Source organism: Apis cerana, linkage group LG11 (assembly GCF_029169275.1).
Source record: "Apis cerana isolate GH-2021 linkage group LG11, AcerK_1.0, whole genome shotgun sequence".
NCBI lineage: Eukaryota > Metazoa > Arthropoda > Insecta > Hymenoptera > Apidae > Apis > Apis cerana.
The window spans coordinates 10,628,484-10,908,612 of record NC_083862.1 but is presented as its reverse complement, the minus strand read 5'-3'; the positions used below and the strand labels follow the sequence as shown (position 1 = coordinate 10,908,612).

At 33.5% G+C, this 280,129-nt stretch overlaps 28 protein-coding genes and 1 long non-coding RNA gene across 94 annotated transcripts; 18 read left to right on the top strand and 11 right to left on the bottom strand.

The window, feature by feature from the left end:
- Positions 1-63,837: 63,837 nt before the first annotated feature.
- LOC107999589 (uncharacterized) lies at positions 63,838-74,231 on the bottom strand. 3 transcript variants are annotated; one of them, XR_009831910.1, is made up of 3 exons: positions 73,281-74,231; positions 67,924-68,464; positions 63,838-67,807 (listed from the first exon to the last, which is right to left on the bottom strand). XR_009831910.1 is itself a non-coding variant. In XM_062081854.1 (2 exons), the coding sequence occupies exons 1-2, from the start codon at positions 74,210-74,212 to the stop codon at positions 68,401-68,403; spliced, it is 990 nt and encodes a 329-aa protein (XP_061937838.1). In that variant the 5' UTR covers positions 74,213-74,231; the 3' UTR covers positions 63,838-68,400. The 3 variants fall into 3 exon arrangements, 2 of the variants coding, with proteins under 2 accessions (XP_061937838.1, XP_061937839.1); XM_062081854.1 differs by having other exon boundaries at positions 63,838-68,464; positions 73,287-74,231; XM_062081855.1 differs by having other exon boundaries at positions 63,838-68,464; positions 73,281-74,212.
- LOC107999582 (transcription factor Sox-21-B-like) lies at positions 74,183-83,052 on the top strand. The gene is made up of 2 exons (XM_017059511.3): positions 74,183-74,385; positions 79,520-83,052. The coding sequence occupies exons 1-2, from the start codon at positions 74,183-74,185 to the stop codon at positions 80,301-80,303; spliced, it is 987 nt and encodes a 328-aa protein (XP_016915000.2). The 3' UTR covers positions 80,304-83,052.
- On the bottom strand, positions 83,051-102,808 carry LOC107999401 (peroxisomal ATPase PEX1). 5 transcript variants are annotated; one of them, XR_009831909.1, is made up of 17 exons: positions 102,669-102,808; positions 101,166-101,381; positions 100,966-101,080; positions 99,894-100,872; positions 99,270-99,484; positions 99,039-99,195; positions 98,799-98,961; positions 98,508-98,667; positions 97,916-98,232; positions 97,761-97,825; positions 97,635-97,694; positions 97,378-97,564; positions 97,121-97,294; positions 95,891-96,003; positions 95,736-95,811; positions 84,361-84,527; positions 83,051-83,755 (listed from the first exon to the last, which is right to left on the bottom strand). XR_009831909.1 is itself a non-coding variant. In XM_062081850.1 (16 exons), exons 1-15 carry the CDS (start codon positions 102,759-102,761, stop codon positions 95,739-95,741), a joined length of 3,087 nt encoding a protein of 1,028 aa, XP_061937834.1. In that variant the 5' UTR covers positions 102,762-102,808; the 3' UTR covers positions 83,051-84,527; positions 95,736-95,738. The 5 variants fall into 5 exon arrangements, 4 of the variants coding, with proteins under 4 accessions (XP_061937834.1, XP_061937835.1, XP_016914702.1 ...); XM_062081850.1 differs by having other exon boundaries at positions 83,051-84,527; XM_062081851.1 differs by lacking the exons at positions 83,051-83,755; positions 84,361-84,527 and adding an exon at positions 89,849-95,219.
- On the top strand, positions 102,712-107,938 carry LOC107999424 (G2/mitotic-specific cyclin-B3). 3 transcript variants are annotated; one of them, XM_017059257.3, is made up of 8 exons: positions 102,715-102,853; positions 103,403-103,631; positions 104,486-104,742; positions 104,821-105,159; positions 105,250-105,696; positions 105,788-105,943; positions 106,032-106,306; positions 106,402-107,938. In XM_017059257.3, the coding sequence occupies exons 3-8, from the start codon at positions 104,527-104,529 to the stop codon at positions 106,451-106,453; spliced, it is 1,485 nt and encodes a 494-aa protein (XP_016914746.1). In that variant the 5' UTR covers positions 102,715-102,853; positions 103,403-103,631; positions 104,486-104,526; the 3' UTR covers positions 106,454-107,938. The 3 variants fall into 3 exon arrangements, with proteins under 3 accessions (XP_016914763.1, XP_016914746.1, XP_061937837.1); XM_062081853.1 differs by having other exon boundaries at positions 103,403-103,876; XM_017059274.3 differs by lacking the exon at positions 103,403-103,631 and having other exon boundaries at positions 102,712-102,853.
- Positions 106,811-113,116, bottom strand: LOC107999415 (run domain Beclin-1-interacting and cysteine-rich domain-containing protein). Of its 2 annotated transcripts, XM_017059243.3 has the most exons (9): positions 112,713-113,116; positions 112,424-112,608; positions 111,937-112,088; positions 111,567-111,750; positions 109,873-111,464; positions 109,611-109,793; positions 109,351-109,533; positions 109,114-109,267; positions 106,811-109,053 (listed from the first exon to the last, which is right to left on the bottom strand). In XM_017059243.3, the coding sequence occupies exons 2-9, from the start codon at positions 112,601-112,603 to the stop codon at positions 108,856-108,858; spliced, it is 2,826 nt and encodes a 941-aa protein (XP_016914732.1). In that variant the 5' UTR covers positions 112,604-112,608; positions 112,713-113,116; the 3' UTR covers positions 106,811-108,855. The 2 variants fall into 2 exon arrangements, with proteins under 2 accessions (XP_016914732.1, XP_016914723.1); XM_017059234.3 differs by having other exon boundaries at positions 112,424-113,116.
- A 152-nt stretch (positions 113,117-113,268) lies between these two features.
- On the bottom strand, positions 113,269-115,769 carry LOC107999440 (transcription elongation factor S-II). Of its 2 annotated transcripts, none has more exons than XM_017059286.3 (4): positions 115,537-115,769; positions 114,590-114,767; positions 114,137-114,492; positions 113,269-114,060 (listed from the first exon to the last, which is right to left on the bottom strand). In XM_017059286.3, exons 1-4 carry the CDS (start codon positions 115,603-115,605, stop codon positions 113,725-113,727), a joined length of 939 nt encoding a protein of 312 aa, XP_016914775.1. In that variant the 5' UTR covers positions 115,606-115,769; the 3' UTR covers positions 113,269-113,724. The 2 variants fall into 2 exon arrangements, with proteins under 2 accessions (XP_016914775.1, XP_016914784.1); XM_017059295.3 differs by having other exon boundaries at positions 115,529-115,689.
- Positions 115,770-117,543: 1,774 nt separating this feature from the next.
- Positions 117,544-119,419, top strand: LOC133666970 (uncharacterized). The gene is made up of 6 exons (XM_062081848.1): positions 117,544-117,745; positions 117,862-118,123; positions 118,374-118,469; positions 118,540-118,630; positions 118,730-118,866; positions 118,999-119,419. The coding sequence occupies exons 1-6, from the start codon at positions 117,574-117,576 to the stop codon at positions 119,147-119,149; spliced, it is 909 nt and encodes a 302-aa protein (XP_061937832.1). The 5' UTR covers positions 117,544-117,573; the 3' UTR covers positions 119,150-119,419.
- A 1,162-nt stretch (positions 119,420-120,581) lies between these two features.
- LOC107999654 (uncharacterized) lies at positions 120,582-122,748 on the top strand (the record flags this gene model as incomplete). Its single annotated transcript, XM_028667417.2, has 8 exons — positions 120,582-120,758; positions 120,891-121,016; positions 121,100-121,214; positions 121,299-121,563; positions 121,648-121,755; positions 121,853-121,943; positions 122,026-122,165; positions 122,267-122,748. Coding segments are annotated over 8 exons (1,296 nt in total), but the record flags the coding sequence as incomplete, so codon positions are not given.
- Positions 122,749-123,689: 941 nt separating this feature from the next.
- LOC107999342 (odorant receptor 63a-like) lies at positions 123,690-126,779 on the top strand. The gene is made up of 10 exons (XM_062081841.1): positions 123,690-123,864; positions 124,000-124,178; positions 124,288-124,413; positions 124,492-124,609; positions 124,687-124,951; positions 125,053-125,169; positions 125,254-125,344; positions 125,415-125,551; positions 125,644-125,776; positions 125,847-126,779. Exons 1-10 carry the CDS (start codon positions 123,858-123,860, stop codon positions 125,895-125,897), a joined length of 1,224 nt encoding a protein of 407 aa, XP_061937825.1. The 5' UTR covers positions 123,690-123,857; the 3' UTR covers positions 125,898-126,779.
- Positions 126,779-128,944, top strand: LOC107999332 (uncharacterized; the record flags this gene model as incomplete). Its single annotated transcript, XM_017059093.3, has 8 exons — positions 126,779-127,036; positions 127,147-127,272; positions 127,336-127,453; positions 127,578-127,842; positions 127,922-128,020; positions 128,106-128,196; positions 128,266-128,402; positions 128,477-128,944. Coding segments are annotated over 8 exons (1,269 nt in total), but the record flags the coding sequence as incomplete, so codon positions are not given.
- A 334-nt stretch (positions 128,945-129,278) lies between these two features.
- LOC107999608 (odorant receptor 63a-like) lies at positions 129,279-131,708 on the top strand. 2 transcript variants are annotated; one of them, XM_062081839.1, is made up of 9 exons: positions 129,279-129,890; positions 130,003-130,128; positions 130,206-130,323; positions 130,402-130,666; positions 130,768-130,881; positions 130,966-131,056; positions 131,127-131,263; positions 131,334-131,466; positions 131,537-131,708. In XM_062081839.1, exons 1-9 carry the CDS (start codon positions 129,681-129,683, stop codon positions 131,585-131,587), a joined length of 1,245 nt encoding a protein of 414 aa, XP_061937823.1. In that variant the 5' UTR covers positions 129,279-129,680; the 3' UTR covers positions 131,588-131,708. The 2 variants fall into 2 exon arrangements, with proteins under 2 accessions (XP_061937823.1, XP_061937824.1); XM_062081840.1 differs by having other exon boundaries at positions 129,280-129,569; positions 129,712-130,128.
- A 1,316-nt stretch (positions 131,709-133,024) lies between these two features.
- Positions 133,025-135,565, top strand: LOC107999273 (uncharacterized). Its single transcript, XM_062081847.1, has 8 exons — positions 133,025-133,780; positions 133,852-133,969; positions 134,234-134,498; positions 134,609-134,719; positions 134,794-134,884; positions 134,968-135,104; positions 135,178-135,310; positions 135,381-135,565. Exons 1-8 carry the CDS (start codon positions 133,691-133,693, stop codon positions 135,429-135,431), a joined length of 996 nt encoding a protein of 331 aa, XP_061937831.1. The 5' UTR covers positions 133,025-133,690; the 3' UTR covers positions 135,432-135,565.
- Positions 135,566-135,760: 195 nt separating this feature from the next.
- Positions 135,761-138,509, top strand: LOC107999526 (uncharacterized). Its single transcript, XM_017059448.3, has 10 exons — positions 135,761-136,301; positions 136,471-136,637; positions 136,731-136,856; positions 136,915-137,032; positions 137,228-137,492; positions 137,599-137,712; positions 137,787-137,877; positions 137,961-138,097; positions 138,171-138,303; positions 138,374-138,509. Exons 1-10 carry the CDS (start codon positions 136,295-136,297, stop codon positions 138,422-138,424), a joined length of 1,209 nt encoding a protein of 402 aa, XP_016914937.1. The 5' UTR covers positions 135,761-136,294; the 3' UTR covers positions 138,425-138,509.
- Positions 138,510-139,100: 591 nt separating this feature from the next.
- Positions 139,101-139,485, bottom strand: LOC107999562 (uncharacterized). The gene is made up of 2 exons (XR_001766369.3): positions 139,360-139,485; positions 139,101-139,271 (listed from the first exon to the last, which is right to left on the bottom strand). It is a non-coding gene; the product is annotated as an uncharacterized LOC107999562 (long non-coding RNA).
- Positions 139,486-139,753: 268 nt separating this feature from the next.
- LOC107999523 (odorant receptor 67c-like) lies at positions 139,754-141,598 on the top strand. 3 transcript variants are annotated; one of them, XM_062081846.1, is made up of 7 exons: positions 139,754-139,878; positions 139,972-140,089; positions 140,192-140,456; positions 140,543-140,659; positions 140,756-140,846; positions 140,929-141,065; positions 141,150-141,598. In XM_062081846.1, the coding sequence occupies exons 1-7, from the start codon at positions 139,789-139,791 to the stop codon at positions 141,349-141,351; spliced, it is 1,020 nt and encodes a 339-aa protein (XP_061937830.1). In that variant the 5' UTR covers positions 139,754-139,788; the 3' UTR covers positions 141,352-141,598. The 3 variants fall into 3 exon arrangements, with proteins under 3 accessions (XP_061937830.1, XP_061937829.1, XP_061937828.1); XM_062081845.1 differs by having other exon boundaries at positions 140,929-141,282; positions 141,353-141,598; XM_062081844.1 differs by having other exon boundaries at positions 140,929-141,598.
- Positions 141,599-141,632: 34 nt separating this feature from the next.
- Positions 141,633-145,027, top strand: LOC107999545 (odorant receptor 9a-like). 3 transcript variants are annotated; one of them, XM_017059469.3, is made up of 10 exons: positions 141,659-142,439; positions 142,666-142,835; positions 142,996-143,121; positions 143,192-143,309; positions 143,392-143,656; positions 143,854-143,970; positions 144,052-144,142; positions 144,269-144,405; positions 144,479-144,611; positions 144,696-145,027. In XM_017059469.3, coding segments are annotated over exons 1-10 (1,212 nt in total). In that variant the 5' UTR covers positions 141,659-142,438; the 3' UTR covers positions 144,750-145,027. The 3 variants fall into 3 exon arrangements, 2 of the variants coding, with proteins under 2 accessions (XP_016914958.1, XP_061937826.1); XR_001766367.3 differs by lacking the exon at positions 144,696-145,027 and having other exon boundaries at positions 141,633-142,439; positions 144,253-144,405; positions 144,479-144,673; XM_062081842.1 differs by having other exon boundaries at positions 141,659-142,835.
- A 76-nt stretch (positions 145,028-145,103) lies between these two features.
- Positions 145,104-148,515, bottom strand: LOC107999517 (crossover junction endonuclease MUS81). 2 transcript variants are annotated; one of them, XM_017059413.3, is made up of 8 exons: positions 147,448-148,515; positions 147,254-147,359; positions 147,036-147,162; positions 146,379-146,951; positions 146,097-146,310; positions 145,806-146,018; positions 145,591-145,725; positions 145,104-145,522 (listed from the first exon to the last, which is right to left on the bottom strand). In XM_017059413.3, exons 1-8 carry the CDS (start codon positions 147,811-147,813, stop codon positions 145,277-145,279), a joined length of 1,980 nt encoding a protein of 659 aa, XP_016914902.1. In that variant the 5' UTR covers positions 147,814-148,515; the 3' UTR covers positions 145,104-145,276. The 2 variants fall into 2 exon arrangements, with proteins under 2 accessions (XP_016914902.1, XP_061937822.1); XM_062081838.1 differs by having other exon boundaries at positions 147,036-147,126; positions 147,448-148,310.
- Positions 148,516-149,017: 502 nt separating this feature from the next.
- On the top strand, positions 149,018-153,241 carry LOC107999290 (SHC-transforming protein 1). 7 transcript variants are annotated; one of them, XM_017059010.3, is made up of 11 exons: positions 149,018-149,475; positions 149,878-150,010; positions 150,109-150,179; positions 150,263-150,323; positions 150,398-150,571; positions 150,680-150,843; positions 150,922-151,160; positions 151,238-151,387; positions 151,468-151,595; positions 151,715-151,825; positions 151,912-153,241. In XM_017059010.3, the coding sequence occupies exons 2-11, from the start codon at positions 149,912-149,914 to the stop codon at positions 152,044-152,046; spliced, it is 1,332 nt and encodes a 443-aa protein (XP_016914499.1). In that variant the 5' UTR covers positions 149,018-149,475; positions 149,878-149,911; the 3' UTR covers positions 152,047-153,241. The 7 variants fall into 7 exon arrangements, with proteins under 7 accessions (XP_016914499.1, XP_016914519.1, XP_016914529.1 ...); XM_017059030.3 differs by having other exon boundaries at positions 149,088-149,245; XM_017059040.3 differs by having other exon boundaries at positions 149,090-149,245; positions 149,903-150,010.
- Positions 153,242-153,737: 496 nt separating this feature from the next.
- Positions 153,738-155,370, top strand: LOC107999325 (protein FRG1 homolog). 2 transcript variants are annotated; one of them, XM_017059069.3, is made up of 6 exons: positions 153,738-153,776; positions 153,966-154,082; positions 154,144-154,220; positions 154,291-154,583; positions 154,893-155,092; positions 155,175-155,370. In XM_017059069.3, exons 2-6 carry the CDS (start codon positions 154,024-154,026, stop codon positions 155,320-155,322), a joined length of 777 nt encoding a protein of 258 aa, XP_016914558.1. In that variant the 5' UTR covers positions 153,738-153,776; positions 153,966-154,023; the 3' UTR covers positions 155,323-155,370. The 2 variants fall into 2 exon arrangements, with proteins under 2 accessions (XP_016914558.1, XP_016914550.1); XM_017059061.3 differs by having other exon boundaries at positions 153,742-153,876.
- A 449-nt stretch (positions 155,371-155,819) lies between these two features.
- LOC107999572 (exportin-4) lies at positions 155,820-160,946 on the top strand. The gene is made up of 12 exons (XM_017059500.3): positions 155,820-156,143; positions 156,644-157,033; positions 157,104-157,377; positions 157,487-157,926; positions 158,007-158,265; positions 158,358-158,620; positions 158,769-159,208; positions 159,299-159,579; positions 159,703-159,887; positions 159,982-160,235; positions 160,319-160,547; positions 160,638-160,946. Exons 1-12 carry the CDS (start codon positions 156,093-156,095, stop codon positions 160,929-160,931), a joined length of 3,360 nt encoding a protein of 1,119 aa, XP_016914989.1. The 5' UTR covers positions 155,820-156,092; the 3' UTR covers positions 160,932-160,946.
- Positions 160,947-161,057: 111 nt separating this feature from the next.
- Positions 161,058-189,328, bottom strand: LOC107999361 (kinesin-like protein unc-104). Of its 34 annotated transcripts, none has more exons than XM_062081789.1 (30): positions 189,215-189,328; positions 179,552-179,726; positions 178,840-178,922; positions 178,308-178,386; positions 177,494-177,839; positions 177,126-177,381; positions 176,443-176,600; positions 176,033-176,172; positions 175,315-175,353; positions 173,624-173,758; positions 173,097-173,543; positions 172,729-172,931; positions 172,537-172,654; positions 171,629-171,801; positions 170,859-171,040; positions 170,392-170,529; positions 169,134-169,271; positions 168,776-168,894; positions 168,200-168,572; positions 168,019-168,109; positions 167,817-167,932; positions 167,179-167,719; positions 166,907-167,096; positions 166,345-166,592; positions 165,946-166,245; positions 165,086-165,373; positions 164,851-164,987; positions 164,662-164,763; positions 164,464-164,562; positions 161,058-163,836 (listed from the first exon to the last, which is right to left on the bottom strand). In XM_062081789.1, the coding sequence occupies exons 2-30, from the start codon at positions 179,649-179,651 to the stop codon at positions 163,824-163,826; spliced, it is 5,352 nt and encodes a 1,783-aa protein (XP_061937773.1). In that variant the 5' UTR covers positions 179,652-179,726; positions 189,215-189,328; the 3' UTR covers positions 161,058-163,823. The 34 variants fall into 34 exon arrangements, with proteins under 34 accessions (XP_061937773.1, XP_061937782.1, XP_061937776.1 ...); XM_062081798.1 differs by having other exon boundaries at positions 165,086-165,326; positions 165,983-166,245; XM_062081792.1 differs by having other exon boundaries at positions 166,916-167,096.
- Positions 189,329-189,736: 408 nt separating this feature from the next.
- LOC107999352 (superoxide dismutase [Mn], mitochondrial) lies at positions 189,737-191,713 on the bottom strand. The gene is made up of 3 exons (XM_017059118.2): positions 191,506-191,713; positions 190,364-190,653; positions 189,737-190,275 (listed from the first exon to the last, which is right to left on the bottom strand). The coding sequence occupies exons 1-3, from the start codon at positions 191,541-191,543 to the stop codon at positions 189,947-189,949; spliced, it is 657 nt and encodes a 218-aa protein (XP_016914607.1). The 5' UTR covers positions 191,544-191,713; the 3' UTR covers positions 189,737-189,946.
- Positions 191,714-192,348: 635 nt separating this feature from the next.
- On the bottom strand, positions 192,349-199,064 carry LOC107999477 (pre-mRNA-splicing regulator female-lethal(2)D). 3 transcript variants are annotated; one of them, XM_062081828.1, is made up of 6 exons: positions 198,105-199,064; positions 195,208-196,997; positions 194,385-194,509; positions 194,125-194,303; positions 193,887-194,041; positions 192,349-193,811 (listed from the first exon to the last, which is right to left on the bottom strand). In XM_062081828.1, exons 2-6 carry the CDS (start codon positions 195,227-195,229, stop codon positions 193,093-193,095), a joined length of 1,200 nt encoding a protein of 399 aa, XP_061937812.1. In that variant the 5' UTR covers positions 195,230-196,997; positions 198,105-199,064; the 3' UTR covers positions 192,349-193,092. The 3 variants fall into 3 exon arrangements, with proteins under 3 accessions (XP_061937812.1, XP_016914837.2, XP_028523144.2); XM_017059348.3 differs by having other exon boundaries at positions 196,644-196,997; XM_028667343.2 differs by lacking the exon at positions 198,105-199,064 and having other exon boundaries at positions 195,208-196,324; positions 196,644-196,773.
- A 991-nt stretch (positions 199,065-200,055) lies between these two features.
- Positions 200,056-201,187, bottom strand: LOC107999503 (uncharacterized). Its single transcript, XM_062081836.1, has 2 exons — positions 200,723-201,187; positions 200,056-200,546 (listed from the first exon to the last, which is right to left on the bottom strand). The coding sequence occupies exons 1-2, from the start codon at positions 201,185-201,187 to the stop codon at positions 200,199-200,201; spliced, it is 813 nt and encodes a 270-aa protein (XP_061937820.1). The 3' UTR covers positions 200,056-200,198.
- LOC133666969 (transmembrane protein 177) lies at positions 200,359-202,941 on the top strand. 5 transcript variants are annotated; one of them, XM_062081834.1, is made up of 3 exons: positions 200,359-200,500; positions 201,879-202,012; positions 202,090-202,941. In XM_062081834.1, exons 2-3 carry the CDS (start codon positions 201,906-201,908, stop codon positions 202,859-202,861), a joined length of 879 nt encoding a protein of 292 aa, XP_061937818.1. In that variant the 5' UTR covers positions 200,359-200,500; positions 201,879-201,905; the 3' UTR covers positions 202,862-202,941. The 5 variants fall into 5 exon arrangements, with proteins under 5 accessions (XP_061937818.1, XP_061937815.1, XP_061937819.1 ...); XM_062081831.1 differs by lacking the exon at positions 200,359-200,500 and adding an exon at positions 201,149-201,291; XM_062081835.1 differs by lacking the exon at positions 200,359-200,500 and adding an exon at positions 201,464-201,592.
- Positions 202,942-202,956: 15 nt separating this feature from the next.
- Positions 202,957-209,961, bottom strand: LOC114577991 (golgin subfamily A member 4). Of its 2 annotated transcripts, XM_062081825.1 has the most exons (9): positions 209,820-209,961; positions 209,509-209,596; positions 209,270-209,439; positions 208,803-209,144; positions 204,934-208,741; positions 204,426-204,742; positions 204,215-204,244; positions 203,788-204,090; positions 202,957-203,539 (listed from the first exon to the last, which is right to left on the bottom strand). In XM_062081825.1, the coding sequence occupies exons 1-9, from the start codon at positions 209,904-209,906 to the stop codon at positions 203,516-203,518; spliced, it is 5,169 nt and encodes a 1,722-aa protein (XP_061937809.1). In that variant the 5' UTR covers positions 209,907-209,961; the 3' UTR covers positions 202,957-203,515. The 2 variants fall into 2 exon arrangements, with proteins under 2 accessions (XP_061937809.1, XP_061937810.1); XM_062081826.1 differs by lacking the exon at positions 204,215-204,244.
- A 364-nt stretch (positions 209,962-210,325) lies between these two features.
- On the top strand, positions 210,326-214,446 carry LOC107999500 (pre-mRNA-processing factor 40 homolog A). Its single transcript, XM_062081827.1, has 8 exons — positions 210,326-210,781; positions 211,149-211,377; positions 211,450-211,840; positions 211,940-212,377; positions 212,466-212,934; positions 213,012-213,647; positions 213,749-213,895; positions 214,169-214,446. Exons 1-8 carry the CDS (start codon positions 210,779-210,781, stop codon positions 214,364-214,366), a joined length of 2,511 nt encoding a protein of 836 aa, XP_061937811.1. The 5' UTR covers positions 210,326-210,778; the 3' UTR covers positions 214,367-214,446.
- A 792-nt stretch (positions 214,447-215,238) lies between these two features.
- Positions 215,239-220,734, top strand: LOC107999466 (delta-1-pyrroline-5-carboxylate dehydrogenase, mitochondrial). Its single transcript, XM_017059339.3, has 7 exons — positions 215,239-215,519; positions 217,475-217,688; positions 217,783-218,214; positions 218,417-218,827; positions 218,906-219,084; positions 219,171-219,359; positions 219,424-220,734. The coding sequence occupies exons 1-7, from the start codon at positions 215,476-215,478 to the stop codon at positions 219,656-219,658; spliced, it is 1,704 nt and encodes a 567-aa protein (XP_016914828.1). The 5' UTR covers positions 215,239-215,475; the 3' UTR covers positions 219,659-220,734.
- On the top strand, positions 219,522-228,443 carry LOC107999671 (uncharacterized). 3 transcript variants are annotated; one of them, XM_017059648.3, is made up of 3 exons: positions 219,586-219,660; positions 224,837-225,065; positions 226,992-228,443. In XM_017059648.3, the coding sequence occupies exon 3, from the start codon at positions 227,079-227,081 to the stop codon at positions 227,787-227,789; it is 711 nt and encodes a 236-aa protein (XP_016915137.1). In that variant the 5' UTR covers positions 219,586-219,660; positions 224,837-225,065; positions 226,992-227,078; the 3' UTR covers positions 227,790-228,443. The 3 variants fall into 3 exon arrangements, with proteins under 3 accessions (XP_061937770.1, XP_016915137.1, XP_061937771.1); XM_062081786.1 differs by lacking the exon at positions 224,837-225,065 and having other exon boundaries at positions 219,522-219,660; XM_062081787.1 differs by lacking the exon at positions 219,586-219,660 and having other exon boundaries at positions 224,841-225,065; positions 226,996-228,443.
- Positions 228,444-280,129: the final 51,686 nt, after the last annotated feature.

Below are 280,129 nucleotides of genomic sequence, written 5' to 3'. Positions count from 1 at the left end.
TTATACGTGCTGTCAGTCGCGCGGATCGACGAGAAGCGACAGGAGGTCGCGTTTCCGTTATCCAGATATCAAAAGGCGGTCCCACAGACGTTTTCTCATTAAATTCATTATAGAGCGACGAGCAATCTACGAGATCCGAACGAGTGGCTTTCGCCGGTTTGCCTTAAATCACTTAACCGGAATGTAAATCGGCCGTCCACCACCTCACGGCTTCATTAGCGTAGCTTCGCAGTTGGAATTTCGAGCCTCGAGGAAGTTCCTCCTCCTCCTCCTCCTCCTCCTCCTCCTTTCTCCTCGTGTTCCTCTTCACCGTAGCCAAGTCGACGCACATCTACTTCCGGTCGACGATTTTACCTCAACGCGATGCGTTTCATAAAACCGAGGATCGCTCGTCGAATCGTTTCACTTCCCCTCTAAAAGGATTAATTACTTTCGAGATCGCGTGGCAATGAAAAGGGAGACGTTGGAATGGATGGTTCAAGTGGTATCGCGTTAGATCGGGGCTCAACCTTCCAACGTGGAAAATGTGGAAGGGAATGGAGGTAATCACGGGGATATTTATAATGTATCAACGTTCTTTAAATGTTTGAGATTATTAACGCTGCGTTTTATTTTTAATTTTAGGGTTATAAGAAAATTTTAGAAAAACTTAAATTTAAATTTGTACTTATAAATTGTAGTTGAGTTTAAGTTGAAAGATTGGAAGATCGTCGAGGAAATTCGTGTATTATTCCGCGAAAGACGAATTTGTGGCACTACAAAGAGTTAAACTTTGTAATTAAATTCATTCTCCATACATTCCATTAAATCGTCAAAATTTTCACTTTATATCAAACGAAGTCAAATCAGATCCAACCCAAGACTTACACACGATCACTAATTATGAATAATTCAAAAACTAATTAAAATTAGTATACCATTCTGCATTTACCATCCTCTTCCACACCATCAAACCAAGTCAAACCAGATCCAATCCAAAACTACTTTGTAATTAGATTAGATCTTCCCAAGGCTTGATTTACTTACTTTATCTTCGCGATATACCCCATCAACTTGGCTATTATAAATCGTTGTTAAAATTGAATAATTTCCAAAACATCTACACCTATCATTCACGCAAATCATCGTCTCTTAACCACCCCCAACCAACATTTCATCGAGTCGAATCAATCTTCTTCGTCACAAGTACCGAGAAACCTGACCTACGTCGACGGAGCGTTTCTCGTTTCGAGGATCGACGAGGCTTGGCAAAGTATTTTCAATCATCACCCTACCAGAAACGAGTCGTCAGCCGCGATTTAACAAAGCGGCGCCCCTTTTGCTCGCGTAATTCCTTGATTGGCGCTTCGCGCATGGCTCGAATGCGCATTTTACACAACCGACCACGATCCCGCCCCCTCTATAATTAATCGTTCATCATTGTTCGCGAAGGCAGCTCTCGGCGTTCCACCATCCAACACTCGAGAATCGGGCTCGATACCTTCCTTCTCCTTTTCCTTCGCCTCTTATTCCGCTCCTTTGGTTTTTCTCCCCGTCGCCTCTCGCGCACCCGGCAGAAATTACATCGGCAGATTTTAGAAACGGGGTGTACAGGGTGGTCCATAATTTTGAGATCGTAATTTTGAGATCGTAATTCTCGTCCTTTTCAATCTTTCTTCAATTCCGGAATCGCGGGAATTTTTTCGAATTTCTAAATTTGCAAAACGTCGACTTTTCCTGATTTCTGAATTACGAATCTGATTATTCGTAAGATCCGTCCCCTGAAGTTTTCGAGCATGCATTCAACCTGTGAATCACCCTGTATAAAATAGAGTAGGTCGGGTTCTTATGCAAAGACCTCGCTCTCTCTTTTTCTTTCTGGTTCTTCCTCCTCCTCTTCCTTCCTTTTTTCTCTGATTTTTTAATCGATGCGGTGAAAAGGAGTGGAATAACGAGATAGCGTAAGCAAGTGAAATCCATCCTTAATTAGGTGGAGGATTTTTGCGAAAGAAGTCTTGGAAGGGACCATTTGCCGGTAATTAAGGTTTCTTCGTATTTCAACTTTGGCGTTGAAAATTATGCAAATGTGAAGATTTCACGTGGGTAGAGGCACCCCTCCTCTCCTTCTGGAAAATGTAGATTCAGATATTCTATAGATACTTGATCTCTGAAGAAATATAAACAGTATTCAAAGGCGCAGAGTATTAAAGTTATACTCGACTTATATACGAAACTTCTTTTATCACTCGTATCAAAGACAGAACCCTTTTCCTTCTATCTAAAGACCATCCTTTTCACATCTTGGACACAAACATCGTCCGTGTTCTCTCGTCCATTCAATCTAATCAAATATTTCAATCTACACTTGTTAAATAAAATCGTAAAACCTTGCCCTTTCCTGCAAAATCGAGAATCGTCGATTTTTCTTTACACCGGTCTCCGCGTCGACGAGCGAATAATCTACGCAATCCACTCGAACGCGATTAACCCAGTTCAAACTAAAAAGATCCGATTGGCGCGCCACTTGATTCCCTAAACAACCAGGCGGGAAACGACTAGATATCCGCCGGTGCCGTAATAATTCCCTAGGCATACTCAACGAATTATCGCCTAATCTCGGTCCAAAGCAAGCCGGCCGGCGGATTGTTTGCCCTGCAATTATTTCGAGCAGCCGGCCCATCCTTCCTCCCTCGGTTGTTTATGCGAGTCAATCGTTCCTGTTCCCTGTAACCGCGCCTCGTAACTGTGCAAACATTTGCAAGCGTAAGCTCGCTTTGCCGTCCATGATATCCACGAATTCATAGTCGGGGGTGTTCAAGTTAATCTCTCAGAAGAAGATCTCGAATTACAAATTTCCAAAATTCTCCAAATTTTTTGATTTCGTAATTTCAATATATATTCCAATTATTTGCAACGTCTGAATTTTTTTCCAAGATTTTCCATCCTCGACTCAACGTTGTAGACTTTGAACCGAGAACATCGAATAATAAATAAATTTAATTGGCCAAATTTTGGTCTCGTTCACGAAAGAGTTTTACTTCGAAAAAGGTTTAATAAACCAAGAGCGTACCTTGCTTCGAAAAATTATCGTATATAAATAAGAATTTGATACGAGAAAGAGAGAGAAAAATAGAGAGAGAGAGAGAGTAAAGAGGAACTTGTTGCCTCCTCCCTCCTTGCTCTCTCATTGAAGCTAACAGGTAGTGAATTCTTTTTTTTTTCTTTTTTTTTTTCTTTTTTCGACGCTGGCAAGATACACTCGCCGGATAAAACGAAGAAGCTTTGTTGCCGGGAATTCCAGGTCATCGAGAAGGCTGCGCGTCGGTTTCGGTGTATGTAAATTAGCCGGTGGTCTATTCACACCCGTACACCTGGTCGTGGCCTCCCGCTGCACGGATGCTCATACGTGGACGCCTTCCACCTTCGATGCCGAGCCTTCTTTTATCCCGCGCCTTTCCTTTATTACGCGATACGATTTTCCGCCTCGCGACCACTTCTTCCCTTCCCTTTCCCACCCCCTTCAAGAGAACATTAGCGTTCTTCTTTTTTAAAGAAGATTATGGCAGAATGATAATTTCCACAGGGCGAATTAAAACGAGAAGGGTGTCCATTATCATTGTTGCTTTAAGGAAGTATAAATTTAGATAAGAAATTTGCGAGGGAACGGATATGTACTTCTTTTCCCCTTAATTGGAAGGTATTTATTAAGGCTGAATATAGTTTCTGGTAAGTGAGAGCTGTTGCATTTTGAAGGGAAGAAGGAAATGCGAAAAAGGAAGGAAAGTAAATTGAAAGTAATTGGGAGGCAACGAAATAATTAAACATTAAATATGTTTGGAATATGAATATTTATTATATATAAAAAAACGTATACAATATGAAATTAAATGCATCGATATATATATATATATATATTTATATTCGATATTATTCGATATAACATTAAGTAAAATAGAAAGAATTCGTTTAATCGAAGAAAAATTCACATTCAGAGGAATTTTGATCTCTCGAGCATAGACAGGTATCATTCTCCTCGGGAACGAGAATTAATTCCATCGATCGTATCGGGCGAAATCTATCGCCTGTTAGGTGGGCCCCGTGTTCCACACACACGGATCGCATTCGATACCGATCCAAGATTGTGTACGACACAGTATCGATGCTGTTGCATTGTGCAGCTGCATTCCACGCGAGCGAACGTCTCTTCAAGTTGGTCTCTCCATTCTCCTCTTTCGTACTTTCGGCCCTCGTATCTTAATTCGGCATCCATTTAAATGGAAATTAATGTCTCGATAAAAAAGAGAGAGAAAGAGAGAGAAATTTCGATCGTTGAATTTATTAATCGATCGGATTATCCTTTTTTACCATCGGTGAAGGAAACTGAGTCTCGCGTTATTTCAACAGGCGGGTTAACAGGAAAGGAGATTCTATTTAAAAAATTCTTTTTATATATATTTTTTGACTTTTCAATTATTTTTTGAATTGATTTTTTAAACTTACACAGTCGCAATTTTTATAGTAGAGAATCGTAATTACAAATAAATTATTTTCGCGTATTTTTATCAAAATTTCAAGGAAAATTTTCGCTTATATTTCTTTTTTTTTTTTTTTAACTGTCGATTCGATTATTGATCGTCGTTCTGTCGCGTAAACGATCGATTGTCGAGTCGATTAACCACGAATCGACATCGCAATGAGTCATCCTCGAAGGATCGTTTCGCCGAGGGATGAAGGAGTGGAAAGAGGGATTGATGCCTCGCACGTGACTGTCCATCAAACTGACTTAGTTAATCCGGAATAACGTATAATGAAAATGAGATTTATAAAATTGGAAGATAAATTTAAATAATAAAATTAAAAACAAATCAAAAGATAAAAACTACCCTGATTATATTTTTCAAAATTCTTGGTAGAATAAGATTAATAAAAAAAAGTATTCGCTCTGTGTTGTAACTTCCAAAAGGAAAAAAAAAAGAAACGCGTGCATAATTCGTACGATGAAAATTCTATATCTTTTCAAAATGATTTTATAAACTTCTTTTTTTTTTTTCGATTATAAAAGCAACCCCTTTCGTGAAAAGAACAGCTCGTAAAACCAAACTTTTGTTTCGTTATATCCAACCACATATCAACGGCTGAGCCGATCTGTGGGATCCAGATAACAGTTATGAATCGTCATTCATCGAATTCGAAACGCTTCTTCCTCTATCCCCTAGTTTTATCACTCTCCAACACACGAACACTACTATTTTTTCAATCGAGTACAATTTTCCTACTCTTTTCTTTCTCATCCCATTCAACTTCCAAAGAAACCACAACTTCCTCTCAAATTCAAATTTTAATGATTCTTTTTCGAAATTATCATTTCTCCGATTAAACATTATTTTCAACCCTCGCCTGTACCCTTCGTTACTTTACCCATTACTTTTAACCGGATCAGACTTCTTCTTAAAAAAAAAGAACTTTTCAACATCTCAACTCAATCCCAATTCCAACTCTCTGAAAAAGGAAAAAGAAAAAAAAATAAAACCTCCCTCGACGGGAATATCTCACCCAGTTTTCTTACAAATTCGCGATCATCTCGAACAAACCTCTAAACAACACAAAGAAATTAGTTCTTCCTCCCGAGAATAATTTTCACCACGGCGCTCGCAACAAAACCTTCCATCGTTCTACCATTTTCTCACCACCCATCTCCCCTCCCCCTGTTCCATTAGCGGCTGGAAAAAGGACCTCTCCCTCTCCCCTCTCTCTCTCTCTCGAAGAACAGAAGAACCCGCGCCTTGGAGGGAACGCGGAATGGGAACTTTCTCCTCCTTGGTCTCGGTGTCTTCCTTTCTTTCGTCGATGTAATCGCGTAAACGCGTATCCGTTTTGTAGTGGTCGGCCACCTGGGAGCGATCGAACGTCGAACAATCGTAGCGCAGAGTCACGATCGGCTCCGAGCGAGAAAAAGGCGAGAAGAGAATGAACGGGACGGTGGAAAAGGATCGAGGCGAGGAGGAGGGATGGGAGGAGAGAGAGAGAGAGATGGAGAAGGGGGTGGCTGTCATTATAGGCGAAGGGAGGAGCACGAAACGAGGCCGCGCTAAAGAAACTCGTAGAGGATGACGATCGAATCCAGCGTTTAACGATACTCGATTGTCGGAGATTCCGGCTTGGAAATTGGCCGGCAAGACCACCTGTACTGCTTGCACCGTATGCTATAGCGGTTCCAGGCCGCGCTCGAGCCGCCGGAAGCTGACTGACATTCTCGAGGATCGATCGAACGGAAACGATTAATTTATTTTTCTTCTTTCTTTTGAACTTCTATGTTTTTCTGTTTTCTTTTCTTTTTTTTTTTTTTCAAGTTGGATATAAAACTTTGTATATCCTTGCTCTAACAAAACGTCAATAATCTTTTCGACAGTTTTAAGATAAGCCAGAATTACTTAGTGTTACATATTTATTTCGTAATTCGATTAATTTTAATTGTTAAGAAATTTTCTTCGATCTTCAAAAATTTTAGGGAAAAATATTGTTCAGCTTAACGCAACGAGTGGCACGAATACGCACGTGAGTCTTCGTTATCGATCCAATCTTTCGATTCTAGAGTGTCGATCACGCGACTGGTTAAACAATCGTCGATCTCGCCTCCAGCGGTGATCCTCCGTTAATTTAGCAGCGATGATTCCTCTGATCGGCTATCGGTATTACCAAGACGATTACGGTGTTGCGTACCAGAAACGGAAGCTTATTTTCGCAGGGTCCAACAATGGAGGACGGGTGGAACGTGACCAGCGAGACTGGTCGAAACGATTGGTCTGCGTTTCACCGCGGGCCGAGCGTCGAATTATCGGCCGACGAATTTGATTACGGCTTCTGAAGATGCTGTGGAGATGGGTGACGAGGCAACAAGCATTGTAGACCGTTTAATAACTCCCAGTGGGTGTCTAGCGGAGGCCACCGGTGTTATTCGCCGTCCAGAGGCTTTCATTCCACCGTTGGAATCCGAAAATCGACGCAAAGGCACCGCTTCAAAGGATCGGCTTTGCCGTTCGAAATCGATCGATTCTCGGATCTAATTCGAGTGGAATCGGCGCGATTGGTCATTGTCGAGAGGTGTAACGTTGCTTTTAATTAATATACCGTGAGTTTTTTTATGGATTAAGAAAGAATAAAACAAAATAAAGAATTTTAAGATCGTAAGAGCATGGTGTATGGATTATGCTATGCTCATATTAAATATTTTTATATTTTTTCAACTATTATTCGTTACTAAATATTCATTTAATCGATTAATTTCAGATGACCACCAGTGCTGCAAACTAGGATATATCGGGTTATCCATGTAACTTTATCATTTGGAATATTTCGTTTATTTTTGTAATTATTGGAAAATAGTTCAGACAAAAGAATTGATTTCAAGAGAGGCATAACATGATATAATTATTTTTTTTTCTAAGCTGACGCATGAAAAATAAATCAAATTTACTTTTTTAAATAGGATAATATATTTTTTAATACATAAGTAGATGCAACTATATATGTTATATTCTGTAAAAAAATTATCAAACTATTATTAGCCAAAAATTATTAGTTTCGGGAATATTTAATTATTATTAAATATTTCATAAACTAAGAATTTCTTGACTTATATAGTTTAATAATTTTTTACACGAAATTTAAGATGCATTCACTTATTATTAAAAGATAAATGATTCCATTTTAAAAAGCAAAGTTGACTGTTATATATTCTTCATGCGTTAAGTTACAAAAAAAATAAAATATATTAAAATATAACCTCCTTGAAACAAATCAATTTTTATTAGAAGTATTTTTTAATATTATCAAAAACAAACCAAATATTTCACATATAAAGTTACGTGAGACACCTGCTATATACCACAATAAACTACAAGATCTATTACAACAAAAAAAAGGTAAGTATAAAAAAGGTAAGTATAATTAGATTTAAGTAAACTGTTGAAAAAACGATTAAAAAAAAAAATAAAAGTTACGAGAGGTAAGTATAAAGAAGGTAAGTATAAAGAAGGTAAGTATATCACAGGTAAGTATATAAAATTTAATAATAATTTCGAGAAAAATTTCGTGTGCCACCTCTTCATACATTATATTCTCCTAATCAAAAGTCGAAATTTTAGCCAAAATCTTTAAAAATTTTAATTTTACGAAAAATTTCGCGTGCCACCTCTTCACACATCATATTCTCCTAATCAAAAGTCGAAATTTTAGCAAAATCTTTGAAAATTTGAATTTTACGAAAAATTTCGCGTGCCACCTCCTTACACATCATATTCTCCTAATCAAAAGTCGAAATTTTAGCCAAAATCTTTGAAAATTGATTTTCAAGAAAAATTTCGCGTGCCACCTCCTCACACATCATATTCTCCTAATCAAAAGTCGAAATTTTAGCCAAAATCTTTAAAAATTTTAATTTTAGGAAAAATTTCGCGTGCCACCTCCTTACACATCATATTCTCCTAATCAAAAGTCGAAATTTTAGCCAAAATCTTTAAAAATTTTAATTTTACGAAAAATTTCGCGTGCCACCTCCTTACACATCATATTCTCCTAATCAAAAGTCGAAATTTTAGCCAAAATCTTTAAAAATTTTAATTTTACGAAAAATTTCGCGTGCCACCTCTTCACACATCATATTCTCCTAATCAAAAGTCGAAATTTTAGCCAAAATCTTTAAAAATTTGAATTTTACGAAAAATTTCGCGTGCCACCTCCTTACACATCATATTCTCCTAATCAAAAGTCGAAATTTTAGCCAAAATCTTTAAAAATTTTAATTTTACGAAAAATTTCGCGTGCCACCTCCTCACACATCATATTCTCCTAATCAAAAGTCGAAATTTTAGCAAAATCTTTGAAAATTTGAATTTCAAGAAAAATTTCGCGTGCCACCTCCTCACACATCATATTCTCCTAATCAAAAGTCGAAATTTTAGCTAAAATCTTAAAAATTTTAATTTTACGAAAAATTTCGCGTGCCACCTCCTTACACATCATATTCTCCTAATCAAAAGTCGAAATTTTAGCCAAAATCTTTAAAAATTTTAATTTTACGAAAAATTTCGCGTGCCACCTCCTTACACATCATATTCTCCTAATCAAAAGTCGAAATTTTAGCCAAAATCTTTAAAAATTTTAATTTTACGAAAAATTTCGCGTGCCACCTCTTCACACATCATATTCTCCTAATCAAAAGTCGAAATTTTAGCCAAAATCTTTAAAAATTTTAATTTTACGAAAAATTTCGCGTGCCACCTCTTCACATATCATATTCTCCTAATCAAAAGTCGAAATTTTAGCCAAAATCTTTAAAAATTTTAATTTTACGAAAAATTTCGCGTGCCACCTCCTTACACATCATATTCTCCTAATCAAAAGTCGAAATTTTAGCCAAAATCTTTAAAAATTTTAATTTTACGAAAAATTTCGCGTGCCACATCCTTACACATCATATTCTCCTAATCAAAAGTCGAAATTTTAGTCAAAATCTTTAAAAATTTTAATTTTACGAAAAATTTCGCGTGCCACCTCTTCACATATCATATTCTCCTAATCAAAAGTCGAAATTTTAGCCAAAATCTTTAAAAATTTTAATTTTACGAAAAATTTCGCGTGCCACCTCTTCACATATCATATTCTCCTAATCAAAAGTCGAAATTTTAGCCAAAATCTTTAAAAATTTTAATTTTACGAAAAATTTCGCGTGCCACCTCCTCACACATCATATTCTCCTAATCAAAAGTCGAAATTTTAGCAAAATCTTTGAAAATTTGAATTTCAAGAAAAATTTCGCGTGCCACCTCCTCACACATCATATTCTCCTAATCAAAAGTCGAAATTTTAGCTAAAATTTTAAAAATTTTAATTTTACGAAAAATTTCGCGTGCCACCTCCTTACACATCATATTCTCCTAATAAAATGCGAAATTTTAGTCGAAATCTTTAAAAATTTTAATTTTACGAAAAATTTCGCGTGCCACCTCCTCTCACATCATATTCTCCTAATCAAAAGTCGAAATTTTAGCCAAAATCTTTGAAAATTTGAATTTTGAGAAAAATTTCACGTGCCACCTCCTCTCACATCATATTCTCCTAATCAAAAGTCGAAATTTTAGTCAAAATTTTAAAAATTTTAATTTTACGAAAAATTTCGCGTGCCACCTCCTTACACATCATATTCTCCTAATCAAAAGTCGAAATTTTAGCCAAAATCTTTAAAAATTTTAATTTTACGAAAAATTTCGCGTGCCACCTCTTCACAGATCATATTCTCCTAATCAAAAGTCGAAATTTTAGCAAAATCTTTGAAAATTTTAATTTTACGAAAAATTTCGCGTGCCACCTCCTCTCACATCATATTCTCCTAATCAAAAGTCGAAATTTTAGCCAAAATCTTTGAAAATTTGAATTTTGAGAAAAATTTCACGTGCCACCTCCTCATACATCATATTCTCCTAATCAAAAGTCGAAATTTTAGTCAAAATTTTAAAAATTTTAATTTTACGAAAAATTTCGCGTGCCACCTCCTTACACATCATATTCTCCTAATCAAAATGCGAAATTTTAGTCGAAATCTTTAAAAATTTTAATTTTACGAAAAATTTCGCGTGCCACCTCCTCACACATCATATTCTCCTAATCAAAAGTCGAAATTTTAGCTAAAATCTTTGAAAATTTTAATTTTACGAAAAATTTCGCGTGCCACCTCCTTACACATCATATTCTCCTAATCAAAAGTCGAAATTTTAGTCAAAATCTTTAAAAATTTTAATTTTACGAAAAATTTCGCGTGCCACCTCTTCACATATCATATTCTCCTAATCAAAAGTCGAAATTTTAGCCAAAATCTTTGAAAATTGATTTTTGAGAAAAATTTCACGTGCCACCTCCTCATACATCATATTCTCCTAATCAAAAGTCGAAATTTTAGTCAAAATCTTTAAAAATTTTAATTTTACGAAAAATTTCGCGTGCCACCTCCTTACACATCATATTCTCCTAATCAAAAGTCGAAATTTTAGTCAAAATCTTTAAAAATTTTAATTTTACGAAAAATTTCGCGTGCCACCTCTTCACATATCATATTCTCCTAATCAAAAGTCGAAATTTTAGTCAAAATCTTTAAAAATTTTAATTTTACGAAAAATTTCGCGTGCCACCTCTTCACATATCATATTCTCCTAATCAAAAGTCGAAATTTTAGTCAAAATCTTTAAAAATTTTAATTTTACGAAAAATTTCGCGTGCCACCTCTTCACACATCATATTCTCCTAATCAAAAGTCGAAATTTTAGCCAAAATCTTTAAAAATTTTAATTTTACGAAAAATTTCGCGTGCCACCTCCTTACACATCATATTCTCCTAATCAAAAGTCGAAATTTTAGTCAAAATCTTTAAAAATTTTAATTTTACGAAAAATTTCGCGTGCCACCTCTTCACATATCATATTCTCCTAATCAAAAGTCGAAATTTTAGTCAAAATCTTTAAAAATTTTAATTTTACGAAAAATTTCGCGTGCCACCTCCTTACACATCATATTCTCCTAATCAAAAGTCGAAATTTTAGCCAAAATCTTTAAAAATTTTAATTTTACGAAAAATTTCGCGTGCCACCTCTTCACACATCATATTCTCCTAATCAAAAGTCGAAATTTTAGCCAAAATCTTTAAAAATTTTAATTTTACGAAAAATTTCGCGTGCCACCTCCTTACACATCATATTCTCCTAATCAAAAGTCGAAATTTTAGCTAAAATCTTTGAAAATTTTAATTTTACGAAAAATTTCGCGTGCCACCTCCTCACACATCATATTCTCCTAATCAAAAGTCGAAATTTTAGCTAAAATCTTTAAAAATTTTAATTTTACGAAAAATTTCGCGTGCCACCTCCTCACATATCATATTCTCCTAATCAAAAGTCGAAATTTTAGCCAAAATCTTTGAAAATTGATTTTCAAGAAAAATTTCGCGTGCCACCTCCTTACACATCATATTCTCCTAATCAAAAGTCGAAATTTTAGCCAAAATCTTTAAAAATTTTAATTTTACGAAAAATTTCGCGTGCCACCTCTTCACATATCATATTCTCCTAATCAAAAGTCGAAATTTTAGTCAAAATCTTTAAAAATTTTAATTTTACGAAAAATTTCGCGTGCCACCTCTTCACACATCATATTCTCCTAATCAAAAGTCGAAATTTTAGCCAAAATCTTTGAAAATTGATTTTCAAGAAAAATTTCGCGTGCCACCTCCTCACACATCATATTCTCCTAATCAAAAGTCGAAATTTTAGCCAAAATCTTTAAAAATTTTAATTTTACGAAAAATTTCGCGTGCCACCTCCTTACACATCATATTCTCCTAATCAAAAGTCGAAATTTTAGTCAAAATCTTTAAAAATTTTAATTTTACGAAAAATTTCGCGTGCCACCTCCTCACACATCATATTCTCCTAATCAAAAGTCGAAATTTTAGCCAAAATCTTTAAAAATTTTAATTTTACGAAAAATTTCGCGTGCCACCTCCTTACACATCATATTCTCCTAATCAAAAGTCGAAATTTTAGCCAAAATCTTTAAAAATTTGAATTTTACGAAAAATTTCGCGTGCCACCTCCTTACACATCATATTCTCCTAATCAAAAGTCGAAATTTTTGCCAAAATTTTAAAAATTTTAATTTTACGAAAAATTTCGCGTGCCACCTCCTTACACATCATATTCTCCTAATCAAAAGTCGAAATTTTTGCCAAAATTTTAAAAATTTTAATTTTACGAAAAATTTCGCGTGCCACCTCCTTACACATCATATTCTCCTAATCAAAAGTCGAAATTTTAGTCAAAATCTTTAAAAATTTTAATTTTACGAAAAATTTCGCGTGCCACCTCCTTACACATCATATTCTCCTAATCAAAAGTCGAAATTTTAGCCAAAATCTTTGAAAATTGATTTTCAAGAAAAATTTCGCGTGCCACCTCCTCACACATCATATTCTCCTAATCAAAAGTCGAAATTTTAGCCAAAATCTTTAAAAATTTTAATTTTACGAAAAATTTCGCGTGCCACCTCTTCACATATCATATTCTCCTAATCAAAAGTCGAAATTTTAGTCAAAATCTTTAAAAATTTTAATTTTACGAAAAATTTCGCGTGCCACCTCCTTACACATCATATTCTCCTAATCAAAAGTCGAAATTTTAGCCAAAATCTTTAAAAATTTTAATTTTACGAAAAATTTCGCGTGCCACCTCCTCACACATCATATTCTCCTAATCAAAAGTCGAAATTTTAGCCAAAATCTTTAAAAATTTTAATTTTACGAAAAATTTCGCGTGCCACCTCTTCACACATCATATTCTCCTAATCAAAAGTCGAAATTTTAGCAAAATCTTTGAAAATTTGAATTTTACGAAAAATTTCGCGTGCCACCTCCTTACACATCATATTCTCCTAATCAAAAGTCGAAATTTTAGCCAAAATCTTTAAAAATTTTAATTTTACGAAAAATTTCGCGTGCCACCTCCTTACACATCATATTCTCCTAATCAAAAGTCGAAATTTTAGACAAAATCTTTGAAAATTTGAATTTTACGAAAAATTTCGCGTGCCACCTCCTTACACATCATATTCTCCTAATCAAAAGTCGAAATTTTAGTCAAAATCTTTAAAAATTTTAATTTTACGAAAAATTTCGCGTGCCACCTCCTTACACATCATATTCTCCTAATCAAAAGTCGAAATTTTAGCCAAAATCTTTGAAAATTGATTTTCAAGAAAAATTTCGCGTGCCACCTCCTCACACATCATATTCTCCTAATCAAAAGTCGAAATTTTAGCCAAAATCTTTAAAAATTTTAATTTTACGAAAAATTTCGCGTGCCACCTCTTCACACATCATATTCTCCTAATCAAAAGTCGAAATTTTAGCAAAATCTTTGAAAATTTGAATTTTACGAAAAATTTCGCGTGCCACCTCCTTACACATCATATTCTCCTAATCAAAAGTCGAAATTTTAGTCAAAATCTTTAAAAATTTTAATTTTACGAAAAATTTCGCGTGCCACCTCCTTACACATCATATTCTCCTAATCAAAAGTCGAAATTTTAGCCAAAATCTTTGAAAATTGATTTTCAAGAAAAATTTCGCGTGCCACCTCCTCACACATCATATTCTCCTAATCAAAAGTCGAAATTTTAGCCAAAATCTTTAAAAATTTTAATTTTACGAAAAATTTCGCGTGCCACCTCCTCACACATCATATTCTCCTAATCAAAAGTCGAAATTTTAGCCAAAATCTTTGAAAATTTGAATTTCAAGAAAAATTTCGCGTGCCACCTCCTCACACATCATATTCTCCTAATCAAAAGTCGAAATTTTAGCCAAAATCTTTAAAAATTTTAATTTTACGAAAAATTTCGCGTGCCACCTCCTTACACATCATATTCTCCTAATCAAAAGTCGAAATTTTAGCCAAAATCTTTGAAAATTTTAATTTTACGATAAATTTCGCGTGCCACCTCTTCATATATCATATTCTCCTTATCAAAAGTCGAAATTTTGATAGAAAATTTTTGATACCAAATTTTCGACTTTGTATTAGGAGAATATAATTGGACAGGAGGTGGCACAAGAAATTTTTCCAGGAATTGGAAGATAGAAATTTTTCTCAAATTTTTCGACTTTTTATCAGGAGAATATAATTCTAGAAGAGGTGGCACGTGAAATTTTCTTAAATTTGTTATACTTACCTTATACTTACCTCATACTTACCTTTTTATTCTGCCATATTATCATTTTTTGACATTTTACTTAATTCTAAGGGATTAAGGATGTGTTGGAGTATATAGGAATATTAGGAATATGTAGAATATGTGTATAGGAATATGTAGGTTGTCTTAATTGAATATTTCTTTTATTTCTCATAATATTAAAAAATGTTTCGAATAGAAATTATACAGTTTCAAGTGTACTACGTTCTAATATAATTCATTTTTCTGTGGCTTGACGCATAAGAGATGTATGGAAGTAAACTTTATTTTTTTAAATGATATTATATGCTTTTTAATATATGAGTTTATGCATTTCAACATTCTCTAAACAAAACTATTATATCATATATATCAAAAAATTATTAGTTTATCGGATAATTAATTATAATTAAATATCTTTGAAACTAATAATCTTTTGATATAAATGGTCTAATATTTTTTTATAGAGAATATTATATTACATGTATCTATATATTAAAAAGTATATATTTCTATTTAAAAAAAGAAAGTTAACTTTCATATCATCTTTACGCGTTTACCTAAGAAAAAAGTAATTACATTATATTATACTTCTCCTGAAACCATTTAACTTTTATTTGAAGCATTTTCTTTAGATATTATGAGTTACATGAAATATTCAATATATTAGAACAATATATACTCACCTATCTTATTTAACTACCCAATAATGTATAATTCGATCAATATTTCCGTATAAGATATCCCTAATATATACCTATCACGTCCTGAAACATTCCAACTTCATATATTATTCATAATAACAGTAAGAAAAAAGCGATATTTTAAAGATTTTAAAATATCGCGAAAATCCGTGCACGAATTTCGATGCTAAATAAACTTCGTGATATTTTACAATTCTTAAAAGCACTTACCATTATCACCGTGACTAGATCCTCATTGGTTATTCAACAACCTAAAAAAAAAAAAAAAAAATAATAATAATAATCATCCTAAATCCTAAATCGAAATTCAACCGACTTAAGCGTCGCCACTTAACCGTTCGAGCCCCAAGGGGCACGTCCTCGGCCCGTCGTGGCACAAACGCCGCTAATTACAATTAATTCGAGGCCGAGACACTCGTGAAACAGGAAGAAAAAATATAAAAAAGGCGCTCAGAAGAGTGCTCGTAGTGGGCAGGAGGATCCAGGATCCGAGTCGCATATTATATGGTCGATGAGGTACAGCCATGGCGTCGTTTGTCATCCGGCCTCGGTGTTGCGGACCATTCGTGTTTTCTAAGCGCGTGAAAAAGAGTGGTGGTGAGGAGAAGAGCCCCGGCCCCGCATTGTCGCCTCGCACAAAGACCACAAAGGCGACGTGTGAATCAGCAGTAATGGGGATAATGCAAAACTACGGACACAGAGGGGGTTGGGGAGGGAGGAGGGACATCGAACCGATTCGCGGAGAAACGTCCGAGAAGATTGTCCTGCCACTTATGCGATCGATGGGTCTTGGATCGAACACTTGCAGAGACCTTGTAACCCTTTTCACCAAGAATGGAATTTTTCTTGGGGATTTTTATTGTGTTCGAAACTCTTAATGGTGGCTTTTGTTGGGAGAATGGATGTCGAGTTGTTGTAACTCCGATTGGAGTGGAATATAAAGAGAAATGTATAATTATGCGCTGTACGCACGATGCTTAATTAATCAAAAATGAAATATGTAGATATAAATTGTAATTGTAAAATTTATCCTCTTGAGAATAAATATTTCATATTAAAATGATTTTATTATTACCTATTCACTATTGTTAAATTATTTAAATTAAGAAGAACAGAATATAAATGATCGTTAATTCTTGTATTGACGTATAAATATTTAAATAATATTGCTTCCTCTTATCTAAAAAAATAATTCTTATTAACAAAAACCTACTAAATTAAAAGTATCAAGATTCACAATCTTTAAACTTGAAACTTATACAAATTTTGAAACGATCTGAAAAATTTACTTAAATTTACTCTAAAGAAAAGACTTACTCTAAAATGATGTGACAAAACTTCAAAACGTTCTAAAATTTTTGTTAACAAACGTTAAATCAGAATCGATAAACGAACTACACCTTTAACAAATTTAACAAATTTCTCACCCAAACAAACAAACAAACAACAATCCATAATTCCTACGTAGCAAACGGAACGGCAGCGTGACTAAAAAAAAAAAAGAATGAAAGGAAAAGAGGAGAGAAAAAAAATAAAAAACGAAGAGCCTTTGACGGCCGAAAAATTCTGCTTCCCTCGTAGTTAATTTTCATCGTCGATCGCCGAGTTTTACGCGTCGTAAGCGCGCAGATTCCTGCACGGCCTGACGAGTGTTAATGACGTTTATTGGAAATCCGGCGCGCACTGTCGACAAGCTCGAGGTGCTTCTAGGCGGACTAAGTAGCTGTGTAGAGCCCGTTGAACCGAGGCAATCGATATCTCTATGGCACTGGCGGATGCAAAAGGGGCTTTCCTGATTAATGAACGCAGCCGGTAAACCTATTCGCGCGCGCTACATCCATCTTCGATTCGTTCGTTCTTCGCGTTCCGCTAAACAATCTTTCGATCGGTTCACCTCCTCTCCCCCTTCTCCTCTTCCACCTCCTGCGTTCGTTTCCTTTCTCCTCTCCTCTTTCGTTCTTCTTCTTTCTTTCTTTTTCTCTTTTTTCTTCTTTTTCTTTCGCTCGTTTCTTTCTGATTGATTCGCGAACAATTGGTAATACCTCGTTCAGATGATTATGGGGATCTGATGAAAGTGTTTATTCCGCTTCTCGATTAATTTTAAATTGATTGGTTGAGAAGCAAGGGGAGGAAGATTGGTTGAGCGAAAGATGACTCGGAGCTTGTGATGATTTGAAAAAGAAAAAGAGAAAGAAAAGATTTTAAAGAGGTTTAGAAGAATTATAGAGGTATTGAAATAATTTTATTTTATTTTTTATTTAATTTTTGATTTCGAACATCTGTCTGAAAAACTTGAATAAAACTATATACCAAAAAAAGAATATATTTATAACAATTATTCTTAACAATTCATATATATTAAATCGTACAGTTTCGATAAGATATGGATTTATCATTGCTTCTGTTCGATTCTAATTGCAAGACGATGATAAAATATCTCATGCATCTATGAGAAAACAATTTTCTTACGAGCGAATGAGTCAAACGATGATTTCACATTGCACAAATCCATCGTCGAATCTATATCTATTGTAACAAAATTAGCTGACAAAATTTGATCAAGAGTATGTCGAGCATATACGACAAGAAGCCAAGTTTCCTTGCCTCTTTTCGCACAAGGGAAAAGTAAATCCCGATACGAACTTAGAGTGGATTGTTTGTCTCGAGAATCGAGGAGCCTTGGATAGAAAAAGGGTTCTATGGCAGAAAAGACGAAAAAAAAGAAAAGAAAAAAAGGGAACAAGGAAATAATATTCTATGTACGTCCTCTCTGAACCCCCTGTTTGTCGTTTCTCGAGCTGGATACGTATTCAGGGCAATTGAATGAGAAAAAAAGAAACTCGATCGATCGTGACCAGGGGGGTCCCCAATGTGTCACTGATCGAAATGGAATCATCGAGCGTTTTTTCCAGGGCGACTACAATGAGGATCGAGTCACAAAAGAGCACCAAGCAGGTAGTTCAACGTTTAGTTTTCTCCTCTATGAATACCGGAAGAGAAATTCGTATTGATTTTTTTTTGGATTATAACTTTGAATTATATTCAAGATATGTCTAATAAGTAGATCCAACTTATTTCAACCAACTGGACTTTCTAAATCGATGTAGAGAACATAATGTACGATTAGCAACGCTACGAGCAATATTATTTCAGAAACGAACATATTTATCGCGTAACTTATCTTAAAACTCGACTAGAATTATGTTAAAATTAAGAAAAATTTAAACCGCTATAACTCCGAAGATAATAATTCCCGATCAATGGACGAAAGATCATTGGAAACGCATAACCTTGCTCTTCGAAATGCTTTCTCATTTATTTCAATACGACTTCCCGTTCACGAGATACCATCGTCCAAACAAATGTTAATTTCTAACCGTTTACCTAAAAAAGAGATTAAACTCTATTAAAATTAGGAAAAGTTTGAACCGCCGTAACTTCCACGACAATGATCCTCGATCAACAAGTGAAAGACCATTAGAAGCGCGGATCCTTGCCCTTTAAAACGCCTTTTTATTTATCCCGATACGACTTCCGGTTCCCGAGATATCGTCGCGTAAAGAAAAAGGTAATTTTTAATCGTTTACTATCTCCGTTCTTTTCTTTTACTCGGATCTCTCGCTCGCGCCTCCTCTCGCTGACCTATCCCAAAGTCCGCAACAAATGACAAATGCGATTCCTGGAAAAACATGGTACGCGATTCCTGGAAGGACGTAGTACGCATTTCCAGGAAAAAAAGCCGGGTCACTGGGTCGCGGCCATTCATAATCTCTCCGCTATTTCAAGTACTACGAAAACTTTGACCGCTTATATCTCGGCAACCGATTGAGATATCGGGATAAATCAAAAAGTAATCACAATGCCACCATTTCCACTATCATTTTCCAACTATCATTTCCGATTCGACAAAATTTTTAACCGCGTGATTTTTACTTTGCAAAAATCCAACTCAATCATTCGTGACTTCCCACTCGTGATAATCGATCCATTCTCGTCACGTAAAATGCGTCGAGGATATAATTTACGATCGAAACTCTAAACTAAAAAAAAAAAACTCGTTTCAAAAAGACGCTAACCAGCACGGACGACAAAACTTGCTAATCCCCCTAAAAGAAAAAATTCCATTCCAAAGCTCGCACCTTTCCTGCAAAACTGCGAAGCTAGAAACTCGAGCTCGACAGAGTTGTATACAGTATATCGATAATTGCGTCAAAGGATCGCGGCACGATGTAATTGCATCGCGTTGTATCCGCGACTTACAATTACCTAATTTGCACCTCGAAACCCGCCTCTTCCGCTTCCTCTCCCTTTCTTCCCCCCCTCCTCGACTCGCCTCCTTTTTCCTCTCCCCCTTTTTAGCGAATGACCGCGAGCGAGGTGTTGACACCTTTGCCGAGGCGAAATCCACGCCGGTTGGATTATTTCCCTCTTCTGGGGAACGTCGACGCCGCCCTCCCCCTTTCCCCCCGTCTCTCACTTATAAACAATTTTCGAGCGGCGAAACGGCGAACGCGCATTCAAAGGAAACGCGTTGAGCGTGCGCGAGCGTGTGCACGCGGACCTCCCTTACCTCTTGCTGCCAATGCACGTGTGACGCGCGATAACGAGCGCGAGCGCGTTATTAGCTGGAAATTCTGGTGAAACCCTGTCGAACAGCGGGTTAACAGGCGGAGAAAGGAGGAAGGGAGGTGTGAAAAGGAGGGAGGGAGGGAGAGAAAGAGAGAGAGTAGGCAGGTGAGAATAACGTGGTGGCAACAATCCAGGGAGCAAGCAGGCATAGGCCGAGTATTGATTTTAATAAAATAATTATTATCGAGATTTAAGGAGGTAGAGAGAGACTGTTCTTTGGATGAGGAAGAGTTTCTATTTTTTTTTTTTCTAGCGTGAAGTTATTATTACTTTCTTCGGTGTATTATTCTATATACGAATTGGTAAAAGGATTAAACGTGATTACTTAACGAATAATGGTCTCGTTAGCTCGTTGACACGTAACGGAGACCCTCGACGGAGAGCGATTTCGCGATTTTAATTTTATTTTTATTCAATCAATCCTATAAAGGTATAAAGATTCGTTATCGTGTTATATCGAAGCTTTAATGACACAAAAGGTGGCAGAGCGTTTCTTCTTTTCTGACGGGATAATTTCTTCCCACAAATCTTCCCGATCCAGCAATTACATCCCCGTACGTGCGCGGCCTAATAAAATCGTTGGACCTAATAAAATCGTATAATGGAAAGAAAAAGAAAGCAGGAATAAGAAATTTTTTCCCCAGCACAAATACATATATACACGACGAATATAGCTTAACCTATTCGTAAGGTATAATCGGCGAATAGACGGCGTATATAGACGTCGAAACATTCTATACCGTCGAAAAGAAAAGCGTCGCGCCCCTACCCCCTATAATCCGCGTTTTTATCGAGGTATCCGGTGCAACGTGCGTCGACCACAATGTGTCCTTTAATTCCACACTTTCGAGCCGGTGGAATCCCATAAATCGGCCGAAAATTCCCACCGGGGGCAACCTCGTGGCCGCCTCGTGGACGTAAATTACCGGCTTATTTCCGCGGACGCGCCACCACCACCGTCGCGCACGCACACACCGTCGCACTGGTGGACACTGGATGCAACGCTGGCCCCCACGGATAAATAAAAATATTTATACCGGGGCCGCGTGCACTCGGACACTAAATTAAAACCTCTCCTCCTCACCCCTACTGCTCCATCCTTTAACTCCATCCTCTCCCCCACAATTTTTAATTCTCCCCGAGCTTATTCCCGTTTTCCTAGCCCCAACCTCGAACGCCTCTTCCTTTATCACGAGCTCTCGATAATGCTTTCTTCCCCTCGATTTTTAATTCCCACTTTTCCTTCCGCTTCCTTCTCTCCCTCTCCCTCCCGATCTTAACGGCTGTCGTCTCTTCGACTGTTGTTCCGTTTCCGGTTGATTTTTTCGTCTCCTCTCCCTTCCTCTCGTTTTCACTTTTATCGTCTCTCTTTTTGGTAACACTTCGGCATGTATCGAGGAGCATAACAGTTTTCTTGATTATTCTCGGGCGAGTCTCTTCTATCGAGGCTCGTTTATTCGAGCTTCTTTGTTCAATTCGTTGTTTTATTTTCTTTCTCTCTTTTTCTCTCCTTTTTTTCTCGTCAACGAGCGGAGATTTCAGCGCTCTCGCGCTGTCTCTCGCTTTTTCGCGCATTCGGGCAAAGTGGATAATTTTCTTCTCGCGCCGCGCATCTCATTTCCTCCCCTTTCGCACCCTTTTCCGCCTCGCAGTCACTCGTGATGCACGCGCGCGTGCACTCTCACTTTGTGCCACTGTCGACGCCAAGTTTATACTGTTGACTGATTACTAATCATTTCGCAAGTTGCACAATGTTGGAGAATGTGACAGCACGTGAACGAACGACCGTTTTATCGCGATGCAAATGAAGAAGGAGTTAAGCGTTGTGCAAACTTTGCGCGTAATAATTCGTGCTAATATATTTTCCATTCATCGTGTTTCTTTTCCTCCTTTTTTTCTTCAGAAGAATTCAAATTTGCAGAGCACGTAGTTGAACAATACGCTTTGTCCGAATTTTTATTCGGAATTATCAGATGAATATGCAGGATGCGTTAGAGAAATTTCTTTTGATAAGTTGGAGAAAAAATATTTCCGCGTATTCAAAAAACTTCCATATTCCAAAATTCTTGGTAGTAGAAGAAATTAAATTGTTCTGCTATGTACACAAAATCCTTCTTCTACTTATATTCTACCTCAAAATTCCTACTCTCGATACTTCCTCTCTAAAAAAAGAAATCAAAACGAAATATTCTACGTGTCCCTATTTCCATTCTCAAAATTCAGAATCCAAAAAAGAATCCAAGCCACAAAAAACTCATACAAAATTCTTTTCCCATTTACATTCCGCTTCTCAAAATTTCCATTCTCAGAATCATCAAAGAAAGACCCGATCCTCGGGTAAAAAGTAATAATAAAAAAAAGAAAGAGAGAAAGAAAACGCTATAAAGCAGAGTAAAAGTTAAAAATTTCTATTTCTCAGGGGATCGGGTTGTAGCGGGCAGGGAATCGCGTTTAAGCACGCGAAAACGAAGTTGGAGTCGAGAGAAAGGTGGAAGAACAGGGCGCAGCGGTGCGCACCTGTGGCCCGTAATGGCCACTCCGGAAGAATTATATAGAGACGACGATAAGGGCGACCGGGGGCGTCACGCCGAGTTAATTCTCGACGAGCGCGTGTATATTACGCGTGGCCGGGGAAGGGAGAGGAGCAGGGTTCGATAGATTTCGTGGATTCCTGGAAGGCCTGGAGCGGGCCCCGGATCGGCCGCGGGATACGCGATAAATTAGCGTTATTTCAATAAATTAGGCGCGTGGTCGCCTGGTGCAGCCTAAGCCCGAGGATGGGATCCAAGGCTCGCCCGACCACTTCGGACTACGCCTTCTGCCGCGCACCATTTCGGGGTCGTGGCCGTCTTTGGAACGAAACGTTCGAGCGAAAGTGGATCGGGATATACGGTGAAAAATCTTGTCGTTGAGTTTCGTTTCTCTGGACGATGGTGGATTTCCAAGAATCGAAGAAGAAGAGTATTTACTGTTCTCCGCATGCTTGTGAAGATTTCGCGGATGGAACTCTGTGGTAATTTTTTATTCGTTCTTCTTCCTTTTTTTTTTTGCTATATTTTTGGAGGTGTATAGATTAAAAGATGGGGAATGTCGGTGGATGGTGCACGGAAGTGGGATGATGATTGCACGTATAATTTTTATGAGGATGATCGAGTCCAATCTCTTGCTTCTCAAAGACACGTGGTATCGTAATCACATTCAAAAGTAGATTTTAAACAGCGTGTTTTTTAAACTTGCTTACGAAAATTTTTGTGCTATTCTTACACAAAATTTGAATTAATTTCCCGTATTACGTTAAAGTATGATTGAACACCTTATAGAGGCGAATTATTTTACTTCGCATAAATTTTATGAATAATCGAAGTCAACGTTGATGGACACTTTTCTTTTTTTCATACATACATCAAAATATCCAAACTTCGTGAAAAATTTCTATTCAATTTGAACAACTAAACTTCGTAAAAGTGCACAAATTTTAATTCGCATTATATACATTTTAACACTCTATTCTAATTAGAAAAGGTTTCTTCGAAAAATATAAATAACTCTGGAAAAAGTGGAAAAACATTTACACGCGAGCATACCGTAATCCATCGAATATAATCCAAGAGAAGAACGTTTCCAACGCGCTTCAACCCCTTCCTTCTCTCCTCAAACTCGTCTCCCGCAAAAAAAAAGAAAGAAAAAGAGCGCCAAAAAGATCGCTCTAGAAACTATTATCGCAAACACTCTCTGTTAATCCCAACAACCCCGCCCCGTTCCTTTAATTCGCCTGGAAACGTTCCACGATTCACCGTGAAGAGCGCAGCCCCATTGTTCCCGCGGCATGCATGCAAGCCGAGAGTTTCACCGTTTCGTCGACCGAGAGGTTCGTCATCCGGCATTGGTATAGCGGGTACGACACGCGCACAGCAGCTTAGGAAGGTGAAAAACGCGGGGACGAAAATACCGAATTTTCGCCCTCTCCAAGTCTTCTCGAGGCGCGGAACCTCGGCTCTGGATCTCTCTTCTCGAGAGAGAGAAAGAGAAATGAAGTTGCACCGGTGCGTGCACATAATGCCCGGACGTTTTTCCGGCACGACGAGAAATTTCTGTCGCCCTTCTCGCCCGATTCTCTCTCCCTTTCTTCCTTTCCTCTCCCGCGAGTCGCGCAAAATTCTCTCCCCCGTTTTTTCATCCCGTCTTCCCTCTTCCCTTCCTTTCTTCCTTGCTTACGTTTCTCTCCTTCTCGTTGTCGCGCCATTTTTCACCTCCGCCTCCGTCGAAAGGGCAGGACTCGATCTCGCCATCTCGATTTACGTTAATCTTCGATTCTTCGCGTGGCGAGGAGTAATAGAGGAGGATAATTTTTCTGATATTTTTCCAGATATATATATATATATATATATATATATATATATATATATATATATATATATATATATATATATATACGATTTTCCTTCGATGTAAATACTCTTTCAATTTAATAATAAACGTGATCCCCAAAGATGTCAATACAAACTTGTATACACACCGCCGTATTGTACCCACCCCTTTGAATTATTTTATTTAGTTACACGTATACGTTTCCTTTATCGGCCGGATCTTTATTCCATCTTTTTTATCCTCCTCTCTCTCTCTTCCCCTCTTTTCTCTCCTTTTTATATATTCACCTCGCCGGCAGGTTTTGTCGGTTCGTGGTCGTGTTATCGCGGTTATATCGGCGGGGGTGTGGGAGGGAGGGTGGACAATGGCGAAATCCCAATGGCGAAACGGGTTGAATAAGCGTATAATATTCAATGTGTAATAATGAGGCATTGTGGCAGGGAGGGAGGGGGGGGGGGGGGGAAGGTAAAAAGAAAACGCGGGTATAGAATGCAATTAGGGAAACAATTCGGTTTATTTTCCGCCGTCGGTGTATTATGATATTATTTAAGGAAGGTTTCACAGGTTCGGAAGGAAACAGACGTTACGGGTGTGCGCCTGGTACGCGTTTCAAATAATCGTTGGGAAGGAGGATGAGGTGAGGATAACAGGGCACCGGGGTAGAAAGTATTTTCGTGGAATATAATAATTAAAACGAGGCCGCACAATGGCCGCGCGTTCAGGGGGGTTGAACGAGAGAGAGAGAGAGAAGAGAGCGGGGCCGAATGTTGCCGCCCTTCGACGCGCATTGTATCGGGATGCCATTGTGATTCTAGAATTCGTGATTTATTATGGAAATACGTCCGTGCGGGATTGTTAAGGGTGTAGTTTACGATTAACAACGAAACGGTTGATGAAACCGTTCGGATTGGCGAGCGCGAAAAGAAAATAGTCGATCCCCATTGATCGCCCGATGGGCGCGTTTTACGAGGCGGGGAGTTACGGGCGGGGGGAAGGGTGTATTTGTAACACTCGATGTAGTTTAATTAATTAACTTTTCTAATTTGTTACCGCCATTTCGTCAACCAATATATCCCGATGAAAGTTTCCTTCGTGTTGAAACACCTTCGTCGAACGCGCCACGGAGAGGAAAGGATTATTGAACGCTGATGAATAAAAAAGACCTCGTCGATATCGTTTCCAAAAAAGAAAGAAAAATAGAAATTGCAAAGATACACGAAATTCTCGATCCTTCCCCCGACCTTGTCCTCTTCCACGCCGAGAGATCACGTTTAAAACCACCTTCTCCCTCGAAAGACATCCGACAGGGAGCAAAGGGACATCGTCGTCGTCGTCTGGGTTCTCTCCTTTTTCGCAGAGAGTCGATTCACGTCCCAGCGAGCACCATCCACATCCGAAGGAAAAAAAAAAAAAAAAGGGGGAGGAAAATATCGGTCGCGGGCGCATCGCGTGAGCAAGCAAGGAAGGAGGATCCCCACGTGGAAGAAGATTTTAAGGAACGTCGGTTTCGTCAGCCACTTGGCATCCGTTCGCCGTATTTCGAAATGCTTTTTTATTAACTCGCACCTGAATGACTTTCGTCTCCCCTCCTCCTTGTCCCTTTCTCCAACGGCTCACCTCCTCCCCTCCCCTCCACGCTTGAATACATTCCTCCGCCTCAATAAGGCACCGAGACTACGCCGCGTTATTCGCGGAGAAACGACGGCGAGGAGGACGACGATGTTTCGTCGCCGCCGTCGTTTCTCTCCTCTTGTCGGTAATTATTTGCCGAGTGGTAATAAATTGAAAGCGAAGCAGCGATAAGGCGGCCAAAAGAGAGAGGGGTTCACCAGCCCCCGAGTTAGTCGAAGCTCGTGGGCTCGCAGCTTTTGGGGGAATGGAGGGGGGAGGGGGAGGAGTGTGACGCGCAACTTTTCGACTTAATAAGTCGGGGCAGGGTGCTCTTTCCGCTTGTGGCGAGGTGTCGAGCTTGCCTCGCTCCCCCTTCTTCCTCCTCCGATGCTCCTCTTGTTCTCCTCGTTTCTTGCTGTTCCACTCGTCGAAGGGAGGAGAGGAGAATGCAGGATGAAGGATGAGAGAAGATATTCCTCGAATGTTTCTTTGAACGGAGAGAAAAAAGGGCGGCGAAACGATTTTTGGCGATTTTGTCTCTTGAGATATTGAGAGGTAAAGGAAATAGAGTGAAGAAGCGTGTCTCGATCGATTTCGAATCGAAGTATCGCGATGTGTTCACAATTCTTTCGCAAAATTCATCAAATTCCAACAAATACGAGACAAAATTTGGAATATTTCCAAGCAAGAAAACGATAAAGAAGGATGGGATAGAGCGAGACATTAGAAAGGAAACAAAGATGGCCGTGTCTGAGGGAGAAAAGGGGGCAGCCGGCCGGAAGCCACGGAATTACACGAATTTTCAAATACTTTCCGGTGCGGGATCCCGGGAGGATCCCTTTGGCTTGCGGTCGGTCAGTCGGAAAATTCGTTGAATGGAATTATTCTCTATCGAGCACGCGACAAACTTCATCCCTTGCACACGATACTCGGCTGAGTGCGCCGAGGCAAAGGAGAGAAGCCCACCACCGCGTTACGCGAATCGTACTCGACATCGCAGGCATCCGAGGGAGACGTGGTTTTGGCATGCAGATTCGATCCGGGCCTGTCTATATGTCCACACCACCCTTGCTTTCTCTCCTCAACCCTCGTCGAAATTCTCATTCTTCTCGTAGCCACCCCTTGCACGCGCAAGGTGCCTTGTTTTCCATTTTCCTGTATCCCATTGTACTTTGTTTAGATGTGTATCCCGCATGGATACGTATATACACATCCATATACACATGTACCTTTATTAAATTTGACGCAGAACGAAGGTAATTTGCTATTAACCCGAGAAGAAATGGAACTATAATCGGAAGAATGTCTTTTGGATGCTACTCTTGTGAAATCTAGATCTAGAAAAGTGTAACGTACGATCCTTTTATACCTCTTCAATGTTCTTGTTCCGATATTTCCAAAAAAAAAAAAAAAGAAAAAAGAACGAGAGAAAAATATCCACGATTCTCCGTAGGAAAACAGAAAAGTAGAAAAAAATAAACGAATTCTTTCCCCCTCCCCCTCGACAATTAATTCTCGCTCCAACCCTTCGCCTTCTAACCACAGCGTGAAAAGACACGGCAAAGACACGGTTCTACGGAGAGCTAACAAACGTTGTTGAAAAAAAAAGGAAAGAAAGAAAGAAAGAAAGCACGAATCCGGCCGCGAATCCGCGAGCGATGTAATTTTTCAATGTAACACAATCCCCTCCCCTCCCCCTCTTCCGCGTTCTTATTTCAATAGCTTTGTCCGGGGCGCCCGTTCCCCTTCCCATTGTTCCTTCCCTCCGTGCCCTCCCCCGCCCCGTACACTCGTGCATGCGCGACCCCCCGCCCCCCGAACCCGATTGTACAAAATAACATAAAATGTATGTCGCGTGCATCGAACGAACAATTCGCCGCCGACAAAACCGGCCATTGTTTCTCCCTGTATTATGACGCGTTTGCCCCACCCCCCTGCCCTTTCGTCAAACGCACCCTTCCGTCTTACACCGCTTCTCGCCCTCCTCCCACCTCTTCCCTTATGATCCAAGATTCATTTACCCCGAGCAGGAGGTAACAATAAACGTCGCCGCGTTATCACGGTGTTGGCGAGTCCCAAACGAATCGCAGCATTTTCGAGCGGGGGAGGTGGAGGGTGGGGGCAGTAAATGTAACGTAGCCGAGAAACGTAGGAGAACAGGGAATGCGTTCGACAGAAGGATTTTCGTGGCAACAATGGCTGCGATGGAAAGAAAGTCTGAGGAGGGGGGAAGAGGAGAAGGTTTTTCTTCGTTCCTCCGCCGAGGCAAACGCCGAAAGGCCGCGTTTGTCTTTCGTTCCGTGGCTTTCATCCCTTCCGCCGTATGGCGCGGTGATGTATGGGTTTATGAACGGCGGATTTACATATTTTTGTCGACTTAAATGGCGCGAGGGGGAAGGGGGTTAAAAGGAAAAGTGCCACGTGCACGAGCCGTTTTTCTCCTCGTTTCGCCATCCCCAATGGTGAATCGTTCTCGTTGAGAGAGAAGCGTCACGCAGACGCGCGTAATTAACCATTATCCTGGATGCATCGCCTACGAGTTTAACTTGTAGAGAAACCAACCTACTTACACAGTCTGGGATTCTTCGTTTTCTGTCTCGTTTTCTGCGCGTGTAGGGGAATATATGTATGCAGTATTCGGCGGGGGTTGAGAATTTTCGGAGAAATTCCGCTAATTATCCTTTGCCGCCTTGTCGCCTATTGTCCGCGCCTATTTTCGCGACGCGCTTTCGAGATTGTCGGAGGAGGGATTGTTGGTTGTAATTTGCGCCGCTTTTGCCGCTTTACTTTCCCCTCTGTTATCACGAATATTTTCTTTAGCGCAAAATTTCATTCACCACCTCGGGTCGAGATCCTTAATAAATAATTTTTCTCCTTCTATCTTTCTGTCGTAAATTCCATTTCAAAAAATAATATTCTATCTCTCTTTTGATTCTATTTCCAAACTCTTAAATAAAATTCTTACATTCTTCGAACGAATATGTCCCCTATTATTTTAATTCAATTTCTTCCCCCCCAAAATTATTTTATTCTTACGCACAAAACAACGAAAAACTCTCTATCTTGCCATACTTTTCCAACTTTCCATCCATTTTCCACCCCTCAACCCCTTAAAGCCACTCGATTAAGCTGTTTACGAGGCATTCTGAAACCAAGCTGATCTTTCTCGAGGAGAATCGTTCCCATTCGCGACGCGCTATCTCAGCCGGCGAGTCGAGGAGCGGAAAGTTGTACGGGCTCGTTCGCATAACGACCGACAAAAGCTCTTCCAGATTCTGCTCTCTCTCTCTCTTTCTCTCTCTTTCTCCCCGCTTCCGGATCATTTCTGTGAGTTAACAGCGAACGAGTGGTCCGGTCCGCAGTGGTGTGGTCCAAGTTGGCTTTCAGCCCTGCATACCTTTCAACCGGACAAACGGACTGAAACTGTTTCCACGACTTACGCGTATTCGAGAAGTTTGTTGAAAATTGTACCCGTTCTGGCGGCAACCTCCTTGCTACCTTTTTTCAACGAATCGAAACTGGGGAGGGTGCGCTCGATGATTGCCTCTGTTGGCGGTTCCTCGAAATAAAAATCGGTCAAGAGGTTTGCTCCAGGAAATATATATCGAGGTTCTTGGCTTTACTTACTAGGCGCCAAGTTTTGGTTTTTTGGTTTCTCGAAATTTTTCGATGGATGGAATTTCTTTATATATATATATATATATATATATATAACTTTTTAATCTCGTGTAAATTCTTCTTGTTCGTCGTTAACATTATCGATCAACGAATTTTTTTTCTTTACGAAAATAATGGGGCGACGGTAAAAATGATAAAAAAAAGGAAAGAATTCATCGATGGTAAAAATAATTTGTAACGTGTTAAATTCTTGGAAATTTGTCTAAATATAATTCTACATAATACGATAAATAATAGCGTGTAATTATATTATTACTAATGACGTTTCATTGTTGGGAATATAATTAGCGTTGTTGTGAAATAATTGAAATGCAATAACTGAAACGCTATTGTAGACTCGATAATGAGTGGTGGGACAAAGTGTTCACCAAAGGTAATTTTCATGTTAATTTTCGACGCATTGAATGGATCGATTCTATCAGTGACATGCATGGAAACTAAAAAAACTCGCCTTTTTTATTCCGTTCCTAATTAAAATTCTTGAAAGCCCGCAAATATAAACGCATTGCTACTTCTCTCATATTGTTCGTCCAACTTATTTCCAATTAATTCCTTTGATATTGAAAACAGATTTCTTCCACGGTCTACGCGGAATTCAATTCGAAATTGACTTCACTTACAGGTTTCTTAATCATAGCAATTTATTATTCTTTTAACCTTTAACTTATAACTAATTTATAACTAAATTCATCGAAGTTAATTTAAAATTCCATTAAACCATGTTTAGATTAATATTTCTATCAATTATTTTTTTCAATAATACAAATTTGCCCATTATTATGATTTATTTCTTCTCTCTTTACAATAATACCAATTCCATTCTTATTATTCACATGGATGCAGAATTAACTACACCTGTTCATTTACTTTCATATTTATTCTTCTTTCTCGCATTATCCCTGATTTCTATTTTTTTCCTCGATTAACTTTCTTCGATTATTTCTTATCGAGGAAACTGCCACTTTATACCCTATTATATTGCAAAACTCTCAAACTTTCCAATATATCGTACATATTCCGTTTTCACCGTCGAGCTGTGAACAATTTTAATTCTATTCCTTAATTTTTATTTCTCTCTCTCTCTCTCTCTTTTTCTCCTCTCGATTATATCATATACTTTCTCCAAGGTAGTTATTTACCATCGAGGACTAACCGCGCATCGGTTTATACGCTTTTCGAACGAACGTTACACATCCTTAAGACGATACTTGTATTCCCGATCCAACATCGCGCGAGGATCGTTTCGAAGTAAGTCGACGGTCGCGACGATTTATGTCTTAGATATAGCTCAGACGACGACGAGAAAGAGAGAAAGAGAGAGAGAGAGACCAGGCATAAAAGTCCTGTAGTCCAGGATCCAGGATCCTCGTGTCCCCAGGAACGTTGCGGGGCACCGTGTCGAGGATTAGGAGCCGCGTGAATGGGAGAAAATGCGAATTGATACGGTCGTTAAGAAGATCGTCCTTTGAACCTTGGATCCTCATGAATGTACGCGTGCAAAGGAACATAATGTTCGGTGTGGGACCACTTCGATCCTTTATTTATTCCCTTTTCTACCTCGCCTTTGCTTTCTCCTCCTTGGAACGCGACCCCTCTCTGCGATTTATCTCCCGCTACCCTTAGCCCGCGTCTATTTTACGAATAATAATACTCGTGACAGGTGACTTTGACGTGCAACTTTCTTCTTACGATCTTCCATTATTATTCCCGAAAAAGAAGAAAAAGAAAATCGAATAATCGAATTCACTCGATCTTTTATAGAAAAAATATCCCCCTTTCGAAAAAAGCTTTAAAAAATTCGCCTGTAAAAATAAAAAGAAGAAGCAAAATCGTCGGAGGCGATTCGCACAGAGAAAAGAAAGTGGGAAATGAAAAAAAATCGGCCGATCTCGAAATCGGTAACACCATACCGATCATCGTTTTTCTACAAGACGAGACAAAGATGGGCAAAAGCGAGATCATCCCTCTCCCCTCCCTCTGCCCACGCCTCATCCCTCGCTGGAAACGGGGACGGCGAAAGGGGTGGGCGCGGCGCGAGAGGGTAGGTGGATAAGAAAAAGCGGTGCGGAGGCCGAGGAGAAAAGAAAGAAAGAAAGAAGGAAAGAAAGAGCCGCGGAGAAAGGAGAGAAAAGAAAGAAAGAAAGAAAGAAAGGAGTAGGCGGTGGGGAGGGAGGGGGAGGGGGGAAGGAGGAATAGGAAAGGAAACAAACTCAGAGAGCCATTCAGGGCCCGGTTTATTCTCGTTCGTCTCGGCGGAGTGCATAATGCTCCGTGTTCCGCGTTTTCTTGCGAGGCGCGGCCATTATGAGCGCACGAAACAAAGAAAGAGCATATCTATTATGCTGGCCGAGTTGCCGCCGCGACGCCGCCGCTAGGATTAATCCGTTCTGTGTCATTATATAATGCAACGCCGACGACGACGCCGTTACGCGTCTTTCTCCCTCTCCCTCTCTCCCCCTCCCTCCCCCTCTCCCTTTCCCTCCCTCTCCCCGCCTTTCGTTCGCCTCTGTCTTGAACGTTCGCGTACGAACGCTAACCGAGCTCATTGTCGATGCACATTGACGCACATTGTACGTTCGTTCGAATGCGACTCGATGCATCGCCGTGCGCCTTGAAATTAGTCGAAGAAACGGAGCGTCTCGTCGACGGTGTTTCTTCGCGGTGATCGGTTCGGATCGAGTGATTCTCGCAGATGAATCTATCTTGGGACTCAGATCGGCGAAGTGGGGAGATCCCATGATTTTTGACTAATCATAAGACCACTGATCGTGAAACGAGTTTTGGCCTTTTCGGAGAAGAGTGAAATTTGAAATTCGTACGCAGGTGGAATGATCGAGGCGCACGTGCGTGATAGGGAATCGAACTCTCTTTGCCGACGTCATGCCGGTAAACGATGTTTTTCCGGCTCGTACAACAATCATTTTCCCCTTTTGTCCTGGATAAAACAACCGAAACAGATCATTAATTATATTGACATGCCGTGACCTTTTTTTTCTCCCTCCCCCTCTCCTGTTTCCGATTCTGTAGAAAAGAGGTCGCGTATCGCAAAATCATTCGACGTTTCCTGTCCTCCTTTCGATCACTTGATAAATTATTCCCTCCGAGAAATTACACAATCGACGTCGACGACGGGATTTCAAAACAAAAACGGGGTTTCGTTAGAGAGAGAGAGAGAGAGAGACAGAGACAGAGAAATAGAGAGAGAGAGAGAGAGAGAGAGAGACAGAGACAGAGAAATAGAAACATCGTAAAACTTTAAAAACTTTCCTCGTGGGGGAAAAATTCGGAAGGACAGGAGGAGGGATACGAAAGGGATAATAAAAATAGATTGGAAGATAAAAAAAAATGTCTATCTATCGTTATCTTCGTGATTCGTGTATCACCTTCAACACCTTTCCCCGAAAAAAACCCTTTTTAGACACGCTTCCGAGTACCGTGTAACCCATCCCTCGTTTCCGGAAAAGAGAAAGAGAGAGAGAGAGGAGCGCAGCGTACCAAAAAGAGTTTGCCTCGTAACGGAATAATACGACTACAAAACATCCCTCCTCCCCCTCCCTCCCCCGAAAACTTGTCCAGGAGGGGGAGGAGAGAGGCAGAAGAACCTGACGCCTGAAAAATCCGAACACCAGTTACGCCTTCTAAAAAGTACGCCACCACCCTCGCGCGCCCCTCGCCGTGCACACGCTCGACTTGCGAGCGAGCGGCGTGCACAGGCTGTACGCCGGGGTTTACAGACGGCGGTGGATCGAGGGTGGAGGGAAGGAAGGAAGGGTGGTCGAAGGAGAGAGAGAAGACGGGGAGAGAAGACGCGTAGAGGGATGGGAGATACGCGGGGCCTGGGAAGGAGCGAGACAGAGGGAAGAGGGAGTGGGAGGGGGGGAGAGAGGGGCCTGTTTGCAGGGTGAGTTGATACAACATTAACAACAAGTCGTTAGAGAGATGAGGTACACACGGTGGGGTTGCTGGATCGGTTGTTGGGTGGCTAAGAGGGGGGCGGGGACGGTGGCGCTGTAGTCGTTGGCGGAAGAGGGGGAAAGGTTGGTCGGTGGAGGCGCTGTGTTGGAGCTTGGCGGGTGAGTAGGTGGAGGAAGCGGAGGGGAGGTTTGGGAAGGTGGAGTGAAGGTGGAGGTGGAAGAGAGTGTGGCACAATGGTAGCCATGGCAACCGCGGTACGGGTTCGAACGGTGCGCGGCAAGAGGGAGAGAGAGAGAGAGAGGGACGGGTATTCGTAGGTGGAGGAGAAGAAAGGTGGAGAGACGGAGAGGGCAAAGGGATCCGAGGAGAGAGAGAACTCTGTCTCCGACTCAGGGACTCTATTTCCATAATCTGCCGCTTTGTCGATTCTGAATTATGCGACTACGCTCCTCCTCCTCCTCCTACTTCTTCTTCTTCCTCCACCGTTTTCTGCCTTCCCCCCATCCCCTCCCGTCCACCAGATCCGACTTCTCTTCTTCCTCCAACCTTCTCCTCCGCCGCCACCCACTCACCACTCCGCGTATTCCTCCGCGTATACATGCATGGGTATCCACGTTGTGTATGCACACATGCGTGTACACACGTAGAGGCGATATACACACATGAATATATATATATACGTGGATGCAAAGCGTAGTCTCGTAACCGCCCCTGAACCGAGTATCCGATTATTTGCTTGAAATCGATTTCACGTGTTCGCCTGCCCGCCTTTACATTTGTACAAACGCGCCTGTACAACGAGCACACGTCGCGCGCCGCTTTGTGCAATGTCACGGGGGTGGCCCGTGGGTCCTCTCTCCCTGCCAGCCGTCTTCCTGCCAGCGTTGTCGCCGCTTTGTCGTTCGCGTGCTAGTCGTTGCCAAACTCGTCGTAGTCGAAACTTGTCGGGTCTCTGGAAGAGCCTTCCTCTTCTTCCTCTCTTCCTCTTCTTCATCGTGGTTGCGGTGGACCGATCTCTGATTAGGAATCACGACGACGAGGGGTGTGCTCCCTTTCACCCGGGACCTTCGTTTCCCCGTTTCGCAGCAGTAACGAGACCGCGGTTGATTTCCAACCCGCTTTCTTCCATCCGATTCCTCCTGGGATTCCCCTCCTCCTTCCCGTTCCCGTAGGAGAGAATTCCTCGTGGAGAAGGGGTTGGACAAGGCTCATAGTTCGTTTGGTGGAGATTGATCATTTCGTCGCCCCTTTGAGTGGATTCTTTTTTGAAACATTTACGAAATTACGTCGACGCAAAATCGATCAATCGTCGCGCGGATTGATCTTCTTCGCTTTTTCCTTCGCGAAATACTTGGAAAATTTTTTCTTACCAATCTCAGTTTCCAGATCCTTATTTTCCACATCTTACAGAGATATTTTTCTCTAACTTTACACGGAAAGGAACGAAACAATTTCATTCAACTCAACTCGAATTGAAAGACACCTCGTATGTCCTCGAAACTCGAAAAGAGTCAACTTCTCCTATGTATAATCCAGGCTTGATTCATCCGAAAAGCAAAGAATGGGTGAACAAAGATAGGCAGGCACCCAACCTGAGTTTTTTCACGTAGGAGGACTCCACCGTGGTGGTGGTGGTTTGACAGTTTTTATCGGACTCTGCTCGGACCAGCCGGTACAGGAGCAACGCGGGGGTATGCTCTCGAGTTCCGGTTCGGCGGGCAACTTTGCCACGCGTATCCTCCTTCCTTCATCCGCGCTCTCCCTCTGTCTCTCTGGACCCTCTCGCCCGAGCCCTCTCATAAACACTCGATCTCCATTAAACTGACTCTTTTCAAGGGACTGACCGGCTACCGATACTCGACTATCGTAACATCCGGCTCTCCTTTCTGTTTATTTTCTTCTCTCCTTCTCTCTCTTCCTTCCTCTCTTTCTCTCTCTCTCTCTCCGCTCTGGAATAAATTCGCCTTTTCAAAGAAAAAGTTGCGCGATCCTTATGAAGAGGGCGAAGAGTTCGCGCCTTGTTCGAAACCCTCGATTTTGAGAGGCGATTTTTATCAATAACGGCATTGCATCGATTTTTAAATCCGTCATCGTAATCAATTCGTAATTAACAAGTTACACCCTCGTAAGAAAGGGATCATCAGCCTCTCCCCAATAATTGAAAAGAATCAACTTCGGCGATTCCACAGAAAAATCCGCCAGGAAGAAGAAAGAGAGAAGAAGAAGCTCATCGAAAAATCACCGTACGGAAACGATCCTTTGTTTTCTTTGGAAACAATAAAAAAGGAGCGTGATAAATTCACCTCTCCCTCCCTCCTTCTTTAACGCGATGGGCACGCGTTCATGGGCCAGCGCTAAGACCTATTAGCTCCCGTGGACTAATTAATTCCTGGCCGGAGAGAAAAAGAGGAGGAAGGGAGAGGGAGGCGGAAGAGGGCGAAAGAAAGCGTTGTTGTTATTATTACTGTTATTATTATTATCGAGCGGGGGATAGTAGTCGGAGGAAGGGATGGGACACTTTCGATCATCGGTTAAATTTGCAGCATCGGCCCATTGTTTGGCCACCATTGTTCTAGTATCTCGAGGGCGGCGCTTCCCTTTGTCTCCACCCTTTGTACGTTTCCGTGGCCGGATCTCTCGCCTCCTCGCGCGGGCGCGAGACGGCGTCCAGGGAAGAAGAGGGAAAGAAGAGGAGAGAACGTACGCGAGATAAAGGGATAAACGGGACACCCCGTTTCGGTGCGCGCTCCGTGTATGCGCTCCGGGGATCGAATGAAAAGTTATGCAACCCCTCCCCCGTCTTCCCCCCTCCCCCGCCCCGTCCCTCTAATTCTTTCGCGCCCTTTGTTCCCTCGGTAATACGCGGCGCTAATATGTCGGAGAAACTGTTAATTAAATCGGCGGAATTTTCTGCCCGGTTTCTTCCTCTTCCCCCGTGGAATTTTAATGGCAGATATGATTCACTGGCGATTGTGACCGGCACTGAAAAGTTGAAAAACGATATAACGCACGAGCGAACGTATTCGCCTCTCCCCGATAAATTATTAAGTTCTTGGTACAGTTGAAATTTTGTCATTTTTGTCCTCGCACCTTCCGTTCTTTACTCTCTGATTTTCTGATTATTGCTAAGAATCTTTTTTTTTTTTTAATTATTCCTCGCTCGATATTCGATCGAACTTATTCCTTACGACAAATTCTTGTCAAATTCGCCGTCGCTATTTTTTTCTTTTTCGAAATTCGAACGAACGTTTGGAAAGCATCAAGGGGAGAGAGAAAGGAAAAACGAAAAAGAAGAAACTCATGGATAGTTTCTGTAGCAAGTAAATCCCAGATTGCGTTAATTTGAACTCATCTTCGTCGCGCGTACCATTACTCAATGCTCAATGCTCGAGTTCTCTCGCAACAAACACGGCCTTCTCACGGCCGAGAGTGCACGGCACAAGAGAAAACGCGCGCAGTCGATCGAGTGGTTGAATCGACGCGTGGGAGGGCATTACCATATCCCATTGTCGTGATCCCAGCATCGTGGGATTTGCATCGGATTCGCATTCGGCCAGGAAAGTAGATCGCCGCACTTTGTTCTACGAAGACGAATGGTCCCTTTCCCTTCCCCGGCTCGTAAGGGCGGAAGGCCCTAAGGGGGGATAGGGGGTTAGCCGAGGCTTGCAAGTTTCGTCAGCGGGCGAAGAAGAATCGCAGGATGTAGTGGCGGTATTTATTCGAATCCTTGAGTCGCGAGGAGGTCTGAATTTTTAGTGGTGTTTGTCATGGATCTGGTTAAAGGGGATGGATGGATTTCGTCTTCTCTGGGGTGGAACAATTGTGAAATTTTAAATAAACGTGATCGAAGAGTAAGAAGCAATTACTACTTGATTACTCCGATCTCGATGAATTATTCCTCGCAAAAATAATTTTCAACTTACCGCGAATCACTATATCCTTTCTGAATAAGAAAAATTCTCTCTATAATAAAAATCATTGTATTCACGTACGCGAAAACAATGGATGGAACTCTCGATTACTTTCCAAATAACTTTATATATATATATATATATATACACTTACCTTATAATCTTAATACTCTATCAAAACACCAGCTTCTCCCTGCACCTTAAGCTTCGCATTAAATCAACTCTTCCTCAACAATTTCGTAATTCGACGAGGAGACAAGTCCTTCTACCTCCAACTCGGTAATAGAATCAAACCAATGTCCTGGAACATTATACAGTTATCAGTATATTATGCAGGACCAGTTATACCACCTACGAACACCAACGTATCGGCATCCCCATCGTATCGGTCGTATCACGAACGTGGTCGGCTATATCCGGACGTGGTATAGGATCACGCGGTGATAGAGGGAGGAGGCGTGCAACGGGAGTGGACCTGCATCGAGGAACCGAGGAAGCAAGAAGGCAGTGAAAGCGTCCATGTTTGGGTGAATGTGTGCCGGCCGGATAGAGGCAGGGAGGCACGAGGAAAGGCCGATACAATGCTGCCCTCTCCCGCGAGTCGACTTTCCTTGATACATCGCCATTGAGCCATTGTCCGCCTCCCAATGCCCCAACGAAAGACTCCGAGGACGAAAAATTCAATTCAGCTTTTAAATTATTTCTCCCCCTCCCCCTCCCGCCCCCGTCTCACCCTGTGTCGCCGCCGCCACCCCTATACGCGACCGATCTCTCTTCTTCTCCCCTGCCCGCCACCACTGGGCCTTGTCACTTGGGGGAGGAGGAGGAGGAAGAAGAAGAAGAAGGGAAAAAGAAAAAATAACGTTGGTTACGTCGCTCGTCGTCCATTCTGTTAGAGACGACGATTTTGCTCTCTCTCTCTCTCTTTATCCCTCTCTCTTTCTCGCTCCTCCGCTTTCTCTCCCATCACCGTAATCGTAACGAGATCCATTCGTCTCGCCTCGCGTAATGAGACGTTCCCCGGAGAGAAATGCCACCCCCGGATACTTGACGCGAGGACTCGGCTACCGGGGTTTGGCTTTCAAGATTTTCTGGACACGGTGTTTCTCGCTGATGATCCGCGTCGGATGCACGTGTATCGAGGATGAATGGGGGTGTTGCGTGCGGTTTGTCTTTGGAATATTGATTCTGGTGGAGCGTTGATGGGGGAAAGAGATTGAAAAGAGGTTTTGGAGAGTCGTGCAAGTGTCATAAGAGCGCGATTGTATCGAGATTGTATGATGGGAATCAATGGAATTATCGTAATAGATTTTTATTTCGATCAAATATATTGGACCGCTTGTGAGCCATCCACGTCGCAGGTTTGCATATCCTGGCTGAATTTCAGGGTGTCGAATTTAATCTATTTACGACCTAGATGGTTTCCGCAGTTATATAACGAGATTCATCCATCTCAACGTAATGAGACTTTCCACGAGAGAAATGGCTCGGGAATATAACCTACTCTCGCCTACACTCGAGGGGACGACGAAAAAACCTATCGCATCTACGAAGGCTCGTCGACGAAGATTTCTCGAGATCTTTAATTGTCGCTTCGAAATTATATTAATTCAGAAAAAACTGACTAAACGTTTCGAACGAAAAAGAATTACAACATTTTAAAATTATCCAAATCACAAAAATTCAACAACGAATACCATTTAAAAATAATTACACTTTTATATCCTTCCTTTAATCGAATACGCTTGAAGAAAAATAGACGCTCCGAAACTTAGAAAGAAAGAAGAAAAACTCTCTCCTTAAATCAAAATCGCTCTTCCCCGCCGAAGAAGAACCAGTTCGCATCCACCGCAAATCACCCCCTCGTGTCTCTCAAGATTTTCCACCAGCCAGTTTCAGGCCCGCGGCTGGAGGTTGACCATTGATGCAACCTACATCGTCCTCCTTATCCATCCTCTCCAGCCCGGCCGAGAGGGTCGAAGGTTTAGAGTCGGTGCAAGGGCGTCAATTGATGTCGTCGTGCACGCCGGTGGCACGAGGTAGCACACCGACGGGGGCGTCGGGCGCCACATTGTTTCAGCACAATATCAACCCCCTCTCCGCTGCCCCTCCCGCCTCCCCATCGCCAGTTTCCATCGCCACCTCGATTCGCAAACGCGACTCGCTCGCCCCTCAACCTCCTCCCTCCCCCCCCCACCCCTCGGTGACTAGCAGGGGATCTCTGGAGGACACCCTCACTCGCAGCCTCGTTATTTTAATCATCCCCCATTTTATACCCGTAACACGCGGACTATATAGCAATCCAACCCCCGAACGAAACGCCTATAGAATCGGATCCCGCGGTCGACGTCGTCGTCCTCGTCGTCGTCGTCGCGCGATTTCAGCCCGCTTTTATAGTTGGCCCCGATTTCCATCGAGACGATCGAGAACAGAGTGGCAGGCCGGGGTTGGCTAAGGTGGATCATTAATGGCCGGTAGAGCAGCCGGTGGCTGCCTCTTATCGGCCTTCGACAGGGCGAGGGTTTACCCGACAATTAGACGAGTACTCTAGATTATGATAAGATCGTGTTAAAGTGAAATGATGTGTTGAGAGAGAGTTGTAAAATGTGATATATATATATATATATTTGTTCATTTTCGCAATTATTCGTTTCCACGAATCTCGAGGACGAGCATTTCCAATCGAGGAATAATTAATAAAACTCTGTTTTTCTTTCCCCGCCTTTCGTTCCATCCACCCTCGTTCCAGCAACCCTTTTTCTCTACTTCGGTTATTCTTGCCGAGGACGGACCACTCTCTCGTCTCCTCCTCGTCCATCTCGTTTCGTTTCCTGCCTCTCTCTCTCTCTCCCCCCTCGTTCCTTCTCCCCGCACTGTTCTTGGTGGGTCCTGGCGGGCACCCCGCTCCATTATGACATTATGTTCCCGCCATTGTCTACCGCTGAATGCCTGAACGTTGGCTACATTGTCGCGGCACATTGAAGCCAACCATACAACACTACGAACGCTACTAACTCGTTATCGGGCTGATAGGGAACGTGGGGTAGCAAGCAGCCTCTCCTCTCGTGGCAGAGGACGATGTCTACCATTACTGATATTCCTCACTCCCTTCCACTCTCCCGTGTCCCGTAAACTTATCTTTTATATCGGAACGATCGATCGTGCGAAACTGGTTTATGGAGACAAATCGTCGAGGCTTGTATCATCCGCCTTTTTTTCAGAATCTGATGGTGGTGGAATTAAAATTTAGAACGTCCTTATTCTAATTAGGAAGGAAGTTGAGCGGTAAATTGAACCGGTTGGAAAAGAATATTCTTAGAATCCAATAATAATCCTAATAATAATTCGTGTTATAATTCCGATTCATTAAAATGATCAAATCTCCTTAACTCCGAATCAAAATTCGTGAGGATCTTATTAAATTATAACGTCGAGAAGGAAATTATTGCCTCTTAATTAAAACCTTCTCCTCTTATATCTGCTTCCAATACGAAATGACGAAGGGAGCAACGCCCTGTCGAACGTAGCAACGTCCGCGGCGGGGAAAGAAAAAGCGGAGGCGGAAGTAACTGGTAGAAAATAGGCTGGGTTCGATGAGCAGCCACCGCCCGTTGGCAGGAGAGGGAAGGACGAAGACGGTGGAAAGACAAAGACGGCTTGTTACGCGAGGCAGGACCTTTGTGGATCGGCTTTGTCTTCGCGCTTTATCGTGCGACAATGTCGCGACAATGGCGAGACAATGGCGGCATTACGACGGCTACCAGGCGGCACAGAGAATGGCCCTCTCTCTTTCCGTCTCGTTTTTCGTTCCTCCGCTCGGTGGTGAGGGCAGGAAGGACGCCAGGCGAAAAAATGAGCGTAACAATGGATTTATAATTAGTGGCTTGTACCGCCGCGCTGCCTTCCATTGTTCCACGTCTTTTCTGGCCGTACTGCCTCTCTCTCTCTCCTCTCCTTGTCTACCAGAGGCCTGGAACTTGGTTGAAACGAGCCGAAACTCTTTCGTGCTGCGCCTTTCGTCGCCGCTCCCCCGTTAATTGACACGGGCAAGAAGCCTTTTTCCCTCCCCCTCCTTTGTCCAAAGGTCATTAGATCGCGGATAGACATCCCTTGCTTCCGGGGTGGTAAGCTTCCTTCGCTTCTCCTTCGTTTCTTCTTTTCTCTCCCTTTACGGACGCAAATCTTTTGAGAATATCGAGGATGGAACGAGGATGACCGATGGAATGGAAAAATAATTTGAACGAGTTTTGGAAAAAAAAACAAAGTTTAAAAAATGATATGAAAAGTATTAAAAATTGTCGTTTCGTTCCATCGGGGCATTTATTTTTATTCAAAGTATAAATTGGATGAACGTAAAAGAATCCCTTACGGCGGTTCTGATTTTTCACAAATTAGCCCAGTCCCCTATCCATCAACCTCCTCCTCTTTCCCCCTCGTTTCGTCGAACAATGGCCAGATAATGCCATTACGTCCACGTTAACAGCCATAATATCGGGCGGCAACGATACCAAACGTTGGCGTGTAGCCTCGAATGATAAATGTCAGCGGCCACGAGCCGGAGCTGCTCGTTCTCAGGGCGAGTCAAAGGCGGGAGGGAGCGAGACGGGGTGAGATTTTCAGCTGCAACGCAGATAAGAGGAAGAGAGAGACGGGGTGAGGGGGTGGGTTGGGGAAAAAAATAAATACGAGCCAGTGGACCGAACTAAACGCCACTAAACGGAGGGAAAACTGGGGTAAAACATACGTTTCCGCTTTTCTCCCATAATACGTCATAAGCGTGCGCGAAAACCAGTCCCCATTGTACGGGCCATTGTGCAAGGATAACGAATGGTTGTTCGTGATCCCGCCGAGTGACACCGCCGCCCTTAACGTCCCTCTTCTCGAGTGTGTGTTTTGATCCTGTGATTTTTATGCGTTTCAAAGAGTCCACCCTTCCTTCTCGTCTACCCTCTTGTTCGAAAATTTAATTTCAACATTTTCACCACGATTCGCAGATTAACGGTGCCTATTTAATTTTTTCAATCTCACTCTCTTCTTAAATAGCAGCAGAGAAGAATCGAGACGGATGCATTTAGAAAAGAAGAAAGAAAGAGTAGAAGGATTTAGCCAGAAAACGCTTCACGAAAATATAAAAGTTAAAATAGAGCAACGAAAAGGACACTTACAACAACTGGCCACCGAGTTAAGTAGAATATCCCTTTCAGTCTGACCAGACCAGATCCATTCCCCTCGCAACTCGCTTCGATCGCGACAAATTAAATTACTTTATCGCAATAACTTCTAACTTAAAGAGATCGCTCTTAGAACGGTCGATATTCAGCCGAGAAACTGCGGCCAGACCTGGATTAATCAAACATCTATCCCCACGACTATCCCAAATACCACTCCACTCTAATTACGACACGTCAGAGGGCGAGAAGGGCCAAGTGGACTCGCTCCATTAGACTGTTCTGTACCGTTTCACCAAATAATTTGGCCGGTCGGAGAATGGGGGAGAGGAGGCACGCGTTATCAGAAAGGGATCCGTTTTGTCCGTCGACAAAATCAGCGACATGAAGGAAGGAAGGAAGGAAGGAAGAAAGGAAGGAAGGGACGTGGGTCGAAGGGAAACAGGTATAGGATTGTGGCGCAAAAAGGAATCGAAGCAACGGAGTAACACATTGTGCCCCGTACAATGGCTGTTTACTGTCTCCACTCCGCGATCTACAATGGCCGCTCGTTCCGCCGTCAGTTTTTGTCGATTGTCGTCCGCCGTGTGTATATATATGTATATGTATATATAGATGGATAGAGACAACGAAGGAACAGGGGGAAGGGGGAGGGGATGGAGCTGTGCGGGGAGAGCTTCCGCATAATTTATCAGGTTTGTTTAATCGATCGAGCGAAAAGGAACGTGCTCGTCTACGCGTCTCTTGTTTTTTATCGAGCTTCTTCGTCCCGATTTAATCCGTCATCGTATCGATATTTCACCTCCCACTTTGTTTTGCTCGTACGTTTCGAGACGGTACACGGATTCCTGGAATTAATTGGAATTAAAAGTTCGTTGGAGGAGAGCTTCGATTGAATTAAGTTTTTGATAAAATTAATATCGTGATTTTAAACGTAGACAATTTTTTCGGGAGAACAAACTGTTGGAAGAAATCTAAATATCGTTCTCAAAGTTTTGAGAATTGAAATTGGATCGAAGGAATGAGATAAAATTGACGTTGTTGCTGTAAAATTTGATCGACCAATTAGGAATTAGTTTATTAGTTAGAGGACGATGAGGGGCTCTTAAATGCACGTTACGCATGAAGTGGAGTTGCTGGTATATCAAATCTTCCGTTTCCATTTTCCGGCCTCTCGCAGGCGAGCACGATTTTCGAGCCCGAGGAATATGTATTCCCCTCGTTCCTTTTCGCCGAGGCATCGTCAAGGTAACAGCACGGTTTCCTGCTCACTGATCGCCGACAAAAGTGTACGTCGAGAGAACCCCTTTTCGACAACGATCCGGTAAACGACGAATCGGCTTTCTCGACAATACGCTTGTCACCGGTTTCATGGGATTAACATTTGTTAATATTGCGCGGTTTTTTTCTTCTTTTCTAAAAAATAATAATAATAATAATAATAAAAGTAGAAAAAGAAGGGGAAAAGGAAAAAAGGGAATGGGGAAAGAATGAGAAAAGGAAAACGGAGAAAGCTAGATGGTTCTGTTCCAATAGAACCTCCATTCCCTCGCGAACGTAAGAAATCGGTATAAATACGACCAGATATCTTTGCGCAATCTAATTTTTCGAAGAATGAATTTCTAGAAAGGATTTATTTCAAAAAAAAAAAAGATCCACGAAGCGGAAAAGAAAAAAGAAATTTTATCGCTTGCTTGGGCTCAGATAAATCCTCGAAGGGAAAGGAAAAGCGATGAAAATTCCAATTCCAATTTTTCTTCGACAAAACATAACGATGGTACACCACAGATACACCGTAGATCTGATTCCCAATCAGAATTAGCCTGTACAACATGAATAATCCAGATTGGGAATGACGAATCGCGGCCCGCTCGTTTCCCAACCACGATCCAAGTATAAAGATGTTGCATCCGCATTCTTCACGGCTGCCCCGTGTAATTCATATCGCGATTGTACCCACGAGAGCCGAGATTCTACGCGTGCACGTGTCTAATGTCCCTACTCCGTCCTATATGTATTCCGATTAGCGTTCACGTGTAAAATGGGCGCAGCGTGTCATCCCGCGTGGGTGTGGATTGTAATCACCTGAATACCTCCTCTATCGGAGGATCTCTCCTCGATAGAACGATTGTATATCCTCTTTTCTTATCTTCCAGGCGTATAAATTTTTCTCATCCCCTCTCCGCCCTCTCTTTTTCTCCATTAAGATGATCCAATAACTTCGATCAACCTTCATCGACATCTCCATTATTTTTAAGATAGACGGATACCCGCGGAGGAAAGATTCTATAAAACGGGTTTGGAATGAAAAAAATATTTTCAAGCAACTCTGGCAACGAACACCACATACTCGAACGCTACTCGGCCACGTGGCGACGAGTGACTTCTGGCCCCATTAGCGCGATCGTCTTGCAATGAGCCGCGACGCGCGCCAATACCAGCCACGAGAACGCGCTGTCATCCGTGAAACGTTGGATCGCTGTTAACCTTGGTGAGTGGCGAGGGTGAGCCCCATTGGCGTCCCGGGGAATGGATGGAGGGGGGAACCGGAAGGGTGGACCGGCAATATGATCCCAACTGTCAACGTTCTCTTAACTGCTTAAACGTTATTTCTCTCGTGGCGGATATTTCTCAAAGATTTATTCTTCCCTGTTCTATTTGGAAATCGATATAAAGATGAATTGAGATATCACATATTCGTAGAAATCTTGAAATTTAATCCCAACTTTCTTCTGTCGACACAGTTAAATCAGCTGTTCTAAGAAAATATATAGGTATATAGGTTTAAAAATTATTGTGAAAATTATTGTGAAATAGAACGTCGTAATAGAGACATCCATCCATCCTTTCGAAAAGCTTAAAAATAAGGAGGGAAGGAACGGGCGCGAGAACGACCCCTTTAATTCGATTGATAATAAATGTTTGCATTTAACATGTAGCCGAGTGTGCACACCGGATGCGTGGCATGTGGCAAGGCCAGTATTTGTTCAGGCACGAATGGCAAATACGAGAGGCGCACCGTTCCCCACGGTTTTTTCTCGCGCGCGTATTCGTCCATATTGTATTTTCGTACATCGTGCACATCGTGACGTAAGAACACATAGCGCGTTTCAAAGGGTGGCGAATGCTTCAACATATTTCCTTTGCCTCCAAGTGGTCGGCCACCTCGAGAGCCTATCACGAGCGAAGGGTGACAAGGATACCGTGATTAAGTTTACTTTTTGAATGGTTTACGATGGATGGGCGCTCTTAATGGCGAGTTGATTTTTAGAATCTATTTTCCTTTGGAAACTTGTTTAAACACTTCGATTCCCATGCATAGCACACCCCTCCCATTATTCTCTTTTTCAACTTATCAAATTCTCTCTCAACTAAATGGTATAATATCAAACAACGAAATATTCAACTTCCCCGTATTAACCGTGGTATCTCTACACGAATCACGATGATTCTCCAAGAATCCAAGATATTTTCATCCTCAGGACTAGACCTTCCAAAATTCTTAAACTATCCCCAAATACGAAATTCTCAATTTCGTTCAGGTATCACTTAACATCCCCATAAGCAGCCCTCCTCTCTATCCTGCAAGGTGCAAGCGTTGCATATCGAAGCGTGGGGAGATAGAAGGATATATATATATATATATATATATATATAGAAGCACAGGCTGGAACTCGCGTAAACTCGCCCGAAATGTACTCATTCATTTCTATACATGCCAGCAACACGCGCTCCTCCGTATAATCCGCGTGCCGAGCGCATTCAACGCTCTCGAACGCGTTTCTGTAACTTCTCCACGCGCGCGGCAAGGCCTTCTCGAGATCCTCGAGAAATCCCATAAGATCCCCTAGGAGACAAGACCGAGGCGCGCTTGTGATGTCAACAAAAGCTCGCGGAACCATAGAAACGGCGCGTCCTCTGTTCGAAATGTAACGAAACCTCGAGCTGTTTCCGGTTTCGTCGCGCTTCTGTTTACGCTCGAAACGCATCGAAACATCGTCGCTCGAGGATGATCGTTGGATCTCGGTTTCGTCGATCGGTGATTCGGGATAAGAGGTTGCATCGAGGAGACCTCGATATTCGAACGCAACGAACCGTTCCCTGTTTTAGCAGCAGACTTTAGGACCGCGTTGTTTGGATACAAGGATAGGATTTGCCAATAGCTCCGGGCCTGAATTACCGTCATCCGAATTGTAAATCCAATATTCGCAGCCGATACCCCGTGAGAAATTCTCCGTTTGCAACGGTCGATTCACCGATATTTAACGATTTTACGTTTCTGATTTTCTGTACGACTTAGGCAACTTGATGATCCCATATCTTGTGACGGATAGATATATTTGATGAGGGGAAAAAAGTGAAGCATTGTTGGAAAAATAGAACGAGTATGAGGATCTCGAGAGAAAATGTCCGATCCCAAAGTTCCAAGGATGAAAGGCTTTTCTCGTTTCGTTGATACGCGATTGATGAACCCGCTCTCGTTCTCCACTTCGCATCGGAACTTTATATAACCTAAACGTCGCGAATGCAATGGTCGTTCCGTCTTTATGGATTCAGCGTGTAACGATTCATCAGCAGCTCGAAGGTAAAAGAAAAAGTAAAAACAGCGTTTAAAAAGAGGAGAGGCTTTGCATTACATCCTCACGATTCGAGGACAAAGAGCGCAAACGATATTTATACAGCGTGTCGACAACTCGCGAAAAGACACGTGACTCGTTTCCATCTTTCTCTCCCTTTATTAACTCGATATCTCGCCGCGAGATGTCGTGGTTGAGTACGGAACATTGGCCGCACGCATCAGTGCCGATTTTCGTTTCCGCGAAAAACTGTGCAAGGATAAGAGAGGTGAACACAAAAGCGGGGTGAAGGGCGTGGAAAAGCGGGACACACGCTTTCTGTTCAGTGAAATTAGAAGTGCGCCCCGTCCTCATCTGAAAGCAAATAGCACTCGAGCCACGCTCCTTTTCAGGAACAATGGAAATGTTAAGCTAACAGCGACCGGCAATTGACACAAGTGCCGCCCGCGACTCGCTCTCTTTATCCGTGGAAAACTTTTTCCAGTGCCTGTGTTTTTTTTTCTCCCCCTCTCCCTGCTCTCTCTCTCTTTCTCTCTCTCTCTCTTTCTTCTCGTCCCTCCACCACCCACTCTTCATTTTCCTGCTGCTCTTCCCTCCCCCTCCTTGACAACCCTCTTTCACCTGCAGTCGAGTCTTGCGTTTCCACTCTCTCCCCTCCCTTCCCGGGCTCGCTCGTTCGCCTGCTTCTCTCCTCTGCTTGAATTCTTTTTGTCTTTTGTCTCCCCCTTTTCTTCTCTCTCCATTCACCCTTTGTCTACCCTAGGCCTTCTCGTTCTGTTTCCAGCGTTCCCTGTGTCCCTCTGTGTCTCTCCCGTCCACCTACACACCGCTACGTTTCTCTTGTTCCCGCTTTTTCTTTCTTCCTTTCTTTCTTTCTTTCTCCTTTTTCTTTCTTCTTCTTCTTCTTCTCCTTCTTCTTTTCTTTTTTTTCCCCTCCTTTCTCTCTTTTTCGCCGTCTGTACACGCGAGTTCGATGCACTTTGCGCGCGAAACATTCTCTCCCGCTAGCTGTTATTATCGCAGGTGTGCCTCGTGTCGGTGCCGGTGTCTTTGACCCACCGTCGATACCGATACTAGGAGGCTATTCCTGGAATAGGAACTCGCGGACAGGTGGGTGTATTCCAGTCTATATTTATTGACTCAAGAAGAAGAAGAAACGTGTTGTCGACGTGTCTCCCCGTTCCTGTTGCATAGCTTGACCGAGTCGATAAGTCGATCGAAAATGCAAGAGAGAGAAAGTAATTCGGTATCGTTAATTAGGTATCAATTCTTCGAATCGATTCTTGTGCCAGATATGTGTGTATAAGATTGTAGCAAAATATGTTGGAAACTTTAAGTGAGGATATTCTATAAAATATATAGAAAAGAACGAATAAATGATAAATAATAATAACAGTTCGCGTTGCAAATTACTTTTTGTCAATTTCATCGGCAGAATCCGTTCCTGCAAAATTCCTTGCTCAACGATCCTTCTCTCGAACTACTTTTCCGAACTTCTTTAATTTACAACAGAAGCATGAAACAGAAGTTACATCTCGAGATTTCCAGGCGAGAGTAATAACTACTTACTGAATTAAATCGTTTTTTCCTCTGTGACGAGAAAATGTCACCTGGCGGGAAACAATTTCCTTTTTTTTCTTCTTTTTCTCTTCTTCTTCTTCACGAATCACGCGTCTCGTAATCGTTTCCAAGATCAAAGGGCGCAATCGACTTAATCTCGTAACACCGTTCTCCCCGGCTTCGCAGATCGCAGTTTTTTTATATCCGCAACGCGCATTTCCGGGCTCGAGTCTTTGTCGTGGAAAAACTCGAACAAGTTGGAACGTCGTTAAAAAACTCTTCCTCGAAAAGATCCTTTTCTTCTTCTTGCTCCTCCTCTTCTTCTTCTTCTTCTTCTTCTTCTCGATTCTTCTCTCCTCCTTTTCCCCTCCTCTCCCGTTGTCTTCGAGACTGTTCCTTTATCGCGCGGACCCTTTTCTCGATCGCTTTCTTTACCCGAGATTGCTCCACGTATTGACCGAGGGTTCGCCTCGTGTGTTGTTACTTGTATTGCGAATCGGGGATGTTAATTAAAGTGTGGTGACTCGAGAATTGAGAACGTTTATAATCTTAATAATTTCATTATTATTATCAATTTCTATGCATGTACGTATTTCTATTTTTATCTCTTCTCTTCTTCTCGATGTGGAAAATGCTTCGTTTTTTTTTTTTTTTTTTAAGAATTCGAGAATTACTTCGAATATACTCGCTTTCATTTCTCGTATCCTTGAATCTGAACGATTCTACTTCGAACTCCACCCCAAAAGATCCGAAACCTGGCCATTTTCGAGGGCACAATGGGCGGCATCTCGTATGACGGCCGCGGGGTGACACTTTAAATTTAATTTGAACGCGGTATTGTGTTCAACCACCGACGCCATCTTCCCCCCGTGATGGTCCCTTCGCGAGATGCACCAATTTTGAGCCCTCTCCTCTCCCCTTTCTCACCCATTGTCGTTTCTCATAACGCTCGGCCCACCCTTCTTCCCTGCTCCTCTTCTTTCTCACCTCCGACTCCGTCGCGGATATCTCTCCCCTCCCCCTCGTTGTGTTTACTTTACGAGCAAGGAGGTGTCGATATACACGATTCTGTTACATAAATATTGGCTCGATTTCGAAGTGCACACCTTTTACCGGGCCCTCTCCTCTCTCGCCTCGAATCTTCCACCAGGCATCCTTGCCACCACGCAACGAGGATCCGTTAAGAGCTGTTTAATATCGGCAAGGGGTAATTCGAAATCGAGAGACGGGAGACGGGAGACGGGACCGGGAGATCTGGAGATTGATTTTTATTTTAAGGGAAGGGCGATTCCCCCCCCTGCGAGTTCTCGAAGATTGGAAAGAGAATTTGCCATCAATTGACTGGGGGATTCGAAATCTCCAGGGAGGGGAAAGCGTTGGAATCGTGAATATTAATTGAGGATTAATAGATTAACAGAGGTTTAGATTATAGATTTTGATATCGAAGATGTTATAAAAATTACTATATTTATCAAATTATCGATTTAATTTAATTCCTACTTTTATTTATTTCATATATATATATATATTATATATTCCGTCTCACGAAAAATTATAATTTCAAAGCGGAAATTCCGTTGAAGAAACATCTCCATCCCGCGTCATCAACACGCTGCTCGCGTTTCCTCCACGCCTCGGAAGGAAGGCGTTTCCTCCTCGACCCCGAACGCATTAATCCTCCTCTTTACCCGCGGCCCTGCGTACAAAAGTGTCTCTCTTTCCCTTCGCATTATCGCAGAATCCACGCACCAACCTGGCCCCACGTATCGTACTCCACAACTGCGTCCCCATATTTATGACAGAGGCGAATAGAGACCTCGCCGTCGAGAAAACGTTCGATTCCGAATAATGATCGAGAGAAGGAGGGGGGTGAGAGAAAAGAAAAAAAAAAATGGAAGAAAGAACTCGTAAATCGCGCCCTCGGACAATAAGATCGAACGCTGTGTCGCTGCACCACCGGCTTGTATCGTGCGTGTGTAGCCTGGCCCATTTTCACCCCGTTTCCTACAAGACTACGGACATCTTTACGACGTGAATTTATAACCCGCGATTGTCTATAGCGTTGTAGCTCTATCACCCCTCGAAAAGAAAGAAAGAGAGAGAGAGAGAGAGAAAAGAAACTCGAAGGATCGATCCGGTTCGATCGTGGAACCGCCCCAAGCGTCACCGGCCGATTTATAGGCCGAACGGAAAAAGGGGTTCGAGGATCTGACTAGAATCGTATGCAAGCTTTATTACCATATTATTGCGTCGCATTAAAGCGTTTGGTACGCGTGTTACCGTGAATAGGGGAGGGGGAGATGCGGCAGCATCTGCTTGGACAGCCTTCCTCTTCCGCTCTTCCTTTCTGAATGATCAACGCGATCCAGATTAGAGGAGACGGTGGAGATTGATGGTAAGAAAAGATGGGAAATAATTCGCAGGGAATTTGTTTCACTTGTTTAACTTGGGAAATGGAAGGAAGATTCAGAGGGAGAATAATCATTGTTTATAACACGATGTAACGTTAAAAAAGAAAAAAGGAAAGGAAAAGGAGGGGAAGCAATTCTCTTTAATTTCGTGTTGCAACGTATAATGATTGAATTGCCCGAGCGAATAAGACGGCGATAATAATTCGTTGGGATGTGAAATATGGTTGGTAACTCGATAATCCGATGATAAGAGGATCCGGTGGCAAATTTTGAAGGATTCGCCCCGTAAACTTGTACGCGAAGGGCTCATCAGTGTCCCCGTTTTCTCGTAAATGCTCGTTAATTAGAATTAGGGGGAGAGAAACGACAGTCGCGCTCTGTAAATCCTCATTAAGCCCGTAATAATTTCCAGAAACTCTGTTCGAAGCAGCTCGCTCCCGATCGCTTTAAGCCACCGCGATTCTTAGGAACAATCGCACCAATCACAGCCACCGCTATCAACCAACCCTTCCCTCGCGCGTCACCCCTCGCCTTTTGTCGCCCTCCTAACAATATTTCTCGGATAATCACATCCACGATTCACTTATGGCCACGTTTACGTCCTTGTAATCAGCCATCAGACCAACCGCAGCCTCTCCCTTTTGCTTTCCTCCACCTCTCTTCTCTCTTCCTTATCTTTTTCCGTTGCATCCAAAGATTCTTTCTTTCTTCGTTTCTTTATCCAATAATCGATATTATTTTAATTTTCTTTCATCGTAACTCGTGTTACGTTAATTTGAAAACTTCTCTTTCGTTCGTAATGATTAATAATCTTTATTTATTCCAGTTGCAACGTCAGTTTTTCATGTGATGAAACTTGAAATAATCGAAATTTTTCAAAATTTGCGTTTACATCGTGATACGTACAAGTAATTGAAGATTTTTTCGTATTAAAAACTTGCTCAAAAAATATATATATTTATCCCGGTACAATTCTCATCTCGCGAAAAATTCCAAATCGAAATTCCGAATCCCTGGAAGCAGAAATGGGCGAACATTTTCATTCGAAAACTTACTCGAAAGAATAATAACACAATTCTTCTTTCACCGAAAAGGAAAAAAAAGAAGGAAAAAATCCAAATTCCAATTCCCCATTTTTATTTCGACGACGACGAAACGAGAATCGCACAGACGGGCCCGATGTTGTTCACGTAACGAGATTATCGCCCGAAGTGGCTGTTTCTCGCACTGGCCAGCATTCATCCGTAATATTGCCCATAATATACTTCCACCCTCTTAAGCGGCCACGGTTAAGGCTACAAAGCGGCTTACCCGCGGCTTTGCCTTTCAGCCAGGAATCTCGAGAGCGCCTACATTCCGGGGATAACCGTGTACCGTTCCACTTTTCAAAAGGGTCCACCACTCGCGTGCTCGGGTCACTGTTTGGTGCACGGACGCTAATCGAGAGCCAGGCCTTTCAAGCTGCTCGTATCACCGATACGAGCCACCTACCCCAGAGGGAAAAATCCGAGGGCAAGAAGAGCCGCGCGCCCTCCACCACGGAATCGTTGCCGTGTTGCAATGTGCAGTGCGCTCTTTTTTCCCCTCCCTCCCAGCGCGTTTATTTTTCCCTCGTTCTGATCATGCTTCCTCGATGAAAAACAACGACGCGTTTCTACGGGATACTCGTCGAAGGGATCCGACTCGAAACTTTGTTCCTTCGTGAAAATGAATAAATTTCTTTTTTCCTTTTTTCTTTTTTTGCAAAAGATGGAAGATTTCCTTAAACCGATTTTCCATTTTATATATATATACATTTTGCAGATATTTGCAAATTCGTGCAAAAAACGAAATTCTACGTTGTTGCTAGTCGGTTTCCGTCAACGTTAAATGGAAGTGGATTTTTGTATTTTTGTGAAAAGGAAATTTTTAAAATGGAAATTCCACGAATGGAAGATTTTCAGGGTTTTGATTCTCAAAAAATAAGTAATGATAATAAATTTTTTCCTTAATTTTTCGAATTTTTCGGAACAGAAACAGTAAGATATATCCTGTAACGTTATTTAAGCGGTAATATTTGATATGTTATAAATTCTTGTAACCGTCCTGTTTAAGGACCGTTTCCACCGGAGATAATGGAACAAGTGTATTATTAGCGATTTATTAACGCTGCGACGCGGTCTTTTAGTCGGTCTTTAGAGGGAAGATGATCAGCTGAGCCAGGTTTATAGCGTAAGTTATAGTCCGTGGCTCAGATGCTGCGACTCAAAGATGATAATTCAGCGTATATGAGCTTTGTCCTCTGTTACTGCCTCGAGCGAATAAGCTACTAATCTTGGATAATGGATCCTGACATCTATAAAAACCCTCGAATTCATTTTCCAAGGATCAACGTTATATCTTGTAATCTCGCGATTCACAATTGATCGATTCTCGCTTTATTCTCAAAAGAAAAAAAAAGAAAATCTTTCATCCCAATTTACAATTCCTCGAAATCAATCCGGCGAAGGGGTCGAAATATAAATACCGATTATCTCGAACTCGAATTATCCCCACACAAATAAATTCAAAAATAAAAAGGAAACGTAACTTGTACATCCAAATAACTTGCTCCCTGAAATAAATCGAATATAAATTAATAACTATTGAATTTATATAACATAAAAATCTACAGAATACACGAGATACAAAGTTTCGATTATTAACAGTTCTCAGGTGAAATTACAGAAAAATAAAATGTCTCCACGAGCCGATCCTTGGTCTCTCCCTTATTAGAAACGATCGGGGCACAATGCAAGGGAGGTTTCAATCCTCTCCCTGTAAGTGGTGAACACGAATTCGCGAAAAAATCGTCCACCGTGTCTAAAAGCCACCCTCTCTGCCTCTCTCCCTCTCTGCATCCACCGAGTATCTCGAATCACGAAGAAGTCGAAACTCAGGGCGGCGCGTGCTGCCCCCGTAATGTGTATATTATGTTAACAAATAAGTGGTCGCGGTAATAAAAGCTCCAAGGGCTGGCTCTCCTTTTCACCCTTCCCTCCTCCTCCCTACGTAATGTATGCGCGGGACAACACAGCGACTTGAACAATATTCCAACGACTCTTCGCCTGATATATATATATATATATGTATATCTATAATGCGGCGTATATAAATAACAACGTCTTTACTCGGCCACCCTCCGCATCCCTCGGCCCAGATTCCCCAGATCTCTCTGTCTTTCTCCCACTGCTCGACGTTTCCTTTGTACGGGATACAAGGAAAGGAGAGAAAAGGGCGAGGATAGGAGGGAAGGGACGGGAGGTTGACAGGGGGTAGGGGGTGGATGCGAGACTGAAATATGTACAAACTTGCGGCTCCTTGTTATGAGCGGTGATAAATTACCGCGTTGGAAGGAAGAGAGAGAGAGGGAGAGAGAGAAAGGGGGTGGGATGGAAGGAGAAAAAGATGGAAAAATGTGGAGGGAAGGGGGATGGTTCTGTTATAAGTACGCGGATATAGCGGTTCCAGGGCGGAAGAATGGGCCGTGTCGCGTGTTTCGGTAATTTTTCACGGACGGTACACAAGCGACGATGATTTTATGCAGATCAAGGATGCCGCGTAATAAAAGCACGATTATTCGTGGAACGAATAAATTGGAGAGGGAGGGGCGGTCGATTGAAACGGCTGTTGGGGAGACAACAGCTTTGATCCTCTTTCTAAAACTGCCTCTATCCCGTAATCCTTGGAGAATACGAAAAAGAAAAGAGAGGAAAAAATTGGAAAATCCTTCGAAACGACTAAATATTTATCCGCGAACGAGAGAGTCGTAAGGAAAGGATCGAGGATCGCGAAGCTGTCGCAAACACGTAATTACCAGCGTCGGTGCGCGGACAATGAGCGCATGTTGGCCTCGTTAATCAGGCGTCGAAGCAGAGAGGCGTAGCTACGATGATTAGATCGATTCAGGGATAAATCGATTCAATGATTCTTTGATGGCGGCATTCCTGGAGGAGTACGCCGAATTCTTCATTAAGCCGGGCCCTTCCATCTCGTCATCGTCTCTTCATCCTATCCTCGCGCGATCGGTTCTGCACGGTCATCCTTCGCCGTTGCTTTTCTATCCGCTCCAACGAGTCGCGTCTTAAATCATATTCTCGTGTCTCCCGCGACACGCTTCGTTGCTTCCAATCAGGAATCCGTGAGAAAGAATGCAGTGGATCGAGGGAGGAGGGAGTGTGAAAGAAGAAGCTCGCTAGAGGATTGAAACTTTTTCTGAAAATTTGTTTTTCGGAAAAACTGCTCGCATCGTGTACGAACTTTATTCGATTCGTTCAGGGATTGTGGAACAATTCTTGAGAAATATTTATAACAGCAATGAGAGTTTCGGGTATCAACTCATTCGAATAAAATTGTTTCGAGTGATTAATTATCATTATCATCTATTCTATAGGTGTTATAGTTGATCCTTTCTTTCTTGTTATTATCACTCTCTGAACAATAAATTATTCAAGTAACTCAAAGAAGTAACTTTCAACTATTGAATTTTCCCGAACAACTCGTTCGACATTTTCAGTTACGACGAGTGGCAATGATTGTCGGACCAAATATCCACAAAAAAAAATACCTTTCTTTCCTCCTCTCACAATTCTCCGAACAAAATCTTTCCTCGTGATCTTTCCAAGAAAATCCATATACTTTTTCCAAACAAAAACCATCCTCCTCCTCCTCCTCCTCCTCTTCTACCCGCTAGTTACTCAACTCTCATATCCTCTCATACGTATCATACCTCTCCTCCTCCGTGTGGTGGATCTACGTGTCGAGATTCGTTTGCTCCTCTCTTTTTCTTTTTTTTCTTTTCGTTCCCGATCTCGCCTTTCTTCCCGTCGCCGAAACTTCGCGATTAATTCGCCTGGGATTCCGCCGCGTGATTATTCCGGACGACACCGGTTTTCGGTTCACGATTGGATGGATGGCCTCTGACCTCGGAGGAATTCCCCGCGGAGGAGCGGGGTTGCGCGAGGAAAAATCGCGGGAGCGGTTGAATGGGGAGAGGGGGGGGGGGCCTTCCTTTTCTCCTCGGCCTCCAGGATTCAATGCGCATTCTGGACGGGCGCAGCATACGTCGAAACGAGGCTGCGGATCATAATGGCAAAGTAGCGGGTTGGAGCGCGGCGGCGAATGCGATATACGGGGAGAGGAGAAATAAAAGGGGGGTGGAGGAAGAGAAAGGAGAGGCGCTCTTCTGTACGTGGTGCGTGCGATACGTGTGCACGTGTATTTTTCTCCTTCCCTTTGTTCGCGAGGGCGCACGCGCGGGAGGATAATATTCGCCAAGGTGAACGGGGCAATAGAGTAATTGAAAGTTACTCCGTTAAAGGCGCTGTCGTCTCCAACGCGAATTAGAATCCCTCGCCCCTTTCTCGTTGCGCGCTCCGTTGTGGATTTTTATCGAGAAGTTTGATGGATTGGATTTCTTACGGAGGGAAAGAGAGAGAGAGAGCAACGTCGATCGTAATTAGAATTAGGAACCGCGAAGTATCGCGTTTTCTAATGAGTTGTAATCGATCGAAGAAGGGAATAAATTTGTTTGTTGAAGAAATTTTTTTCGAAATGAGAGGAAAATTTTACCGCGTATATATATATTGTGTCGAGTGTGAACAGAATAAATACTCCCCTAAAACCGAGCTAGGAGTCGATCAACCGTGAGTATCGATTTGTATCGATACCCATCGAGCCCCCCCTCGCGTCTAGCCAGGTATTAACAATAGCCCGGGCTAATGACTACCGGAGACAAGGGTGACATCGTCCGAAACTCCCCATCTGTTTCAGCCACTAAATCTTCCCATGGTCATACGTGCGCGTCCTAATCGATTATGGGCTTCTGTTTATGGGGTAAGTGTCGGGAATAGGAGTTGAAGTTCTCCCCTTACGTGAGAGGCTGCGCCCGATCGCTTCCTGTTTCCTGTCGAAACATAAAACATTTTACATTTTTTACAGATTGAATCTTCTACCGAGTAACTTTTTTCTCTTAAATTCTTTCGCATTAACGTTGTATCGCCTATATTAATGTATGCGTACAACAACTTAATACAATCGTCTAATAATTCCTATCGACTTTGAAATCGAAATAACGATTATTTTATATCCCATTCCTCGAAGATTCTTGCCACGCGTCATCCAAACACCTTCCCTCCTGTTATTACCGATAATCCAAAACAAAAATCAACGAATTCCACTTCTTCCCGATCTCCCACACCTTCCCCCTCGAACGAGGAGAGTCGTCTCCTCCGGCAGGGAGGAGAAAAGGACCGGCTTGTCTTGGCCGGCTTTGGACAACGGCGGCCGTAATAAGAATAGATGGCTTCCCTCGATTCCTGAATGGCCGACTATTAGCAACGAGCCGTACGGGCGACAATGAGGCCCGACAAACTGATAAATTATACCACGGGCGTATCCGCCGGTGCACCGGCCGCAGGTAAATAGAATTAATCACGCTGTGGAAGCGGACTGCGAGCGCGAACCTACCGGCGCGAGCTACCAGCCAATATAACAACGTGACTACACATTTTCACGTGGCGAGGAGGAGGAGGAGGAGGAGGCTCTTCGTCACCTTTTCGAAAGACAACGAGGGAATAACAACGAGGAAAGTTTGTACTCTTAAATTCTGAGGTAATCTGCGAGGAGTTAATTGGATTTAAAAGGAAGGAGAATCTCGATTGGGGCGAGTTGAATTTTGTGCGATTAATCCAATCGACGAGGTGAGTTTCCACTTCGAAATTTTTTCCCAATCGAATCTAACTTGATATTGATACTGATATTTTTGAAATTATTCCCAATATTGAACGCAGATACCAGTTTTTACGAAGTCAAAGGCCACGACGCGACAGGGAAAGCCGATGAGCCGTGAAAGGTTGTGAACACCTTTGCACAACACGTTGAATGAGGAATAACACCGTGAAAAACAATTTATTAACCATTGTGGGAACAATGTCAATTTGTTGAGGTCTCAGTGATCCCCCTCCTTTCTCGCACGGATGAAAGCGAGAGGAAGAATTCACGGTTATTCGTGCACCGCATTGACCCTGTATCGATCACTTTCGATTCGATTTTATGCGATTAGCCACGGTGACGGTCGGGGAAAACGTCCCTTTTTACCGGTGGCACGGCCGAAACTTTCGGATTCATGACACTTTTTTCTTCCCTTTCTTCACGTCCATCAACTTCGTGCCGCAACACGAAGGGATGATAGAAAAAAGAAACGCACGTTGCGAAGGGAAGATTCTCTCCTTCCTTTCTCCTCTTTTTTTGGTTCGAAGACGGGGTGCAATTCGAGGGTTGTGGAAAATAAGGTACCCCCGAAGGGGGGTTGATATTTACCTGCGTGCGCGTCTCTAATTTGATATTAAATCTCCAAGCTCCCAATATTCTAAAACATAACATAGAACGTGAAAAACACATTCTTTCGCTAATAATTACAAATTACAACTTCAAGAATGTCTAAGAATTCAAGTTAAACTCACCTCTCAGATATTCTCCCTTCTCAGATTTAACATATCACCTTCGCGTTCGATTATCGCAACCCCGAACGATCCCTCGTTCGACTCTAAACAACTCTAAGAATCTTGGACCGGATGATCCGCGTGACGCAGCTTCTCCACTCCCGATTTCCGATCGACGATCCCTCTCTCGATAAGGGCATTCACCCAGAGACGCGCGCGTACAACGAAACGCGAGGAAAGAAGCGAAAGGAGCGTAAGCGCAAGACAGAGCGCTACGGTTACTAATCCGTTGCTTGTAACTCGAGCATTGTGGGTATCGTTGTTTGTACAGCCGCTTGCTGCCGCGAGAGACGACGCGAGAGGAGACGGGGCCAAGGGGAATGAGAGAGAGAGAGAGGAGGAAGACTAGCACGGATCGATGCATTTATGCATGACGCGCGCGCGGATCGAGCAATAATATTTTCATTCTCCTTTCGCGGGCGCACAGCCTCGTGCCAAGGAGCAAGCCGTGGAACCGGGCGACAAAACGCTGCTACAATGGCGGCGTGTACAAATAGAAAGTAAACCGAGCCGAGGAAGATGGGGCACGGTTGCTTTTTGAGCCGGCGCTTCGATATTCTTCCAGGTTTCTCTGTCTAGGATTAGGTTTGGTTCGATGTAAGAGAGACGACGGGTTCCTTTTTGCCTGATTTGGGCGGGACAGGAAGCGTGTAATTGGGAAAAAGGAGTTTACACTTCTCGTTCTGTTCACGGTTCCATCCGTGAGATATGTAAAAGATACAGAGATATAGATACAGTTAATCAATTGAAAAGGAATATGCTCGATATATCTAGAAAGATTTCGAAGAGCAAACAAATTCCTGACTTGGAAAAAACGAACGTAATTAACCCTTAACCCTCTAACTCCTCTCGCATGCTAATCAGAGGGAGGATTCAAGAAACGAGCCTCGGAAGAGAGACGATGATAATGATATAAAACTGGGTAAATAAAATGTTACAAAGGAGCGCGAGAAAGGAGAAAACGGTGCAATAAATTCAGTGGACAGAAGTGGACGAAAAAAAGTGGACGAGACGAGGATGGAAGGGAATAGGAAAGAGGAATCAAGGAGGAGAGGGAGGGACGAAGAAAGAGCGTTTCGCCGAGACACGGCGATAGGGATGCATTAACAGGGCGGGATAAGAAAGAAAAATAGCGGGTCGAGCCTAGGAGCTTTCTGGGAGGAAGACAAAGGGTGAGCAGAGAATTAAAAGTATCGTGGACAAAGCCGCGGGACAAGACGCGGGAGCTCATTTGGTGTCTCCCTGTGAATGGGCGTTCATTATGATGCCTCCTGGACTAACAATCGGGTTCATTTTGTCTCTCCTGCTCGTGGCAACAATGCTGCCCGAGGAGGTGAAGGTTACTCAAGAAGAGGGACAGAGAGAGAGAAGCGCCGCTTCGTCCCAAACCTATATACCACGGGGATCTTGTCCCTCTCTCCAACTCTCGCCATCTTGAGTCCGCCGCGATGTTCTTTTGTCGACTTCTCCTCCGGCCGGGAAAAGAAAAAGATTGTCGGTCGATGAAAAAGGGAGAGAAAGAGAGAGAAACCCGAACCACTGGATTCGAAAATCGTGGAAAAACTGGAGAAGGGGGGAGGAGAGAGGAGCGGCGCGAATGAAAGAAAAAACTGATTATGGAAAGTGGAGAGGAATGTTGGACGATCTACTTACTTATTGGAGTGGACGAAGAATGGAAGATTGGAAGAAGGAAAATGGTGGAATAGAAGGTGGGAAGGGATAGATGAGTTTCAAAGTTGTCCCGATAATAGGCTCGAATTATTCGAACAAGGTTCGAACGGAAGGGATTGTTTGAAAGAATATTTCTCGTTAATTTTACAATTATGGGCGGTCTTTCTCGAATTAGTGGATAACTCGGGAAATGATTGGTAGATAATAAATTTTTCCCCTTAAAAAGGATGTGAAAAAGTATTTCCTATTAGATAAATCTAGTTTTGCCCAAAGCTGGGAAAAAGGTGAACATTGCGCCGCGTATCGACGTTTTCACGCTCGAACGAGCCGACTAACGAGCCTTCAAGCCTTTCTTTCAGGCAACGTCGAAGGCGACTCATAAGAGACCAACATGGCGACCAGCGGCCACGTGCAAGGAGAATCACTTTGGCGCGCGTGGTTCGGCCACGCTGGGCGGTCGGCATCGGCCACTTTTCTTTTTGTTTTCGTCAGCTGCGCCGTCCAATCGCGGAGCCCCGGGTGAAACTGGCCCCTGGAATCGCGTTCCTCACGACCACAGGAATAAAAACGGCCGCTCGTTTGGAACAGAATGGTGGACAACCAACCGACGTCGACGGTGGGAAAAAAACGCGTGGTGCCGCGTCATGTCGGTTTTAATCACGTTACGCTAATTAAGAGCGAGAATTGGACGCGATTCCTGCGGTTCGTCGCTCGAAATCGAACGAAAGCCGCTTCATTCTCTTGTTAGTCGGAAAAGATCACTCGTTATTTTCCCCTCTCTTTCTCTCTCTCTTTTTATTTCCTTCGTATAAGCAATCCGTATTAAGAATTAGAAGATTCGAGTAAGTAAAAAATAAACGAAAATTCGGGCAATCGAAGATCGCGTCGAACAGAAGATACAATAACATTAACGAGAAAAAGGAAAGATATCGAGAGATTCATAAGATTTCGAGTTCCATTATTTCCGAGAAACGTTACCTATGTCATAATCGATAATCGCGTCGAATTAACAAACGCAAACTCGTCGACGAGTTACGCAAAAGAAAAACACCCCCTCCCCTCGATAAAAAACGAAACGAACAAAAGTTCCGTCAGAAATTCTTCAAAATCGAATGAACACGATCGGTCCAACGCCCGATCCAATCTCTATTTTCACAATCACGTCAATCATCCGATACAATGCGCTCGAACTCAAACGCTACCCTCGAAACAATTTCGAATCCACCCCTCTGAAACTATCTATGAATATTTGGCTTACGCGTAGAAAACTTATCGCGAGATTAAATCGTTAAAGATTTACGAGCTCGAGGAGATCCATCATAAGACACAGACGACCAATCGGCCTCTGCCACTTTTTCCCCGGGCATCTGGCCGAGGCGCATCGCCATTTTTCTCCCTTTTCGCCCCGCGGATTGTTCAATGGAGCGACAATGCGCGCGGCCGGTCCGCCGGTGGTCAATTTGTTTGAATGGACAACGACACAGGCCGGCCGCGCACAATGGCCGCGTCGGCTGTCAGGGGCATAAATCAATTTCGAGAAAACGCTCGAAGGTGGCGCGCTGCATTGAAGCGAGAGAAACAGCGGCGCGCCGCGGTTTTCGCAGTTCACGCGCGCTCTCCTCCACCTCCCCGACCCCTTCGACGATTCTTTGAGATTGGACGCAGGGGGAGGGGAGGAGGAAATACGGTTCACACTTCGACAAGTTTCGAAAGAGAATATTTCGAATATTTCGTTGCTAAGAATCGCCTTTTGTCCTTGATGTTGCTTGGATGTTGGGGGGAGAGGGGTTGCTTTTTCGAGGGAAAAATTGTTTCGATGAATTGTTTCGAGTCAAATGTCCACGGTTATTATATCTTGGTATTCATCCGTTACTCGTTGCAGGATAATTTATTATTGTACTTGAAAATTTTGACTCGAGCCGTATAAAATTTCAGTAACGGGGAGGAAGGGAACAAAGTGTCCGTTCAGAGCTCGTCAAAGATATTGCTTCATCGGCGATGTTCGAACGAATAAAAAAAAAGGAGAAAAAAAACAGAAAAAGCGAGAGTGTGAGGACAACGAGCGAATCGAAACGATTGCACCAGCGGCGATCCGTATCCTGGTCACGGTGTTTCGAAATCGGTTTTAATTAGCGGCTGAATCTCGACGGTGAAATCCCGCGGGCGAAACGTTGTTTCGGTCGGAAAAATATTTTCAGAGCAATCTGCGCCGTTTTATAACGGTTGAATTATCTGCGTTTTTTGAATCGTCGCGTCGACAAACGGCCGTGAAACGCTTTTGGCGTGCGTTTCGTGCGTGCGTGCGTGCGTGCGCGCGTGTTGCGCAACCGTGTATAAGCGCGACCCGCTCGGGCGTGCATTTAAATCCGGCGCCGAACGATTGTCCGCCTGGCGTGTAATGAAATTCAATTAATATAACGAGCCAATTAAGCACATCGGCACACTGACACGGTGGTCTGGCCCGTTCGAGCCGGAAGAAAGAAAAATAAAAAAATGTCGACATTCGACTTTCGAGAGACTCCATCATGCAAAACCTTTAATTCGTGCAATTTGTGAAACGCCACTCGGACTCGTTATGCCGTAAATTGAAGCGATTGTGGTATTACAATTAATGCACGGATTATATCACGAGTTTTGATCCTGTTTTTCCTCGATGTACTTGGGGTTTCGATTGTACACTGCTTGTTTCAACGCGGACACGTTTGACTCTTTGGATGATTTGCTTTGAATTTGCAGCACAGCAATTTCTTTTTTTTTTCACGGTAAACGAAAAAACATTTTGATACTTCGAATGGAGTTTTTCGAATTGTTTCGATGGGTGTATTTATTTATTGTGCTGTTGGTTGTTTTTTAAGTGACACGTTGTTGAAAGATAAATTGCGAATTTGAAATAGATTGATTTATATTTCCTTCTATGGATATACCTTATAGGGACATTATTCGTTTCAACTTCTTTGCTCGCTGTTGATAAGTGTAGAATCACTAGGTTTGTCGGTAATATCGACTATTCGTAAAGAGGATTCCTGTAAAAAAGCAACTACCTATAAAAACGAAATCGTTTATACACGATGTCGATAACTTTACGTCCGTCGATATTATAGAAGCTTCAGAATTAACAATATCAATTTTTGTTAAGAAACTACAGAGTATTGATTGTTGAAAAGAAACTTAACATTGCGAAAATACTTTTGAGTAACGAAAGAAAAACAAAGAAAGATCCTACTCTGAAAATACATCAATTATAATAATAGGAAGAAGGAAGGAAATTGATAAGGAATCAACTATAACAATATTTACAAAAATTGATGTACAATCAGCTGTCTTTTATCCTTCTTTTTTTTTTCTTTATATAAAAATAGAGAATTTTTCTTCATATAAAAGAATTTATATAACATTGACAATTTATACCTTGTGACTTGTAAAAATTTTAGTAATAATACCAGTTAAATTGCACGTATAAGGCTCAGGTAATTTCTGAACGTCCGTTATTAGATAGCGGCTCTAATGTTCCGTATCGTATCTACCGATTTGCTTCATTTCCGCATTCGTGTCTGCCGCACGATCCACAGGCAGCATTTATACGCAGCCACTTTCTCTTATTCGATGTGCCAACTTTATCTACCCGCCATACCATCTCAACCCTCGTCTCTTTCTTCGCGCCCTCCCACATCTTCCTCCCTTTTTTTCTTCGTTATTTCCCAAAACCCGATTCAAACGACTTAACAAAATAAAATATGGAAAAACGGCTGAAAATCGTATTTTACTCCAAACGATTGATTTTAAAATCGTTGATTCGGTCGTTTCGAAACATTTTCATCTTCTTCGTTTGGACAAGCGAATTTATTATTTCAAATACCGTTTCAAATATTATTGCATTCTGCATAATTCTTCTTTTACATATAAAAAATCTTATGAAATTTTCAATGTGAATTTCATTGTCGAAAAATTTCCAAGGATTTCAGGATGCAATTATCACGGCCGTAGATTATAATAAGACAGATTCTTCTACTTCAGCTTAAGCATTATCGTAAGTTAAGGTCTCCCGGGGATAACGGGAAATGGAGCTGTCGTAGACGTTCGCTTTCGCGCGTTCTTCGGTAGTTAATTGCGCTCCCGCCTTATTCCGCGGATTGTCGAACGATTCATGAATACCATTTTCATTTTCGAATTCGTGCGGATAAATCCTCGGCCAATAATCCTCGTTATAATTGACTATAAAATCGTCACCGTTCCGCCGTAATCGGGTGGGAAGTCCCGTGTTAAACGCATTTATAATTCCGTCCTGATTAAAATCTGCCTCATCGATTGCTGTAAATTATCGCGCGACATTATACGGTCAACATTAATAAATCCAACTCTGTAAATCGTGTAATAATCGAACGAATATTCTTCTTGTTTTAATTTAAAAAAAAAAATCTTGTCCCTTCTCTCTCTTGATTCATTTTTCTTTTTTCTTTTCTTCTTTAATCACCTTTGAATTATCAACTAGGCGAATCGAACGAGGATTTCAATGGTTTTTTTTTTTTATTTCAGCAAAAATCATAATATAATAACAATCGCAGAAACCTAATTATCGTTCGATCGTCCTCTTAACCAACCTGTGAACCCGTGAATGAACTAAACGGATAAACGGGCAAGTATCTCCTGTTGGAAACGGCCACTTGTACGGCCAGATAATACGATAATCTTCGGAAGAGGCAATTTTCACAGAGAGCCCCAACGGAATATAATGCAATAATATAAAATTGTCTCCGCGTATCGTGGTGAAAGGAAGTGCTGCGGATAACGCGGCCAGCTTACCCCGCCGGGGCAAAGGAACGCGTTATTTCCCGAAGAATGAAAGGCAAAGGGATTTCGATGAGAATCGAGGAAAGAAGATTTACCGAAAGATTTGCCGAATTGACGTGGCGGGGCAGATAGAACGAGAACAAAGTGGGTGGAGAATGGAGAGGAATAATGAAAGCGAATAACGAGGATAAATTTAAGATCTGCTCGATGTTATATCTCGACGGAGGGATATCCGGATCGGACGATTTTATTATTTATTGTTGCTACACGTTGAAAAATTTTTCCTTCGCGAATTCTCTTCGAAATTCTTTTATTCTCTTCGATTAATTCTTTAAAAGATAAATTTAATACATGTGAATATATATATATTTAATCACGATCTCAAATCCTCGAGAGTAAATAACGCGAAAAGCTTAGGAAGAAATGATCACCTTCATTTGCACCCCATCCCTCCATTTTTTATCCCCGTCGCGTAAGAGTTCGCTACTTTCATGTAACTTTCATTTCTCTCGATTGTCGAGACGGACGAAGGATAACGAACGGGATCCCGACTAGAGGAAGGTGGCCACTCTTTTCCATCCCGATCACAGAACTCGATCTCCAACTCTTGGTGGTCGAACTACGTGGTTGTTAGATCGATTGTTTACCCTTCTTCCGCCTCTGCTAACTAATATTAAAGATCCTTCTCGTTTGCGGGCATTCAGTATCCGTTACCTCCGTGGCCCTTGATTAACAATGGCCCTTGACTGACGGATCGAAGAAACCACCTTTCGAATTTGAAACTATTAAATCTAATGATGCGTTACTCGTAATTTAATCCGACTTTATTAATGCGAGAAATTCAAAGTGGCGTGGTAATTCAATTGCACCAATTGTTTCTCGTTTATTTATTTGTCCTCGGCGTATATCGATTATAATTGTGTCCAAAAATTATCCAGCCACCTTTCGTATTTTATATCTCACCGATTTAAAGTTATTCAGAAGAAAATGCAATGGAATCCGTGTATGAAAATTAGTTATTACAATTAATATAATATTTTTTTAAAATTAGAAAATTCCAACTCTCTCTCTCTTTTTCTCTCTTAGAAAATGATTCCCCGTGAAAAACATTCACGGAGTTTAGATAGCGAACGCGATCGAAATAACGTGTTCACGGAAATAACGGCATGGTTGACGACGATCGTCCTTTACCTCGGTTCTTTTTATAAGAAAGAAAGACAAGCTGCTCGACCGTTTATCTTTCCCACAGAAGGACTCGCGATAACGTTTTACTTATCGCCACTTCCGCAAATCGATTACACAAGAGCAAGGCGAAGGGAAGGAATGACGATTACAGAGAGGGGACAGAGAACGCGGACGGAAGAGTTTTCACCAGTTTTCTAGTACGTGACTGGTACGGTATTATTGAATGCTGCGTCGTACAGTTTGAAATTTTTACAGAACAATCGTGTTTATCGAAATGGAAAGCAACCAATTTTTTCAATTTTTCCGCCACGATAGAAGAATTTAAAATTTTTCTGCGGTTGAAGGTAAGGGTGTGATTGCCAATCATCGGCTTTATCGATTTGGAAGATGTTCGAGATGCTCGTCACTTTGAACAGCTGCTCTCGAGTTTGTTCAATGAACACGAATTTTTCTCTTTAGTTTCAATCTCGCGTAAAAATTCGAAGAAGAATTCGATCTATCTAATCCATCTTTCCATTAAATCTATTGAATCTCCCTATCTACGAGATAAAAAACAACATCAACGAAATAAACCGAATCATTCGATAGCTTTTGCGACGTTATGAGTAAAAAAGGAGAAGAAAAAAAAAATAGCAATCGAAACAAATTATAAACACTTGGAAACGTTGGCGAGTCGGATGAAAAGGAACGCGATGGAAAATGAAAAAAGAGAGAAAAAAAGGAAAAGGCCAGTGTTTCGCTCGAAATGCCGAGTTTTTTTTTTCGATTTAATTGGCCATTCAACTGCCCTCCCATTGAATTCCTCGAATCGCGGAAAATGCGTTCCATTTTAAACCGTGGCCGAACAATGTATCACGGGTTTAATTTCGATTTTATTGTGCGGTGGGTAACCAAGGGACGATCCGCGTGAATGTAATGTACATTTTCGGCCATTGTGCATCTTGCTCTCTCTCTCTCTCTCTCTATTTTTTTTTTTTTTTTACACCAGTGCACGAAGTCAGAAAGGAAAGGGCCGATCGAATCGATAATTGGAAAAAGGGCCGTTGTCGCGACAAACCGGTCACAGACAACCACTTCTCGCTGGCACATAATGTGTGTACAGGGTCACGCAGATAAAGGGCTTATTCACACGCCCCGGCAAAAAGATTTGCATCGAACAATCCACGAGCCGCTCTGCTCTCTGTTGTACGTACACGAGCGATGGAGCCAATCAATCGATCAATTTTAAACGAGTATACGTAACATAGTATTAACGAAAACAGATTAATTACAGGTAACGCGAAAAACACTGATTGAATTTCCATCAAATTCCTTCGTCCGCATTATGCTATTATTCTTCATCCCATTCCGTTATCGATTTCTAAAATTCAAAACGAATCCTGTGTCATGCACAACTCTTTGAAAGGAAATTTTATAAAAGAGCAAAAAAAAAAAAAAATACAACGATCCACGAATTATAATAAAAATTGCACCTACCTTCGCTCATCCTTTCAATCACGAATTAAAAATTAACCTTCGCCCTCAATTTCATTCTCGAAATTGATCTCATCCCCGGGAGAGAACGTAATTCAGCAACAAAACGGTGTCTGGTCAGAGACAAGTTCTTTTCCAAGCAAACCTCTTCTCCTGTATCTCGAGCGAAAGGGAGAGGACTGGACGAAAGGAGAGGATGGAGAGATGGCCACGATATTGCAGCTTGTATACCCGAGGCAACAGGGCTCATATCAAGAGCCACGACAATGTCCCCCATAATGCCGACAGTCGGGCATTGTCCGGTATTGGCGCGCGGATATCTTTGCCGGTCGCGTGCAAAACGTTGGCCAATCTCGAGGCCAACGTCTTCGCCGGCTTCGGTGGATATTGATGGACGCAGGACGGACGTTTAATCGTTCCCTCGCCCCGTCGTTTATTTTCCGCTGCTCCTCTTCCTCGCGTTGTCGCTCTCCATCAGGATCACAATGCAGACCCTTCCAAGCGTGCACGCTTCGCCCGAGGAATGGAATCCTTCCACCGCCAACTGGAACCATAAACGAAACGTTATTGGGATTCGTGATTGAGTGAGTTTAGGGAAACAAGTGGATTTTTAATCTTCAGATGGGACAAGAGAAATATTCGTACTTTCGTCGTACGATAAAAACGTAGAGCGTGGTCTTTTGAAATTACTTTGGATTCATTTCTCGAATTTATGCAAGATTTAGGCTTAATGATCGCACATGTACTTTTTTATCGAAGAGGTGAAACTATTATTCGACTTGGGTAAAAGTGTTCTTCGGATGAAAAATTATTCAAGACATTTTCCATTTTCTCTGAGCCGAATTCGCTTCGAAGGGTCATCCTCTCCGTGTCTTCTAACGTCGAAGCTCACCCACTCGAGGCTGATATGCACGCGCATATATATCGCCTGTCGAATCAGCGATCGACGCGGGACCATTCCTCACAATTAGCGGCGATTCAGGTGCCGTTTTACCGGCCCTCCATTCGCCCGACTCTCGCACGAAACTCGTCTGGATAATTATTTTCCGATTATGATTGATAATCCACTACCCACCATTGGTTATCTATCACTCCATCGGTGAATATCGCGGAATATTAGTCAGCGGAGAAACTTCTGGTGTCTTCTCGCAAGGAGATACAATTTTCCCTTTTCTCTCGAACCCGTAAAATCGATTTGAATACAAATAGGTGTGCACCTCTGACGATAAGAAGCGAACTCCTTTCAGAAATGGAACGCGAAACCGTGTCCTTTTCGTAGAATGTACTAGACATAGCGAAGTGGAGGAGAAGCTGATAAAGACTTGACTTTTTGAAAATCCATTCGTTGATATAAAGTTGAAGTAGGCAATGAGACAATTTCCTTGATCAAGCACTAGTGTCGGGAATTTTTCTTTGCGCAACGAAACCTAACCAGCAACGATGATCGGTCAGAAATGATACTCGACCGCGAAATTGGCGAATATCAAAGAGACGAGATCGGTTCTAAACCGATAAACGAGGCGAGATTAGTATACGTGCGCTGAGGAGGTACAAGGGGGTGGCTCACCCCTCCCTCCCTCCGTTCATGATACATTCGAGTCACATACGACGAGGTCGGTTCCCGCCACCGTCGATGTATTCATCGTATGTAACCCGAACGGGACTCCATAAAATACTACCCTTCCACAGGATTTTGTTCGGCCGAATAAGTTATTGTAGCGCGCTCTATTTTGATACGGCGACGCCTGGACCGAGCGGCCGCACGCTGAATACCGAATGCCGCGTGTATATATATATATATATATTCGGCCAAACAAAGTGGAATTCGATTTTACGGGGAGGGGGGGCCTCGAGGAACGCTCGTACCGCGCGATACGGACAATCGAGTCTCGTTTACGGGGAACGCCCCTTCGCGGCTCTCTCTTTTATCTTTTCGATCCTTGCGACACGCTGCCTCCACCAACTGGCCTCGATCTGGCCCCCTTCGTCCGCGAGAAAACGATATCTATCGCAGCGTGAAAGATGTGCTTTGGGATTAATGATCAAGCTCTAGCATTAACCATTTGGAATTACGAATAGAAATTTGTGGTAAATTCTACTTCGCCTGTGTGATTTTAGATGTTTGATCATTCGCAATGAAGATGTTGTTAAAATAGATCTTTTCGACGAAGGTTTGTTCTAAAGGAACGATTTGGAAATTGGGGTAATAGGTTTAAAAGAGGACTTAAAAAGGTTGATGGTGAATTAAAAGGTGGTTTGAGAAAGATTTATATGGCGGTATGTGAAGACATTCTCTTCGATAAAGGTTTAATATTTCACATATAATATCATCTCGATCCCCAATCCATCTCCTTTAACTTTTCTTCCCGCTCCAATTTCAAGAAGCGACGCGTTATTTTATTAAAAAAATTCGACGAATTTTCCTCGAATTCCACGAAACACCCCTCAATCCTATCCATCTAGATCGCGTTATTCGTCCACTTCCGATTTCGAGAATAAATATTAACATATCATATTCGTTCGATCCTCAAATCCGGCTCTTTAACCGTCCTCCTATCGGAAATACAAATAATTTCATGGAGAAAGGGACTCGTCTCGCGTCGTTTCCTTGAATTCCACGATGCACCCCTCTATCCAGCCGGGTGCAGCTGGTCGGCGGCAGAACGGCGCGATAAAAGGACAACAAAACGGCACGAGGCGTGGCGATTAACTGAAACAACCGGGCCGACAATGGAGTAATCAGCGAGCTTTTCGACGCACCCATGCCCCCGCCCGCGCGCCCCACCGTCGCTCTTACGCGGGCCACCGTTTTTGTTGTCGCTTCAGCAATCGCAGCGATGATGCCCTCCACGAGATCCACGTCCTCCACGGGCATTCCCTTCGAGCCAATAATCGGAGCCTCAGAACGACATATTCCTGCAAGTTATTCGTGAAAATTAAAGTTAAGATATTCGAAAGGCTTTGTACACGAATAACCGATAAAGTAAACGATATTCCTTTTTCTGTGTATTCTAGATTATCTTAGCCTCCCGATAAGCCATTTTGGAACTTCCAACAACTTCTATCTATTTTCATTATCTTCCCTAAGAATTGATAAGATGCTCCCTTTCGAGCAGGCCTTTCTTTTACGATCAATTATTTACTGTGTCGCCTGTTGTAGAAGAATAAAAAATAATTTCGAAACTAGCTGTCTGCACCACGATCGAAAAAGATTCGCAAACGACTTGAAAAACTGAGAATCGGAAATCAGTCCACCGATCGAAGAAGGAGGAGGAGGAGGAGGAGGAGCGGAGGAACGTTTGACGATATCTCGGAATTAAGGAGCCGTCGGCGACGGGCCGGCGGGGAGGTTGGATTGTTTCATTGATGAGGGGGCATTCAGGGCCGTAGCAGTCTGCGGGGCCGAAGTGGGCACACGGTGGAAGAGGGGGAGGAGGGGGCGAGGGGACGACGTTTACGAGTCCGCTTGCAACCCTCTTTCGGACCACGGTGCGCGATGAATGGTATAATCAGTGGTCGCGTGCCACCCCACAGCGCGGAAGAGCGAGACGATAGCGGAAGGTGAGACGGATGGAGAGAGAGAAAGAGAGAAATTCCCTCCCCCTTCTGATCGTCCTCGTGCCTTCGCTATCATCGAAATCGAGACAGAAGCGGGCGCGCAAAAAGTCACTTAACATCCCCCTCTCTTGAGACTCCCCTCCCCCTTCCCTGCCTACAGAAATCTCTGGGGACCGGAGGATTCTTGCGGGGCAAGGATTTTTCTAGGTAAGTGATGTTATCTATCTCTATGGGCCATCTAATGAATCGAGTCATTGATGATGAAAGATTTGGCTCGTCGAGAATGGTTGTCGATATTATTTAGGCGTTTGAGATATATATATATTTCGATGTAGAATTTTATTTGCAACTTATCGCATTGGTAAATTCAATGATATCGGTAATATCAGAAAACGAACAATTCCACGCTTTAAAAATTTGTTGAATATATATATATATATCTGGTGTCACACAATACGGGTGAATTTCCTAGTTCCGTGAAGAGATATTCCGCAAAAAAAAGGGAAAAAAAAGATATTTACCAGCGATACGGACTAATTGAAAGTGTCAGTGTAGAGATAAGGGTTTCGTACAACGTCGAGTATGAAAAGGGAGCACGGTTCCCCTTTTCGAGGTTCCTTTCTTCTCGTCGATGACCGATAAAAATCGCGTTCACGCCCCGCGAATGACGAAGGATGTGTAACGAGGGGTGGTGATAAAGGAACGAGGCGGCAGAATGACAGCCGAGCGTGCCGATTCATTCATTCATCGTGTAGCGAATTTATGATCGAGTTAATAACAGAACAAACAGTTGATTGCCTTCGATAATTCCAACCCTCGTTCCTTCCCCGCTGCGCGTCCCCCAATAAACCCCTGAATTTCTTTCCAACCCCCGAAACCCGTTCTTGCGAAATCGTTGTAGAAACGATTTCGCAAAAAGAGAGGAAAAAAAGAAATATAAGAGAAAGAGATTATTAAGAAAAGTCGTGTAGAATATCGACCTCTCTCCCATTTTTATTCATTATTTCATTTTCTCCCGGCTGACACAGATACCCACCTCCTCCTGACAGATGAATATTTCGGGGAAGAACCTCCCGGAAATTCGATGGCACCGACCTTACCGAGCCGTTTTCTTTACAGAAGTTGGAATTCGCCGAGATGTTGCCACTAACACACAGCCCTCTTGTCTCGTTTTATACCACCTCTCTTTATCGCCTTATCACTGGAGAGACGTCTTCAGCCCCGTAGCCCTCCCCCTCACCGTTTTCTTCCCGCAAGACATTGCAGCCACTGATAACATTTATTTCGAGAAATGGCCCGCTCACGCTTCTCGCCCAAGCGAACAAAGAGAGAGAGAGAAAAATTCTCTCCGTTTCCACGGCGCAGAGAGAAACGATCTTTTTCGAAGATGCGAATGTGTACTCGGAGAAATAATATCTTCCACTCGATTTGGATAAAAATTCAATCGATTTCGTTCATAATCATTCAACAAACATTTCTTTCTTTTCGTATAATCATACCACGATCATACTGTAACTAAATAATCGAATTCCATCTCCTGCGGAATTCCAGGACACGTCCGCCCCGTGGCAGACCTGTTCCACTTACCATCCGTCCACGGAGAGAATCGATTCCGGCCCCGATTGTCTCGAGAGCAAAGCGTCGATGTCGGCCGGACGCGAGTTGACCATCGAGCAAAAGAGGCGACAGTTACGATAATCTGCGCGACAGACGCACGACAGTCTGTGAGCGCGCGAGAGGGAGAGGGAGAGAAAGAGAGGGGGAGACGGCCGTGGTGGAAAAGGGACGGGGAGACAGCACACCTCCACCTGTTGAACGCGGCTGTATCCACCGTCCGCCATGTCGACGGGGGAGCCAATCGTGGGTGTCCATTAGCCGTGGGACGTGGTGGGAGAGGAGAAACATCCCTGGTTGGCCGATCCCTGTCTCCCCGCGTCTCCCGCGGGACTCCCGATTCCTCCCTGCCTCGTCCCAGACTCGACGTCAGAGAGGGTCCTGACGGATCCTTGCCAGTCCTCGTCACGGTATCAATCACACAGCTTCTCACCGCGGGTATCGCTCCTGTGCCCTTCGTCCGCGCTTCGTTTCCATCCGTCAGTGTGTTGCACCGCCACCGGCTGGAACTGAGAATTCTCCCGGAATCGGAGAATGGAAGAGGGCAAGAAGAAGGAGATTCCGTTGGGGAAGGGCTCCAAGGACGCGGAGAATTGACGTTGAAGGATGATGGATGACTGTGAGTGAGGTTGACGGGGGATGAGGAGGATAATCGGAAGATTAATAATATACTTCGTGTGAGTTTTGAAGGGAAGGGGTGAGTGAATTTTTCCAAGAGAATTTCGACGAGAAGGAGGGGAGAGGAAAGTTGAACGAGAATTGGAAACTCTTCGCGAATCGTTTGTTCGTTCCCAAGATTGAGAAGGATCGTGGAGGGAGGGGGGATCGTTGTGGCGTGTGCAAATTGTTGACTTTGACCGGCCACGTGATCGAACGTTGCACGGAGGGGGATGGAAGAAGAAGATGCGTCGAGCGGTACTCGTCGGGATACATGATCGACTGGACGAAGATACGATGACGATGCACGAGCACGAAATGAGAAATTGTTCGAAACGATGCGAAACGATGACACCGATGAAAGATAGTAATTAGATATAGGTAAGAGGGGTCGATTAAGGGATCGTAGAAGATTGGAAGAGTAGCGGTCGAGATGTCGTCGAAAACGCTGCATAACGAGCATATAAAGCGCCCCATGAACGCGTTCATGGTGTGGTCACGAGGGCAGCGACGGAAAATGGCCCAGGAAAATCCCAAGATGCATAATTCCGAGATTTCCAAGAGGCTCGGCGCCGAATGGAAACTGCTCAGCGAGAGCGAGAAGCGGCCTTTCATCGACGAGGCTAAAAGATTAAGGTAAGAGTTAAAAAAAATCTAAACTAAAAAAAGAAAAATAACTCGATCGATTTCTCGTTAGATAAAAAGATATTGAAAATTATTCGATACGAGTTCTTTAAGTTCAGAGAGAAAATAGAATCGAAAATTTCGTATCGTTTTCGATCAATGCCAAGGATTTTTCTCTCCCGCGTGCTAATTGCTCTTTAGTCACGAGTGGCCGAAAGAAATTATCGCATCGAGGCGTATCTGCAATAACCGTGAAGGGGGAGATGAAAAACGTGGAAGGGGGAGGGGAGGGGGAGAGGAGGAGCCCGTAGTTCATAATACGGTACATTGTTGCTAAAGCTAAGGGCGTGCTGCGCTAAGCCAAGGGGTGGAATAGGGTGAACGAAGTGGTATTTATGGAGGTGGAGGGGACAGCCTCTTTATTACCGACCCTGAATATTTAATCATTGTTATGAGTTTATTTAGCCCGCGCTGTAACGATGAACAGGTCTCGAGAGAAACTTCACGATCGAAATACGATATTTTTATCGTATTTGTTTCATTCTTCGAGGAGATTAACGAGGAAATGATTGCTACTTTAAATTTAATATCCTAGCCGAGATTTACTCTAAACATCTTGAATATTTTATACTACAAAACTACTTTAGACGATAAATTAAACATCGGTTAAAAGAAAAAAAAAATGATATATAATAATTTGGAATGATAAATTTGGAATTTTTCATTCTTTGATAGTAAAAATATGGTAGTAAAAATAGGAGTGTAAATTAATTACACGTAATAATATAAAATCTTATTAAAATTGCCATGATTTGAATACATTTGAATTTAAAATAAAAAGAATATTTTAATAATTTAAACACCGCTAACGAGAAACTAAAAGGCAAAAATTATAAAAGTATCACGGTATAATTTAGAAGCTAAGCGTTTTAAAAAAAATATATATATTCCTTTAAATTCTCGCATATAAATTTCTAGCATTAACGAAGGTATTAAGCTTGGGGAAAACAATAAAGAACGAGAGAGATAAAAGCGATTCAGTTTAAAAAAAAAAAACAATAAAGGTGAAATACAAGGGAGGCGGGGGAACACGTTGAAAGGAGGATTAATTTAAAAGTACGATGGGCGAATTGTTGATGGCAGAATCGAGCTCTATCACGGTTTTTCAAAGCAAAAATTGTCGGAATAGCGAATTGATAGGAGGCGGCAGCCGGGGTTGAATATAAACTCGCGAAATCGGCCGCGGCGGCGATGAAGCTCGTAAAATAAATAATAGAATAATAAAATCGCTTCTCTCGTTCTCTCTCTTCGTTTCTCATTCCCTTTCAATCGTCAAGTATCCGCGTATTCTATCTTCTCCTTTTTTCCGACCGCTTTAGATCGGTTTCGAAAAAAAAGGCGAGGAAGAGGAGGGGAGGGAAAGAGTTAGATAAAATATAGAAAAAGTGGACGAAAGAAGGATCGATCGGGTCCCGATCGGTGAACTTCATCGACGGAATGTAACACAGAATCCTCTTTTCTCTCCGTGGTCGTGATCGAATCGAAAAGGAATTACGAAGTTTCGCAGTGGCGCAAGGTCCGTCCGTGTCACCAGGTGATTCGATTCCTCTTTTTTCCTTTTTTTTTCGAGTATTGCTTTTTTCGATCGCCAGATGAAAAATATTGTCCCGTCTGAGCATACATTGTTCAAATATTTTTTCCAAAAATGGGACGATATTGTTCCCCTTGCTCCTATTAATAATTATTCCCGATTGTTCCTCCTCGGAACGGATCCATCTATGAATTCGAAAAAAAAAAAAAGGAAAAAGAAAAGAAGAAAAAAAAATTAAGAAACGAAAATACTCGGCAATCTTATCCATCTCGGTGTACAAACGAATCTTCTTAATCTCACGACACGTCCCCTTTTCCCCGAAAGAAACCATTCTTCCGTCCCGAATATATAACAATAATAATAATAATAATAATAATAAAAAGCGGTGAAAAAAGAAATTCAAAAACCGACGTCAAGCCTCGATACTCGTCCCATCCCCGAGCAAACTGTATCCTCGAGGAGGGGACAGAGGGAAATGGAGGGAGGGGGAGGGAAATTTCGGGGAAGAGACGTGTAACGGCGAATCCGCTTTTCTGGCGGATGGCAGCGTAGCTGACGACTCTGGTAACTGGTCCGGGAGGTGGAAACGGTCGTAAAATAAAGGGGAGTGGGCCCGATAAAAGTCGCCCCCCTTCGAGCCACGCTCCTGCTAGGAACGGGTTCCCTTCGAGCCAAGCCGTCACTGGCCCGACGTAATCTGTCCGTTCGTTCACGGCGACTCACAATGTGGCCCCCGAGATAACAAATAAAGCCCCATTGTCGCAATTGTGTGGATTTAAAAGGATTTGCGCGGCTCCTCTGCCGGCCCCTACCCCCTGCCTCACCCCCTCGCCTGTTCGTTGGCTGTGCCGCTGCCACTGCTGCTCCCTGTCCTGCCGACTCCCTCCTCCTCGACCCTCTTTTCCTCCCGTCAATTTCCTACTCCCCACTCCGTGGAAACCAAAGGAAAACTAGGAGGGAAAGGAAGGTGTAGAAAATGCCAATGCATCGCAAGGGTGGCCGAAAAAGTTACAGGAATCAATCTGGTGCGGTGTAGTAAGGCGAGGAGAGGCAAAAAGTTGCGAGGGGGCAAAGTTTGGGCGAAGGTAGAATGGTTTCAGGATATTTGCGCGTAATTGGCGAGTTATTAGAATTGATTAAGACTTTATCGAGGCTAATTATTGGGAGATTGTTGAGAAGGACGAGAAAAACTTGATTCAAATTATTCGGAAAACACGATTCAACTTTTCAACACGCACGAAAGTGAAAACGGAAACCACTATTCGAGTTTTCTTGTAAAAATCGGATTTTGCGTTCTAAAAATTCGCGTCCCGCTCGACGATAACTAACCACCACGATCTAATTAAGAATCGACAACGAAATACGCAATATTTCGACCCCGATACCGTTAACGAACTCACCTTCTTGACGAAAATTTTTTAACCACAACACAACACGTACACACACGCACAGAATCTCGCAATTGTCCGTGTTGATAAAAAACACGTGTGCAAGAATCCCGAACAATGATCGATCAGATCGTTTATTAACAAATATTCGGTTACACCGATCGGGAAGACCGACATCGAGAAAGTGTCGTCGTTCGCGGAGCACAATCACATTTATGACGAATCGTTTACATTAACGACATTCTCGCGTACCCACCGGCAGACAATCGTGACTAATTGTTATTGTTTCTTGTTTGCGGCCGCGTGCTCGACTACCGCGCGGCTTATGTTCACCGATATGATATAACGCGTTGTTTATCGCGCCGTTGGAAGTGGTTGGCGCTGAAACGCGTTTGTAACCGAACGCGGCCCGTGTTCGTGTGCACGGCCGCTGATTGTGGTGGTGGAGGGCTCCCAGCGAATTGTAAAGATTACGCCCGATGTTTATGCATTTATGCTGAATTATTGTCGGCGGGGCTTTACCGATGTTTATGCTGATTTACGCTTTGTGCTATCTGCCGGGACACATTGTCCCGGAATTATTATTCCGCTGCGTCACTCTCGCCGCGAGCAACCGAAATTTTGGATTTCGTTCGAGCCGAGCTGGAAAATTCTCCCTCTTCCCTCCTCCCTTCGCCGAGTTTCGAATCGACGATTTTCTCCGTGCGCGCGCCGTTACACGCCAAATTTTTACGCGCCGTTCCTTTCATTCGAGAATCCAGAATTACCTCGAAAGACGGAATGAGATGATGATTTCTTTTTTTTTGAGCTTATTACGTTGTAATATTTTTTTGTATTTTTATACGTCTGATATACAATTAAATATCCGATGAATTAATTTCTTATTTTTATATCTATTGAAATAACATTATTTTCGTTTCGTACGTGCAATTTGCTTATTCTAAAAATTATTATATATTATATATAAAAATATAAAGATAATAAAGTTTTGTAGGAAAAAGAATTACAACACAAGAAAGCCTAGAAAAAAAATATCCGCCATTGTATTTAACGTAGCATTCACGCGTATTTACCATACGTTCGAAATGCACCTAAATCTAATACTTTCGCATTAATTCAACATCGATACCCTCGATCTCGTGAAATAACACTTCAACCCCTAATCGCGTGCACGGTTAACGAGCATCACGCAGCTACAGCCCCGCTACCCACCCCGAAACCGACTATTATTAATCGAGCGGGCGCATAGAAATCGAAGGGAAAATAATCCCTTGGACGAGGTCTAAGTAATTCGAGCATTGCGCCGTGGTATCCCGGTCGCGAAACGCGCGGGGCGCGCACTTTCAGAAAAAGTCGGTTTCCCGCCCGTGAAACACCTATCTCGCCCGCTTTTCTTTTATCTCCACGAGGCGAAGCATAAATAAGGACTGCGTTTGTGCGCCTCTTGGGTACATAATGGAGTATTATGCGACGAAGATACCGACGAGCCTCTGACTCTCTCTTCCCTTCCCCTCCCTCGCTTTTTACTCGAGCCTCTCCCCCTCTCTCCTCCTCGCCCCCCTCGACACAAAACGCGTCGACCGCGCCTCGAGCCGGGGGGTGTATGTGTGTACAAGATATTTACCACAAATACCCATGGTGCCCCGTATCGTGTATCCCAGTGCCACGATAATACGTCCCTTTGTGCTGGATAACGGTGTCGAGAGCAAAGTTTACCGAATTCTCCACTGTCTCGTCCCGTCTCGCGCGATTCTTCGCGCGATAACGAGACACGTTGGATTATCGAAGGTAGATAGGGCGCGGGATCATTGTCTAAGTATGTCCAAGGATAACTTTTCCCTACTCCTCGATGGAAGAGAAATCGGTTTAACGCGGGCGATTTCAAATTGTTGGATTAGGAATGGTTTGTTTGATCATTCGATCGAAGGAAAATGGCGAGAATCGGGAGAATTGATCGAAGTGATTACGTCTTCCTCCCCTATTGCGTATTCTGCATGCCAAAACTATTCAATTAGGCCACCCCTGAATCGCTCGAAGACGAGTGTCCCCCTTCTGACAACGGCAACAGCCATTAGATTTAGATCGAGCTATCGAGCGAGTACGAATATCGAAATTTCGCTCGAAGAGAAAAAAGAAGATTAAAAAGAAATAAATATTCTGCTTTCAGAGCCCTCCACATGAAGGAGCATCCAGATTACAAGTACAGGCCCCGCAGGAAGCCGAAATCCTTAGTGAAAAAGGAGAACAAATTCGGTTTCTCGATATCGCCGTTGATGTCCTCGGGTGAATCCCTGGGCAACATATCGAGAAGCCTCCTGCCACCTCTGGCCCCCCCATCGCATCACACGTTGATGAGCCACGAGGATCTCAAGATCCCCCGTTTCTTCCCGCCATTTCCATATCCCCTCTACCCAATTCAACACAAATTGGGAGAAGAATTCAACGGCGGGAAACTGGCCGCGGATCTCGCTCTCCAAGCTCTCTACGGCGGTGGCACCTTCTACTCCAGCCATCAGACCATGTCCTGGCCCGGTTTATCAACGGCGACCTGTCTCCAGCCCAACTGCGGATGCCCAAGTCCCCCCAAAGACCCGAAGAGGCCTTACTTGCCCGCCAAATTAGACGAAAGGCCGTTCCCAAGCCCGGGCAAACCGGAGGACGACGGATTCCCCTCGGACAGGGATTCCAGCAGGGAGGAGCCGCGATACAGAAAACTGGAGGAGGAGAATTTCTCGTCGTCGGTGGACAGGCATCAGGAGGACAGATCGCAGGATCGATTCTCCTCGTCTTCCTCCTCCTCCCTCGTTGATCAAAACGAGAAGGTAGGCAATACCGCGCCGACCACGACTACGTCGTCAGCGACTACGAAAGTGGAGAGCGCGTTCTCGGTCCAAAATTTGACATCGTCCAGCTCGAATTTAGGCAGCCATCGTGGCGGCCACGTCATATGAAGACCGCTTCCGGTTCTCCCGGACTTAAACTTCCGGGGGAACCTGGTACCACCCGGATGGCCCAGCACCGACTGGTGGAGGGTACCACCGATGCTCTCGCCGATCCCCCAGGCAACCGTCACCAATCTGAACGCGCCAGCCAAAGAGGACGAGGTCCAGTTCCAGGAGGAGCAGCAGAGGAATGGGGCGATGGCCAGATCGAGGAGCATCCACATTGGAAATGTGCAGTGATCGTCTCAAAGTTGAAAGAAAATTTAACTCGAGATCGTAGTCGTAGAGACGGATGTTGGGTGGACATTTCGTGTACATAACGCGAACGAAATTCAATCGTGAATGATAAGTGAACTAATTACTGAGTTATTACAAGTTTTAGAAGAATCCGAAGATTGACCAGGAATGACCAGGAATACCAGCGTCGGTCCTCGATCATTCGTAACCTGTTGCGTTGTGTGATAATTCGAGCAGCCTATTTCTTAGCGCGCCACGTTTTTTACGATTGTACATAATATTAACGAGGAGAAGGAATCGCAAAAGCGAGCTCGAAGAGTCAAAACTCGGTCCCCGGTGAACCTTCCATCGTGGAAGCGATCCTGATCTTGCTCTCGATACCCTTTCTCTCGGCTTTCTCTCGGCGGAATACGGTTTCCAAAAAACGGTGTCGAAGAACGAAAAGTTCGAAGGAAAATTCCACGTAACCACGTATCCGGCGGTGGATACCGCAAAGCCGAATCGATAACTCGCCACGGCCGGAATCCCACAAAGAGAGAGAAAGAGAAGGAGAGAGAATGAGCGAGCGGCGAAAGGGTCTTTTCCGGCAAAGCGTGTACAGGGATGCAAGAGAAGAGTCCAATTTTGATGAGATAACCAACCCTCTCCGTGGCACATATTACCGCGCACGCGAGCCAAAGCGAGCCACAGGGAGGACAGAAAAGAGCCCCGTACGAGAGGTAGGAGAAAGAGAGAGAGAGAGAGAAAAAGAAATAAAAATAAAACCCCTCTTCGAGTGGAGGCAAATCTCTTCTTTGGGGCGCGGCCATGCGAAATAAGCCAACCGTTTCTGAATGCTAACGTAGATGCGGGCCTGTATACGCGTTATACCACCCCCTCGCGAGATGATTTTATTGCGTCGCGCATCGATACTGCAACTCTCTCCACGATATTTCAACTCAGTTCTCTTTCTTTTTTTTCTCCTTTCTTTTTTTTCTTTTTTTTTACAGATTTCCCTTTGTCGCTTGTTTTTCGTTACATACACGCGCGCTTGTCTTTTGTTACATCGCGTTTTGATTGATGGATCGCGCGACGATTGTGAGGGAGAGAGAGAGAGAGAGAGAGTGGTGAGAGTGAATACGATGAATCATCATCGTGTTCGATTATTTTTTCGTGCTTTCGCGAAGAAATCTTGAAATCTTGTGATATCTGGTTAGAAGCTTTTTCCTGCGTTGTTCATGATTTTGTTGTTGTTGTTGTTTTTTTTCTTTCGTTCCTTTTTTCGTACAGGGAAATTGATACTGTGGAACTCTTTTCAACGAAATTGTTACGAATTCTAATCGAGATCGTCGTATCATTTGGAATAACAATCGGCTGAATATTTTTATAACGTGACGTAGTTAAAAAAAATGTATTTCGTATTATTTGTTCGCGAAACGATTACTTAATTTTTTTAATTATAATCATATTATTGGCGGGAAGAAGATTTATTATTCGAATAGATTCGTTTCGAAAGAAGTTCTACCGTACAACAAATTTTGTTAGATAATATTTTATTAAACGTAACGTAAAATTTTATTTTAACTCCAACTCTTAAAATCTATCGTCGAAACAAATTTCACGATAGCCTTTAAGGGTGTAGCCTTTGAAATCTTGTTTAGAAAAGAAATATTATCAATTATAACTTGTCGTTTAACATCTCTTTCATGATCTTATATAGGAAAAAAAAAAAAAAAATACGCGGCAAAATGAAAAATAGAATGCAAGATTTTTTTTTGTTCGGATAGTAGAGAAATATGCGAATCTGTAATTTGTTACTGTGAAGCTTTAAACGATTGGCCGGTAATAATAAAACGTTCAATTCGAGCAAATTGTTTGCAGACGCGCCATTCTGTCCACGGATTGTTGAATTCGTTCGCACTCCCCCTCCCCTCCACCTCCCTTCCCCCCTTCCCCACCCTCTCCCTCGCAGTTTTATTGCAGCTGATTTTTCGCAATCGACGCGCAACCGTATATTCGAAATTTTATACACTTGTTTTGCCGCGCGAGGCACGTATTTTTCGTGGGCAAAATTTTTCGATATCAACCGGCGACGATCGAGCCTCACTACCGATCAGAATGGAAACTAATTCTCCCTCCCTGGCATACTTTTCACCTCCCGTATCTAGAAATTGTATACAGTTTAAAAAAAAAAAAAAAAAAAAAGGAAAAAAAAGAAAAAAAAAGAAATATCGTAACGATTGTAGAACGAGTGGACGATGAAAAAAAATAAAAAAAAAAAAAGAAATATAATGTAAAGCGTATCTAAACGGATAGAAAAAAAACGTATCTTCTTCGATATTATACGTATGTTCCTCGGCTACCACACACGTTTTATTTCCAACGTTCCAAACGAGAGAAAAAGGAAACGAAGTGTATAGCGACTCGTATAGCTCGACTCGAGTTTTCCATTAATCATGTCGCTGAAAAAAACGACGACGTAATCATTGTTAATTATTTGCTGTAACATAACGCGTTTGTAAATAAATTGAATCTTAATCGATGTTTCATCCGTCATTTATGAAAATGTTTTTCCAACATCGTTTTAAAAATATTTGGCAAATAACATCGTTTTTACTCGTAATATACATAAATGATCTCCATATGTTCTCAAACCAGTATCATATTTAATTTTTCTCACGAGTAAAAATCAGAAATTTTTTTCAGATCCTTTAAGTTACTTTATATATATATATATATCATATCTTTACTTTGTTTTTCGAATTACAACGGCGAAATTCGTGCATCACAGATATTCGTACGTGTCCTTATGAGCTGGTCCTTGACACAGAAGCACGAGAGTAGCCAGGATCGATCAAGGACCCCATCTCCACCACGTATCTCCTCCACGTATTCGTACAACTAATCGGAGGTTACACGAAGGAGAAGGAATCGTAGGGGAAAATCTGAGAAGGAGTAACCTCCACGCCTCCCCTTCGACCCTCGATCCACCCCTCCGTTGCGTCGTGTTTTATTTCTGATAGCGACGCCTCCACCGTCGCCGCGAGGACATTATCGCCACCGCGAAGGACCCTTTCTTCCCCCATAAAGGCAATCACGCTTTCTTCGTGGCAAGATAACAGGAGAATGGAGAGCCAGAGACGTTCTCTGTTCGCGCCAGCGAATTCCACCACTATTCCATAATTCTTCGCTTGCCCCTGGTACGGAGGAGAAACGATCCTTTTCACTTTCCACCTCCTTCGTTCCTTGAATAGAATTTTATCCAAAGTTATTATCGGCATATTGTTTCTGTTCGTTTATAATTAAATATTGCAACTTATTTCACCCAAGCTTTCTGACGCAGCTGACAATATTTTAGAATAATATTGTAAAATATTAACGACTATTGTAAAAATATAAAGAAACTTATTTTATATATTTTTTTCTTTTTCTTTACGGTTACTGTCTTTCTTACACGATTGAACAAACTTTACACGCTCGAATTTAAATTTCTTAATAAAGTGTAATACGAGTCAAAGACTTGAAGGAATTACCACACCAATTCGTTGGCGTGATAAAATTTTCCTAAATTATTCTTTCCTTTATGGGAACGATGCTCGAAGAAATGCGTAATAATTCGAAAAATATAAAGAAGGGAATAATTTCTGGTGAAATGGTGGACTGTTAAAGTCCGAAGAGGAGCACGAGGAACGACCGGAAGCCTCGAAGAACCGACGTAGATTCGAAATGCGCGGTGGGTGTTCCGATTCGAAAGTGATTACATTTGACTTGGATTCGTGCCTCCTTACGGCAAAGGCAGCCTCTGCCTGTACAGAGCCTCGGCAACGAGGACATTCTTCCCCGACAATACCTCCCACAATCGAGCGAGCAGCACTTCCGCGCATACTAATGGAGAGGCGCCTAGACTCCTTTGGCCAGCCAGTAGTCGACGCCCCAATCCACCCTCTTCCACCCTTTGCACGACACCGTGGAAAACTTCTACTCTAGCACACTGGAAGACGACCATCCGTGTAGTTTCTACAAAAGAAACACCAAGAGGGGTTAGATAGATTTTTCTCGTGTGAAGTCGATTCTACGCTACTCTTCTTTGAAATAGTAGAAACGGTATGGAATGAATTGGAGTAGTATGGACGAGGTAGTTTTAGAAAAATTGTGTAATTCGTGATTAACTTTAATTTAATTTTTCAAAAGATCTGATTAGAAAGTTTATTGTTCTTCTTAAAAAAAATAAGATAAAAGAGTCTGAGGAAGTAAATTGAAACGTTTACTTTCCAACCCTTGTACTTTATACCTTCTTCTTACTCGTCTTATTACATCGAAACGAACTCTAGAAGAACTCTCTTTAATAACTCAAAAACTTTCCTTATTTTCTATCTAAGAATCGGTATACGATATAATAAACTTACATGCAGAAAATATCAGAAATTTTTAATAATAAAAATTTCCCTGTGTCGCCAGACTAAACTATCCCTCAAACTCGTCGTCCCCCACGCGTTGCAAATAAAATTTTCTCCAAGGAATTCTTCTTACGCTTTCGTTCGATCCGCGAAAGGGAAAGTAGTTGGAGAAGGAGGAGGCGAGGAAGACACGCAACGTCGATAGATAGACTTTTAATTGCGTCGGTGCGCAATTATATAAGCGCTTTTGTAGGAGAGCCGCGCGAGAGGGTGCACGGGCGCATCGCACGAATCGTTTGATTGCGGAAAATGACGGGCGGCGATGGCGCGAGTGGAAGTTTTGAGTGGGCGTCGGTCCTGGCAGACAATGAGGCATTCAGGGATGGCATTGTCGAACCGACAACTGCGTTACCGTAGACAAACCCGAAATCACCGGCGCTATCGCCGTACCAGATCCGATTATGCGAATAATAAAATGCAATGAAACAGAGGGTGATGGAGAGAGAGAAAGAGAGAGAGAGAGAGGAGGGATGCGGAACGTGGCGGAAGAGGGTGAGAAGTTTGTTAATAGCGTCAGTGTCTTTTTCTTCGTCCCCTTTTTCCTATCTCTTTCTCTCTCTCTCTCTCTTTTTACGAAACTATGATAATCCGATGAATTCCGTATACACAAAGGATGGTTTGTCGTATACTTATGCACAGATAGAGACATGTGCCTGTTTCTGAAATACTTCTCAATATCGTTCTTGCTCTCGGTTCGAACAAATTCGAAATTAATTGAACGATAATTCGTCGGTGAAAAATAAATATTCCAATTCAGAAAGAGGCAGAGTGGATCGAAGTAGGCCGCAGCGTCTAATTCCTCTGGGAACTGGGTGACAGGGGCTGATAGATCTTAAACGGGCCGAGAACGGTCTGTGGAGAACGATATTAGACTAGGTGCAATAATTATGCGTCGGGGGTTGGCCAAATCCGGCCCAAGTTGGTGAACTTGGTTAATTAGGGACGGTAGTGAGACGCCGGCTGGGTATTGTCCGGCACTGTTGACTTCCGGCCTCTTCTCGGAAAGCCTCGCGGAGAGGCGGGTTGATTGTTTCATTGTTTCCGACCCCACTGTCAAATGCCACCACGGTGAATGGGGTTATTGTTATTTCAGGCCGTGGCGCAGACAATCCAAGGGTTTTCGGGCTTCACCCTCCCCCTCCCCCTCACCACTTGGTTTAATGTCGAGGTATGTCGACTTGGAGTTGCGATCGCGTTCTTCCAACTGTTCTTGAAACTTTGCCAGGGAAGATGAACAAGTGTTTGATAAATATATTTCTTTTCTTTTTTTCTTTTTTTAGTTCCGTGTGAGGGTAGAGAAGTGTGAAGAAATTTCAACAACTAAGGTGTAAAGAATCGAATATTTTTCCTATACTCTGTTTTAAATAAAATATCTTTGCAAATTTAATACCTCCATTCTTTGAAACGATATATTTCGTCGAACTCGAGTGTTGAATTATTATTCCAAGAGATCTTCGACTGCTCTTCGATTTCGTATTATTAAAAAAATCTCGTGGATTCTTGTTCGCGGAGAAGAAATATTCGACAACGCTTCTGTCACGATCTCCGCAGGCAATCAATTCATCGATTTTTTACCCGCGAGGATCACGGGACCCTCGGTGATCGTGTTGACCGGAAGTCCGCCCCGGCCACGGGTGCCGCCTTCTCTCGGTTTTTCAATTTCGCATAATGTCCGAGCATGGTCTATCGGCGTGTTGGAAAAGCGCGGCCGTGATAAGATAGCCCACGGCCCAATACCAGGGGAATTTACGCTCGGCATAAGTTTGCCTTATATATGAGCGTCCACGGGAAATGCGACGATCCTATCGGGTCCCGGGTCATGGAGATCCATCCGTGAAATGTTGTCCCCGGCTAGTATTTTACCAGTTTCTCCGGGGACGTGACGTGTTGGAAAAGCGGCCACGTTTCGGCCACGAAACGCGGTGATAAACTGGTCGCCGTAACCGTGCCTCGAAAACGGTGCCTTTTAAAATGTAATCTGTTTCCATAAAGATGGTCGATGATCGAACGACTCGGTTCTCGCGCATAGAGCGAAAAAATCGAGAGAGGCGAGAATCGCGTTTTGGAAATCGTGTCGATATTATTACCTTCGAATTTTTTCTTTCCGCGACACTAATTCTATCTTCTGAAAATTTAATTCTCCTACCTTCGAATTGAAAAATTGTCGAAAAACGAGCTACAATTCGACTATGACCCGCTCGAAAGGATAAATCAAAGAGAGATCATTTTCCGTCCCGTTTCGAAAAAGAATCGCGTATGAGCGTCGAAGGAAGGAAGGGAGAGGAGGGGGGAAGGGAAAAAAGAAAAAAGGTCGGCAGAGAGGGCAATTTCGTGGACACTTCATCACGATTTAACGCCATAAAAGTCGAATAAGGCCGATGCCGGGTGATGCCCCGACACCTTCTACCTTCGGATTGGAAACAAAATGTCGTAAAATATCGGGTGGAAAGGTTTCGGCAACGATTCTTCCATCCTTTTCCCACCCAGCCCCGGTCTCCTCCCATCCTCGATGGCTTTCCCTGTCGTTTCCGCGCCCTGTGCACCGTTGACCCGCAGAACGACGGTATATATAAAATCGCGGCTGGTCGGGGATGGCAGCTCGCGCGGCGGTAAATATAAATAAAAATGGAAAGCCGACCATAATGGCCGGTGGAAAGTATGACGCATACCTATACCCCTCCGTGCCTGTTTCAAATTGATATTTCGAAAGTGCCAACCCCCCAAATACCACACTCTTTCCCCTTTCTGTCTTCTTCGACCCTTGCTCCACTTGGTTTTCATTCTTTTCATTCGTTAATCATGTCGCAGCACTTTGACGAACGGTAATAATATCCGTGATAATAATGTTCAAACGAAAACGATGTTTCTCTTCGAACAATCGCGTACAACAGCGGGAAAAACAGTGGACGATTGGAAGGAACGGCTCGTGAATAAGCATAAATATGCTCGGCAGCAAGAATAGCATTACATCAATCGACGAGGCGAACGCGTACACAGCCGGTCCTCGTAATGGGCTAAAAGCTTTACAAAGCGAATACGAATAGACAGGTGAAGGAGGGGGGTTGCGGAAACGGGAGGGGGAGGCAGGGAAGGGGGAGGGGCACGGGTAAGGTTTTGTCGGCGGCGGAGCTTCGCTTCGCGACAAATCCTTCCTTTGTTGGATACGGGGAAATAGAAGAGCGGAGAGAAGAGAGAAGCGAACGTTGCATTATATTTTGCCTCCGTTGCATATCCATTGGTGCATGGATTCCTGAGCCTCTATCGGGGACGGCTGCCACCCGGTGAAAAATAATTTGCGCGACGCGTCTACGTACCCGCGAGTACTTTTTCCTTCCTCTTTTTTTCCTTTTTCTCCCTTCCCTTCCTTCCATCCCATCATCTTCGTCCCCCGATTTCCTTCATCCCTCTGAAAGTTTCTCCTGTCTTTTTCTTTCTTTTTTTTTTTTTTCGGTAATCTTACATCGTACATTCGTACATTCTTTGTCGTCGGCGAGAATTCGAACGATATTTTTTGAGAAATTTAAATTTTTGATATGTTCATATGTTTGAGGGTACGTTTGTTCATCGGGGGATTTGGAGAGATCATTAGAATCGAATAATTTTTGATCGTTTTCAAGAAATTTCGTCGAGGAGAGTAGTTGCGGGTAGCTGTGATTGGCGCTGCTTTGCCATTTGCATATCTATGATTGAATTATTTAAAGTGAATCGTTGGAGAAACGATAATGATTGGCGAGCGTGAGCCGGTTTACGTATTTATTAACCAATTTATTCGCGTTATTGGCGCTTTGCGCTCGATGTCAGGCATCGTATGGATAAGTTCAAGACGTTATTGCCTTTCGAAATCGATTAGAACTACCGTTTAGAGCTACTTTCCATATTATAGCTATTTTATTCGAAACGAAACGAATACGAGGCACGCACTCGTCAATCTTATTTTATACTTCTAAGAATCTTGATCTCTTCATGAATTTTAAAATTTTAAAATTCACGAGAGATCTCGAGCGAACACTTTTGAATTTTTCCCGTTTAAAATAAGAAGAAATCCTTTCGAAAGATCCTTCGTACAATTTACATTTACACCGATCAATTAATTTGATACTTAATTAGAACATCTATCATCAAATTATAAAAAAAAAAGAATAAATCAGATGTTAAAGATCGATATATTTACGTGTCTCGATGAAAAGATAGAAATCCAGAGAAATAAAAGGAATCTGAAATTTCAACGGACGCTATATGAAGTACCTATACTACTAACATTCGATCCCTACTTAAAAATATAGTTTCGCGTATCACGAAATCTTTTAAAAGTAAAATGTAAAATTCCCAGATATTGTGAAAAACTCTGTTTCAGAAATCAAGAATGGTCACAGGTAAAATTTATTCGATGAAAATAAATATTCTCTAACGGTGTCTAATACCATCGACGACGGATATAATTTCTGTTTTTAAATCTCGGCCCACCTTTCCTCTCCTCTCCCCCCTCCCCTTGCCCTCCCTTCTTCAACCCTGCACGGTAATTGAATTCTTGGCCGAGATTACTTTAGCTTTCGCCATTTACTTCAGCTGGAGCATCTTGCAACGAAGCTCGAGCTCGATGGAGAGAGAAGCTCCTTCAACCCCGCAGGTTATTTAAGATAGATTATTATTCTCCGAGCCATGGCGGCAAGGCATCAGCGAAAATGAAAACGCTATCATTTACAGGCGGATTAATTGCCGCGAATCACTTTATCCAACATCCCTCTCTGTCGTCCTTTTCTCTTCAGCCGCTTCTCCCCTCCCTCCCCCCAAGAACATTTAATAGAATCCTGTCGTTGAGCCGCGTTGTTGTTGTTGTTGTTGTTGTTGTTGTTGCTGCTGCTGCTGTTGCTGCTGCAGCGATTGTCAGAATACAGTGGACGACGAGTGAAATTGGAAGCATTGTGGAAGGAATTATTTGTAATCGCGTTTAACGAGTTATAAAAGGGGGCGGAGGGGGAGGGTACGAATTGTGAAATCGTTAATTTGCAATTGAATATTCATAGAGGAAATTAATATATTCTTCAGATAAATTAACGTAGAAATCTCGCGTATCGTTTTTGTCCAATTATTTCGTTTCTTCTTCAAATATCGTTGAAAAGAATATTTAACATCTTCAAGTACTCCAAGAGCGATTCGTCCTCGTTAATTATTCCCCAGTTTCCTTAAAAATCGTCATGACGGATCGAAACGAAATCTAAAATTCGAAAAATCGCCACGTACAAAGGCGAAATCGATGCACACCGATCACGAGCGAGACCGTCCCGCAGCCATGAGTTTACCATAAGTTTGATTCTCGATCCTCGATCGTGGAACGGCATCCAGAGAGGGGTTCGAGGCCTGGATTGGAATAGGATCGGAGCGAAGCGTGAAGAGGCCGTTATTGTGGGCGCTGGCGCGCGTCATTTGATCGCGCACAGTTGAAGCCAAGGCCTCTCTGTGTGCACCATTTCCCTCCTGCTCGTCGCCTGATCCCTCCACTACTCCCCCCTCTCTCTCGTTCACAGTGGTGGCCTGTCGTTTCGCCCCGCGCCGCCGTCGAAGTTGCGCAACCCAGCCCGCAGGAAGGGTGGGTGGGCCTGCGAGGGTGGAATTTAGCCCGCAGGCCGGCCAACCTAATGGAAACAAGAAATTGCGGCAAACAGCGTTACCCACGCCTCAACGCCCCGTAAATATCGTGGCCGAGAGAGAGAGAGAGAGCGTGGCCGAAAGCTGCGCCCACAACAGCGGCGTACACTGTCAAAGGATCTTCTGTGGATCGGCTACCCTTCAACGGAAAAGCGGTCCAACCAGTGGCCAAGCGACGTACTATATCTCTATCTATGAATCTATCTTTCCGTTTGTTAGGGATACAAATACGAAAGAGTAGGAAAATTATATCGTAAGAGAATTCGTATTATTCGCGTATTAAATCCTATCAAAAGATTTAGAATTTTCGTCATCGAAATTCGTTGAGAAAATAGAGGAAACCGTGCCGTTCAGATCACTTTTTCGTTCATCCCGATATCTCAATCGATTGCCGAGACACAAGGATTCAAAGTTGCCGTGATACTTGAGACAATGCAAGAGGTGTGAATGGGCACGCGGCCTATTTTTTCTTGGAAATGTGCACTACTTCCAGGAATCGCGTCTGTCGCTTGTCTGCAGTTTGAGATAGGTCGGTGCGAGCGAGAGGTCCGAATAAGCGACAAAGACGGGGATAGTAAAGGACTAAAAATTACCTTTGTCTTCACACGACGATATCTCGCGAACCGGAAATCGTATCGGGATAAATAAAAAAGCGTCTTAAAGAGCAAGGTTCCGCGCTTCTAATGGTCTTTCATTTGTTGGCAGGAAACTATTATCTTTTAATCGGAAAGAGTTAATCGGATTTAAGGTAAACGATTAAAAATTACCATTGTCTTTAAACGACGTATCGGGATAAATGAAACGCTTCTACCAGTCTTTTATTTTTCGACTAGAAATCGTTACCTTCGAAATTACAACCGTTTGAATTTTCGTGTAAATATAAGTTAGAAAATTGTAGGAAAAAATTGACACGTATTGATCGAATCTAAAGAGAATGCGATAATTGTAATTTTAACGAGAAAAATGACGTTAACAATAGAAACGGAAACGATGGACAGCCTCGTGATACAGCTTCCTGGCTATTCTACGTGCGCTCGAGTGGACGACGAGTCGTTCCTGGTAAAAGCGCATTGGCCACCATCTATTTATCCGGGTCTCCGATAATCGAGTTATCGCTGCTTTCTTTTCATTCGATTCAACCGACACCTCGAGATATCCTCGACACTTTGGAGAGATCGACCACGTTTCGAGTGCAATTTATTAGAGAAACTCTCTCGCGTTCCGATGATTTCACCCCCACCTCCAAACTCGCAACCCCCCGTGTTTGCCGAGAACGTTTGTTCTCCAAGCACGACTTTAGATTTTCCCTCTCCGACCATGTGTCAATTTTTACAACACCGTTCAGTTTCATTTCTCTCGGAAAACATCGATTAAACTTAATCGTCATTGATTCTTCTTCGATTCGAATTAATATAAAATTCGGAATATCCTTACGTTAGATCTTATTCAATCTTATTCCATCGTCCGCATAATTAAATATCATCGTATCACGAAACAAACGTGGACAAAATTCGCGATTCGATCCTGGGAATAATTGACAAGGAGATGGCGCGAAGGATATAGTGTGGACTAGTTGGAAAAAGGCGAGAACGTGGCGGAAAAGGGGGTAAGCTGAATGTCGAGTTTTCAATCTGCCATTCTATCATTGACAATTTCGCGCAAATGGGATCGCGGTGCAAGGGCGTTGAAGCGTGCTCTCGGCGCACATTGGCGTTAAATAAGAGTAACCCAGCCAGCGCGCCGCCACGGCATAATTGCCTGTGAAATCACTAGATGGATTTTGCCTCCTTGTTCTGCATTTCCATCCTGTATTTTTGCAACGCCAAACTCCTCCCCCCGACCGTGCCTGCCCACGTAATTCCGGGATCGAAACGCAGCCGCGCCAAATTGTTTCGTATCGTCGTCGACCGCGAATGTGATTCGTCTGCGCATTCGACGGCCACCTTCCATGGCGAAATTCTGAAAATCTTTCCTGGATGGATTCCTTTAAGTTTTGAAATTTTACCGAAGTTTCGTATGGAAAATGGAATTTCATACGAATGAAGAGAATTGTAATAGTATAATGCGATTACTTGGAATTTTTATTTTTATTTTAAAGATCGTTACGGTTGTTGTCGATTATAATTAAAATAAAAATTGAGATAATATCGAAAGTTAAAAATTTTATTTGCAGCTCACTTAATTATGACTTTTTTCGTTATTTAATATCAGATATGGAAATATAGAATCAATCTTTCGCCCAAATTAACTATTCTGAGACTATTATTCCATAGTCTGAAAACGATGGCATCATCATCTGGCGCATTTTTATGAAATTCGTTCCTGCATTTGGATTCATATCCGTTTAATTTCGCTTTGTCGAACAATCGCGATTGTTCGAGCATCCTTCGTCGCGATTCCCGGCACAAAGGTGGGCTGCTGATACTTTGACCAGAGAAATGTATTTCCACGATTCGGTAATCGCCTTACCACAGACCGCCGTTACCCCCTTATCGTGTACCGGCCGCGAGATAGAGAGAAAGGGAGCCGATGGTGTAAAAGAAGGAGCACGCGAATCGAAACGTACGATTTTAAAAGCGATTCTACGAAATAAAGTCGAAAGTTTGTGAATTTTGTAAAAGAACGACTCAATCAGAGGTTATCGAAAAGATATTGAAGATCCTTTGCCATTTTTCCCGCCCTATAAAGAACCTCGAATCAATGAAAAATGATTTAGAAGAAATTAAATTTGAATTACGGCAGAGTCTAAATTTAAAATTATTGAAAAATTGCGATATATATATATCTTTCGTAAAAATTTCAACTCGAAGAGACAAACTCTCTCGGAGAAGACAAAACCGGGGACGATCAATCGGAGGTAAGAGAGGCTAGAAGAAAAGCGTAAACGAGAATGGGAGGTAGCGTAACAGCTGCGGGTCTGCTTAGCATAAAAATGGCCAATTATCCGGCTAACAAGCCGGCCGAGCGACGAAAACCTCGTGGAAACGCGGGGCTGGCTGGCTCCTAACTCCGTTAGCGCCTCCTCGCCTCCTGAAGGAGATTAGTTAGCGTAAATGCCGTCGGTCGTAGCATTTTTATTCCTGATTACCGTTTCTCGTCGTGCTAATCTCGTTACCTTGACATTCGAAAACTTGACTCTCCGTCCCTCTCTTCCATCACCCCCTACGCCATCCATCGCCACTTTTCTTCGACGTCGAGGGCGTCTTGAAGAAGAAGAAGAAGAAGAAGAAGAAGAAGAAGAAGAAGAAAACGTCACGACGACGACGACAACGACGAAGAAGAAGAAGAAGAAGAAGAAACGTAGAGGCTTTCGAAAGGACACGGCGACAATGCCAACATGATTTCCAACAGGAATGAATGCCATCCTAATTCTTCCCCGAATAATCGCGAGTGCAAGTTTGTTTGCCTCCGCGTTCACCGGCTCTCTGTGTCGCGTAATGGCTTCTGATGAATGCCATGGGGAACTAGCAATGGAAACGTCTTTCACTTGGACTTTAACCGAGACGCTCAATTTTTTGTCGCAGCAACGAAAGACGAATTGTTCGTATTTCTATTTTTCTAATATCGTCTAACAGAATGCAATGTTAAATTTCACGCAACCTAAATCCGAAACATTAATCCTTCACGAGTGAACTAACTTCAACCATTTTCGTCGAATTTCACGAGACGCGCAAACGGACAAATATTTTCCCAAAGGTCGATTCGATTTTTGAAAAGAAAAAAAAAAAGATCAATATTCTCGCGTCTCGCCTATCGACCGCCTATCCAAAAATCGAAAACCTCGAGCGTTATATTATTTCAAAACGAGCGCGTAATTTCTTCGGAATCCGCTTATCCGCAGGCCTCGAAAACTATAAACCAGAAACACATGTCGACGCGGCGAGGGTGGTCGAGCGGGAGGGGGAGGGGGCGGTTAACCAGGCTGAAGCGGGAGGCAGCCGAAAGCTAGAGGCGGATGTCGCGCCGGGGCAAAGTTAAATTAAATCACGGGCGAAGGCAGCTAATATTGTAGTTTATCTGGCGGGACATTAGCGCGGTGAAATATGCGCCTCCTTCGCCTGGAACTTAAAATCAAGATCCACCGAAGTTCTCTCCGTTCTCTCTCTCTTTCTCTCTCGTCTCTCTCGCCACCACCTCGCCCCTTTCACCGTGCCTCGTTCCCCGCCTCGCATGCGGCCACGTCCTTCCTGCTAAGTCGCGCATGAAAATACTAATTATTATACCGATTATTAATACGAAAAGTTCCGTGCCGCTGTTAAGCTTCCAGCATGGCGTGCAACGACCAGGAGGCTGCGAGTTTCTTGAGAGGCGAAGAAGGCATCCGGATTACGCTTATGCACGGTTATAACGAGGAAAACTCGCGGAACCCCTCCATCCCATCCATGTTCGCTCCGCGGATCTCAAGTCTCGCGTATATGTGTTATATATACGTGCGATAAAAGAAAAGTTAGGGGCGCCACGGGTCTTTCACGAGATCTGAAGGCATTCTGGGTTTCAACGATCGTGGAGAATTTGATAATTTATCAATTTCGCAAATCGTTTTCGATTTCGATGGATAGATTCGATAGATAGATAATCCATGTGTTGTTATTATTTGAGGTTGTGTCTGGAAAATATTAAGATATTGAGTAAGTTTGTGTACGTTGTTAAAGTTGAACGGGGAAAGGAAGAAATAATTTGTATCTCTGTTTTATGAACGATGGGTGAGATGTCGTAAATGATATAATTTGTTTATATGTCTAAGAATTGTGGAATATTGTTTAGGATTTTGATTCTTCGAAGGGATCTGAAAAGAGTTTTCTTGTTAGGAAAAGTTTGAAACAGAATATAATAAAAGAATAAAGTAAATGGTAAGAATTAATTCCAAAGATTTTTGTTTATAAAAATTTTACATAATTAGGTATTCAATTTATCAAAATTATTACCAATGAAAAAATATTGAAACTTCATTTGTCGAGGATTTATTTTGAACAATAAGATTGTACTTCTTTGGAATCTTTTGTACTTATCAGTGTACATGGATAAAAAAATTTTTACCAATAAAATAATTACAGAGACATACATCCTTCCCGAACATCGATCTTTTGAGATTCGTTCTCCATAAATGAAACATAAATCTCACCATTCATGCCAAAGTAGCCTTCTGATTCTTCGTTATATCTTCCATAAAATTGTCATTCTTCGCAAATTTGGCGTAACTAAATTATGAAATTGTGACAAAGTTATTGAAAATCTCATTGAAAAATAATTATCTTTCGCGAGGAAGACGATACTTACATCCTTCTGTACTTCTCTTTTTCGGCACGAGGCAAAGAGGGATGGGTAGAGTTGATGGAATCGATTAAATGCGTCTGAGAAATCTTAATGTCCTCTGCCTCGATCTTTCCGTTCTGGAACCAAGGTGAGAAGACAAGGCCATTAATTGGTAGGTTAAGCGAGAAACAGGCTGTAAGTCTGCCTATAGGCGTTATCGCTTATCAGTGAGACGCGTTCCTCTCGAAACGCGTCGCGCTCAGGAAACTCGCTCGCTAATTAGACGTACAGTTTGGATATTCGTGTTCTTCCGGTAGGCAAGTGCCGGTAGGTAACTTCGTTTTCTCCCTAGGAAGTTAATTAATGACTCTAATCCCTTCGCCTTCCTATCACGCACTCGATACTCGCACCCGTTAAGACGATTGTCGAAAATATGGATATCGAACGATTTCAGCTTTTTACATTGAATGCAATATAAAAAAGTCTACTATTTTTTTTATCGCTTCAAAAATGATCTCCCATTAATCCCATATCAATCCAAATCCATAACTTCATTTTATTCCGTCGAATCCCCAACGACAGAAAATAACATCTATAACGTAGATTAATTAAAAAAATTTTTCCCCGATTAAATTCTGTGAAAAAGAATATATTGTATATTTACGACTGAGAGGAATCGTTCGATCGCGTGATCCAAACACCAGGGTGGCAACCCGGGAAGGGAAGGTCGGGTGTCTGCCTTTCGATTTTACAGGACCGCTGCAGGCCCTAAACCGTGTATCATTATAACGCATAAGATAATAACACCCTCGACGTTCAGCGAGGCGTAGGGCAGGATGAAGTGGAGCGAGATGGGGGATGGCTGGTGCTCTCGGCAGCGTGCGCTAATAAACCTGGTCTACGTTTCCTCAGTTATATCGCACCACACCTATCAACCTAGCTGGCTCGACACTCTATATACATACATAGGACAGAGGGTGGGAGAGTAAGTGTATACACCTAACGATATTATCATCATTACGCACTATCTTACTTCGGAAGCTCCCTTACAAATGATTCTCGACCGGAGTCGCGCCAAAATGCTTTTCATTATTTACAGAAGAGAGATACAAAACGGGCGATCGTTACGAACAGTGGAACCGTTCTTTCGCCTTCACGTTTTCTTTCACGAGAATTTGAATATAATAGATTTTACAAAAGGAGAGGAATATGTCACACGCTGTAAACGTTTCGACAGAGAATAATTTTACTTACGGAAACGTTCGCAATCGCGTTCTCTAAGGCTGATAATCTGGCTTGGGTCAGCACGGCATTCAAATCCGCGCCGGTGAAGCCTGAAGTGAGAATGGCCAGTTCTTTTAAATCCAATCCTGTCGTGTCTACTTTCTGTTTTTTGCAGAGAGCGGTCAAAATTTCCTCTCTGTCCGCCTGATTTGATTCGATAATTAATTTTAAGTGATCGAAACTCGCAGTTCTTTTATACGAGTTTTCATATAGAAAAAGTTACATGCCTCGTCCGGAAGAGGACAATACAACGCTTTGTCGAGACGTCCAGGTCTCAACAGGGCTGGATCCAATAAATCTGGCCTCGAAGAGGCTGCCACAACCGCAACACCTTCTCTATCCTCGACTCCGTCCATTTGGGTTAATAATTGGTTCACCACTCTGTCGGTGACACCGGTACTATCGTGGCCTCGCCTGGAATAAATTTATTTGTTAAATATACGATCGATGCAATTTATTTCCTCATCGTCAGAACGATGCTTACCTTGGAGCGAGACTGTCGAATTCGTCGAAAAACAAGACGCACGGTTTGGCACGAAGAGCTCTGCAAATTTCATCATAAATTTCAAATGTATATTTATATTTTCATATTTATCGTCGTTTCCCTCACCTCTCGAATACGTTTCTAACAGACTCCTCGCTAACACCGATATATTTTGACAATAATTCCGGGCCCTAGATATTTATAATTAATTGATTTATAATTATATAATTATATATTTAAAATTATAGAGTTGATTAAAAATAAAAAAAATTCGTTCGTACTTTAATACTGATCAAATTAACACCGCATTCGTTGGCAATCGCTTTGGCCAGCATTGTTTTCCCTGTTCCCGGCATGCCATATAATAAAATGCCATTTTGCAGTTTGATAGGAGCATTCTTGAATATCTCAGGATATTTCAACGGCCACTGTAAAATCTCTACCAGAGATCTTTTCACGTCGGTCAGACCACCAATATCTGACCAAACGTGGCCCGTGCCTTTGTACAATTGCACATCTTGTAGAGACATCGGCGTGTAATTCTTCAGGGCGACCTCCATGTCCTCTTCTTCGATCACGATGGGAGGCTTAGAGGAATCTTACGTATAAAAAATATTTAATATTAAAAATTTTTAAAAATTACATCATTGAAGAAAAAAGTTAATAAGGAAAAAGTATACAATCCAAGAAGATATGTATTTTTTATTTGTTTACAATAAATCTTATTTATAATTTCTTTGTGTTTGAAGCATATATTGTAAAAGAAAAAGTATCAAAAACACTTTTGCAAACATTTTCTTTTTATAATTTCATGGCTCGCTGTATAATGGAGCATTGAAATTTAATCCATGTAATTATAGTAGATTTTATTACCGTGACGCTTCCAAGCAGCGAACGTAGCTTTCTTAGCCATATCCACGAGGTCTTGAAACACCCACCCTTCGGTCTTGTTTCCATAGTAATCCCAATTCACGTCTCCAGGCGTGTACAACTTATCTCCGAGCATTAATTGCAAAATATTGATTCTATCCGCCTAATTCAATAATACACAATTGTTATAATTGTTATATTAAAAACAATCTGATTTATTAAATTCAATGATTTTCCAATAAATCTAATTTTTTCACAAAAAATTATGGATAAAAAAAGCAATCGATCAAATACCTTTTCTAAATTAGGAATAGATAAAACAGTCCTAAAAAAATGACAACCCCTAGCCGGCCTTAATTTCTGACCTATCCTGTTAATACTTGTACACGTTGCAATTAATGACACTTGATATGATTCTTGATATTGCATCACCGTGTTATTTAACATATCTGTTATCCTAACAATAAGAAATTTCTATTGATTTTTTTAACTTTATCTAAAAAATAAAAAAAAGAAAGGAAGGAAGAAAAATACCTGGCAGCATTTAAAGCATCAGGTGTGTTCTCTTCATCGTTCATCGATGCATTCGTTATGGCTTCTATATCATCCAGAAATATTATCGAAGGTTGATAATAGACACATTCGGACAGAGCAGCCATAATAATTTTTTGTAACATTTCTACTTTCTTCCCTATGAAAAATTAACATAAACATTTAACATATTCTTTATAAAAATCATTTGCGATTTTGCGTTAAATAATTTACCTTTTAACGATCTACAATCAATCGTATGAGTATGCACGAAATACGGTGGACTTCGCATAATGTCCTCGATTATTTTACAAATGGCAGTTTTGCCCGAACCAACCACGCCAGAAATTAAAATATTTTCAGGATTGTATTCAAAAGGTAATTGTGTTTGTAAGCCTAGACTGAGATCTAACGCTAATCGACATTCCGTTAAAACTGTCGTCAAGTGACTGAAACAAAAAAAAATAATATTTCTATCAGAAGTAAATACAAAAAATATTAAAATAGAAAAAAATCTAGAATTTAAACTTTTAAATGGAAAGTATAGTTAAAATAACTCGTATAATTACACTTTTCTTTGCACAATATTCATAATCGTACTTTTTTATTGTTGCATATGATCGTAATAATTATCGTAATAATTCTTTGCCCTAAAACTTTATTATTTTCGCTAATCAGTTTTATAACTTTGTCATTTCAAAAATTATTTATTATTTATTATATCATCTCTGATCAAACACTTTTCAAATTTCATCTCTTTTTATTAAACGATCTCTCCTTGTTGACAATTTTCTATTGATAAAATCATTACTACTTAAAATCTATCATGGAACAAGACACAAGAAGAAAGAAAATTACCTCGTATACGTTTTTTCTAAACGAGAATATTCTTGATCCAACTTGTCAAACACTCGAAACTGATCCTTTTCCTCCACTGACCTCATACGCACTCTCGTATCCCTTAAAGTGGCCTCGTCGATCACGGCAAACTTGCAATCCTCCGATGAAATTTTCACTATACAAGAACTCCCGTTATCCATTACAATAACAGCACAAGAGTTAATCAACAATTTATTATGAAGGGAATACTTTTTAACGTAATCCTCGAAATCTTTCACCGATACCGAATCTCTCCACGAAAATAATTCAAGGGAGGACGGTACAGATATTTCAGTTCTATCCATCAACGTTAAGCTCACCTTTGCACCTACTTTTAACTTCAAACTGATTCTCAAACTGTCCGACACGTACACGCTCTTGTGACGTAAATTAATATTAAAATGTTCTTCGTTCAACGTGCTGGTTTTCTCTAACAAATCCTCCAAAGTGTATACCCTCACTATCAATTCTGTAAAAAGATTTGGAACAGGAGACTCGTCTTTTACAAGAAAATTCGTGTTGGTTATGTTCACGTATTGCTTGTCCTCTGGAAGTTTTTTTATGCGAGCTATCCCAAAATTTTCCAAGAATTCTGATGCTTGATCACTCGGAACGAACACGTGATAAGGACAACGTGCAATCTCGTCGAACATATTTCCTTCGATCGTATCCATTTTAGGCATTGGATGGACACGGCATATCGTGGGTAATTTTCTGTTGCTAAAACTATGCAACAGCTCGTAATTTCTGATCGCTTCATCTTTCCTTTTGATCGAATTTCGATCATTTGTAATTGGTAAAAATTTATTGAATGCCGAAAGCAAATTGTTCGCGATATGGGATGTTTTCTTGCCGTTTTCATTCGAATCGTCATCCTTTTTATTCACTGCCGTATCGGCAACGTGTATTTCCGAAAATTGTTCGAGTTTGCCATATTTCACTGGTGGTTCCAGTGATTCTGTAAAGAGGAAACGATGGTATTCGATTTTTTTTTTGAAATAGAAAAAAAAATGAAGAAAATAATGTAACAAATCTTAATATAACAACTTGCCTACGATTAAGGTTACGTAAGAAAATCTTGAAACCCAAGCTACGATCGGTTGACCTTCTACTACCACTCGTATTTGACTAAGCAATGTAGATTGTACTTTTTCTATTTGTAATTCCTGATAAAAAAATATCCTGATTTTATTGTACACGATTATCAATATCGAAAAGTAAAATTTTGTTTCAATATTTTTTAAAACCTACCAAAATTTCTCTATCGTTCGCGGTGAGAGGTGCGACATTTATTTTTATTAAAATTGGAACATTCTTCACGAACGATACAATTACTTCGTCACCTTCTTCGATGTTCAAACTTCTTGCAAAAGTTGTACCAATGCACAAACTTTCATTAAGATTTGGCCTTACGTTACATGACATATAATGCGTTTTATCTTTGTGAATTATTTTGATTACATTCTCCTGTAAAAAAAAAATTTAGAAGATTTTTCAATAAACGAATAAAACATTTTTGTTACAATGTCAGATTTTTTTTCTTATATTTTCCAACTTCTTTCTCTTCTTTTAACGTGAATTGCTTATAATTTAATAAAGCTTTAATATCAACTTTTGTTTTAACTTTTTGTTCTAGCTTTTCGAAGAAAATTGAAAAATATCTCAATATATTAACATATCTTATATATACATACCTTGTATTATGTATGAGATGTACATATACATATAATTGTGACATATAAAAAGTGGATCGTATAAATTCACATAGGATTTAAAAAAACAATAAAATTAATAAAAAGGAAAGAAAATAGTAAGAGAAGGATAAAGATATGGTAAAAATATTAAAATTAGTACTATCTTCAAAGAACCGCAAAAGAAATATCTAAAGAAAAGATAAAAAATATTAGAAGAAAAATAGAAAAAGAATAAGAACGGACTATTAGCGTTATCTTTTAAATGCTAAAGATAATTCTTCAAAAGTAAGAAAAGTTCAATAGAAGAATTAAAAATCATCGCCATCTTTTGAATATCTTTAAAAAAAAAATATCTATGGTTCTCAAAAGATGGTGCTGACGGTTTATTCTTATTCTATTTTTATCTTCTTCCTATTATTTTTTATCCATTTTTTATATATTTCATTTGCGGTACTCTAAAGATGACATTGATTTTAATACTTTTGCCATATCTTTGTTTTTTTTTCACTATTTCCTTTCCTTATCTAATTATTCTGAAAAATATATATGTTCAAAAGGTGGCTCCAATATATGATTAACTTTTTATCATCTTTTCTCTAATTTATTAATTAAAAATGTTAAAAATAACTTTAAAATAATAAGATTTGCATCTTAATGTAAAAAAAATACATTGAATATTAAGTTTATTCTGTTCATAATATACGCAATCAATCCTCTTTTTTCTATTATCATAAAATGATAATAGAAACAATAGATAAAATTATCTTTATGAAATTAACAATGTACTTTTTAATTATAATTTATAATAAAGTAACAATATTATTATTAAAAACTATATAAATATAATTATACAATTATTGAAATCTACGAGATCTTCTTTATCAACTTAACTGAAGAAAAAATTAATCTCGACATCTAGTGACGTAATAAAATATCTAAAATCCAACGAGTTCCAAGTTCCAATTAACGTATTAAATTTTCTATCATTACATGTATAATCAGTGTAATATATGTGTTACGATAGACAGTTTTTGATTGATTATAAGAACAAAGCACCAACCTTAGTTTCCAATTTACGTAGCCAAGTATCCGGTAAATAGGCAAAACAATTGTTCACTGTTATAAACTTAACAATAAAACGTTCACTTTGCATTCTTATTCATAAAATTCACAAACCAATGAGACTAAAATCCAGAATATACGAGAAGATATACACGTATAAAGAAAATATATGATAAATATTCGGTATGTAACAAAATTTCACAATATCAAAACAAAAATCATATTCAGTTAGGTTATTGAACATAGAGTATGAAATACTTTTTGCGATACTTTTATGATTACACAATTAATTTAGATTTCTAGCTGAAGTTTTAAGCATGCTAATGTTTGGTTTAAAGTAAACGACTTAATATAGGTCAAAGGTTAATTTTAATTCTTTATTAAAAATATTAAATTCGATATATTTACCGATTCTTCATACTAAAAATATATTATTTAACATTGTAAATAATAAAAATTATTTATATATCCTATATATGTTTATTTATTAATAAATTGATATATGTATTGTATAATCTTATTGCAAATCAAGAATGTAAATAATTAATAAAATAATACTATTTTTTATTTAAAATTATGTAAAATGTAATTTGTAATTAAGCATGCTCTATAATAAAAATTTGTTAAAATTCTTATAATAATCATTAATTGCACAAAATATAAAAAACTTATATGGTTTAAACAATCGAAACTATATTCAATGATGTAAGTATGTACTTATTTTGCCGATAGGTGGTGTTCATTATTTCTACATTCCTGATTGGTTGTCATGAATCAGAGCACAACCAATCAGAGAAAGTACTAACAATAACTGTGATATTTTGAACGGCGTCAACTTCAGTTGCTCTGACGACATACAAATGAGCTGTACAGTAACGTATCGGTGGCAAAAGAATTTTATAAATGAGAAACATCCTTGAACCAGAGCACATCAAATTATAATTCTTCCAGTAGCTTCCAAGTAAATCAGAATATCTCATTTACTATCTGGAAATAATTTTCTATATAAAAACTTTAAACTTTCGTTTCGTATAAATTAGTGAAATTTTGGACCACTTTCTTCGTGATCGCGTGTGTTTATGGCAGTTGCAACGAATCAATCACTTCTATGTATTTTGTTATTTTCTTTTGTGCTATTATATTTTCAAAATCTGTGTTAATGATTTTGAATAACAGTGAAATCATGTCCTCGAATTTAGTTTAACGGTATATTCTTGCTGTATATTCCCGCCTTTTTTAACCACAAACACATTTCTTAAATTTGAGAATCAAAATTTGTGCAGAAAGAATGTAGATAAATTTCTTTTAATTTCTCACAGAAAGTGTCTTTAATTTTTAAGAAAATTAATAAAACATTTGTTAAAATATTATAAAATTATATCAATTAGCAAATCAAGTAATAAATTTATTAAATTATTAAATTTAAAATATAATTTTCTTTATAATTCTATAAAGAATATGTAATATTCGATATATTACTAATAAAATTATATGTTTTATTGTTAGATTTTTTTTAAAAAGATTAAAATTGAAATATTGTTCTAATAAATACATAATGAAATGTGATAATTTCAAAATAATTTTACATATTTTTCTGTCTTTTAATAAAAATAATAAAAATTAATTTTTAATTAAAATTATTTTTTATATTTATTATTTTAAGCACAATATCATTAATTTTTAATAAGAAATGGTCAAACATTTTCACTAATATTTATAAAATTTTTTTGTTGATAATGAAACAGTTATTAATTGCATTTTTTATAATATAATGAAATAAATTAAATCTAATTTATTAAATTTTTTCTTTTTTAGAAGGAAAAAATCAAATTTTTTAATTTCAAGAATTTATAAGAATGGCACCATCAAAAATTTTAAATGTGCAGAATAAACAAAGTAGTACTAATGTAATAAGAAAAGGAATAACTACAAGAAGTCAGAATTCTGCATTAAATAATGTTTTACTTAAAGCACCTGCTAATGGTAAAGAATCTCGTGTGAAAAGGAAAGCAGAAGCATCACCACCAAAGGAAAAAACAACAAAAAGATCTGCATTAGGAAATATTACCAATGTTTGTCATTTTTTTTATTTTTTATTTTAATTTTTTCATTTTTTATGATATTAAATAATAATACATATAAAATAATAGGCAATTGGAAAAACATTGGGCACACATCAAACACAAGAACCAAAGAAAGCAGTAAAAAAAACAACAGTTACTCAAATAAAATCTTTCACTCAGACAAGTTCCATTAGAACGCTTGAAAAAGGTGTAATTAAACCAGAGGTAATACCTCAGAAACCAAAGCCAGTGCCCCGTGTAAAACCGATAAAAAAGGACGAAGAAAAAACTGAAATACCTAGTAAAATTTTAAATGTTAGACGTAGTTTAGATTTAGAAAAGTCAGAGGACAGTTCTTTGTATGTAAGTGCATTAGAAGAAATAACAGATGATAGTACAAAGAAGTCCAGAAGAAGTAATATTCAGGTGAATATTAAATATAAAATTTTAAATATTATAATATTTTTTTAAATTATGTAATTTTTTTCATTTTTTAATTTTTAAATATTTAAATAGCCTGAGGAACCTGAAAAAACAGAAGTAGAAAATGAATCAAATGAGCCTCAAGTACCTGCAAAAACTCAAGAAAGGTCAGCAGCTCAATTAGATGCTGCTCCTGAGCAAATATTGCCAGAAGGAGTTCAGTGGGATTTTGATGCAGAAAATTGGTTAGATCCATTTCAAGTCTCTCATTATGCCATGGACATTTTCAATTACTTAAAAAGTAGAGAACATTTATTTCCTATTGGAGATTATATGGAAAGACAAGTATGTCTTTCACCATGGATGAGAGCTTTACTAGTTGATTGGATGGTAGAAGTTCAAGAATCTTTTGAACTCAATCATGAAACTTTATATTTGGCTGTGAAATTAGTTGATCTATATTTGACAAAAGTAACTGTTGTAAAAGAAACATTACAATTATTAGGTGCTGCGAGTCTTTTCATAGCAAGTAAATATGATGTTAGTATTCAAAATTAAATATAATTTTTCTAAAAAAGATTAAATTTTTCCGAGATTTCTTTTTTATTTAATTATGCGATGATTTTTATAGGAAAGAATTCCTCCAATGGTGGAAGATTTTTTGTATATATGTGATGGTGCTTATAAGCAAAGAGCATTAATTAGAATGGAAATGAGTATATTAAAAGTAGTTGATTTTGATCTTGGCATACCTCTCTCTTATCGATTTCTTAGACGATATGCTAGGGTAAATTATATAAATAATATATTTTTCTTAATATTATAATATAATTTTATATTACAATATAATTAATATTCAAATTATTTTTAAACAGTGTGCAAAAGTTTCAATGCCAACTTTAACTTTAGCTCGATATATTTTGGAGTATTCATTAATGGATTACTCGACGATAAGGATTAGTGATAGTAAAATAGCTGCAGCTGCACTTTTACTTGCATTACGAATGAAAGATTTAGGAGGATGGACTTCAACTCTAGAATATTATAGTGGATATAAAGTTGATGACATACGAGATATCGTACATCTTTTAAACCAAGGATTACATCGAAAAGAAACTCTTACTACTGTACGTAACAAGTACAGTCATAAGTAAGTATATAAATACTTTGTTTAATATTTACATAATTATACAACAAAATAATATTTCAAATAATATCAAAACTTACAAATAATTTTTATTTTAGGATATTTTTTGAAGTAGCAAAGCTGCCATTAAAAGATACTTTAGATATATAAATAATTTAAGTAAGGAAATATAGTTGACAGTATGCAAGATTGCCTAATCATTGATAGGTAATCTGTAATAAAATTTGTGAAGAATTAAAATGATCACTGAGCATTAATTTATAAATCAAGATAACTGTTAATTTATGTCATAATGAAATCATAATAAGTAAATCTTTAAATTATCTATTATCTATGCACCACAAAAAATCAAACGACTGTGAAGCTCAGTTTGAATTTAATATATATCCAAGAGGACCGAAAAATATTATAATTTTTTTTCTCTTTTTTCTTTTTTCTTTTTTTTTCTTTTTTTAATTATTTATACAACATTAGTAATCTCTATCTACAACAGTATTTGTAAGTTAATTTTTTTTTTTTTTTGTTGAAAATTTATTTTAGCGTCACATTTTTATATTCTATAAAAATTCTCATAAAAAAAATTAATATCGTCAAAATAGTTTTATGCATGTAAAGATTAAAAATGAATCTTTTACTTATAATTTTTTACTTATATATAATGCTATTATATGATGCCTTTGATTCAATGAATACGTACATACAAATATCAATAAATGAAATTAATGAATTATGCGGCGCTCATATTTTAATGAGTCGTATAGGTTGTGGCGTATTGTTATGCATTGTTATTGCATTTTATAGACTGATAAATTGTATGCTCCTAAGGATAGTTACATACCGATGAATATAATACGTTTTTGCTCATTACACAGTATAAAATTAATAATATTAAAAAAAGATTATTTCTTTCTTATAAAAATTAAACAAATTTAAATATTTTATCAACAAATTGCATGAAATTAATAAGTTTAAATATATAAATATATATATGTAATTTATAGAAGAATTAATTTTTCATTATATGTCATTATATATGACATCATATTTATTCATTATCTTAATTAGTTGCATACAATACAAGTATAATGAAGTGATCTATTTTTTTGAACTTTACTCGTGTCATAGTAACTACTTGTGCCTATTAATAAATGGCATTTTTTTTATATATATATATATATATACATAAATATACATATATATATATATATACAAAATACCACCTGTGATATAAATATATTCAAATATTTGGTATAATCAAACTCGTCAAAATTTTCTCATAAACAATATTTATACAAGTTACATTACCTAGCAATTAGAAAAGGATTATTATCTAGAACTTTTCTTAGAAAAATATGTTATGTCAAGAGAGTAATTGTACATATAGATCACAATTATCGATGTGTACATATTTTTAACAATTATTAGGTCAAATTTAAAGTGATTCCTTTACAATAAAAATTTATCATATAGAAATATTGTACGGTTCTAGGACTTATTGAAATTAGGTGGTGTACATAATATCATTATATTTTTGTACCAGCAATAAATGTATTATTATCTATTATTTTGTAAGATGTGTGTATGTGAACCATTGTAAACAAAATGTAATTTAATAAAATCAAAAAAGATTTTTAATTTCTTGTATATTCTTTTTTATTATATTGCTATAGTACCCAATATAAAATGTAATATCCGAAAAAGACATATCAAAAATATTTTTAGAAAATAAAACAATATCAAATTTTGATATTTTATTATAAACTTCGACTGTATTAACATTTATAAATAAACAATGCATACTTTCAATCATGACGGGAACCAGGTACAGCATTTATGACTATTATATTTTTCCAGTACAAAGGTAACATTTTTATAAATCATTATACTTAAAATATTATTGCCATTTTACAATTATTATTTGTAACATGCAATAAATTATTTAAATTATTTTTAATTTTATTAAATTATCTTAAAAGTTTAAATAATTAAGATTCATAATTAAAAAATAAAAGCAAAATATAAATATTTCAAATAACAGTACATATTTACATTATTTTTTAACAATGAAATAATTTATATTATTTAAATTAAAAATTTTATAAATAAGTCATAAATTATCTCTATTTTTCCGATAACAAAATACGTAATAATTGATGGATAAATAATATATGAAATACGTAAAATAATAGATAAATTTAAAAATAAAATTACAATTATTTTAAATATCACATTTTTTCTTCAGTCTTTACTATATTTGCCGTATATTAAATAAATTTTTGTATAAAATACTATACTTCCAAATTTCAAGCAATATTTTTTCTATATTTTATATATAATTAATAACATAATGCTTGATAAATAATTTGATAATTTTGTAATTCAAATTTACTTATCATTTAACAATTTAATTATATATTAAATATGATAAATAAAAACCAAATTTGGGAATATCTGATTTTTTATAAACTTTTTATATCTGATTTAAATAAATTTTAAATTATACATTCGATACTCATAGGTAAAGATATGACGCAAAACAATTTTGCTATATGTCAAAATTGTTCTCTAGATATTCGTCTAGCACGTAAACGAATACAGCGCGGACAATCTATCTTATTAAAATTTTGCTTACATTCGTTATGAAAACATGCACCGCACATTTCACATCTATTAACTTTTGAGAATTCCCATGGAAATATGACATCTTTGGAATAACATAATTCGCATACAAATCCCCTAGCTTGGCATAACTAAAAGATTAATTCTTATTAAAGATATGCATATCTAATTTAAATTAATTTTAATATTACCTCACAGCCCATAATATGCATATTACACATTTGAACTAATTCTTGTAGTCTCATTGGTAAAATACCATACTTAACATGCATCAAATCTTGAATAGAATATATATGAGGTTCACTTATTATATAATTTGGTTCTTTTTTTAATATATCTTGAACACTAAAAAAAAATAATAAATTTATTAAATAAAATTATTTTATAAAATAATTAAAAAATAAAACAAATAAAAAAATAACAAATACCTTGTTGCAAATCGACAGGTAAATAGAAAATCTTTAAAGAAAAATAATTGTGAACGTAATAGTCTTGTCTTGGCTAATTGTTTTATGCGTCTATATAACAATGGATTTAAGTCATTTATTTGAAATAATGGATCTGATGTCATTTGATCCAATAATCTATATGAAAAATTTGATACAGGATATCTAAATGGAAAAACAATTAACAATTATAATATATAATATAATTTTATATAAATATGTAAATAACATTAGTTTCTTACCTATTAAAATCCCATTTAGATAAAATCTTTCCTGGTATTAATGCTACTTGATTGGTATGACATCCAGTACAGAAATATCTACCTAAATACTCACAATAACGAAATTTATTTGCATATTTTATCGCAACTTTCATTCCACATCCTGCACATTTATAATTCTGTTTAGCTATAAGAGTGCGTCGTCTATAAGAAATATCAAATTTAATTAAAAAATTATGCAATATATTTTAATTTTATATATATTTTAAACTCATAAACTTACACTGGTGGAGGATGTGATGTAAAAATAATTTGAGGCCTTGGTGGAGCCCAATCTGTAGTTCCGCGCAAAGGAATTGATTGTGAATTTTCTGCATCATCTGGATTAATTGGCCAACTTTTTGGTAACGGTAATAATCTTTGTGGTACATCTATTTCAGAAACCAACCATTGTAATTCGCTTGCTCTCGGTAATTGTTTTTCACTAAATTTGCTAAGAAGTGATAAAGCTACTCCTTCTGCAGACATGCTACTTTCTGTTAATGTTGATTCCGTTTCATGAGCAGGGGATGATTGATATAAATCTGCATCAGAATATAAGGATGCCATAGATATGGAAATCCCAGCATTCTTAAGTTTTATTGCATTTCGCTCGTCATCTACTTCTAAATCCTCTATGTCATCAGTGGATATATTTTCTGATGGAGTATCAGATGAGGTTGATAATGGACTAACACTTTGATCAGTAGTAGTTGTATCAGTTTTGCCATCGCTCAATAACTCACGGTTCCACGTCCTTCTTTTACATCGCTCTTCTTGTCGCTGACGGCGTCTTAATCGTATTCTTTGTTTTAAGCTATTTATTTCTTCGTCACTTTCTTCAATTGCTTCTTCCATAAGACGCCATTGTCTATTACATTTTACTTGTTCAATGGCAGCTATCATGGCCTCAGAAATACTGAAATGTGCGTTTTCTCTATCCAATTCAGCATTTGCTCTGGAAAATTGTGCAGATGCTAAGAAATTTGTTAAACTTTGACCTTCTATTGGACATGGAAAATATCCTATTGCCATAGGTTGAACACTGCTTCCACCATCTTCCATGAAAGTTTTCTTTGGTGTTCTTATATCTTTTTGTCCTTCAATTTCTAAATTCCACGGATTAATGAATTCAGGTGCTGATCCTGGTAAAAAGGAAGTTTTTCTTCTTGGTTTTTGTGATATTTCTATTTCAGGAGAATTTGTATTATATATATTTGAACTCGTTTCATTTGGTATAAGAGATGGAATTCTATATTCCTTTACTGTATTTATTGATACATCTTCATTATTTAATGCATCAGAATCTTCATTAGATTTTTTTATATATTGAGTTTCTTTCATTTTAGTTTTATTTTTCATTTTCCTTATGGGAGTCCTTGGTTTTATAAGTAATTTATTATCTATAACTGTTGATGTTGAATGTTTTAATTCAGCATAATTTACATTAATTATTTTTGATAATTCAACAGAAGATGTTTGAGAATCATGATTTTTATGTGAACTATTATTTGCCATATATGATGAAGATATAGAAACATTTTTTTCTAGAGTTATACAATTTTTAGTTAATGCTGAGAGACTACTCCAACTTTTTAAAGGTATATCATTAATTTCTTTAGGATCTGATATTTTATCTTGAATTTTTTCATCAGATCTAACATCATGTTGCATATTATTATCTGAAGCTATCTTTAATGATTCTAATTGACATTTTTCAACATGTACAGTTTTATCTCTTGCATTAAAATTTATAGTTGAAAAATTGATTGGATATGAAGAAGATCTACGATGTTTTTTTTGATTTATTTTAGGAGCAATCCAAGAAGGTAAAAACTAAAAAAAAAAATATATATATATTAAGTAAAAAAATAATCAAAATATAAAAATCATATAAAGACAAAAAAATATACAATAGACAAAATTTGTTTTACTTACCAAAGATGGATCAATTTCTGTAAGTAATGTAGGTTGATTTCTTTCAACTGCTCTTAGACATAATAATGTAGCTTCAGCTAAATTTTCTTGACATAAAAATGCCCATGGTTCAAAACAAGAAAATAAATGTTCCTTATCAGACAAAAGCCATGAAAGTTTGTGTGACAAAGAATGATTTTCCAAACTATATTATAATAATTAAATTATATTATATTATAAATTATATTAAATTATATAAATTATATTATATTATAATAATTATTAAGTTATGTATAAATTTATAATATGAATAATTCAATAATTTATTTTAGCATATTAAATGAAAATATATTATAAAACATTAAAAAATTCAAATATTTTTTACAATTACCTTTTATACAACCATAACATATCTTTATGTGCTGTGATTCGAGTTGGTAAATTTGAGAGATAATCTTCTGTATCAGAAACAACAGGTGACAATGCAACAGAAGGCTGCAGCCAATTTAATCCTTGAATAAAAATCCAACAATCTGGTTCTCCCTAATATATTTTATTAATTTTTATTTTTTTTTGATACTAATATTACATATTTATTATTTTATGTACAAATAAAAATACATTAAAAATAAATAAAAACATCAAGATTATACTATAAGAGATATAAATAATGAAACATTTTCAACAACAAAAAAATTAGTGTCATAATCAATGTAAACAAACAATTATAACAGAGAATAGAATTATATTACCCTTTTAAAAAAAGATTCTATTTTGTGAAATACAGAGAAAAAAATAAAATATAATTAAATATAATTACAAATATAAATAAATTATAGAATTTTAAAAGCGAAAACAATGTAAAGAAAATATCTTACATTTCGATTAAATATTCGACAGCCATGTTTGAATATCCGTTCCATTACATTGTGAAGACGATTTAAACCACCATAAACATTCCATACGTTTAAAACACCATCAACTAATAAACCTTCTACAATAGATCGAAGACTTTGTAAAAGTTGCCATTGCTCTTTGATGTGGGCGTCTCCACACATAGTGACTATTAGAAATCATTCACTTTATATTTTAACTAGTTCTTTAATGAATTATTTTTTGTTATGTCATAAAATATTTTGAACAAGTCAATAATTATTATATACAAACATTATATACAGGTATTAGAAAACATTGCTTATGCTATTGTTGATATTTTTCGAATCTTCTATTAATTTCAAAAGACATTATTTGAAAGTTATATCATTATAGTAAAGCTGTTATATATTTATACGTTATCTTTTAACGTAGATAAAATCACGTAACTTCATTTTTTTATTTGATCTTACTAATAATTCATAAATGATTTAGAAAGCATTCGAAAGTATACTATATAAATATTATACTACATGAACATAGAATAACACAAATGACATTGATATTAGGTTAGAAATTAGTGTACGCGCAGTGTGTAAACCGTTAAATCTAAATTGCTAGAAACATCGAAATCTTGTGGCGGTCTCTAACGGCGCCTTATAAAAACTATCAAGAATATAATAAAATCAATTGAAAAAAATACAGTTGTTATTCAATCTATTAAATCATACGAATTTTTCAAACTATACAATAGAAACAAAATTTTTATATTCACAATGTTTATCGCATTTTTAATACTTAATTTTGACTATTATATTATATTATTAAAAAGGGTTCCAAAAATACTACATTATAATTACATATATGTATTTCAGAAGTGTACCCACAATTTTGAATTCTTCACAGATAAGATATAAACTCATACAATGGAAAGTCAAATATTTAATTGTAATTTCATTCGCAAATTAAGGTCTTTAGCAGCAAAGACTGCTGGTCTTAAAACAAGAAAAAATATTAAAAGTAATCTATTTAATTTAATAATTGATAATTTTTTTAATTTGATAAAGCTGAGTTTTTTAAAGCTGAGATCTTATAAATGACAATGCCAGTATATACAATAGAATAAAAACTGAATATTTTAAAAGATTAAAATCACACTAAGTGTACAATGCAATCTGTGAATGGTAAATATATTTTCAGTGACTTTTAACTCTAATAATAATTATTAATAGATAAGTCTTGAACGAAATACATTTTTCTTTCCATTTTTTTTGCAATCAGAAAAAATTATGGAAAGTAAAAATATTTAGCAAAACTTCCATCGATTTCCGCATTCATTGCATAACACAAAAGTAGTCATAGGTTCATCAGCTGAGCGCGTTTGCACTTGATTGTAAGTACAATTTCGTTTTTTGCACTTTCCACATTTTAATAGATCAGTTTTCGTTCCTTGCACTGTAGCAAGTTGTGCATCATTGATTGCCTCCTTTTTAAACTGTTCTCTTAATTGTTTTATTTCATCGCTTGCCATTTCTTCTGCAGTCATAACAGCAAGCCTAGCAGGTGTAATAGCACCAGCAATAAAATTCGTTCGAAGATTAGGATTTTTTATATCACGTAAATTAGCAACTCTACTTCGTACCTAGATAATAAAAGCATATGATTAAATTATATTTATAATAAAGTATAAAAATATATTGAAAAAAATAAAAGTTTACCCTATTTTTATATCTATTATCAGTATTTTTAAATTCTGCATAAATTGCTTCTTCCAATTCTTCTGCTAATTCTTCTGGAGTAGCACAGCCTTCAATTGTGTTTCCATCTACTCTTAGAGCTGCTGCCAGCAATTCCCTACATTTAAGTCTTACAGCATCTGTTGTTGTAGGAGCAGGAAATGTTGACTGTTTTCTCTGATTATCTTTATGAGGCTTTTCTTCTTTCATTTTGACATCACTTCCATCTGCATTATCTTTATCTTTTTTTTGATCTCCATCATCTTTATTTTTCTCTGATTTATCATCTTTTTTCTTTGAACTACTTGAAGAAGTAGAATCTTTTTCTTTATTAGATCCTATAAAAAAAAGTTATAATATATAATTTTATTTCACACAAATATCTATTAAAATTTACTATACTTATAATATTTTTATATAGATTTATTTTTTTACCAGATAAGAATTTTTTCCAATTTTTAATAAGTGTTTTAGATAATGATATAACTTCTTCATCTCTACTTGATTTTCTTAATGCATTTACTGTCATTCCAATTCGCGTCTTTGTCAATAGTTCTAAATCAACTGGTAATTTTTGTAATATTTTAAGTAATTCCAATGCTTGTTCTTGTCCCTGTAATGAAAAAACTTTTTTTTGATATAAAAAAACACAAAATACATATAATTCATTCGTATATTTTTCACAATATATAATCATAATGTATAATCATTTTTCATAATTATAATTGCATGTAAGTATATTATATTTAAATAATTTTTCGAACTTACAATACTAGTATAATTAATTTAAATTCAAAATATTATATTTTATCATATTTTTATCATTTTTTATATAATGAATATATTACAATTATATCTTCATCATTAAAACATGTATAAACAACTTCATTCAATGATGTAAGTTATAATTTTTTAAAATGATATTTAGCATAAACAATCGAATTATAAAATATTTTATTTATATTGAATTAATGTAATTAAAGATTTTAATTACATATTCAATGCTCATGTAAATAAAAAGATTTATATATACACATATTTTGATAAACTTTTATAATATGATCTAAATAAAACTTTTATAATATGATAAAAATGATCCAACTTTGGCAATGTTATATGAACGCATTAAAATTAGTATACCAGATATTAAAGCTCTACAATACATTGTAAAGCTACAGTTAATATCGTATGTTTGTGTCAATAAAATATTCATACGAATAAACATTTATTTTTTCAAAAAAAAATTCGAATGATAACAGATTCATATTTATTTACATTTACACATTACAATATAATCGTACTTTATAATATTGGAAAAGAGCTTTATTAAGCCTCCAATATGCCGAGCGGGATACACAACTATATTTTACTCACTTACTCACCGTCCCGTCACCGCTCGACATCTTGTTCAATTTCTTTTGGATTCGTAAGACTTCTTCTTCAGCACTCATTATGAAAATTTTGTAGTTTTTACACAGAAAACCAATATAAACACATATAACACACTAAGCGAACGAACAACAAACCCGGAGTACGTTTGTAACCGAAACTTGCGATGCAGAGTTCGATACTGGATAGGTAACTCGTAACCACAATATACTAAGGTTACAGTTATTGTATGTTATTACAGTGACATCTTTTGAAAATAAAATGATATACAAAGTGTGGGAATATTTAAATATTTTATAAGAAATATTACTTTTTTGTAATGAAAATGTATTAATGTATATAACATTACGTAATACATTATAATAATACATAAATATATAATGATGTAATGATATATAATAAAAATTTTTAAATAATATTCTTTTTTTTTTTTTTTATTTCATACTAATATTATATATATTAGTATATCAAAATAATGAAATTTTAAATTTTTAAAAATTTTTATCATTGCTATAAAAATATTAGCAATTTTGAAAAGTTATATTAAAAATAATACATCTAAATTATTTATTAAAAAAATATTTTTAAATTATTTATAATTATTTAAATTATTTATAAAATTATTTAAAAAATTAAATTATTAAAATATTTTTGTAAATTTATTTTAAATAAATAAAAAGTTTTTCTTGAAAACACACTGTTAGAAATCCTATATCATAGAATCTTATATTATTTTTTACAATTACAAATTCAAAATTTACTACGTAAAAATTTTATTATTTGAAATTATTATGAAATATTCATAAAAAATATTTGTTTCTTTGTGACCCGATTACAAATATTGTTCTATAATTCAAAATAAGATTTGAAAAAAATTTAAACGTCAATCGAAAGTTTTATCTACATTGCACTTTTTTAAATAATACTGTAGTATAGAAAATTACGTAATAAATAGCTGCATATAATGATGACTTATGATGGGAAACAAAAATATGGCGTTACATTTACTTCGTCAATCATGACAACTATCCTCATTAAAAATATATAAAATTTTTTAAAATTTTATAACACTATATTCACTTTAACTTTATAAAGAACAATTTTTATAAACCATTCTTAGTAGATCAGTATTAGATAAACATTACAACTATACATTTTTTGTCAATTCAAATTTATAGTTAAAAAAGTCTAATAGTATGAAATCAATTCAATATATATCTTATTATTTTATTTTATAATATAAAATTTGTAATTACGAATATAATACGAATATAATAAAATTAAATTATAAGGAAAATAAGTATTTCATTAGAAACTTATATTATTTCTATATTAAAATTAACAATAATAAAACAATAATAATAAAATAGAATTAATATCATTTTAGAAATTATTATATAATAATTTTGAAATAAAAATAATTTTTATGAAATTGTAAAAAAAATATTGTGTTATTTATTCAATTAATAATAACTTTATATATCTATATATAATATATTATATATAGATCTATATATATATATTATATATAGATCTATATATATATATATATATATTGTCTATATATTACATATATTATTTAGTGTTCCAGAAAAATGGAAAATACAAAAGCACTGTGTTTGATATTTCTTATTATAAAACTTTTAAAAAATATCTAAAGTTCTTGGGACAGTATCCAAATCAATCACGATGGAACAAGGAATTTAATACAAATATGATGATATGCAGTTTAATAAGTTTTTTAATTCCAGGGGTAAGTGAAAAGATTGTAATTGCTTAAATATACATATAAAAATTTCTATGAAATAGATAAAAACATGTTATGAATATAATTTAATTTAACTGAATAATATCATAATATAATAAAAACTTTCTATTCGATAGCTGTCACGAGTTTATATATCAATTGTAGAAAAGAACTTGAATGCTTTAATGGAAATTATACCCATAGTGTTTGCAACAATAAGTTGTGCAATAAAATTACTAAATCATAGAGTTAATAAGAAAAATGTATTTATTTATTTAACTTCATGAAAAATTCTACGGTGAAAACAAAAATCATAGAATATAAATATATTTTTCAGTTTGATAAACTGTTCGATCTTATGTCAGAAGAATGGGAAATGAAAAATGATAGAAATCAAGCGTGTATTCTTGATGAATTTACTAAACAGGGAAATAAATTTGCCGAAATATATAAAAGTAATTATGATAGATCATCTTTAAATAAATTTTGTACATCCTATATATTATGATATTTCTTATATATTAACTATCTTAAATAATAATTTTTTGATTGTTATTAATATTACTTTTAGATGTTTTATTGTCAGCTTTGCTACTATTTTTATTACTTCCATTGTTTCCTTCGTTTTTGGATATTGTTTTCCCGCTCAATGAAACACGCCAACAATTACAAATATTTAAAATGAAATACTTTGTAAACGAAGATGAATACTTTTATCCTATTTATTTCCATTCAGTTTGGGGTTCATTTGTAATTATAATGATTACTGTCACTATAGATTCATTATATATTCTTATCATACATCACGCTTCCGGTTTATTTGCTATGTGTGGGTAAGTAAAATAATACAGGAGAAATACTTTTTGTGAATATTATATTGTACAAAATAATTTCATAAGATTCTAATTTGGTATATTATCTGTAAAAATTTTTATATAATTAAATTAATTTGGTATATTATCTGTAAAAAATAGTGAAAAAGATTTTTTTTTTAATTATCTCCATTGATTAAATTTATTTTAATATAAAATATTTATGAAATATAAAAAACTGTTAAAATATAAACTATAAAAATATATATAGGTATCAGATTGCGAAAGCGACAGAATGCAATAATATAGATATAAATGAAAATGAACTGTTTAGACAATGTGTGATTACGCATAACAAGGCCTACAAGTTAGTAAAATAATTAATTATATAAAATTAATTTCATTTCATTCATTTTTTTTTTTTGTTACATTTCAAGATTTTTCGAGATAATGAATAAAAGCAGTCGTAATAGTTATTTCCTTCAACTATTATTAACTATAATCGGCATAAGCATAACAGCTGTACAAGTAAGGATTATTAATTATTTTATTATAATGTTTATTGCAAAATAAACATTAATACATGGAACATTAAATATTTTATAATTTTTTAACATTTTTTATTAGATCGTTATGTATCTGCATAAACCTGAAGAAGCTTTCAGAATTAGTTTATTTCTTATAGCTGCACAATTTCATTTATTTATTATTACTCTTACTGGGCAGGTGATTGCGGATCAAAGTTCAAACTTAGCCAATAATATGTATGTTAAAAAATATATTTTAATTATTTTAAAAAATTAAATTTGATAATTAATTAATATTTTTATTAATATTTATATTAATTTTTATATAGTATTAATATTTATATTAATTATATTAATATTTTATAATAGATATTGTACAACATGGTATCGAATGCCTCCAAATATTCAAAAAATATTTCATATGATACAAATAAAATCTAGTAAACCATGTAAATTAACTGCAGGAGGAATATTGGAATTGAATATCGAGAATTTTGGAATAGTACGTAATAATGTATAAAATACTGATATATAATTATTTCATTACATAATATAAATAATCTGTACTCGATATTCTTTAATATTTTAAGGCATTGAAAACATGTATGTCGTACTTTACGATTTTCCTATCTTTACAAGACTGATTCGTTATTAAAATGATTTTCTCTTGCTGATTCTGATTTTTAATGAAAAGGCATTGAATTAAAAATCAATTATTTATATGGATGTGATAATGCATATTTACTTTATATTATATTATAATATTAAATATATATGGGTTAAAATATGATACATCGAATAAATTTTCACGTAAATAAAGCATATATACAATAAATATATAAATCTTATGTCTTTGATACTATTATTATTAAAACATGAAAATAATATTAATTATACTTACTTTTATTATTTGTATAGAAATTTTTCCTCTGAATTATCGCAAAATTTTAAATTCATTTTTAAATTTGATTCCTTAAATCCTTTGAATCTTGTGCTTTGAATATTATACTTCTATTAAACAAATGCGACCATCTGTAAATATTTAAATTTAATTATTTCATCACCAATATCACATTTTTATTTTGAATACATTTAATTTAAAGATTGATCGACTTTTATAATAAATATAATTGACATAAATTTCAAATTTTTTAATTTCATTGATAATACATAAAAAGAGAAGAGCTATCACTTTTTCAAAATATAAAAATACAAAATATTTTTCTTAAGAAGATTTTTGTGTAAAAGTAAGAGTAGATTAAATTGTCACTCTACAAATAATAACTTCTGATAATTAAAGCTCGGGTAAGTGAAATATTATTTTTTTTTTATTCAAAAGATTTTATTGATTAATTGTTTATTAATCATTGAATTTTTCAACAAACTAGAATATCGATTTAAGAAAGAAAAGTAACAACTTTCACATTTTGAATTACTAGATCTGAAAATTCTAAGCAATGATAATTTATCACTTTTCATGATTTTTATCTCTACACATCACATAAATTTCTGATATGCACAATAATATATTGTCCAGAGAGGACAACGACAGCTATTATTGATTTTTGATATAATGATATAATGATATATATTTGTCCAGAAAGGACAATTATCGTTTGTTACAATAATCGAATAACACTACTATAGAACGAAAAAGACCTATAAACTTTCTCTATCAATTTACCATGCATTATTTTCTATCCTAACTTTATAAAGAATTCTTTTTTATTTTTCTCGACAGTCTTGTTAAAACGTATGTTGCTATATGTACGCTAAATTTGCTTATACCTTTTTATTCGACAAATTTGAAAATATGGATAGTAAGATAAAAAGATGCAAATTATCGAGATATATTTAAACTTTATTTTAATATTAACATAATTATAATTAATATTTATATAGTATTTAAAATAGTTGATCAAAAAATAATTTTTTCGTGGAATTAATTTAAATTTAAAGTGTTTCAGAAAACGGGAAGAGAATATTCTAATATATTCGACATTCCTTATTATAAAGTTCTCAAGAAATATTTACAATTTTTGGGACAAGATCCATATCAAGAATGTAAATATAGAAATATTATTACTATTATTATGTTGATTAGCATGATAACAATATTTATACCAACGGTAAGGAAAACATGAACGTTATAACAAATAGTGGTATACATTATAAAATAAAAAAAAAGAATATAACAAATTAAAACGCGTAAAACAAAGTAAATAATTAGGTAATATTGTTAAACAATCGGAATATGTTAGATATTTGAAATATATGTATCGATACATGATAAGAATACGGATGCAGTAATGGAATGTTTGCCGAATTTATGCGCAAGTATGAGCAGTGTTGTTAAAATATTGAATGTACATTTCAATAGAGAAAATGTATGTGAATATATTACTATGTAATAAATATTTTCTTTTTTTTTTATATACAAAGTTTAAAAAAAATATATTTGTACTTATAGTTTAATAAACTATTAAAATTTGTGGTGAAAGAATGGGAGGAGCTGAAATTAAATGAATTGCATATTCTAGAAGAAATCACTAATCAGGGTAGTAAAATAGCGCACTTATATCGCAGTAAGCTATCGTGTTTTAATTTTAGAGAATTTTGTACATAAATTCTTATTATTTTCCATTTGCATTTAACTATATTCTTTCCAGATACTTTATTGTCTTTTTTGATATTGTTTTTATCTGTTCCTATGTACTTTCCTATTCTGGATATGATAGATGCATTAAATCAAACTCGATCACGACAACAACTACTTAGAGTCAATTACATGGTTTTTAACGCTGATGATTACTTTTTCTATGTGTATTTGCAATTAGCTTGGGGTGCAATTGTTATCGTGATGATCGTAGTTACCATAGATTCTTTATATATAATTATAATTCATCATATATGTGGATTGTTCGCAGTGTGTAGGTAAATATCATGATATAAAAGAAACGCACAATTAAATCGTGATTATTTTTTCTAGCTATTTCTAATTCTTGATTATAAATTCAGTTACGAAATTCAAAAAACAATAAAAGATTTGACAGTATTTGCTAATATTGAAAAATGCTCATATAAAGAATTAGAAAATTGCGTGATAAAGCACAAGAAAGCAATCGAGTTAGTATTTATCGAATAATCGATAATATATAATATATAATCCAATTGTAAAAAATTATCAAATAATTAATAAATATTATTAATTTTTTATTTTTAGGTTTTATAATATTCTAAATAATAGTAGTCAACTGAGTTATTTGCTTCAGATTGGAATAAATATAATGGGTATAAGCACGACAGCTTTTCAAGTAAAGACAATTCTAAAATTCAGAAAACAAAAACACAACAAAATTAGAAAAATTTCAATCGGAAATAATTTTATATTTTCAGTTAGCCGTGAATTTAGATACCAGACCACAAGAGGCAATCAGAAACGCTGTATTTTGTGGAGCCAATCAATTTCATTTATTTGTGCTTAGCTTACCTGGACAGATACTTCTCGATCATTGTACCGAACTTTCCAATACAATGTATGTATACATAATATAAAATCCTACAAAACATATTATAAAAATAATATATTATAAATTATATATAAAAAGATAATGACATTTCATTGACATTTCAACAGATATTGTTCTATGTGGTATAAATTACCAGTAAAAATTCAAAAAATATTTAACATAATGTTAATGAGAAGTAAAAAATCATGCGCGTTAACAGTATACGGATTGTACGAATTGAATATGGAAAACTTTGGAATAGTATGTAATATAACAGTCATATATATATATCATAACTATTATTCATTAAATTTAATTTTTATAATTTTTTCATTCCAAGACTTTCAAAGCTTGTATATCGTACTTTACTATGATGCTGTCGCTAAAATAACACAATGTTAAATAATTCATATCAAGAGTTTCATCACATAATGTTTTACTTGATGTTAAGTAATTTATATCAAACGTGCAAATAAAATTAGTATAATCATTACCAATTATGATCTCCATTTTTTATTCCACTGGATTTTCTAGCATTCTCACGAATATTTATGTTTATTCTGTACTAATTCATAACATAATTCGTTATGAATTAATTCGCAAAGAAAGCTGAAACAGAAAAAAATATTTTAATTAATGATGATGAATTATTTTTATTTTTAATGTCCATATTATATAACAAACACTTTTCTTTTTCGATTAATTATTATTATTATTTAATCTATTTGTAATATATTAATTAAGAGATTTTTAATATTTTCTTTTTTATTAAAACAATGATCTAAATAACTCATCTATGATCATTTATACATATAGATTATTATTATATTGAGAGTTCTGCTTATCGTGATTTCTTGCAATTGGGATAAACTTATCAAATAATTCAAACGAAATGAAGAAATTATTAATGTTAGAAAACATTATTGGAAACGATATCTTTTTTATAATTTTTTTTAATAAGAATATAAAAGAATTAAAAAAATTATTTGAAAATTTATTGTTTACCATTATTCAATGAATAATATTTGTATGTGATTAATATTTCAAGATAATCATAGACCTTTCTAAATTAAATAACGTTTTCATATGGATATTTATATTTACAATATATTCCTCAATATCATCAAATGATATTTTAATATATATCTTCATGACTTAAAATTGTACTTGATAACTGAAATTAGATATTTAGTTTCAAAAATTTCGAAAATTTCAAAATTCAAAATTCAAAATAGTTTCGAAAATTTAGTTTCGTGGTTGAAAACCAAACAATTCTAACTACTAAAATACTAGAGATAGAAATACAAAGATATTTTTAGAATTTATAAGAATTCAATAGAGTGATATGATAATCTTCGATTTATTATCGAATACCTTATTGAAACTACTAAATACAAATCAATATTTCACGGCAATCATCTACCTTTAATTTTATTGCATAAGCGGATATGCCGTAAAGTTATTGGAAAAAGAATTTTCTTATGTACGATACAATTGTTCTCTCGTTTTGAAAATTATACTTTAATCTATATGTGTCAAATAAGTGAATGATTCGTAGTCACTTTCAGTAACATCAAAGATCGTGTTGAATTCCATTCGTCAGATTGATTTTTACAGTTTTAGAAAGAAAAATATGCATAGATTTAGACCATATAGATTCATTTAAAGACGTTTACTTCATACTGATCATATAAGTTGCAACGTTGGTGTTTTAGAATCATGGATAGTAAGAAAAAATCATATTAAAGATTAAAAAGAAGCTTATCTTATTTTGAATATTGTAACATTAATGTTATATTAATTATTTTCATATATATTTGGAACAATTTAATGATAAATAATATTTTAAATTTATCTTCAGGATTTTCAGTATTTCAGAAAATTGAAAAACAACGTAATGAAATATATGATATTCCTCAGTATAAAATGATAGAGAAATACATACGATTTTTGGGACAAGATCCACGTCAAAAAAGCGAATCTAGAACTATTATTGTATTTACATTGATAATTAGTATCGCAAGTATTGTCATTCCAACGGTAAGAAAATTATATTTTAAATAACATTTTAGAAAAAAGAATGAGATGAAACTAAATGGAATAAATTCTATGAGATAAAATAAATAATCAGATAACGTTGAATTATTAGATACTTGAATTATATATATCGTTACGTAATAAGGATATGGACGGTGTGATTGAATGTATGCCGCATTTTATCGCATCTTCGATTAGTGCCATTAAACTATTAAATTTACATTTCAACAGACAAAATGTAGGTGAATTTATTATTTTTCAACAAATTTGAAATATGAAATAAATAATTGTAAATATTATTCGTATTATTTCATAGTATAACATATTGCTTCATTTTGTAATAAAAAAATTGCAACAACTAAAATCAACATATGAATTGAATGCTCTTGATGAAACAATCATGCAAGGCAAAAGAATGGCACAATTATATCGAAGTAAGTATTATTATCTTTATCTCTAAACTTAATTATTTTCGTTCAAATTTTACAAAAATAAACTTGTCTTTTTTCAGATACTTTATTTTCTTTTCTAATTTTGTTTTTACTGGTCCCACTAGTTTCTCCTATTTTGGATATTGTTCATCCATTAAATCAAACCCGATCTCGACAACAACTACTTAGAGTTAATTACATTATTTTCGACATTGATGACTATTTTTTTTACGTTTATTTACAATTAGCTTGGGGATCAATTATTGTCGTATTAACTATAATCGCTGCTGATTGGTTCTACATTCTTATAATTCATTTTAACAGCGGATTGTTTGCGGTGTGTGGGTATATATCGTAATCCAAATAAACATAAAATATTTGAAATAGTACAAATTTTCTTATGATAAATCTCATAATTTTCGCTGCCAATTTTTTGACAAATACAGAGTTCAAGTTTTAGAAGCAACAATGAATTCGAATTTAGTTTCTAAAGATGCGTTTTCTAAGAATTCGTCGTATGAAAAATTTAGAACTTGTGTAATCATGCATAACGAAGTTATAGAGTACGTATTCATTAATTAATATTAAATTAAGATATACTAGCAAATAATTATCATATTAAATTACTTTTTTCATTGCACTTCGAGGTTTTATAATATTTTGAATGAAAATTGTCAGTATAGTTACTTAATTCAGGTTGGATTAAATATGCTGGGTATGAGTACAACAGCCGTTCAAGTAAATATAATTATTCGAATAACATATAAACTGTTGAAAACTTTATTTAACTAATTATTTTATCTTTCAGACAGTCATAAATTTAGATAGACTGGATGTAGCAATTAGAAGTGCTGTATTTTTTGGTGCCGATCAGTTTCATTTGTTTTTGCTCAGTTTACCTGGACAAATACTTTTGGATCATTGTGCTGATTTTGCAAATGCTATGTATGTATTTATTGTATATGTACTAAATAATCATAAAAATATTATAATTTATAATTTAACTCGAATTTAATATTTGATTAATATTAAAACAGATATGGTTCCACGTGGTATGGAACATCATTGGAAACTCAAAAAATGCTTTATATGATGCAAATAAGAAGTAAAAAACTATGTGCCTTAACTGCAGGTGGATTGTATGATATGAATATCGAAAACTTCGGAATAGTATGTAGTATATGATAAAGATATTATAATAATAGATATTTTGTTAATTATTATTTAATTTTATTTCAAGACTTTTAAAACGTGTATGTCATACTTCACAATGATAATGTCGTTTAAATGATTCTACGATATTCGTAAAAAGTATACAGCCAAATCTATTATATTTCTTATCCAAATTAATTAAGGATACGAATAATAGTAGAAATAATTAATATGTATTGTTAATGTTAAATAGTAAAACATGGTAACAAATTTTGTCAAACACACAAATAAAACGAAATATTGTAATATTGTAATGTATAAAAAATATTATAAATCTTACCAAAATAACGAATTGATTAACATTTCATAGCGTCATTCCAGTTTCAATAAATTACAAGAAGAATTTTTTTATTTTTGCGAATTAAAATGATATAAAGTGAATGTTGATTTACAAAATTTTATAAAATTATATATATTATCCATATATCGCAAATAACAATTTTTCACTGACTCTGAAAAAGAGAATTCATAGTTGAAAATCCAAGGAATTAATATTATTAAACACAGAAATACGATTTTTTTAATAATTTTCAATAATTTGAAAATTATTCTTCTGTCTATCACTGACCGTTTAGTAAACACCATATTGCAAGTAATCAATATTTCAAGATAATCATGGATCTTCGATTTTAACCATAAATGGCAGGCGCCAATATAACTGTTTTGTACAGTCATTTTCTTATCTACGAAACAATTGTTGCATAAGTTAATTCAATAAGTGTGCAATAATACATATATGTCTTACAAGAAAATGATTCGCAATTATTCGTAATACCTACTGTTGTTACACATATCGAATATTATCGTACATTGAATGTAACTGCATTTATCAGATTGATTTCTTCCTTTCTAAAAAGAAAGACATTCAAGAAGATATTGGTTTTGGAACAAGTGTTTCTATAATTTTACAATATTGCAAATGTGCATAGTAAGAAAAAATGTTAAATTACATTTAATGTTATTTATATTTTTATATTATTTCAATATATATTTATATATAATATATATATACATATTATAAGAAATGACTTTTGGAAAAATAATCTGAATTTACAGCATTTAGTATTTCAGATATATAAAGAACAGTGTCTTGATATATTTGAGATCCCTTATTACAAATCATTGAAGAAATGGTTAACATTATCAGGATTATATCCACCTAAAAATATTATCATAATTTTAGTGGCGATTTCCATTATAAGCGTTACCCTGCCATTGGTAAGAAAACAATATTGAATATTTTAGAAAAAATAAAAAAAATGAATTCGAAAAAATGCATATAATAAAATAATAAAGTAATTTTAAATAATCGAAATGAAATTCATTAGATGTTCGCAATATACACATCATTACACGCAAAGAATATAGATACTATGCTCGAATGCTTACCGTCCTTAGGTGTATGTGTAGTTGCTATGTTTAAACTGCAAAATATATATAACAACAGTAAAAACGTATGTGAATATCTAATTATATAAAAAAATATCGTATTTAGTACAAAATATTATATTTTATAGTTCAAAAAATTATTTACATTTGTGGCAAAACAATGGCATCAGTTGAAATTAAACAATGAAATACGAATCCTAGAAGAAATCATTATGCAAGGCAATAAAATGGCACAAATATACCGAAGTACGATATCATTTTTGTAATCCGAATATATTTATCTATTTAAAATATTTTCATTTTTTATTTTTATTTTTATTTTTTAAATATAATCTATATAATAATAAAGTATATTATGTATACTTTTCAGATACATTATTGGTCTCTATGACAATTTTTTTTTTCGTACCATTAATTTTTCCTATTTTGGATATTGTTTATCCTTTAAATGAAACTCGACCAAGACAACAACTATATAGAGTTAATTACTTGATCTTTAACCACGAAGATTATTTTTTTTACGTATATTTTCAATTAGTTTGGAGTTCATTTGTTTGTGTGATAATCGTAATTATTTTTGATTGGTTATATATTCTTATAATTCATCATAATAGTGGAATGTTTGCAGTATGTGGGTAAATATTATTATAAGAAATACATTATTAATTTTTTCGTATTTAATATACAAATTTTAATCATTTCCTTTCTTATTAGGTACCAAATTCAAAAAATATTCACTGAAAAAGTTTTTTCGAATATACATATATACGAACAATTTAAAAATTGTTTAATCGTTCACAGTGAAACTATTCAGTTCGTATTTATCAAATAATTGAGAATAATAAGTTATAAATTAATTATTGAATACGCCTAATTTACTTTTTCATAATATTTTTAGATTTTTCGATATTTTGGACGAGAGTAGTCGAAATACTTATTTCTTTTTAGTTGGAACAAATATAATAGCAACAAGTGTATCAGCTGTACAAGTAGAGATCAATCTGAAAAATCAAAAAGAGATAAGAAAAGATTTGATAATGAATACTTTTACTTTTCAGATAGTTTTAAATTTAGATAAATTGGAAGTAGCAATTAAAAGCGCTGTATTTCTTATAGCTGCCCAATTTCATTTATTTATTCTTAGTATACCTGGACAAATACTTTTGAATCACTATTCCAATCTAAAAAATAATATGTATGTATTGCATGCTGTTATATAAAATATAAATGATTAAAAGCACAAATATAACTTTGCTGATATTATGGCAGATTTATGTCCGCATGGTATAATATGCCAATAGAAATTCAAAAAATGTTTTATGTGATGCAAATAAGATGTAAAAAGCCATGTTCATTAACGGCATGTGGATTATACGAAATGAATATGGAAAACTTTGGAACAGTATGTATTGCAATATATAAAGTTCTTAATAATATATATTAACAAATATTAATAATTATTTATATTTATTTCGAGGCTCTAAAAACATGCATGTCATACATCACTATGATATTGTCGCTGAAATAATGTTATCCGTAAAACATCAAATCATATGCAGATATAACAAAAAATTTTAGAACAAAATAAATATGATTGTATATTGCTAGTATGAATGTATGTATTGAATAATTTAAATTATATTATTGAATATAAGAAAATTATCAAATTACATTTGTTATATGGTATTTAAACAAATATTAAATGTTTTATCAAAATTTCACTTCGTGTCGTAAATATATTCACTGTTTCAATTAAGATGAAAGAATAAGCACTAAAATCGTTAAGTAGATCAAGTCAAACAATTATCATTTTTGTAAAGTTACAATAAATATTTATATTTTTTATTTATAAATAATTATCTTGCATTCTTTCTTTAATTAAAAAAATTAGTAGTTAAAAATATAATTGTATATTGTTACTACAAAGTGCTACAAAGTACTACAAATATATATACAAAGATATTTTTAGAATTTATAAGAAATCAATAGACTGATATGATAATCTTCGATCTATTATCGAATACCTTATTGAAACTAAATAGAAATCAATATTTCAAGGCAATCATATACCTTTAATTTTATTGCTTAAGTGGATGCCATTAAGTTATTGGAAAAAGAATTTTCTTATGTACGATACAATTGTTCCCTATCTTGAAAATTATATTTTAATCTATAGGTGTCAAATAAGTGAATGATTCGTAGTTATTTTCAGTAATATCAAGTATCGTGTTCAATTGCATTTGTCAGATTAATTTTTACAGTTTTAGAAAGAAAAATATACATAGATTTAGACCACATAGATTCACTTAAAGACATTTACTTCATATTGGTCGTACAAGTTGCAACGTTGCTGTCATGGATAGTAAGAAAAATTCACATTGAAGATTAAAATTAAAAAAAAAACTTATCTTGCTTTGAATATTGTAACATTAATGTTATATTAATCATTTATATATATATTTGGAACAATTTAATGATAAATAATATTTTAAATTTATCTTCAGGACTTTCAGTATTTCAGAAAACTAAAAAACAACATAATGAAATATATGATATTCCTTATTATAAAATGATGGAGAAATACATACGATTTTTAGGACAAGATCCACGTCAAAAAAACGAATTTAGAAATATTATCGTATTTACATTGGTAATTGGTATCGCAAGTATTCTCATTCCAACGGTAAGAAAAATACACTAATATTTTAGAAAAAAATATCACGAAATTAAATAGAATAAATTCCACGAAATAAAATAAATAATCAGGTAATGTTATTAAATAATTCAATTATTAGACGTTTGAATTATATATATCGTTACGTAACAAGGATATGGACGGTGTGATTGAATGTATGCCGCATTTTATCGCATCTTCGATTAGTGCCGTTAAATTATTAAATTTACATTTCAACAGACAAAATGTAGGTGAATTTATTATTTTCCAACAATTTGAAATATGAAATAAATAATTATAAATATTATTCGTATTATTTCATAGTATAACATATTGCTTCATTTTGTGACAAAAAAATGGCAACAACTAAAATCAACATATGAATTGAATGCTCTTGATAAAACAATCATGCAAGGCAAAAAAATGGCACAATTGTATCGAAGTAAATATTATTATCTTTATTTCTGAATTTAATTATTTTCGTTCAAATTTTACAAAAATAAATCTGTCTTTTTTTCAGATACATTATTTTCTTTTCTAATTTTGTTCTTGCTGGTCCCATTAGTTTCTCCTATTCTGGACATTGTTCATCCATTAAATCAAACCCGATCTCGACAACAACTACTTAGAGTTAATTACATCATTTTCGATATTGATGATTACTTTTTTTACATATACTTACAGTTAGCTTGGGGATCAATTATTGTCGTACTGACTATAATCGCTGCTGATTGGTTCTACATTCTTATAATTCACTTTAACAGCGGGTTGTTTGCGGTGTGTGGGTATATATCATAATGCAAATAAACATAAAATATTTGAAATAGTACAAATTTTCTTATGATAAATCTCATAATTTTCGCTGCCAATTTTTTGACAAATACAGAGTTCAAGTAGAAGCAACAATGAATTCGAATTTAGTTTCTAAAGATGCGTTTTCTGAGAATTCGTCGTATGAAAAATTTAGAACTTGTGTAATCATGCATAACGAAGTTATAGAGTGCGTATTCATTAATTAATATTAAGTTATGATATATTAGCAAATAATTATCGCATTAAATTGCTTTTTTCATTGCACTTCGAGGTTTTATAATATTTTGAATGAAAACTGTCAGTATAGTTACTTAATTCAGGTTGGATTAAATATGCTGGGTATGAGTACGACAGCCGTTCAAGTAAATATAATTATTCGAATAATATAGAAACTGTTGAAAATTTTATTTAATTAATTATTTTATCTTTCAGACAGTTATAAATTTAGATAGACCGGATGTAGCAATTAGAAGTGCTGTATTTTTTGGAGCTAATCAATTTCATTTATTTTTGCTCAGTCTACCTGGACAAATACTTTTGGATCATTGTGCTGATTTTGCAAATGCTATGTATGTATTTAGTATAAATAATTATAATAATCGGTAACTCGAATTTAATATTTGATTAATATTAAAACAGATATGATTCCACGTGGTACGGAACATCATTGGAAATTCAAAAAATGCTTTATATGATGCAAATAAGAAGTAAAAAATTATGTGCATTAACTGCAGGTGGATTATATGATATGAATATCGAAAACTTCGGAATAGTATGTAGTATATGATAAAGATATTATAATAATAGATATTTTGTTAATTATTATTTAATTTTATTTCAAGACTTTTAAAACGTGTATGTCATACTTCACGATGATAATGTCGTTGAAATAATGATTCTACGATGTTTATAGAAAATATACAACTAAATCTATTATATTCTCTGTTCAAATTAACTGAGGATACGAATAGTAGTAGAAATAATTAATATGTACATTATTAATATTAAATATATAATAAATAGTACATAAAACTTTCAGAAAAACATGTTGCAAATGAATAAAATGTTGTAATAGTAATGTATAAAAAATATTACAGATCTTACGAAAATAACGAATTGATTAATATTTCATAGCGTCATTCCACTTTCAATAAACTACAAAAAAAATTTTTTTATTTTAGCAAATGAAAATGATATAAAGTAGATATATAAATGATATATAATAAATTGATCCATAAATTTTAAATATATATATATAACCAATATTTTTTTTTTTTTGGATATTTTGCATTTTATTCAATGTATATTTTGAATTTCTACAATAAAGTTTTAAATGTTTCAAAGTTATTGCTCTTAATCTTTGTTTTAAATTATTGTAATTAAAAATATCAAATCGAAAAAGCTTCATCAAAATCAAATTCATCGATTGACGAAGTTATTTCGACAACGAAGCCATACAGTTCGGAAAATAATAAAATACATTATCATTTAGTTATTAATAACTAATATTATTTCGTTCCATTTTGAGGTTCTGCAATATTATAAATGACAAAAGTAATTACCTGATTGAGATTGAATTAATTATATTCGACATAAGTTCAACAGCTGTTCAAATAAAGACGATTCTATAAATGATAACCGAACTTGAAAAAAGAAACTTCTATAATCAATTTCTTGATTTTTCAGCTAACAGTTTATTATCATATTAGAATTTAAATGGACCTGGAACAGCAATATAGAATTTTTTATTTTATTTAGCTATCAATTCTATTTATTTCTATTTAGCTTACCTGGATAGATACTTTTAGATCATTCTACTGAATTTACAAATAATATGTATGTATTTAATATATTTCAAAAACTTTGTCACATATATATATTATGAAACAATATTTTTCATTTAATTATCATGTATTAATTTTAATTTTATATAAGTTTTATCAGAATTATGATTGAATTTTTATTTATTGAGATTAGATATTATAAAAATATATTATAATTAATAATTTTAATCTGAAAGAATAAAATTTATATACATTTTCTTCGAAACGAAATGAGAATCATTGGCAATAGATATTGTTATTGAAAACACCGAGAACGAATACATACTGCGAATAAATTTACTTTTTAAGAATTCGTTCGTCAAATTTAAGTGGAAAATTGTTGGAAAATCTTTTGTCATTGTACGCTTAGTAAACTCCATACTGCAACAAGCTTAATCAATATTTTAGTATAATCATAGATCTTCTTTCTTCAAAGTTAACTGCCGGATATCAATTATCAAGCAATTTTCTTGTCTCTACAATACAAAACCTGTAGACAATATCATAGTTTAAAAATTGTTCTATAATATAAATTGATAAGTGATTGATTTGCAGTTAGTTATATCCTATAATACTATGGAAACATAATTTTACAGATTTACATTCAGATTGACTTACAGAAAAAAAATAATATTCAGTTTTTCAGATTAGTTTCAAGTTATGAACTTAGAAATATGAATAGTAAGAAAAAGAAAAACAAGAGCAGAATGTAACAAAATAATTTTTTGTTTCTTTTTTAGTTTTATAATTATTGTTTTAAATAACGTTATTAATTTCATATTAATTATATTTCTGATATTTATTTAAAATGACTCAATTACGAATTATAGTGAAATTAATTTAAATTTAAGACATTTAGTATTTCAGAAAACCGGAAGACAGTGTCCCGATATATTTGACATTCCTTACTATAAAATGGTCGAGAAATATTTTCAACTTTTGGGACAAGATCCGCGTTTAAAGAATGAGTTCAGAAATTTTATAGTAACAATGGTGGTGATTAGTATTTCAGGCAATATCGTTCCAACGGTAAGGAAATCACGTTGAACATTTTATAAAAATGAGGAAAGTGAATCGAGTGAATTCTATGTAATAAAATAAAGATAATGTTAAACAATTGAAACTTGTAATCATCAGTCAATAGAATTATATACGTCGTTATGTGACAAGAATATGGATGCAGTGATCGAGGGTCTACCACATTTTATCGCAGCTACCATTAGTGCTGTTAAAGTATTAAATATATATTTCTATAGAGAAAATGTAAGTAATTTTTTAATTATACAAAAGAATTTTTATAGAATAATATTTTCAAAAAATATATTATTTTCCAGTTTGACAAATTATTTCAATTTGTAACAAATGAGTGGGACAAGCTGAAATTAAATAATGAATTGCATATTATCGATAAAACTGTTATACGAGGAAACAAAACAGCATACTTATATCGCAGTATATTATAATTTTTTAGATTTTTAATTTGTGAATTGTACCAGAAGCAAAATTGATCGTAGATTTTATCAAGTTTAATTATTTAATTTCTGATAAGTTGTTTTGAAAAAATTAGATATATGTTTGATACTGAATTAAAATTAATTAATGATTTTTAATTTAAAGTTTTGATCAATTTTGCTTTTAACTAGCATAATTATTGAATAATATCATTTTTATTAATATTTTGCAAATTTTGTAAATTATTAAGTATACACTTTTTAGGTGCACTGTTGATAGCTTTGGTATTGTTCTTATTGATTCCATTAATTTCTCCTATATTAGACGTATTTCTTCCATTAAATGAAACTCGACCACGACAACAACTGCTCAAAGTTAATTATTTGGTTTTTAATGATGACGATTATTTTTTCTATGTATATTTGCAACTTGCTTGGGGATCAATTATAGTTGTGGTCACCTCAGTTGCCGTAGATTCATTGTTGATTCTTATAATTCATCACTGCAGCGGATTATTTACAGTTTGCGGGTAAATATGATCATGCTACAAAAAACATATAAGTATATATAAGTATATAATGTTATATTTCTTTTTATAAATATTTCTTTTTTTATAAACATTTTTCATCATAAATACAGGTACCAAGTACAAAAAGTGATAAGGAATGCGAAATCATTTAACGGAACTGTTTTAAATAATACTTACGAACAAATCAAGAATTGCGTGATCATGCATGATGAAGCTATCCAGTTTGTATTTATCAAATAACAATAAATTTCAAATAATTATGTGAAAATAACTAATTCATTTATGCGTTTTTGAGGTTTTATAATATTCTGAATGAAAGTAATCGAAATAGTTATCTTATTCAAGTTGGGTTAAATATGTTGGCCATAAGTGCGACGGCTGTCCAAGTAAAAATCAATTCAATCAATAAAATCAAACAATTAAATTGAAAAGTTGAAAATATCATCAACATACGTACAATATTTTACAGGCAGTCGTAAATTTGGATAGACCAGAGGAAGCAATTAGAAGCGCTGTATTTTGCGGGGCTAATCAATTCCATTTATTCGTACTCAGTTTACCTGGACAAGTACTCTTGGATCATTGCTCCGATTTTTCAAATAATATGTATGTGTTCATTCTATGCAAATATAAATAATAAATTATTCTAACGAGTACTAATGTAATGATATTATAATAGATACAGTTCCATATGGTATAGAGCACCTGTGCGAATTCAAAAAGTACTCTACGTAATGCAAATAAGGAGTAAGAAATTATGTACATTGTCGGCAGGTGGATTATATGAAATGAACATAGAAAATTTCGGAATGGTACGTATGAATATAAAGCTAATATAATTGTATTATATCAATTATTACTTACAATTGTTTTCTTTTCAAGACCTTTAAAACGTGCATGTCATATTTCACAATGATAATGTCGCTGAAATAATGAGTCTACATTATCTATATCGAAAATATATTATGACAAAATATATTATATTTTCTATCTATAAAATAAATAAGGATGTGAATAATAGTAATAACATAGTTATTATATTTATTATTAAATAATATAAATGACTTTATCAAACATATAAATAAAACAAAATGCTATTATATAATATTTTTAATAATGTGTAAAAGAGATTATATATTACCATAAGAAAATCATATCAAAATAACGAATTAACCAACATTTCATAGAATTAATTTCACTTATGATGAACTAAAAATAGAATTTTTAAATTTTAGCGAGGAGAAATGATAGTTTTAGAAATACTTTTGTAAAGTTATTTATACTATCCACATTTTGCAAATAACAATATTCGACTGAATCCAATAAGGAGAATATTCATATTTGGAAGTCGGAGAAATTAGTCTTATTGGAATACTACTATTTAGAGATAATTTTTTTAGAATTTAATAATTTTCAATAATTTGACACAGTAATTTGAAAATCTTTTGTCTATCACCGAATGTTTAGCGAATGCCATATTGTAGCCATAGCAATCAATATTTCAGGATAATCATAGATGTTCGATTTTCAACATAAGTGGCAGGTGTCAATACAGCCGTAGAATTATCTATAATACAATTGTCACACAATGTCGATTAATTTAAGTATGCAATGATGTATACCTGTCGTATAAAGAAACGAATCAAAGTTATACTTAAAAATTATATATTCGGTTAGATACATAGAGTATCATCAAATGTCGAGTTTAATTGCACTTATCAGATTGATTTCTTCCATTCTGGAAGGAAGAAGATTCAAACGACGATCGTTGCCACAATAGTTACAATACTGGAAATATGGATAGTAAGAGGAACAGACATAATTTATATCACGATTGAAATTTAATTTTTTACAAATTAAAAATACATTGATATTATGTTAATCATTTTTTCTCGTTATATTTAAAATAGTTCGGCAAAGAGTAATTTTTATGATATGAATTTAAATTTAAGTAAGTTTAAGTAAGTTTCAGTATTTCAGAAAACCGAAAGACATCCGGAAATATTTGATATTCCTTACTATAAAATGGTCGAGAAATACTTTCAATTTTTGGGACAAGATCCACGTCAAAAGAGTAAATTCAGAAATACTATAGTAACAGTGGTGGTGATTAGTATTTCAAGCAATATCGTTCCAACGGTAAGGAAATCTTTTATAAAAATAAGGAAAGCGAGTGAATTCTACGTAATAAAATAAAGGTAACGTTAAACAATTGAAACTTGTAATCATTAGTCAATAGAGTTATATACATCGTTATGTGACAAGAATATGGATGCAGTGATCGAGGGTCTACCACATTTTATCGCAGCTACCATTAGTGCCGTTAAAATATTGAATATATATTTCTATAGAGAAAATGTAAGTAATTTTTTAATTATAGAAAAGAATTTTTTTTAGATTAATATATTTTTTCTAGTTTGACAAATTATTTCAATTTGTGGCAAGTGAATGGGACAAGCTGAAATTAAATAATGAATTACATATTCTTGATAATACTATTATACAAGGAAACAAAATGGCGCAATTATACCGAAGTATATTATAGTTTTTTAGATTTTTAATTCGTCAATTGTGCCAGAATCAAATCTATTAAGATTAATTATTTAATTTGTGAAAAATTAGATACTTTTGATTTCGAGATTAAGAATTTCTTATAATGTTGATCAATTTAGCTTCTGACTAGCATAATTATTAAATAATTGTAATAATCATCAAGTATATTTTTTTAGGTGCATTATTGACAGCTTTGGTATTGTTCCTACTGATTCCATTACTTTCTCCCATATTGGACATCGTTCTTCCATTAAATGAAACTCGATCACGACAACAACTGCTCAAAGTTAATTATTTATTTTTTAACGATGATAATTATTTTTTCTACGTATATTTGCAACTTGCTTGGGGATCAATCATGGTTGTAGTCACCATAGTTGCCGTAGATTCATTGTTGATTCTTATAATTCATCATTGCAGCGGATTATTTACAGTTTGCGGGTAAATATGATCGAGCTGTAACAAAATATACAAATACATAAATAATCTAATATTTCTCATTATAATTATACATCAATTAATACATTATTGGTCTATTTTTATAAAGATACCAAGTACAAAAAGTAACAGAAAATACAAAATCACTGAATGAAATTGTTTCAAATAATTACACATACGAACAAATCAGGAATTGTGTGATCATGCACGATGAAGCTATCCAGTTTGTATTTATCAAATAACAATAAATTTCAAATAATTATGTGAAAATAATTAATTCATTTATGCGTTTTTGAGGTTTTATAATATTCTGAATGAAAGTAATCGAAATAGTTATCTTATTCAAGTTGGGTTAAATATGTTGGCCATAAGTGCGACGGCTGTCCAAGTAAAAATCAATTTAATCAATAAAATCAAACAATTAAATTGAAAAGTTGAAAATATCATCAATATATATCCAATATTTTACAGGCAGTCGTAAATTTGGATAGACCAGAAGAAGCAATTAGAAGCGCTGTATTTTGTGGAGCTAATCAATTCCATTTATTCGTACTTAGTTTACCTGGACAAGTACTCTTGGATCATTGCTCTGACTTTTCAAATAATATGTACGTGTTCGTTCTATGCAAATATAAATAGTAAATTATTCTAATAAGTACTAATGTAACGATATTATAACAGATATAGTTCCATATGGTATAGAGCACCTGTGCAAATCCAAAAAGTACTCTACCTAATGCAAATAAGGAGTAAGAAATTATGTACGTTGTCGGCAGGTGGATTGTATGAAATGAACATAGAAAATTTCGGAATGGTACGTATGAATATAAAGCTAATATAATTGTATTATATCAATTATTACTTATAATTGTTTTCTTTTCAAGACCTTTAAAACGTGCATGTCGTATTTCACAATGATAATGTCGTTGAAATAATGATTATCCATATCGAAAATATATTATGATATAAATATATTATATTTTCTATCCAAATTAAATAAGGATGTGAATAGTAATAAATATAATTAATAATATTGTTGCAAAGAAAAATGTTGCTTGAAATTACCTCAAGAATCTCCAATCTTCAAATTTTTGGGATAGCATGTTGATCTTACCAAAATAATTATTATTCCAGAAAATTTTTTTATTCCACTAATAAAATTGTAAAATTTTAACAAGAAAAAGTGAAAAGAACGTGAATGCGGATAAATATATTTTACAAATATTTTTGTAAAACTGCCTATATTATCCATATTTCGCAAATAACAATGTTCCACTGATTTTAACAAAGAGAGTCCACACTTGGAAGTAGAAAAAATTAATATTATTGGAACACACTGCAAGCAGAGATAGAATGATTTTTCTTTTTTTTTTTTTAGAATTTAATAATTTCACTACATAGTAATTTGAAAATCTTTTTGTCTGTTACCAAATTGTTTAACGAATGCCATATTGTGTAGCACAGTCATAGCAATCAATATTTCAGGATAATCATAGATGTTCGATTTTCAGTATAAGTGGCAGGCGTCAATATAACCGTAGAGAACTATCATTTTCTTATCTACGATACAATTATACAGAATGTCAATTAATTTAAATGGGTAATGATACATACTTGTCGTATAAAATTCGAAATTATGCTTAATAACTACGGTTACACACATCGAGTCATACATCATCAAATGTCTAGTATAATTGCATTCATCAAATTGATTTCTTCTATTTCGAAAAGAAGGACATTCATCCTCTTGATACGACTACCGCTTCTATATCGGTTACATACCTGGAAATATGGATAGTAAGAGAAAAAGATAAAATTTATATCTAGAAAAGATTAAAATATTTAATTTTTTATAAATTAAAACTTTTACCTTTATATTAATATTCTATCTATCATTTTTTTACATTTGAAATATGTCAACAAACCAAATAACTTTTAAAGATTTATTTAAATTTAAGTTATTCAGTATTCCAGGAGACCAGAAACAAATATATCAATATATTTGATATTCCTTATTATAAATTGCTCGAGAAATATATGAAATTTTTGGGACAAGATCCACGCCAAAGAGATGATTTCAGAAATATTATTGTAATTGCAATAGTGACTAGTATTTCTGGTATTCTTATTCCAACGGTAAGAATGTTATATTGAATATTTTAGAAATATTTCTTAGGTGAAATGTAAAAATTGAATGAATTCTATGAAATGAAGTAAGTAATTAGGTAATGTTGTTAAACGATCGGGACCTGGAATTCATTAGTTATTAGAATTATACACGTCATTATGTGATAAAAATATGGATGCAGTGATCGAGTGTCTGCCCCATTTGATCACGGGTGTAACGAGTATTGTTAAACTTTTGAATATTCATTTCAACAGAGAAAATGTACGTGAAATTAATATTATTCAACTTAATTTTTTTTAAATATAAATATACAAAATCCATATCTTAACTGGACAAACATCTATTGTGTTATAGTTTAAAAAATTGTTTGAATTTATAACAAAAGAATGGGAGAAGTTTGAGTTAAATAATCAATTTCATGTTCTTGAAGAAATTACCGTAAAAGGTAGTAAAATGGCACAGTTATATCGAAGTAAGTTTTTGCATCTTAATATTTTCCTCTCTTGATTCTTAATTATTTATGTAATTTAAAAAAAAATTAGCAAATAAATGAATCAATCTTTTATCTTTTCAGATACATTGTTATCCTTCACGGTATTATTTTTACTCGTACCACTGGTTTTCCCTTTTCTGGATATTGTTCATCCATTAAACGAAACTCGACCGAGACAGCAATTATTTAGAGTTAATTATTTGATCTTTAACCATAATGACTATTTTTTTTATATATATTTGCAGTTAGCTTGGGGATCTATCATTGTTGTAATGATCATAGTTACTATAGATTCGTTGTATATGATTATAATTCATCACAGCAGCGGAATGTTTGCGATGTGTGGGTAAATATCGTAATATTTTATAATATATAATTAATTTCTATTTAAATTTATATTTACTTTTTCTAAATTTTATTGTACACATACAGATATAAAGTTCAAGAAGCGACCAAATATACGAATCTATTCAATGACAGAATTATTTCTGAAAATTACACGTATGAACAGCTTAAAAATTGCATAACCATTCACGATAAAGCCCTTCAGTTTGTATTCCTCAAATTTTACATAATTCATATTAATTAATATATTGTCAAACACTTTTTCTTGGACTAATTAGTTTTTTTTTGTCATATTTTGAGGTTTTACAATATTTTGAACGAAAGCAGTCGAAATAGTTATTTAATTCAAGTTGGATTAAATATGATGGATATAAGCGTGACAGCTGTCCAAGTAAAGAAAAAATCTAAAGAGAACGAAAAGAGATCAAAGAATAAGAAAAAAATCTTATCTAATGAATAGTTTTATTTTTCAGACAGTCGTAAATTTAGATAGACCGGAAGAAGCGATTAGAACTGCTGTATTTCTTGGAGCTGAGCAATTTCATTTGTTCGTAATCAGCTTACCTGGACAGGTACTTCTGGATCATTGTACAGAAATGGCAGATAATATGTATGTATTTAACGTGTGTATATGTACAATTGTAGACTCCTATTTGCATAATCTTCTTTTTTTTTTTTTGATATCATATAACAGATATAGTTCTACATGGTACGAAATACCAGTAAAAATTCAGAAAGTACTCCATATGATGCAAATAAGGAGTAAAAAGCCATGTTCATTGACAGCGGGCGGATTGTATGAAATGAACATGGAAAATTTTGGAATAGTATGTAATAATTATAGAATTATTTATAATTCTTATTTATTAACATTTATACGGTCATTTTTATTTTAAGACTTTTAAAATTTGCATGTCATATTTCACGATGTTAATGTCACTAAAGAAATAAGTATACGTCAAAAATATTTAGTTCATGACTTCATTGTTTTATGTCCAGATTGATCAAGAATAATAGAAAAAATATATATATATATATATTGTTGAAAAATTTAAGTGATTTTATTAAGGTTATTTAATCATATTTTCCATACGATGTATGGATAGTATGTATTTTAATAATAAATTATAATAAATTGTATTAGAAAACTTACCCAAATATGTATGTTAAATGAATATAATTTAATTAAAATCATTATATAATTATTCTTACAAGATAATAACATTCTTCTTTTATTTTCTTTTTTTCAAAAGAAAGAAATTTTAAAATTAAAAAAATTGAAAAAATTATTGTATACAGATATACAATACTTTATATTTCGTATTATTTTTCTCAATAAGTACAATTTTTATTTGATATATTTTTCACATCCTTGAAAAATTTTTTTGAAGGATTTTTTGAAATTTTTTTATTCTCTTCCTCAAATATTATTTGAATTTTTGACAACATTGATTTGTAATTATCAATTATTTGTATAATCTTCTATTTTTGTATCTTATTATTGTTATAATAGTTTAGTTTGAACAATGTATAACGCGAATATCTACAACACAGTAAATGAAATTTACCTTGGATGAAAACGTATTACAGTTTTTGTTTAAAAATTCAAAAGACTTCAAAGATTTCGATTGAATGAAAAATTTTCACTAACATTATATTTCAATTATCGAGATCAATATTTCAGAGTAATCAAAGTCATTGATTTCTAACATGATTGATGCCTTAGACACTGCTATTATTTTCTTATCTACGAAATAATAATATCATACTTTAAAAACGATATCTTAATACATACCTGTATGATGAAAATTGCACATTTGTAAAATGTAGAATATTGAGTTAATTATCCCTATTTTCTATGGTTCTATAAAAAAGAGTTTAGACGATGTTTATCGAAACAGTTTTATGAACAGTGTGCTACCACATTGATTGCAATAGATTTTTTGAATAGTTTTCCCGTTTCAAAAATTCGTAAATCTAAATAGTAAGAGAAAATGAGTAGTATATCATAATTTTTATGGTATAACTTTATCACAATAATTCTATCTATTCGATATTCGTTATAAACATTTTATTTGTTCGAGAAATTGCATTGGAATTGAGTTGAAATATTTTATTTTATTATGATATATAATTTTTCCCAATATTTAATAGTTATCTTTTTTTGTAAATAATTAGATAAAATTTTTAATTTAAACGACAATGTTCAGTGTTACAGAAGAGCAACGAACAAGAATATAACGCATTCGATATTGCATATTATAAAACGCTCAAATTATATTTAACGATCTGTGGGATAAATCCGTATCAAAATAATAGTATTAGTATAATTATAATAATCATGATAATCTCCGTTTGCATGAGCTTTCTTTGTCCAACGGTAAGAAGAGCATATTATGTCATTTTTTAATAATTATTAATCGATGAATAAAAAAATAAAAAAAAATAATGTGAGAAAATATCTCGCAATTGACAATCTTTAAATAAAGCAAATAATCAGGTAATATTGTTACACAATATTGGAATTCACAATTTGATAGTCTATACAATTATGGGAGGCCATAAGTAACAAAGATTTCGATAATATCATTCAGAATATACCTCAAGTAATTACAGTAATTATCAGCATGATAAAGATATTAAATATCTATTCTAACAAAATACAGGTACTGAAAAAAATCATTTTATAGACACAAATTTGCAATTATATACATATAATAATTAAATATATTGTAGTTTAAAAAATTATTTAACTCTTTGGTACAAGATTGGAAATCATTAGAATCAAAGGAAGAATTAATCATGCTAAACAAATTTACTCAATATGGTAGTAAACTTGCACTCCTGTACAGGAGTAAGTGATCATAGAAATAATTTCTCATACATATTTTATGCAATATTAATTCAATATACAATAATAAAAATATTTCTTCCAGGAACTTTATTAACATTTCTTGTAATATTTCTCTCTCTTCCTTTATGTAATCCCATTCTAGATGTTATTTTACCATTAAATGAAACTCGACCACGACAAAATATATTTAATGTTAATTATATAATCTTAGACAATTATGAATATTTTTATATCGTATATATGCATTTATCTTGTTCTGCGGCTATTATTGTGATAATAATAATTTCAGTAGATTCGTTATATATTTCTATTATTTATCATGCTTGCGGATTGTTTGCAGCATGTGGGTAAATATTCAACGTGATATTAAATAATGTATAATCAAAAAACAAATATATCTTAAAATATATTTTAAAAAACAATACTTAACTTATATCTCTTTTATAACTTGAATATATCTTTTACCATTTATTATTAATATTAATATTAGATATTATTAATGTTAATAATTTTAAATAATAATGTTTATTATAAATACATATAGGTATCAGATTCAAAAATTAACAAAAGTTCATGCTATTGAAAAAAATGGACCTAACATAAGCAACATTGATTACGAAGAATTCAAACAATGTGTGATAATGCATTATAAATGTCTTCAGTCTGTACCAATTATTTAAAATTAATAATTAATAACAAATAATTTAATTCAAACTAAAAGTTTTATTTGTCTCATTTTAAGACTTTACGATGTACTCGAGAAGTGTTGTAGAAATTTATATTTGATCCAGATGGGATTAAATATAATGATTATCAGCGTGACGTGTGTTGAAGTAAGAATACATATATTATATTTATTTATTTTACAATAAGAGATTTTTCAAATTTATATTTTGCAATAAAATTATTTGAATGAATAAAAAATGATTAATAAACATATTAGTATCTTTATTTTTTAGGTAGTTGTATTTTTAGATCGACCAGAAGAGGCCATCAGGGCTGTTATTTATGTTATCGCTCAACAATTTCATTTATACGCTATTAGTTTGCCTGGAGAAACATTACTCAATCAAAGCTCAAAATTAGCTGATAAAATGTAAGTTTTTTTATATTATATTTATATAATAAAGAAAATTGAAAATAGTCTAAATTTATGAATTTCACAATAGATATGATTCTGAATGGTACAAAATACCAATGAAAGTTCAAAAAGTGCTTCATATAATGCAAATTAGATCCAACAAACCATGTATATTAACAGCAGCGGGATTATACGAAATGAAAATTGAAAGTTTCGGAATAGTACGTAAAATTAATATGTAAAAATGTGTTACTATAATAATAATATAAACAAGAGCTAATAACTTATAATTTTTTAATTTCAAGACAATTAAAACATGTATGTCATATTTCATGATGTTTTTATCATTAAGAGAATAATTTATTTTCGTTACTATACGAAAATATGTATTCATACATTCTAATCTTATGATTTATCAACAATTTAATATTTCGCTTTCTAATTGTAAAAGCGATTATGTGCAAATGAAATTCTTCTTCAAAAAAATTATTTAATCGATATCAATTATATTTATACCATATGTATTAATATTAATTTCGTGCACATTATTTAAGTTATTTATGTATTATCAATAAATAAATGTTATTCTAATTAAAAAGTGATATGTTATAAAAAATATAGAATATAGAATATGATATATTATTATTAGAAATTCATATACATATAAATATTTTTAGATAAAATTAATGGTAGATAAAATATTCGTAAAAAAATTAAAATATAAAATAAGTATTTATTGTTTAACATACAATAAATTTCGCAAAAAATATTGGTATAATTGATAAGTCAACTTATTAAAAGTTAGTAATAAAAATTAAAAAAATATAAAACAGACATAATCAGAGAATATTTAATAAATGTTTCTATTTATATAAAATTTCATTCATTAATTAAAATGTTTTTTTGTATACAGTTGATAAATTGTTTTACTAATTGCTGATCCTATAAGACGTTTTCTATTACCAAATTGAATATTTGCTAATAACAATTCTCCATTACAGTCAGATGTATGTAAAGCATCAATTAGCAATCGTGGAGTTGGATAATGTTCTACAATTGCTAAAGCTTTATCTACAGACATTCCTTTTAATTGTAATAGTTGACGGATAAACATTTCATTTACTTTAAACACCTAAAAAATTTATCAATATAATTACCAGAGAAATATATATTGTATAAATTTGATATGCAATTATATACCTTGCATTTAGATGCTGCTTTATTAAATTCCTCAAATTCCATGAGATTATAAATATTATTTGAAATATTTGAAGGAAGTAATTTAACATTTGTTTCTTTAATAATTTCTTTTTTGCAACCTATTAAATTCTTGTCCTAGAAAAATTTTTTTTTGAGATAATTAAAATTAAATTAATAAATAAATTAAAATATCAGAATTGTAAAAGAAATATTACTTTAAAAGTTTTAATCAAAATTCTAGTTAATGATGATAAATAAAACATAGAATCTTTATGGCTCTTGGTGTATTTTAGAGAAAAATCATCTTGTATCAGAGTATTAATAGAAGCTTGCATCAAAGATGAATATGGTATTGTCAATTTTTGATTCTTCTCATGATCCTCTATTATATAGATGAGATTTGTAATTCCAGATTGTTTTAGTCTGTACTATATAAGATAAAATTCTATTTAATTATAAATAATATAAAAATATGTAAATATAAATTAATTTCATTATAATATTACTTTCTGTTCATGAAATCTTCCATCTATAATACTTGCATTCAAATCATCTATTCGTTTTCTTTCCACTATATAAGGTAAAATTAACTCAATTTTTTTTCTTTTACATCTAGCAATCCATGCAAAATCACCAACTTTTAAATGACGTATTTCAAATAATACATCAAGTTTTGTTAGTTCCTTTATAGTATCATCATGTTGAGGTTTTGTTTTACCACTATATTAAAATTATTAAAATCACATTTTTAAATTTTTTATATTAGAATTCAATAAAATGAAACATACCCAGAAATTTCTTGTGTATCTACTAATAATATTATATCAAATTTGCTTGATTCTAAATAAATATTTTTTTGAAAATTATCAATAGATGTTTTATTTTCTAAATTATCCACATGATTTTTATCTTGTAAATTTTTTGTTTTTTCTTGCACATTTTCAATAAGATCATCATTTTGTTTAGATATTTGCTTTTCAAAATTCTCATCAAATTTTTCTCTATGATTTTTTATAATAATACATTCTGCAGATTTGGATTTATATATTTTTGAAAAATTATTTGAATCTTTATCCGGTATACTCTTAGAACATTCTTTTTGTATTTTAGTATTATCGATATTCAATTTATTTGTTGGAAGTTCTAAATTTAAATTTTTATTTTGTATATCTTTAGAACAATCTTTTTTATTATTTTCGTTCAAATTATTTGTTGGAACTTGTAAATTTTCTATAATCAATGTCTCCAAAAATGTTTGAATTTTACTTAATATTTCAAAAGAATTTATTGATTTCGCATCAATATTTGTAACTTCACATATCTTTCTTGAAATATTTATACCATGTTCTGTAAGATTATACCTAAACAAATTATATTGTTTTTAATAGTTAATATATTTTTAATAGTTAATTTATGTTATATATAAATTCAATAATCATCATTACCTAATTGATTCATGATCAGATATCATGGAAATTAAATTTTTTTCAAATAAATTTAAAATTGAAGTCTTTGTTGCAAAACCACATAATTCTTCTATTTCAGATAATAAATCTACTTCAGTAACATATTCTAACAAATTTTAACATTAAATAAAATATAAGTATTATTTATAAATAAAAAATTATTTATGCAAAAATTAAAAGTATTCTTTAGAATATACCTGAATAATAAAAATCCTGAAATTTCTTATATAAAATCAATAAAACAGCATAATTTTCTATATTCCATGACAATAAATTTATATCATTAAAAGTTATTAATTCTGTCTTAAAATAAAAGATGAATTAAATTATTATATTATAAATTTATTTAATTATATTTACATTTAAAATATACATTAAAAAATATATTTACTCTTTGATGTACAAAATCTTCATTTGTAGTTGTTTGAACTTTACTTTTTCTTTTAACTATATTTTGTTCATTGTGGCTGCAATATTCACAAGTATAATCATTCGCATTTATTAAATCTGAATTTTGAGCTTTGTATTCCTCGAGTTTTCTATCTAACATCGAGCATAATTTTTTTCCAAAATGTTGTAATATTATACAATCTTTTCCAGACTTTAATGGTAGGGGATATTTTTTCAGCGCAGCGAGTGCTTTCGAAAAATGATATTGCAAATCGGAATTTCTGGATGCAGCTTCTTTTCTCCATTCTTCTAACCAACATTCAAATAATGGATTTGGATTTTTTAACTTTAATTTTATTCTTTTCATGATATTTTTATATAATAATATACATATATCTATATATTACTAAATAATAAAAATGATTCATCATAATATTATCACTTCAATGAAACAAATATCTACACACATGACTTTTCAGTATGAAACTTTAGAATTCACAAACTTTAGAATTAACAAGTTGTATACATCTTCTCTTTTACCTAACCTAACCTATTTTTTATCTTATATTCAAAATTGTTTTTATTAATAAAAATAAATAAAAAATCATATTAAACATGATTAAATATTACTTAAAATATTATATATCTTATAAATATATACTAAAATTTGAATTTTCAATCTTTTCTTTTTTTAAAAATATTTCAATGTTTTTTTAATCAATAAAAATATGATATATAAAACAAATTAAATATTTATATATGGAATATAAATATTTTTATTCTTTTTAAATTAAAATTTATAACTTTATATATAAATTTATATTTTTTTGTGAAATAAAATTAACAACATATAAAAATACAAAAATATATATGTATCTATAATATGTATCTATAATATGTAAAAAATTGAATTAGATAGACTTTGGTAAGATTTTTAATCAATAGATTAGATAAAAAAATAATAAAATTATCTTTCGCTTATATAAATTTTATACAATAAATATAAATAAAAAAAATAAATAATGAACAAAAACAGATATAGTGTAAAAATTAAGAAATTAGCGTTATCTCTAGAATGTAAATGAAATTCAAATATATATAAGAAAAGAAAATAATAATAGAGTAAGAATTGATAATTAACGCTATCTCTTGAATGTCAAAGATACTTTTTTAAAAGTAAAAATAAAATGGAGTAAGAATTAAAAATTACCGCCATCTTGAGTATTTTTAAAAAAATGATTATTTGAAAAGATATAAAAAGATATAAAAGATGGAGTTGATAGTCAATTCTTATCTTATCTTTATCCTTCTTTTCCTATTTGCTCTCTTTGTTTATATTTTACTTTCATTTACTCCAGAGATGGCGCTGATATCCGAAATTTTACCTTATTTCTCTCCTTTTTCCACTATTTATTTTTCTTGTCTATTTTACTCTGCAAAATTGATATACTTAAGAAACAAATTTGATATTTAATCAATTTTATGTTTTTTTTGCCTATTGATAAAAATCTTTACAAATCATATTTGATTAAATCATTTTATTTAATAAAATAGTTATTCTATTTTTTATTTATAATTTTATAACTTAGTTTTATTTTCAATTATTATTAATGTTATACTATCTTATTTTGAATCGAATCGGTAATGTCGGTAATAGAATGACATAAAATGTAAAAGAGCTTAGTGTCCCTGAAGCATGAGATAAAAAAATACATTGAAGTTAAAACTATTTTGTATCTCGTTTGTGTCCATAGATTAGTTCAGTCGGTGATAAAGGAAATTTCATAGTTAAATTATCGGTAATTTATGTTTAGCGTAATAGAATTTTGTAAGGTAGTAAATATATCTTCTATCTTTGGTAGAGCAAGAAATGCTAACCAATACGTATTTATTTTAATATTTTTAAATTTATATAGTGATTAAAAGATTTTTATGAAATAATCAGTAAAATGTATACATAATCAGTAAAATATTGCATTGTACACATATGATTTCAGTAATCGTTTGCAAGATATGATCTCATTTCCTGGTAAATCATACGTACAGTAATAAAAATTTTTTTTATTTACAATTAATCAAATATTTTAATTATTCATATTTAATTAAACTTTTACAAATATATTTTAATTTAAGTTTGATATAAAATAATGTTATCTATATTATTTATATTATGTAATAATTATTGTCAAATTGCTATCATTTTAAAGTATTAAAAAAATAAAAGATTATAAATAACAAAAATATATAATATAATATATTTACATTTTATAATTGAAAAGATATATTGATTTCAGTTTTAACTTTGAATAAAGATTACATGCATACATATGCTTGAAACATTTCAAATAATTCTTTCTATATTTAATTATAACAAATTAAGAAAATTAAAAACTGAATAGTTTATATAATATCTAAAATATTTATGTTATAGTTATAATGTATACATATATGTATAGAATTTAGAAATGGCAACTGGAGGTAGTAGTTTTATAAGTAAACCAGCTAGAGGATGGTTACATCCTGATCATTTAGTGAGTAAAGAAGGAATTACTTATACTGTTAAAGTAAGTTTTCATTTTTGTATAATAAATATGTTTTATAATGAATAATTCTATAACTAATTTTATAAATGATAAATATTATTATGTTACATAATTTTCAGTATATAGGATGTCTAGAAGTATATACATCTATGAAAAGTTTAGATTTTGAAACAAGATCTTGTGTTGCCAAGTAAGTTTTTAAAATATTTTTAAATTATATTTATATAGAAAAATTTTATATGTAAATCATATATTATATTAAAATTTTTTTAGAGAATGTATAAATAGAGTTTGTGAAGCAGCTGGTTTAAAATCTGCAGATAAAAAAAGAAGGGTATCTATATTAATTTTATTATTAAAATTATTTTTCAATTATAATTTAAAACTTTTAATAATTTAAATTTAAAGGTGGATAGGAAAGTATTAAGAGCAATAGCAGATAAACCTCGCATGGAACATACAGGTGCTACAATAAATTTAACTATTAGTAGCTGCAGTTTAGCTTTGACTAACATAGAAAATGGACATATTATTGCTAAACATGAAATGCCACGTATATCTTTTGCTTCAGGTGGAGATACGGTAAATTATATATAATACAGTATTAATTTTTTATTTATTTTAACAATTATTAATTATTAATTATATTATAATTACAAAGTATAAGTTAATTATTATATTTCTTAATAGGAAATATTGGATTTTGTTGCATATGTTGCTAAAAACATGCAAGAATGGCGTGCTTGTTATGTATTAGAATGTGGTGGAGGATTAGCACAAGATGTTATATCCACTATTGGACAAGCTTTTGAATTACGATTTAAAGAATTTCTTACAAAACCAGCTTCATTACAGTAATTATGAATAATAAATAATTGTTAAAAAATTAATCTTTTATAATTTATTTAATATATTCTTTTTTTATGATATAGTCCTATATTAAATGGCATACGAGAAGCAGACAGAGATTATTATAATGATCTGCCAGGTAAAGTACCACCAGATATTGGTCCTCCACCAGTTCCACCTTTACCAACTTCAGCATCAACTTTACCCAATTTGAAACATCATCATTCTGTTCAAAATCATATATCACGAAGCAATGTACAAAATTCTGGTTTACATGATACATTTTCTATCAGCTCTGATAGACATCATCAACAATGGGCAGGTAATATTTATTTTTCTATATTTTATTATAATTTATAATATAATTTATTATAATTATGATTCATGATATAATTGTAGAAACTGGTAATTTAATTGATCTGAATTCTGATGGAACTTCAACAAATTTCAATATTCCTCCTGAACATAATTATGTAAATGATAGTGTTATAGCAGCTACCAGAGAAAATCAACGTGATCAAACATCACTTTTTGATGTGTTTGATATGCGTAAGTAATTTAAAATATAACATGTTTATCTATTTAAATATATAGTATAAATTTATATTATATAGAATATTATTTTATAGAGCCATTCAGTTCTGCAATATCAGATATGAATAAATTAAGTCCACATTCTCAAAAGCAACAATTAAAACAAGAGATATGGTTTCATGGTAGCGTTAGTCGTGCTGAAGCAGAATCAATGCTAACAAGAGTAAATATCAAAATAAAATTTTTTGAATTAATATTTATATTTATATTATATTGTTATAATATTATTATATTATAAAATATTACAATAATATGTAATATTCTTTCATATTTATTTGATAGGATGGTGACTTTTTAGTTAGAGAATCTCAAGGTTCGCCTGGACAATACGTTCTTACTGGTATGAATAATAGTACACCAAAACATTTATTACTAATTGATCCAGAAGGCGTAGTAAGCATTTCGAAAATTAATATTATGAAAAATTTTATATATATTTATAAAGAAATAAGAATATATATAATTTATTTCAATTCCAGGTTCGCACAAAAGATCGCGTTTTCGATAGTGTTAGTCATTTAGTAAATCATCATTGTGACAATGTATTACCAATTATATCAGCAGATAGTGTTTTAGTACTTCGGTATCCAATTCCTAGACGTACGAATAATTGATTTTTATATTATAATATTGCACAATAAGTAAGGTTCACATTTGATATCGATCAATATTGGATATAAAATATCGATATCGAATATGGTGCCTTCTATAACAAAAATTTTATGTCATGAATACCTTGTTTTAAAAAGTAAGAAGCAAAATAGAAAAGAGTTTATTTCATCTTATTTTCGTTTCTATATTAGGAAGAGGAATTATTAATATCAAAAATTCATTTGTGATTAATAATATTACAATAGACAGAAAACTATATTCAAAATTTAAAAAATTACTATTAAATATTAAATTATAATATTCAATCAACTTTTTAATTAAGGTATTTTTATGTAACAATTTTTTTTGTAACAAAAAAAAAAATATCTATAAAAAATAAGAATATTTACAATATGTTTTTATTTAATTTATTGATTTAAATTTTTTATAAAATTTTTAATATAATTACATAAAATCTTAACATAACACATATGTATATTTAAATATTTGCAAATATTTTCAAATTTAAAAATTGTGACAATATATGAATGAATTTCATATTAAACTTAATATACCATTTAAAATATTTCAATGCTACATTTGTCAAATATTAACAAGAAATTTGCTAATTATGATCAAAATCAATTATTCAATATAATGCAATATAAAACCAAATATAATTCTTTTCTATTTACTCTAATTCAATTAACTTTTATATAATCAAAATGAAGTATATTCGTCACTACTACTATTATTATTATACTTCGAAATGTGCCACAATTTAATTTTCTGATTCGGTACTTACTGAATAAAATAAAACTATATTTCAAGTTTTGTAATTTTATCATATAGATCGTAACTTTCATAAAAAATGTTTTTGTAATTTCATTTTATAATGCTCATAAAATAATAATATCTATAAAATATATATACATATATTTTTACGAATTTTGTAACGTCCCGATAGTATGATGTTTTGATCTGATATTTATGAAATAATCTTCATTTTTAATCTCAATTTTAATAAAGAGAATTATATATTTATATTCTACTTAAAATATAACAACCAAACTGAATTTTATATTCTGCATATTTAATATATATATGAATCGAATCTCTAAAAAATATCACATTTGCATTTTTATATTATGCGCTTGAATATGATCCATTGTAACGTTGTAATTTTTAGTATTAAAATATATAAATAATAATATTTAATATTTTTAATGATTTTTATGATTTCAATTGTAGAATATAATAAATGATATAATATTTATAAATGTAAAATTATTATAAACTTTAAAATTAAGAAAAAACACTAATGTAATGTATAAATCATTATACATTATATTTAAAATTATATCTTACAATTCATTATTTATGTAATTACTTCAGAAATAATATTTTATGTATATGATAAAATTGAATATCAATATATACCAATTTTTATACTTTTTACTTCTATAAATTGCGTAAAAAAAATATATATATTGTTATCTAATTTAATTATATTGTTATCTAATTTTTTTTTAGAAATAACAATTACATATGTAAGATAAATATTAAAAATTTGTATAATTGTGAAAAATTTAATTCATAAATTATTTCAAATAAATAAATTTTAATAAAAAATAAATTTGCACTAGTGAACAATTAATTACTATGATTTCAGAAAACACTATGGAAACATACAGATAAGAAACATAACTAGCAAAAAATATAACTTTAGATATTTTTCTTCATTCGTCTGAAGGTAAATATAAAATATGAAAGTGACATTAATATAATCGTTATAATTTAAATTAATTAATATTATTATTTAGTATATTATATGGAATATATGCAATATTTGCGTATGTAATTTTGTATATATAATTGTACATGTAATATAATTTAACGTAATTTTTTGATTTATAAAAATATTTTATTTTATATACAATAGTCGAAACTACAAAATTATTAATAAGCCTAAATTACATTTAAATAAAAAAAACGCAAAAATGTCAGAATATGATAAAGTGAGATCTGGAAAACTTATTTTGAAAGGTGAAAAAAAAAGGTATAAATAAATATCATACTTAACCTATTTGTTTCAATATTTACAAAATAATTTTTTATAGAACAAAAAAACGAAAATTAAAAAAACAAGAGAAAGAATATGTTATTACTTCAGAAGATAAAGATACTATAATTCATGGTATTTATTATAATATTATATATATATATATTTTTAAATCAATTATCAAACTAACATATAAATGTTATAGGTGGTTGGTGGAAAACTACACAAGTGTCAGAAGTCACAGGAACTATAGCAATTGAATTTGGAAATCATATCTACATGAAAGCTTTAGATAATGGATTATTTACTTTAGGTGCACCTCATAATGAAGGTGAAGGACCTTCACCAGAAGAGATTTTAACAGCTTTTCCAATAGGTGAAACTAAAGTTGCATTGAAATCTGGTTATGGAAAATATTTAGGTGTTGATAAAAAAGGTATTGTTGTTGGAAGAAGTGATGCAGTAGGTATGATTGAACAATGGGAACCAATATTTCAGGTAATTATTCAATGCAAATATTTGTCACAATATAATAAAATACATATTGATTTTTTTCTATAAAATGTTATTAAAAATAAAGTAAATTTAAATTAATAAATTTTTTATATGTATGTATAGATATCATAACTATTTAATATATATAAATATTATATATATATTATTAAAAGTATTAATTTATATAATTTATATATTTCTTTAATTTAATTTGATTTATTTCATAATTTAATTTGTTTAAAACTACTAAAATACTTACTAAAATAAAAATATAATTTTTACATATTTTATAAAAAAATATGATTTTTTTAGGATAACAAACTTGCTATTTTGAATAGCAACAATTGTTTCATGTCAGTTACAGATGAAGATGATATTATTTGTCAAAGTAAGACTGCTGGACCTTCTGAGTTTTGTACTGTAAGAAGTATAACACAAAAGATACATGATCCAAACAAAGATATTCCAAAAGAGGAACAAGGTTCTCTTCATGATGTTGAAGTGAATTATGTGTAAGTTATACAACAACAAAAAAATATAAGAATTTATTTTTAACAAGTATTAAAATAAAAAATAATATTGATAATATTTTAGAAAGAAGTTTCAGAAGTTCCAAGACAAAAAATTAAAAATAAGTAAAGAGGATAATTCTAAATTAGAAAAAGCAAAACGAGAAGGAAATTTGCATGAAGCTTTATTAGATAGAAGAAGCAAAATGAAAGCAGATCGATATTGTAAATAAGTTTTTTTTTTTATATATTATTATTATATTATGTATGGTAACATGTATCTTATAGTTAATTATCATAAAATGTATATTTATTAAAAATATAAAAAAATGATTATAAGCTATAAACAAAAAAATTTTTATTACAAATTATTATGTACATTCATCATTTTTTATAATTTAATGCATTTTTATTTATTTATTTTTTTTTAAATATACTTTATTTTATATATTTTTAAATTAATTCTTCATTATAAATAATAAATCATAATTTAAAAAAATTTATATATTGTATTTATACGAGAAATAAAATATGAATACTTGATATAAAAGTTTTTCATAGTTTATATATAATTAATTGATTTTATATTACGAATTAGTTTATATATAGGGTTAAATCGGAAATAAAGTGAAACTGATTTGTCTCTATTACATTACCGTTGCACTTGTTTCATTTTATTTAATGCAAATAATTCAATTGCTTATAAATTAACAAATAAGTTAACCGACATTTTTGTATATCAACTTTTGTATTTATTTTAACCTCTAAACCTTTCTAAAGTCTTATGAAGATATTACACACTGTATACAATTATTATTTATATTAAACTGTAAACTTTTAAATTAAAGACATGCGCAATAATTTCAATTTAATACATTCGCTTGAGTAAGTTTCATATTAGTGGGAACTGTGCCAGAGTGAAGTACGAAACGAATGTTGTTTTTTGTACAAATTTGTTTACAAACATTATTTTATTTTATAAAATTTTAATATTTTTGAACAAATGGCAGAACAGTTAATAAGTGAATTAGAAAAGGCTGCACAAATAATTTTGGTAAGTATATATTCAATAAAAATAATTCTTTTAAAGGTTATAAATAAATGTATTCATTAAATTTTTAAAAAATTATATGTACAAATATTATATTTAAATCTTAAAAAATATTTAATGCAACTGTATAGTGTTTAATATAAAATTTGACACATAAGCATAACATACTTAATTAAATATTATTGTTAATTATAATTCTCATAATTAACTTTATTATTGCGAAATTTTATTAATATATTTTTATATATTATATAATGTAAATATATGTATTTTATATGTATAATTTATATTATATGTAAATAAAATGAATTATATAAATAATACAAAATGTTTTCATACATATTTTAATAAATAATATAATTTAACAATATAATTTTAAATATAACTTTATTTGAATTTAAAATTATTAAAAAATGCTTATTTATATCTTTCATTATGTTTAGGAAAATATACATATATTTTTATTTAAAACATTTTATTTACTTTAATAATTATTTTTTTAGGCACCACCAAATTTAATTTCAACAGAACAACGTCATTCTGCAGAGGAAGTTTTTTTAAATTTTAGAAAACTTAAATCTCCTTATGAACTTTGTAATCAAATTTTGGAATCTAATACAAATGATTATATTATATTTGAAGCAGTTGGTTTAATAAAGATAGCATTAATACGAGAATGGCCTTCATTATCACAAACAAATATTTCTTCAGTAAGAGATTATCTATTAAATTATGTTATAAGCAAACCAAACTTGCCTCCATATGTCAAAGGATGTATCTTACAAGTTATTGCAATTATAATTAAAAGAGGTAGTGTAAATGACTCTGGACAAGCACGACAAACCATATTAGGACAAGTTGAAAATTTAATAATGACTGGTGATTTACCAAGAGTAAATAAAATCAGTTAAATTTATATTCTTTTATAGTATTATATGTTGTATTATTTATTAATATTTTTAGAAACTTTTGGGATGCAACCTTATTTCTGCTATAATTCAAGAATATATAATCAATTTCAAGTCTACAAATATAGGTTTAACATGGGAAACACATTTCATTGAAAAAAAAATATTTCAAACTGGTGATTTGAAAAGAATATTTAAGTTTTGTATTGGAGTAGTTGATGAATTAATAAAAAAAGATTTACAAGAAGATAGTATAACATTTTTAAAACAATTACTCCCAATTTTGGAAAGTATATTTACATGGACATTTGTTCAGTTAAAATATACAAATATCCTTTTCATAAAAAAACTTATATTTATATATTTTTTAAAACATTTTTAGATTATTTCCTTTATTATTATTTTTAATTTTATTGTAATTCCTTAATTCCATTGCACAAGATGTGCTAGAAGATGTTCGTGAATCATTAAATTGTGTACCTTTAGAAATAGATAAAGATTGGCAAGATGTAATGTTAGTTCCTGCTGTATTAGATTTAATGTTTACATTATATTGGAAAATACGAGAAAATCCACAATTAGCTCATCATGTAAGAACTTGTTTAATTCAAATGGCAAATTTGAGTAGTTCAGAAATGCAATTTAAAGAAATAGAAATGCAATATTTTACTAATTATATGGAAAGGTTTTTAAAATTTATTACAAGCATTAATATTATTGATGAAGAAGCAAATGGAATTGCTAATATTATCAAAAAACTTTTTACATCTTTTCGAAAAAAATTTTGTTCTTTACCTAGTGATATGTTGAAAACATTTTTGGAACAAATGTCGCGATTGACTTATATGTTTTTAGAAAATGCAGCACAAGAAGAATCAGTAAGTAAATATTTTTTATTACTATAAAAAAATAAAAGATTATTAAACAATTACTAATAAAATTGTTTTATTTGTTATAGTTAAGTATTGGTGAATGCTTATATACTGAAGCTTTGGATGCTTTGTTTGATGCATGGTTATATATCTTATCAGAGAAAGATTTATTCTCTTCAGAATTTTTTAAACAAACTTTTATTCAAATATTTAGTATATATCTTCGATGTCATTTATCACCTCCAGAAGGTATAAGAACTATTGAAGATAAAGATCTTGAGAAAGAAGAATTGGATAATGAAATTGCTGATAAAGACAAATTTAAAGAACATTTACAAATAATTGGTAAATTTTTACATGTGTGTACCTATGCATGCATATACAAATATATACATATTTATATACATATATTTTATAAAATATATATTTGATTTTAGGAATTTTTGGTAGACAGATTCCAAATTATACTCTTCCATTATTGGCACAATTAATTGAAGATCGTATTTTTAAATTACGTGAAAACTTAAATAAATTAGTGGAACAGGTTGAATCATTTAATACAATGAAAAATGATTCTTTACCTAGATTATATGAAGATATACATTGGCTAGTACTTATGATAGGTAATATACTTTGTATGGAATCTGATGGTGAACTTGCTTTAATACCTACTGAAATAATGACATATGATATGGAACAGGTGTGTAAATAAAATGAGAAGAATAGAATATAATAGAACATATACATAAAGTGAAATTTCGTTTTATAATAATTATATGATATGGTTAATATTTTTTATTTAACATAATAACATATTTGTATAAAAATAACATATGATTATTTTGTAGGTGCAGCAAGGAAAAGTCGATATGAATCTTACACTACAATTTTTAGCATCATCAGAAAATATTTCGTCACCTATCGATATTTCTATAGAATCAGTAGATCATGTAATTCGTTTAGTCGCAAGTATTTTTCGTTTATGTGCCATAGAAAAAACTGCAATGTCTGTTTTATCAAACAGTATATTAAGTCCAGAATTAAGTTGTACCATAATCTGGTTTCTGAATAAATGGTCTTTGCATTATCTTTTATCAATAGAATATCATTATCTTGAAATATCTCTTACATTTTTACATACTTTTGGAGACAATACTCCTGGTGCATTATGGGCTACGAATTTTCTTTTAGAAAAAATAGAATTTAATATTAATGCTTTTAAAAGTGAACCAGCAGTAATGGATGAAACTATAAAGCTCTTGATATCACTCGTTAGTGGCCCAAAAAAGTAATGTCATGTTTGATAAAAAAAAAACTATGTTTTGTACATATTATTTTATAATACACATATACGCACATATATATATATATATTTTAGAGCCAATTATGTATTGAAGTCTGAACGATTTGGACATATTATAAATTTAGCTACAAAAGGACAACATGACTTTCCACAAGTAGTCAAAAGAGGTTTAATGCAAGCAATAATTCAAGTTGCTATTACTGTCCAGAATAAAATTGATCAATCTTATTGGATACAGACTTTGCAACCATTATTAAACAAATTCAAACAAATTACCTCTAATGAAAATTTTTTACAGTGTTATCATCAAGAAGAAATTAAAATTCAAGTTATAGATATTCTAGAATATTTTATTGGTAAATTTTAATTAATATTATAATTTAATATTTAATGTTTAATATTTTAAAATATAAAAAGATTATACAATATTATACATATATACATTATGTATTCTTACAATATAAATTTTAATATTATAGGAGTATCACAAGGTGCACGAGGATCTGAAATAGGATTACTTTATCAATATATGCAATCTATATTACGCGAATTACCAAATTTAATATCTTTATATCATAATTATCAAGATATAGTACAATTAATTTTGGAATTACTTTTTGAATGTACAAATGGACCGGAACCAGTTCTTCGTGGACTTACTGAAGTAAGATCATTTTCAATCTAAATATTTTATTTTAATAATTCATGTAAAATAGTATTTATTGCTATTATAATTTTAAATATATTTATTTGTCCAGACTGAAGCTACTCAAGTATCTGAAATATATTTAAGTGCAATACAAAATTATGCGCGTTGTAACATCAATCGTTTAACTATAGATTCAACTGCAGAAGAAGACAGTTATCAGGATATTTTGTTATTAATGAAGCTTTTAACTAATCTTTTATGTGAAAATATATTGCAGGATAAAACAGTGTTTTTGCATGGTTTGACTATAATTATGCCTATGATGACTACAGATTTATTAAAATTTCCATGTTTATGTTTATAGTAAGTTATATATAGTCATTATTACTGTTTTAAAAAATTCTTGTATTATTAAAATTATTATTTTAAATCAAAATTTCTTGTAGCTATTTTCAAATGATAATGTCTCTTTGTAAACATGGTCCTCAAAAAGTAATTGATTTATCATCTGAACTATTGCAACCACTTTTAGCATCAGTAGAATTAGGTTTATTTTCATTTGGTCAAGAAGTGTCAATGTTATGTTGCAATATAATTGAAATATTAACAAAACGAATTTTTCAAAATATTCAAGATAATCGTCCAAAAAGTCAAATAATGGCACCATTTTTAAATGTAAGATAATAAGATTCTTAAATGTTTTTGAAATAATATTAGAATTAAATATCATATGATTTTATTATAATTAATACTTTTTTTTTACAGTTACTAATTACTGTTATATTAACACATCATATTGATTCGAATTTTATATCAAATGTATGTACATCGCTTTATTATTTGATACGTTGTTATCCGGACGAATATAATCGAATTGTACAAAATATCTTATCTACTCAATCAGATCAACAAGTTGTACAGAGATTAGCTGATGCCTTTACAAAATTAACCGAAAATATGAATTTTCATTCGAAACATGATTATAGAGATAAAAAAAGATTTAGGAATTATTTTGATGAATTCATTTGTAATGTACAGGGTTTTTTAATGATTAAATAAAATTAATCAAAAATATTAATTTATTTTTTATTTTCCACAAAGGAAATTTTACTTTTAATATTTTAATTAATATTTTAATATTTTAATTAATATTAAATTTAAAACAGGAATACATCATGAAAGAAATTTTTTAAGCATGTAAGCTTTTTATTGACCGATTTATTACACGTTACCACTTACAGTGAGCCTAGCGAAAATCGAATAATTATAATAATAATAATAAATACAAGTTACAGCATCGATGCATGTTTTTGTCATAGCAAACGATCGAAAACGGAAACGTTTTTGTAATTGAGTTTTTAGTTATCTTATAAACAAGTACATGAACTTACATACTTGGTACAGATCAAATCATCGTTAGCTTTTTTCATATGCCTTCAGATGATCTTCGACATTTGACAAAATGTTTATGTTAATATTAAATTTATTTATATATTTATATAATATACTTTATCTGTATAAGGTATATGTATAAGCAAACATATTCTTTCGCGCTATCCTTTCGCACTCACTCTCTCTTTCTCTCTCTCGTGCGCGCTTCATTCTCTCCTTTTTAATTCCTCCTTTTCTCTTTAATTCTGTATTTTGACTTTTAATAACAACAATGATTATTAATCTTATTGATGCGTTTTGCATGTTTATTTGCAACGTTCATCATTTTTCTTTTTTCACTTTCGATTTCTTTTTTTCGACCATTTTTTTATAATTCGTCTCTTTTATATTTAATATTCATTTCTTCTCTCTTTTGTAATAATAATTATGATTTTAACCCCCTGAAGCAATATTTTTTTTTTTTTTGCTTCATTTTACTTACATGGTTGTCATATATAGTATAATAAATAAATTATACATAAATAACATGCTAAAATATAAATGCTACATATATTGTAAGTAATATTTATAAATATATTATGCGTACATATAAGTATTATGTTCTTGTATAATTCATAGATTTTTCTTACAAGTTAAAAAAAAGTGAATAAATATCTTAATTATGCATGGCTTATTTTTGTTTTGTTGTGAAAAAGCACATTTTGTAAATCTTTTATTTTAATCCTAAATCTGTGTTAAAGTACAGTTATTCTTTAAATATATAATGGATATCTTAGAAAATAGTAATACATAGTTCACCTTCAATTTAGATTTTTAATATGCTTACTTTGCCAAGAGAGTTATATTACGAATATTACATCTTTTGTATTTATCTTTTACATTTATGATACATAGATACCTTTTATTATTCCTATTTTAAACAGAATTTGGTATCTCTTTGATGTATTATCAGACATAAATAACAATTTAATAATACTAAATGTTATTTTTTGATTTGACAAAAGAAGAATTTAATTAAAAAATTTAAATATTGCACATTGTTTTTCATAATTTAAAAAATGAAAAATAATTTTAAAAATTAATCAACATTGCACTTCTAGAAATAATAAAATATATTCACTTAATAAAGTCATTTTAATATTTAAAATTATCGAATTGAAATTTTTTTTAATGAAATAAATATATATTAAATTTAATTTTAGGGGTGTTCTGAAACGAAAAAACATACAAACAAACAATAGTATCATATATTAACCTGTTTATTTTAGTAATAGTTATATAATTTAATTAAATTAACATTTTTTTCTAATAAATAAATAATTACAGTCAATGAATAATTACCACCCCTAATAATACAGTGCTAAATAATTATTATATTGTGAGTTATTTTGTAACTATGTATGAAAAAATTTTCGATTGTGAAATATACATGTATATTTGGCAATGTTAATTAAATGCACTTTCATATTAAAAATTATAAGTAATCAGCCTGTCTCTTGAATTATAATTTAATGATTAATTATTATTATTAATAATATAAATTAAAATGAATAAATTATATTTATAAATATAAATAAGCAATAAAATTCATATATTCAAAAAAAAATAATAATTAATGATATTCATTATTAATTCATTTATCTAAATTTTTGCTTCAAAGGGTTAAAAGCGCCGAATGCATATGATATATTAAAGTATGGCTTTTTTTCTTTATCAATAGATAATTATAAATGACGTGATTAACAAAATAAAACTATGATTTTACAACAGTTAGTAATCAAAAACGGTAACAGAAGCAGAGCTCACTTTTTTGTAAGCCACTGCATACAAACGATCGAGAAAATAATCCGCTTCGAGATTTACAAACTTTTCACTTTATTTAACAGAATATGCTAATAATCGTTTTTGAGATCTCGCTTGAATAGTAGAAAAATTGGAATGCAGTTGAAATCGTTTAAGAAATTTTTCTTGAACGATAATGGGGATTATGTCGGCAATTAATACTGACATAAAAATTTTTAATAGATATTTGTACTGAATTAAAAGTATATTTGACTTATCATTTTGTCTAAATAATACTGCAAATCATTCGTATTATTGTTACTTAAGAACTTTCTCTGTTGAAACAGAAAAAAGTTTTCTTCGATTCCTATGCTCGAATACTAGTCTATATATAATAAGAATAAAAATTTGAATTTGCAAAACTCGTTTCGGTTTCAGTATCTTATTTTAAGTTAAATATTTATTAATCGAGGCGTAAAATGTAAATATTGACAACACGAAACAAGAGGAAAAAGGATTATTTCGATAACGATCGTAATAGACAAACATAATTACATAAACGAATTACTAACAATTTATTATTCAACGATTACTGTTTAGAATTCGTTCGAAATAATCCACACCCTTCCTCATCTCTTTTTCTTTCTTTTCCTTCTTTTTCTTTCTTCATTTCTTTTTTTCAGTCATGAACACGCAGAAATTCTTGTTATATCGCTCTTCTTTTTCTTCTCGTTCTCTCCCTCTCTTTCTTGCTTCCTCTCGCGCCACATCTTCTCTTTAATGAATATACCTACAATGTGTATCTGTTGCCTCATTTTCTATGATCGTCTTAGGAATTTTTTATTTAGGCATAAATATGTTACTCTTCATTGTATGCGTTCCACACTTAAAAGAGAATCGCTTCGTATGACCGACTAATATCGAAAAATTCGAATATATTGTAAGATAAATATCGCAAGCTCGTACAGTCTCATCAACGTTATATACATTTCTAAGTAATTCAAAATGAACGGAGAGACTATGGAAAAAGAGTTTGCGATTCCGAAAGTAATAATTTCAATATAATTCGAACACGTATAATCGTTTTTTTTTTCTTTGTTTTTTTTTTTATCGAAAGACAAACATGCCTTTATATGTTCGAGGATCTTTTTTATTTTCATTTTTCTATTCGATCGTCAGGAGTAAAAGGACTGACGAGTAAAGTTAAATTAGATGTCATGAGATATTAATCGGCGCTATCGAAGCTGGTAGTCAATCGTTAGTACGCATTTTCGAAACGATTTAATAATCGAAGACTACCGAAAATCGAAAGCTACAGAGATCATGGGACTCGAAGGCCGAGTGTGACCAGCAGAGCATCTTTTCAGAAGCTTTCGCAATGACGCTCGTTACCTCGGCCAACGTGTCGCCCACTCACTTATTTTGGTTCGATTGTTGATCTATTGGCGGAATTAGACCAACAGGTGAAGCATTATTCAAATTTGTAGCTGCCGGACCTTTGCGCGCTAGTTTTGACCTATGAAATTTGTTAGATAAATTTTGTTAATAATAATTTTTTTTCTTTAGAATAACAAACTATTTTTAATGCTAATATGATTTAAAATTATAAGCCTACCTGATTTGACCAGCAAGAAGAGGATTAATAGCATATAGCCAGTCATAAACCTCTTTGTCTCCTAATGTTTGTAATAAATATCCTCGATGTTTTGTGACTACACTATAAAAAGATAATACTAATGTGATAATGAGTTTTTGTATCTAATATAAATTACATCTAAAAATAATTTTATAATTAATAATTTACCTGAAAGTATTTGGTACTTTTACCATAGCTAATTGATCTTCAGAATATTCAACTTGAGCAGTAGCTAAATTAATAAGAGCTCTCTCCACTGGATCCTTTTCTTCTCGAAAGATTAAAACATATGGTCGTCGCACAGCCTAACAAACGATAATATTTTTAATATTATATATATAATATTATAATGATTAATTCGAGAAATAAATAAATATATATAATTTATTTAAAATTTACATACCACCCAGCGTTTCTTCCAACCATTAGTCTTGTGTTCGAGAACATTCAAATATCCTTTCCTAGCAATAACTGGACTGATACGTATTTCTTCGACTTCTGGAACGTAGAGAACTAAATTCTCCTTTGATGGAGAAGATGAACCCAACGGAGCCGGCGCAATAGTACATGATTGGCTAGCAGATTCACTGGCTAATATACTTTCCTGCAATTCCTGCAGTCTAGCTCTTTCTGGTGAACTTAACCTAAGGATGCACGACTTAGACTTGCTCCATACTATTATACCAGCGGCCTGCAAGTAACACTCCAGCATCACCTTGACCGTGTGTCCAATTGTACTGGCGGTTGTCTTAGACTCAAAAATTTCGAGTCGACGTTTATCAATATGTTTCAAAGTGGACAAAAAGCGATTCTTAAAAGCTAATTGCGCTAGAAGCGCGACTTTCACTCAGCAAAGCTACTCTGAACTTGCGACAAACGATTATTGATCACTCTCAAAAGCGAACGTGAATTAAATTTTGATTTTGAAGACAAATTGAGAATTAAAACTCATATATAGAAGATCAAAATCAATTTTTCAAATTGAATCGAATCCTCGCTATCTTCACTCGTCATTTTTAGAATATATCTCAAATTCTTTTTTATGTTGAACTATTAATATTTAATTTAACATTTTTAATTCACTAGCATTAAATTTTACGTTATATAATTCGATTATAATGTGAATGAAGAAAGAGAGTATCGTTTTTTTTTTTTTGAGTTTCGAAAAGTAAATATCTATTTTTTGCCATCAAGGTACGATGATGCGACGAAGCGTGGACAACCGCTACTAGCAGGAGCACTCAGGCATGCGGGGAGGGTTACCTGCTCTAAGTAATCACTAGCTCTCTCGTATACTGACTCTTGAGACGAAGATGATATCACCGAAGACATCATAGATGTCGACATATCAGCCATATCTTCTCCAGGTGAAACATCTGACAATAAAATAGGTTCTTTGTTTGGAATTCGACCTTGAATAAGTTTGATACATTTCAAAGCTAATTCTTTTTCTCTCTCGGACATTTCCCAAGGTTCATAAATGTCTTTACTTGTTGAACGCTTCAATTTTACCGGACTAGCATGCGTTTCGTTTGTTGCCTTCGCCATCATGTTACAAACGTCCTGCATATAATAAATAAAATTCCGTTTGATCTTTAATTCAAATTCTTAAATAATTATTTAATAAAGATTAAAATTGAAAGAATCATAAAACAATTTTACCTTTTCACTTTTGGTGAAATCATGTGATATTTTATTGCAGAATGATACTTTATCAATACCAAGTTTTTCTCGTAATAGTAATGTGTGTCTTACTTTCCCCACTTCTTCTAATCTCGTCAATTTTTCTAATTCCCATTGATGATCGAATATTAAACTATCTCCTCGAGGTCTCCATCCATGAAGATTTTCTTCTCCTCTAACATATGTAGAACTGGTGTCTAATACACGACGTTGTCGCCTCTGAACACCTAAAAAATAATTGCAAAAGTGGGGTAGGTGCTGAATGAAAGAAAAGTAAAATATTAAAAAAAAAATGAATGTTTCATTTTGGTCGATTTTGAAAATTTTCTTTGTTTTTTCAAAAATTTAAATTTAAATAATAATAAAGAAAACTGCCAATTTGTTAATATGATATAATAGTCATTGCGAGTATCATAATTAATGATTAAATAATTATGTACTGTAGCAATTTTTAAAATGAAATATTTTCAAAAATACGACTATTATATCAGAAGGAGGGAAAGGTTCAAGAGGGGTCTACGCTAAGGGTAGCAAGACAAACCTGGGCTACCTGCTTCCGAAGAACGACGTAGGACCAACTCGTAAACACCACTGAGCCTATTCGCTTCCTGATTGCGATAACTTCCGCTGAACAGATGCTTCAGAGAACGTGGTCCTACTCTAGCGTCTCTGCCATAAATAATCATGCTTAAGTCTTTTGTGATGATCGCCGGCCTTCCACAATTTTCCAACTATAAGAAATAATATAATAGTAATAAATTAGAAAATAAATTTTTTAAGTTATGAATATATTCAATTAAAAATTAAACATACTTCGAGATATGCAGAAATGGTCATAAAGATTTGTTCTCCATATGCTGTGACTCTATTCAGCAAAGCTGAATTATGAAGAGAACTATCCCATGCTGCTTCAAATCTGAACATGCATCTATCATCACCGGGTACTTCTAAATATTCACCAGGAAATAGACCTAATGAGAGCACGGATGAATCATTGTCTTCTTCTTCTGGTTCTGGAGTGTTTCTAATACGACCTACAACCAATTCTCTAACATCTTTCCATCGCAATTCAGATGCTGGTTCGTGAACAATAGTAATTCGAATACGACGTTGAATTCCCTGATGCAGCAAAAATAATCCACGGCATGGTAGATCATCACTATGATCGACCACGGAGGGTACATATTCACCATTTGGCGCTAATTCACAAATTTCGAACCAAACTAATACATCGTATTTTGCATGTACGTGTGATGTACTGGGAGATGGTAAAACGCTACCAAATTTCGGTGAACGTACAGGTTGACTGATTGGTATGGATGGTGGAAGCATTCTCTTTGGTGGTTGTCTCACACTATAAAATGAGTTTATTTGGTGATTTACGTATGAAATAAAAATGATAGTAATTTGAAATTGATATATATATTTAATAAGATTTATTTTATACTTACTATTCAAGTTTGGCATCTTTATGCAAAGGATGTTGTTGATAATGTCCAAAAACTTCGAAGACAATCGGCTGAGTTTTTAGATATTCCAAAAATGACTTTGTTACTGTTACCGTAATCTAAATGATAAATATTAAAAGAAAAAGAGATATAATACAATTAAAATATCCTATATTAAATATTTTTCAATTTAAATTTAACTTACATTTTGTACATGATAAAATCCAGGAGAATTACCCTTTCCTGTATTTTTAACCGGTTCCGTTGAAAATGCTTCATCATGTCGATGCAAGAAACTGTATGTGAAATATTATATTTATATATCAACTATCTATTATGAATTTATTTAAAATATCTTTATTAATATATTATAAAGTTAAACATACTTAAATTGGCAAAAAATATCAGCATATTCGGTAGAAATACCCATTGCTTGCAACACAGTAACTCTGAATGTGAATTCGGAACCGAGTTGTAAGTGGTCTGGCAAATCTTCTTCCTTCATATCACTAGAAACTGAACTGTCGCCTCTACCGCTGTCTGCATCACCAATATCATCCTCATCTTTAATTTCCTTTTGCTCGTTATGACCTTCTACAACACGTTCTTCATGCAACAAGATCTGTCGATTCTTCTCAAGAGTCTGAGTCAATAGAATGTTGCGTTTATTCTGCTTTTGATTATTGCCAAATAGATCATCTTCGAAGGAAATTCTAGCTGATTGTCTGACGCCACTTGAATATTCATTGTTTTCCTCTTCTAGAACAAGCGTTCGTTACGAAAATCCTACGCCAAAATCTTTTTTTTTTAATTATAATATACATACTAAAAGTATTTTCCTGTCTCAATGATACAAAAAAATAAATAATTTTCTTCATCAGAGAAAATAAAGAAATTTGAGAATTAAATAAACTTGAGATAAGAATTAATAAGAAAAAGATATATAGACACTGATTACGTACCAACGACAGCTTGCACAGTCACACGCAAGTAGCCTTTTACATCTCCTTTTTCGTTTACTATTGCAACTTTGTGAATTAGTGGTACAGGATACATAAGATTGCTTAGATATATAAAGGACCTATGACGACAAACAGTAATTTTATTAATTTTTTAATCTGATTTTAGGAACAAAATTTGAAATCTATATTGATATTTCTTTCTATAAAAAAAAAGATCCACAAAGATATAAATTTTATTTGCATTAATTAAATAAATTTTTTTCTCAAAGAATTATTAAAATATAATTTTTCCAAATAATAATAATTTTTTTAAAAAAATAAAAATTCCAGATAATTTTGAAAAAATTTTCACACGAACCTGCCAACCATTCGGAACCAAGGAAAACGATCGTAGAATGGATCACCTCCGGTTATGGATTCAATATTGAAATCTGGAGATGTTGGAGATAATTCTGCTTCATTGTGGTACATTTCACGCATCAATTCCAGTTTTTGTCTATACAAAAATAAAAATATCGAATCTTTGTTGTTAATTCTTTTGTTTATTTTTTTAATTATAGATATAATTGTCAAACATTGTCGAGAAGCACAGTGAAGGACACTCCGTATATAATTCTACACTGTATGAATCGTGTGCATTTGAATGTATTCGTATGACAAACTTTTAAGATGTTTAAATAAAAGTACATATATGAGAATTTTTATATCTCATTTTTATTATCATGAAAATATCATGAAAATGCAAATCTAGTTAATATAAAAAATAATGTTGAAATATCAATAACAATATTTTATAAATTCCTAATGTATTTATGTTTTCATAGAGCATCCAGATTATAAAAATATATGTTCAAATAACTAAAATTTTTTATGTGATATTGTCAAAATTATTCAACTATGATACTTTGTGTAATTCGTAGTGATATGTGCACAATGAAGTTACGAAGCGAGAATGTGAAAATATTTCAGCCGCGAGGAGCGCACGTGTTCAGCGAGACACAAAACGTATACAGGAGTTAAACCCTTCAATTAGATTTCTACTTCAATGTTTATTATTTTAATAAAAATCGTAATAAAAATTTTTCAATTAATATGTATTATACAAATTATATCTTTAATTTCAATTAATAAGATCAATAAAATTTAAATTATTTAAAAGAGTTAAACCAAACTTAATTAAAAGAAAAAAAAAAAGAGAAAATATAATACAAATAAAACTGAACTAAAAAAAAAATTATTCCATTTTAAAATTTTGCAAGATGGAAGGGTTAATTCCGTTTCACTCATCAATATTAAACAAACTAAACACGCTTGATCATGCAGTTTCTTAATCGATATTATATTTTTGTTGAATCCAGCACAGCAGAATATATTTGCAAAAGCAGAATATATTTTGTTCAGAGGAAAAAAGAAAATCAAAGAGAGTCAGAAAAGGGGGAAGAAAGAGAGAAATTGTTTAAATCAATAGATAGTGTACTGAGATAGAAGAGATCCGGTGATAAAGACGAAATTAAGACCAACATTTTACAAATATCTGCATATTTGACAGTAATAGAGGATGGGCGAGAAGCGTGTGACGATAAAGAGGAAAGAGTCTCACGCGTTCGAGCACCAACCTCGAAGGCAAAAGATTTGCGAGTGAGAACTTCGGATTAGAGTAGGCCGTTAGACATTGGAAAATATCCTCTTTGGCCTCCGGAGTGCTGGAGCTCGAGTCCTCGTTGTACACGTGTCGCATCAACTCCAAGCGCTGTCTACAAGTTAACACGTATTATTTGCGTGAGTGTCCCTATGCGCTTTCATCTAAGCACGCGTCTGATTAAAAGCGATGTTATCTTGATCCGCAATTCCGCACCCTTATCGGTCTTTTAATCGACCACCTTTGTTTTCTACATAAATGTTTAAAATGGTTTGAACATACCTATATTCTGATTGCGAAATCGAGAATAAAGACACCGATAAAGGAACTAACATTTTATTTTTAGCGCATTCAAATATTAGAAAAAAGAAAATGAGATTATGAAAACAATTATCATTTTTAGTACCTGGTGGTTTATTTAAAATAAAATGTGTAATTACAAACCTAAGTTTATCGAGTGTCCAATAATGTGTTGCGCCATTCTTTGTATCTTGAACCTCTACAGCGACTATAGTACGTGGGAACGGTCTTTCCTCTTCTTCCAAAACATCATCCACAACGGGCAAAAGATCCGGTGGAAGTGGTGAATAAAGCGTATCCGTGAGTAAAGTAAACTGGAATTGTACCTATGAAGAACACATGACACATAAAATATAAATTAAAAAAATTTTTATTATCTGAAATAAATTTAAGAATATATATGAAAAAAAATAAGCAATGAAATGATAACTTATATACTATTAAATTATTGCAAAATGAATAACAATGAAACTCAATTAAAAAAAATCAATAATGAATACAAATAAAATTATGAATTTAAAAACTAGATCAACAAAAGATAAAGAAACGTAGACAGTACATAATTATTTACAAAATAATCTTTCTTTGATTTTTAGAACATCAAAAAGGGGGTACGCAAAAGAGCATCAAGAGTCAAATTTTAAAAAATAAAAATTTTGAAAATTTTAATGATCTAATTCAATATTATTGTGAATGTTCGATTAAAGAATTTATTTTAAACAATTTATTTCTTAATATTTTATAAATCTTTCTTTTTACGAAATTGATTGAGTAAATGCTCGTAATTTCTTTCAAAAAAATAAATACGATGCAAAAGATATGATGCAAAATATGAATATTGATGATTTATGATCAAAGAAGAATCATATAAAAGGATTTTCATTAATGCATCAGAGAATGAATCACTAATGTACCTTCTTTTTGAGTTCGACAGAAATAGCGTTAGCTTCTTTGAGGAATATAGCGTTGCCCCAGAGATCGTCTCGAAGACTTGTGAATTGATGATATTTCCATTTGCGAAAGGCCCAAGCGGCCAGCTGGAATTCTCTCTCGGTCCAGTTGCTCTCTGCGTCAAACAAGGGGTTGACTGAAATGCAAGCCATTACGAGGCAAAACAGTCAGAGAAGCCAAGCATTTCGTGGATATCGGTTCCTTCGTTAAAAGAAACCACTGGCGTTCTGTCCACGATCAGATGATACACCATTTCTATTTTATTTTGCAATAAGCGATTTTTCTAAAAACATATCTCGAAATTATAAACAATTCGATTTTTTTCAATAAAAAGAAAAAAATAAAAATTTTAAGAACGGTAAAATTAAAAAAAATATAGTGATATTATATCGGTTAACTACATGCGTGCATCGCAAGTTAATCAAAAAATAAAATCGAATAATGAATGTACATTCAGAAAATATATTATATTAAATAACAATTCGTTACGTACCATCATCTGATCGTCTCATACAGATCCGTACAATGATAGAATTTGTAATGGAATGAAGCTGAAATTATTATGGGAATCTGTGTTCCCTTTAATCGGATTTGTCTAAAAAAATTTAGAATATAAAATTTAGGTAAACCCATTACAAATTCAAATTTTTTAACGAAAGATCTATAATTATTTATAATCGTTACTAATTCGTACATAGAATTATGAAAAATGTTCAGTTAAAGATCATTATAATTTGAAATTATAACATTTCAACAATAATCTTTAACTTTATGTAATATTGTTACGTTAGTTTTAATAATCATAAGAAAATAAAGGAAAAAAATATATCTTTTATCATAACTTTAGATATCATTCAATATATTTACTTACCGAAAATATCTTCTTCAATGTTATTGAAATCTTCAGGTGTATAACTGCTGTACATGGACATTGTCATGCTTTGTTCCTCCACTTGTCTTTGTAGTGCATCTATTCGAGCTTCATAACTCTATGTAAAAATTAAAATACAAATACTTATATAGAATATCTGCTAATTTATAGAATATTAATAATTATACTTACTTTTCTTTGTTCTTCGAACAATTGATCTGCTTCTTCCTTCTCTTTACGGAATTGTTCTTCCAGAACTAATAGTCTTTTCTCCATTTCAGCCTTTAAATCGATTCCTTGCTTTTCTAACAATTCGATCTGTGCAAAGTTCCAGTCAACTGTCTCTCCATTTCCAGGAGTTTCAACGGGAGATCCTTTTTCTCTTCGTTCGCGAACTATAAAATCAATAAAATAATTATTTTTTTAAAGTTAACAAAAATTATTATAAAATATTAAGATCAATATTTGTCCATTTGTGGTTGCTACAGAAAATCAAATATGAATATCAATACGAATGCTATTGACTGAAAGAGATTAAAATATAGAATTATTATACATACCTTGATCAGGATGATTGAATCTGAATACATGATTCTTTCCTAAAATGACACGAGATCCGGTTTTCAAAATAACTGGCTCAGTGACTTCGCGTCCATTTACATAAATTAAAGCTCCTTTTTTGGGCATTAGAGTAATAATACCCTCGTGATTCTCAAAAACACAGTGTTCACTTAATATATGAGGTCCACATAGCTGAATATCTTGTGGTATGTTAGCTTCGGCACTACCGATACGCGTGAAGCCATCCTTGATGTAATAAATTAAACATTCAGACATCATAGGATCCTCGTTCAGATTCACCAAGTGAGGAGTCTTTTTTGGAGAGAACACACCAACAGTAACACCGTCCTCTTTCACAGCAACTCCCATTTCAGCGAACACTGCCTCACGTTGCAAACGAATTAGCTCGGTTCGTTTCAATTTCTCTTCCCATGTTTCATTCAATTCTATTAGAAAGAAAATAGATATTTTTGTTTTTAATTCTTATTATTTATTTTAATGCAAAAAAAAATGATATTTTATTTACCAGCTATAAGTTTTTCCGAAGCTTGCAATTGATCTACTGCTTCTTCAGCGATAGTCGATGTAGTGTGTGACGGGATTCTAGGTCGAGTTTCCTTCACATCGTCCTCACGTTTGACTACTCGGACAATTTCGTCTCCTGTGAAGAATACAAAATCGCATAAGAAATTAGGAATATGATAATAAAAATCAAAATGACGAGTCAGCCAGAAATGTAACACGCGTCTCGGAAACATCAAAAGCCATAACTAAAGCAGTGGCGTAAGTGAAAGAGAAAATTTTTCAAGAACGTTTCACGGCGAAAAATATTTTTTAGAGAAAAAAGGAAGTAGAACATGTAATTTGGATTTTTTCCTTCATAAATAAAAGCTGTTATTAATATCGCATAGCAATCAAGCCACATTTAAAATATATAAAATTGTTATAAATCTTGTTTTTTCTCTTAAATATCAAGATTTAATTTCACAAAGAAGTTGAAAAATCTGTCTTCTCAAATTCATCTTTTGGTTAACATATAAAATGAAGAAAAAATTAGAAATGGAGTTCAATATAAAAGTTCTAATAATAAAATTGAATATTCTTTCACATCTGAATCTACATGTGAAAAATATTTTTTTCAATATATATATATTGTAAAAACAATAAATATAAACGAAAATCTGTATATTTATGCAAGTCAAACGCAACACTCAGTCAAATATTATTATTTAATTTTTATGATATTGTTAAACTTGTTCGATATGTCGTAATAAACGGTGCTCGTATCACTGCATCCGAGATGCGTTCAAATTGTCCATTGTCGAGTGCCATGCAATTTCTTTGGGCTAATTCGGAAATAAAGTGATGGATCTAAGTGGATAATAAGCGAGGCAAATAACACATGTTTACTGAAGAGAAATTTTGACAATGGAAACTATAAAATCTAACTTCGTATGTGGACGCTCGACGCGGAATAAATATATATATATATATATATATTTTTTAAAATTATCTCGAGACGCTAATAAGATTTCTCTAAATATACGATGATAATAAATCGATCTTGATCTCAAATTATTCGATTAATTATTTTTTAAGGATTTTTTTCTTAGATTTTATCTGAAAAAAAAATAATAATAATTTTTGAACAAATTTTCAATCAAAATCGATTTTTTTCTAACTCTGAATAATTCGTTTTTTCTATAATCTAAAATAATAATAATATAATAAATAATTAATTATAACAAGATATTTGCTGCATATTGAAAGAAAAATATCCATTAATGATTCGATTATACTTTGTTAATGTTGGATTTGAAAAGAATGTTTTTATCATATCTCGATGTATCCTTTCTTTTCTATTCATTTTTTTTTTTTTAATTTTTTCATGAGAAACATTGCATTTAATTCTAAAAGCCGCTAATTATGCCGCCTACAAAAGACAAAAAACAATGAATAATTATTAGGCTGGTTATCACAGGGTTGAATACATATGTCAAAGGAAAAAATAGAATGCGTTTCGCGAAGCAAATATAAAAAGAGAATTTTGTTGGAAATCGATAAAAACACAGAGAGATAGATATAGATAGATAGATGATACGCATTATGCACTTGGCCGTGAATTAAGCGAACGTTCAAAAAATAGGCGTAGAAGTGATCGATTGTCTGGCTTTTATAAGATTTTTCGCTGTGTGGATTGTCGGTAATTTTACTTACTAGATTCTTTCTTTTCATATGTGACTTTACCATCTGGCCCTACGTCAAGCACAGGGGAAACAAAGAAAAAAAAATGTACTATGTAAATAGTGGCTTTTCTACCGCGCACTACTTTTTTTACAATTTGCTTTTTCCTTTCCATTCTTTTTTGTTTCTTTCTATTTTTTCTTTCAAATTTCGTTAATCATTATTTCTTCTTATATTAGGGTATATATAATATGTCTTTCTTCCTTCGTATAAATAATTTTGCTAAGATATTTACAATATAGGAAAGAATTGTTCTTATGATTATTGTATATTATTTTATTAAATTATAGTTTTTTTATTTTTTTCTTTTTCTTTATACAGAAAAAAGTTAATGATAATTAATTAAAACTATTATTAGAAAAAAGATAATTTTTTTGTAATTTATATTAATCATTATTTAAATATTATTATTTATTTTCTTTTTAATAAATTGTCTATTTTTTATAAAAATATCAATACAAAATATAATATTTTTACTATAGAAATGTTAGAAAATATAAAAAAATATAAACAACTTTCAAATTAACTTGATTATTAATATTAATAACTGTTATTGTATAAAATCTATGTATCATATAGTATCTATCATAGAATATCATACACACACACATATATATAGGAAAAAAGAATGTCATTCTTTGATACTTAATTTTTATTATATTTATATTTAAGGTAATTAAAATTATCTCACCTTCTTGTACATCAATACCCTCTTGTTTCAGCAATTCTCGTAGCTTCTGAATCTCTTCTTTAAGTTCCCTGATAAGTTTCGCGTTTGCATCTTCATTAACGACAGCCTTGCAAACTATTTGTTTCGCTCTGTCTGCGTATCTGTAGTTTATCAAAATAATAATAATAAAAGTAATTATTTAAATAGAATTAATAATAGAAATAAATATAAAAATAAAAATAGTTATAAATATAATTTTTTAAAATCTAATCAATAAAAAAAATGAATTTATTCATATTCACGAAAAAAACAATATTTTAAAAAAATTTTAAATTATAAACAATTTCATTTCACTTATATAATAGATTATTATAATAATTTTTAATAATTTAATAAAAATAAAAAATTAAAAGAGTAATTAATAATTATACCGTAAAGTAGAAAGAGTTTCATCGTAATTGATATCTGCTGGACTCACTGCCGCAATCATCGCTGTTTTAGAATTACCTCCTAGATTTTCTCTCAATAGCCATGTTAGAACAGAATCTCTATAAGGGATAAAATCAGCCTTCTTTTTCTTTTTAGTCGCCTAGAAGGACAAAAAATCAATACTTTACAATTTATTGTTTTTTTTATAAAAAAAATGTTAATTAATATTCACTATTTAAAAATATAAATAAGTAATAAATATTATGTAATTATTACTATTAAAAATATATGCTTACAATTTAATATTTAAATGGAATAAAATCGATCATAGATATGTAAACTTACCGCCTATGAATCCATAGCAAAAGTAATTGAATAAACAGAAGACATGAATTTCGTTAATGTGAAGTTTATATAATATTTAAGCAACTTTGAAAGAATAAAATCGTATAATTTTCATATGATATAACATATTATCCAATATGAATGCAATGCTTATTAATCACGGAAATATAACATTCACTTCTCTCTTTTCCTTCCCCCATTCTTAGATTATATTTTAGTTAATAATTTATATTTTAATATAAATTATATTTTATAGATAAAATTTAGAAAGAAAGATATATAGTATAGATATAGATTAGAGATAGATTATAAAAAATAAAAGATAAAAATATATGCTTACAATTTCAGCTAGAGCACTGATGACTTTTCCAAGGGTTGTTAAGCTTTTATTAATATTAGCACCTTCTTTTAATCTTGTACCTTTTGCACCAGTAGAATCAGCCCTTTCAGAACCTGCTAAATCGACGAGTGAAATTTTGCTAACTTTTTCTGTCACTAATCCAGTCGCAGAATCTTGTTTTTGTTGTGTAAAGAATATCGTAAATACAGCGTGAGATCTGCTAGATGTTTCATTCATATTTGTAGCTGCTACCGTTCTGAAACAAAAAAAAAAAATAAATAAAATTAGAGAATAACTATAATATATTATATTCATTAAAATTATAAGATATTAATTTTGTATTAATTTTATTACTTTTATATACGTACCTTGCTTTATTGCCTTCATCGATAAGATCATGAATATCTTGATAGGACATCACCGCCAATTTCGATAAATCCTCAACATACGGTCCAAGTAGAGGGTGTTCTCTTACCCGAAGATTTCCCTTGTTCTTAGGATTCAAGAGATCCCGTACTCTTTCGCAGTATATTTCCATGTAACTGACTTCTACAGAATATTTCAGGCACTCGTTTGAATTACGACTGATTTTTCTAAAAAGATCCTTGCAAATTTGAGGTATTATTCCCTCTTGACCCTCTTCTTGTTTGCCCATCATAGTATACGATTTACCTGCGCCAGTTTGTCCATATGCGAATATACAGACATTATAACCTATGTGCAAATAAAATTATTTCAAATTAAAAATGAAATTCTTTTTCGTTCAAAAGTTAAATATTCTTGTTTATTTATTTATATGTAAAATGTTTAAATTTATTAAGACACTTCATATATTTTTGCTCATACGTGCTTTTAAATTTTGAATGTTGCAAAATAATAATATAATAAAATTTTTATTTCAATTATCATTTTCTAAAAGAAATACAAAATAATATAAATTATAAAATAATATGCTCAACCCTTTGTAGGATAACATATATAACTCATCATAACTCGTAAATATGTGTCAAGAATGTGTGAGAATTCGAACAACTAATTCCTATCTCAATGGCATGCAAACATATGTGTCAGTTCCTAGACATAAATTCCTCGGTATGCGACAATTTGGATATACAATGTCTAAAGTATTTGAGAAATTGCTTGATTAATCTTCGCAGATAATCAGAAATCTTTCATGCTCACCTTCGAAGGCATGTTCCAACATCTCTTCACCGATATCCTTATAGACCATAAGTTGTGAAGAATAATTTGCGTCATTTGGCTATAATAGAAAAAGCAGTCTATTCATATGTTTTTATTATTAATTTTAATTTTATTAAAAATTAAACTGATATCATTGAAAATAGCAATAATTGTTTTCAAAAATAATAATTAATTATTGATGAATAATATTAACTAATGTATTATTTAATTTTAATTAATATTATATAATTAATATTTGTATAAATATATATATATATATATATAAATAATTAAATAGAAATATAAATTAAATTTGTTTTTAAAGTAATTTCTAATCTTATTGATTATTACTTTAACTAATTGTAAGAAATTTATCAAATAATCGATCTTGTTAATTGTGAACTGTATTCATATTTTTTCTTAAAGCAATAAAATAAAACAAATGGTAATATAAGTAGTTTAAATAGTAGATAATATAAGATTTTTTTATCGATATTCAATAAAAGAATATTGCTTGATAAAAGGTACTTACATCCATGGAAAAATAGGAATAATCGTAATTGAAGCTCTTGACCGAATCTTTGCTGCCCGGTGGTGCTTTGGGATTTAATATCGCTGTAACACGCAAAACAGAAAATTGCTAATACAAATAAATAAGCTACAATATTGGTTCTTCTTTTATTTTCAAGTCCTTAGACTATATAAAGTAATATCAATAGATTTAATTCTTAATCAACAAAAAATAAAAACATCTACAAAAAATAATAATAGTAAAAATTAACAAAAAATAGAATTATTCCTATTTCAATCTATTTACATTTTAAACTTAAAGAACTAAAATTCCTCATTCAATTTGTGATATAACAATTCAATTAAATTTATATGAAAAATTATGTATTAAATATCGAATAAAAAAGTTTTACAATTAAGAATTAAGAATTTTCGCCTCAATATTTCTGCCAAATTAATTTTCTCTCTGACAAATATATATTATAAATTTCAAACATATATGAGAAACTTACATTAAATATGCACAATTACGATGATTGGACAACGAATCAAACAACGAACAAATAAGTACAAATTTATTTTATTAAATAATATATATTAATAATTCTTGTTATAGAAGAAAAAAAGAAAAAATCAAAAACAACCAGAGAATGATATCAAGATCGAGAAAAGAAAGAATTTGAATGAACATCGACATAAAAAGATAACAATAGACAAGGATTTATTATACTTACAAGTAGTGCTGCCGGACATTTCGATGATGCATTGTGCCTCGCGCGAGATTTCTCGATTATTGAAGGGTCGTACCCTCACCGCCACCTTTACCGACGACATTTTCCTTATGTTTTTAATTCAACGTCGGGTTACGACGGCGGCGGTGCTGGCGATTGACTTTTTCCTCGTTTCTCTCTGTGAAAATATAAAGAGACATCGTTAGCGAGACTGGCAACGCGGAAGAAGAATAACACAAGAGTAGGTTCCATTCACTAGTAGCCGCACGCTTGTTGGTTAATTATAACAATTATTCTCTCGAAATAATATTATTCGATAATACATCTATACTAAATAGAACAAAATGAAAAAAATTTTAAAACACTTATTCAAATATCTATTGTCAGTAGATATTATAATATATAGTTAAAATTTTTTTATTTATAGAATAACTAGTAAGCGCAACAATAATTTGAATTATTGCATCGAAAAATTAATATAATGCATTTGAAATAAAAAAATTGAAATTGTTCTCGAGTATCATGCTTTCTTTTATAATTTAATATTATAAAATGATAGATACAATTAGCATCATCAAATGTATTATTGCTACTCGACGCGGTATCAAAGATACTTATGATCTTTCTAAAAAAGAAAGAGAAAGATCGATAAATAGATAGATAGGTAAACAGATAAATAGATAGATAGATAGATAGATAGATAGATAGATAGATATAGATAGATGGATAGATGGATGGATGGATGGATGGATAGACAGAGAGAGAGAGAGAGAGAGAGAGAGAGAGAGAGAGAGAGAGAGAGAGAGAGAGACATCGTTATGAATGAATTAAAAAAAAAACGAAAGAAAATGGTAAAATTGATAATTATTAATGAATATCATGATCCATTTTTAAAATATCGTCTTTGAATAATTGGGTTGCTTCAAACCAAGATATTTACTGTTTAAAATATAAAATAAGCTAATCTATTTACAATCGTAAAACATATATTCTCAAAAATGATCTTTAAATATACTTAAAAATTTATTTTAATTTTTTTACATTATTTAATTTCAATAAATATATTTTAAATATTTTATATATATTAATAATTTTTTATATTTTTCCTAAGAATTAATTTTTTAATAATAGTAAAATAAAATAAAGAAAACTCATTTAATATATTTTTTCATTTAATTATTAATAAATTCATAATATATAAAAGTATAAATAGTAAAAATTTTTTTTCAAAAGGATTCTTCAATAACTTTTTGAAAATGAATTTTGATGGAAATTTTTCTGCCATAATTATCTCATGAAAAGAATAAATGAAAGTGAATAAATGATATTTCAATCGAAAAAAAAGTCAATTTAAAATAATTCTATTTAAAATTAGATTATGTCAATGATTGCAAAAGTAATAAATTTTTTTCATAAAAAAAATTACATTTTTGAGTTCATTAAAACAAATTCGTATTTAATTATAAAAATATTTTTATAATCTTTTATAATCTTTTAATTAAAAATAAAACAAAAAAAACTATAAATTTTTATTATCAATTTTTAATTTTAACCTAAAAATTAAAAAAAATTAATTAAAAAATTTTATACTTAAATTTTAACTTTTAACAAATTTTAAAAACTTTCAAACTTTCATGATACATTTTAATTTCAATAAATTGCATTATTTTCAAACAAAAGCAAATGGTATAATAGTTCGAATAGCTATTTCGCTGTAAAAATAAAGAAAACGAATTGTTAAGAATATATATAATTTAATGGACAAAGTATCTAATAATATATATTTAATATAAGAATAAAAAATATCATTTTTATCAATAGTCACGGTCAAGTATTGAAAAGACTGTAATTATTGTCTGACTATTCATTGATACAAATCACTTGAAGTGTCTCCATAAGTATTGCACTGATTCACTTGATTTTATAATTTACGATTTAAATCGCTGTAATTATTATACCTATAAATTTTTTTTTGAATTTAATATTTTGTTTTCTAATTGAATTTAATTATTTGATAAGAAATTTAAAAAAAATAGAAATTTTTATAAAAATTATGAATAGGTTACACATTTGACTTTTTGAAAGATGAATCCAAATTTTTGAAAGATATTAATGCATAATATCATGAATATATATTTAATTTTTTAATAATTCAAAAGATACAATGAATATTGTGAATAAATATTTTTAAATGTATAAAATTAGCTTTCATAATTAATTAATTAAAATATACAGTTATTATTATTATTTAGAATTAATATTATTAAATACAAAATATTAATTTTGTATGTACTATTTTTATTCTTATATATATTTATTGAAAACTCAAATTATTTGAATAAATAATAATTGTTTTGAATAATATATAAAAATATCTAAAAATCATCTATTGAAAATTTTGAATATTTTTTTTTTGTTGTAGTATGCAATAAACTAGAATTCTTTGTTAAAAAAAATATCAATACTATATCAAAATATTTACATATTTTAAATCGCATATTTTAAAAACATAATTTTGAAACAATTATAATATTTTCTAAAAATTACTGAAAAATAGCGAGAAAATTTCAATTTCGTTTGTATAATGAAACGCAATAATTAGGTTAGTAATTAACATTAAACTTCTTTACTCAGTTATCGATTGACGTTACATGACGAAAATAGAGCTAAATCTATATTACTACAATTAAACTAAATTTAGATTAAACATTAATAAACAAAAGAATCAAAGATAAAGAAAATAATTATTTTAAACTAACATTAAATAATAAGTTTAAATAATATTTAAAATTAATAATTTATTAATTCCATTTTTGGCATTAATCATTTGATTTTTGTTTCAATTTTCAAATTATACATATCTTATACATATATATTATAAAAAAATTTATTATAATATATTATCGAAAAATCTTTTTTTTATATAACTATTTAATTTATAATTTTATTACACAGAAATTGAAAAAGAAGAATTGAAAAAATTGAAAAAAATATAAGTATTAACGTTAGAAATAGAGAAATACATAATGCAATTTCAAGAAAGTGTATACTACTAAAACCATATTCTTGAGATGAACGTAAAAACATAACCACCGCGCAATCAATAACACCGAGTTCATGTTATACAGAAACTTTGTTCGAAATTTCAGTTTTCTATTAATTCCAATACTCGAATCTATTATAATTCGTTCATCTGAGATTGATTTGAATTTGATTGACGTTATAATATCCATTTCGATTTTCAATTAGATTAACGTCGTTTCCCCACCTAACGTAACCTCAAATTTCGTAATAGAAGTATAAATCTTCTTCTTTTTATTCCTGCTTTTAATTAAAATTGATGTCTCGATATTTATCGAATTCTCATTTTATCGATATTCATATATTTATCTAATACTTCAACATATATCGATTTCTATTATAATTATCGATTTCTCAACTTTCCGTACTCGATTCGAGTTCATAATTATTGTACATGCAATATTTATACAGAAATTTAGATTTAAACATATAAAATGCATATATGCTCTAAAGTGAAGAGAAGTAAGCAATGTATAAAATGTCGTCATAATTGTTAATGATATTTGTATAGTGAAAATAATTTATTAATAAATATTTCTAATATATTTCGTATACAAATAATTCTTAACATATAAATAAAAACTAATCATTGATTCAAAAGTACCACAAAAACTCAGGACGTATAAAAGAACATCTATCGCATATATATATATATATATATATATATAAATTTTCACGATCGATCGTTGTGATGAAAAACTTTCTGTAGTTCTTACCTGTAGTTTTCTGTTAGAAATAACCGTAAACTGTTGATTTTTTTTTAAATCTTCGAATGTTCACTGTTGATTCAAATAATTGGCAAAACGATGACAATCGCAATAGCAGACGCGATATTTAATATGAAACTTCGAATCAATGGAAAAGATCAAGACACTCACGAGTCTCACGAATCGACGGTCACTATTTCAATGGTTAATGAATTAAATATATTTTGATGATCCTCGAAATTTTTAATGGATATGTACGCGGACATTATAATGCATTCATCCACACGGTTGTATTGCTCACGGCTGAGCATGAACGCGCGCGCACCCATACACACATACACTCACTTTACTGTCGAACCACCCTGCTGCTCGAGAACGACTCACTGCGACACCTCCGGTCGGCGGTCGGTCGTCGAGTGACGAACAAATCCGAAGCGCTTGCGCACTTACCCCTATAGCATCCATTAGCCGATGGCCGACTTATCGCGTCGGCGCCATGTGTCGGTCACCTGATAATTACGATACCCCTACCATTGGGTATCCTTTGAGCCCTTCGGGTTGTCCCGATTCTAATTTATTCCTTTTGGCTAACTTCTTTGAATCTTACTCTTTTTTCCGGGGCAGTGGCTCGAATTTTAAATCGTTCTATTTAATAAAATAACTTTTACAAGAAAAGTTTTAGAGATTTCCTAAAAAAAAGACTCCAAATAATAATATTTTGTAAAAACGAATATTCCAATTTCATTATCCTTTTCTTTTTTAATATATGCAAATTATACATGATTCAGATACTGCGATTTTCTTTGAATATAAAAAATAGATTAAAAAAAAAAACTGAATTGTGATGTTTATTTTTCGTATGTTTTTATATCTGTTTTTTCATAATTGCAATATAACTGCAATTATGTAAGTACAATTATGATTTACTTCCATGATACTTTATTAAGACCATAAAATTTTATTCAAATCAACATTCATTGTTACAAATCATCTTCCATTTATTATCATCTTCCATTATTCTAAAAAAATTCTTACCAATGTTTATATAATATTTTTATTGATTTTTTTCTATATGCTTTTTTCTATTTGAATTGTCAATGAATTGATATTTTTTATGACTTTGTATAAGAAGGAAGGGTTAAAAATTTAGCTTTTCCATAGATGTGCGTGGGATGTTTAGAATGCAACTAGAGACTTTGTTGACGTAAAATTGCAATTCCCTTAACTGAATGCGATTTCTAAATTGGAAATAAGACCTTGTTAACGCAGTCTAAACTTGTTAGTATCTAAGGATTAAAGAGATTCATTAAAATTAGCTCTTCTAATTTGCTTTTATCATTAAACCGCGTGCAATTCGTTGTTAATTAATACTTTTAATTTAATTTGACTTTTATGATTAAAGTAATATTTTTTTTTATCAAAATATAAGAATTTAATTCTTTTTTCTTTTTATATTTTTGAATAAAAAGAAATTTGAAAAATATATATTCTATAAATTAATTTTTGTTTTCATTTCTGTTTCATGAAATAATATTGTATTTCCAGCTATGTATGTATCGTAATATATAATTCAATAGCATAATAGAAATTTATAAAACATAACACTTTATAGACGTAGTCATTGAATAACATTAAGAAAATATTATCGATCATTTGTACAAGAGTGTTCTCAGGAGAATTTTTTACGCGACTTCAGGTTTATTTGAGTACTCTGAAATAAAAAATTATAGATAGGTTGTAAATGTAAAATGAATGAAATTCTTTCGATGTAAATATATCATTTTACATTACGAATAATCATTACATTATAAATAATCGATATATTTTTAATTGCTACTATTTTTATAATTTATTGTATAATTAAATAATTTGATGGATTATATTTTATTAAGTAAAAGGATGACAAGCAATTCAAACTAAAATAAACCGAAAATATCATTTCAATTAACATAAAATATTTAATTATATTTATATTATAATATTCTTAAATTTAATAGATAATTAAAATTGTAATATTCTTACAAAATAGTTAATTAAATACTTAAAAATACTGTTTTTTGAAAACACTTTTTAAATGTCTTCAAATCATATATTCCATTATTATAATTAAAATTAAAAAAAAACTAAATTATAAATTATAAATAAAATTTCATTATTATTTGAGAAAGAGACAATTGCATTATTTTAACTTTATAATTTAATAACTTTTTTAATAGATATTAAAAATAAAACACAAGTCACATGAAAAATACAAAAGTCATATATTCTTCTCTCATTATAAAATCTTTATTTATTTATGTACTCCAGATTATAGAAATAAAGATTAATAAATTAGAATCTATCGATATTTTCTAATAAAATTTATTTTCAATAAAATGCAATCATTACTATTTTATATTTGAATTATACTAATATCTTCTTATTTATCTTCTTTGTTTACATCAAAAATTTGATGTATTAAAATTATTTTTAAGCATGTAATTAATCTTCCAATAATGCAATATTATAATATGAAAGATACTATATATAACGATGGAAATGTTTTCATGAAACGAAGGTCTTCGCCAAATGAGTTTTGCACATCAATGATATTAGAATATATATGTAGTCTAACCACGTTTTCATAAACTACATATCAAATTTCTGCTTATTTGGCATTGAAATGATACTCGATATTATATAGTTTTTCCTTAAGAATTTTAAAGATTTTTTTAAAAAGAATATAATTAGAAAAAATGTTGTACAAAATGTTATTTTTCATTTAAATTATAAATTATATTCAAAATGTAAACAATTCAGAAGAATATTATATTTGTAAAAAATTATAATCAATCCTAAACAAAAAAATTAAGGAAATTTTATTATCTATTTCTAAAGAATAAAATAGAAAAATTGAAGAAAGAAATTATCTATTATTTAATCGATGCCATTCTAAAAAAATTCCTTATCAAAAAAAACATTCAATAAAATACAATTTCGGAAACAAGAAATTGCTATAAAATCTATTTCTGTGCAGCTTATATCAAATATTTCATATTACTACATTTATATATGTGAAATTATTTTCAATGTAAAAAATATAATGTTTGAGTCTATCTAATTCTATCGAATCTATCAAATCTTTTGATTAGACATTCATAAAACGATGAAATGGCAAAAGCATCTACGATTAAAAATATTTGAATGATCGATCTGAAGTCAACGAAGGTATGCGCATATGGTTGCTCGATAGGAATTCGCCCTCGAAAAGTGGACTAGAATTGAAACCGGTAATACAGTGGTAGGTGGTTGAAAGTAATATGGCGGCTATGCGCGCGCCGATCGACATCGTGCTCCAGGGTCGTATATGTTCGCTTTCTCCGTTTATGGACCAATCACATCGCGTCTAGAGGAGAAAATCAATAGGTACGGACAGTGACGTCAACGCCGACGCGACGATCGACCGATGCGACGCGGGCGGCGCCGGCCAATTTCTACAGAGCAATCAATAAGTAAAGATATCCACAATGTCGGCAATAGCACCCACGTATTTTTATTTCAAACTTTATCGCAAATTTCTCGCTATCTGTTATTATCTGATCGAGTTTGTTACAATTGCACTTTCTATTCACGAAAGTCATTTCCGAAAATATATTTTTATAGATATAATAGCTGAACTACTATGATCGAGAAAATTTAAAAATATAGATATGCAATATATCTATTATATATTTATTATTTTTATTATTGTATAATTTTTAAAAATTAAAAATTTAAATCTATATTATATTATTGATTTAAATGTTTTGATAAAGAAAAATCTTATTTTGGTTAATAAGTTTTTTTTAATCAAAAATATTATTTTATATTTATATGTTATATTAAAATAAATATTTTAATATTATTTCGAAATTATCTCATAAAATTGTTTTTTATATAATATTATTTCATGAAGTTCTTGAAATGTGATTATTTTATTAAAATTTTATAATTTATTGTTATTTATATAATTATAATCCAAATTTTCATTACTTGTTATTTATCATGTTTTTTGTTTTTTTTTATTTCACCAAAAAGTGAGTGATTTAATATCTTGTGTATTATGAATGTAATATCTTTAATATAACAAAATAGATTCTATAAATTTCAAATTGTTTGATATCAATTTTAACGAATATATAATACATATTCCATTTTTAATATTCAATATCATAATTTTATGTCTCAGTATTCTTATTAATTTCGTTATAAATCGTTACAATTTCATTATATCAAATTATTTTTAATTAATGCATATTAATTAATGCATATTAAATTATAATAAAAAGAAATCATATTTTTATTTACATATGCACAATCACTACATATACATATATACTATATGTACATAATAATTAACAATCTATATATAAAATGTGCATATCAATCAAAGATTTAAAGATATATATATAAGTAAATATTGAAAAAAAATAATTTTACTTTTATATATGTATTATGATATTAATATGATAGTAAATTAAATAATAGTATTTTTAAATAGAGATCTTAATACTTTTATCCATACCATTCTTAATAAAATCATTATTAATTGAAGAAAATAACTTTTCTTATCTTTATTAAATTTATTAAATTGTTTTTTTAATCAAAAAGTAAAAACATCAAATTCTATACATAAGAGAATAATTTCTTTATTTTCTTCCTTTTCCAATATTAAATATATTATTTTGAAGTATATATTTTTAAATGCTAAAAAAGAAAATTTAAGAAAAATATAGAAAGATAAAAAATGTTTAAAAAATTTATTAGATATTTTAACTTTTTCATGATTAGATCTCTGAAAACCAATATAATATTCATATTTCGAAATCCATCATTTATTAATATATATTTCTAATTAATTTCTATTATACATATCTATAATGAATTTATTCAGCAGAAAGATTTAATTTATATTTCATTATCTTTTCAATATCAATTTTCTACAAAATATAATTTAATTTTGAAAATAACTTATTTTAGAAATACTTATTTTAGAAATTTTTTTATATCAATACGATATATTTATATAAAAATTTAATATATGATGACTTTGTGTTTTATGAATAAAAAATCTTGTGATAGAAACAAATCGTGTTGATTTTGGCGAAAGCGCCATCTTCGATTAATATTTCTAGTAATGCACTAACATTGTGTTGTAAACGTATTTCTTGATTCACTTCTCAATTTAGTTTTGAAATAAATTATATAAAATTATACTTATATACTACATATCAATCTTTATATAATATTCACAAAAGTATTTTAAAAATAAATAGAAATATTTTTTTTTACATTATTATTACATTATTAATATTTTTTTTTCATTAATGTGATAGAAAAATGTATTATAAAAATAATGAAAAAATTTTGAATTTCTCATAAAAATTTCATGTCAAAATTTTTATATAATGAAATATTTATAAGAAATTTTATTTTAAATATATATATATATATTAAGGAATTTTAAGTTTATTTTAATTTTATTCTACTAATAGATGATCAAAATTATTACAAAATTTTTCAGACAATTTCTCATATGATATATTTTCGAACTAACACGATATAAAATAAAATTAATGTTAACAAGAAGTTATTAAATAAACTAAAAGAATACAATATTGGAAACATTTAAAAAATAGCTGTCTGACTAATATTACACATAACTACTGTATACTCTAAATAACAAAGCACATAGAAACTAAAGAATTAATTTGTGGCAAAGATAATGTCAAGGATTCGCAATACATAATATATTGCAACAAGTTTATAATGACTATAATGATAATACCATGTTTATGTGTTCATAATGAATGAGCTATTAGTATGAATGCTTAAAATGACAAGAATGTTTTTAACTCACTAGATATGTAAGCAGTGACGTGAAAACAGCTGAGGTCCTCCGGCCATACTGGTTCTAGTTCCGTGATGTTCCTTGATACATAGTGTAAAACGTTGCGACGCGAAGTGATGCGATTCGATTTGAACCAATCGATTATTAAAGGCGCGAGTTAAACATCTTTTCTTCTTTCTTATCATTGGCTTGTACAACTAATTATGTGGTACTGATATCTTTTAAATAAAATAACATAATAGTTCATGATTTTCAATGCGTATTGTTTATTGATATTATATCAAATAAAAACAAATCTCATCACAATACGATAGTTATCGATATATGATAATTTAAATAATTCGATTTAAGCGCGAAAATTTTTCAATTTAATATTGATTATTATTGGTTTTTATTAATTGTAAAGTTATTATTATTTTTTATATATAAAAATAATTTTTTAAAATAATTAAATTAAAATATATTAAGGATATCTTTTTTGTTTACCATTTATTAAAATATTTCTTAAGTTCTTAAAAAAAATTTAATTACTTTTTATTCTATTTTAAAACAACAATAAAAAATATTTTAGCATATTTTATTACTATTTATAATTACATATGTGTATAATATAAACAATACATGTACAAAATCACAAATGTCTTTTTAAGACAAATGCAAACATAGAAAATATGGAATTAATTTTTCAAAAACATTCACATACTAGATAAAAATCACTTTTGATGCTATAATATTCATTCTCTAAGATCCAATAGCTTTCTTATAACGAGAATTCACATCATTCCAATTCACGACATCAAAGATAGCTTTTACGTAATCGGGTCGAACATTTTTATATTGTAAATAATATGCATGTTCCCAAACATCAATACCAAAAAGTGGTATTAAACCAGTTGTAGCTTGCAAAGGATCTTGATTAGCACAAGTAGCTATCCTTAAAGATTTTGATTTTTGACAATATCCAAGCCAACCCCAACCAGAACCTTGAATGGCAACGGTATTTTCAGATAACTGTTTTTTCATTTCTTCTAGGCTACCAAAATCTTTTTTAATTTGATTAAGGAGTGCAGCTATAATAAAATGCGTTTTATAAAATTGATCATATTAAAAAATATTATAATATAATAATTTTTAATCTTATCCAAATAATTTATTTACCATCTGGTTTACCACCATTTGGGGAAAGATTGCACCAAAAAATTGAATGATTCAAATGACCACCACCATTGAATTTAATAGCAGGACTCAATGCAACTTGTGTATTGACATCACCTTTAGCAACAGCTTCTTTCATTTTTTCTTCAGCAACATTTAAATTATTCACATAAGTCGCATGGTGCTTTGAATGATGAAGTTGCATAATTTCGGCAGAAATAATAGGTTCCAAAGCTTTGTAGTCATATGGTAAATCAGGAAGTGTATGTTTTGTTCTTACAAATATATCTTTACTAAAAATAAAAAATAAATATTAGAACTATTTTTAACAAAAAACAAACAAAAAATTTTTTTAATAACGATAATTAATATTAAATAAAAGAAATAAAATATACAAATTTTGTCATATTTAGTTTAAAAAATATTACATCCATAAAACATTAATTTTGGTTTTATTATTAATATAAATGTTTCTTCATTATATTACTTATTTTTTATTTTTTAACTTGTATAATTTTTGTATTTTTTATATTAAAAAACAATTAATAGTTGTTTTATTGTATGTAAACATATATATGATTCTCAAAAATACTGATATTCAAATGTCATATTAACAAAGTACTTATCTAATATATCTATATGCTAAAGGTCAAACTAAATTTATATTGATTTTCTTATAATCACAATTAATTTAAGTAATTTAAGAATATGATTGAATACTATTCAATAATATGTATAAAAAATTGCAATTTTTTATACATAATTCGATATTGTCAAATTTGACAGATGCAACATATATTTTGAATATCATTAATAAATTTTTGATTAACAATTATTATTATATAAATAACACCTTGAATTCAATATAAATGATCATAAATTAAATTATACATATATATATTATATTAAATGATCAGAAACAAATTTATACCATTATACGTTCAAAATTTTAATTTCATTATTACATTTTCAAATATATATATTAATCTTCTAATATAATTATATAATATTTATGATTGTATTAAGCACAATTATCATATGAATAAAAATTTTAATATCAATGACAAAAAAAAACGAATGATAGGTTAGAAATTATATAATATCAAATATATGATAATTATAAATGAAAAATAATGTGAACTTACACTGTATTGGAAAATAGGATACGTCTTACTGCAAACATTGTTAAAATGCGAATAAATTAAGTTATTCTTATATATTAATATCACAAAATCGTAAAATGTAAGAGCAATATGCAATTACAGATATACTTTACACCTTCGCGAAAGTATTAATGCGAATGCGAGTAAGCCGAAAAATAGTTTGGCTACTAACTACATATATACAAATATCAGTTATTACGTCAGTTTCTTCTATTGGGGCTAAAACAAATACTAAAATAATATTTTTTTAATTAATATCTCTACATATTTATTGAGATATTCTTATAATTAAAAAAAAAACTGAATATAATAATAAATTTAATAACTATTATTTTTTTGTAGTTCAATTAATAAATTAAAGATATTTTACATAACATTACAGAAATAATTTTATTTTTAATTTAATAATCTTCAGATATATTAATTTTTATAATCGTAAAAACTGGTGAATTAAAACTATTTATTATATTAGTGTATTGTCATTTTTTTCTAGGTTAGAAAATAATCTTTAATTAATAAATTGTACATTATATAATAATAATAATAAATTTTTATGTAGACATATCAAATTGAATTACACAAATTATATTTTAATCATGAATAGTTTTTTAAAAATTTTATCCTAAATAGAATATACATATACTCATTGAATGTTACATACTAAAATTATAAATGGATTAAAATGAAAAATTAATTTTTACAAAGAAATTAATTAAAAATGTTTTTATATAAATAATATAAAATAATAATGTAAATATTTTATATTTATCTTTGAAAAAAAAATATAATTGTGATATTCTGTAATCTAAAAGATTAATCTACAAGTTTTACTGAAATTAATGTTGTTTTATATTTCATATAATTTACAGGTATTTAATAAATCTAACAAATAGACCTCAATTTTATTATACATAATTAAAAGCACATTTTATGTAATAACGAATTTTGACACGCATGTCACAATGAAAAAAATAGTACATACATACAAATTATTGCGCACATAATCATATATAAATCTATGTATGTGCGTCGTCGTGTACCAGATATTAACATTTGTGTATTTACATAATAAAGAAAAGGCATAGCCCTAATTATTACTTTATTGTTATTTATATTTCTTATAATTGTTTCAAAAAATCTAACAAGATGAGCTACTATCAATGTTTCAACGAATTTACAAAAAAAGCCATTAAAAACATTGAAGCATTTTTTTAACGAATACTTATTGAAGAATTTAATGCGATTTCATTGCAAGAAAAAAGAAATATAGTTTTAACTATCTACCCCTTTATTCCAACGCCACATTATTTTGTGAACATATTATCATATGTAATCAAGTGCAATTTTTTCGGCATTAACGTGACTTCAAAATATTCAAATATGAAATATATTTACAAATTTATATTACGAAAAATTATATAAAATTATTAGAAATATTTATCGTGATGTGAGTGTATTATAACTTTTAAATATGAAATATTATATTCAACTTATGTTGTATATTAAGTCACGTTAACCCTTATTTGTATATAACAAGTGTTTGTGTATAAAATTGTTCTAGAAAATTGTTCATTCTGGATCGCTTTGAAGTGTCTCACCATTAGTTAAAACTAACGCATCATCATCAGCTTCATTATAATCAAGAGAAAGAATACTCTCTCTTCTCTTTTTTTTATGTGTCCTTTCATCATCACTACCTGGTGCACTTTTGTCCCTTTTGGTCCTATCCCTACCCCTAGTTATTCTAGTTAGCATCTCTTCCCCATTAGTTTTATTGTTATTTCTATTATGACTTTTGCTTCGTAATATCCTTTTATTATTTCGATTTTCTTCATGTTCTTCTTCCCTATCACTTAATTCCTCATTCTCAACTTTGATTATCAAAGCAGCTGAATCACTTGAGCTTTCATCATTATGATCCGCTTGATTGATTGCTTTTCGTTCAATCCGTTCTGTTCTTTCAGTATTTGAAAACTCACACGGCGATCGTTGCGATGACAACGGTGGAGTCCTAGCACCTTTGCACACATCACTATCTTCTAAAGATTTTAAAGTCTTTGTTTCTGGAATTGAATTTTCCTCTGATTCCTCTTTTTTAATTGGTGGTGTATGAGGAGACAAACCATTTGTTAAATTATTTTCACTTGAATTTGCTTTCAATGCTGCATTTTCTTGTTGTAATAATGTTACTGATTCACGAGCTTTACGTAATTCTTGTTGTAAGAAATAAATTGTGCTCTGCATTCCTTCAACATCTTCGTCTAAATCTTGTAAAAATTCATCCAATTCTGTAAAAAAAATACCATAAAAAATATTAATTTAAACGTAACATATTTAATATATGAATAAAAAAATATAAAAACCTGATTGTGATTTTTTCATTTCTTCACTAAAACTTCTTTGAAGTGCAAGATCTCCTTCTAATTTAGCAATTCGTCCACTAGCAATCATACGACCTAATTCTTCATTTTCTTGATACAACAATCTACATTTTGCCATTAATCTTTTACCTGTATTGCTATAAACAAAATTAATATATAAAAATATTACAAATCTCAATTTATTATTTATTTCTATTAGAAAATGTAAATTATTATTTACCTATCAGGTGTAAATTTCCAGGCACTAAGTTCATTTTGAGTGTCCTCTAATTTAGCTTTAGTTGTAACAAGTTCTTGTCTTAATTTCTGAATTAAAATATTAACAGCAGGATCTAGTAGAGCAGATCTTAATGCCACAGCGGACGGAGCATGAGCAGCTTTCATTTCGGCAATTTGATTCTAAAAAAAAAAAATTATATATTAAAATTTCCAATTTCATCTATTAAATTTTATCTATAAAAAACTATAAAATTTACGTACAATATATTCTTGTAATTCTTGTTCTTTAGAAGCAAGTCTCCTAACTAAAATCTTCTCTCTATGAGATGCTTCTGCATGTTGTTGCCTGTATTTGCTTTCAGATTCTCTCAATGAAGATAGGTCACCTAAAAAAATAGTTATATCATTTTCTTTTTTAATTGAAACTTTATTGTTTAAAGCTATCTATGTGTTTCATTAATTTGTTTTATATTTATTCTAATCATTATTAGTATAAAATTAAATTGTACATAAATATATGTATAATTTAACCATAATGAATAGATATAAAAATATATAATAAAAATATGTTGACATATGAAAATCGAAAAAAAAATTATTGATTTATTATTCGAATTTAAAGAAGATGTATCTGTTTAATTTAATATAATTTTAATTTAAAATATTTTTATAATTTTATTTTTTATAACTTTATCAGTTTATGAAATTAATGATATTTAATAAAAAATTTTAATTATATTTTTATAACTAGTTACTAATTTAAATTTCTTTTATATTATTTTTTTTATAATATATCTTTCATTTTTAATAATTTATTTAATTAGTAGCAAAATATGTAAATTTATGAGACACATAGAGAGCTTGAAACCTTAAAATATATGTACATTTAGAATAATAGTACAGACTATTCTGTACAGCTTTCTTTTTTTTTAATACTTCACAATTGTATATTCTTGGTGAAATAAAGCATAGTGGTGAAAATCTACTACATACTGTTTTGCCCTAAGTGCGCATAAATAAAATATGTTCTTATATGTATGTGACATTGATTGCCTGACAACTGACATTTTTAATTAGCGCATACTTTGAGTTTGGAGTCGTTGCATCGTGCCATTTGTGAGATTCTCTGTGCTTCCACCGAGACCAAGAGTGGACGTTATTTTTCTTCCATGAAAATAGATAGACTATTTGTTGCAGACACAGATGTTGTCACAAGATGACCTCCTGGCCTTATTTGATCAGGTTTGTATTTTTTTCAGATTGGACATCAGGAAGTTATGGTGCAGGTACAAATGCATGCATGAATTGCGTTCATAATGGGAATAAACAGGGATGGTTTGTCTAGGAACATAATTAAAATTGTTCAATTTTATCAGATATATCTATATATATAAAATGATATTAAAGATTGTAGATTGGGATAAGAATTGTTAGGATTGGAAAAAGCAGCTGGAATTTCAGATCATAACTGCATCAATTAAAGGTTTCGTACTTCACCAAGACTTAGATTCACGCACCCCTGGCACAGAGTTTTGTGGGCCAAAGGATGACATAGGACCTCTGTTTTTACTCTTCTGAGTGGTATATTCAAAGCCAGCAAGGATGTTGTATTTCATTCAATCCTCGCAAAGTGGAAACTCGATATCCAATGTACACACAAACACACACGCACTGTCCTGCATCTGGCAGTGTGTTTTACTACACTGTAGAATTATACGTGGCACACTGCACGGTCACTTAAGAGGTCATATCAACAGTAAGCTGTGTGTGTTTAGAGTAAAAGAAATGATTTATATATATTTATAGTGAACACATTCAGAAAATTGTCATCTCTTCTTGTCACACAATATCACTTTTTTTCAATATGCACTTTGCTTTTAGCATTAAGTGATTTTTAATATCAATAATAGCGCAACTTAACACCAAATAATAAAATTATGCATTACTTGCATAATATTATATTAAATTTTTTGTATATGCAGTGTATATGACCGCACATCACTTCTGCTCACCAAAAAAATTTCAAACACTGTACATATTGGCATTAATTTAATTGCCCACACTACACATCACAAATGTAGTTTTCAAAATATTACAATATTACTATATCACTAGCCTTTATCTAAAGTCTATTACCAAAGTGATCTATTCAATGCTTTATATATAGCATGTTACTTTATATATACATAAATTTTCTACAACTATAATTTATTTATAGATATCATAAAAAATATTTTTAAAAAATTTCATCTATATTATTATATTACTTATTTAGTGAAAAATTTTCAATTTTAGAACTTATAAAAAACTTATTTTTATTATTATTATTATTATATAATTATTATTAATTATTAATTGTTATTATTATCCTAAACACAGTACTAATAATATGCTTAATCCCTAATCTTAACGTCCCTATAAGAGTCTTGTTTCATACAAGAGACCGTTGTGTTCTGGCATTCATAAATTCGCTTAAGAAATGTGGTGAGTGAGATGGTCTCACTCAAGTGATCTCAGTACCTTCCTGGGCTGCCGCTTGCGCCTCTAGACACTCCACATATAAGTCCTGTTCATGCCACTTGGCTGCTAGCTCGTCCTTTGTCATGCTGTCCAATTGCTGTTGTGTTAGCTTCACACGCCTTGGCTGTCTAGGTGAATGAGGACTGCTTTTTCCTCCTGTACTATTATTTTGTGGACTTCTTGGTGAAGATGGACCAGCAGATTTAACATCATTGCACTCCTCTGCCATTTTATGTCAGATGTAATAGAATTACACCCAGGGTCTTAAGTAAGTTTTGAAGCTTACTTCTTCTTTAATTCTTTAACTGCAACAGGTGCGTTGATAATATGCTATTAATGCTAGCATACATTTGCCTGAAAAAAAAACTTTTTTTAGTATAACATATAATACACTGATAATATAAATAAATTAAATAACAATATACTATTAAAAATGTAATATTATTAGTAAAGTTATTTTTTAAAATATATAATTGGAAATAAAATAATAATTTGAATTAAATTATTATAATCATAATATTATCATTATCATGAACATATTTATTTTTATATTCAATAATTTTTATATAATATATATAAATGTAATTATTTTATAACAAATATAATAATAATACTTATATAATATTCTTATAGTTAAGGTTATATAATATAAGTTATAATATATATTAGTATTATATATATTATAATATTAAAATATATTATATATATTATAATATTAAAATATATTATATATATTATAATACTAAAAATAATAATATTAAAAAATATATTATAGTATATTATAATATATATAATATTAAAATATATTACTGTGAATGATAAATCATTTATAAAATTATATTTATAAATTCCTACACATAATTTTATATTTAATTCAAAATGATATATTAATATTTGATATTTTATCACAAAAGTGAATATAAATATAAAGTTACTATTGTTGTATCTAATATTGTAAACGTGAAGTATAACATTACTATATGCATTATTTACAAATATTTTATCTTCAGATTATTCTTCCACTTGTCATATATTGAAATAAAACTTTTACAAGGCGCAGGTTCAAATCCGGCTTTTAGAACATACCGCGTGATTGAAGAAGGTCACGTGGCACGTTTAATGTTTTATTGCGACATGCAAGGTAGGGAATGTAAGATCCAGTTATCTATAGTCGAAGAGAGCATTGACGCCATTATGTCGACTTGCTGCCATGAACGAAAATTTCGCGATATAAGATTAAAATGTATTGTCTTATTTAAATCATTAAAATCACTAATATATATAAATTCTAAAATAGATTTAAAAACATCATACAAAATAATGCACCTGTAATCATACAACTATCCAGATGTTTGATTTAGTTGTAATAATTATAACTCTTTCCTAACATAAATCGTAGTATACTTATTACAATGTAATATCATCTAACAATGTAATATTATTTTTGTTCACTTTACATACCTGATATACTGACACGCCTATCATTCTTGAAAAATATTTGGATCCAGTATTGGGTATAACGTGAAACGATGAAACACGATACCATGTATGTATATACACATGCACAAATATATGTGTATGTATATATATATGATATATATGTATACAAATGTAATTTCGTAGTGTCTTATAAGCAAGTAGAAGCTTTTGTTAGCAAGTTCTTCGATTGATCAATCAAAAAGAGAATAAATGTTATGTATAAAGTTTGTCTCGATATCCCGCGCATTTAAATATAACATCAATACGCGCACACGATACATATATCACGAAATCTCTTGAAAACCATGCCACTACAATCTTACACAGTAATGTAACTAATCATGAACAATGATTACTGCCGACCTCACGTTCAGAGCTAAAGAAACGAATATCAGCGCATGCTCCAATCACAATTGTCCAACTACAGTGCTGACATAGAAATATACCAAATATTTTTCGATTAACACAATATAGAGAATATTCAAATAAAAAAACAAAGTTTCAAAAAATCACTATCGATCAGAATGATTTCTTTATATGTTTTTTGTAATTATTTGTTATTAATTTTTGTTTATAAATTTATATGTTAAATGCATCACGTGAAAATTCTAATATATATGTATATTTCAAATGCCGAATCAAACTTCTGAATTAACTAGTATATAATTGTGACATTCTAAATAATCTAAAATATTTCAAAATGGCATGTTTAAGCCCGCCATTTTTAAAATACTTAATATAAACTTTAGATAATAATTACTTTGTATAAAAAAATTTCTTTTTAAAAAATAAAATACTTGAATTATTTGAAACAATATATATTTTTAGATATTATAAAGTAATTAAATATTCTAAAGTAATAAAATATCTGAATAAATCTTCGTTTAAAATGATGTAAATATAAAATTAAACTTGTCTATTGATTAAATAATATAAATGAAAAAAAAAGAATTTATTTTTTCATAAGACTAACTCTTGATTTTTTTTAATTTTATTTTTTTATAGTTCCTGAATTTATGTTTGTCGATTTTATTGATTTTACTTTAATAGGTGTTGTTTTCATTTTAATAGGTGTTGTTTTCGAAATTTTTGTAGGTGGTTTAATCATCGAAATACGACTATTTGTATTGAATGTTTCCAAATTTGATGAAGCACTATTTTTTTGCTCGGGAGATGTAAATTTTTTTGTTCTTATTAAATTTCTGCAATTTAAAAAATAGGATATACGGTTTAATTTAAACTATCATAAATTAATTTTCATATAAATAAATAACATTATTTATACCTATTAGATAGATCAGAATTAATTGTAAGATTTATTTTACTCATGCTGTATCTTCCGCTTTCTAAAAATTTTTTTCCTGTGTCTGAAGGTTTTAGCAATGAAGTATTAGAATTAGCAGGTGAGGGAATATAAAAACTATTACGGCGAACCTTGGATTTTGAATTCTCTTGTTCAAGTTTTAAATTTCTTCGGGTAAGAGGTTTAGAAAGCGTTGGTTGAATTTTTGGGATTTGTAAATTTCCCGAAATTATTTTTTGCTCATGGCTTAATTTTGACAAAGATTTGATATTTGAATTTGGTCGAGTTGATTTGTAAGGACTAATAATAGCAGCTGTATTTGCCGGTGCTGATTTTACAGATGCAGCATCATTATCTAATATAAAGATAAACAAATCTATTAATAATTATCTAGAAAGAATCTAAAAAGAGTTTTCAAATTATATTTATTCAATATATTATAATCACCTTGAAAAGGCGATAAATCGAACGATGTCTTCGGTTTATTGATTAATAAAACATTAAGAGCTTTTTCTAAGTTTTGTTGTGCTCTTAAAATATATTCAGTCACATTTTTAGGATTCTCAATTTCACTCTGTAAGGAAATTTGACCTAAAGATTTAGATAATTCAGTAAGTATAGCAGGAGAACTCGTGAGTTTTGGTGGCGATGGACGTGGTTCTCCATCTAAACTTCCGGTTTCGATATCCCATGTTTTTTGACGTTGAAGAGTAGATCCTTTTTGAGAAGTGTGACTTACAGATGATTCGAGATTTGTATTCTTACTTTGATCCTCAGAAATACTCTAATATTGCAAAATTATTAGTAAAAAAAAATTTTAATGTTACAAATGAAATATTTACATTTAAATTGATATTGTTTGTACGAAAACATATTTCCGGTTGTGTATGACTTCGTGTAACATTTTTTTTTGAAGTATCCTGTGTAATTCTTCGTTCGCAAAATATATTACTTGTGCGTGAATTATTTAAATTTATATCTGTATTACGATTAACATCTGGCTCGTATACGATTGTATCAAATAATTTATATGATACATCACGCAAAACTCGTGTAACGTCTTTTGATAAACGAGGTAATAGATTACTACCAGTTTCTTCCACTTTTTGTGCAATATTATCCTGAAAAAAATATTAAGATATTTTACAGAATTTTCTAAATTTTAAAATTTGTTTTATTATTATAAATTTATAATTTAATTTCATTAACACTGATTTTCAAATGTGAAATTTTTTTAGATAATAATTAAATTAAATTAAATTAAATCAAAATTATAATAAATATTTTAAAAACATACGATACTTCCAGTAGGTTCGGTACCACTAATTGTCCAAAAAGATGCATCCTTAATATGATCAGAATTAGGACATTGACATGTAATTCCTCCTAATTCTAACACTGCTTTCATGTTTGATATATTACATTCGATTGCAATTTTAAGAATTCCTTGTTCAGGTTCTATTTTCATATTATTTTCATTTTTTTTAAAGATAAGTGGATCATTATACTTTTCAAATGAAAGCAATTTAAATCCGATCGCTTGTAAAAAGGTAGCTAATACTGATACATCCAGTTTCGTAGAATGTCGAATATCGCGCATTTCTTCATCAATATGTGCATGTAGTCCGTTTATCCATTTGAGTACCCATTGGTAAAACTTTCGTTGTGCACTTGTAGATTGTGAAATAACACACGTACCGGTATCCATCTCGAAGAAACATAAACTGAATAGCATAGAAAACAAACTGTTCTTGAGATTCATGTTTAAATTTTTTTTACTGATAACGGAATTATTAGTAAATTCATATTTGTATTGAATATATAACAGTTCTTGTTATTGAATTATAAACATTCAAAATAATACAAGTAAGCAAATTAATATGTGTACAATTTACACATGAAATTAAATTAGAGTTTCATTATTTAATAATTTTTATAATATATTAATGTGAATATAATGTGCATACACTACGTTATTAATATGTTAAAAATATTTATTTAAATATTTTTTGTTTAAATTTGTTGTTTAAATATTTATATAATTATGAAGATACAAATTTTCTTTATAAATTTCATATTTCTAATTTTTATTTATAATTATCAAAAATTAAAATGTAAAATGTAAAATGATATAATTGTTACATCATGATGTAACTGAATTCAAATTGTGCGTATTCGAATTGTTTTACTTGAATTTTATTATACATATTTTATAAAAATTATATTGTAGCTTTTATAGATATTCTATTATTATATCAATTGTTATTTTATATATATTATGTATGTTGTTAAATGTTAAATGTTGTATAAAATTTTACATTATATATATTTAGGTTATATTAAATACAAATAAGATAAAAATTAATTCTAAGGTTTTGTTAATTACAAATTAATTATATATTTCACTTTTTTTTATTTATAAATCAATATTTATTTCATTTTTTTTATTTCAGAATCTGTGAAAGGTTAATTATTTTATAATGAAAATATTTTTAGAAGTTGCTATAGTATCTGCTGCTGTATCTGCACAAACACTTCCACAAATTTGGTTTTTAGATTATTATAGGAAATTTAGAAGTAGATATGAGTAAGTATAAAAAAATATAAAAAAATATTAAGAATTTTATAATATAAAATTATTAATTTTATCAAATTATATAATAGTTTTAATAATAATGAAATACCAGTTCGAAAAGATATTCAACAAAAATTTCAAGAAGTAATAAATGATTTACATATACCAAAATCAACAAGTGAAAAAATTAAACTTTTTAATGTTTATGATATAAATATGTTTCATGCTGGAACAACATATTCAAAATATGGTGCTATAATTGGAATTCCAGTAAATTTTGAATATGATGATATTAAAAATATATCAGAACAAGCTATAACATTTCGAAATATACAAGTTAATTGGAATCCAGAAATTAATAAAGAATTTCAAAGATCTTTAATACTTTCAAAAGATGCCCAAAAATTTTTAATGGCTCGCAAAATTTTAATAGTTACAGAAAATGATTTAATATATAAAATAGTTAATATATTTTTAAATACTATAATAGGAATAATGATATATGAAGTACTGTATTCAGTATTAAAAGTTACCAAGAGACAAAGAAGCAAAAATATTTTTTGTATAAGTGTTGCTACATTTACAAGTGGTTTTCTTTGGTTGTTATCAAAGTGTGCACATAATTATTATAGAGAATTCCAACTCAATGAGAAAATGGCTACACTTAATGATAAATATATTAAAGGTGGTATAGAATATTATGAAAAATTATCAAAAAGAAATAAAGCCTTGAGAGTACTTTTAGGAAAAAAAGGTACATATCTATTTACATCTAATGGAAATGAGAATACTTTTTTTAAAAAGTCAATTCCAATTTCTGACCAAATAGATTATTTTAAAACAAGAATACAAAATATCTAATTAGCATAGTATGTATATAATGTATAATATAGTATATATATTCTAAAAATTCTAAATAAAAATTATAATAATAAAATTAATATTAAATTTATTACTATTAATTTTTAAATTAACTTTATTTATTAATATTTATTAATTACATAATTTATGTACAATATAAGTATTATTTTTAAAGATGTTCTTATTTATAATAAAATTATTTTTTATTTATAATAAAAATGTTTCAAATTAAACTATTTATAAAATATTATATACTTTTGACATGTTTGGATCTTATGTAAAAAATTATAAGAAAAAAAATATTTATAAGTTATGACAACTTTATAACAATAATTTTTTATTCTATTATAAATGGTTATAAAAGTTATAATAAGTAATAGCATGCTTATTAATAAACAATTAATATTTATAATTCTATTTTAATAAAATTTTATATATATATATATAAAATATAATAAGAAGCAAAGTAATTATATTTAATTGTTTTTGCCTGTAAATTGTGTAAAATTTTTTACAATATTTTCCTTTAACATTTATAATATTGATGGAATAGATCTTTTTAAAATATATATTCCATAAATAAATACAAGATACTTACAACCTAATATACAAAAGTACTTACACAATTTTTAAAGATAAATAAAGTATTTTGCACTATGTGAGACCTAGAGAACCAAGCTGAAACATCAAAACATTAGAATTTAAAATAAGAAAACATTACATATAAGATATTTATCAAAGTTTACATCAAATTTCTAGAATTTCTAGTAATTTTCATTAAAATTGATAAAAAAATTTTTAAAAAATTAATTTTATTTAAATATTTATTAAAAATAATTTGTTTTTATTGAATTTAATATATTTTTTCAAAAAATAAATTTTTAGATTAATATTTTTTAAATTGACTTATTTTAAAATTTTTTTACCAATGTCATCTTATCTTCTTCTTTTTTAAGTATTTTTGCTGTTTGTTCTTGATCAAATTTGACAACTGCAGCAATCACTCTAGCAAGCACCATTGTTTCTCTCCCCATCATGTATTCAAATAAAATGTTTCTGAGATATTCAATTTCTGTTGAATCTTCTAATGTATCATGTCTTAACTTCATTAATTTTCGAAGTTCGGCTAATTCTCGTCTTTGAGCTGTTAAAGTTTGTTGAAGTGTGTGGAAAGAACCAGTATTTGATTGTACAGCTGCCATTGCAACTCGTGAAGTGCTCTCTAATTCCTAAATAAAATTTTTAGTTAATTTTTTACTCATTATTTTAATTAAATTATATTAAGAAACAATATAATATCAAAATATTATAATTAATTGAGTTGAATGAAATAAATTGAACAAATAATTTTACCTTATCAACTAAATCGGTTTGTATATCAGGCTGGAAAAAATAAATAAAAGTAAATATAAAAAATATAAATAAAGTTATAGAAAATTAAAAAAATAATATATAAAATTGAAATAAATAACAGAAAACAAAAGAAATTTTAAAATGGATGAAATGTAAAATATAAAATATGATATAAAATTTTATATATTTTTATTATTTTATTTCAACCAACCCTTCTTTCATTTCGCCATTCTCGCGTTAATTCATTAATTTCTTCCTCATGTTTTGCTTCCAATATATTAGTTTTTTGTTGTATAACTGATTTCCATTTTTTTTCTATTTCTTTAATTTCATCTGTATGATCTTTCTTCATTATTGTAATCTTTTCCATTAACTGATTCATATCTTTTGCTTTTTGTGACATCAAATTTTTATTTTCTAAAATTAAATTCTCAATTTGTTCGGATTTGGCTGTCAATTCTATTTGAAAATCTTTTAATTGTTCTTTATATTGTTGTATAAGATTTGATTCATAATTTTGTTGACGATCTAAATAAGAAATATATTATTATTTATATTATTACTTATAATGTAATAAAGTAATGTAATATTTATTTAATTATATAAATTATATAATTTAATAATTATATAATTTATTTACTATTATTATAGATATATAGATATTATTAATCAGATAATTAAAAAAATAATTTTGAATATAAAATAAATTTTTAATTTACCAAATCGTTTTTCTAAGGCAGCATGTAGCTCTTCTTCCTTATCATGCAATTGTGCTTGAAATTCTTTAACCAATTGTTTTAATCTCATACTTTGTTCTTCTTCATTTATTTTTAATTCTTGTTTCAAATTATCTACTTGATTTTTCAATTCATTACTAATAAATTGCATTTCTAGTTCTTTTGCTTGGAATGTTATTAATGCTTCATCTAGTTGTGCTTCTAATTTTTTATTTTCTTCTTCCAATTTATCATTTTTTTGTATGGAAAAATCATCTACAACTTTATTACTATTTATATTTTTTATTTCTTCATTCAATATAATATTTGATTCTCTAAGAACTTTTATTTCATTTTGTAACTCAGTAATTGTTTCTTTTAAATGTTTGACTGTATTTGTCGATTTTTTTGTTTCTGCCATTGTTTCTTCTTCAGTGGTTTTTTTTTCTTCTTCAGTTGAAAATTTTAATCTTTCAATTTCTTTTAATAATTCCATATTTTTTGTATCTAATAATTTTAATTCTGCTACTTTTTCATCTACTGTAACTTTTAATTCATCTATTTCTTTAGTTAATTGTTTCTTTTCTATGTTTTCATTTTGCATTTCAAATAATAATTCTTTATTTGTAGTTTTTAATGTATCAAGTTTATTTTGTAATTCATTATTTTCACATTCTATTTGATTTAAATTGGAAACCTTAGATTCTAAATTATTTACATAAGATTGAAGTTTTGTATTTACATTTTCTAATTCCGTAGTTTTATTTTTCAAAGATAAGTTTTCAATAATTAATTCATTATTTTGAGATTGTATCTCTTCTAAATTAGCTTTTACTATATTTAAATTGTTTATTTCTAAGTTTAAATTATTAATTTCTTCTTCAACAACTTTTAATCTTTTAACTTCTTTGTTTAAAAATTCTAATTTCATTAAAAGTTCTTTATTTTTTTCTTCTATTTCATTATTATTTTTTAAAGCTAAATTTAACTTATATATTTCATTATGTAAATTTTCATTTTCTTTTGTTAAACATTCTTTAGTCTCTTCTATTTTTTTTTTATGTGATGTTAATTCCTTGATTTGGAAATTCAATTTTTCACTGTTACATTGTAATTCCGAATTTAATAATACAATTTGATTTTTTAAATTTTCTATGTGCTGTTTTTGTTCATTTAAGGAAATTTTATATGATTCAATTTCTTTTTCTAATTCTTTATTTTCATTTTGTAATTGTTGATTATATTTTTCATAATTTGTAATTTTTTCTTTTAATTTTTCATTAGATTCACTTAATTCTTGATTATATTTTAAAAATTCGTTTTGTTTATCTTTTAAATCTTTATTTTCTAAATTCATTTCATTTTGAATTAATTTTAATTGTTCTAATTCAAAATTAATAGTTGCATTATTATTTTTTAATATTTCTATTTGGCAGTTTTCAGATTTTAACATATTCATTTCATTTTCTGATGTTTTTACCTGTTCTAATAATTTAATATTTAAAGTTTTTATTTCATTAATTTCTTCATTTAAATTTTGAATTGTAATATCTTGTTGTTGTTTGATAGTTTTTAATTTTTTTAATTGACAAAGTTTGTTTTGTATTGTTTGTTGGATAGTTTTATTTGAATTTGTAAGTTCAATAATTTCTTTTTCATGTTTTTCAATTAATTTTATATGATTTTCATCTTTAATTCTTAAATTAATTAAACAACTTTCTTTATTTTCCAATTCCTCATTTAATGTATTTATTTTTACTTCTTTTTCAAGTAAATTTTCATGTAAAACTTTAATTTCTAATTGTAAAGTATTTATTTTTTCTTCTAATTTATTGCAATTAGAATTTTCAGATTTTAATAATGTAATTGTTTTTGTTGTTTCTATATATTTCTGTTCCAATTCTTCTAATTTTTTTACAGTATTATTTGCTTCCTCAAGTTGATTTTTTAAATCATATATTTCATTTGAAAGTAATTTATTCATAGTATTGACATTATTAAGTTCTTCTTGTAAAGATTTAGATTCTATCATTAATAATTTTACTTGTTCGGGTAAATTTCTTAAATCATATAATTTGAAATTGAGATTATCAATTTCAGCTATAAGTTTGCGATTTTTTAAATCAATTTCGCATTGTTGCGCCATTTTTATGGACATATCATTTAATTGCTTATTATATTTTTCCAAATTTATTTCTAAATTAGATTTTAAACATATAGTATCTTTTAACTCAGCTTGTAATTGATCATATTTTTGTTTAAGTTCTTCAAATTCTTTCAATTTAATTTGAAAATCTATATTATTTTGAATAATATTATTTGTTTTTAAAAAAACATCAAATTCATCTTTTAAGATAGAAATTTCATTATTGATTTCTGTAAAATATTTCATTATATTACTTTTAATATACATATTATCTTCTTTTAATTTTTTAGCAAAAATTTTATAATTTAAAATATTTCTAATTAAATTATTTTTTTCTTCATAAAGTAAACCAATATTAGAACTATTTGTTTGAAGTCTATTGTTAAGATCAGAAATAGTAGATTTACAAGATTGAAGTTCTTTATATATTCCTAATAATTCAGTGTTTTTATTTTCTAATTCATAGTTCAATTTAATTATTTCTGTATTGTCCTGTATTTTTTCTTTAAGAATTTTCATTTCTGCTTCTTGAATTAATAATTTTTCTTTCATTTTTTCCAACATTGTTGTATATTCATGTATTTTAGCATTATAATTTTCACATACTTTATCTCTATCAATTAAAGCATTTCTCATATTTTCTAATTCTTTATCAAGACTTTGTATAGTGGCTTGTAATTTTTCAATTGTTGTTTCTGCTTCTTTTGTTTTTTCTTCAGCAATGATTCTTTGTGCATCTTGTTCATTTTGAAGTTCTGTACATTTTAGTTTGTGATTTGAAAATTCAATATACAAATCTTCTTTATCCATTTGATATTTTTTAGTAAGCTTTTGTAATTCTTCTAATTTATTTTTCATCTCTTGAAGTTCAATTTCTTTTTCATCTAATTTAGATTTTAAATTTTGACATATTTCAGTATCATATACTTTTGTACTTTTTTCTATATTTTCTTTATTACAATCTTCTTCGTGATATTTTAAGCCCATTTTTTCCTCCAAATTAATTAATTTTTGTTGCATTTCTTGTTCTACTGATTTTAAAGCTTCTGATTTTCCATTCGAAATATCTTGTATAATTTCTTTTTTTTCTGAATCTGAATTTTGAATATTATATGACAATTTTAATTTTTCTAATTCAAGTTTATATTTATTAATGATTTCAGTTAAATCTTCTTTGGATTCTGTCATATGTTTCAAATCTAATTGTAGTTTTTTAATTTGTTCTTCTTTATCTTCCAATTCTCTATGTATTGAAAGTTTATTTTCAGCTAAGGATATTACAGATTCTTCTTCACGTTTTTTCAAAATAACCATTTGATCTGTTAAATTTTTAATTTCTGTACATGCATAATTTAATTCTTTATTTTTCTCTGCATATGAAATTTTTAATGTTTCATAGTCAGATTCTAATGTATTTTTTTCTGTTAATACTTCAGTAAATTTTTCTTTATTTCGTTTCAAAGATTCCTTATACTTGAAAACAACATTTTCTAATTTTTTTAATTTATCTTTTAATTGTGTATTTTCGACTAATAAAGTATTGACTGGATCATCAGAAATTGATGATCCACTACTTAGATCAATAAGATTATCCTTTAAATTTGTTTTATGATCAGTATCTGATAATGCTTCTAAATTTGGTCCAGTTGTTTGCAAAAGTTTAATCTGCAATGAATGTAGTATTACAATTTGGCATATAATAATTATTAATTTTTTTTAATACTACCTTTGTATTTAATGTATTAATTATATGATCTTTTTCTTCAATATCATTTCTCAATGCTTCTTCCAAATGAGCTTTTGCTTGTTGTTCTAACTGACATTGTTCTTTTAAATCAGCTATTCTTCTTAATACTTTATCTTGAGTTTCTACTAAAACAGATTCTAATTTGCTTTTTATCCTTTCTAATTCCTTATAATGTGTTGCTAAATCAGTATATCTTCCACGATATTTATGATATTTTGCTTGTACTTTTCGATATGCTGAATATATCTGATCTTTTGTAACTTTATCTAATTGTGAATTTATATTTTCATCTATTTCACTAGCAGATTGATCCATATCAGACTACAAAAAAAATTAATAATTAATTACAATTACATTTAATATACTAAATATTATAATATTAAGTATTAAATATTATAATCATCTTTTAAATTATTACTTTTATGATTAAAGATATTTTACAATACCTGTAAATGATATAAATTAGCAGGACTTTCATAAATTGGAAAAAGAGATGAAGTATCACTAGTGATACTACTAATTGATGATCTTCTTGAGATACCTATGGAATTTGATATAGGTGATATTAAATCCACATTTTGAAAACCATGTTTGACAGGACTATTTTTAGGAGTTTCTGTAAATCAATTAATTTTTATAAAAATTTGTTTAAATTAAAAAAATAAATAAATACATTAAAATTTACCATCTCCTTCTTCTGTTAAACTAAAATTGTCATTAGATGCAGATAATTCTTGTACCGAACTATTGGACAAAGCAGGTGATACAACTGCCTAAATTAAATACATTTGTTAATATGTAAAATATATGCACATATAAATTTTATTTTGATTACATTAATAAAACAATAAATTTTTTTTATATTTTTATAAAAATACATTTTGTATATGTAGTTATTAAAAAACAATTGTTTTTAATAAAAATATACTAATTTAATTTTATAAAGTAAATTTTAAAATATTATAATTTGTTTTAATTTTAAATGAAATGTCAAACCTGTGCTAGTTGTTGCATGCTTGCTTGTAGTCTGGCAGGCGATTGTTTCATTTCTTCTGCGAGTTTATCTTTAAATTTTTTAAACATTTTGACAAAATTTTATGATATCGTATTGTTATTATTGAATTATATAAATTTCCATAGACGTGTTTACGTGGAATAAGATTGGGACTAAACTTAAGAAATGTCAAAAGTTAAATAAAATTAAAAGCATCACTCTATATTGTTTGAAAAAACATCTTTTAAAGATATATGAATCATTGATTATAAAACACAAATATAAAACACTTTAATACTTCAAAATAATACGTTTTTATTACGATATTAAAAATTTTGTATGAGAACTATTATATATATAACGTAGTAGAGTTATTGTCATTGATATTAATGTTAGATAGATAGATAGAACTGTCAGAAATTACTTTTGAATAAATATATTTGAATCAGTTTATTTTATATTCAGTTTATAATTTTTATATTATATAAAATTTTATTTGTTTTTAAATTTAATTAATTTTTTTAAATTAATTAAAATGGAAAAAAATATATAGATATATAAATATAAAAATCATTTTAATCAGACTTAAAATAAAATATATAATAGAGAGTGAACATATAATTTATAAAAATTTTTAATTTTTTTTTTAGTAGTATTTCTATTAGATATTAAAAATATAAATTAAATTAAATTATTGAATTAAAATATATAATTATATAATTACAATATAATTTCATGCAGTAACTTTTAATACATATATGTCAATATTGATAATAATTATATATATATAAATTCAATTTCTTCATGTGTTGTGTTGCATATAAATATATAGTTAGTAAGCATAGTTTACATGTGAAGTAGGATACTGTTGCGTACTTTAATTTATTGTAATTTAAAAAATTACAATAATTCTATTTTCAATGATTTGATTTAAAACGAGAGTACTTTTATTCTTTAAAAAATGGTATGGTATTATTGAACATAAAATAAAAATAATTAATCTTACATATTAAATTATTAACCTTAGTTTTAAAGAAAGAAAATTTATATAAATTAATAATTCATTTATAAACTAAAATTATTATAATTTTGTTGTTTTTAATAAAAACATTTATTAAAGATATAATGATTATAATTTTGAATCTAATAATATATGAAATATTGCTTTTTTTTGTAATTGTAAAGAAAATATTAAAAAAAAAAATGTAAATTTTATAATTTACAATAAAATATATGTATATATATTTTATATATATATATATATATATTTTCAGAAATTTTAAAATTTATTTTAAATGTAACTCATATATATATATTGTAATATCTTACAGGCTTCAAATGACGGTATACCTCCACCTGCTGCAGTACCTGGATTTCCACCAGCAACTCCAAATATTGCTTCTAGTTTTGTACCACCTATTATGCCCACTGCACCTTTTATACCTCCTCCTAGTTTACCACCTGGTCCACCTGGTATAATGCCTCCACAGTTTTCTATACCTCCACCAGGTTTTAGTTTTCCAATTACTGCTGCCCCTCCACCTGAAGCTGGAGTTATAGGTCAATATCTTTAAGAATATTTATCAATTTTTAAAAGCTATATGCTTTATTTCATTATTATTTATATTTTAGCTGCACCTCCTCAAATAACAGCACCAGGAATTCCACCTCCAGCACCTATAACAAGTGAAACATCAAATGTTCAACCTATTACAGCAACAGAAAAAAAGACTGATTGGACTGAACATAAAGCTCCTGATGGAAGAACATATTATTATAACAGTGTTACAAAACAATCTTTGTGGGAAAAACCTGATGAATTAAAAACACCAAGTGAATTACTTTTATCACAGTGTCCTTGGAAAGAATATAAATCAGAGAATGGAAAAGTATATTATCACAATGTAACAACTAAAGAATCTAGATGGACTATTCCTACAGAATTAGAAGAATTAAAAGCAAGAATTGCAGCTGAAGAAGCTGCAGCTGCAGCTGCAGCAGTTGTTGCAAGTGCTACAAATACGTTAGTAAAATTTTTATTTATTTTAATTATTTATTTATTCATAAAATAGTGAAGAAAGTAAAAGCTTGAAATGTAATTATCAACATTCTGTTTTTTTAGTATAGTTCCTGCAGGTATCCAACATTTATCTCCAAATGTCACAATTGCGAATACATCTCAAACTAGTACACCAGAACCAGGAGGAAAGTCTGCAATTGAACAAGCAATGGCAGCAACTCTTGCAGCAATAAACATTCCTACTCCACCTGCAAAACCAGATGAAGATAGCAATTCTGCAAAAGGATCAGCAAATGATAGTCGCACCAGTACTCCAGAACCTAAAATGCAATTTAAAGATAAAAAAGAAGCAATTGAAGCATTTAAAGAATTATTACGAGAAAGAGATGTACCATCAAATGCTACATGGGAACAAGCGGTAAAATTAATTCAAAGTGATCCTAGATATCCACAAATGAAAAAATTAAACGAACGTAAACAAGCATTCAATGCATATAAGACACAGAAACTTAAAGAAGAACGCGAGCAAGAAAGATTAAGGTAAGTAACATTGTAATATTATATGAAGTTAACAATTAAATATATTAAAAAATAAAAAAACAGTGATAATTATTCAATTGTAAAACAGATTGAAAAAAGCTAAGGAAGATTTGGAACAATTTTTGTTAGAAAATGATAGAATGACAAGTATAACAAAATATTACAAATGTGAAGAAATGTTTGGTAATTTAGAAGTGTGGAGAGCTGTAGGCGATTCAGATCGTCGAGACATTTATGAAGATGTTATTTTTAATTTGGCTAAACGTGAAAAAGAGGAAGCAAAACAATTAAAAAAAAGAAATACTAAAAGATTAGCTCAAGTTTTAGATACTATGACTGATGTTACATATAGAACTACTTGGCAAGAAGCGCAAGCATTACTTTTACAACATGCAGCTTTTGCAGAAGATGCAGACTTATTAGAAATGGATAAAGAAGATGCACTACTTGTTTTTGAAAATCATATACGTCAATTAGAAAAAGATGAAGAAGAAGAAAAAGAGCATGAAAAAAAACGTAGAAAACGACAAGAAAGAAAAAATAGAGATGCATTTATAGTAAGTTATATAAAGTTTTGAAATTTTATTTTTTCATTTATAAGTAACTTTTTTCAATACGAATAATTATTTCACAGAGTTTATTAGATGAGCTTCATGAGCAAGGAAAATTAACATCAATGTCATTATGGGTAGAATTGTACCCAATGTTATCAGCTGATTTAAGATTTTCAGCTATGCTTGGACAATCTGGATCAACTCCTTTAGATCTTTTTAAATTTTATGTTGAAGATTTAAAATCTAGATTTCATGATGAAAAAAAAATTATAAGAGAAATTTTAAAAGATAAGAATTTTGAAGTGCAAGTTAATACTACTTTTGAAGAGTTTGCTACTGTTGTATGCGAAGATCGAAAATCCGCAACATTAGATGCAGGCAATGTAAAATTAACATATAATTTGTTACTTGAAAAAGCTGAAGCTCGAGAAAAAGAACGCGTAAAGGAAGAAACTAGGAAATTTAAAAAATTAGAAACTGGTTTCAAAAATTTATTAAAAACTCTCAATGTCGATTATCAAATGATATGGGAAGATATAAGAAATAAAATTGAAGAAGAACCAGATTTCAAAGCAATAACATTAGAAAGCGAAAGAGTTAGAATTTTTAAAGAATATCAACATGAACTTGAAGAAAGTTGTAGTCATCATCACATCAGAAGTAAAAAAAAAAAGACAAAAAAAGTAAAACGAAAATCACGATCGCGATCACACAGTGTAAATATTTATTATATTTATATAATTATAATATAATTATATTATATTATGTTTCTATAATTTGAATATTTATTGTAAAAAATTATGTTCTTGTTTATTAGGAATCTGAAGGTAGTGATAAAGGTTTGAAAAAAAAAAGACATAAGTCACGATCACCAAGTATTCCTAGTAAATCGGATAGTTCTGAATCTGATACTAGAAAATCAAAAAAAAAGAAGAGTAAAAAGAAGAGAGGTCGTAGTCATTCTGTAAGTTTAAATAATTAGTAATATTATTATAATATAATTGTCTTTTAAGTTTAAGATTTGAATTTAATAAAATTATAATTATATAAAAATTAATATAATAGAAAAATATATAAACTTTAATTATTTATAATTTAAAAAATAATCTTAAACTAACATTTTTTTGTATTAATTTTTACATTTGTTTTGGAATCTTAATCTTTCTTCTAGAATTGATTCTCTGAAAAGTAAATAATTATTAAATATCAACATTCTATATTATCTTTTTATATTTAGCGATCACATTCGAGACTTCCATCGTCTGAAGAATCACCGGAAAGAAAACGTAAAGAAGAAAAACATAGAAGAGCTTCTGCTCATAGTGAAGGATCAGTAACGGAAAATGCTGAACACCATGAACTTTCAGAAGATGAATTGGAAAAACAAAGAGCACAATTATTGCGTGAATTACAAATGCAGCAAGAAGATAATTAAAAAGAGTTTATTTGCCGATAATATCTTATGTAATTTTAGATAATTGCAATATTAAATTAATATGATTTGTACAAATTGAATTATTCTTTTATTTTATTAACGATTTCACTAATGATATCTTTATATTAATGGTAATTAAAAAAAAAGATTACGTTAGTTGCGTTTTATAATATATAATAAATCATTTAGTTATAGTTGAATAAATTTTATATATTATATAATTTTATATAATATATTTAAACATTTTGATTGTAAGGATATTTTTATAAGATAATTTTTGCAATACATTATTTTTAATTTTGCAATATATTTTAAAGTTTGTAAAATTTATTTTTGTATAATTTTTTATACAATGATACATTTTATATTTGATAATGTTTAGTACATTAATTGATAATATTTGATAATATTTCATGTATTGATATAATTATTATATTTGAGATATATTATATTTATCACATTTTTTTTTTAAATTTTTGAAAATTTTAAATAATATACGTTAAGTGAGAAAAAAAAAAGAAAAGCAAATAATAAATTTATTTTATTTTTTTAAGTTTTATACTCTATTGCATAAAAATATTTAAATAAACATTTAAAAATAACATCTTTTTGATAAATCAAAATAATTAAATTTTATTTTTTTATATTACTATAATATAATTTGATTTCAACATTATAAAATAATTTTGAATAAAATATTTTACTAATCACTTAACTAATCTATAATTTTAAATCATTTAATTTTGATTTAATTTATAATTTAATCTATAATTATTAATTTATATTTTGATATTTTTTATAGTTTTATTATATTTTTATTTAAAAATTAAATGATGTTCTACTTTCCGGAATTATTATTACGGCCCTGTTTCGAATATAGTCGAATTGTTGGAGGGTGGGGTATACATGGGGGAAGGTTTGGCTTACTATTTGTTCGATGGTTGCCACTGTCGACTTTCGTAGTTTCGACAGGTCAGCATCCTGATCAGTCTATACGGTGATTATAGTGAATAAGTTTTATTGATAGTTTTTCAAAGTTTACACGACGAAGGTGTAAAAGTGTTCATGTAAAAAGTTATCAAGAGATATAAATTAAAAGAAAAAAAACAATGTTGAATCTTTGCCGTCAAGCATTAATAGTTAACAATCAAAAGTGAGTAGCTAAATGTGAAACGATTAGCGAAATATGTATATGTATATATACATAGATGAAACGAAATTTCATAGTTTGTGTTTTTTTTCTTTATTGCATATATTAAATTCTAATATAATATATTGATTATTTTCGCGCATTGACATATACACTATGTAGCACGATCATATAAACGAAGGGGCGCGCTTATATGTAGATGTCAGTTTATTGGTGTGTTATTGGTCCTCCAATTCGTTTTCTTTGTCTAATCTTCTCTGTTCGCATACCTCTTTGTTTATGAAAAGGATAGAGTACTTTACGGGTTCCATTGGAATTTTCCACTATAAAATGGACGTGAAAGGTGTTCTTTGATAGTTCATCCATTAGAATTCTTGACAATATATTTTTATTATCTATTTTTGCAAAGCATTTTTCAATATTTATTTTAATATATTATTTAGTAATTATTTTAAATAAAAGTATATTTTGTTAAGTTTTGATTACATATCATATAATAATTATTAATTATTTTTGATTTTTAATATCAATTATTAGACAATAATATCAATGATTAGACAAATTAACATATTGGAACACATAAATTAAAAAATTATATTTTATTATCAAGCATTTTAATTTCTTTATTTTATCAGCAACATTGTATATATAATGACATATGACATAAGCATTGATTGTAATCATTTTATTGAAAATGATTCTTATAAAATTATTTATAAATATTCATATAAGAACTATATCATATATTAAGTGTATAAAGTAATATTTTTATATTCGTTATACATATATGTGTGTCCTTGAAATATATTTTTACAGACCAATACATATGCATGGAGCAGACAGTACATCTGCTATAACGAATGTATTTTACCGCTTACTTATAAATTTTACAGCGAAATTTTGCGTTGACCAAATACTTGTCAATGATAATTTTCTTAATTTCCTGTTATTTTTATTCATTTTGTTTTAATTTAAAATTTGATATAATTTTTTAAAATAAATTATTTTTTGAAATAATATTTACTGATTTATACAAATAAATATGAAAATAAAACATTTTGTGATATATTAAAAAAATGTTCGTATTATTGAAAACTATACATTTCTACTTTGAAACCTTTGTATGATTAACATGAGCATATCTTTATATTGATTTATTTCATTTCATTTGTTTAATTATTTTATAGTTTTATTAATTTCATTCAATTAGAGATAATTTTTATTATCAAGTTTTCTTCTGCTTAATTAATAATACAGTGATAACTAATAACATGGGTCACTGAGATTGTGTTACATAATATTCTGACTATGGTGTTGACATATAAGCAAGTTAAAAGAATCTTTCCTTCTCTGAAAATAATTTTTATTTTTTTGATTATTTTTGTGGCATATTGTTTATACTTTTTAAATAAACATTTAATAAAGAATAAATTTTTATTATTTTATGTATAGATTAAATTAAAAAATTTTAAATTAAAAAATTATTATTGTTATAATTCATATAAAAATAAATAATTATGATAACAACTAATATTTCTGTATTTATCATTTTTTATTATTTTTATCATTTATTTTTGTTTTATTATTAATTATGATAAATAATGATTTATTATTATTTTTAGAACAAAAGAAAAATGCTTTAAATCTTAATATATTGAAGATAGTATTATAGGTTTAACTCTTACTACAAAGTACATAGATAAATATTTACAAATGATATCAAGTTAAGCATAAAAGCTAATATGTAATTTTCTCTCATAATCTTATTGTATCGGTAAATTTAAACATATATGAACATTTGTAAATATTATGAATATTTAAAAAGATTATATGAAAATAATATGAAAATAATAATTAAAAAAAGTTTTTAATTTTAAAATAAATCCAATTTTCTATTATTATTATTGGAAATTATATTATATATTTAAGAAATATATATTTAATATTTCTATAAACAGAGTTAGTACAAGATGCTTAGGGACAATAATACCAGTATCAAATACTATTGAATTTCCTTTGGAAAATGAACCTATTCTTAGCTATAAGAAAGGTAGTCCAGAGAGGGCTGAGTTAGAGAAGGTTTTGGATAAAATGAGTAATGAATGTGAAGAAGTACCCTTGGTTATTGGAAATGAAGAAATTAAAACAGATTTATGTAAATATCAAGTTATGGTAAGTTTAATATAATAATTACAAAATAATAGACAAAATAATAATAATATAATTAATGATTGTATATTAATGATAATTATGATATATGTTTTAGCCACATAATCATAAAGTAAAAATTGCAAAATATTATTGGGCAACAGCTGATCTAGTCAAAAAAGCAATAGATGTTTCTGTAAAAGCTCAGCGTGAATGGGAAAAATATCCATTTGAGAAACGTTTAGAAATCTGGTTGAGAGCAGCTGATTTGATGGCAACAAAATACAGACAGCAATTAAATGCTGCTACAATGCTTGGGCAGAGCAAAACTGTTATTCAAGCAGAAATAGATAGTGCAGCAGAATTAATTGATTTTTTTAGAATGCATGGATATTTTGCTAAGGAGGCTATGAAATATCAACCAATTTCACCTAATAAAGAAACATTAAATTCAATGAGATATAGAGGGATGGATGGTTTTGTTGCAGCAGTATCACCATTCAACTTTACTGCCATTGGTGGTAATCTTAGCTATACACCTGCTTTAATGGTTTGCATTTTTTTTTAATTATTTCATTTTTATGCATTTTACTAATTTTTATTACATACACACACATACACGCACACACACACACACACACATATATTACAAATTACAACAATATACAAAATACAACAATTACAACAAAAATACAATAATATATGTTTAATAATAAATATATGTAAAAAAATTTTGCATCAAATATTTCTAGGGTAATGCAGTATTATGGAAGCCATCTGATACAGCTTTACTTTCTAATTGGTGGATATTTAAGATATGTAAAGAAGCTGGTGTACCATCAGGTGTAGTCAATTTTATTCCATGTGAAGGTCCTGTTTTTGGAGATACCATAACTTCTTCACCTTATTTATCTGGAATTAATTTTACTGGATCAGTTCCAACATTTAATCGTTTATGGATACAAGTTGGTAAAAATTTAGGAAAGTATAAAAACTATCCTAAATTAATAGGCGAATGTGGTGGCAAAAATTATCATTTTGTGCATGCAAGCGCTGATGTGGAATCAGTTGTTAATGGGACCATAAAAAGCGCTTTTGAATTTAATGGTCAAAAATGTTCAGCTTGCAGTAGAATGTACGTTCCAGAATCATTATGGCCACAGGTAGAAATATCGTATTATTTTAACTTCAATTTCAATTTTTTTAAATAAAATTTTTTAATTTTAAATGTTACTATCTAGATAAAGGAAGGTCTTTTATCGATTCGTGACACGCTTAAAATTGGCGATGTCAGAGATTTTACCGTATTCACCGGAGCTGTTATAGATGCCATCGCATTTAAAAGAATTTCTAGTTATATCGAACATGCTAAAAAATCATCAAATTTAGAAATTATTGGTGGCGGAAAATATGATGATTCGTACGTTTTATTTTTAGTTGTTTTATATATTTTATGAAATATATATCTTTATGTTATTTTTAATTCTTTTTAATTTTTTTCATTAGGATTGGATATTTTATTAATCCAACAATAGTAGTCACAAAAAATCCTAAAGATAAGATAATGACTGAAGAAATATTTGGTCCTGTATTAACAATATACGTTTATAAAGATTCAAATCTCGACGAAACGATGAAATTGGTAGAATCATCAACACCTTATGCTTTAACTGGATCGATATTCTCACAAGACGAGTAAATATTTTAATTTGTTTTAATATATTTATATTATATTTTATTATATTTCATTATTTTTTAGAAAATGGGCGAGAAGAGCTCTTGAGGAATTTAAATATACAGCTGGCAATTTTTATGTTAATGATAAATCGACAGGCTCGGTTGTTGGCCAGCAACCATTTGGTGGTAGTCGAATGTCTGGAACAAATGACAAAGCTGGTGGTCCTCATTATGCTCTTCGTTGGGCATCACCACAGTCAATCAAAGAAACATTCGTTCCTTTGCGTGAACACGATTATGCGTACATGAGGTCTTAGATGTAAGTATCATTGTAATAACAGAAATACATATAGTGATGTTATTACATCACTATATTATACATTACAAACTGAAAAATACAGATTTTTTTGGGTTGTTCAATAAAAAATAATGAAATATCTTTATGCATTCCTTTACGTAAATTCATTGAATTTACGTAAAAGGCGCTAATTGCACTCACAATGCAAGTGATATGGGCTTTGTAGAAATTTCTACTATAAAGCAAACTGCTTAAACACGAAGTAATTCATGATAAAAATAGTCGATTTACAGAAAAAAAGTATTCAATGATTGGTAATATATATACCAATTGAACAGTATTTTTGTTTTTAATAAAATATTTTTGTTTGTCAATTTGGTATTAGATAGCGTACAAGATAAATATATACAAGAAGGAATAATATTTGTAAACTACTTTTAAAGTAGTATCTCAACATACATATAAGTTTAATTTAATATTTGCTGCCAATAGATAAAATTAATATTCTGCAAGTTGCAGCATATAGAGTCTATACTATTAAGATCATGTTTCAGTACAATAATATTTTAATATCTCAGGAATTACTATACGTGGTCGTAAACAGAGGCATTTCTTTTGATCATATATTGCAGTAATACATGAAATTTTATAATACACATTATTCAAGTATGGTAATTGAGACACAACATTGGGGTGTGTTTGAGAATTGTGATGAATGCGTACTAGTTAGAAAAACCATTCGTTGTGTTTTTCTGACCTTACTTTTTTATATTCTTATATAGATCATTTACAATGGCTGATATTATGTTATAAACGCGCAGCGTAAACATTCATTTTACTGTGTAACTTACAAGACAATATGTAGACGCGGGACGAACACAGTAAAATGCAAAAGTTACCTTTAAATTGTGTTGTCAAGCCTGATCGTCGATCGTTTAGGCATGTTATTGTTAACAGTGTGATTGAGACAAAACATCTTGTAAATCGAACAATGAATACTAATTAATTATACAATAATATGTTAGATGTTGTGGCTGATGTTATGATGTAATTTATTTTAAGTGTACCATAGCAATAAAACACCATACAATTAAATATTTATAATATTTATAAATTTCTCAATTAGTAAATGGAATAATTTAATTTTATTTTTCATTGGGATTGATCTCATTTTTTAAAAATATTTTTATAATTGAAATCTTAAAGTTGAAAATAATTCTTTTTAATTTTAATATACTTAATATCACTAAATATTTTATTGATATAAATAATTGCCACAGCAAATAAGTGCTACGTCTACTTTTGTATTGTTAGTTATTCTGTAATGATAATTGCATTCTTAAAAAATGATAATTATTTTTATGAATTGCTATTCGATTTAAATCAAGATGTTCTTTTTATTGCTTGTTACAAATTCCAATTTACATAATATATTAATTTTAATAGTTAAACTGATGTATGTTGAAATATTTACATTCAGGGTTAATTGAAATTTGCTAATATTATTTATTTTCAGTTGGATAAAATTAAGCTGTGAAAAATCATTTAGAAGATGTTTTTTTTAAAATTGTTATTTAATTGTTTCGTTGATATATTTTTGATATTTAGTAAAAACTTTATCAGTTATAAAAAATGTCTTTTATTTTTTCTTATTTTCATTTATTTTTTATTATACCTATATCCTTGTAATATGAATAATATGAATATATATATATATTCAGATTCCATCCAAAAAAACTTTTTGTTCCAATACTTTTATTGATACAATGAATTATAAAACGATCGAAATAACTAAGAAAAAATAAAAAAAGATTTCTATAGGAGATTCTAGTACAAAAATATATTTTGTCTCGTGATTGTCAATCATATTTATTAAGTTACAATTGACAATTCTTGTTATTTCTTGTTAAACATTGGGAGTTAGAATTTTTTTATTTAGAAAAGTATTGATAAAATAAGCATTTCATAGGAGAAGATTAAAACATTGAATGCTGATTGTTATATCTCGGAAGACAATAATAACAGATGAAGTTCAGATTCAATATATTTTTTATCTTTATATCTTTAATGTTATTTTCAATATTACTGATTTGATTCAGAATAAGATATAGACATATTTAAAAAAAAATATAATAAAATAATATTTAATTGATATCCAGTATCTTATCTCTTCAATGTTAAAAATCTTCTGAAAGTAATCGAGAGATGGCGTTGATCTTTAATTCTTATTCTATCTTTTTCTTTTTTCCATTAATTTTTTATATTTCTATGTGTTTCATTTATGACATTTATTTTGGAGATAGCGCTGATTTTAATATTTCTACCTTATTTTTATTTTTTTCTCCTTACTATTTGTTCTCTATTTTAAATTGTCTATATTTTAAAATGTATTCTTTAAAATTTATGTATTCAAAATACATAATACTTTTGATATTTGATTAATTTCATTGTCTTGCATTATATCTTATTATTATATTATATCTTATTAATCTATTATCAATTATATTAATTTATAATTAAAAATCTTAATATTTATTTAAAATATTTAAATTCAATTTTATAAAAAAATCTTATAATATTTTCGAATATAATTTGTAAATAATTCAACTTATACATGAATCTGTCTATGCATCAAATTCAATCCGATATGATAATGCATGAGAATATTTATGAAAAGATATATAAAAAAAAATTGTGTTTTTAAAATTTATTGATTTTAACAATTTTTGTAATTGAATTAAATGTAATTCCTCCAATCATTCTCCCATTAAATATTAGATCTATTTTATGATACTTCGTTTATGGTACAATTACAAGACTATCTCTGATATAGAATAGACTTATCGCTTAAATCATAATTTTTATCGAATATTAAATATACATAATATGTATGTTAAATAAATCAATAAACGATGATATAAATTTTCTATTTTCTGTACATACAATTTCATTTATCAACTCGATTGACTACTTCTTTTCTATATTTTAATCATACCGTTTGCATTCCTTTCATAGTTCCTCATTTCGTTACTTCGTCGGTACTTTCGTCATTTTTATTCCTCCAGTTCCTCTTCATTTTTCTTCTTCCATTCTTTCTTTCTTTTTCACGACACGTCAATGGTGCCGCTTTGACCAGTCCTGAAGGAATGAGTTGACACTGGAAGACACTGACGGAAGAAAGAGGGATTCGATGGCTTAGGAGAAATCATCGTTAATGGCTTTGCCAAAGGATTTTCTCCCGTTCTCTTGGTGCTTTTTTACGAGTTTTCCGGACCGCGCCCGATCTAAAACGTTCACTCAAATCAAGATTTTCACCTTTTCAACGGCAGATGAGGCGGATGGCCACCTTCGTCTTCGCTCGTTGCCGTTTTTCTTCATCCATCTTTCGTCGTTCTCGCCCATCCATGGATCTATCCTTTCTTCGATTAAGCCCTTTCAGGATCTCAGGTTTTTTCGAACCTCGACTAAATGACTTGTTTTTTCTCGAGTTCTGTTTTGGTCATCTTATAGAAAAAGAAAGAAAGTTTTGTCTTCTCAGGATAATCTGAATTTGACGTAACGATGATCGATGCATTAGTAACTGAGAAATTAATCAGTCTTTTCGATATCTTTTATTTTCTATGTCTTTCGTTTGCTCTATTTTCTCATGAATGAAATGAAATGAAAAATTGATAGAATTACGATTAGTAGTTGTAAATAAAACTCGAATTTTCAAAGCTTCAAAGACTGAATCTTGAAGGCAAGCATAATAGCTTAAATTAAATAAATTGTTTAAATAATATTTGAAATGTAAATTAAAGAACTCTTTGATATTTTTAAATAGTACACATTTAAACGTAAAATCGAAAGAATTTGTCTTATAAGAGTTCATTTATTAATAAGTGCGTAAATTCATTTTCGAGATTAATTATTTCGTAATACGCCACGGAACTTGTTATACTGTTGTTATGAGAGAATATTGAACAAGAGACGCACAATGAAACCGAAGATAAAAAAAAAATCCGCTGGAAACTTATTAATTAGCGAGCAACCGATTGGTCTACTGAACTAATGCCTCTGGGATACGCGTATTCAAACTCTGGGATTTTATTGAAGAGATAGAATATTGAGAGAATTTTTTTAAAAAATTCTAATTAATATTTTCAAATTTCTATGGGCCTAAATTTTATATATTTTTCATAAAAAAATATTTAAATCGGGCTAACAATTCTATTTCAATTAAAAATTTATTTTTATGAACTTCATTGATTTTCATTTTCAAAGTAAATTCAGTTTGATAATCGAAATTGAAACGAATTTTTATCTTTTCATTGATTTTAATTTTCGAATCGTAAATTAATTGCGAATTCGTTGCTAACATCAAAATTAAATTTTTATTTTTTCATCAATAAGAGTTTAGATTTGTTAAAAATAATGGAAAGAAATAATTTTAAAATAATGTAACGGTATATAGGCGATCAAAAATAGGGATGATAATTATCTGGATGATATAAGTCCGTTTAGATTGATACGTTTAAATTGAAGAAAAAGCACTTGAGTGTCGGTATCAAGTGGACGATGCTTATACACGGTTCTCACATAATATTAATTCTAGAGGAACAATGTTTAATCGTTTCATTCTACTGTTTTATACATGAAATAGAATTTCTATTTAATTTCCTATTTAATTATCTGCTATCCGAGTAAACAGACACTTTTTTAACGGAACAGTTAAGAAAACTTATTAACCATTTTCTCTTTTTCAGGGAATTTTAAAGATATTACAGTATTATTAAAATTTTTGATGATCTTTGTAAGAACTTATTTGAATCTTAGAAAAAAAATTGTGCAAGAAAGATAAAACAAATTAGATAATATTCGATTTTAAATGGAAATTTTTAGAAATGGAGTTTAAACAGATTCATTTCATCAAATATCATAATGTATATTATATACATATTATGTGCATATCCCAATCTGTGTGCATCACAATCTAAATTTTGATTCTTGTTTACGGATAATTATGCAGAGTATGGAATTTTCAGAAGAAAAAATTAAGATTTTTCAAAATTTCGCTTATATATTTCATATATTTCAAAAAGATCTTTAAATTTTTCCTCCATTCATTAATTGAAAAAGAAACAAAATTTCCAAAAAGAAAGAAAATAAATAACAAAAAAATCAAAGCAATAATAAAAAAAAGCAAAATGTTTCGCAGATATCTAATTCGAAGAAGCCGAAGGAACCGAGGTCTCGTATCACGTCCCCGACGCGACAGTTTCTCGTGTCGATATCCGGATAAAATTCAATGATATCCGAACAATTAAGGGGTGCTCGCGTTGCGTTGCAAGAACACGAGCCCGGCTTCGAGTGCTCGGGGGCAAGAGAAGAGAGAAAAAGGGAGAGGAGGAGAGAAGAGAGAGGATAGAATAAACAGAGACAGAAAGGTGAGCCAAAAGCGATGGTATGGAGCGCTCGAGGTGGGTGGCGGTGGGTTTTAAAGGGTGGGAAGGATACAATATTTCAGAACGGCGACAAGGAGCAAGGCTGCTTGCCACTGGCAAATTAATTAAATTCCTAGAGGCTGGTCGGAAAGGGCAAGTTGGTCGGCCAACCGGGCAAGACTCCTGTGCTCAGCTCGTGGGAATATTGTAATTAAGATATGCACTCTCCACCCTCCATTTTAACCCGTTCTCCAATCCCGGCCAACCCTCGTTCCCGCGCCGTGGTGGATGATTTACGCTTCGAAGGACGCGGTATTGTCTGTTTCGACCGTTTCTAAATTGCATCCTATTATGGGCTGGGCTCCGAGGTTGACGCGCCACCGAGCTTCCACCATCCTCTGCGAGGACCGCTTCAAATTACTCCACTCTGATTGACGCTTAACGCTTCTGTTTATTCTACGTGTATGGAAATAGAAATAACCGTGCAATAAATAGGGGAGGGATAAAGGAAAGAAAACGAGGGACGTGGTGAAATTGATGTCGATGAGATTTATGCTGTTATCGGATTTATAGTCGAATTATGATATGACGGAATATTGTCCGTGCAAGTTCATCAAACAGAATACATCGATAAAAGATGGGAAACGGGGTGTAAAGTCAAATTCCAACTACTTTCAATGTCTTTATATAGCTTATGAAATCGCAATATTCGACTGTTTTTCACGGGAGCGAAGGGGAATGTTTTTTCAAAGTTCGAGCCCACAAAGCAATATTAAAACGTGGCATAGATTAGCATAGAATGTACAAGTACATTTTACGCGAGAAGAAAAAAAAAAATTCTCTCTTCCCTTGCGTATGGAAATGCAATGAAATTTTTCCTCGTGAATCACCGATATCCATCCGTGATCACCGTTTTTCAATATTATCAGAACATCGTTGCTATTTATTCTGTATTTTCATCAAAATTAATACCGTCCACCGTTCTTCCCTCGTATTTCTCGCGTTGTAATATATTCCCTTTTTTCTTCTTGCTCCTCCCTTTCCAAACGTTCATTTGGTTATCGATTTATTTTTTAACGTAAAACGATACTCACCACCACAGATATATATATATATACATATATGTATATACGTACCGTATTAAATTCACAAACGTCAACGAAACGTCCAGAGAGGTTACAAAATTCTTCGTTCTCGATTCGAACGGATTTCCATAAACAAATGACGGTTTTTTCTCGTCTCGTATCGCGTTGTAAAAATCGATCTCGTATCGCGTGGTGTCCGATGGCACCAGGTGTTCCACGGATTTTTGTATAATTAATAGAAAAAAAAAAAGGAAAAAAAAAAGTGCACAACTAACAATGAATTCCATCGACGTTGAAAGCTGTGAAGCGATGAAGACGTGCCGGTTTGAGAAACCGGTCGAGATCTTAGAATTTTCATAGAGAAACGGAAGATTTGTCAGCTTCATCATGGAAAGCATCTGCGCCCTCCTTGCCACTGTAATCCTCATATTTCCTCTCATCATTCAACTCCAAATGTTAATCGTACGTAACTCATGCAGTATACGGTATTCCTTCTTTCTAATTTCCGAGGAAAGTGTAATTCGTAATTCGATTAACTTTTTTGAGGTTATTATCACGCTTATTCACGTTTTTCCTTTTGCTCGTCGTTGTCAGAAATTTTGAAACGATTTAGAAATAGATTTAGAGAGAAGAATTTGTCTAAATAAAATGGAAAATTTATATATATGTAAAATTTTTGCAACAATCGTTAACTTTTCGTTAACTTTCTCCTATACCACATAATTATAAACACGTACGATTCGTCCAACTTAATTAAACGATCAAACTTTCCAATCGGGAAATAAAACGTGAGAAAATAAATAAAATATTCTACGTGTGTATTTATCATGATAAACTTGTGCAGGCAGATCCAAAGAAGCTGTGCACGATCTTCCACTACTACGCCACCACCACCACGTCCGAAGAGTCTGACAAGACCTCATCCCTCAACATGCTGCAACCGTATCCCAAAGACCGGACGGCATTCAACGTCGCCAGCTCCAATTCCAAGATATTGTTGACCAACCTGAGAACCGTTTCGTCCTCCCCGAATCTGATACAGAACGATGCCCTAACGTCGATCCCTTTCGAGATGAAGAACAGGGATTCGAACGAAAGCGACATCGCGGAGCACTCGTCCACGTTCGTGAAAACCGGCCAAGTCCTGCCTATAGTCGACATCACCTGGAATTACAACTCGTTCCGATTCAAAACGTTCGAGGAGTGCCTACGAAATTGTTACGGGGACAAGTATCCACCCGGCGAGGTTGTGCTCAACTCGATGCAGCTGAATCTGTTGGACTCGTATACGAACGTGACGCTGGACATGGCCGGCCTCTTCGATTTCGCCAAGGAGGAGAGCGAGTCCCATTTGGAGGCCGTGGAGACGAAGCAAGAAATCGAGTATCTTGATCCGCTGGATCACTTTGTGACGAAACAGCACTGCAAACCGGCCACCATAGAGAGATTCACGAAAACGGATCACGAGGAGGATCGGCACAGTATGGCGTCGTGGCACGATATGGAGGAGGACGATATCGGGGCTGTGATCACCGGTCGGGAAAAGAATCAGCCGAATCGAAGATCCTTCAGGAAGATCGAGGCTCCTCGCAAATGCTATTTGTCCTCGTCTCGGCGTGTTTGCAGGACGAATGATTCTTGATCGGAGGGGGGAGGGGGGAAGAAAGCCGGGGAACATGGCGGAGAACACGGCTGCTCCGGAGGATCGATTAGGGCAACTGGGCTGATTGGGGTGGAAGGTGGTTGGACGTAATATTTGTCGTGAAATTACGATCTCTTCTTTTTTGATTTTAGCGAACGAAGAAGAGTTTTCCTTGCGTTTTCTTTTTATATTATATATATATATATATATATTATTTTCGCGTCGATTGGTGCTAAAAAGAGGGGATCTCGAGGAACTTGAGATACCTCGGAGATAATACGATTTATTATGTGGAATACATTGACGTTTTCATAGTGTGATTAATATTCGTGTAAAGTTACTTTTTAATTCGTTAATTTTAATTCGTTACTTACTCTTTTTTTGAGGGATATTTTTAGTCTTTAGAAACGGTGAACAAATTTGAAATAAATTTTTGGTCATGCCAAAATGTGATTAATCGTGATCATTGCAAAATTGATATTTTCTGTTTTTTTTTTTTTTCTTAATCCTCATATGTATTTATCGTATTTTTATCGAGCATGTCGCTAACTATATAACCTATTCAATTGATATGATATCATGGTGAAAAGAAAAAAGAAAAAAAAAAATATTGTTCTCCTAAAAATTAAAAATAAAATAAACATTTAATATCCAGCCAAGGCTTAAAAATTACTACGTTTGATTGCGTTTAACTTGATCGCATCTCGTATTTCACGTTCAATTTCTTCACACGCGAGGACGAAGGCCAATTATTACTGATTCCCACCGCTTTTAAATACGGAACTCGCGTTAAACGGAATCGAAATCGGTTGCAGCCGCTCGTGACCCAATAATATTATTTGAAGGTTAATTACACGTTGCCACGAATCTACCGTGATTAAATTACACGGTATCGGGATTCGGTATCGTTTCGTGGTGGAAGGCGAGATTTGTCCGTAGGCGGGATCAACGTCGAACGTGACAATGACATTAGCATTCACTAATGACAGGTACACAAGGGCCACGTGTGCATTTCGGTTGCGAAATGGGGAAGGGGGAGAGGTTTCGTCGAACGTGGTTTTGAATAGAAATCGGTAATGGATAGGAAGGGATTGGATTGGAAGGGAATTCCCGCAGGATATTCCTCTCTAGGAATTGCGTCTATTTATTGATCGACCGTTGCATTCGAATATTCAAACGAACCTTGGCCTCCATCCACTTTTGCCTCCTCCTCGCCTTCCCATTCTGTCTCTCGCCTCTACGTCCTTGAACGCGATTGTCTATCGCGTTTGATAATAACCGATAATTTCGATGATTTCGATAATATCGAAAGGGGAGATAGTGTATCAATTACACTGTATTGTTTCTATTGTTTCGAAATTAATCCAGCCAGGATTAATTGTAATGATATTCGGGGCGTTTCGTTCGGGACGGAAGGGAAATTCTTTATTCGGATAAAAGGATTATTTGAAAATATTGTTTAACGGGTTTAATGCTTCTCAAGTTCTCAGTTTATTTAAAGTTTAATTGTTCGTCTTGATCAAAATTTAAAGTTTGATTCAAGAAAACACAAGTTTTCTCTTAGCCGCGCCACTTTTGAAGCCATTAGCCACCGCGTTCGTTTAAGGACCTTAAAAGAAAATTTGTTTCAATTTTTAAATGACCTTTAAATTATCATATTAGATCCTCAACGTTTCTTTCTTACATTTTAAAAAAACGATAGTTTTCGTATTTTAAAATAGAAAAAAAAATTTGAATGGATTTGAAGAATTAACGAATCAATACATTCTCTCGACGATTATCAAGAAATTATTCTTCAATTATTCTTCAACTTTGGAGCTTCGCCATTTCAAAAATCTCTTCGACTCGTCACATTCAATTTTAAAAATTCTTACGAAATGAATCTCGACGTCGATCAACCTGTCGCATCTCGATGATTTTTCCTCTCCCCCTCACCTCAGAAATCGGTGGATCGAAGATGGGATTAATTGCGCCGGGAGAACGATTATCTGTCAAGGAATCGAGAGGATAGATAGATCAGTTTGTAGGGGAGGGAAACGTAGCTCTCCTGGCTGTGCTATTAGCTCTTAAGCAAAGCCGGAAATTTCAGACCGGAAACCGGCAGTCGCAGCCCGGCCGGATACAGCGAGGCAAAACAAAAAGCTCGAGAAGAGGAAAATGGAGGGAGAGAGAGAGAGTGGAAGATGGAAGGGTGGGTTGCGCGAGGAAAGAAAAGGATTTATTGTGGATCCAGCATCGAACGCGTACTCCCACGTGGCTAGAATGCCGATAGTTTGTTTAACGCCTTCTATGGACTTCCTGGGAAGGATTCAATTAAAGCCAACCTTCATTATTGCCTTCCCGAGGAACCTATCTTCTTCTGCATCGTTGATTACGTTACGATCTTTCCTCTCTCTTCTTTAGGAAGTCCTTCCTTTTTTCTCTTTTCTTTAACGAAGAAAAATAAAACGAAGGAAATTATGGCATACTTTTGTGATACAAATTAAAATGAATTTTTTGTTGATTTAAATTAAACGACGAATGATAGCTTTACTCATAAATATCTGTTAAAATAACATTTATCCATCGTTATTCGTTATATTGAAAAATAAGAATGGAAATCTGTAAACGAGAAAACGATATTTTGACAAATTTTTATTTACGGCTCGTAATGTAATCGTGTTGTGACCATTAAGAGCGTTCTACTTTTCGCTCAAAAAAATAATCTCGAAAAGATAATTTCATCGGCGCTCGTTCCAATTTTCTGAAAATATTCCCGATAACGACTGAACAATTCACAGTGGTACAGAGCATCGATAAAATGTTAAAGGATAAAGGACAGCGAGTTAAAAAATTTTTTATATCCTCGCCCTTTACGAGGCGTGGATATTAAAAGTGATTCTAAACTTTTAAACGATAGTATAATGCTTTTTATTACGCTTTCGCGATAAGGAGTTTCGTGAAGGTAAAACGGTGTATTATTTTTCATTATTTGCAACGCGACAGTTCCTTTTAGTTTTTCCTGGGGACAGGCTCGCGACAGGTTCACAGGAATTTGAATTTTAAAGCGCATTCTTGCGCGATACCCGTGCAACCTGCACAAAGGAAAAAAGTCACGTTCCTTCTTTAACCCTTTTTGCTCGCAGCGTCGTTTCGCACGTCACGCGTTTGCATCGCGTCCCAGACGTGTAACGCAGATTCCACCCTGCACCCCTATGAATTTTCATCACGATATCTCGTGAAAAACCCATTTGGATCTGACATCGGTGTCTAGTTTTTACTCAACTATAAATGGCAACTCAGCCTCGGAGGATCCTCGACTTGTAATTGAAACTTTTAAGTTCAGTGATTATTTAATTCTCTTGTTGAACTTTCGTGTAGTCGTTTATAAATGGAGGTAACCGAGGAAAAATGTTTTAAGAAAAATATACATGTTTATTATGTTGTGTATCTTATTCGTATTAATATTTAATAAATTTATATAAATTAAGCATCAAGTGTTATTAAAATATATAGTTTTCGAAGATTTGAGAACGTTATCTTTGAAATATTCATTATTCTTTACTCAGTCACGGAAATAAAAATATTCAATTGCTTTTTTTTACTCATATGTGCATAGCGAATTTTTATGCACATCTTTTTATATATTTATGAATTAAAATCCTTAAATAGCCACGTAAATTAACCCTAATATTCAATTAAATTTTATTAAAATTACGAAAAACTTTGAATCGCTATAACTCCGAGGATAATAACTTTTGAACAACGAGCGAACGATCATTGGAACCGCGAGGTATCGTCATGTAAAGGAAGAGATAATTTTTAATCATTTACCATCTTCATCCTTGTTATTTATTTCGATCTCTTGCTCGCACTTTCTTCACTGACCTATTCCAAACTCCAAACAAATACCAAACATGATTCTTGCAAAGACATAATACAAATATAATTTCCAGGAAAAGATAGATCAGTAGATCATCAAGCACATTCGTAATCTTTATTGCTGTCTTAATTATTATGGAAACATTGAATGTATATATCTCGGTAAGCGATTGAGTTATCGAGATGATTCTTCGATAGCATTCCTCTTTATTTATTGAGTGCATTAATTCAGATATCGGAATGAAACGAAAAGTTTTCAACGATATGATTTCTCTATTATTTGAACGCAAATCAACGCCATATATGAAACATGTTTTCCACGTAAAAATCCATAATCCACTCGTATATGATTTTTCATGACATTTTCGAACCAATCGTAAAAGTAATATTCTTTATCTTAAATATATCTGTCAATGAATATCAAATATATTTCTATCGTGTATCAAACACGATTAATAAAATCGAATTTCGTGTTATATATGTTCCGAGTAATAATCACGGTGAGTAAAAGCGAATTTGTTGCAGAAAATCCGATTGATCCGGGGCCAAGGATCACGGGGCTAAGCGTCTCGAAAATTTGAGCACGCCGTCGAACGAGGTTTTATCGGGTTTCACGTGGGGGTGGGGGGTAGAAGAAAACGAGAAGAACGCTGGAAACATGCAGGGGGCGGCAATAGGATTTCGTGACAAGTCGATTTGCCGCGGAGCAAAGTTCTCGGATTCGTAGGCGTCCTCGTCTTTTACGCGTGCTTTCACGCTTTCCAACACCACGGGGAAAATTCGCGTCATTCGATCGCCGGAAAATGGAATTGCGGTGTTTCGTTACTTGTCGTTGAATAATGTGCGTTAATATCAGTGAATATTAGATGGGGATCCGATGTCAGCATCCGATAAGAAAATCGATATCGATGTGTACGATGAACTGATCTATTTCTTTTTCTATTGGAAATGTCGTGGAAAATATTTTTTTAAAATTGACTTTCGAAGCAAGAATTTATCACTGGTGTACATATATTGCCTGATCAAAGACACTTTATCAGACACTATCCCCATTATCATAGATACCGAATTCCATCGCGTTTCACCTTCTAGTTACACCTTCACCTATATACCTCCTTTATATTCTTGCTATTTATATCCCGTAAAATACCGCATATACCTTGAGAACCACGTTCATTCGAAAACGTACATCACCGATCAAAAGTTTCAAATTGTTCTCCATTTCTAACGAATTATCCAATAACTTTTCTTTGACGAACACTTAAACCAACACTTTCCTGTGTGAACCTTAACCTGTGTGCTTTCGTTTCTTTTTTAATCCAAATTTTCATTTTCGATCGATCCTCGAATTGACGATACCTTAATCTAGAAATCGTTAATTTTCCCCGTTAAAAAGCTAATTCACAAATTTCCCTTCTCCAACCGTAACCGATCTCTGACTTCTGAAATTCTCATTCGTATTTATAGGATTCGTAGGGGGAAATTAAACGCGAACAGTTTTCGCGTAAACTCGAACGATTTGGAAGGAGGTCGAAGGAACAACTCGTTTCGCAACTTTATGGAGATCGATGGTAAGGGAAATAAAAGGCGAGCTATAACTTCGAGTGGACGTTCGCCAGCGGCCGGAGGAATGGGAGGGGGAGGATTTGCCTATTCCATTATGGGCCCCACCTCCTACTCCGTTTCCGATATCTTCGTTCGAGGTTGGCCAGTACGTGGAAACCTCGATTCCGCAGTCAAACTTGCCGATGAATATAAATGCCAAGGGCGACTCGAGGCCGACTTAATGCCACTGGAACCGGGACGGCCGGAGACTTCCGGCCGAGCCATCAATCTCGCTTCTTGCCGTTTGCCTCCACGCTTCGTATCACGCGGAGATTGTGGTCGTTGAAGGGGAGAGGAGGTGGATAAGTCGATGCTTGGTTTCCATTGTCGGTTGAATCGTATATTTAGGTGTGGTTGTAGAGTGTTTGTTGCGGAGGCGCTCGTTTGCGGAATTGATTTGGATGGGAAGGGTGTCTCGAGGAAGAGAATTGTTGTGTTAAGAATAGATCTTTTTTCTTCTTCTTCTTCTTCTTCTTTAGAGAATAAAAGGAACAAGTAAACAGAGATTCTTTATGACTTTATCCAGGAAAAAATATTTTATTTTAATCGATATAATCGAATATAAGATAATGGTACGATAGATAAAAAAATTTTAAGAATAAAGTATATCTCTATTTACTTTAACAGTTTTATTTATTTATTTATTTTTATATAAATCTGTAGTCTAGTTATATCATTTTACGTTCATTTATTTTCATATGCACATACTGACTGATATTTCCTTGATTTTCAGTGGACGTCGTTCTAAAAGTCGTCTAAAGGTAGAGGCAAGAAAGCGTTAAAGGTAGAACGAGGTGCACGTTTTCTTAACATACAATGTTTAGCAAACTGAATATGAAAAAGGCGTCGAGACGACACGATGTACAAAAGAGAAGAGAGAAAGACGAGAGAAGAGGGAGAGAGAGAGAGAGGGAGACACGTGTTTTCTTGCCGTGGACACGTCGATGGACATGTCGGTAAAGCTATCTTGCCGATGTTGCCTTAGACACGAGGGACATATGGTGATAGGACGATGGGTCTATGTATATGAAGGGATCGATGGCTAACCGAGAACTTGCGGAAATAGCGATTGATGGATGGTCATTTACCAGCGAGTGTGAAAGGTGTTTCATACACTATCTCCAGCTTCATCGAAACAACTTTCCAACCCCTCTCCTCTTTCAACTTCGTAAAAACTTCTCGTATCGGTAAATCAGTTATTTTGAATGCATGGAACGGAACAAGTTAGATTGTTCTTGAATCGAAAAATATTTTACTTACTAAGAAAGATCAATAGCAAATATTTATATAATAATTCTACGATAATCGATTAATTTTTACGGACTCGAATTAATTAAATATTTAAACGTGATCTTCTTTTAATAAAATTATCTAAAATTTTGCGCCGAAAATATTTAAGATTACACGTCGATTGAACAATTAAACAATTCTCTTCAATATTTTTCGATATTAAAACGATTTACCACGAAAAAATACTACTAAAATCATTCGATTCTAAAAATATTAGGTGCTCTATATTCGATTTTACTCTAGAATCAAAGTGCTCCTTTATCTAGTCCTCAAGACTACTTCACTTTGTATGTCTCATAGTCTAATAAAAATTTTAATTTATAGAACGCGAACTTAATAAATGATCTGATCTGTCTTTGGAGTTTATTCCATTGGGTAACATCACACTCTTTACAAAGCATTAAAATTGATGGAGAATGTTGAGGTATTCATCAACTTGTCGCAAAGTATTCCTTTAGCACGAAAAAGCAAGTAAAAGGGAATAGGAATTGAAATGGAAGAGCCAAAGATCGAAAAAGAGACGGCAGTTGACTCGTTCCAAGATACGCTTTCGTCTGGACAATTGACAGAGTCTTTTTCTTTAAAATCGGATGATTCTCAACTGTTTAAACGTATTGAGTGACCAACACGTTGGCACTGATTTCTTCGAGATAGAAAAATTCCGAGTACCTCTTTACATAACATCACTAAAACACTAAAACATATTCACCAATAAAAAATTGAAAATTTTAGCCAGAATCATTGAAAAATTGAATTTTGATAAAAATTTCTTGTGCCATCTTCTCTAAAATTATATTTTCCTAATGAAGTGTCGAAATTTTTAGCCAGAAATTACCAAATCAATAATTACTAAGAATTTCAAAATTTCCACAAATTTGACTTCAATCAAAGAATTTTAAAAATTCCGAGAATTTTCAGGAATTGACGAATTTCTTGGAAAAATTTCTCGAACAACTGCAAGTTACATTCTTTTGATACAAAGCCCAAAATTTAACCAGAATTTTTGAAAAATTGAATTTAAATAAAAATTTCCTGTGTCACCTCATTAGTTATCATATTCTTCTAATAAAAAGTTTCAAAAATTTTAGCCAGAATTTTTGAAAAATTAAATTTTAATTAAAATTCAATATTTCAGAAGTTTTGGCAAAATTTTCGATTTTGCACCAGGAGAATGATAACTGATAAGAAGATAGCACAGGAAATTTTTCCACGGATATTTTAGATGCCAAAGCTGTCATGGACGATGGTTACTCACGCTACAACAATCCAAAAATCTACATAAATTTGCTCAATGGTCACATTTACCTCGTCGTTAATGGTAAGACGAAATAGTTTAATAACAAAATAACATGTTACCAGTAATATTTAGCTCGATTTTCGATATATTAAAAAATGATTCAAATAAAAGTTAAATGGTTTCAAGAGAAATATAATATAATATAATTAGTTTTTTCTTAGGCAAATGCGTATATATGACATGAAAGTTAACTTTCTTTTTTTATATAGAATTATATACTTTTTAATATATAAACAGATGTAATATAACATTCTTTATAAAAATGTGTCACACTATTTATATCAAAAGATAACTAGTTTCAAAGATATGTAATTATTTTTAATTATCCTAGAAACTAATAATTTTTTGATGTATATGGTATAATATTTTTTTATAGAGAATGCTGAAATACATACTCATTTATTAAAAAGCATATAATACCATTTAAAAAAATAAAATTTACCTCCATATGTCTTTTGTGCGACAAGCCACAGAAAAATGAATTATATCGAAATATAATATCCTTGAAACCAACTTCTATTCGAAACATTTTTAATATTATGAAAAATAAGCAAGATATTCAATTAAGACAATCTACATATTCCTATACACATATTCTATCTATTCCTACTATTCTTGTATACTCCAACGCATCCTTAGTCCTTTAGAATTAAGTAAAATGTCAAAAAATGATAATATGGCAGAATAAAAAGGTAAATACATAAAATTTATAAAAATATACCTGTTCTAGAATTATATTCTCCTAATACAAATCGGAAAAATTTGACAAAAATTTTTATCTTGGAATTCTTGAAAAAATATCATGTGCCACCTCTATAGTTATCATACTCCCACAAATAAAATTCGAAAATTTTGCCAAAATTAAAGAAAGACTAAATTTTACGATAAATATTATGTGCCACCTCTTTAGTTATCATATTCTCCTAATAAAAAGTCGAAAATTTTGCCAAAATTACGGAAAGACTGAATTTTACGAAAAATTTTCTGTGCCACCTCTTTAGTTATCATATTCTCCTAGTAAAAAGACGAAAATTTTGCCAAAATTGCAAAAGGTCTGAACGTTATTTTACATCTATCTATATATTAAAAAATATATAATTCTATATAAAAAAAGAAAGTTAACTTTCATGTCATATGTACGCATTTGCCTAAGAAAAGAGTAATTATATTATATTTCTCTTGAAACCATTTAACTTTTATTTGAATCATTTTTTAATATATCGAAAATCGAGCTAGATATTACTGTTATTTTGTTATTAAACTATCTCGTCTTACCATTAACGACGACGTAAATGTGATCATTGAGCAAATTTATGTAGATTTTTGGATTGTTTAGCATGAGTAACCATCGTCCACGACAGCTTTAGCGTCTAAAATATCCGTGGAAGATCGACGATAATGGGAATGGGAAACGAAAATGTGTGTTCTCGGTTTTCTCAAATTGTATCGTGTAATTACTTCAAACAAATAACCAGCTTGGTAAGAGCAACATTTTCGACTTAAATTTTCAACGTCGTAAACTTTAGGGATTAGAAGTTTTAAGCTTCAGATTTTTCCTTCCCTTTAATCTTCGAAGATCGGGGCTTTTAGGTTCGGGCTTTTGCGCTACGAGTCTGCAACTTTATAATTTCAATTTTCCGAAATGATGATTCAATATTAAACACTTTTATAGTCCGCGATCTTTTAATATCCTCTTCTTTATTCTTTGTAAAATCCTACTTTGGCTGAAATTTAAAATTTCGATTCTATATTTATAAGTATTGACTCGAAATATTTAAATTCGATAATTTAACTAATAAAGAGAAGCGTATTGAAAATTTTATACCTTATATTTTTATTCTTCCCTTATATAAACGAAACGACGGAGGATGGTGTCGAGGTTGAAGGGATGGCCGAATTCCGTGCTTGATCGAAGATAATGGCAGCGATGAGTCGGAAGAGAATCGATCACAGAAGTCACTTATCGACCGAAGGAAGTCGTTTAACGCTTCGTTACGAACGGAATTCCTTCTTATTTTATCTATCGCTTCCATCTTTCCGAAGAGAATGACGTTTCGAGGAAACAGGATGAAATTGGCATATTGACATGTCGTTATCATTGTTATTATTGGTATTGCGTCAGTCATTTAATTTTACTTCGATTGTAAATTATCCTATGAATTGGACATCTCATTAACGACTTGCAATTGTATAATAGCGGATGAATAAATTTTTTCTATTGAAATGTTAAATTACGAAAATTACGAAATTCAATTTTTATATCGAACAATGTTGAAGAGATGAAAAACACTTGAACGGATATTTCGTTCATAAGCTTTATTGAAAAAATCCAACAAAAGGGATTTTTTAAATTTTTACTTACACGATTTTTTTTTTAATTCGAATTTCGAAATTTCTACATGAAATCAAATATCGTATTATGAACAATAGCATTAATTTTACGATAAAATTCGATACGGATATTATGTTTGATTAATTTATCCTTTCAATTTATTCGTATCGTGTTCTAGGCGAACAACGTAAACAATTTCGATGATTAAATTTACATAAACCATAAGTGTAATTTGAATCTAATAACACAACGGATTGATTTACAATTAATTTAATGGCTTTCTTCATAGGACATTGATCTTCTCCTTCCTCCCTTGCTCGATCAAAGATTAATCAAACGTCACTTTTCCAGCTTAAACCAATCGTTCAACTTCTTAATCCCCACTGTATCCGCATAAATTTCCTTGAAATTCATCAATCGAATCCATCCACCTTTCACAACGATGCAGATCGTTTCATTCAAAGGCAAAGAAAAAAGGAGAAGTAGAAGAGAAGAGGAATCGAGATAAAGCAAAATGGAGATTCTTCATTTTTCTCGATCTCTTCGTCTTATATTTGTCGTTATCTTATCGATTCACTTTATCGTCTAAATACGCGCCGTACGTGAATAAGAATCGGCCATTGCACCACCGATGTCTGGCCATATAGGCTCGGATGAATGGCATTTTACGACGCCATCACCCTCGTTCCTCTCTCACGTCCCGTACATTTGCCATCCTATGAATAACTGTTTCTCCCAGCAAAGTTTCCATTAATCGCGTTTCAGCCTGGACACGTTGCTGTTTACTGCTATGAAAGTGGACAGAATGTTCCCGATGGAAGTTGGATGTTTGTTCCAGGTTACCAGGAAATCTGTAATTTGAATAATATTATATCAAGATATTTATTTTTCACGTTTTATTTAATATAAAAATCTCGAAGAATTAACCGCGAAATAATTCTGATATCAACGTTTCGAATTGTTGAAAGTAAAATAAATGGAAAATTTGAGAAGAAAAAAACTTATGGCTAATTTTAAACAATCTTTCAACGATATCAAGGAATTGAAAATATTTTATCCTTATCAACAGATTTTATCTGCATACTTTTCATATAACCCTCTCAAAATCACTCGAATAAATGAAAGAAATTTATTAATTTTGTCAAAAAATTCTATGCAAAGGGAAATTCTACGAAAAAGAGTTTCCAAAAAGTTTCACCTTGACTATTGCTCGCTTTAATCGCGGTTGATGCGACGAATTAGACGCCGCCGCTTCGTAAACCCTTTCTTCGTCACGTGGCTCGAAGCGAACGAGGTTTCAAAGAGGGTGGAAAAAGCTTCGGACGCAAGGTGCGAAAGCGTGCTCCAAGCATCGAGAAGGTGATTCGAAGTCGGAGAAAGGGCGAAGGCGTTGGGAGCGGAAGTGGGGGAAGGGAAGAAGGGAGGCGAAAGGGAGATGGACCGGTCGCTGATGGGAGGCGGACCAGAGAGTTTTCTCGAGGAAAAACACATCCTCGTCTATTTCCCGAGCGAGGGGAATTCTTTGTGTTTTTAAATTAAGTTAGCCCACGGAGAAGTCCAACTTTTTCACCCTCGTTTCTTTCTTCCAAACGCTTTTTCACCCTTTCGCTCTTCCACTATCTTTGTTTCGAGTAAAGTAAGCCTATCGCCAATCGCTTCAAGGAACAAATTGTTTCTGTCAAATTTTCGATAAAATTTTTATTTCTATCGTGAATTATTATTATTATTGTTATTATTATTTTTGATCGAATAGAAATAGCAATGGAAGAAGACCGTTCTAATATTTCCTTTTAGTAAAATTCCCCTTTATTATCCACTTACAATTTTTCAACTGTGCATTACATCTCATAATATTAAGTTGATAATTTTATTTCATAGATTAAAAACAACAAATTAAAGATAGATATTGTATTGATTTTAATTATAAGAATTTGAAGTTATCGTATCGCGTTTAATTAAAACGCGCGAGACATTTTGAATTTTAGGAAAAAGACAAGGCAAGAATATTTAGCGCGTGCACTTGACACGGTGCAAATGAAAGAACGTGTGTGATGTGACGATACCAGATTCTAGGCTTTTCGTTTATATTCAAAGGTCCATTAGCGCAGCTGCGTTAATTAATATTTAACTTCCTGTCTGAGGCAAAGGGTATTTATTACGCTTTGTATCGGGTGTCTGTAAACTATACGTACTAAACGGTACGTGGTTATGATAGCTTACTTTGGTTAATTTCCAATGTATGCATAGACATAGTCGATTCCTCCCCCCCTCTTGTTTTTAGCGAGTTACTTCACTTGATTTTCTATCGATAGTTTCGAGAAAACAGGTTCCCTACTATCGCCTATGCTATGGGTCTGGTTGCATTCACAAGCACCTCCCTTTTAACAGCTTTTCGATCGAATTTTCAAAATTTTATATTTAGAAGGGAACAGAAATTGCGAATAGGATCGAGGATTTCTGTAAATTTGCAATTAATTCCAATTCTATCTTCCAATTCTACGTTTCAATTTCTAGGTTTTAAAAATATGCTTTTTCCAATTTTCAATAAAAAAGATATTTTTTTTTCTTTTCTTTTCAACTAAACACAATTACGAGTCTTCAAATTTAATCTTCAATATCGTCGAAAAACCGGGTTGCAATGAAATTTTTGACATTTTCAAATCGTCATTTCTATGTACATCCAATTTCTATATATCAAAAACATCCCCTTCTTCTACAGTTTCCCTAAACTTTTAAATTAAAAATTCCACATCCATTCTATAAGGAATTTAATCTTAAATTTAATTTCACGAAGTGACCCTAACGTTCCGAAATTCACTAGTCAACGAAATTAATTTTTTCTTTTTCCCCCCTCGCAAACAAAGATCCACGTACATGAAAATCCCGATCTCGCATCGCGAAATCGCTTTGAAACCGACCCACGACCAACCAGTTATCCCGGTTAACCCTCTGGATTAATGGTCGAATGAAAATTCTTGTTTATCTAATTAATTAATTTCCGTTAATTAAATACGCGTGTCTCGTTGATGAAAAGGAGTTGAGGTCGCGTTGACTTGGCCCACGAAAGGGCGAATATAATATCGAGGAATAGAAATATACTGCCGATTTTCCACCATCGTTCGATGTCAGATTCTGCTCCGCTTCCAAACTGCGAGTGTCCACTGTCGAGAAAGAGAGTTTGTCCTCCTCTTCCCATACGCGAGAAATGGATGGAGCGCACGAGTTTTGGATACCAGTTGCAGCAATTTCAAGAGATATCAGGGAACAGTCATCGAAACGCGAGATCACGCGGCTTTAAACCATCCTTATAATTACTTCTTCCTCTCGAAGAAGTTTCTAATAACTTTCATCTCTTCCCCTTTGATATTCTTATACCGTATGCATAAAAGGATGGTGGAAAATTAAACGCTGTGGAGCGTGAACAGCAGCCATTTTGGATATGACGTTTACGGGAGTTTATCAAGCGATTATGCTCCCCTTTCGCTTGATACTTTGTAGCTATTTAGTTAATGAAGTTTGAAAATCGTTCTAATGTTTTTCTTTTTTTTTTTTTTAGATTAGATTTTAAAAATCTGTTCTCCAGATTTTTAAAATTCTCGACGCTATATAGGACAGATATGAAGCTTCTTTTTTCTCTGTACAACGCGTACAAATTTTCAACCATAACCTTATTGATATTCCAAGTCTTGGCTGGCCTTAAAAGCAAGTATGGAAGAGATTTCGAATAAATGTGTATTTAGACGCCGCGTCTAGATTCTCGGATACCATCCTCTCTTTCTCGAGATTAAATCTCTCGCGCGCGATGTATACGTTAAAAGATTTCATCCCGGAAGATAAAACTCGATCTCGAACATTCTCTAAAATCGATCATACTTTCGATCCAAGAATTTAAGAAAATAACCGAACCCTTTAAATCCAAGTCACGATACAATTTTAATATCTAGCGAAGAATAGCGTTCACTTTCCTAAATTTGTTCGCTGTCTTGCCTCCTTTTCTCCTTCCTTCCCTCCCCTCTTTCCAAACCCCGAAAATCAATCAATACCATACAAATAGCGAAAAGTTGTATAATAAAATATCAAATGGCCGGAAACGCGCAGCGTTTAGCCGCCGTTTCACCGGCTGGGGTAGGACGGGAGGGTGGTTGGGACGAGTCAACAAAGGGGGTGCATCGCCTTTCCTTTCACAAGGACGGAAGCAGCAATGACCCATGGAAAGCGACGAGACATTCGTACGGCAATCAGGACGAAGCGCGAGGAGCCATTCAACCTGTGGGCTTTCATCGTCGCCTTACAAGTTCCACCACTTTCCGCTCTCACCCCTACGTCTGTTCGCCGCTCTTTTTCCAACCCGTCCCATCCCTTTCGAACTCCTCTTCCCCGACGCCTCTTCTCCTCACCCTCTTTCCATCCCTGTTTGAGCCTTGCCCAACTGTATATAAAGTGGTGCTACTAAATTGGAAACCGCAGCTTTGTCGCTCCTACCAGCTATCGCACCCCCTCCTCCCCCATTTCTCTTCTCCTTTCTTTCCTCCCCATTGAGCCGTGCCTTTTTCCTCTCCTCTCCTCTCCACGATTCTTCTTCCCTTTCCCCTTCTAACCTCGGTTGTCCAGGATGCTCGGGGGACGGATCGGCTGTCATTGAGTTGACATTGGGGGTGGCTGGATTTATTGGCCTGGCCCCGTTTCGCCAAGTTCTCTCTCTCTCCCTCTGGAAGAAGTTGCACTTGACCAGACTTGGGGATCTGATCTTCGGGTGGAAAATTCGTCTGTCCCGACACTGCTTCGATAACTGCTTTTCTCGCGCCTCGTCCAGTCCATGGGGATAACCGTCGCCTCCGGTTTCCCGCGGGTTCTGCGGTTTTCTAATTTCTTCAAGTTCCTCTCTCGCTTGGGTTCACGCGTGTGTCTCTCCTTCTTTCTCCTTTTTTTCCCTCCGCTTTTCTTACCTCCTTTTTCCCCTTCTTTTTTAATATTGTAATGGATGTCGAGAAGAGAGAGAGAGAGAGAGGGAAACGAAGCGAGAACGTTTACGTAGATTTCGCGCAACGTTTGGGATGATAATGGTGGACTTGAGTTCATTAAGGGAAGAGCTCAACTCGAAGTTGAGTAATTGGCATTTAAGGTTGTTTAACGTGAAAATATTGACACCGGAGGAATGGGTTAATCTTTGACCGAGATGGACGAGCTTAAAATTTGGGATATTTTCGTGGGGAAATGTGTAACGATGACCTTTTTTTTCTTTAATGGAAAGTTAACAAAATTCAACTCTGATTGTTCTGGAAGAAGGAAGAACGTTTTCGATTTCTATCATGAATGGTACAGATGTGACATCACGTGGAATTAATTAAGATTATTCTGCAAGTATTGTCGTTTGAAAGTGATAAAAATTTTCTCGATTTCATTGTAATATCGCCAGATTTATTGGATTTCGATTTTTGCTCGGAAACAAAAGTGAAGAAAATTTGAATATTTATATTACGTAAAAATAACATTATCTCGATTTCTTTCTCTAACTCGATCGATCTTCGATAACGATTCTTAAACTGAAAATTTTTACCACCAAGATAAACTAGATTTTGTTAGAAAAAAAAAGGAGGAATACTTTTCGATAACAATACTTAATTTCGAATCTTCGGATCTCGATGACACGTAACAAAATAAGATAAAACTCAAATAATCTAACACCAACATTTCTATTTTCCAATTACCTATATCTCACTGTTTACTCTATCATCCTCTCATCGTGCAATCTCTCTATAAGTTACCACATATTCTTTACTAACATCTCGAAGAGCTCGATTCCAACGAGAACTCTCGGCTCAACTTTCTCTCCTTCTTTCCCTTCGCTGCTCGTCTCTTCCCGCTCGTTGACCTCGACGCATTCGTCGATCGTGCGAAGCGGAATTCCGGGATATTTTTAAAGATCGAAAGAAAAGAAAAAGAAAACGAAAAAAGGCACGTCACACGTCCCAGAGAGATTCCTTGGCGAGTTTCATCCGGCGAGGAACGATATTCTATATAAGTCTCCTCGTGGAAAAGGATGCGTTCTCGAGTCGTTTGGAAGAATAGCGGTATCGACGTCTTCGGATTAAAGTTAATCCGGTTGAATCGGCATTCTCGTGGAAACCACCGACGCGGTGCACTTTAGCTGATTGCTTGATTTAACGTAAACGGAGGCAGGGTTGGAGCGGGAGGCTGGAAGACGAGTCGGAAAATGCGCTTTGCTTTGTTTGCTTCCACGATATCCCCCCTCCCTCTAGCCTTTTCGCTCCCCTCTTCACTTTCGCACGCCACGATTTTCACAGAACATTCGTTTTCGAGGCGTGACGATGATTATTATTATTATCAAATAATTTAATTTTCGCAAATATTTATTTTTTCTCGTGATATTTTTCTTCGCCCCTTCGATACCGTGGCTTTTGTGAGAATAAAAAGAATCTTTGGATTATGGATGACCTGATGGTGAATCTTTATTTTCTTTAATTAGTATTGCGTCATAGTTGCAGTGTCGAGGATTATATTTTTTGCGGGGAAATGAAAAGTGTGAAGTGATTCTCAGCAGTTCTTTTTTTGTATATAAATTTAGAAAATAAATTACAGATAAGAAAAATTCAAAAGAAGGAGAACATTTGAATTTCAAAAATTTAATTTCCAAGAAATTGATCAATCGTTAATTAATAGATTATCTTAAATCCACTTCCATCACCGTTTGATTTTATCCCTCGTATTTTCGAGAGGCAATCTTCGATCAACAATTCCAAACATTAATTATTATTAATCGTTTATCTCTTGAACACCAATTAGAGTTACTAATTTTTGATCATCGAATTTTATCATTATCAAAACAATTACACGATAATTTTTTTTAGATGAATCTTTCCAATTCTTCATTTAAGATTAGCTAAATTTTATTGTCACTATCGATCGAAATATAATATTAATTCCTTGTCCAATTCAGTTTCAATCACCTTCCATTATTATAATCGAATACCGTTTTGTTAAATATTAAAATTCAAATTTTTCTTTTGCGAGAAAAAAGTATCGTTTTCATCCTTTTCGAATCTCCCTCTTCTTTCCGACTCTTCTTCGAACGATATTTATTACGATATTTTTCCCGTGAAAAAACACGATCACACGAATTTTTGCAAGAGGAAAATGGATGATACGTACATAGGGGAAGACGCACACGATTAATTTACGATCGATAAATTGCAATTTAGGTAAATGTTCGGGCCACGGCCATGGAACGGTAACGAAGCGAGACACGGAATAAGTGTTGGCCGCGTTCGTGGCAATCTTCGGGAGTGAAAGGTGTCTCGAGAACGGATACAGAATTTATTCCGTGAAAGTTTCTGCAGGTTGGAAGCCGCGCCACGGGGCCTGCCTCGGTGGAAAAATTTCTTTCCCCCGATAGATTCCGCGCCGTTCATAGAATACTTGAACACGGTTGCTCTCTTTGTAACAAAAGAAGATACAATCAAGAGGTTCCCCGTGCGCGCCTTTGAGAACGCCTTTTCAAATTCCCCACCGACACCATTCCCGCAGTCGAGTCGCGCGCACGTTTTTAAAGGTAAATGAAACCAATTTCACATCTTCGAGATAATAGCGGATATAATAAATTCCATCGTTTCGATTATTAGCGACGGAACGTGTCAGAAAATAAATTTTTCGAAACTCGAACTCGGCTGCTGGTTTATTATCGTTTCGAGGTAACATTATAAGTTGAATATTTAATATTCAATTTTGCGAAGAAAATAAAAACTTAACCAATTCCACGCTTGATTGACAATAAGTTCATCAAAAATTGACTTGAAAATATGAACGATTTAGAACGATTTAGAAATTTGTTACTTGTGTTCGTTCGACACCCCTTTCTTGCGAGAGAAATCGGCATCGGATGGGATAGGAAGCTGGAAGATCGGGACTCGAGAAAAAATTCAGCTGTGGGATTTTTCCTCGTGCACGGTTTTTCGAATCGCGCGAAGAGAATGTCGTCGTGATTGAATATCGATTATGCGTCGAGGTTTCTTCTTGGTGGCGACACAACATCGGGCCCCGAAGATCTATCAACGATTCTGAACGATCCCTTTTCTTTCGATCCACGGTTGCGGATCTCTTAATTTTTCTTTCCGACTATTCTGATCAATTTCCGCTAGATTTTCTCGGTCATCTCTTGAAGAAAGGATCTTTCGTGAAAAGAATTCGATTGTTACGTCGATTTCTTTGTTTTAAATGAAATGGAAGCGACGTTGTATTAATTAAAATTGTGTGTAACGTGAAAAAAATTGTTTTGATAAATTTTTATAGGATATTCTATATATTAAATAGGAATATGATATTAATCCTTAGTGGACGTATTTTAGGTAATTTTTGGGAATTTTTATTACTGGTAAAAATCGAGACACGTTCTTTGTATCGATCTTCTCTCCTCCTCATCTTTGTTTATATAATTTTTACATAAAATGGAAGATTCTTTTTATATGGAACGGCTAAATATTTTTATTGATCGATCGAAAAATCACTCTTGATCAAGATTTGAATAAGAAATCCCTCGGCTTCGTGATACCGATTCCTCTAAATTCCCTAAATAAATCAAGTGATAAACGTAACTTCACGAGTGCCGTTGACAAATATCTACAAATCTTCCGAAAGACAGCCAGGGATAGTCCGCAAACAAACGGGTTAAACGTAGTGTTTAAGTTGTACAACGTCGAAAGTTAAACACCAGATAACCGAGTATTCGGTAAATATTTTAGAAAGGATTGTGTTAACTCCGATATCTTTGCTTGTCACTTCAATTCATCAATTGTCCACGTAATTTGTCTCACGTACAGAGAGATAAAGAAACAAGATTGGACAAAAATTAGACGCTTAACGAAGATTAGAAAATTAAAATATTTTCTCCTCCCAAATTTTCTTCCCAGTGTAATATAATTAAACGAGATGTATAATGTATAATCCCCATAACGTAATTTTACGCGTTAATTAACAATTTATATTCGTAATTTCTCGTAACATAAATTTCCTCCATCTTCGTAATCAGAGGAAGGAGAGGAATCGCCGGCGAACATGGACACATTATGTTTCCCGCCAAATACGATTACGCAAATCCGATTGCGCGATAAGAAGATATAGAGCGTAAATGCAGGATTCAAAGTGCATCGACTAGCTTAGCGAGCGTTCTTATTCTCTAAAGACTAAAGGCTCGAATCGATAATTTGAAGTAGTTCCGAAGTTATCCGATCCTCGAGAATTTTAATTTCCTATCGTGCACGTGACAATCGTGATAAATATCCTTCACGTATCGAAGAACACGGAAAGAGAATCGAAGTTTTAACAAGCTTTCAAGTCATTTCTCATTTTAATTCCGCTTTATTTCGAGCCGGTAATTGTAGTTTTTCGACAACTACAACCCGAATCGATCTGGCCTGGATCCCTCTTTTTCAGTTATAATTCTCCATTATCTTTTCATGGTTTCGTCAGAATTTTGCAACTGAGGAATTGCGCATTGGTAAAAAAAGGAAGAATTTATTTTATGTTTGTAGAAAACACACAGTACAATTTTTATCGTTAAAAAACATTCCAAATATTTTCTACACTCACTTTTACCTCGCGTAAAAACTTATCATTATCATTTCCTTACGCAAGAAAAAGATATTGATATTTTAAATCATAACAAATTAATTATTCAACGTCAATCAAAGTTCTGAGACACGAGTATCGATCGAGGATCGATCCAACGTTCCTTTATATATCGAACGACAAAAAAAATTCTTCCAAGTTGTCAATCAATTTGACAAAATGTTCAAACAGATTCACGGATCGATTTATCGTATAAATCGTGTTCCCTCCATAAATCTAACGGCCCGTTAACCGATGATCCCTTCGTTCGATTTCTCGAAGAAGAACGTCCGATTCCTCGCGAGGATGGAAGTGAATTCGATTCCTGGGAGAATCCACTTTCCGCCTTGACGCCTTTTCTTTCCCCACCACAAGATTCAAATCTCGATTTCGATTGACTCGAGACCGCTTTGAGGTCGATCTTCTCAACGATCCTCCGCTTATCCAACCGGACGATAACATCCGAAATAATATAATACGTTGCTTTCTTCCCCTTTTCTCGAATATTCGGAAGAAAGAGAGAGAGAAAGAGAGAGACGTCTTGTTGTACTCGGCGACCGGGATTATAGCGTGGGTTCAAGGTCGTCTCATCGATCTTGCTGCAAAGGATTTCCTCAACTTTGTCAACTGGTTGTCGCTTTCGTTCGTGCCTACCTGAACGTGATTCCAACTCGTGACGAGTAGATAAGTGGTTATTCTGTTTCTAGACGTTTTGAGATGTTGTTTCGTATTTGGTAAAAGGGTTTCGTATTTGTTGATAATTAGAAAGTTTTTAAACAGTAAATTCAAATAGATTTAAGATGAAGATCGAGTGATCTCGAGTGGTTTTGTCTGTAATTTAACATTACATTTTGGCTTTAATTAAGTAATTAAAGTTCACGACACGCGCGAGTCTCTGAAATCGATTTCTTTTCATGATATTTAATATCTAAACGATCGATTTTTAAATAAACGTTTTGGAACAAATCGTATTAATTTTTGGATAAATTTTCGTTTCGCCTATGAAATCGATTCTTTAACCCATCTCTCCTCATATTTTCCACGAGGCATTGCGTCACCTTATACGAACGAGTTACACGAGATTTTTCTCTTTTCATTATCTCTTTCGCGCCATACGAGCCCGTTCGAAGAAGGCCGAGATAAAACACGATTCGGGGCGCGTGGTGGGTCGAGGTAGGCGCAACCCCCAAAGAAAATATTGACCTTTCCGCGAAAGTTGTTCAGAAATCTGCGCAAACTATACCTGGGGCACCACTTGGAAGAGGACTTCGACCTGTTTTCACAGTTGGCGATGCTTTTGTTAAAATCGATCCTCCTTACTTTCGTTGCAATCGTTTTTTCCGACAAATTTTCCTTATATTTCCAACATTTCTTTCTTCATTTTGTACATATATATATATATATTTTCTTTTATTTGCTATCAAATAATTCTTTTTCTCTTTTTTTTTGAAACGATTTAATTTTTTTAAAGGATTAATTAAGTAAGAGAAATTAATTGGCACAGAGGGAAATAGGAGTTTGGAAATTGGAGTTGTAGGTTATGGCATTGAACGAGCGAAGGCCCAAGGATATTCTTATCATCGATCTCAGTTAAATTCACCGCTATCAAACTGATAACAAGTAAATCTTGGGGATCTACTAGATTAAACGAACGGGCAGAACGGTCGAGATTGGATCGATTGTGACTGGGCCAATTAAATCAAGGTAATAAACCGTCTGACAGGCTTGTTTTACCGATTTCTGACCGAGTGTCTCTCCTTTCGTGTCTCCTTACATCAGCGGAAAATTATGATTCGTAAAAAGTGTTTAATAATTTCTAAAGGTAATGGAATTTTCCTTCATTATGCAGCTTATAAATTCTTCAAGAATGGAACAAATATACAATGTTGTATACAAAAATTTTAGAATCAAAGTGTTTTTTAAAGTGATCCTTATTATTCGTGCTTCAACCAAAATCTCCTTTTCTTTACGATAATATCGAACCAGTTGCTCAACGACTTCACCAACCTACCTCTTTCAGTCCCTATTCCTCTTCCTACAAAGGTCATGCTCGTTCTTAATCTGCATCCTCCACGATTTCTTTTTCGCCCACTGTAATCTCCATCCCGATCATTTCGACCTTCGATATTCATCACTCCCCCGTTTAAAACATCCCTCTCGAATAATCGAAGAAGATTCGGCAAAATAATACGAATTCGCATATAAATTTTCCGTTTACATTCAACACTTTTTGAGAAATCTTGCGTAACAAAGAATGATCGTACGAAAAGAAATTTCGATTTCGATCGGTTTATCGTATCCCATTTATACGTACAAATCGTTCCTCAGCTTCCAAAAGAAAAAAGGAAGACAAAGAAAGAGAGAGAGAGAGGAAGAAAAATTCTCAACGATCACGTTTGCCCGACGAAATGGCGATTGCATCGAGTTTCCGTATCGGCTTTTAGCCGGTTTTCCCCGGACGGTCCCTCCATCTTTATTCTCCCCATGAACCTCTTGCGCAACTTGTCGCTATTCATTTACCCTTTTTCCCTCCGCACCCGGGGGACGACGATCCTCTCCTTCCTTTCCTCTTGCGGGACACTTTCAGCCTCTGGCTCCGGGACGGGAGACGTTTTGAGAAAGTGCGAACGATTGGGATTGTCTCGTCTTTTACACCGTGAAAGGACAGGCCGGGGCCTCGATGCACTTGGGACGGTGGGGACAAAGGATCGGGCGATATTTTTTGCCCTAGGGAGCAAGCCACCCGACAATTACGAGGATCGATACCATCTTTGCAACAACCGCCGGGATCATTAAAACGTTTTTTATTTTTTCTCTCTCTTTCTTTCTTCTTTTTCTCTCCCTTCCACTTCGCTTCCTCTTCGTCTTATTAAATTCTTCGTTCCGAGCCTCGCTTCGGAATATTTTTCTCTTAACGCGTCGAACCCTGCCCGCCAGAGGTCACCACCGATGATCGCCACTTGACTTGCTAATGGCGCCATGGTGGAGGCCTTTGGCGATGGACGACGCGATGGAATTAATTAAAACACTCGAATCGAGCAGACGGCGTATATTGCTTCGGATATTCTCGATACTATTAATAACCGTAAAACCGTCGATCGACGGTCAAGTGACGATGTGTGTATAACGTGGAACAGAGAATTTTTCCGTTTTTTTTTTTTATAAATTCGTACGTTTTTTGTTTTTTTTTTTTTTTTTGATATTTTTCCACCGAATATGCATATTTTCTTTGAAAAATGATTTTTGATTGGGGAATTTTTATCCCGAGAGACTGGGATGTTTATGAGAAATTCAATTCAATTTTAATATCCATTTTCCATTTCCGTGAAAAGAAAAACTGGTAGGCACAAACGTTGTAAATTTTTGAAACAACTTAATAAACACTTCAGAATAATTATCTCTCGATTAATTTTCTAAGAGTGATAGATGGTTGATCAGATGAGGAGATTTCTTTAAATTTCTTTAAATTTGCCACGGTGTTTTATATATATATATATATATGAAATTCAGTCCCGGAATGTTGCCTCGTAGTTCCGTAATCAGGTGAAGTAGGGCGCTATAATTACAGACGCAATTTGTTTCGAGCGTCGATGCACGGCTGCTTGGAAGTAGCTCAAGGATCATCGTCTTCTCTCCGCCTCTCCTGTTCCATTCCTCCGTGAATGCGAGCAGAACCGACAGAGAGGGTAGTAAACGCCCCCTCCGAAGTGAAACGCTGTCGAAATAAACGGTGAATCTCGATCGGTCACTACTCGTGGGCCAAACTCATTTCACGGCTCTAGTTAACGACCATTGTTCTCCTGGGTTTATCGATCTTCTTCTCAACCTTGAATTCTTTCGACAGAGAGATATCAGACAGCATGAAAATGAAGAAAAATATCGAAGGGAAAGTTTATCGTTGGTGTATTTTAATTAATTAAACGCATTTATCACGGATTTTTTTCAATGATTTTCCGTTTATTTAATACCGGAGTCGAGGGAAACTTTTCTTGTTATTAATTCTGTTTTACGATATTACGATGCTTTGTATATTATTTACAGCATTGGAAAATCCGGCAAATGTTGTTAACAATAAAAGTATATATATATATATTTAAAATCCAGTGGAAAACAGAGTTTATTAAATATTTTATGTCAAATTTAATAGTTTAAAAATATGAATATGGAAATTCGGCCATTGTTCAACGCGAGACAATTTTTTAATATATTCCTAATAACACGTCCCATGTACAATCGATAATATTCTCCATCCGTGAAAAGTTCCCAATCCAAAAATAACACTCGAGCTCGAAATAATGTTCCCTCATCGTCATCGATTCAACATTTCTTCTTCCCTGCCAATAAAAAAAAAAGCCCCTCCTATTCTAAATAAACTACCCTCTCGAAGCGAGCTTTTTCAAGCGACCAAATGACATCGCACTGGAACGAGCTGAATAATGTACGCCGCTTCGAGGAAAGGAAACGGTCCACCGTGCGAGATTGGTCAGAAGGGTTAAACCGACGTTCCATTCGCCCTAATACGATTGGAAGGAGGGATGGATCCGGTTCCGGTTACCGTCGGTTGGAACCGGAAACATCGTTAATCAACGAATGATATATAAAAGTTGGAGGTGGGAAAAATAAAGTAACCCAGGCAAACGTCCCGGCGTGGAAAATTACTTTTTCACGATAACGATGAGGGAGAAGGGATAGAAGAGAGGGGGGAGGGGGAGGAGAAAGAAAGTATAAGGCGAGGTGTCGACGAAAGGAAGAAGGGGTGGAAATAAGAAATGTCATTAAACTTCCCCCGTAGACCACGTGTTCGATTCCTTTCCTATCACGGTTACGCCCTTCTCCACTTCTTTCTTTACCCTCGATTCTTTGATTATTCCTCATTTTCATCCACCACTCTGGGAACGTTGCTATTTGCATTGGAAATTTTCCGTGGGATCGGGGGATGGGTCAGGGGAATCAGACCGCGACAACTCTTTCTTTACTTCCTCTCCCCCTCCCCCTCCCCCTCTTTTTTTCTATCGTTTATCTAGTTCCTTCGATCTTCTCTCCACTTCTCGAGTTTATCGGTCGCCAAGTTTCTAATTACGGATCCTATTGAGTAAATTATCGAGACAGAGGATAAATTTTGTCGTTCGATTTCTTTCGCTCGTCGGACTTTAATATTTAACGACGAATAATTATTTATTTTCGTAGAGAAATTATCGAATCTTGGCTACCAATTAATAAATAAATTCAACGTTATTCCCCTTCACAGCGTATTCTAGAAAAAGAGAAAATATTTAAAAATTTGCGTCTAAAAAGCTGAAACGACCAACTCTTGTTCCAAGCGAAAAGAGTTTAAATTCCATTAATCGCAAAAGTAAAACCGGGAAACGTAAAATTTTCCCCCTTACATTCTATTTACCTAAATAAATTCCATCAACCCCAACATTTGCATCCAAAGCTAAGATAACCCCGAGTTCCAGCTACCGCGCTGGAAAAATTTTTCCACAAACTGCCCTTATCGCGCGTCGTATGACACACCTTCCTCACCGTGGCGCATTATCGCACGTTCCTCCATAAACAGGAATCCCCCGGTCTCGTAATGAAACCTTCCTCCTTCCTGCCATTTGCAAATCACACACGTGAAACGTCGACAGCGTCACCGAGATTCTCACTGATTCGACTTTACCCTCACCCTTCACCTTTTATATATATATATATACCCGTCCAATAATTTCCTTTATCCCAAGGCGTGAGTCTTGCGACAGGATTTCGTGCATATATCGAATAGAAATACGTTTCATCGTATAATACGATGCGCGGCCGTGAATAATAATGTTTACGCGCGGAACACGAGGTTTCTTCCGAGGGTGAGGGGCGAGGATAGCAAGGGTTGGGATTGTTGGTGTCGGGGAGTGTTCGATCGTCGATCGTCCCACCAAACTTCACGATTCTCGTTTCCGCGCCATGTTATTCGCTCGTCCATGCTGGATTTAATTAGTTTTCGACGGATCCTTGGTCTTGGCACTAATTAAACTCCCTCTCTCTCCCTCTCACTTTTGGTTTTATCGCTTCGAAGGTCGCACGGCTGGCTTGGAAAGGATTGGCGGCCGAATTTGTTTTAATTGTTAATGGGTGAAAGAAGATAGTGCTTCTTTCGGTTGGAATTGAAGACTTTTTTTTTTTGAATTGCAATTCGAATGCATGCACGAACGAGGAAGGATAGGATTTGTATCTATTAGAATTTTACGGGGGTATTGTCAATCACAAATTTCAATTGCACGTATTTTTTTTTCTCATAAAATATTAAATTAATATTCGTATTTTCGAGCAAATCAATTTAACGAGAGAAAAATTTAATTTTTGGAAGCTAATATTCAACGACGATAAAATTGATATTTATTGATCAAATATTGCGTGTATATTTTCCAGATTTAAAAATTCTTATAAAAAGGAAACTTAGTCCAATAATTAATTCAATAATAAAACCGATATAAAGAAACATAGAATATATATACATTTAATTACAGAAATTTAATTCAAATCAATCAATTATTATATAGAGAAAATCAATTATCCCTTAATCCTAATAACTGGTTAATCAGGATTAAATTTGTAAAATTCAGTTTATCGACACAAATCTGTTTTGCAATGATAGATTTTTCTAGATATCTTCGACCGATGAATCCTTTCGAGAGAGGGAGAGGCGGTCTTTGAAGGTGGTCAGACTCTGTAAATTCCATCGTGGAGCGCGATCTAATTGCTTCGAACCACCTTTCGCGCAATCGAATTTCCGACGATTCTGCCGGCGTATCGATTTCCTGTTCGCTGGCCAGCCCGATTAATTTTGCCCGAACGGCAACTCACTCGCGGTGTGATAATTAAAATTTGTTGTTGTCGAATCACAATACTACATACACAACGATTTCAGCCGCGATACCGAGCGGGGCAAGGATGGCAACCGAATAGGGTGGAAAATCGTTGCGATACGGCGAATTAGGCAAAAGCCTAATTCGAGGAAATATCGCATAACTATGGAAAAGTAAACGTAAAATTTACCCTTCTAATAAACACTTACGCGATTTCCAATGTTCCGATATCTCCAATTTTTGATAAATCGAATTACAAGAATTACTATTAAAAGTGAAACAACAACTTCGCTCTGAGAACACTTTTACTGAATCGGAAGGAAAGCGCGAAATTATACCAACAAATGAAAAAGAAAAAGGATAGGATAAACGACAATTCGTTTAGGAAGAAAGATCATCGATAAAAAGTCTGACGATACATGGACAAAGTGGCGTAGTCTCTTGAATTTTTGAACACGAAATCAAAGGGGCCGGACATCGATTTGACGGGAATAAAGGAAATGGGCGAAAGAAGGATGAGAAGGTGGTGGTTGCGCATGATAAAGGGGGGATGCGGGAGGGGAGGGGAGCGGGTGGAGAAGGGGAGACGGGCTGGAACGAGGGATAAGCGAACGGCAATTCCGTTTCGTTAAGCAATTCCGACGCGTTTCGTCCGATAACGTCCGTGGGCTATGGGCTTCCCTCATAACAAATGAATTTATTCGTGCACGAGTTTACGCGGTGGAGCCGGCCGCGCGGATAATTTACAAGGAGGGGAGGGGGCACGCGCGTAGATACCGGAACACACCGACTCCGAGCCGTTTCCGCCGCTTTAAAAAAAAAAAAGAACACGCCGAGGAACCACGGCTTTGTTCGGTTTAAAAAAGGCACCGCCAAGTCGCGGCGATTTTTCACTTTTAATCTCGGATAACCCGACTCTTTCTCTCTCTCTCTCTCTCTTTCTCTTTCTTTCTCTTCTCTCTTTTTGGTTGGGGCAGGCTCAACAGCTCGTTCGAAGAGCTTTTTTTTTCCCTCCCTCCCTCCCTACCGTTTTTTGCACCGAGATTCCGCTCTTCTTTTTTCCCCCTCTCTCCCCCTTTTTTGTTTTTGTTATTATATTTTTTGTTTGTTTGAAAAGGGATGATCTTTTATTTGAACTATTTGAAATTTTTGCACTCGCTTTTCGGGAAGCTAGGGAAGTTATTCTATTTTTTCCCGCTCGTGAACGCGTCTTTTTTTTTTTCTTTTTTTTTTTTTTTTGCGCTTTTTAGATTCGCCTCCGTGTGCTTTGTGCAAGTGATAGTCGATTGGGGATGATGTATTTTTTTTTCTCGGTGATTTATTTTATGAGGGCGATGTTAAATTTGTTGAAAAGGTGAGGAGGTAAAAATGTAGAGGTCGTTTGGTCCTTTTTCTTTTTGTTTCTTTCACGTAGTAATTAGTTTCGATTATAGTTTTCAATTTCTCAATGGGATGATAAATTTGTAATTATATAGGAATTTATAGTGTATCGGTGTTACAATTGGTTTAATTAAGTTCTCGTTAATACGGAACGAACGATCTTCTTTTTTGCAGTTCTATTAAATTCGACATCTAATAATTACAATGGACATTCGAATTATTAACGTTCATTAATAATGCTGATGTAGTTTCTATCTGTCCATTGGGTATTTATTAATTTCAGTAATATCGAGTAATTGTTTTTGCGAATTCCGTGCTTCGAAATCGTTATAACGTTGAACTTCAATTGCAATATTCGTATTACCATTTGAAACTTGTTAAGTAAATCTAATATTTAGCAATTTCATGAAAATTTCGTAAATCGTTTTTAAACCTTTTTCACTACGTGAATAATTTTTATCCGAATATTATTTCACTATTAGTATCATTTCTTATCCCACGATACTTATACAAACTTATCAAAATTCAATATTCCAATTTATTCAAAATTGCACACTCATTTTATTTTCCAAAAATTTTTAAAAAAACCACTATATTTCATCGTTCCTTGACAATTAATCCGTTACCATTCGTGATGATAAACATATCGATTCATTCATTCGCTACCAATTCCAAATTATTGCACGTGGTAATCAATAGAGATATCATTTCGAAAAACTTTTGATTCTATAAAAAAATAACAAGGAATCAATTTAAAAAGAAAGAAAAGATTCGGCGGTGAATTGTAAGAAATTCCATCCAAATGGGATATACTCTACCGATTCATCTCTTCGTTTATTGCACGCAATGAACGATCGATGGGGATGTCAGTTTCGAAAATTTTTCTCCGCTTCCACCGATTGTGTCGCCAGGGTATTTCGTGGGAATTTGCAAAGAAGAAGAAGCTCGTGGAACGCCTGTCCCTGTTGCCTCCCCCTCCCTGCCCCTCGATATTCCGGTCGCGTACGTTGCAAACGAGATTCCGGCCAGGGGCGGAGACGGGAAAAATTTTCAGCCGGCTCGTGAAACGTCGTAAGGACGGACGTTACACGTACTGCAAACTATCTTAAGATGTTCCAACCGGGACGTGTAAATTCGTCCCGATTTGCATTATTATCGCTCGTAACATTTTTAACACCGGGATCAAATCGCTTTTTGGGATCGACAGAAACAATCGCAAATTTTTTCGAATCATGCAAATTTCTTCTCTTCCTCTACTTTTTTTTCCTTAAGGATTAATTGGAAGATTTCTTTTTTTTTTTTTTTTCTTACTTGTTCATTCGTTTTTAAAAAAAGAGAAGAAGTCTTCTTCTAAGTTTAATTCGTTTATTCTATACACATATGAATAAATATATGGTCTCTTTTTTTGTTTGGATACGCAATATATTCGTATATTTTTCGAAGATGTCAATTTAAAGCTATTATTGGAATAAACAACAGCGTTATACATTTTCATTTTTGTAGTTTTCCGCTAACTAACGCTTCTAATTGTACGCCATACGTCATTCGTTTAACACGAATATCTTTTTTGGACCAAAGTCACCAAAATAATCCCATTTTTTTTATTAAACGTATTTGTCATTAATATATTTCATATATATATATATCGATGTCTTCAAATAAACAATGTCAAGAAAATTTTTCTCGCGCAAAATTTATAGTAACTTTGTTGTAAGATTGAATTAATATAAAAATAAAAAAGAAATAAATGGAAACGATAATGGAAAAAGAGGGGAATCTGAATTAATCTAGCCTTGCATAAATAGAAGCATTTCGTGGCATAATTATTATCACTCACGACAATGCTCGTTTCGTTTTATACGTAACAAAAGTGTCTCCGCGGCGTATGAAGAGCATTGTGGATGCACGGATGTTTAAGCGTCGGCCACCGTCATCCGGTGTTAATACTTCTCTCGGTGAGAAACAGGAAAAACAAGATTGTAAAGTGCGCATTCACCGTGGAACGCGTGTGCGCTCTTTAAAAGGCGCGTGCACTTTACTTTGCCGGTAAACAACAGAGTTTCGTTAATCCCTTGTAACAGAAATCCGCGGTTAATATCGCGCCTAATCTCTGGTGGGAAATTTAATATTTTATTCACTGGTGGGTTTCTTTCTTTTTTTTTAATAATTTCCAGTCAAATTCTTCTTTTTCTTTTTCCCTCCACCTCTCTCCCCCATTAAACAGCGTTCATCCTTCGGGATATTTTATCGTTGGCGCGATTTTAATCTCTAGTTTTGATTTTAATCTCTTTGGTCGCTTTCTCACGGAACAAATGGTCGCGACGTCGTTAAAGGATAATTACCCGTCCGTCAAAAACTTTTTCGCAATTAATAGCCCGGGTAAGGGAAATGGGTATATCGTCAGATATATTCGGTGTGAAATTTTTAATCGACCCTCTCTGCCTCTATCGCCCCTGGCAAATTTTGATTATTACCATATGTTCTTTTATCCATCGCAGTTAATTAATCGAAAACGTTATTTATTCTCTAATCATGATTCTCGATTCTCGATACACTCTCGAAAACAATAAAACATTATCGACATTGCTTTTCCAATCAAAAATCGATGGAAATGAATTCTTCCTCCCCCAAAAAATTCACAAATTCTATTTACATTACACGTTGATAACTACTCGAATGTGTACGACGAATAACAGCGAGAAAGCAACGTAACAGCGCGTCGAAAACTCTGCTGGGAGAGAAGAGAGATAGAGAGAAAAGGGAAATCGCGTGATGGACGGGGGAGGAGGGGGTGGAAAAAGGCAACATTAAGAGGTGCTGAGCTGGCGACACGGCAATCTCAGGAACTGGCAGGAAAAAATCCTGGATCGCCTTCAAAAAAAAAAAAAGAGGTTGGTAAAAGGTCGTTAAGGTTAATGCGCCGCGAGGAGGCGGGGTGAGTGCCACCTGAAAGCGGTCGTTCGCGCTTCATTTCGGTGGCTGGGCCGAGGGGGTGAGCCGTGTCCCGGTGACAAGCTTCCAACTCCACCCATTGAGAGATCTCGTCTACGCGTTATGCTCGTCCGATTCGAGACAGAGAGAGGGAGAGAGGCTTGCAACGCTGGTTCAGAACGCTGTGGAATGGTCGAGGGGAGATATACTAGATGGATTCCAGGCGTTGGGGAGTATTAAGGGGGTTTAGAGGCTTCGAGTTTTGGGAGAGGTCTGGTGTCTCTTGACTTGTACGTACTTCTCTCTCTAGTTGCTCTTGGTGATTTCGAAGTGGAGCGGAGTTCTTTTTGAGGGAGGAAAGTTTCGGGATTCCTTGATTACTGTACGTTGGGATTTAGTTCTTTGTCTTTTTTATTTCTTTTATTTTTTTTCGGTTTTCGATTCGCGTTTAACTGGCTTGCTTTACGTGGAACATGAAAGACGATGCATAAGGTATTTCAAGGTAATTGAAGAAGAAGAAGATTGAAGAAGATGAAAAAGTTGCGAAGACTTTTTTCTTTTTTCTTTTTTTTGAAAATTTCTCGAATAATTGAACGACTGTTCGATAAATCTCTCGATTTTCTTTCGAAAATATAATCTTCGATCTTATTCTAGTTGGAGAATCAAAATTTTTATCTATCGATTTATCTTCCCTCTCCTTCTGATCGTATTATAATCGATGAAACATCTTGTATGAAAAAATCGTATCGTAAGAACTGTGTGCACTTGTATCTTTATATTAGAATACTGAAATATAAGCTGTTCCGCTAAGAGAGTTAGCACGAGTAAGATAGAAGAGGAAACACAAGAGAAAATTCTTCTTCACTTCCTCGTTCTTCCATTACGAAAGTATCTGAACTTTCACGGGTATGCGGGGGAAGAGGAGGGGAGGGGGAGGGAGAAGGGGAGCTTGAAGTGGAGGAGTGCAAGTAAAAACGGATCGTTTGTAGTCAGACGCGCTACATCACTTCGTAACTTCGAACTCTCGCATTCTTTTAACAATTTTATTTCACATTCTTTAACAAACTGGTAAAAGGAAGAAAAGGGCAGGAAGAAAAAAAAAAAGAGGCGCGAAAGGAAGGTATCGAGATAAAAGCGAAATGAGAATAGATAAAAATGCGATGGGATGGAAACGATGGGAAAACGATTATTTACGATTTCCTCATAAATCTTAATAAACATTATCGGACTCGTTTGAATATTTTTCCACCATACTTTTATCATACGTGATAAATTTGTTCGTATTTTATTTATATTTTATAAAAATGCATATCTATATATCTTGACAAACTTATAAGGAAATATTCTTATTTTCATATTGTCCGTTTAATATCCCCATTTCTAAATCATAATACCGAAAAATTATCAACTCTTACGTACTCGCTTTATTTAATTTTAATATATAACAATCTTTAATCATATACGTACACTCCACTCTCCTGAAAATCCATAAAACCCTTCCATTATTTTATCCCCATTAACAAGTCAAACTTGTTACTGTTTAAAATTTCATGGGCAAAGTTCGAACTACAGAAAAAAAAAAAAAAAAACACGCAAGAGAAATTTATAAAAGGATGAAAGTGATGCGTTACCTAATCAGAAAGCAGGGGGGCGAGTATGGAGGGTAGCATTATCGGTGAATTAACCATTCGAATCGACGTGAACGAATACGCGTACAAATCGCGACGGCCGCAGAGTTAAGCTCCATTCATCCGTCGTTGAACGCCGCGCGGTTCCGGTTCCGCCTCCACCGTGGCTACGTGAGATCCGACGTCACCGCAGGGCTTAAACGGCTTTAAGGATTTCTCGGAAGGCGTGAAACGTGCCCCTGCCGCCCCGCCATCCCTCTCCCTTTTTACGCGCAATGGAAATTCTCCCCGGCCACCCAGCCGATAATAAAATTTGTCCACAGAGATAAATAGCCGGGAGCGTCTCGTGAACCTTGATAATAATCCGAGAATCGCATCGATTCCTTTTCTCCGCCACGGAATTTTTCCTTCGTTTGTTTGTTTGCTCTTCTTTTCTTTTTCTTTTTTATAAGATTTATAAGATTCCTCTGGGAATTGGAATTCGTTTTTCAGGCTTGGAATTCATATCGTCATTAATATCGGATGCGAGAAAAATAATAGAACGTGTACATGTTGCTCGTGACAAATTTCGCTCGACTGTGGAGAAGAGAGATAGATGTCATCTTTCAGTGTGAGAATGTTAAAGAAAAATCTATTGTTTCCTTGCTCGGAGATACGTTTTAATTTGCATCGTTGTCGGGTAAAAGCGTCCGCTTTAAGCGATGATATTGGAACGCGTGGAGAGGACGATGGGGTGAATGCGGGATGATTCGATCCATACTGCCGCCATGATATATCATAAGTTCCATTATCCAGGCCGTGTTACATTATCGCGGCACGTTTCGGTTTAAAGGCATCCCTCAGGTGAAATAGCCGTTGCTTTTCTTGCCCCCTTCTCCTCCCCCTGTGTACGACGTCGTGTAAATTCAATTTAACCGTTTCGAAGGATGAAAGACGTGTCGAGACTCTTCAACGTCCTCTTTCTACTTACTTCTGGTTCCGTCGATTTAACGAGATAATTATGTACCCGTTCGGGCAAATAATGGAACTATTATATTTCGATAGAATTTTACGGTGGATTTTTCCGCGGATGTTAGAAACTCGTTATTGCTCTCCAGTTGTCGGATATTATTTCGATTTTTTTTTCGAGAGCACTTTGGACGAAAGTTATTAATGGAAAATCGAATTCGAATTTTTTCTAAAATTTCCTTGTCCAGTTTATCTTAGCTGTAATTTAAATTGTTGATATTATTCATTGTTAATTAATTAAATAAATTCTTTCGTTCATTCTTTCCAAATCTATTCTCTTCATCTTTTACTGAACAAATTCTTGACACTTTCAATCGAATTTTTATCGTACAGAAGTTGGAATAATTTCCACGAAAAATTAATAGAAAAAATAAAATGCAATTCAACTTTTCTCACCAAAGAATAATTTTTTGTAACCGAGAAATCCAATGGAAGAAACAAATAGGCAATAAATCGAATACATTTTTTCCGAGACACCCGTTATCATAACTGCAATGTGGATATTAAACGTATTCAGAATGTTTTCAACAGGCGAGGGGGAAAATAGTGGCACGGGGGGACTTTGTATTAAAGACGGTCCTCCAATAGGGGACCGTCTCCTCAACTCCCGTTTTATTTAACCCCTCTTTTTCCTAGACACCCTTCCAGTTCCCTTCGAGTTCTCGCATCACGCCGTGCGATGTTACGGTATTATGAGCTTAGAAATATCATAATATCGGCGACGTGTTTTCCAGGATATTGAATTTTGAACAGGAGTGGTACCAGGAGGCGAGAAATCGAGCGAGAGATCGATTCATTCGTTTTTAAATATTTTCTGGACAATTTTTCCAATGTTAAATTCTTCCTCTTCTTCGAACAATCTTACGAATTCATATCGTTCAAAGGGATTTCCACCATCTTTTGTATAAACTGGTAAGAGAAGAAAAAGATTTGGAGAACTTTGTCACGTTCGATTCCAATCAATTTTTAATCCACATCTTTCGAAAATTATTATATTCCTTATTATAACATAAACGAAATGACTTACTTATGACAATTCTAATCGCGAGTTTCCAAAATAATCGTTGAATCTTAAATAGAAAATTATCAATGAAAGGCATCTTTGCGAAAAAAAAGAAGAAACTTTTCATTTCTATCCACGCAACAATTCTTCTTCTTCTTTTAAAAAAGACGGACGCGTACTCCTCGAACGCGCCCAAGGGTATTCGTTAAACGGAAAGATCGAAAAATCGTCGAACTGTTACCTTTCACCGCCTCCATCCGAGCGATAGCATAATCTCGCCTCGTTTCGTGTCAATATAAGACGAAACTTCCTCCCTTCCCCAACGTGGATGCGTTGCACCACCGCCATCCCCAGACTTTTTAATTGCGAATCTTTCCACCAAGAAATATCGTCACTGTCGTCCACTCGTCGAGGAGAGGAATGGAATAAAAATTCCACGTCTTAGCAGAGGGAACGAGAAATAAAATAAAAAGGAAAAAAAAAGAAGGAAAGGAATCTTCGATAATTTTTCCCACCTTTCCACCGGTCCACGGAAAAACTTATCCGCAAAAATTCCCTTCTGCCAAGATATTCCGTGCCGAGTTTCGCTCATCAGCCATCCTTCCATTTCCTTTTTCTTTTTTTATTTTTTTTTTTATTTTTTTTTTTTTTTTTTTTTTACATTCGTGAAAGGCGGTCGCCTTTGAGCAACCGAGGAAAAGTTGCAAAAAAAGAAGGAAAAGAGAAAAAGGAAAAAGAAGAAAAAAAAAGTTGAAAAGCTTCCATCTTCCTTCCATCCTTTCCCATCTCTCCCCACCACCCCCGTCTTTTCGCTCGTCTGCATGCGCCATCCGCGTCGCAGTCGCGGAATCGTCCGGATCAACTTTTATACGAAGTTCTGCCCCCAGGATCCGCGTGTAAATCAAAGGACGCAATTAATCGGAGCCTGATTGCAATACTTTCGCGGACTTTCAATATCCAATTTCTAACCGGCAAAGGGCCGCCGCGGATGGCGAGCATCCCCTCTCCTCCCCATCCCCTCCATTTTTTCAAACCGATGCCACGTCGCGTTATCTCCTTGCCGGACACGACGAACGGTTTCCGGCCTCCTTTGTGCCCTCCACTCCCCTCCAAATCTATCAACTTTCCATCGAGTCAATTTCCAGGCGGGGGATTGAAAAATTGTTTTCGTTTTTTACGTGGCTCGTAGGATCGTTTGAGGATTTGCTTAACTCTCTCTCTCTCTCTCTCTTTCGTTATCGTTACGGATGTCGCCTCGTCCGATCGAGTGTTTCACTCGGCGCGATTTAATTTCGAGGGGAGAGGGATATGTGTTCCTGCAAATACGGAATTTCAATACTACGAATGAATGGAATTGTACCAAGAGGAATTAATTATACCGAGGTTCGGAGGAGATTTTTGCTCGTTGTTTTCTCTGAATCGTTTAACGAGATCGGTGATATTTTTTCGTTTTGGAGAAAAATATGAAAAATCATTCGAACAACTTTTTCAATTCTGATGAAATTTTTTATATCGCGAAAATTTTCATGCGTAACACCCCCTTCCTTTTCTCCCCTAAAGTAAAAAGAACGGTAACGAGGATCGTCAAAAAATTGAAAAGAAAAAAAAAAAGAAAGGAGAAACAAGATGGAACATCGAGCAAGAAGATAATTCGAGTCGATAGTGGATGGTAGGAAGGATACGCTCACGTGTTCCTGTGTAGAAGAGGAAAAAGAAAAAGGGAGGGGGGGAAGAAAAAAGCAGCAGAGATTTCGAGCGGGCGATCCGTGGCCAAGGGACCGAGCCTAATGGGGAATGGGGGCTTAATTACAGGTTCGAGCGGATATTAAGGGTATGCACGGCAGCTCGGTATAAACGTTGAAGCCGTCGTGTGTGTCTATCGGCCGAAATTGACTACGATACGAGCAAACACGTAGCCACGACGTAGCGAGAGATAGGATGGAAGGGGAGGGAAGGGAAGAAAATCGAGGGAAATAAGGTGGGAAGGGAGGGGTAACGCGGATAGATCGACGGATAAGTACTCGTGGAAAAAAGCTGAGTGGCTTCTAACGAGTGACGAAGCGAGAAGCGAGGTACGTGGGGGAAAAAAAGGGAGATAAAAAATGGTTATTTCCATCCCTGGAGGGGCGTCGATCAACCGTTTCCGCGCGCGCGCGCTGTGCAGAAACATTAAATGGTCATAATTCAAGCTCGTTGACAGCTCTCAGAATATACCAATTAAGGGAGTTGCACGGTGGCGGATATTAAGATCCAAGCCCAGATACACGCGACACCGATGGTATCGCCTTTCGCCACCTCAATGGGCCGCGCCATGTGTGGTTTTACACACGTGCCACTTGTCACGTGGCGCGCGCGACGGTGTTCGTGCACACACACGTGATACAAGGGCGCGGACACGGGCAGAGGAGGCAAACATTATTGCGATATTGGACACATAGTGGCGCGGACCACCGACGGGGTAAGTAAACCTCTTTAGCACAAAGCAAATGGGGACTTTGATTTAACAGGTTTGGTTAGAACCTCTCTGAATGCGGCTTTCAACCTCCCTTGCCGCCAATTTTGGACCCGTTCGATGGACGCGGTGATTAGAACGGTGTTTCGGTGTTAGTCTCTTCTTTGAGAGAGAATCGACGGAACGGAAAGAAAGAAACGTATATTCGATTTTAATTATTTATTATTCTTCTTCTCTCTCTCGCAAAATCTTTCTTCGTAAATAATATTCAAATTTTTAATATTCTCCAGAGAAGGTAAAAGATCCTTCAACTTTTTAACTTCCCGGCGATAATTCATAATAGTAATCACGATATTTTCCAAGATCTTTTTCCGCCGGTTATCTCCGACGTTTTACAAATCTCGAACGACAACAATGACACGCCGAACTCATTCACCCTCCCCAGTCTAATCAATATTTTCGCGGATCGCCCTCCTTCTTCCCTAATCGATCCAGTTTCCACAAGGCAATAACGGACAGACATCAACGTGTCGAAATTCGAGGGTTAATCACTTCTGGCTCCGCCGATCTGTAATACAAATCAGCTCATCAGCATCGTTTAAGATATCCCGCAAAGGGGCGCCCCCTCGATCGGCCTTTATGAATGCCAATGGCAAATCCGATCGGGTCGGTCACGCGAAAACCTCTTCGCCCATTACCTTAACGCGGGGTAGACAGAGTTTGGGAGGCAAGGCACGGCATCCGTTTTATTCCTGGACGCAAGAAGATGGAAGCGTAATCGTCCCTCGTGCGATCGTACGTACATATACGTTCATTGGCCGTTGCTGGCGGACTTCGTTTGAAATTCTATGCATTCGGGAAAGGGGATGAATATTCACGCGGTGCTCGAAGACGGTGCTCGCTTGTTCCCTGCTCGTAAAAGTACTAATTAATGGTAAATACCACGGCGATGCGTGTGGAAATTAGATCGTTATTTTCATAATCGTCCTTTCTTTCCTTCTTCCTTTTTCTACCTTCTTCCTCTTCCTTCGGACAATTTTGAATATCTTCTAACTTAATTTGTTCCAATTCGCGACGATGAGTTGACGAGCAGCTTTTTACATTTCTTAGATCTTAGAAGTAAATTTTCTTTGAAATATTTTATTCGATATTGAGATTGATGTATTTGTAATAATTTGAAATTATACTTCTTATTTGAGACTCAAATTATTAAGGTAATAATAAATCTTCGTTAGTTAAATCTGTCTCATATTTACGATCTATAAATTTCGTTATACAGCGTTATACGTATCTCCATTACGTTGATGTTATATTAACGTTAAGTTAGACGCTCGTTAATATGTCCCTTCCCCCGTCCCCCCCTCCTTTTTTTCTTCCTTTCTTTTTCTCTCTATTTTATTTGCCGTAAATAGCGAAGATACGGTGCTGTAACGTCGTTGCGGAAATTGTGTATGAAACGACGATGCCGTTATAAAAGTTTTATCGGATAATATTATTTACTGTCTCATCCAGATTTTTATCCCGGGACCCCGAGTATGATATCGATTATGTAGTTTCGTCCTATAATATTCTCGGATTAAAGTTTATGAAGAAATTATACACGTCAACGGACGATGACGGACGATCAGGGCGATAAATTAATACGAATTGTTTTTTTTTTATTATTTTTATTAATTGCAATTAATTATATACGAGAGATACTTTTTTTTGCAGTGTTGGTACGATTTTTCTAGTAGATTCTAGTAATTCTAGTAATTCCATCATGGCGGACGTAGCCACAAAAAGACTAGCTCAGAATTAAACGTTATTTTAAGTTAGTTATTTATTAAAATGCTCGAATCTATTCGCGACCATTGTAGTTGATGTTTTTAACTTTATCTCTAATTCAACTATTAAAATTTTGCTTATCGCGAATGCTTGAAAACGTTCATTATTGGACAAGAATATTTATAATCAGACGAATAAAATAAGATCAATAAAAGATAAAATATTCATGATCAATATTCAAACAAATAGAATATTTCGATAATGTTTTATTTAGGTATATTTTATAAGTCACGATCAAAATTTATCACAGAATGCATAAGACATTACAATAGTAGCACGAGAGAAGGAGAAAAAAAGAGAGAGAGAGAGAGAGAGAGACAATAAGGAAAATAGATGTTGGCTGAGTTAGAGGATAAGAATACACGGATAAAAATTACAAGTCCAAGTCATATATTTGCCGTGAAGATGCTCTGCCGCTGACTTCCGCTAAGGTTGCCAACACCTTTCATATATAATAGCCATATAAGTCTGTCACTTCTGTGTGAAATACTTATGAATTGTCTGTATGTGTGCATGTGTAGAAAACACGATTCGTACTACTGTCACTTACAGACCACGTTTATTGAATAATATAATACTGTCCTTAATATTTGAATATAATAGTATAATTGCAAATTGGAAAATATAAAATATAATTTTTAATACTATTTGGAAATAATATTCGTAATTAATATCGTACAATCTTGTTCAGATTGGTCCGGTTACTTGATTCAAGTTGCTTGAATTCAAATCACTTCAATTCGGCTAACTTGATTAATCTGAACGAGGCTTATGGTCTTGAACAAGGCTTGAGCTCCTTATCCCCTCCTATATGTGTCGAATTGCTGTTTCGCCTCTCGAAACATGTGAATATCTAACGATCTAATCGATTTCATTATCCCACTTCGATTACAATTTTCATACTTTTCATTGTATGCTCTGTAAAAATTCTAAAAATTCGTATCTTCATCTTATTGCCCAATATATATATTATTTTCAAACTATTTCCAAAATTTCTTCATAATAAAATATTTCTCGATTCTTTACTACACATTCAAATGTACAACGGTTAATTCAATTTATTTTCTCCAATTTTCCAAAGCAAACCTTTATTCCAAATATATTTCTTCATATTTCGATCCGATTTCGATCGATTTTCACACACCTCCTCGTCCAAAAGTCTCGCCTCGCCACAAACACATCCATTACGAATGGAAACTTTCGGAGGAAAGGAATCCTCAGGAACGCCGATAAGCGTGGTGAGTAATGAGTAATAGGCTGCTTATTTTCGAACTTCCTTTTGCGAAGGAGGAGCACGAGTTGGAAACGAAAGAACGTCGAGACCTGAGAATTAGTGTGTGTGTGCAGGTAAGAAGGGATGGCACCGGCAGATAATACTATTAATTTACTTCCAAGAATCGTAAAATTACGATGAAACTTTAAATTGGATATTTTATCTGAGAAATCTTACTGGATGTGCCCCTCCTTTCCCTCTTCCTCTCATTCGACCTAGGAATTTCTTTCGTTCCCTATATATATATATGTATATATTCGTCCTTCCAACACCGTCTCCTTTCATCCTCCCGGTCGCGTTCAATGGCCGGAACAACGTTTCCGAACTGTCTAATCGGTCTTATCGCGGGGGAATAAGCCCGTTCCGCGTGCTTTTTAATGGCGGCCTATCGAAAGAGGCGGCCACGGAAGAGCGTGATCACGAGAGGGGATGCTATTAAGCGACTCGAACGTCGAACTTGTTTGAAAATCGTTTCGCGCGGTTTTCAAACTCGTGCCTGTTCATTGGTGCACGAATTATAACAAACTCTGCCCCTCCTTAATACTTTGGAATTACGATAACACTTTGGAAACGAGATTAATTAAATTGCTATAAAATTCAATCAATGAAATCTTACAATTGTTTGGTAAGAAAATTTTTGACAATTGGTCGTTCGTTCTCGTTAACTTCGATAAATTCTAAGAGCCAGTAATGATTGCACATATTCATCGCAATGATACACTTTCAATCCGAGTTGAAAAATATACCCAACCCACGCAAATTCTCCACTGCCATCTGGCAAACCGATAACGAACAGTGTTAACGAGTGTTAACGCGGTCGTCGAAGTAGGATCGTTAATTTGACCGATGTAACTGATAATCCTTTTATCTTCCAACTTTGGTCGAACTTCCTTTTCCGCGCAGGAAGTACGACCACCTCGCGGAGGCAACTACCATTCGGTGACAATGAGGCTAACGTAACCAACACCTGTGTATTGCTGTTCTTCCTCGAGTCGGATGCTGCCTGACCCCGCCGTTCCTACGCCACTTTCTCAACCGTGAACTTGCCTTTGAAGCCTCAAGCCTCCGGCCTGACTGCATAATGAGTCTTTCTACTTACGCATAACACCCACGTTCCTCGCTCACCAAATTTCCTCGACGTTGTTGGAGAGACAATTGCTTGGAGACAATTCTTGGAAAACGTGAATAAGAGGGATCGCGTCACGGGTTAGCGATAGTGATTAGCAGGTAGAAAAGTAGCGAGAGAGGCATTCAAGAAAGACGTAGGGAAAATTTTTATTTGTTCTACCTGGAAGAATTTTTAAATGAGTATATGTTTACTATATTGTTTAATAAAAAAAATGAATCTAGAAAAGAATTAATTAATATAAGAAGAGAGAGAGAGAGAGAGAGAGAGAGAGAGAGAGAGAGAGAGGAAAAGAGGAAGGGGTTTTTTAAATTTTCTTCACTACTGAAATTAAATAGAATTCGCCTAAAAAAAAAGAAATGCCATAAAAGTTGAGTAAATTTCATTTTAGGTCGAGTAGATTAAAAAGAAAATGTTTTCTTTCTTTAAAAATCCTCTTTAAAAAAAAAGGGCGCCGTTTTTCTTTATTCCGATCTTCTGTATCGGTGTCGACTCTCTTCTGATGAAGTAAACTGCGGTGTTTGCGAAAGAACGGGGACAAAACACACAACCGAAAAAGCTGTCGAGAAAGCCTTAAAAAATAGTCGAAACTAAAATTTTCGTCGGCGGGGCGGCTGTGTTTGAAAATATTTTCTGCTTTCAGTGCAACCAACATTCACTCGTTTTCATTATGCTCTTTTTTTTTCTTTCCCTCCTCCACGCTACTTCTTAGCTTCCTCCGTTTGCTTTTAAGCACCATCCCTTATTTCCTTCCCCCCTCCCCATCTTCCTTCCTCTTCATCATCTTCTTCTCGTCCGTTCTCTCTCTCTTTCTCTTTGAAAACTTCCGCATCTCTATCCTCTTTCTTTTCCTCTATTTTTTTTTTCCTTCTCCTCTCTCGTGAAGATACGCAGGACTGGAGGACTGTTCATTGTCAAGGTTCGTTTCTTCAGCCTCTTAGCCTCTTTTTAAACAGACTTTCCCAAACTTGATGGCCCTTGCTGTCGCAAATTTCTTTCAACCTCCGTGATTCTTTTTTCTCTTCGACTCGAAATCTCCCTTTCAACCCTTTGTCGTCTCATTCAACGCGAATTATCGATGCATCTTCCATTCACCTCTCTTTAACCGACATATAAACCCACATATAAAACATATCGTAATCCCCTCCTTCATTTTTCGATTTTTCTTTTCCAAATTTTCCACACACACACACACACACGTTCGCAACGAATCTCAACAATAAATCACGAAACGCAGCTCACCGATTCTTCCCCTTATCCAAACATCCTTCGAAAGGATTATTCCTCCAATAACTCTAAACCATCGAAGCCTTAATCATCGAAACTCCCTGGCTCTCGAATAATCCTCGCGCGGTTGCAACGTGCACAGGTTTTCCGGATAGACGAGGAGCTCGCCTTTTCCTTTTCCTTTTCCACCCTCGTCACGAAAGTGTATATCGCGCGGTTGTGTACAAAAATACAAGGAAGAGAATTCCCAGTTTCCATGACACGGTTGAAAGGGGAGAAGAGAGGAGAGGGCTAGCCGGGTATTTTACGTTTGAGGGGTCGGTAAGCTTCTGATGTATTACCGGCTGAGCCTGCGGAGTCAGCACTGCCGGCCCAACAAACTGGACAATCCGATTTTTTCCTACTCGCTCGCTCGCTTCCTCCTCCTCCTCCTCCTACTCCTCCTCGAGGAAGAGATCGTCGAGGAAAATAGGGGTATATACGAGAGCCGACTGCGCGGCGACGCTCTTGTGCGCGCGCCAAGATTCCCGGGGCAAGATACAAATTGTAATCCGGCGTGATTGGATCGCGAAATTAGCGGTGCGTTAGTTGAACGAGCAAGTTCCCTTGTACCGAGGAAAATTTAAGGGTTTCGGAGAGATTGGATCGCGAAGAGAATAAATTTTCTTTCCCTTTCGCGTTGCATGCAATTTTTTCCATCGTTGTATCCGTTCTAATTGGAATAAATGTACACAGAATTCAGAGGGGGAGAGAGAGAGAGAGAGAGGAGGTTAATTTGTGTAATTAATTGGTATTAAATTTGTATCGCGTTGTTATAGAAATTTTTGGAAAAAATATAATTTAAATATGGAAATTTGTGTTATTGTGTTTATTATTTCTTTTTTTTTACGTTCACTCAATTTCAGGGAAAATGCGTAAACGTAAGATACGCGTCAGTCGAAAATTAATATTGGGTTGAATATTAAATTCATTCAAAATTAGATATTCGACGTGTTCGTATTAAATTAATTGCTGCGATAATTAAAATAAACAATTGAAATTTGAAACAATTTGCGTTGTTTGAATGTTTATATTTTCATAGCCAATTGAAAATATTCTCTTATCAGAAAGATATAATAATCAATAAAGAAGCAAACAGGGAGTTTAATATTTTTCCATATTTCTTTCTGGTATATATGGACGCAATGGACTCGATGGATCATATACGATGCGGAGAAGAGTATCGAACCTCTGCGTTTCGTATATCGTAATATATTCCGAAACGGGGTTGCTGGATTTTGATTGACTCTTTAGCAGACCGCGCTCCAGTTTCCATGGATTATTTCATTTCCGCATTTCGATGGGATCGCTTTAAGCGTTTCAAGGCATACGAATTTTTACATTTAGCCTCCCTCTCCTTTTCTTTGTGATATCGCCCCAACATTTTATATCCACACGAACGAGCAAAAATAATTCCATTTTTCTTCCTAATTCCGGCGATAACTCCGGCGACAACAAAAACTGATGCGCATATATATGTATATATGTATATTATTTTTTTTTTCATTTTGAAAATAAAAGAAAATTAAACCATCACTTTCTCACTTTTAATGTAAGCTAATATTTCAACACCGATACAGTACACCGGATTTCTCGACAAAGTGAAAGACAAATATTTTAAACTTCTTAATGCAATTTCAGCAGTGATAAAAGCACTTTGAATAATTCGTGTAGAGATGATCGGTTGAATCGAATCCCCTAATGATTCGTAATAACTTTTCTCAAAGTATCGGATGAAACAGATATAATAAAGACTTCGTTGAAAAGACTTAACAAGATTTAACGATATTTAAAATCAATTGTCAAATATTTCTCTCTCAACGAGACAAGGTATACATGGAAACGAACGAAAATGGCGAGTCTTGAACAAATTGTACACTTTATTCCACCAATCGAGAACAATATTCGTCAACGTGGAACATCGATAATAGTTATTAACGCCGAACGCTCGGGACGTAACGCTTCCCAAGCCTTTAATCAGATTACGTAACGAGTGGCATTTTCCAAGCTTCAGATCGCCTTAAAACGAATCAAACGGACGGGCAAAAAATCCCCCGTTATCGATTAAAATCACTTTCGTATCTTCGCCTCCCCTTTGACAGACATTTTTCTCGTTTCAAATTTCCCGCGCTTCGAAGATCGACCGGACGATGTCAACGGAAATGGAAAATTCCTGGGCCAAATGCATCTTGAAACCGGGTCACGAATAAACGGTTTCAATCCGCCCAGGTGGATCTTCTCCATCGACTAATTATCTTCATCGAGTGGCGTCACTCGTTGTTAAAATTAAATTGTAACGAGTCTTGATTATATCTTCTCGATGTCCATCTGCGTTCCAATCGCGCTTATTTCACAAAATTCACGCAGTGAAAATACTTATTCCGTTCCAGAGCCTGTGGAATACGGCGACTGTACATTGGAAACAGATCGTATATGTAACAATAATAATCTCGTGAATAGAAAAATTTCAATTGGAACTTGGAATCGATATGCCTAATCTGCGTTCAATCGATATTAAAAATATTTTAATCGATACGATATGGCATCTTTTTGATTTTTCAAAGACTGCTTTACATTAAAATCAATGGAAAATTCATTGAAAAGACACGAAAGCGAATCTTTTTCTTCTTTTCGCAGATGAAAGATGTTTATCTCAAGACATAATTAAAAAAATCTTCGAATCAGCCTTTCTCATTTCGCCGTTTCGATGTCTCAAACGGATATTCTTCCCGGAGATTCCGCTCAAAAGCTCAAGCAGAATTTGGGAACCCCTGCTCGTTCCTTTCCCCTTCTTGTTATCTTTAAGCTTTTCGCTTTCCACCCCCACCCGGCTATTCTCGCATTGTGCTTTCTTTCATTTCGTTTCAGACTGATAAATTCCATTCCTTCTCTCTCTCTCTCTCAGACTTCTCGAACACTCTCTTATTCCTCCCTTCTCAAGCTTCTTCCATTTCGGCCTTTTGTTTTCTTATTTCGCCATCCGTCCTCTCCCCCTCCCTCCTCCCTTTTTTACGATTCCCTTTTCTTTCTCGACCGCTTTTTCTCCCGTTTATCCGTGCGCAAAGATACGCACAAACGATATCGTACCACTACTTTTTTTTTCTTTCCTTTTTTTTTTCCCCATCCGCGCATCCACCGCATTCGTTTGTTTCCATTTATACGCATTCGTGCGTTATTCGATTCTGCCTCGCCTTCTTTCCTCCCCCTCCCTTCTCTTTCTGCCTTTTTGAACGCAAAATTCCCTTTCTCTCCCCCTCTCTCGTTTCGCCTTGTCGTTAGCCACCGCGATCTTTTATTCATCCCCAACCGTTTTAGATTCCTCTCTACCTTTATTTCATCGTTTATTTTATCGCGAGCGATGATAGACGTTGTCTGTTTGCCGTCCACCATTTTCCGCGACCTTCTCCTACAACGAGATCATCTTTCTTTACATTTCCTCCTCCTTTCGAGCAGGAGCACTTTCCTGCTCCATTTTCCTCGGTCAATCCTTTTCACACTTTTCGACTTTCCACGCGGTTTTATACGTTATAATTTTTCGAGTTTCTTTTCCAATTCCTTTCTCTTTTTCTCTCTCTCCTGTATTATTTTCCTCGCTAACCACTCTGAGCTTTCTTCTAAATCTTCTTACCAGTTCAGTTCTCTTTCCCAAGTGTCGTGCATTTTTTTGCGGAAACACCATCCTATATAATCTCTGTATAACTTCCCGTTCAGACTTTTTACTAATCTCATCCCCTCTGTATAACGCTCATAATTCAATTCACGTTTAAGAAAATATATATATATATATCTTTTTACATTCTTCAATTAAAAAAATTCAGGCTCGTGGGAAGTAACCATCGAATAAAAATCTAGGGAGCACGATCTCGAAGATATAAATTTCTATTCGCCGTTTTCTTTCTACTCCCTCTCAAGTAGCTTAAATTCAACAAACGTAAAACAGGAAGCCAACAACGCGTCCACGAAAGAAAGGAAAAAAGGCCAACGGAAACTTCATCCGAATCGCTCTTTTCAACTCGAAATTCCTTTAATAATTCTTCCTCCCTTTTACCACACCACTCTCCCTTCCCCTCCATCAACGTCTCGCGAATCTGAAAAGACCCTCTTCCCCTCCCTCCCTCCCTCTCTCTCTCTCTTTCTCTCTGCTCGGTCACGCTCGTTTCCGCGGACGCGCGGAAAGCCGCGCGACGAGGGTGGCTGGAAAAGAATATTAAAGGAAACGGCAGGATACGCGCTTTCATATTTCGATGGCGTCTCGAGACGGGGGGAGGGGGAGGAGAGTGCGTGAGCGCGCGAGGGTGGTTCGATTCACCGAGAGGAACGTCGCGAATTCACCCCAAGTCGGAAGAAGATATGGGCGCGCGGAATGAGTTCAAAGACCCCTCTGGTGACGAGCCCTCTTTTCCATCTTCTCTCTCTCTCTCTCTCTCTCTCTCTACATCGAAATTGAAACGAGGCAAGAATACGAGCCTCCTGTTTCTCCCGATATTCGATTCCGCGTTATTGGAAATACGAGGAGGCGAAGGTGAGGCTAATGAGATTTGGGTATGCGCGTTTGGAAATTCGCGACGCACCGAAGTGCGTGAAAGAACTCGTTACTTGGGATAGAAAGGAAGTCGCTACTTGGGATTTTATTTTAATTGGATATCCCTGCAAGCTTGGTTTCGAACCTCGGTTTCGATGAGATTGGTAATTTTCATTTTTGATCAGGTGAAAGTATTGGTTGTTCAACAGGCGGAAAAGGGGACAGGTTTTATATTTCTGTGAAGGCGATGGTGAAGGAATTTTCGGGGCGTACTTTTTAACGCACTGATTATCCAGTTCGCTCGAGGATAACCAGAGGCTCGAGATAAATAATGCCGCGTTATCACGATGGACTTTTGCTCGAAGCTGTCGTATAAATCTCCCTATTCGCGGAGATCCGCGGATAGTCTTGCCGTTTAAACGGCGAAGGTGGTTCGCGATAAGAAGTTCAAAGATTAATTTTCCCTGATCACTTTCCGGGTAAATGGTAATCGGATTAAAAAGTTCGATCGAGGCATCGATTACTCGGTGAGAAATGAATCACGAAAGACCGTTAAGTCACCTTTTTGAAGAAACTTGAATAATAAAAGAAAGTAAGATTCATAATCATTTTCACAATCGAAAAGAATATTTTTCAAGATCTTTCTTCTTTTCGAATCCCCTTGATAAAATTATTTTTACTCAATTTATTTACGGAAACGTAAGAGATTTATTATTAATAAGATTCGCTTATCGGTCTATCCGTGAAGATAAAATCGATTTTTTTTCTTTTTTGATTCTGACCTTTCGAAATCAATTCCGACTCGACCTTTCATATTTAGATAAACCCTACGAAAACGATTGTCCAAGATCGTCAAATATTTATTTTGACAATCTTAATTTCGAGCTTCCTGAGATCGGAATATTTCGTCACTCGCGAAAATGCAAATTTCTCTTTGACCTTTTCACAGATTTTTCGAATATTCATCCGACGCAAACTCTGTTTCGATCCTCCTGACTCGCAAACTCGGATCATCTATTCATCTTCCTCTGCGCTTCTTCGGAAGAAAGCGCAGTTTCTTTCTTGATCGTCTGGAATAAAAAATGTGAAACGTTCCGAAAATTGTCAGCCAATCGTTCGAACCTGCCACCTTCCGTGGAAAAGTGGAAATCGGTCTTTCCTCGGGCTGAAATTTTCCCAACGAAGGAATGGAGGAATGCAGGAGGGGGGGAGAGGAGGGAGAAAATCAACGCCTTACGTCCTCGGCGTGGCATTGATTGAAGTTTGTCTTCCGTCAGAGAATCAAGATCGTCCCGACGCTTTCGTCTCGGCGGGGCCGTTATTCCATTACGCACGTCGCGTGTCAACTGTCGAATAAAGGGCAAACGAGAAAGAAAAAAAGAAAAAAGGGGAAAAAGTAAAAACGATGGCGGAACATCGGATGCAGATGCACCCACGCGACGAATTTATACCCGATGTCTTCGCGAACGACTTTGCTCCAAGTTGTTTTGAAATTTAGAGAATTTAAATCGATCAGATCCATTCTTTCTTTTTTCTTTTTCTCATCTCTCTATACGTAACCGAGTCGGTACAGGACGAACGAAGGAATTGTTAATAATTAGAAATTTGAGGAATATTTATTCTTTTCTGCGAGTATAAGTAAAAGAATCGAGAAAAGTTCCAAAATATCATTTTGCTACATATAAAAAAATAAAGCAGATCTCTCTTCACGCTTTCATTTTATAGAAACGTTCCATTTCGCGAAAAAAATAACAAAAATAACAAAGACAACACGATGATAATTGCGACAAATTGAACGAGATATCGTATCATCGTCCTTCGTTTAAATCATGAATTCTTCATCGCGTAGAATTTCATCGATAACGAAGAAGGGTGGTATCATTTTCCAATTACACCGTCCGTCCCTCTAAGGAGGGAGGAACTGGTGAAAAATCTCGTGGCACGTGCCGATTTTCACGAAGGTGTCAGCCGGCTTGACACGTGATTCCTCGCCTTCCACCCGATCGAACCGCGTTTAACCTCTTCTTCCACCCACACCCCCGGCCATAAGGGTATTTCCCCCGAAGAGATGTCTTCTCAAGGATACTCCCGCCGTGGAGAAAAATCGGCTTTCGAAAAAGCCGATTCGAGACAATCGTTTCTACGTTTCCAACTCTCATTCGAAATTAAAATTCTATTTTCTCTTCTCCTCCGTCTCTATCTGTGTTCGAGCTTGATAGGGTTTACGAGTTTTTTTACGAGAAATTTCGTTCCAATTCGAAATCTTTTTTCCGAAGAAATAAATTATCGGCTTCAAACGACTCGTTTTCAACGAATTTGCGATCGTTTCAGAAATGGCTCCTGTCGACGATATCGTGTGGATGGACTATTTTTCTTTTTTTTTTCGATGTCTCCTTTGCAGAGAGGGAAAGGAAAAGGAAGGGTGGAGAAGGCGAAAAGATACGAGGAGGGAAATAATAAATTCTGCACGCACTCGAGTATTTTTTTCCCCGCGGTGACACGAAATCACGGTTGTCGCCGGGTCGAGCCGCGTTGAAAGGCTTTTTAAATAAACCGATTACCATTCGCGGCGGCGTAATTATAAACGAAGCACCGGCCGGCAAGGCGCGTTAACGGAAACGCGCGTCGCATGCAATGCGACAGCCGAACGCACGCCCCATCCGCCGCCCATTAAATCAAAAGCCATTAAACTAATCAACGTTTCCCGCGCGAATATCGTTAATACTTTTCACCAACGATTATCCATCCATCGTGTGATTTCCCTACGTGTGCTGCGTTCGACGTTCCTTCCTTTCTTTTCTCTCCTTTTTCCCTCCTCTTTTTATAGATGGCTATCCGTCGCTCTTGCTGAGCGGCAGAACAATATTTTTCTTTCGTTCTTTTTTTGGCCGGTAATTTTGTGACAATGTGTGTATATATATATCGTGCAATCGTATTTGGTGTTGAGAAGAATGGACGAAAGGAAAGCGGTATAATTTTTTCCGTTATTGTTCCAAGGGGTTGGTTGGAAATATTCGAGGTTTTTTATTTTTTTGTAGAATAGTTGCGGCACAATGATTCTTCAAATTATTTAAAGTTACACGCGAAAGTTACTTTTGCCGGCGCGCAAAACGAAAAACGGAATTTTAACGAGGATTTGAATCGGCGGCGATGTAAAGCAGGGCGGGCATCTCGTATTCGTGAGAACCGAGGTGACAAACTGGGTTGAGTTTACTTGAGAGAGAGAGAGAGAGAGATTTCAGGTTTTAAATCCCGTGGAATTATAAGAGATTTGCCACGTGTGTGCCACCTGAGAGCCACCTCGTTAAATGCATCGACAATGCGCCTCTCTCCGTGTTACAACCGAATAAAGAAGAAAAGAAAAGAAAAAAATAGATTAATCAAAAGGGGAGCAACCTATAAAAAGATAAACGGATAAAAACCAACAAATATAATATATAAATATATATATAAAAAGATCCAAATATTAAAAAAAAAAAACAAAAAGTACAAAAAAGTAGAGTTAAGAAACGGTCAAAGACAAACGGAAGAAAAGAGGAGAAAAGAAGAAGAAGAAAAAGAAGCAAACAAAGTAAGATAGGAAAAGGTATATCGATGGAAGAGGGTACAAAGGGAGGAGAGGGTGGATGGATACCTATCTTCGAAGGTATTCGCCGCAAGGTACATCGGCATCATTAGAATCTACCCCCAGGAAACCTATCCCCGCGGCTCTTTGTATCCTCCTCCATCCCCAAGTTTTTCCAGTCCTCCTTCGCCTCGGCCCTCCCCGATTCCCACCTCTTCCCACTCCTCCCTCCCGTGGATCGTCGTCATTCCTTGTCCCTCTCCTCCCCCGCGCTTTGTCGCAGGAACACAAGGTGAATAGCGTCCTCTTTATCAATCTCTTTGAAATCTCGATGCAGCAGCATCTCGATGGATAATGCCACTGATGAACAGAGGGGGGGAGAAGGTTCCTACGATTTCGCCTCGCAGAGACTTCCAAGCGAGGGGAGGGGATTGGAAGGGGGGATGGAGCGTGGCTGACGTCTCGAGCAACGGAATTAGATTTGTTAAGAGGTTGACTCCCCAACGGGGATCCCAGCAGCGCGCACCTGCATCCACGAATAATAATGCCACGTCCAGCAGGGGGAGGAGGGGTCACGCGATTTGCTTAATTTATTCTTAACGAGTCGCGGACGGCCTCGCCTTTGTGACGAGGACCAAGCCGATTGTTAAAGGGCCTCGATGCGATAATTATCGATCCGGCGAGACGATACTCTCGGACTCTCGGATCGAGGGACGAATGGGGAATAAGGGTTTTCTTTGTCGTTCGCAAAGGGCCGCGTTCCAAGGCTAGGTATCCCCCGGCGAGGGGATGCTTTCGTGGAATCGCGAAATAATAATAATTTCATTTAGCAGGAGAAATGATCCTTCTTTCGTAATCATCTTAAATCCACCGGTCGATCGAGGAATTGGATTAAAGTTTGGGGAAGAAGGGGGATTGGATAAAATTCCTATTTGATTTTTGATAAAATCGTTAAGAGAGGAAGAATATTAAATTAGCAGAGATTCGAGACTGCATGAAATTTTTAATTCTGTTGCGATCTCCAACGATTGGATCGATCTGGAATAAGAAGAAAGAGGAAAGTTTCTTGGAACGGAATATTTGGTAAGTCTTTTGTAACGTGGACGAAGGTCGCTACCGTTTCGTTTCGTGAAATTAAATTATTCGCGGGGTGTAACGAGTGCATGCATTTTCCAAGACAACGCTTTCCGTTCCCACAAAGCGGTAATTAAAGACGGCCCGCCAAGAGAAGTTAGCCGGCTCCCCGCTTCATTTTTGTTGCACGCATTTTTACTCCGTCGTGAATTCGTTTTGGAATCCACGTTTCCTCTTCCATCTTATTCCCTCCCTACAACGTATCCAGCCAAAAGCGCTAATAATTTTATGCGGCTACAGCGCGCATTCATTTATATTGCAATTAAGAAAATAAGGGAACAAACCGAGTACCGTGCAACCCTGTTTGCAATTCTGAATTTCGCTGCCGGCGAAACTCTCGCCCATTCGACGATCATTAACATCTGTTCCCAGTT

Bases quoted from the DNA above. Each gene is read 5' to 3' on its own strand.
- LOC107999582 (XM_017059511.3), top strand. From the start codon at position 74,183: ATGTCGTCGAAAACGCTGCATAACGAGCATATAAAGCGCCCCATGAAC. The intron at 74,386-79,519 runs GTAAGAGTTAAA...TTCTGCTTTCAG, and splicing joins GACGAGGCTAAAAGATTAAG to AGCCCTCCACATGAAGGAGC.
- LOC107999589 (XM_062081855.1), bottom strand. From the start codon at position 74,212: ATGCTCGTTATGCAGCGTTTTCGACGACATCTCGACCGCTACTCTTCC. The intron at 68,465-73,280 runs GTGTGCTGTCTC...TTATGGTTCCAG, and splicing joins GCCGCGTTCAACAGGTGGAG to TTGGCGGTGGAAGGATTCCA.
- LOC107999401 (XM_062081850.1), bottom strand. From the start codon at position 102,761: ATGCAAAGTGAACGTTTTATTGTTAAGTTTATAACAGTGAACAATTGT. The intron at 99,485-99,893 runs GTAATTTTCTTT...TTTTTGTTTCAG, and splicing joins TTAGAAAAAACGTATACGAG to TCACTTGACGACAGTTTTAA. The intron at 97,295-97,377 runs GCATGTAACTTT...GAATCAAATCAG, and splicing joins ATTGTCCTCTTCCGGACGAG to GCGGACAGAGAGGAAATTTT.
- LOC107999424 (XM_017059274.3), top strand. From the start codon at position 104,527: ATGGCACCATCAAAAATTTTAAATGTGCAGAATAAACAAAGTAGTACT. The intron at 105,160-105,249 runs GTGAATATTAAA...ATATTTAAATAG, and splicing joins CCAGAAGAAGTAATATTCAG to CCTGAGGAACCTGAAAAAAC. The intron at 106,307-106,401 runs GTAAGTATATAA...TTTTTATTTTAG, and splicing joins CGTAACAAGTACAGTCATAA to GATATTTTTTGAAGTAGCAA.
- LOC107999415 (XM_017059234.3), bottom strand. From the start codon at position 112,603: ATGTGTGGAGACGCCCACATCAAAGAGCAATGGCAACTTTTACAAAGT. The intron at 111,465-111,566 runs GTAAGTAAAACA...TTTTTTTTTTAG, and splicing joins CAGAAATTGATCCATCTTTG to TTTTTACCTTCTTGGATTGC. The intron at 109,268-109,350 runs GTATTTGTTATT...ATTTTTTTTTAG, and splicing joins ACCTGTCGATTTGCAACAAG to TGTTCAAGATATATTAAAAA.
- LOC107999440 (XM_017059286.3), bottom strand. From the start codon at position 115,605: ATGAGTGCTGAAGAAGAAGTCTTACGAATCCAAAAGAAATTGAACAAG. The intron at 114,493-114,589 runs GTAAAAAAATAA...TTTTTTTTATAG, and splicing joins TTGGAAAAAATTCTTATCTG to GATCTAATAAAGAAAAAGAT. The intron at 114,061-114,136 runs GTAAACTTTTAT...TTTATTATCTAG, and splicing joins ATAATAGATATAAAAATAGG to GTACGAAGTAGAGTTGCTAA.
- LOC133666970 (XM_062081848.1), top strand. From the start codon at position 117,574: ATGAAAAATTCTACGGTGAAAACAAAAATCATAGAATATAAATATATT. The intron at 118,470-118,539 runs GTTAGTAAAATA...TTACATTTCAAG, and splicing joins ACGCATAACAAGGCCTACAA to ATTTTTCGAGATAATGAATA. The intron at 118,631-118,729 runs GTAAGGATTATT...ATTTTTTATTAG, and splicing joins TAAGCATAACAGCTGTACAA to ATCGTTATGTATCTGCATAA.
- LOC107999342 (XM_062081841.1), top strand. The intron at 124,179-124,287 runs GTAAGAAAATTA...TTGAATTATTAG, and splicing joins CAAGTATTGTCATTCCAACG to ATACTTGAATTATATATATC. The intron at 125,345-125,414 runs GTAAATATAATT...TTTATCTTTCAG, and splicing joins TGAGTACAACAGCCGTTCAA to ACAGTCATAAATTTAGATAG.
- LOC107999608 (XM_062081839.1), top strand. From the start codon at position 129,681: ATGATAAATAATATTTTAAATTTATCTTCAGGACTTTCAGTATTTCAG. The intron at 130,129-130,205 runs GTAGGTGAATTT...ATTATTTCATAG, and splicing joins TACATTTCAACAGACAAAAT to TATAACATATTGCTTCATTT. The intron at 130,667-130,767 runs GTATATATCATA...TGACAAATACAG, and splicing joins GGGTTGTTTGCGGTGTGTGG to AGTTCAAGTAGAAGCAACAA.
- LOC107999273 (XM_062081847.1), top strand. From the start codon at position 133,691: ATGGATGCAGTGATCGAGGGTCTACCACATTTTATCGCAGCTACCATT. The intron at 133,781-133,851 runs GTAAGTAATTTT...ATTATTTTCCAG, and splicing joins TATATTTCTATAGAGAAAAT to TTTGACAAATTATTTCAATT. The intron at 135,105-135,177 runs GTATGTGTTCAT...ATATTATAATAG, and splicing joins TCCGATTTTTCAAATAATAT to ATACAGTTCCATATGGTATA.
- LOC107999526 (XM_017059448.3), top strand. The intron at 137,493-137,598 runs GTAAATATGATC...ATTTTTATAAAG, and splicing joins GGATTATTTACAGTTTGCGG to ATACCAAGTACAAAAAGTAA. The intron at 137,878-137,960 runs GTAAAAATCAAT...AATATTTTACAG, and splicing joins TAAGTGCGACGGCTGTCCAA to GCAGTCGTAAATTTGGATAG.
- LOC107999523 (XM_062081844.1), top strand. From the start codon at position 139,789: ATGGATGCAGTGATCGAGTGTCTGCCCCATTTGATCACGGGTGTAACG. The intron at 140,457-140,542 runs GTAAATATCGTA...GTACACATACAG, and splicing joins GGAATGTTTGCGATGTGTGG to ATATAAAGTTCAAGAAGCGA. The intron at 140,847-140,928 runs GTAAAGAAAAAA...TTTATTTTTCAG, and splicing joins TAAGCGTGACAGCTGTCCAA to ACAGTCGTAAATTTAGATAG.
- LOC107999545 (XM_017059469.3), top strand. The intron at 143,122-143,191 runs GTACTGAAAAAA...AATATATTGTAG, and splicing joins TCTATTCTAACAAAATACAG to TTTAAAAAATTATTTAACTC. The intron at 144,612-144,695 runs GTACGTAAAATT...TTTAATTTCAAG, and splicing joins AAATTGAAAGTTTCGGAATA to ACAATTAAAACATGTATGTC.
- LOC107999517 (XM_017059413.3), bottom strand. From the start codon at position 147,813: ATGAAAAGAATAAAATTAAAGTTAAAAAATCCAAATCCATTATTTGAA. The intron at 146,952-147,035 runs GTAATGATGATT...TAATTTGTTTAG, and splicing joins TCTGATCATGAATCAATTAG to GTATAATCTTACAGAACATG. The intron at 145,726-145,805 runs GTAATATTTCTT...AAATTTTTCTAG, and splicing joins TTTTGATTAAAACTTTTAAA to GACAAGAATTTAATAGGTTG.
- LOC107999290 (XM_017059002.3), top strand. From the start codon at position 149,253: ATGTTTAGCGTAATAGAATTTTGTAAG. The intron at 150,180-150,262 runs GTAAGTTTTTAA...AAATTTTTTTAG, and splicing joins ACAAGATCTTGTGTTGCCAA to AGAATGTATAAATAGAGTTT. The intron at 150,324-150,397 runs GTATCTATATTA...TTAAATTTAAAG, and splicing joins CTGCAGATAAAAAAAGAAGG to GTGGATAGGAAAGTATTAAG.
- LOC107999325 (XM_017059069.3), top strand. From the start codon at position 154,024: ATGTCAGAATATGATAAAGTGAGATCTGGAAAACTTATTTTGAAAGGT. The intron at 154,584-154,892 runs GTAATTATTCAA...TGATTTTTTTAG, and splicing joins AATGGGAACCAATATTTCAG to GATAACAAACTTGCTATTTT. The intron at 155,093-155,174 runs GTAAGTTATACA...ATAATATTTTAG, and splicing joins GATGTTGAAGTGAATTATGT to AAAGAAGTTTCAGAAGTTCC.
- LOC107999572 (XM_017059500.3), top strand. From the start codon at position 156,093: ATGGCAGAACAGTTAATAAGTGAATTAGAAAAGGCTGCACAAATAATT. The intron at 156,144-156,643 runs GTAAGTATATAT...TTATTTTTTTAG, and splicing joins AGGCTGCACAAATAATTTTG to GCACCACCAAATTTAATTTC. The intron at 157,034-157,103 runs GTAAATAAAATC...TAATATTTTTAG, and splicing joins TGACTGGTGATTTACCAAGA to AAACTTTTGGGATGCAACCT.
- LOC107999361 (XM_062081789.1), bottom strand. From the start codon at position 179,651: ATGTCGTCGGTAAAGGTGGCGGTGAGGGTACGACCCTTCAATAATCGA. The intron at 168,895-169,133 runs GTTCGTGTGAAA...TTGTCGTCATAG, and splicing joins TGGTTCCGAATGGTTGGCAG to GTCCTTTATATATCTAAGCA. The intron at 164,988-165,085 runs GTATGTAAATTT...ATCGTTTGTTAG, and splicing joins GTTGGAAGAAACGCTGGGTG to GCTGTGCGACGACCATATGT.
- LOC107999352 (XM_017059118.2), bottom strand. From the start codon at position 191,543: ATGTTTGCAGTAAGACGTATCCTATTTTCCAATACAGT. The intron at 190,654-191,505 runs GTAAGTTCACAT...TTTTATTTTTAG, and splicing joins ATCCTATTTTCCAATACAGT to TAAAGATATATTTGTAAGAA. The intron at 190,276-190,363 runs GTAAATAAATTA...ATTTTATTATAG, and splicing joins AAATGGTGGTAAACCAGATG to CTGCACTCCTTAATCAAATT.
- LOC107999477 (XM_017059348.3), bottom strand. From the start codon at position 196,872: ATGGCAGAGGAGTGCAATGATGTTAAATCTGCTGGTCCATCTTCACCA. The intron at 194,510-196,643 runs GTACTGAGATCA...CTATTTTTTTAG, and splicing joins GCAAGCGGCAGCCCAGGAAG to GTGACCTATCTTCATTGAGA. The intron at 193,812-193,886 runs GTTTTTATATTT...TTTTTTTTACAG, and splicing joins AATGAAAAAATCACAATCAG to AATTGGATGAATTTTTACAA.
- LOC107999503 (XM_062081836.1), bottom strand. From the start codon at position 201,187: ATGAATCTCAAGAACAGTTTGTTTTCTATGCTATTCAGTTTATGTTTC. The intron at 200,547-200,722 runs GTATGTTTTTAA...TATTTTTTTCAG, and splicing joins CCGAACCTACTGGAAGTATC to GATAATATTGCACAAAAAGT.
- LOC133666969 (XM_062081834.1), top strand. From the start codon at position 201,906: ATGAAAATATTTTTAGAAGTTGCTATAGTATCTGCTGCTGTATCTGCA. The intron at 202,013-202,089 runs GTAAGTATAAAA...ATTATATAATAG, and splicing joins AAATTTAGAAGTAGATATGA to TTTTAATAATAATGAAATAC.
- LOC114577991 (XM_062081825.1), bottom strand. From the start codon at position 209,906: ATGTTTAAAAAATTTAAAGATAAACTCGCAGAAGAAATGAAACAATCG. The intron at 209,440-209,508 runs GTAAATTTTAAT...ATTGATTTACAG, and splicing joins TTTAACAGAAGAAGGAGATG to AAACTCCTAAAAATAGTCCT. The intron at 204,245-204,425 runs GTTGGTTGAAAT...TATTTTTTCCAG, and splicing joins AATGGCGAAATGAAAGAAGG to CCTGATATACAAACCGATTT.
- LOC107999500 (XM_062081827.1), top strand. The intron at 211,841-211,939 runs GTTAGTAAAATT...CTGTTTTTTTAG, and splicing joins GTTGCAAGTGCTACAAATAC to TATAGTTCCTGCAGGTATCC. The intron at 212,378-212,465 runs GTAAGTAACATT...ATTGTAAAACAG, and splicing joins CGCGAGCAAGAAAGATTAAG to ATTGAAAAAAGCTAAGGAAG.
- LOC107999466 (XM_017059339.3), top strand. From the start codon at position 215,476: ATGTTGAATCTTTGCCGTCAAGCATTAATAGTTAACAATCAAAA. The intron at 218,215-218,416 runs GTTTGCATTTTT...AAATATTTCTAG, and splicing joins GCTATACACCTGCTTTAATG to GGTAATGCAGTATTATGGAA. The intron at 219,360-219,423 runs GTAAATATTTTA...ATTATTTTTTAG, and splicing joins TCGATATTCTCACAAGACGA to AAAATGGGCGAGAAGAGCTC.
- LOC107999671 (XM_062081786.1), top strand. From the start codon at position 227,079: ATGCTGCAACCGTATCCCAAAGACCGGACGGCATTCAACGTCGCCAGC.